General features: G+C 42.8%; 2 protein-coding genes and 1 pseudogene across 3 annotated transcripts; 2 read left to right on the top strand and 1 right to left on the bottom strand.

The window, feature by feature from the left end:
- Window positions 1-3343: 3343 nt before the first annotated feature.
- LRATD2 (LRAT domain containing 2) lies at window positions 3344-116546 on the bottom strand. Its single transcript, XM_084864870.1, has 7 exons — window positions 115860-116546; window positions 112919-113654; window positions 111159-112367; window positions 110576-110613; window positions 90593-90672; window positions 86697-86769; window positions 3344-3405 (listed from the first exon to the last, which is right to left on the bottom strand). Exon 3 carries the CDS (start codon window positions 112257-112259, stop codon window positions 111321-111323), a length of 939 nt encoding a protein of 312 aa, XP_084720996.1. The 5' UTR covers window positions 112260-112367; window positions 112919-113654; window positions 115860-116546; the 3' UTR covers window positions 3344-3405; window positions 86697-86769; window positions 90593-90672; window positions 110576-110613; window positions 111159-111320.
- Window positions 33960-34451, top strand: LOC311612218 (peptidyl-prolyl cis-trans isomerase A-like; annotated as a pseudogene). The gene has a single exon. The product of its transcript is annotated as a peptidyl-prolyl cis-trans isomerase A-like (transcript).
- LOC311612113 (small ribosomal subunit protein eS12) lies at window positions 110610-111160 on the top strand. Its single transcript, XM_084864886.1, has one exon. The coding sequence runs from the start codon at window positions 110700-110702 to the stop codon at window positions 111096-111098; it is 399 nt and encodes a 132-aa protein (XP_084721012.1). The 5' UTR covers window positions 110610-110699; the 3' UTR covers window positions 111099-111160.
- Window positions 116547-244882: the final 128336 nt, after the last annotated feature.

Genomic DNA, 244882 nt, shown 5'->3' with positions numbered 1-244882 from the left:
TGCATAAAACATCCCTGATCACAAATCTAAGGAAGACAAGTAGGGATTTGACCCCAGTTTTGCCTGGCCCCAAGGCTTTTATCTCTGCCTCTCCTCAGCCCTCCAAAAACCTCACAAGCCATCATTGTGAATGTAGCTCAGCCCATTTTTTACATTCTTATTTGGCCTCTATGGTAAATATTAGTTCTATTTTCCAGCTATTTCTGGCTCCTGATCTTCTGAGGGCAATGTAGGCTTGTGCTTCCCGGTCCCCTCTGAAGTTAAGCATAGCTGGGTAACTTGTAATGGAAAATGTGAGCAAAATTTCAGAAGAAGCTTTAAGAGTAGAAGCATTAAAACCCAGTGCCTGGCCCTGGCCTGGTTGGTGTGGCTCAGGTGGTTGGACATTGTTCCATGCACCAAAAGGTTGCCTGTTCAATGGCTCTATTTCCAGTCAGAGCACATGTCCGGGTTGTGGGCTCAGTCTCTGGTAGAAGGAGTGCAAGAGGCAGCTGATTGATCCATCGCTCTCAAACACCACTCTTACATCGATGTTTCTCTCTCCCTCTCCCTTCCTCTCTCTCTCTCTCTCTCTCTCTCTCTCTCTCTCTCTCTCTCTCTCTCTCTCTCTCATCTCTCTCAAAATAAATTTAAAAATATTAAAAGAAGAAGAAGAAGAAGAAGAAGAAGAAGAAGAAGAAGAAGAAGAAGAAGAAAAAGGAGAAGAAGAAGAAGAACCAGGACCTGAGTCACCACAATCACTTTGCCCATTGTGGATGTGACCATGGGAGGGGGCTGGGCATAGAGCTTCCCCCTCAGCTTCAGTCCTTGGGTGACTGTGATACGTAGGTGTCTCTCATAATCTACCTTGGTTATGTACTAGGGGGGTGACATTGTGAAGGTTACAATTTGGGTGTTAAATGGGACTGTGCTGATCCTGGCCCTGTGTACTCCCACCTCTCCCCCCAAGTTGTATTTCCCAATTTTCATACCTGTTGACTTCAGGCCATGACCAACAGAAAGTGCTAGACTGGGTTAGAGGGTGGAAGGAAGAGAGACAACAGGGTGTTCTTCCTCCTCTCCCTGCCTCTGGTGCCTCTCTGGCAGCAACTACATCCCAACTACATGGATCCAGAGTCATGTTGACACACCACCGGCCGTGGTTCTGACCCCCATGGGGACCCTGGCCTTTAGCTTCCCTCACCCAATGGCAGTAGTGGCTTCATGCTCTTTCTGGGTGACTAATTTCTGAGTTCCTTTACCTTGATTTGGTTTATCGGACTCTTTCATTCCTTGTGTAACCTGTTCTAGGCCATAAATCTCCTCTGTTGAAAATCCTTTGAAGTGTTTTCTGTTGCCCGGCCAGGCCTACATAATCAAATCCACGTTCCAAAGTGATTTTTAAGGAACAGAGTATGACTTTGGCATCGCACGAAGCATGCAAGATGCTGCTTAATTCACTCCTGTTGCCTTAACATGCGCTACACCACTCTCTCTCATCCCCCTGCCTCAGGGTTCGGTTCCACAACCCGTCTTTCTGGAACTCAGTAACCCTTATGGGAAGATAGTGAAGATAATCTCATTAAAACAAATAGAAAATACTGTGCTGATAACTGACTCCAATTCAAACGTCTCTGGCAAGGACTTGTGAACAAAAGAGGGTTGGAATCCTCACAAACAGTAAAGTGATCTTTCAAAGGTCCTGCCGATCCTCTGGTCTGTCCCCTCCTGGCCTGCGTGCTTGGGACTATCTGCACAGGTTGCTCTTCTGTTCTGATTGGAGTTCCCTGGTTTCCCATTGGGTGCTCACAGATGACATCTTCTGTGCTTCATCAGCAGGACCTCACTGCCTCTTCCTTGTGGCTTTAGTCAAAGCTGAGCCTGAGCTCAAGATAAACAAGAAGGCATAAGATAAATAAGAAGGCATATCGTTGGGCAGTCACTTTTAAATGGAAACAGCCAGCTAGAGACCTCAGGGCTTACTGCAACCAGCAAGAACATTAGGTTTGGCCTACAGGGGCCTTTATTTTATTTTTTATCTTTGGAATGTGTTATTGAGATATCAAAGTTAGATGTTTCATATTTTAAAATCCCAATTTACCTTTTCTATTGAAAGGCTGGGAAATTTGGACAGATGAGCTTCTTTTCCTGCAAGCTCATGGAAGATTCCTAATTTGGAATAAGGTATTTGTTCTCTGGGTCACTACAGTCCCCACAGGCTTCACAAGCATGTACTTCACCCGTCTGGGCCTGGCAGTCATTTCAGTCTGTGTCTCCTGTGGGCTGTGACGTGAGAGAGAAAAGAATTCTGGAAAGTGTAAATCACTGAGATTTAGGCCTTATTTGTTGCCACAGCAGAGCCAACCTATGTGACTAACACATGGGGTTTTCCTGCTGTCACTGGTATAATCCAGGTGGAAATAGAGAATACTCTGGAGGAATCTACAATATATGCCAGGTTGTATTAGCCTGGATTCTGCAGAGAAACAGAATCAAAATTATATATATATATTCCCCAAACATGTATGCACACACGTTGAATAATTATAAAGGCAGTGTTTATTAAAATACCTTTCATTTTCAAATTGAGCTATCAGTTATTAAATGCACATACATTTTTTAGACTCCCTTATACATTTATTTCCATTTAACCTACAGAGGCCTTTTTTAATACATATATTTATATATAATATATAATTCAAATATGTGTATATATTTAAATGTATTATATTTATAATTACATTACCTAGTATATAATTTTTATATACATAAAGTTTGTACACACACACACATGCATATGCACACATGTGTTACTCCTCCCAGGGGTAATCAGTTCCTCAGGGTCTGTTAGGAATCAGAAAAGGAGCCTGACCAGCATGTTTTCCTGAAAAGATTTAAGAAATTCCTTGAAAGAGAGAACCAGGGCACACGCCACACATGATTAGTTCCAGGTCAGCATGTTTTGAAATATAGGACAATCTCTGCAAGTGAATGAGAACTTGCCAAGGTTCCTGACAGACCTATTTTTTGGGAAATAGTAATTTTAAATTTTTCAAAAACAGAAAATACACTTCCCTTTGATTTTAAACCCAGAAGACAAAACAACACTTTTCTTGAAAACTCAGGTTCAGCCTTTGCTGTTGGTAATCATCTAAGGGCACCGAAGTGCTGTTTCCCTAAGAGGGTCTCGGGGATGGCTCACATCTGACAAATGAAGCGACCAGGCACTGGCATGGTGCCTTGCTTCTCACCAGCTTCCACTCCTAAAGCTGTGTTACATGCACAAAGTGTGGCTTGCAGAGAAGTGGGGATTCAACATTCCTCCTCCACTTCCCCCAAGTACCTGGATCCACATGGGGCTGTGTGCACAGTGAACTTGGCATGCCTCAGAGTCTTTGGATTTGGGCACATCCTTCGTCATTCCCACTAGAAAGAAATGATGCTGACAGAAGATGCGCTGGATGCCAAAGATGCACCAGTGCTTCTTAAGCTATAAAACAACATGGGCTGCAAAATAACACCATTCTTAGATGTGAACAGTTAGCTAGAGGGATGGGAAGGCAAGAGGCTTCAGACATGCGTCGCAGGATGTGAAAAGGGAAGGGAGGGGGTATGATTTGGGGATAGCTGTGGCTACTCTATGCATTGGCTGCTCTGATCAAGAGTGCCTTTGTAGGTGGAATAGTATTTAGAGCAAAATTTCCCACTGACTTACACAATCTAGGCCCTGGGTCATGAGAAAGTGGACCTGAACATCATCAGAGACAAAACAACTGCTCACCTCCCTGACACATTCCAGACCTCCAGAGTCAAAGTGCTTCCTTTCTATTGCCCTGAGCCCTTCCTCTTGGAATGTTAAACCCCTTTCTTTCCCATCTATGGGAAGGAATGCGAAAACCCTTTCTTATCAGGTGTGATTATCAGTCTGCCCCCTCTCTCCTTCCTCTTGGCTGCCCTTGACTAGTGTTTCAGACTTCTCTGAATAGACATGTCACATCTGGCCAGTTAACAAGAGGATGCTTTAAAGAGGATGTTTTAAAACAATTTGTGTTTGAACCTGCAAACCCAACAATGACTAATCCTGAGCACAGGAGATGCTCACCAAATGCTTGCAATGGACTGAGTCAGTGGCAGAGTCCTCAGTACTAGCACCCCTCATCCCCACAAGCTTTCAGGCAACTCACTCAGCCTCTCTCTACCTCAGTTTCCTCATATCAGGAGTCTAAGTGGGATGGGAATGTAAAGTTTTCTGCACATAGTGAGCCTTCAATTAACAGAAGTTGAAAAACAGTCATTCTCTCTTTCATCCAACTTGGTGGGATCTCTAGATGCAAAGGAGACGATAGCAGACCCCACTCCAGAGGAGCTCAAGGCAGGAGGCCAGTGTAGCAACAACACATTATTATACTCTGGTGCAACAGGTTGAATGGAGGGGACCATCATGGTCTGGAAAGCCCTTCTCTATGCGTAGGAAGTGCTCCTGGGCTGAGTGTGCAAGGGGAGCAGGCATTTGCCAGGCAGACACATGGAAACTAAAAATCCAGGCAGAAGGCGAAGCGTGTGCAAATATGTGGAGGCTGAGCAAATAGTGATCTAATTCTGGGGAAGGGAGGCAGGAGGGAGGGAATGGCATCAACAAGGGGGCAGGGAACCTGGCACGAGGTTTTGTGTATGGGGATAAGGACTCTGAATTTTGCCCCATAGGAAAACTTACAGTGAGAACCTTTCAGCAGAGAGATTTTACACAGTCATGCCTCCACATCTGCTGAGATGTGATAGATGGGCTGCTCTGTGTGCGAGGTAGGGGATTGGTGACAGAGACCAGGAGAGGTGACTTCCTTAGTGCTCTCCCAACTCCAGTCCCATAGACACGTTCCACCATTGACAACTAAATCATTGTAACGAGTTTATAAATTCTCACCCGCTCTGGAGGCGAATATCCAAGCAGGCAGTCTGGGCTTACAGAACTACATATATTTTACCTGCATCATGTTGGGTGTATGCTCCATCCTGATACTTCAAGCATACTCTGCCATTCCCTGCACCTGCCTGGGGCAGGCACATAAACGCCACAGACAGCAGCCCCAGCTCTGAGCATCTGTCCATCTGTCTGCCCTCTCTCTTAATAACAGCCACCCCTTAGACATCCACAAATATAAGCAGAATGCCCACTGCATAGCAGGCCCTAAATGTTAAGGTGTGTATATCAAGGTGAATGATAAAATCAGATTGCCTACTTTTAAGGCATTTGCAGAGTAGATGCATTTTCTCCCCTGCGCTGCTCCCAATCATTCTGTAAGACGCAGGGATCATCACCCCCATCTCAGAGATTAGGAAACACACTTAGGGGGGTTAGGTGACTTGCCTAAAGCACTCAAATGAAATTTTGTTTTTTGTTCTTAGCTGTTTATTTTTTTTTATTTTTGGTAATTCTTATCCATTACCTTGTTTGGAGAGGAACCTCCTTCCCATCCCTGATGCCTCCATCTGGGTGGAGGGAATTCCACCAACAAAGCAAGATGCCGCCCCTCTCCCCTTACCCCCCCTCGAACTCCTTCCATTTGAGGAGGAGTGACTTGAGGTGACCAGCAATTTGTACACCTTACCCTCTTTTCTCACTTCCTTTTGGGGCATGACCAAGTCTCAAACCACATTGTCTGCTGTCTTGCTTCATGTCCCCCTCACTGCCAAAAATAATAGCACTGCATGGTTAAGTAACCTGTCTATGGTTACCCATAGAGGTAAGCCAAGGAGGCTCATCCTAGGGTCTCTATCCTTAATCACTGCTAGTTTGCTAAGGCTGCTATAAGAAAGCACCACAGACTAGGTGGCTTAAACAATAGACATTTATTTCCTCAGAGTTCTGGAGGCTGAAGGTCCAAGATCAAAGTGTCAGCAGGTGTGGTTTCATTCAAAGGCCCCTCTCTTGACATCTAGATAGCCATCTTCACATGGTCTTCTCTGGGTGTGTCTGTGTCCTGATCTTCTCTTCTTACAAGGACACACGTCAGATTAGGGTCTGCCACAATGACCTCATTTAAATGTAGTTTTCTCTTTAGAGATACTATATTCAAATACAGTCATATTCTGAGGTACTGGGAGTTAGGACTTGAAAAGAGGAATTTAGGGGAAACAAGTCAGCCCACAACCACCACTAGATTGTCTCTTCCACAACCACGGTTGGTACAAAAAGGATAAGAATGTAAGGGAAGGAGCTACATATGCTCTCAGGAATGGATAAGCAAATTAGTGTGGGAGTTTAAGAGCAGAAGAGGTTCTCCCGAGCTCCTAGAATGGAGCAGGGCTGTGAGGAAGCAAAGGAATGCTGTTAGGGTTTTGGCCTTGGTCAACAGAGACCACCACTGACTTCTCAAAGCAGTTCATTTTCATATATCATGGGAAGAACAGGAGGAGACTCTCAGAATTCAAGGGAAGAATGGAAAATCTGGCTTATATAAAACAAACTAACAAACAAAAATAAAAGTCCAAAAGTCATTCTTGGCAGCAAGAACCATTGGTGAGCCTCCCCTGAATGGCTCCTCTAGAATGAATTCACTCAGTCACATCTGCTCTGCAGCACCTCAGATTCCCAGGACAGGGAGTCCGATGGGGTAGGCTTCCAACATGTGTCCACTCCATGGCTTGTGGAGTCCAGGGTGCATGGAATTACATGTCCAATGCTATGCAAGGCCTCCAGTTGAGAGCTAAAAGAGTAAGCAAACAGCTGATTCCCAGAAACAATTCATCTTTACAGCTATATGTTTTGTAGCTAAAATCTGACCTCTGTAGACTGCATCTAGAGGGGTAGGTAGTGCCCTGAAGAGAGGTCAAAAGGCTATCCTCATAGAACTACAATGGATGTGCCATCCTAATATATCTGGGGAAACTGAGGCTTAGCTTTAGGTATAGCTCATAACCAAAAAGACCTGGGACTTCTGAGAAGTTCTGCCAATTCCAAACGATGTCCTCTTTCTAGCTATCCCATGGAGCATCAGCCTGCCCCCTCCCAGAGTGAATAAATTAATACCCGAGTAAATACATAAATAAACAAGCAAGGCAAACAATACCTGATAAGACTAGTAAGGTGAGATTCGTTAATACACTAATTTACATAGACTCTCCCTTCACTACTAGATTAAAGGGAAGGCTCAGGTGTGTTGAATAAGACAGCTTTCTTTGTTTGCTTATCATTAATATTCAAGGGAGGACTGGAATCCACATAATCCACCCTCTGCAAGAGAAGAGCAAGCTCCAGCCTTTCCTCTGTCAGTTCAACTGGGCCCTAATGAGCTGAGCAGTCTGTATGTGCAGCTCACCCTTCTGCAGGTGACCTCCATTTTCCTGCTTTTTGGATAATATATATATATATATATATATATATATATATATATATATATATATATATATATTATTGATTTTTTAAGAGAGAGGAAGAGAGAGGGACAGAGAGTCAGAAACATCGATGAGAGAGAAACATGGATCAGCCGCCTCCTGCACACCTCCTACTGGGGATGTGCCCACAACCAAGGTACATGCCCTTGATTGGAATTGAACCTGGGATCTTTCAATCCGCAGGCCGATGCTCTATCCACTGGGCCAAACCAGTTAGGGCTGCCTTTTGAATTTTAAGGCTGCCAGTGTTTGCAATAGCATTTGAAATATTGGTGGACCTCCACACCCCACCCCCAAATGTAAATTAACATTTGCAATGTGGTAGGTTTGACTTGTATATAAGGGAGGGAAGACTGCAGATCCCCACTTATGGAAAAGGTGATTGAGATGGGGTGGGAACAAGCAAGACATCCTGCATATTTACTGTCTCCAATTGTATGTCCAGGCTATGCAAACCCCACAAGAGAGCTAGAAGAGTAAGCTCACAGCTGACTCTCAGAAATCTTTATAGTTACAGGTTTTATAACTAAATCCTAAGCTCTAGACTTGGGTTAAAGGCCAACTCACAAAGGTACATCACTTCTATGGTATTCTTCCCCAAAACCTATAAGCACCTACTAATTATGAAAAAAAACATCAGAACAGAACCAAGGAGAATCCAAGATGGCTGCTCGGGTAGGCACCTAGCCGCAGCCGCACGCAACAATTTCAATAAAATACAACTAAAATATAAAATGGACATTACCCAGAACTACAGGAAAGTCAACTGACTGGAAATTCTACAATGAGAAGCAAGGAAAAAACCAGAAGGAAGCGCGGAGGAGCTGTAAAAGCCCAAGGTACGGAGACACGCGGCGCGCGCGCGCTCGGAGAGGACGGAGTCGGAGAGGAGGGAGGCCGAGTGCCTGGCTGGCGTTCCCCCTAGCGGGAAGGAGATAAACACTCCGACTGTGCTGGGCCCCCAACTGCTCTGAACCCCCGTTCTAGGCCAGACCCTGGGGACCCAGGCTCATCCAGAGGGAGCTGGGCTGTAAGGCGGTACCCGGGGAAGCAGGCGAAAGGAGGTCCCAGAGGCGCGCACCCAGTGCGCAGAGAAGGGACGGCCGGCTGTGCCGTAGGACTGCCCTGGCGGGAAGGAGACGGGGCTCCAGACTGCTCTGAACGCCACCTCCAACTCCACTTCCAACTGAACTGAACCCCAGTTTCGGGCCCATTGCGGGAGAGCTTACACTGTTTGGTAGCAGGCGAAAATCGAGGGCACCTTTCTCTCAGAGGTGCTTGCAACAAGTACTGAAGGACCCTGAGTCTCAGGAGTAGCATAGGGCGGGGCGGACGGAAGCCAAGGCTGTAGGCTCCACCATGAAACCCCGCCCCATCAGAAAAGCTGCCTGGGAAAATGCCTAAACCAAATAGATCACAAACGAAAGAAATGGAGGACAAAAAGAGACTGGATATAGAGTTCAAAACCACACTTATAAGGTTTTTCAAGAGACTCCTAGAAAAGGCCGATAAAATAAATGAGACCTATGAGGATATGAAAAGGGATCAACAAGAAATGATAAGGGATCAACAAGAAATAAAGAATACATTGTCTGAAATAATAAATATTATACAGAGTCCTAAAAACAGAATAGAAGATCGCAAGAATCAAGTCAAAGATTTGGAACATAAAGAGCCAGAAGACACTCCTCTGCAGAAGCTAGAAGGCAAGAGAATCCAGAAAATTGAAGATAATGTAAGAAACCTCTGGGACAACTTCAAACGATCCAACATCAGAATCATGGGGGTCCCAGAAGATGAGAGAGAGCAAGATATCGAAAACATACTGGAAGAAATAGTGACAGAAAACTTCCCCCACCTGGGGAAAGAATTGGACTTACAAGTCCAGGAAGCACACAGAACTCCAAATAAGAGGAATCCAAAGAGGACCACACCAAGACAAATCATAATTAAGATTCCAAGAGCAAAGGACAAAGAGAGAATATTAAAAGCAGCAAGTGCTAAGCAGGTGGTTACCTATAAAGGAGCACCTATACGATTGTCAGCTGATTTCTCAACAGAAACCATGCAGGCCAGACGGGAATGGCAAGAAATATTCAAGGTGATGAATAGCAAGAACCTACAGCCAAAAATACTCTACCCAGCAAAGCTATCACTCAGAATCGAAGGTCAGATAAAGAGCTTCACTAATAAAAAAAAGCTAAAGGAGTTCATCACCACCAAACCAGAATTATATGAATTGCTGAAGGGGGTTCTTTCAGAAGAGAAAGTAAATAAAGATAAAAATTATGAACAAATACGTAACTATCAACAAGTGAATCTAAAAACCAAGAAAATTAAAAAAAAAATCTGATGAACAATATTAACTGTTGAATATAATAGAATCAGAGGTATGGAAGGGGAGTGAACTGATGATTCTTGGGGAAAAGGGGAGAGGGGAATGTGGGAAGAGACTGAACATAAACTATGCACCTATGGAAGAGGACAATGGGGAGTGGGGAAAGGGCAGAGGGTGGGGTGGGAAGGGGGGGGAAAGGAACACTTGTAATAATATGAACAATAAAAATTTATTTAAAAAAAAAAAAGAAAAAGAAAAAAAGAAAAAAAAACATCAGATAAACCCAGACATTCTACAGAATAACTGGCTAGCACTCCTCAAGAACACTGCCAAGGTCATGAAAAAAGAAAAAAAAGAAAAAAAAGGAAAGCCTAAGAAACTATAATAGACCAGAGGAGAATAAGGCAACATAACAATTAAATGCAATGTGTTATCCTGATTGAATACTGAGACAGAAAAGAGCTGTACGGTACTGAATAGTGTTCCCTCCCTAAAATGTATATTCATCCAGTACCCTCGAACATGACCTTACTTGGAAATTAGTTCCTTGCAAATGTAATCAAGTTTAAAGGAGTTTATACTTCATTAGTGTTGGCCATGAAACTAGTATGACTGGTGTCCTTTCAAGAAGATGTGTACAGAGAGACACAGACCAAGGGAAGAAGCCATGTGAGGATGGAGGCAGAGACTGGGGCGTTGCATGACAAGCCAAGTGTCTTAGTCCGTTCAGGCTGTTACAACAAACACTAGACCAGGTGTCTTGTAAACAATAGAAATTTATTTCTCAGTTCCAGAAGCTGGAAGTCCAAGATGAGAATGCCAGCATGGCCAGGTGAGGGTGCTCTTCCAGATCTCAGGCTTCTTATAAGGCAGAGTCCTCATAACCTTCCCAAAGCTCCCAACCCCTAATATCAACATATTGCACATTAGGATTTTGACGTGAATCTAGGAGGACCCACATTGCAACCATAGCACCAAGGAACTCCGAGGGTTGCCAGCACACTACCTACTCCTCCCCCCCCACCCCCCACCCGCCGAAGCTAGACGGGGCAAAGTATTCTCACTGAGAGCCTTTGGAGAGAGCATGACCCCATTGACACATTGATTTTAGACTTCCTGTCTCCAGAAATGTGAGAGAATAAATGTCCATGGTGGTAAGCCACCCAGTTTATGGTTTTCTGTTATGGAAGCGCCATATAACTAATATATGAACATTAATGGGGGGAAATTATGATATCAACATAAAGGCTGGAGTTTAGTTAGTAATAATATATTCAAGTTGGCTTTTTACTTTGACAAATGGACCACCATGGTAAGATGTTAAAAATGGGGTAAACTGAGTGAGAGATACTCTGGGATGCTATGTGCTATCTATGCAAGATTTTTATGAATATAAAACAATTCCAAAATAAAACATTTATTTGAGTGGGGGAGGAGGGAGTCAACTCCTGGGCTGTGTCACTTTCGATAGTCCTCCCTCTAAGCTTGGGTGGTTTCATCCATAAATTGGAGATTATAATAATCCTACTAAGTGTTGTGATTAAAATGCCATATAAAATACTTAGTAGGTCACATCTTTTCTCATTTTGATTCTGTCCCTTGGTGGATTTGCCCGCCCTTCCAAAGTCCGGTCTCAGTGAATTTGCCCAGTCCGCGCCCTCACCCATGCCATTGATGAAAATGTTAACAAAGAAAAAGAGAGACTCCTGCAGGCGCTGCTGGACTCAGCAGCAACATCCTCATTGAACATGGATAGTCTTCCAGCTGGCCATGAATGGTCTAACTCATATGCTACAACTCAGGCTAAAATCTAGGCGCCTATGACTCAGCATTCCCTGCATGTTCACTGGTTGCATAGCCTTAATAGCAAGAAATGAGGTTAGTCTGGGGCAGATATGATGTCTTCCTTACCTTTGATAGGTGATTACAGGTATCATTATAGTTAGGTGGAGTCAGGTTTACTGGGCTCCAAACCAAAGGTATTATACCACTTACTAATGGTGTGCCACTGGGCAGCTGGTTACTCTCTCTAAAACTCACTTCCCCAAGTTGTAAACTATAGACAAATACTTTCCACATAAAGCTTTTCTAAAGGTTATATTAAATAATGCATGCAAAGAGCTTAGCCATATTTCTCTGCACATAATAAGCGCTGGGACTGTTAGTGTGCACGTATATCTATGTGAGCATAGGTGTGTGTTTTCATTGTCCAGTGCAGTGACTAACACATCAGGAGCACAAAACAATGACTATTTGAGGGGAGGAGAAATCCTATATAGATGAGGACACTGTGCACTGAGGAGAGATTGTGATCTGACCAAGGTTACATTGGTGTAAGACAATGGCAGAAGTATTGGTGAAACACAGGACTGGTGACTCATAGGGCATTTACTTTTCAGGGATCTCAGGAATAATCAAGTTGCTTTTCCTTTGTAGACATGTAAAATGAATCCCAAATAACCAGTGGGGCTTGACATCATGATTTGTTAGCAATAAATATTAGACCTCCCTCTCGTGTGTGCCAAGTCCCTGTCCAGGCTTTTGTCCACCTCGTCTAGATTCTCAAAAGCAGCTAGTAAAATCTATCCAGAGAGCATCCAGTCTTCATGGCAAGAGTTGGCTGGTGAAATCTAGAGTTTCAGAAACCAGGGCAGCCGAAACCAGCTTGGCTCAGTGGATAGAAGGGTCCCAGGTTTGATTCCAGTCAAGGGCATGTACATTGGTTTCGGGCACATCCCCAGTGGGGGGTGTGCAGGAGGCAGCTGGTCAATGTTTCTCTCTCATTGACATTTATAGCTCTCTATCCCTCTCCCTTCCTCTCTGTAAAAAATCAATAAAATATATATTTTAATAAAATAAAAGAAAAGAAAAAGAAAAAAAGAAACTAGGGCAGCTCTGTGAGTTGTCAGACCTTTGGGCAAGGGCTGTGGGGTGAGGACACTTAAACAGAGGCAGCTTTGATGAAAACACAGAGCTTTGCTTAAAGACCCGTGGGTGTATTATCTCAACGCAAATACTGAAAAAAAGCACAGTAATCCCCAAGGCTTTGACAGCGTGCACCACAGCTAAGGAATACTTTGGGCATCAGGGAAGCTCCAAGAAAATTCCACTCCATCCTCGTCTGCCCCACAGAATGTTGAGCAAATCACTTCTCCTGTGTTGCAGTTAATATGAAAATACATTATGGTTTTCAAAAAGACATTTCTGAAAATGTCTTTTAGACACTGTCTCATTTGATTCTCATAACAACCCTTCTGGGTATTATTGTTGCTATAGATAGTCCTTATCCTATCTAATAAAAGAGAAACATGCAAATTGACCACACCTCCCATACACCCACAAGACACTCCCACCAGCCAATCAGGAGCTAAAACGCAAATTAGCCCAACCAAGATGGCTGCAGCCATGAAGCTGGAGTGAGCAGGAGACTTGGGTTTCCCCCAGCGATGGAGGAAGCCAAGCTTCCCACCCGCCCTGGCAGGCCCTGGCCTCTGCTCAAGGCTACAAAGTTTCAATTATAGAAGATAAATAAATCCCAGATTCATGCTTTTAGCAGGCCCTAGCCTCCACTCAAGGAGGTGCTGAAAAAAAAAAAAAGTGAAAAAGGAGGGGCTGGGAGCTTGTGTAAATGGGGGCTGTGGCCAGCCTACAAACAGCCATCAGCCCCTCACCCAGGCAGGACAGGCATCCCAGCAGGACCTCCACCCTGATCCAGGACACCATTCAGGGCAAACCAGCTGGCCCCCACCTGTGCACCAGGCCTCTATCTATACTAATAAAAGAGTAATACGCTAATTAGACTGGGAGACCTTTCATGAGATCTTCTGGATGTTCCTCTGTACAAAGCCATGGTGGTGGGGCAGAGGTAGAGGCGGTTAGAGGCCAAGAAAGGAGGGCAGTTGTGGGTGATCAGGCTGTTGAGGGGCAGGGCCATTGGAGGTAAGCAGAGCAGCAGGGGGGCCAGTTGGGGGTGAGCAGGCTATCAGTGGGGGTCAGTTGGAGGTGATCAGGATGGGGTGGAGGGGTCAGTTTGGAGTAAGCAGGCCAGTTGCAGGGGGCAGTTGGGGGCAAGCAGGCCAGCAAACAGAGTGGTTAGGGGCAATGAGGCAGGCAGGCAGGTGAGCGGTTAGGAGTCAGCAGTCCCGGATTGCAAGAGAGATGTCCGACTGCCAGTTTACACCCGATCCCTGTAAACTGGCAGTAGGACATTTTTGGAAGGGTCCCAGATTGGAGAGGGTGCACCCCACCACACACCTGTGCACAAATTCTGTGCACTGGGCCACTAGTATTATAGATAAGAGAACAGACTGCTTTAGAGCATTATTATTTTTTAAAAATATTTTTGATTATTAAAGAGAGAGAAAGGAAGAGAGAGAGAGAGAGAGAGAGAGAGAGAGAGAGAGAGAGAGAGAGAGAGAGAAAGTTTGGCTGCTTCCTGCCTGCTCCATGGTATTATTTTTATCAACATATGTACATGATCACAGTGAAAATAAGAAATGTAATAGTTATTAATATTTGATGAGCATGTATTACTGTTCTGAGCACTTTGAATGTATTTGTCATTTGTTTCTCACACAACTCTGCAAGGCTGGTGGTGCTACCCAGCTACCCAGTTTTATTCTAAGCCACAGAGAAGTTAAGCAACTTGCCTGGATCCAGAGCTGGGAAATAGAGTTGTGGGCCCAAGCAGTCTGGCTCCAGAGCCCACAACAAGCATAACCTCTTTTTTTAATTTATCTTTGTTGTTGAAGGTATTACAAATGTCCCTCCTTTATTCCCCATGGACCCCCTTTACCTCACACCCATAACTAACTTTTGAGCTGAATAAGGCACACACACCCTTCTCCTGAAGGAGCTCAGAGGAGTTTGGAGAAATTGATATATAAATCATATCATCAAAATTCAGAAAAATAAAAAAAAATGTAAGATTTGAGATTAGAGCAATAACCCAAGAGTGACTAAAGTCAATATAGTGGAGATTAGGTTAAACCCCAGGCCTCCTGACTGTATAATCAATATTCATTTTTCTTTCATTCAATAAACACTTAATACCAAGTGCTAGAGACTGAAGTGGTAGTAATTATAAAGACATTGTTCTCCTTAAGAACCAGTAATTATAGTGCAAGGAAAATGTTTCCAAATTACTTCAAGACTGCAGTCTCTGTTCCGACATGAACACACTGAGACTTTATCATAAACTGAACTGGGGACCATCCAGCTCTACCCCATCCCCCCACCGCTGCTATGAAGAGTCACCGGGAAACATTCTATTGCACGGGCATTAGCAATGGTGGCCTGATTTAATATAAACTCAAGCTCACTTGCTTTCACTAATGCACACTTAATTACGTCCCCTTTAATCCCCACAGAGATTTCTTTTCAATAAGCGAGGTGCAGACTAGGCCGTGAGACTATGCTCTCCGATGGGGGGTCTGTAGCCTAAATCCCTTGGATTCCCAGGAATGCAGCAAAGGCAGTGCATTCTTCGGATGACAGCTAGAGCTGCTGAACCAACCCTCACAAAAATGTCTTTGAAAGGCATGGTCAGACTTTCCACACCTACTCCCTTTCGGTGAGGAATACCACAGAATGCACCTGGCCCAATGTTTTGAGGGCAAGGCAGATAAGATTGCAATCAGAAAAAAGAGGAAAAGATGAAGTTTTATTCCTAAAATAGCTTTTAAAAAATGTAGCTATAAATTTCCTATGGAGTGCAGAGCAGATGAGGTGAAACTATAAAATATGCCTGCTTCAACAATGTGACGCCCAAATAAGGTTAGAGTTCTTTGATTTTTCCAAATAATCACCAGAATGCCCTCTTAACCTAGTAATAGAAAGACTAAGGTTGGAGACCTCCCCAACAATTGCTCTAGAAGTGTATCACCATATTTACTTCATCTAAAGGGAGGGGAGGGGGTTGATTCTCTGTCTGAATAGCAAGAGGACAGAAAACTTGTATCTACTTTGTCAACAACCATTTCTTCTCACTGTGACATCGTGCCATGATCAGCCTGGCCCTGCATAGGCTGAAACTCGATACACATCTACTGCTACCTAGGTGATCTAGGTCAGCAACTTCTCACGGTGCACTGCAAGAATTGTTAAACATGCAAAACCTGACTATTTAGTCAGGGGTACTGACCTCTTTTTCTATAGATAGTAAAAGAAAAATTTTTTAAATGGCAATAGTCAATACAATAGCAGTCTGGTGTGAATAAATCAGAATTATATCTATGTTTTGTCAGATTGGTAATTAGCCTGTGTGTGCCATGAGATGAAGAAGGTTAAAAATCTAGGTCATCAACAGAGAATTCCCATGCTGGACAATGAGTTTGGCTATTTGGCCCCAAAATGTAACAGTGTCCTGGGTCCAGCTTCAGCCACTACTTGGCCAAAAAGCGGCTCTCCCCTATCACCTGCCTCCTGGAGTGCTGCCATGAGCCTGAGCCACCAAACTAGGCTCCCTCTTTGGAGGATCTTTTTTATCTTCTCCATCATTGGGCTTCAGCTGGACCACCGTGGTGCACCCTGGCCCATATTCCCAGTTTCAGATTTTCCTGGCGTCTTTTTGTCCTTAGACTATTAATGCAAACTGGTCTTCCTTTCCCTCTCAGGGATAGATCAGAACGCCAGGTGCCTCAGTAATGGACATCTTGACCAAGGCTGAATCCTTTTCAATAAACACTACTCCTGAACCCAAAGGGCACATTGGAAGAAATACACAGCAGATTAGGGGAAGCTGAGGATCAAATCAATGAATTAGAAGACAAGGTTGAAAAAAATTACTCACTCAATCATGCTAAGTGAAATAACTCAGTCAGAGAAAGACAAGTATCACATGTGGGATCTAAGTAACAAAATAAACTGATGAATGGAGTGGGAAGAAAATCAACACTACTCCTCATGGATGCTTGTTCATGCTAAATCTACTCTACTGATGAGTCACTTAATGACTCTCCTTTGGAAAGAGACCCTTGGAGTAACTAGGGTGTCATGGAATTGACATTGGACAACATGGTTGGGGCAGGGAGGGACAGTGGCAACAGTAGAGTGATAGATGGCTTTGTCTACCTTTGTTTTTTCTGGTCTGGAAGCCAACCAATTAGGAGCAAGCCTATCTATGCTCACCCGTTGACTAGCGGAGGATGATCTCAGGTTGGAGATGAAATTGAAGGGAGAGAGAGTCTGGGGCTGAATTTCTACCCCAGCATAACTCAGGAGTGACCAGTTTTAACTAGCAGTGCTCCAATGTGAACCTTCAAGATTGCAGGCTGAGTGAGGCAGCTGCTGTGAACACACATTCAGGCAGGAAAACTCCCCTGTAGTGCGAGGGCCCTGAGCCTCAACTGTGTTTGTTCCAGAGGTCCAGCAGCTGCCCTTCCCCACTCGTCTTTTCCCCGGGTCCTTCTTGGTCAAACAAATCAATGAAAGTCACCACTGGTTGGAGGAACACACGCACAGACAGCAGGAGAGGAGCCTGGGCTCTAAGGCCAGTTTTCAGTTACTCTGGATTTTCTAGCACATTCCAAAAATACAACCCCCACCACTGTGGCAAACCTGCCTGTGATAAGACACTGCATGATCTCTAATGTTGACACACAACAGATGGGACTTTGATCTTTTTAAATAGATTCTTGATAGAAGAGAAATAGACATAATGAACTTTTAAAAAAAAAAAAAATTGGCTTTTTTTCATCCTCATCACATGTGTACCTAACACTGAGAATGTTTTTTGTTCTCTCTCCTTGTGTTTCATCGATTCCTTCTGTAACTGGGAGTCTCTCATGAATGGGGTCTTGCTTTAAGTACCAACCAGGTAGGATGAAGGTTACTACCCTCTGTGTCCCTTCCAACTGGTTCAGAACAGCTTTGGGAGCTGCAACCCCAAAAGACTGTCCTCAGATTTTAGACAATGTGATAGTGTGGCTGGTCAACAATGATCCTCAAAATGACAGCTGGACAGAGGACTCATGGGGCACTTTTCCTCACCTACCGCCGCTATTGCTATGATCTAAATGAAAGCAGTGGCATGCTATCCAAAGTTGGCTTCCAGACAAGTTCCAACAGATTGCAACCCAGAAGCCCTTCCTAAATAGGCCTCCCACAGACGACCTGGTCACAGAATGCCCTTCCCTGCCCTCCTGGTCATTGCCTACCCAGATCCTCTGAGCATGGTCTGTGCATGGAATGTTCTTTGGAAGGGGCATGTCCATGCTCATAGAATTCCATTCCCATGACAACCGTTGTTATAGGGGCAGATTGCAGCAGACACTGTGAGATGGGTTTGCCTACTACATTAACCCCAAATTGTTTGATTGAATAATTAAATGATGAGGGATATAGCTGGATAGCTACTCAAGCCAAATTTCAAATTTCATGTACTCTTACATTTTATTTCCTCCTCCCCAAAATTACCTTCAAGGAAAAAAAATTTAAAAAGTGAAATAAAAAAACACAAGAGACTATGGCTTAGGAGAGTGGGGTTCTGCCCTGTGTTGAGAAGGGTTTGGCCTCTGGTCTCCATTAGGTAGGCTCTCCCGGCAGCTGGATTGATTCAGAGACAAAAGGCAGCCTTACTCGGGAGAGTGAGTGTAGGTTTTCTTGGCTTTCCCAAGTCTGTTCCTTGTCCCATCGTATAATTCTCAGCTGGGGGGGAGGAGGAGGGTTGGGGAGGACAGGGTTGTAGACAGTTTACTAGTTTATAAAACTGGTAGGATTATAATCTCCACTCTAATATTGTTTTCACAGATTCTTTTTTTTTAATATATATTTTATTGATTTTTTTACAGAGAGGAGAGAGGGATAGAGAGCTAGAAACATCGATGAGAAACATTGACCAGCTGCCTCTTGCACACCCCATACTGAGGATATGCCCGCAACCAATGTACATGCCCTTGACTGGAATCGAACCTGGGACCTTTCAGTCCGCAGACCGACGCTCTACCACTGAGCCAAACCGGTTTCGGCTGTTTTCACAGATTCTTGTTGCTCAAGTTAAATTGCCAACCCATTTTTCTGAAAGAAAAATCTGGAAATAAGAATACTCTCCCCAAAAATATTTTTTTTTTCCAGAGAAACATACAAGGTCATACAGGGGAAAAAATTGTTTTTATATATGCAAAGGAAACAAAATTACCATCTTGAGAAGATATCTGCACCCCCACGTTCATATGTTCATTGCAGCATTATTCAAAATAGCCGAGACATGCAAACAACCTAACTGATATACAGTAGGTCCTTTGGTTACATCAGAGATCCATTCCTACGGCGATGCAATGCAATTTTCACCATAAGTTGGAATCCATCTCCATAAGCACCTCCATCACTCACATGGAGCACATACACAGCAGCAATGAAGAGAAACAGAAAAAAAAAATTTAAAGAAAGATAACAATTTCTAACCTTGTGGTAAATAAATAATAAAAAACATAAAGCACATATGTACATAGGTCAAAATGATGGAACTTTTTTATATATAAATAAATGGGAGATGGCAATGTAACCACAAAACGACGTACGACAAGTCCGACATAACCCGAGGACTGTCTGTATATCAATATAGATATAGTTATGTAGATAAAGATATAGATATATACAAAGAGGGACAAAAGTAGGTTTACAATTGTTTATATAGAAAACAATGCAATGATTAATAAATACAAGAATAAGGTGTTTCATATACTCAGAACTGTAAACCTACTTTTGCCTCACCCTATATATAGAGAGAGATAGATACAAAAAGGGATATTACTCAGCCACGAAGAAGGAAATCCTGCCTTTTGTGATGACATGGATGGACCTTGAGGGCATTATGCTAGGTAAAATAAGTCTGACAAAGAAAGACAAATACTGTGTGATCTCACTTATAGGTGGAATCTAAACAACCCAAATCATGGAAACAGAGAACATATTGATGGCTGCCAGAGGTGGGAGAAGATGATCAAAAGGCATACATTGTTGGGGAGCACACGAAACTTGGTTGGAAAGTTGTAAGGTAAAAGGGAAGTCTGTTTATCAGAATTCCGACTTGGGGGAGACTTAGGGGAGTGCCGAAGGCGGTGCCCCTAACTGTTCCCTGTCCTTTCCAAACAAGTCTTTCCCAACCCCCTGGGTGTTTATGGAACCCTACGCTTACTCCCCGGATGCCCTTGTCTAGAGGACAATGTAAACACATGTGTCCTCCCAAGATTACTCACCTGCTGATTGTATCTAAAGACAAGCTTTCCAATGAAAGGCAGACAATTGAGGCTGCTTGGACCCTTGAGCCAGGCAGCCCCTTGGCCCTCTCCCCCACAGTGAGACTGTGTCTGAGTAATCTGTTCATCCATCATTCAAGGGCTGCTGGTCAGCCCGGCAACACACTTCTAGTTATAAGATAATAAATTCTGGGGCTGTGATGTACGCCGTGGTGACTGTAGTTAACAATACTGCATTGTATATTTAAAAATTGCTAACAAGGTAGATCTTAAAAGTTCTCATCTCAAGAAAAAAATGTAACTATGTTACAAGTTCTTATCACAAGAAAAATGTAACATGTTAAAATTGTTGTTATATATATTTTCTACACTTATTGTGGTGATCATTTCCAAATATATACATCTATCAAATCATCATTTTGTACACCTTAAGCTAAATCAATGCTTATGTCAATTATATCTCAATAAAACTGGAAAACAATTCACAGAGGGGCAAGAAAAGATTGCTGAATTGTCTTATTTAAAAGCTAGCCACAGAAAGATGTCCACTTTTATTTTTTACATATTTCACACGCATCGGAAGCATGTCCTCTCCGTGACCCTTTTCCAGCCTCAATGCCATGTATACATCCAAGAAGACACTTGTCATTTTGCTTGCCATGTTGGCAGCAAGTGCCATGGTACCTGATAAGTACTGAACAAACGTTTTGACTTAAAAAAAAATTTTTTTTAACTGTCACTACTTAATTTGAATTTGCTGAACATCCAGGAAGAGAATGCCATCTATGCTGATGATATCGATGATGATGATGTTAAGGGTAATAAAGAGAAATCAGGATTAATAATAGCTCAGAAGATGATCTGCCAATTTTCTGATGAGTTTGATGAAGTGCCAGAGCCTGCATTCAAATCCCATTGCTACCACTTAGGAGGTTATTTGGCAAGTCACACCATGTCTCGCCCTCCATTTCATCATCTATAACACGGACATAATGATTTCTTACAAGCTGTGAACATTAAATGAAAAAAAAAATTGTATATGAAAGCACTTTGCAAATGAGTTTGCACCAATGTAGGGAGGTAATTTTATTATCAATCAAAAAGAACTACATAGTCAAGTGTTAAGATATCTGAACTACAAATTATAAAAATGCAGAATAACCAATGAGAAACATTCTTTTTAAAATTGCTGTATAACAAGTGACCACAAACTTGGCTGCTTAAAACAACACTTATTTATAAGACCATAGAAGTCCTGGTAGTTTCTACTGGGTTCTTTGCTTAGGGTCTTACACGATTGGAATCAAATTATCAACTGAACTTATCTGGTGACTCTGGGAATAATTTGCTTCAAAGATGCATGCTGCTGATTGAATTCAATTCCTTGGGTTGTAGGACTGAGGTCTATATTCCCAGGCTGGTGATTGGCCAGCTGCCACTCCCAGTACCTGGAGGCTGCTTTTAGATCCTAATCCCAAGGCCCCTCCACCTCAGCAACCTCCTTTACATCAAGTCCTCTCCCTCTGACTTCCTCCCCTGCCAGCTGGAGACCACAACAACGCTGCTTTTAAAGTCATTAGATTAGTTCCACCAGGACACTTGCTCTCTGGATTAACTCAAAGCCAACTGATTAATCTTCACTGCACCTGCAACATTCCCTTTGTAACATAATCATAAGTGCGGTATCCATTACATTCACATTCCTGGGGATTAGGGCTGGACATTGGGCAACAGGGCATCTTTGAATTCTGCCAACCAGAGAGTATGAACCCTCTGCAATATAGCTTTGGATATGGGCACCATGTCCCACAATTAAGATCTGAGGGTCACATTCATTTTCTCATGGTGGCTGCTAACACAATTCCTGACACACAGCAGGTGTTTAAAGTGGCTGTTAACTAGAGACACCAGGCTTCTTTGGGGACATCTGTTTTGAAATCTCAGCTTTCATAAAGAAAATCAAAACAGAAAGTGTTTTTCATTTTGTGAATAATCGTATATCCACTCCAACCTGCTGCCACCTAGCAAACTACCTGACACATAGTAGGCCCACGATAAATAACGTTGAATGAATAAATGAATGAATTAGAAGAATTTTCCACTTAGCCTAACTAATAATCTCATTTGACATCTGCATACCAGGCTAAATTTTTTTTTAAAGTTTCCAGAGAGATTTGTTCCATTACGATCTACTTGCACTGAGAAATGGTGTTCCTTCTTGGCAGACAGGGACCTGACTTCAGGACTGGAGGGAGATTTACCCAGATCAAAGGAGAATTCTGCCTCCAGCTTTGGAGGACAACGCCAAGAGCCTTCTCTTTGAAGGAACTGAAGAGCTGCCCCAATCTACTAAGAAGTTTGACTGCACAGTGCATCCTAACAGGCTGGATTCTAGCTCAGCAAAAAGTAAATGGCTCCAACCAAACACACACACACACACACACACACACACACACACACACACGCACCCCACACCTTCCGTCACCCATCCAGGAAATGGCAAAGCCTCCACGCAGTTTGGGAGCTTTGTCCTTGAAAGCTGATTGACAGACACTGGCTTGATGAGAGGCAGCCTCATATCAAAGACGACAGCTGGCAGTGTAGCAGGGAAACACACCCTCCTCGCTGGGGATCAATCCATGTTCTGCTCAGGGCCATTGCTGCATTAGTGGCTGGTTATTATTTAAAAATAAAAACCTGCAAATGGGCTGGTTACACCTTCATCAGACTGTCTCTCGGGAGGATTCTTTTATGATTCCTCAGTTTTCCGAGTTGCACAGAACAATTTCCCATGAACCATACCCTTGCATTTTCTGCTTACTAAACCAAAGCCATTTACATAATGGGAAATTTAAGACACACATACACACACACACACACACACACACACACACACACGTTAGGTAAATATATGCATAAACAAATACCTTGCTAAAGGTTAGACATGGTGGAGGTAGAAGAAGGGAGCAAGGAGCTTATGTGTTACAAGGTAAAGAGCCAAGTATATTCATAACATCTAATATTTATAATAGGACTTGCTACCTTGTTCTAAGCACTGTATTTATATTAACTCATTGAATGCTTACAGAATCTCTGTGGTATACTGCTATTTTCACCTCCTGCTTAGGGACGGAGTTAGGAGGCTGAGAGGGTGAAGGGCAGAGCTGGGCAATGGACTCCAGAAGCTTTAATGATTAGACCTGCTGTTCTCAGATCCTCAGTGAGGGCCTTCCAAACTCCACAGCGATCCACTGTCTGGGACCAGGCGATGCCTCCTGCTAGGTGGTGACTTCAGGCACCTCACTCCATTTTTTCTTTCTTTTATTAAAAATTAAGTATATGTTTTTTAAATTACAGCTTACATTCAATATTATTTTGTACTTAGAGGCCCAATGCACAAAAATCATGCAAGGGGCTCGGCCCTTGCAGCCATGTGGCTGCCTCGGCCCTGCGTCCCCAGCTTCGGAAGGACGACCGGAAGGATGTCCTGAAGGTCATTCAGCTATCCAGTCTAATTAGCATATTCCACTTTTATTATAATAGATTAGTTTCAGGCATACAGCATCGTGTTTAGACAATCATACACGTTACAAAGTGTTCTCACCAAAAATTCCAGTACCCATCTATTGCAATATTACTGACTACATTCCCTAAGCTGTACTTTATATCCCATGACTATTTGCAACTATCAATTTGTACTTCCTAATTCCTTCACCTCTTCGGTCATTGCTCCATTTTTCTAAGCCTCGGCCTTCACATCTGTGAAATCGGGATAAGAAAAGAACCAAGCTCCTAAGGATAATTACAATGAGGATTATTCATGTCTTCATTCAAATGATATTCATTGAGCCCCTACTCTGTGCCATGCACCATCTGGAACAGTAAAGAGAAGAGACAGGAAGCGTACTTTCTAGAGCAAGGAAATGACAATAAATAAAGCATAGGCCCTAGCTGGTTTGGCTCAGTGGGTAGAGTGTCTGCCTGTGGACCAAAAGGTCCTGGTTTCGATTCCAGTCAAGGGCACATGCCGAAGTTGTGGGCTCAATCTCTAGTATGGGGTGTACAGGAGGCAGCCAGTCAATGATTCTTTCTCATCATTGATGTTTCTACCTCTCTCTTTCCTATCTCTTCCTCTCTGGAATCAGTAAAAATATATAAAAATATTTTTAAAAATAAAGAAAGTGCGAAAGACAATAAACAAAAACATAGCAACACGATCCAGTTTCTTCAGCCACCAAAGCAGTGAAGAGTGGACTCTTCATGGGGCTGATCTGGTATTAGCCTAAGCCTTGGGGTGTAATGCCACTGGGCCACTTGGACCCATCACAGCAACAATGCTCTCATGTGCATTACCTATTTGCTCACCAGAGACCTGGCAAAGTCAGGTTTTGGCCCCAGGATACAAAGTCTAGTGAGTAATGAAGTGTTTTAATGGGGGTCTGTCTGCAGGATTCCAAAATCAATGGTCCTTCCAGTGTAAGTGCTCAGTGCATGGTTCTTTTCAAGCTGCCTGCACCTGAGGAATTCTCTTCCTTAAGGTGTACACTGTGGCCGGGATTACCACAATCAGTCAACAGAAAAGTTTCCAGAGACAGCAGCTTCACTTTCAGGTGCCAACTGCATAAAAGACTCTATCCCAAGAGAGCTTCTCATTCCCAGAGCTGGTCAAGATCATCCACGGAAATGGAGACTAAGATGTGTCATATCATGCTAGCTGGTTTGTCCCAGTGGATAGAGCATCAGCCTGGGACCAAAGGGTCCCAAGTTCAATTCCTCTATTCCACCAGGGTCTAGGGGCTCATGCAGGAGACAAGCAATCGATGTGTTTTTCTCACATCAATGTTTCTCTCTGTCTTTCCCTCTCTCTCCCACTCTCCCTAAAAACTAATGGAAAAATATCATCTGATGAGGATTAACAAGCAAACAAACAAAACCGAGGTGCCATTCAGGAGAGAGGGGCTGATGTCATCTTTTAGTAAGATGCCAGTTTGTGATATCAGGCCCCAGGCTGTCTTGCTTAATGCCTGGTGATCTCAGACAAGATACACAAACTCTTTATTCTTGATTCTTCATTTGCAAGCTGGGGGTAGTAACAGCCGTTTCACAGAATAGTTAACAGTGTTCCGACATCTCCACTTGACTGTTTGAATGACAGCTCAAATTAAACATATATAATTACATCCACATTAAACACAATAATTCTAATTTTCGACTCCAAGCTACTCCTACCCAAGCTTTCTTCATTTCAGTGAATGGCAATTACAGTCTTTAAGGGGCTCAGTCCCAAAACAAGTAAACAAAAAAGGAAACTTTCTAAATTCCCTCCCGCTACACCCCAAATGCATTCACAAAGTCTGTCACCTCAACCTTGAAAAATATGTCCAGAATCCAAAACCCTTTATCTGCTGGAACCCTATTTAAGTCACTCCAACCTCTCACTGGATTGTTGCCATGACTACTTAATGATCTCAATGGTCAATTCTCAGTGCCCTGACCAACAGGATCTTTTCAAAACATAAATCAGCTCATGACACTCTTGCTCAAAACCTGCAATGACTGCCCTCTCACTCAGAATAAACTCTATCCCTCCCCATCCCTCAGATATCCCCTCCCACATTACACTCTCTGCAGGTCACAATGAACTCTTCCCTGTTCATTGAAAAAGCCCTGCCTGCTCTTGCCTTGGACCCTTCCTCTTGCTGTCTCCTCCACCTGGAAGTAACTCTTCCCCTACCTTATCGCAGGTATCCACTTACTAGCTCCCTCACCAATCTTCCAGACTAACACCACACACACACACACACACACACACACACACACACACACACAACGGGTTAGTCAACCTGGGCACTATTAACATTATTAACATTTTAGGCAAAATGATTCTTTATTGTGGGGCTGTCCTGGGCATTGTAGGATGTTTATCAGGGTCTCTGGTCTCTGCCCGCCAGAAGCCAACAACACCTCCCCAGTATAACAAGCAGATTATCTCCAACTATTGCCAACTGTCCCCTGGGAGGCAAAATCTCCCTCAGGAGAGTCTCACTGATTTAAAGCAATGCCAAATACAACATGAATGATGTTCAGAAAACATTTTTTGGAAGAATAAATGGATGTTAAATGAGATAATGTCGTGAGCACAAAGGACAGTGTTTGACACATAGTAAATACATACTCGGGTAATGTTAATTATGATGAATGTGCTGTTTTTATTGTTGTTGCTGTGTTGTTGTCTATGTTTAGAATAAACCATGGAAACATAAACACTATTATGTGGAGCCATAGAATTTGACATAGATTTCATTTTTCAAATATATTTGAATTATTTTAAAAACTGCAGTTAAAAAAAAAAAAAACCCTCACACTTAGAAGTGTTAATGAATTGGATACCACCAACTCGTTAACTGGTTTCTGTGCAGACCTCAGAATACATCTTCTTCTGCCATCTCTGTGCATACATTTTAACTTCTCCTAAATGTGCCACTGATTTTGAAGGCTGTAGTTTGGCACTAGTGTTTATTTTTATTCCTGTCTGTTCCTTTCGGCTCATGTAAAACTGTTCAAGCAAGGAATCTACGGTAGAGTTGTATTAAACATACATTGATTTAATCTGCCCAAATGCAACAATACAAGCTTGGCCAAAAAAAGAGAGAGAGAGAAAGCATAATATTCACTCAACATGGGCCCCTTAATGCAAGCCAATTACTTTATCTGGTGCTCAACCAAAGCAACAGCAATCTGTTCCGCCCTGGAGAAGCAACTGGCAGCATTAGACTCAGTGGAAAGATGAAACACTACATATAAAACTATATGCCATATTGTATTTCTTTCTTTATTTTTTAAAAATATATTTGTATTGATTTCAGAGAGAGGAAGGGAGAGAGAGAGGGAGATAGAAACATTAATGAGAGAATCATTGATCGGCTGCCTCCTGCACATCCCCTACTGGGAGACATGTGCCCTGACCAGGAATCAAACAGTGATCTCCTGGTTCATGGGTCAAGGCTCAACCACTGAGCCACACCAGCTAGACATATTATATAGGAGATTTAGTATCTTTTTCATGGGTATTTTTTGACCATGTTTATTTATAGTTCTTTCTTATCTACAGTCTCAAAATCCAAAGAGTCTTGGTAAACACAGCATTGTAAACGAACTCATTGTGGCAGCAAAGTCAATGATGTTATTTCTAGTCATTGTCTTCCCATTGTGTTTGATTATCAGAAGCTGCTAGACACCCCAGAAGGTATTAACCAAGGGAGAACATGCATAGCTTATTCTCTTATAAAATATGAAAATTCTGACTTTCAAAGGACATTTGACCTCACAGTTGCAGAATAGGAATTGTGGATAGTAACTGATTTTCAGCTCACTTGCTGCTTTTGCCCTGATGCCCAAGTAAGACGGTACCTACAGGAAACACCTCTGTTACACATCCACTCAATAATGCTCCCTGCCTATAGCCCTCCTGTCAGGACAGTAACTGTGGCTGAGAAGCATATGAAGCTTAGGTGGATTTTGTGCTTCATATAAGTTTGGAGTACTTATTGTCTCATTTCTATACTCATAGTATCAGATTAAAATAGTTGTGATATAATCCACCAACCATAAGGACTGAATATACCAACTGCAGTACTATCAATAAAATTGATAACCCTCTAAGCAGATGGATCAAGTAAAAAAGAGAGAAGAGACCCAGCTGATTGGCTCAGTGGATAGAGCATTGGCCTGCAGATTGAAGGGTCCCGAGTTGGATTCTGGTCAAGGGCACATTCCTCGTTTGCAGGCTCAATCTCTGGCCATGGTCAGGGTACATGCGGGAGGCAACCAATCAATCTGTCTCTCTTACATTGATGTTTCTCTATATATATTTCTCCCACTCCCTTCCACTCTGTCTAAAAATCAATAGGAAAATATTCTTGGGTGAGGATTAATGAGAGAGAGAGAGAGAAAGAGAGAGAGAGAAAGAGAAAGAAGAAGAAGAAAAAGAAGGAGGAGAAGGAGGAGGAGGAGGAGGAGGAGGAGGAGGAGGAGGAGGAGGAGGAGAAGAAGAAGAAGAAGAAGAAGAAGAAGAAGAAGAAGAAGAAGAAGAAGAAGAAGAAGAAAAAGAAAAATAAGAAGAAGGAGAAACAAATGACCTAATAGCATAAATGAATGAGGGAACATCATCACAGCTCCAATAGATACAAAAATGGAATATTTTCAACAACTTTATATCGGGTCTAGTAATAATTAATGTCGTTTTTAAACATTCGTTTAAAATCTTGCTTGGCGTTGACTTGGATTGACATAACCTTCAAACACGTGCTATCTACAGAACGTGTGAAGTGCAATTAACAAGTTTTGCTTGAAAAAGTTTGTGTTTGGTTTGGTTTTTGTTGCAAAACTAGGGCTAAGAAGATGGCGGATGAAGAGCATATTCGGCACTGCATGCTTTACGAGTTCCAATTAGGAAGAAAAGCAAGTGAGGCTGCAAAAAACATCTGTAGTGCTCTTGGTCAAGATGCAGTTAGGGCCAGAAAATGCCAGCGTTGGTTTGAGAAATTTCGCGAGGGAAATTTTTCGTTAGATGACAAGAGTGGTCGAGGCCGTGTGTCCAATTTTGATCAAGAAGCTCTTCAAGCTCTTTTGGTGCAAAATCCTCAAATTACCCAACAAGAGCTTGCGACAACTTTAAATTGTTCACAAAAAACAATTTCCAATCAATTGCGTGCACTTGGCAAAGTCCAAAAGTTTGGAAAATGGGTTCCTCATGAGTTGACCGACAACAAATTTGCAGTTCGCTCCTCTCTCGTCAAAACCGTTTGCCGTTTTTAGAGCAAATTGTTACCGGAGATGAAAAATGGGTGCTGTATGTTAATTTGAAAAGGTGGCCTCAATGGTTGGACAAAAATGAGGCTCCGCAGCCCACGCCAAAACCTGACTTGCATGCGAAAAAAGTGATGTTGTGTGTCTGGTGGAATTTTAAAGGAATTCTTCATTATGAACTTTTACCATCTAACCAAACCATTACAAGTGCAGTGTATAGTGCCCAATTGGAAAGGTTAGCCCAAGCTTTAAGAGAAAAAGAACCCGCGCTGATTAATCGGAAGGGCGTAATTCTTCACCACGATAACGCATGACCGCATACTGCAAGAATCACTGCTGAAAAACTGCGCCAGTTGGAATGGGAAGTTCTCCCTTAACCTGCATATTCTCCTGATATTGCCCCTTCCGATTACCATTTGTTTCGTTCTTTGCAAAACTTTCTTCTTGGAAAAAAATTTAATAATGAAGAATGCCTCAAAAATGCATTGACCGAATTTTTTGCATCAAAATCACAAGAATTTTACAACAGAGGGATTAAAATGCTTCCTGAGCGTTGGGCACAAGTAGTAGAAAACAATGGCAACTATATTGTTGATTAAATTTTGTTGTATTGTTTAAATAAATTCGATTTATTTATAATAAAAAAGTATTAGAAAACGACATTAATTATTACTAGACCTAATAACAATAAATGTGATGACAAATGAACAAATTCCCTGAAAGACACTACCAAAGCTTACTAAAGAAGAATTAGATAACTCAAATATTGGGTCGGCAACTAAGTAATTGCGGATTTTTTAAAGAAAATCAAAGACAATTTTTTCATGGAACTAAATAACTTTATTCTGTAATGTATTGCCCATTTTGATCAATGACCTTTTGCCATCTTTCAGGCAGCATCATAATCCCACGTTCAAAAAACTTCTGGTTTTTATTAGCAAAAAACTGAATCAGGTACGATTTGACATCATCATCATAATTGAAATTTTTACCATTCAAGGAGTTTTGTAAAGATCGAAACAAAAAGTAATCAGATGGTGCAAGGTCAGGACTATATGGTGGATGTGGCAAAACATCCCAACCAAGCTCCATTAATTTTTGCCGAGTGACCAAAGATGTGTGTGGCCTTGCATTGTCATGATGGAATACAACACCTTTTCGATTTGTCAATTCGGGCCGCTTTTCTTCAACTGCATTGTTTAATTTTGTTAGTTGTTCAATGTAGACATCAGAATTGATCGTTCGGTTGGGTGGTAAGAGTTCAAAGTAGACAATTCCTTTGTAATCCCACCAAACTGATAACAAAACCTTCTTTTGATGAATATCAGCTTTTGATGTTGTTTGAGTTGGTTCACCTGGCCTGCTCCACGATCTTTTCCGCTTGATATTGTTGTAAACAACCCATTTTTCATCGCCAGTTATCAGTCTTTTTAAAAATGGATCATTTTCATTACGTTTCTTTAGCAAATTGCAGCTGCTAATGCGTTGCGTTAACTGTGATTCTTTCAGTTCGTGAGGAACCCATGTATCGAGTTTTTGAACATAGCCAAGTTGTTTTAAGTGATTTTCAATGCATGTATGTGATACATGAAGCTTCTCTGCAATCTCACGTGTTGTACTGTGACAGTCTGAATTGATTATTGCTTTGATTAGGGCGTCATCAACTTCAACTGGACGACCAGAGCGTTTTTCATCTTTGAGTGAAAAATCACCAGAACGAAATTTGGCAAACCAATTTTGACACTGCCGTTCTTTTAAGGCTTCGTCACCATAAACAGCACATAACTTTTTATGAGCTTGCGATGCGTTTTCCCTTTGCGGAAATAAAAAAGCAAAATATGACGAAAATGTTCCTTTTGATTTTCCATTTTTCAACGAACGCCAAACGAAAACTACAAAACAGATCAAAAAACTTTTTTTACTGATTAACAGCTGAATAGCCAACTATCAAATAACAAAATGTGTTTTACATTTGTACTACGTCTGCAAACCTAAAAATTCAACTGAAGCCATATATGTGTGAAACCCGCAATTACTTAGCTGCCGACCCAATAGTTTTCTAGCTATTCTAAGTTACATCCTTACCAATTGCTCCAGATAATTTCACTTTTGAATTCTACTAAATGTTTTTAAAAATACAAAGGCATAGTAGATATGTGGATAGAGAAACATAACCTGTATCTCAATTGTGGTATGAGTTACAGAATGTACAGAGTTTTCAAAATTCTTCAAACTACACCTAAAAAAGAGTGAATTTTACTGTATGTATATTATACCTCAATAAACCTGATTAAGAAAAAGAATGTAAAAGGGTTAACTATTTGGGTGCCAATAATCCAGGCAGAGTCTGAAATAGCAAAATCCAAAATACAGAGTGCTCTGAAGAGTTTTCTCAGGCAAGAAAGTCTAGACAGAATGGTGGGTACCACACCAGCTTGGGTGGAGGACTTATCCACAAGCACAAGCTCCTCATGAAGCCTCCACAAGGTCCCACCTTCAACTCTATCCCTCACAGGCTCTGCAAGAACACAAAGCCATCTGACCTCTGGGGGATTTCTCTTAGATGGTGAAATATTTTTCTTCCTCCTCCCTGGTTCCTGGGAGAAATTGCTCATAAATGTGCGAGCAGGGTTCTTGCAGAATGAAGAGAGAGCCCAGATGTCGCCAAACAAGCCCTTCCCCCTGGGAAATACTAATCTGCTATTCCCCAATGTGAAAGAGACTTCTTGAGTTTAACAACAGACACACGAAAAAGTGATTGAAATCTATTTCTTGGCTGAAAGAAAAGAAATACACAAACCTAGAGAATTCTGTTTGTGTTCCTTTCACTCCCAGGACCCAAGATTTTATTAAAGATTGAAAGTGTCACTTCTACATCCAATTCCCATCATTTTTGTTTTATTTTGTTCCACATTGTGACTGGTATGGGCTGAATTGTGTCTCCATCCTCCAACCTAACCCCTAGTACCTTAGAATGTAACTATATTTGGAGACCGGGTCTTTAAAGAGATAAGTAAGGCTAAATGAGGTCACCAGTGTGGACCTTAATTCCATTTGGCTGGCATCCTTATAAGGAGACTAGAGGCCCGATGCATGAAATTTGTGCAAGGGGCTTGGCCTTCACAACTGCGGCAGCAGCTTCCTCCAGAAGGATGCCCGGAAGGTCGTTCGGCTGTCCGATCCAATTAGCATATTATGCTTTTATTATTACAGATTAGAGCAAAGAGCGAGAAGGCTATGGGAAGACAGAGAGAAAATGACCATCTGCAATCCCGGGAAAAGGTATTCAGAAAAGCACTAAAAACGACAACCCTGCAGATACCTTGATCCAAGTCTAGACTCATGAGAAAATAAATTGTTGTTGGTTAAGCCACTCTCTAGTTCTCTGTGTCAGCCCTGAGAGATTCAATAGTGCCTTTCTCTGTCCTGCGTGCATATCAAATGCAGTTAAAACCCTGGATTAGGAAGCTGTGATCTCTACCCTGCTGGACCCAAGCCAGGGCCTTCACAGAAAACGCAAGAAACTGCAAATGAGAGGGTCTCACATTGAGCCAGATGTAACTCAACCGAGCTGGATGCTTATTTCACAATCACTAATACACAATTGCAGCGTGAGCCCTTTCTGTGTGACATTCTGATGGCACGGTGCCCATATTTGAAAATGAACTAAACAGGCATTTGGTTTGTTATATATTTTTCACCTGAACAAATTTTATTCCTGAATCCAGCTCATCCTTGTCCTTTTTATTGCTAATTCAGATGTGACAGTGAGCTATGCTAGGTGACAGTAATTTTGTATCCCACCCCCCAAAAATCATAACAATAATGTAAGTGTCCCCCCAAAAAAAAGAGTAAAAAGAGGATGAGTGAGGATATTTGTTTTTAGCTGATACAGGCTGAGGGTGTACTCTGGACCAGCCATTGTGAGTACAAAGAAAAGGGCAAAATGCCTCATGGTCAAGGCAAATGTGGCCTTGGAGTTCATGTCTTCTCTGAAATGTCAACTTCACAGCATAGTGGCTCACAATGATTTGAAAACCAGAACGGCCTCTATCTGAATTCTGGATTCATCACTAATTGCTCCATTTATTTATCAAGTTTTTCATCTCTCTGGGGCCTCAGTTTCCTCACCCGTAAGATGGTAGTTATATTATTGCTAGAAGACATTCATTAATTGTCCTCATTCGTGCTCAATAGAAACCATTATCACTTATATGAGAATTTGGGACACAGCAATGCACTTTAAGATATGCTATTCTTTTTCTCACTTAAGTGCCTCTGTGAATCAAGGAAAGGTATTGCTATACTTGTCCTATTTGTAAGAAAATTGAATCTAGCCTGGCTGGTGTAGCTCAGTGATTGAGCATCAACCCATTAACCAGGAGGTCAAGGTTCAATTCCTAGTCAGGTGTCAGGGCACATACCTGGATTGTGGGCTAGATCCCCAGTAGGGGGTGTGCAGGAGGCAGCTGGTCAATGATTCTCTCTCATCATTAATGTTTCTTTCTCTTTCTCTCTCTTCCTTCCTCTCTGAAATCAATGTGTGTGTGTGGGGGGGTGTAGCTGAGTCTAAACAGGTGAGGTGAGTTGGTTTGCCCATGGCCACACAGGGAGGCAGTTTTAGACTCTGATCCAGGCCTTGGAACTCATAATGGTATGCTCTTTTCCATTGGTACACTACCTTCTCCTTTATTAAAAGTGATGTGAAGGCCCCTGGTTGCTTTAGGCAATGATTTATTTCAAAAGCTGTCTTCCCTCCTGAAAGTTAAAATCAACAACCTATAAAGCAGGCAGACTCCAACTACACCAGACAAATACTACTCTATTATATGCCTATTACTAGAATGACCACTAGCAACAATGATGATCTTCACAAGAAATTCATCCACCACCCTTGGGGCTCCCTGCCCGGAATCAGGTCATTTTAAGGAGTTATTTCATATAACTGTGCATTGAAAGGCAACTGCTGTTGGTGTGCTCAGAGAACATTATCAGAAGGCATCCCATTCCCTGAGCTTTGGCTGCTGAAGGCAAGGGCCATTAACTGGCCTTCCAGTTCTTCATCACAGAATTCTACCAGGTTGACCCTGAGTGAGCCCAGAGTCAAAGGCCATTTGCGGGGGTGTGCTCTCTGAAGCAGTTATCTCTGGGCTGGGCCTTGGGTTATAAGTATTGCTGAGACTTTCTTGAATGCAATGCTCAGTAAAATAAAATAAAAAGCAGATGCCACTGCCTCCGGAGCTGCCATGATTAACCCCATTGTGTTCTTCAACATCCCATCCCCAGCGAGCCCTTGGGCTGCATCTCCTTTGAGCTGTTTGCAGACAAAGCTCCAAAGACAGCAGAAAACTTCTGAGCTCTGAACACTAGGGAGAAAAGATTTGGTTATAAGGGATCCTGCTTTCACAGAATTATGCCGGGATTTATGTACCAGGTGGTGACTTCACATTCCATATGACACAGGCGGCAAGTCCATCTACGGGGGAAAATTTAAGGATGAGAACTTCGTCCTGAAACATACAGGTCCTGACATCTTGTCCATGGCAAATGCTGGATCTAACATAAGCAGTGCTCAGTTTTTCCTCTGCACCGCCAAGCCTGAGTGGGTGGGTGGCAAGCCTTTGGCCTTCAGGCAGGTGAAAGAAGGCCTGGATATTGTGGCAGCCATGGAGTGCTTTGGGTCCAGAAATGGCAAGACCATCAGGAAGATTGCCATTGCTAACTGTGGACAACTCTAATAAATTTTATTTGTGTTTTATCTTAACCACCAGACCATTCCTTCCTTAGCTCAGGAGAGCACCTCTTCATCCCAATTTGCTTGGAGTGTTCTATAATCTTTGTGCTCTTTCCACGGTTCATTGGGTTCCCTAGTTTCCTTACCCCTTCCCAGTCTAGCTAGATTGCAGAGTTAAGTTTATGATTATGAAATAAAAACTAAACAGTTGTCTGTAGAAAAAAAAAGATATTTACATCACGATCCAGTTACAGGAATATTTGAAAATAATGGGTAGAAAAATCAGTGTAGTAGTTTAGTGAGAACACACATTTTTAATAATTAATTGGAATGGAATAGAACTAAATGGCACAGAATGAAATGAAACAGAACAGAACAAAATAGAACAGAATAGAACAGAACAGAAGAGTAATGAATATAGAGTGCATTGCATATAGTAATGATTATGTATCTATCTATCACCTATCAATCTATCTATTAACTGGGACATCATGTTTAATTTATTTCTTCTTGTGGGTCATAGGCAAAAATTTCTGAAAGACCCAGTCTAATAGAATGCCAACAAAGGAGGTTGGAAATGAGGGTTTCAATGAAAATCCATAATAAGATTTGAGAACATGAGTAAATTCTACTTCTCTGACTGGGTTCTTTTGATGGCTCTTCACCTTCACTCCCTAGCAACACCCTTCCTTGTCTGGTGTCCACAGCCACATGTGATTGCACCTCATGGCTGGCCACTTATATCACCCTCTCATCTTAGGCTTCAGCTATTTGCAGTTTAGGTAACAATCCAAGATCCCCTATTCCTACTGGCTTCTATTCATATTTCTTCTACCTAGAATTCCTGTTCTCACTGTTCTTTGCCATAGTAGCTCCTACTCATGCTTTCAATTGCTTAGCCAAATTGCCACCTACCCCCTCCTGGAAGCTTTCTTGAATAACTCAGCATTCATTCATTCAGCATTTAACAAATATTCACAAAACACAGACCTAGATACTGGAGATATTATGGTCAACAAGACAGAAGCACCTGCCTTCCTGGTGTTTACATCCAGTGAATAGATGATAAACAAACATCTAAATATGTAATACATTGTCATTGATGACAAATGAAGCACAGTAAGGAAGAGAATGTGTAATAGAGAAAGGATTCACTGAAGGGGGAATTTTGAGCAGAAAATTGAGTTAGGCTGCAGAGCAAGCCATGAGTATGTCTGCAGGAACAGTGTCCAGAAAAGGAATAGCGAGTGCAAAGAACAAGAAGCAGAAACAAGTTTGCTGTTCTCTGGTTGACCAAGAGCTGGTTATTCCTCCTTCCAGGATCCTTAGCACCTCCTGTATAATTTTATTACATCAAATTATAGTGTCCCCCCCCCCTACTTCAATATAAACTTCTTGATGACATTTAGGACTAATCAAATATAGTCCCCTCTACATATTTGAGTATGTGAAGAATGGAATCAATAAATGATTCAGAAAATGACTGACAGAATGAATAAATGAGAAAAGCTTTTCCACCTCCCTTCTTAGAATCTTCCAGAATGAGGCTGGTATTTGTATCCAGAGGAGCAATGGTAAGGTTATAATTCACCCTCGACTATATAGATAAGGAAATTGGTACTCAGAGAAGAAAAGTCACTGTCAAAGGCCTCCCTGGAAATTAGTGGGAGAGTCAGGACTTAGTTCCAGGTCTCTTGAAAGATGCAGGTTTATTTTTATTTTTTAAATAACATTTTTATTAATTTTTAGAGAGAGAGGAAAGAAGTTGGAGGGGAGACAGAGAGAGATAAGAGGGAAACATTGATCAGCTGCCTCCTGCATGCCCCCTGCTGAGGACTGAGCTGCAACCTAGGCATGTACCCTGACAGGGAATCAAACCAACAACCTTAAGTGAATGTGACGATGCCAAACCAATTGAGCCACACTGGCCATGGTGAAATCCAGGATTAGACAAGTAGTCTTTCCATTAGTCCTGGACTGCACCCAGAAATGAAGAGAGAAACAGGGGAGGTGTGACTACCTATGGTCAGTCAGCATTCAGGAAGACTCTGAGAAATGAACACTTTGAAAGGAAAACTCTGGAAAGAAAAAAAAAAAATTCCCTAGAACCAACCCAACAGATATAAGCAAATAGTCTGGTTAATTCTGTGAAAAATATTCTGCATTAAGCTGAACCATCCAAACTCATTAGTTTGGAAAGTAAGCTGCCTTTCAAAATATAGTTGTGTTAAATCAATGTTTAGAAATTCCTCTTGGCTCTGCAAATATTCAGTCTTGTGAAAAGAGATGCTATGACCCTGAACATGTTTTCAACCATCTATAAAATGAATCCTAGAATATTTGAGCTAGAGGGAGAAAATAAACAGCTCCAAAGTCCCCATTTCATAATATAGGGAAGCAAACAGCAGTGGGTGGCTCCATTTGCCCAGAACCCAGGTCTATTTCCTTTCTTTTTGGGGTTCTTGGGTCCCACTGTACTGGCTCTAACCTGCCCTTAGAAAACTATTTTCCTTCTTCAAATTGGTGAGAGAAGAGTCCTCCCAATTATAGGATTGGGATTTATTAACATAATTGAAAAGTGCTGAACTCTGTTGGCCTCCTCCCAGATTCCAAAATGTCAGAGAATGATGTTCTCTCATCAAATTAAGTGTCAGATGAAAAGGGCCCCAGGGAATCTTAAATCCAAAGACCCTTTCTTATCTCGCTCTGTTTTTCTTTGAACTCTCACACTTTAAATAAGGCTTAATGCCAGCTGATCTCAGAAATATCCATTTTTCTCAGCACAGCTTATATTGGGAGGAGATTTGGAGATTTCTCCCAGACAATGATAAGGTTGTGAAATGTGCTCAGGGACAATAATATGACTTGGAGGGTTTTCTATTTCTTACCCAAGAGTGAAAGAATTATAATATTGTATATTTTTATATAAACTTTAAATTTTAGAATAATATTAGGTTTATTTGGTAGGGGGTTGGGGGGGGGGGCAAAGATAATACCGGAAGTTCCCTTATTTTTCTCACCTCATTTCCCCTATTACTAGCATCTTACATTACCATAGTATAATGGTCACAACTAAGGAACTAAGATTGGTAACCAGTATTAACTAATCTGTATACTTTATTTGTATTTCACTAGTTTTCCCCTAATTTCCTTTTTTTTCTGTCCTAGTATCCCATGCAGGAAACCATAATACATTTAGTCATCTAGTCTCCTTAGCCTTCTCTGATTTCTATTAGTTTCCTCAGGCTGTGTTTTTGTTGACCTTGACAGTTTTGGAGATTGCTAGTCAAAGACTCCACACACTGTCCTTCAATTTGAGTTTGTCTAATATCTTTTTCAGAGTTACAGTGGGTTTTTAGGTTTGGGGAAGGAAGACCACAGACCTGAGGTGCCATTTTCAACACATCATATCAAGAGTGCATGCAATCAACATAACTTGTCACTGATGGGAACCTTAATTACCTCGTTGAGACATGGACTAGATAAAATAATACTTTTTTTTAAAATCCTCACCCAAGGATATTTTTTTCATTTTGAGAGAGAGTAGAAGAGAAGGAGGAGAGAGAGAGAGAGAGAGAGAGAGAGAGAGAGAGAGAGAGAGAGAGAGAGAGAAGACAGACATATTGTTTGGTTGCCTCTGGCATGAACCCTGACCTGAGCCATGGAGTGAGCCTGCAACCTAGATATAATCCCTTGACCGGGAATTGAACCTGTCACCATTGCAATGTTCACGGGCCAACATTCTAACCACTGAGCAAAACTGGCTAGGGCAAAATGACACAACTTTTTAACCACATGGCAGAAATCAACTTACTTGCCAACTACACTCTCCAGGCAGTTTTCAAAACACACCACCTTTTACCCTCTAGCCCTTTGTTTATGCTGCCATCTTGTCCTAGAACCCACCTTCTCCTTTACCTTGGCTAATCCCCATTCAGTTTTGACTTTACTTACATTACTTCTTCTGGAACCTTCACTCCCTATTAAGAAGGATAGGGATCCTCCTTCTTTGCTCCCACAGCACCCTCTGCATACCACTGTCACGCTGTTTCTTATTTACTTACTGCTTTCCCAATTGAGCCCCTTAAGAAAAATGACCATGCACTTATTATATATTTTTATCCTTAGGCTCTGGTATATAGAAGAAACTTAAGAATTGCTCATTGAGGGAGGATCCAAGATGGCTGCTCGGGTAGACACCTAGCCGCAGCAGCTCACAACAATTTCAATGGAATACAACTAAAATGTAGAGTGGACATTGCCCAGAGCTACAGATAGTCGACTGACTGAAAACTCTACAATAGGAAGGAGGGAGAAAACCAGAAGGAAAATCAGAGGAGCTGAAAAAAAGCCTAAGGTACGGAGACATGCTGCGCACTCGCACGCACGCGCGCGGAGAAGTCGCAGCCGGAGAGGAGGAGAGGGCTGGATGCTGCCTGGCGTTCCCTAGCAGGAAGGAAATAGAACCCCCAGCCTGGGCTGAACCCCCTAACCGGCAGCGCTGAGCCCCAAGTTATGGGCCAGACCCTGGGGACCCAGGCTCCGGCAGGGGGAGACGGGGCTGTGAGGCGAAATCCCGGGGACGGCGAAAGGCGGGGCCCCCGGAGTCGCGCGCACGCAAGAGGACTGAATGTTGACTCTGATGCTGGATTACCCTAGCCGGAAGAAACAAAGCATCCGGCGGCGCTGAGCCTCAGTCCGGACCGCCCCGAACTCCAGGTCTGGGCCAGTCCCTGGGGACCCAGGCTCGGGCAGGGGGAGACAGGGCTGTGAGGTGGAGTCCTGGGAACGCGGCGAAAGGCCGAGCCCCCGGAGTCGCGCACACTGCACGCAGAGGACAGTCTGTTGACTCTGATCCTGGACTCCCCTAGTGGGAGGGAGAAAGAAAGCTCCAGACTGGAGGAACGCGAGGAGGAGCAGGAGCCCCTGCCGGACACCGGCCAGCCGGGCGCCAGCAAGGAGCTGGGCGACGGGGCCCCCGGGGGGGGGGGGGGTGCCCCTGAGTCTTCGACTGCTGAGCGCGGGCGGCCGACCCCGGTAACAGGCTGAAGCAGCACAGGAGCCTGCGGAGAACAAAGGGGTGCCACAGGCCAACCTGCTGAGCTCCTAGGACAAGGAGGAAGAAACCAAAGAAGTTCTCAATGTGAAGAAATCAAGTGAGAGCAAATGATAGTAAAATTACTTAAGAAAGAATACAAAGAAGATCTTGAAAAATCAAAGACTAAGTCAGAACTCAACTCACCAGCCAACATTGCAACATAAATGCGTTTTTGTTTTTTTTTTTAAAGAAAAAAAAAGAAAAAAGGGACAGAATGTTGGAACAGCGGCGACCAGGCCTAGAGTGACCAGGCACAAGGCAGTGGCAGCTGGGCCCGGAGCAGCAGTGGCCAGGCCCCAGAGCAGCAGCAGCCAGAACAAGAGCATCAACGGCCAGCACTGGAGCAGCCAGACCTGGGGCAGTGGCAGCCAGGCCTGAGGCAGAGGCGGCCACGCCCAGGGTGGCCAGTCCAGGAACACCCAGACACGGAGTGGCTGGGCCCGGAGAAGCCGGGCCCAGAGCAGCTGGGTTGGGAGCAGCCAGGCCCAGAACAGCAGTAGCCAAGCACGGAGCATCCAGGCTGGGAGCGGCCAGGCTCGGAGCAGCCGGGTCGGGTGCGGCTAGGCCTGGAGCAGCGGCTGCCAGGCTGGGAGCGGCCAGGCCCGGAGCAGCCGGGTCTGGTGCGGCCAGGCCCAGAGCAGCAGCTGCCAGGCTAGGAGTGGCCAGGCCCGGAGCAGCAGCTGCCAGGCTGGGAGCAGCCAGGCCCGGAGCAGCCGGGTCTGGTGTGGCCAGGCCCGGAGCAGCGGCTGCCAGGCTGGGAGCGGCCAGGCCCGGAGCAGCCGGGTCTGGTGCGGCCAGGCCCAAAGCAGCGGCTGCCAGGCTGGGAGCGGCCAGGCCCGGAGCAGCCGGGTCTGGTGCGGCCAGGCCAGGAGCAGCAGCTGCCAGGCTGGGAGCGGCCAGGCCCGGAGCAGCAGCTGCCAGGCTGGGAGTGACCAGGCCCGGAGCAGCCGGGTCTGGTGCGGCCAGGCCCAGAGCAGCAGCTGCCAGGCTAGGAGTGGCCAGGCCCGGAGCAGCAGCTGCCAGGCTGGGAGCAGCCAGGCCCGGAGCAGCCGGGTATGGTGCGGCCAGGCCAGGAGCAGCAGCTGCCAGGCTGGGAGCGGCCAGGCCCGGAGCAGCCGGGTCTGGTGTGGCCAGGCCTGGAGCAGCGGCTGACAGGCTGGGAGCGGCCAGGCCCGGAGCGGCCGGGACTGGAACAACCAGGCCCAGAGCAGCCGGGTCGGGTGCGGCCAGGCCTGTAGCAGCAACAGCCAAGTCCAGAGCAACTAGGTCGGGAGCGGCAGTGACCAGACCCGGAGCAGCTGGTTGTGGAACGAACCAGAGCAACAGAGGCCAGGCCCGGAGCAGCCAGGCCCGAAACAGCTCGCTCCTCGCCTGTCCCTGCCCATGGCTGCCTCTCAGACATGGCTGGAAACTTTTGTGGGAACTTGAGGGTCTGCTGAATCAAGTGATGAAGGCTTAGATCTGGATGTGTTGAGTTAGTATAGCGCTGGGGTGTTGATCTGTGAGTGCCTTGGGTGGGGCCTGGATGAGGCTGGTTGACCTATTTGGAAATGTCTTTTGTGTGAAGTGTATCATTGGGCATGTGGAGGTATTATTGATATGAGAAAATGCTAAGTAACAGATTTACTATCTGAAAAGGGATTTACTGTAGGGGAAAGGGAGGGAGGAAGAGACTGAACATAAACTGTGCACCTATGGATGAAGACAATGGGGGATGGGGAGGGGGCAGAGGGTGGGGTGGAAACCTGGTGGAGGGGGGAAGAAATGAGGAACCTTTGTAATAATATGAACAATAAAGATTGATTAAAAAAAAAAAAGAATTGCTCATTGAATAGATGAATAAATGAATAAATCTGAGCCTCATAACACTGATTAGTAGATAGTATCTCCACTTTAAAATGGGAAACTGAGGCATGGGGTAACTATTGTAGATAACTTCCTTAAGGTCATACAGCTGGTAAGGACAGAGCCAGGACTCAAGCCCAGGTCCTTTGACTGTGTCCTTCTTGTCAACACGAATGCTGATATTCTATGAATGTGAAACGCCAAGTTCTGTCTGCTACCTGGCAATGTGTGTAAATCCTTTAGTAACTGTAGGTTGGCATTAGGTTGTATTTTTCTTTTTTTTTTAATATATTTTATTGATTTTACACAGAGAGGAATTGAGAGGGACAAAGAGTTAGAAATGTCGATGAGAAAGAAACATCACCCAGCTGCCTCCTGCACACCTTCCACTGGGGATGTGCCCACAACCAAGGTACATGCCCTTGACTGGAATCGAAACCGGGACCTTTCAGTCCGCAGGCCGACACTCTATCCACTGAGCCAATTTTTTTTTTTTTTAGGTTGTATTTTTCTTCCTCCAGGTTCAGCTGTTGCCATTTGGGCCTTGACTACAGGGTTCTAATTTAGTGTAATGTACTTCAGTCTAATACCAATTGTAAGAACCCCATATTCTCTCTTAAAATTTGATACAGAATTCGCTAGGGATTCCAAATGCTTGTCTCTCTCAAATGAAGTTTTATTTTCAGAGTGTGCCTAGTGTTGGAAGACCAAATGTGATTTTCCATAATGTAAAGTTACATTATTTGCACTCTCTGTTCATGATATTTTTTTCTAGAAAAGCAATTGCTAGTTCAAATTTAGATATACTCAAGGGTCCCAATTCATAAATATCAAATGTTGAGCTCTTCCTTGTTTTAGAGGATGACACAGAGATCATGAAGGTTGTTTAGCCAGATGGGGATGAAGCCATGTCTGCTACCTGGCAATGTGTGTAAATCCTTTAGTAACTGTAGGTTGCTCTGAGTGTCCTTTCTCTCCATCACTCCGCCTCCACAATAGTTGGCTGAATTCCAGAACACTAAATATGTACATAAATTCCCCATGGAATATGATGAAATCATGGGCCATACGGACAGCTCTTTTCCCATCTCTTCTTTGTCCTCCTTTTACTTTTTCCTTTTCCTCTTCTTCCCTCTACTTGAACAAGTGTGTTACAATAACAGAGAGAGAAGGGATGAGAGAGAGAGAGAGAGAGAGAGAGAGAGAGAGAGAGAGAGAGAAAGAGAGAAAGAGATAGAAGTGAGCAGAGTTCCAAACTAATTTTAACATCTAAATATAACCTACAACTAAATAGACATATGCTGGATTTTCTAGACCAGTTCCAATTTCAAGTATTCTGTTCACTGTCCCTGAAGAATTTGTCACTGGCTAAGTTAAAACCAGGGACCTCACCACTCAGGGCAAAAGGAAGTTTCAGAAGAATGGTGACACTGAAGGAGTTGGCACTCTACATCCCTTTTGTTTTCTCTCCCAAAGTCCCAGGTCACTGATTGCCCTTTGATTGTTGGTTAAGTGTCCTATCCACTGCCATCCACAACTACCTGCCCAAAGACATCCCAGCTAGGATAGTGGTCATCAAATTGCTTCACTCCCCTACTATGCTTTCTTTTGCATGGCCTCCAAGCTAAGAATGGTTTTTGCGTTCTTAAATGATTGAAAGTCTGTCATGAGGATTATAAGAGTTTTTGATATTTGAACAGGACATGAAAGTAACTTTTAATGTCCACAAATAAAGTTTTGAGTTTCATCAATTACAATTTGCAGAAGCCAGTTTTCTCTCTTTACATTTAAGGACCTACATAATTACCCCAATTTTGCCTCCTGGTCAACAATGCTTGAAATACTATTTGCTATCTGCCTCTTTATATATAAAAAAAATGGCTTCCTCTCATTATAAAGAAAAAACTGTGATGCTCTGGTTAAAAGCTCAGGTTTAGGATCAAACAGACTTGTATGAAATTCCCAGCTGCCTTTGAGCACATGACCCCTCACAAGTTTACTCAATGATTACATGGGAAACATGGCACCTGCTCTATGATAACACTGTCAGGATGAAGTGAAATGATGCGTGTAAGGCACTTCAGGATATACCTGGCATATAAAGCACCCAGAGAGTGCCAATGATTGTCAGTGTCTACAGCATCGTCCCTGTCATCCTTGCCACTGTTAGGAGAGAAGTTCTTTGGAAGCTCAGTACTGGAGCCCAAATCTCTGGAAAGTGGGTCCTCTTCAGAAATGGTGGTTACCAGGAGAAGGCTGATGACAGGAAAGCATGCAACACCCCTTTTCAGGCTCCTTGATCTGAAAAAGTTGTGATAACAGAGAAACTGCAGGTGGGACTCTCGGTGAGATACTGATCTAAATAAGTTTAGGCACAGTGTGGCATCTATGAGGTTAAATCTTCACAGAGGAGGTGTTTTCCTATTAACAGAGTTACTGTGCCAAATAAATCTTCACTTATTGAAATGAGTATATGATGGAGGAGGGAGATTGCTTGACGGTGGTTAAAAAAAGAATACACATCTAATCTGTTTGCACATGGAGCAGCCTTCCCTTAGTCCTTGCCATTTCCAACTCACATACTTCTGATAGTCCCATTCGGGATCATTCAGTCTCTGTGCCTCTGCTTCCTCCGAACGGCACTTACATTACATACACATGCACTTTAATCTGTCTTGGAGAAAGCCAAAGATGCAAAAATAGCATTGCAGTCTTTCTTTTTAAATATTTATTTGCATTGTAAATGCCATAGAACCATGTCACTGAAAATGTGTGTGTGTGGGGAGGGGGGGGGGGATAAAAGAGAGAACCAATATCTCACCCCAGATCTTATTTTTCCTGAGCATATGACTTTTTAGAGTTGTAATGCTTACATAGTTCTATTCATATTATTCAACAATTTCAGATACTACAATTTTCACTAAGTTGGTGAGAGCAGTTTTTATATTAGTTATCATCTTTATGACCATTATTTAATCATAAGCAGGACACAGCTAATCCAAATGGCAACTCTGAGGGAAACAGAGAAATACTCCTTCTTCAAGCCAACACAGCCCCACATCACACACAATGCTGGGCGAGACTAGATTTCAGTCTCCCCTGAGCTCCTCTGGTCCTTGGCTGAGTGGCCTTGTGCAGTGAACAACCTAAAGCACTGTGCCTGGTGGTTCTGGCCACATGCACTTCTCTCCACATCTCCATCCTGGAGCCCCTGACTATGCATCACAAGATGTCAGCTGTGGGCGCTCAGGGCTGACCCTTCACCTGTCTTCTTACACCAAGTGCGTCTGGATCTGCTTTAAAGGTGTGATAGTTGTAGTGATGCCAAGGATAGGCAGGGAAATCAGGTGGATCACAGGCAGGCCTCAGGAGTCAAATGCCTCCGTTAAAATCCCTCTCTTCTGCTAACTGTCCCACAGTGTATTTGGCCTCAATTTCTGTCACAGAGCTCCTGAAACCCTTGGGATTTCCTGAGGGCTAGGAGTGTCTTTTATTATTCACAACAAGCCCTTTTTGACCACATAGCATTTATGCTAATGGGCTACTACAAGGTGGGGTTCCCTAGACAGCTTCAAAAAATGAGCTGGTCATCAGAAAAACCAAACTGTGATTAGAGGGTGAGACCTTCCAGCTCTTGCCCCTCCCGCCCCACCCTGACCTCAATGGAGGGAAGGAGGGCTGAGTATTGGGTTATACAAATTCTTGGACAATGAGACTCAGAGAGCTTGTGGGCCAGAGAACTCATTGGGAAGGTGGTGTGCATTGGTATCGGCTGGGCCAACATGCGGGTGGCCTGGGAATTCCATTTGCATTTGGTGTCTGAAGTGAGGGCAGTCCTGTGGGGTCTGCACTAACTCTAAGTAGCTAGTGTCAGAATTGAATTGACTTATTGGAGAATTGGTATGAAAAACACACACACACATGTTTGGTCTCAGGAGACACTACCTAACGACCGTCACCGAGTGCCATTGATGGTTCACAGAAGAGGGGGAGAGATTTCCCCAGCATGGTCCACACCCTTCAAACCCCACCCTTTCGCAAGTGCCCACAGTGAGGGTACAGACACACTTATCAGGCTAAATACTCCTAGGATATAACTGCCCAGCACTCCTTTGGGGAAATGATAGCCTCAAACACAGTAGACAGAAACTAATTCTGGAAGCTCTTCATAATTTGGAAAGCTTGTCTCTACCTATGGCATCTGTAAGTCACATTATCCTGCAGAGTAGAATTTCTCCCATTTATTCAACCTCCCCTCCCAAGCTAGGCCTCTTAGAGCTTGCAGGGGGATAGAACAGGGCTGCTTTCATTACTGAAGAATGAATCCCTTGCAGGGATTCATTTAAATACGTAGCCAAAGGCCCCTGTTCTCCACACTTCTGTCTAGGGAAGGGAGGAGAGGAAGATCCTTGATCTCTCAGTGACCCCAGGTTCTGCTCTTAGCTTCATCAACATTTTCTTCAAGTCTCTGCAGTGGCGCTCAGCATTTCAGGATTCATCTTTCTGCTCCTTTGCACCCTCCCCTGCACTCTCCCCACCAAACTGTGTGCACCTCAAAGACAGGGTTGGCTCACTTTGCACAGCAGAGCCTACCGGCGTGCCCAGCCTTCACCGGCGTCCAGTGAATCAGTGAGCACATTTGTGTGTGTCTGTGTTTGCAAATTAGGAACTCATGAACTAATGACTACATGGCTCATTGGGGTAACGAGGCCCACCTTGCAGGAGCCGGGTCAGGAATAAATCAGAAAACTTTGGGAAAACTCAAGCATACTCCCTAGCCTTTGCCTGTGCTCAGTAAATGTTACATTTCCTCCCTTCATTTTCCAAATACAAAGTTCCCATTTCAATTCTATGGCTTTATGACATCGTTATCACATATGTGCTGTTTTACTGTTGTAATTGGACACACGTAAGGGCCTCAGCTCAGTTTCTGTCCCCGTGTTCCGCTATTAGGCATGCTATTGTAACACTATCGCAGGGTATTCCAGGAGCAAATCTCTATTTGCATTTTGTAAGCAAAGAGCTTTTCTGCTAAGAATGATTCAACACTATGTGCGGCATCTATTTGCGATGATACCACCTGGGTCTCTTGGGAAAATAAAAGGATATACAGAAGATTGTCTTTCATCTAGATGCAAGGGGGTGGGGGAAATGGATCACCATATTAGAAGGATTTAGGAAGAAAGTGGCTAGGAATATCTTAATTTAAAGTAATATATGCAAACTACCCACCATTAAAGGAAGACCTTCTTTCCCAAAAGGGAGGAAAGGGGACATATGAAAATATTGCAGTCATTTAGAGAAAAAGTTGCTATAAATATCCCAACTCAAAAGCAGATACTAAAACTATAAAGCCATAACCGGTATGTGAACACAATGCCTTTCTAGATATTACACTTGACTAGGAAAAGAAAGCATTTTCAAGAATTGGTTTCTATTTTACTGTTTATGTGTGTATTTGTGCTTTCTTTAATCTTTACTTAATGAGGAAAAGCAAAAGAAAATAAAACAATGCTAAGTCAAGTTAGGTTCATTTTAGTCCACCAGAGTTTGTTTTGTTTTGTTTTCCTCCAAGAATCAGGTAACCTAGACAGTGTTTGAAATAGTTAAGGTGGGGTTTTGTTTTTCTTAGTCATGGCTAACCTCCTCACAAAACAGTAACAAACACAGGCCGGCTCTGCCCTGGGCTGTATAAAACTGAAACTGAACATCCACGAACCAAGCCACTTAACAATCTACAGATTCCTAGCCACTGTTTCCCGGGGATGGAACCAGGGGCCCTTCAGTATGGTCACCATGGAATGTATTTTCTCCTCCGTGATGACAAACCTGTTTGTGTGGCCAGGCTTCAATCAAAGAATAAAGAGTTCTGCTCTCGTGTGTCCCTCTTTGAAAGGAGCAGAATTCAAGAGGGCTCCGGGCTGGGGTCCTCTTAGCAGGAGAGGAGCCAGATTATCTGCGCAGCTCAATTTTATATCCATTACAATTGCAATACGGTGGGTCTGATGCTCTAAGGATCACTTGGCAGCCATCCACGGTTTCCCCTCTGGCTCTGGCTCTGGCCCTGGCTCTGGCTTTGGCTCTGGCTCTGGCTCTGGCCCTGGTTCTGGCAGGGAGTCGCTTTCAGAACCATTGGTGCCCAGGCTTCCTTTCTTTTGTCTGTAAACCAAAAGGCTCGCCATTCAGGCTGCAACAAGCCCAACGCGGTACCCAGAGCCAAAGAAGCAAAGCAGCAGCCCATAAATATATCTGACTCAGTCATCAGGGATTAGAAAACAGAGTCTGGCAATAAATATGGTAATTAGGTAATTGGAGACTTTCCTCTCCGGGGTTCTTTGAAAATGCAACCTCAGAACTGGAGTCCACTGCTGAGTTTTGCACGATTAAGGAGAATTATTATGAGAGTGGAAACTTTTTAATGGCATTTAAATATTTTTGAGTGGCGAGTTAATAACTTTTCTGTCCACACTAGGAACATTTTAATGGTGCAGCTGGGAAAAAGCCCCCCACCCTGGCCCCAAACTGCTGCTGCTGATACTGGCAACTCCAGAGCCAAGGCACTTCTCTGGAAGCCAAACGCAGCTTGGCTTGGGCATATAATGAGCACTTGGTGAGTGCTTACGAGTTCAGTTCAGCTGCTATTTAGGGGAGAAAAAAAATAAGTGGTATTTTTCTGATTTAATAGCATTGAACTTTTAATTATGTTTTGCCATTTCACAGAGGACTGCTTTGGGTTTAATCAACTTACGCCTTGTGGTTTAGCTTAGTGTGTTTGCTGTATGGACGCCCTGATCCTTCCCCTTACGTTTGGGAAAGGAAGGCAGAAGGCAGCTAGCTGTGACTTCCTTCAGGAGTCACCTCTGAATACCCAAGACTGAGTCTGAGCTCCTCCTGGGCCATTGGTCTTGTCTTCCCCTCAGATCTCCCCCCATATCCTAACAGGGACAACTGTCTTGACATCACGGGATTTTGTCCTCCCTGAGCTCTGGAGCAACTTCAAGGAAAAGACTACATGCTATTCCCTGTGGGATTCCTGGTTCTTCCTCAGCCTCTGTCCTAAAATGGACTCAAAATAGACATTTTTTAAATAAATGAGGGGATATAAAAATTCCATGCATTGGGAAGATTCCATGTTCTCTTTTTCTGTTAAGACTATTTGAATAATCTTTAAGCTCTACTAAAATGCAATCATTGAGGAATGGAGATAAGAGGACCTTGGAATGTCATTTTCAATCTGATTAATGATAAAAAAAAAAAAACTACACTTAAACATTAAAATCTAGATTTTCTTGCAAAATTCTAGAATAGAGGGGGATTTGTAATACTTTTGCTTTGTATTATTATTATTATATTACTATTATCACATTTTTATTATTTTATTATTATTACTAACTAGAAGCTTGGTCCCCAAAATGTGTGCACTCTGGGGAAGGGGCGGGGGAAGTCCCTCAGCCTGGCCTGTGCTCTCTCACAGTCTGGGAGCCCTTAGGCCTGGGATCAGTTGGGCATCCTTAGCACTGCCATGAAGGTTGACTTCTGGTTGAGTGGAGCTCCCCTTGTGGAAGCACATTGACCACCAGGGGCAGCTCCTGCCTTGAGCATCTGTTCCCTGGTGGTCTGTGCACATCATAGCGACCAGCCATTCCACTGTTCAGTTGATTTGGTTATTAGCCTTTTATTATAAAGAATTTTTAAGATCCCCAGTAAATTCTGAAACACTGAAAGTCCTGATTTTGAAATCAGATCACCCAATCCCTTCAACTGTTGACTGAGGTCACTAAGTCTGGAAAGGTCACATTGCAAGTTAGTGTCAGGGGTAGACCTTGGACCTAGGTTTCCTGATTTTCAGGGTTTTGTTGTGTTTTTTTGTTTGTTTGTTTTGTTTTTATTTCTTTCTTGCAGGTCAAGTCCTTAAAAGTCTACACAGTATATATAGTATGCCAGCACTCTGCTGAATATTGGAAATAAAAGACAAATAACAATAAAGCTCTTTATTGAATACTTCTGATGGATATGGCACTGAGGGAAATGCTTTATATAATATACCCCCATAACATAAATATTATTATCACCAAATCAGTGAATTTCAACTTAAAAAGGTTAACTTGTCAGACAGGAAAAATCACTTGTTTTTAAACAGCAGGCCCTTCCATCAAAGAATTCTAACAGGAGAGATAAGATAAGCAATGATGAAATAATGCAATGGACCTGATTTGATGGGGTTTCTCCTCCCCCCATCCTTCCTCCTCCCTACCTTTCCTGGAGCTGTGACCTTGATAACATAACTAACTGGAGAGGAGAGGAAACTGACACTCTTTAGCATACCAAGGTACAGATATGTCTATAGAAGCTGCTCTTTGTGGAATAAAGATCTGAATTTTTAGAAAATATAATCCACTTGGACGCTTGACTGAGGTGGCTCGGTGGTTGAGCTTGGACATGTGAACCAGGAGGTCACGGTTTGATTCCTGGTCAGGGTACATGCCAAGTCAGAGTACATGCCCAGTGGGGGACATGTAGGAGGCAGCTGATGAGTGATTCTCTCTCACTGATGTTTCTGTCTCTCTCTCCTTCTCCCTTCCTCTCTGAAATAAAAATAAAATATATTGTTTTATTATATAAAAATAAAAAATATAATCCACTTAGAGACTAGAGCTCTGTGAAGTTCAGTGTTTTTCCTTCCAACCTCTGTCCCTCCAAACCTGAAGCCCCTGCTAGGCCTCTACCAGGTACAGAAGCAAACAGATAAGAAAATAACTAACAATGAAGGGTGGACATTGTTTCAGGGTAGGACAGGGGAGTGATGGGGTTAAAAGGCTAAGGGTGCTGGTTTTGGAGAAAAGAAAAAGTTGGAAAGGCCCATGAGATTACCTGCAGATGGTGAAGATGGCAAAAGAATGTGCTTGGAAATCCTAGGGCAAAACCTGCAATTCATTAATTGGAGCTCAGGGACAAGATGAATGACCTAAAACAGCCACTTGGAAATGCCCATCATTTGTGGATTCTCCATTGGTTGGGTTATGTCAACAGAAATGGGAACTATATTGTCCAGGACTCCTTGTGCTCCTTGGGTTCTCCCTGCTGGTATCAGTGTTTTGTTTTGTTTTATTTTATTTTATTTTATTTTATTTATTTTATTTTTAAATTTCTTTATTGATTAAGGTATTATGTATGTGTCCTTATCCCCCCATTACCCACCCCCCATCTCCCTCACTCATGTCCTCACCACCATATTGTCTATGTCCATAGGTTAGGCTTATATGCATGCATACAAGTCCTTTGATTGATCTCTTCCCCTTACCCCCACCCTCCCCTACCTTCCCTCTGAGGTTTGGCAGTCTGATAGATGCTTCTCTGTCATCTGATATCAGCATTTTATAACACACCGTTCCACTCCTTCTCTCCCAAGATGGGATAGAACAGAGAGCAGATCTTTGAGTATTTTCCAGAAATGCTATGGAGCCCAGATAAAAGAGTAACTAAATCACCAGAGGATAAAGTGGAGGAGATAAAGGATATTATCGGGGGAGGTTTGGGGAGACTTGAGCTACCAGAAGAGTCTACACTAGCCTTTGGAAAGGTATGTCGCCAACAGAAATCACAGTTTGGTGTTGTATTACCATTGGGGCTCATATCTCAACAATAATGTTGACGCTGAAAATTTTTGTTACTTTATGTGTTAATACATATGCAAATATATTACTATATCAGGAAATTTATATACAGTTATAGAAATGGAAAACTGCAAATTCAGTTTTCTTTGTGATTTTATATATTTACCTGCATGCACTTAAAAAAGTGTGAGAAGTTCAAAGGACAAGGGGTCTGTGACACACAAAAAAAGTGTAATTACTGCTTATAGAGTAAATACCAGGAATCTTGCTTTTAGTATGCAAACCTGATGTGTCTGGTATAGTGGCCCTACACTGCAAGAGACAAGAAATTAAAGAGGAGAATGGCTTCCCAATAGCCTTGACTGACAAATTCTATTCAGGGAGAATCAGAGACCCTGAGTCCACCAAGGGACTACACTTTGGAAGATCCTGGTAAGGGTTATATGTTTATGTATGTATATTCATGTGTATGTTAGTGTAAGTGTTTGATTATTTGTGCATGTTTGTGTCTGAGTGCTTGTGTGCAGGGTTCTAATGCAGAGGAATTGGGGATGAGATGAAATGTTGGAGAGCAAACAGTGCTTGAAAATGAGACTGTCAAGTCACGTAGGCCGAGATTTCAAGTCTTCCTCCAAACAGTTTGTTAAGCACAGTGCAAAGAATGTCACACTCTTGAACTAAATGTGAAGTCATAAACGAGGAATGCATACCACTTAGTCACCCAACTGTAATTTATTCTCCACTTCTTACAGTCACTGTTGAACCACAGAAGCGAAGCGATCAGTGTTTCTGACAAGACTGGATTTATGTACATACCATGTCGCTCATTAGCCTGAAACCCAAGCCAAGAATGGGAATTAAAACAAATGAGCTGTGAGACAAAAAGAAACAGGAAATGCCAAGAAACCAGAGCTCTATGGTCAACCCCAACTGGAGAACCAGGGAACCGTGGTCCCACCATCCTTTGCTTCAAGATCATTCTGGAAGGCTAACCTGCCACTCCACTGTATCAAGAGAAAGAAGAGGCTGCCACAGATGATAAGCAAGCCCACCCACCATCTAATTTCAAATGTTTTATTTTACCTCTTCATATTTTAACTCTAAACCACATTCACTTGTGGGTCAAAGGGAGCTAAGAATTAATTTAGCATATACTTACCGCAAGACAGCTAATTTATATGCCTGATCTTACATAACTTTCAGGGAACTATTCTGATCCCATCTAATAACGAAATAAGGCTCAGGTGAGTAAAGGTCATGTTTAGCAGGCAGAAGTGCTACCAGCTCTACAAACCCTTGCTGGTTTTACAATTCCATGCTTCTCTACTGGGTGCTGGGGAATCTCCACAGTTAGTTGAGGAGAAAAATTACATACTGTGTTTCCTTAAACAAAAAATCTAGTGAAATATAGCAACATACATTCATTTATCTCTTCAACTACCCCAACGCAGTCAGAAGAGAGTACAGGGATTATTTTAAGTAGAAATTCTCAAGGACAAAGAGAACAGGATAGGACACAATGGCAGCGAATCTTAGAAGCTGCAAAGCAGAAGGATGATTGATGTGGCAGTAACTGCAGAGTGCTAATCCGAAGCCTGCAGTAGCAGTCAGTTGTCCCAGCAGCTTTGAGCCACACATCAGTGCTACTATGTATTATACCTCCAAACACTGGAAGACAGGGGGCTGACAACAGGAGGGTTTGCTATTTGTTTTGTTACTCTATAATTAAAAAAATACATGTTATGGAGACACATTGATTTCTGCAAAAGCCATGTATTTAGTGTCAGAGGATGTTTGATTTAAGAAGCAGTGAAACCCCACATTTCTTTTGCTCTGAATCACTACCCAGTCAGTCCCTTTCCCACTTTAGCAAAAGCCCGGAAGTTCATTCTTTAGAAGGAATAAGGCAAAGGATTTTTGGCTTGTGGAATACCAGATGTTGATTAAGATGGAGCATCCATGCTGCAAAATATGATATACATGATGAGAAAGCTTACAGACTGATTTGAGACTCCCTCTTGCCACTCACTCCCTATTCAACTCTGGAGCAGCTTCTATCCAGCAGAGACAGGAGATGGAGGAGTCTTTGCAGAGAAGCTGACTGGCCTGGTGGTAAATACAGAGATGCATTGCCCAAATCCCCTTTCAAGAAAGACTAACTCTGCAGCTGGGGGTGGGGGTAGGAGGTCCTGTCAACTCTTTTAGGTGTTTGGCTTAGCTGCAGCGAGTCCCCTGGCCCTAGGTCATGTCCTTCCTGGGACAGCCCGTATCCAATGACTAATGGAGATGGAGTTATAGAGTTGGCCATTTCAACCCAATCTGGGACACTAATGGAGCAATTCTCTCTCCAGAGCACCTGGCCAGGGTTCCCATGTCCAAGTTTGACTTCTTCCTTTTGCCCCATCCTCTTCCCTGTCACAGGGTGGGTCCTGGGTAAACATCTTTCATCCCAATGTTATCGCAATGTCTTCTTCCAGGGAAGTAGCATGCCCCAAGGAATAAAAACCTAAATGTAACACAGTGGTTTCCCAACGAAATAGACAAAGAGTGAGATACACTCTTAGGCTTCTGCCCAGCATTTGAGAGCTACACACTTAAATATGAGACTCCTAAGTATTGCTCAAATGTCTTAGGGAAGCTGTTAGCATGAGAAGTAGGATCCAAAATAAAGAGGTTGCACAAAACATTATTCTTGTTAAGATAAGACATTATACCCATGAATCAAAAGAAGTTTAAAAATATCAGAAACATAAAAAGCTCTTGGAAATGAAAATGATGATACCAGTAACAGTTATTACCAAAACCTTCCACCAAAGCATTTAATGGTTCAAGTTGAGACAATTTCCCAGGATCCAGAGAAAGAAAGGGAAAGGAGATGAAAATGAGAAAGATAAGCCAAACAAACCAAAAATCTTGACTCTGAGTCCAAGAGAGACAACATCCAAAGGGCAGTAGCTCGAGAAAGAAAGTATACAGAAAATAAAAATAATACCAAATAAATAGTTCAAGACATTTTCCCACAAAGGAGGACATGAGTTTTCAGAGTAAAAGGGCCAGTTAATTAATATACTTAGCAACTGGATTTTTTTAAAGACTCAAACCACCCAAATCAGGAAAAAAAAAGGGGGGGGGTGGAATCCTATAGATTTCCTAAGAGGGGTTGAGAGCAGTTTCTCTGCAAAGTATCAAGACTCAAAGTGAGTCTTGAGCCACACAGCTTTACTAAGAGAGGCAAGAATGAGTCTTTTTGAGATTCTGAGAACATCAACTAGTTCCTAGTGTTCTATACTCTACGTAAGACTAAATTCAGAGTGAATGACCCTTGCAGAGGTTTTCAGACACACAACATCTCAACAAATTCATTTAAATCCTATGCACTTTTCTTCAAGAATTTCTTGAGAATGAGTTCCATGCAAATAAGGGGGTAAAACAAGAAAGGGAGTCAAAGAATACAGAGGAGAAGGGATCTACTAGCAGAAACCTGGGGGGTCCAGGATGATGGTAAGAGAGAGACAAAAGGATGGCTGTGTCTCAAAGCACAGAAGTTCTGAATGGGCTTCTTCAAGAAGACAAAATTCCGAAGCCCCTTTCTGTGTCAGAAAACATTTGGGCAGACAGAGACACAGAGGATTGCTTAGTGAGATGCACAGCAAAGGAAATAAATACAAAAGGTAATTACTAACTTCAGTGAAAACAAAAATCTGTGCCCAAAAGGAAACACAATACTGGTACACTGCATGGTTTGCCCACAAATAACATTTATAGATTTTTAATCTTCATCTGAGGATATGTTTTTATTGATTTTAGAGAGAGAGAAAGAGAGATACATTGATGTGGAAAACATTCATCAGTTGCCTCCCATACACATCCTGACTGGGGAATAGAACCTGCAACCTAGGTATGTGGCCTGACTTGGAATTAAACCTGCAATCTTTTGGTGTAAGGACGATACTTCAACCAACTGAGCCACGCAATCAGGCACCATTTACATATTTTAAATAATGTAAACACAGTATTTACCTCACCATAATTAGATAGAATCTATGATAGGACAGGAAAGGGAATAACTGCATGTCTGTGAGGGGGTGGGGAAAGGCGGGGAGGATTTAGAAGGAATGTGAAAGATCACTAAATTCATATTCTATAGTAGATATCAGGTAAATAAAACCTAACATTGAAAAACCAAACAGCAGTATTTAGAGACACAGACAAACATACCCAAGAGATGGGGCTAAAATGTTGTGCAAACTTGGGAAAAGGGGGAGGAATTAAACACAGCTTTCTGGTTTGTCTTATTAAGCCTTGTAGAACTATTGATCATTGAAACTACATCCATGGACCAGTTTAAAAAAAAAAACAAAAAACTAAATTTTAGAAAAGAGCAGAGCCAACCAGCCTTCCCTGTCTGGGACCACCCACATTGAGGTGAATTAGTCTTGTCTTTTCCCATGTCCCCAGATCCGGGGCCAGGCACTGGGCTCCAAAAAGTGCTGAATAGTGAAGATGGTGACAGATGGCCCAAACTCTGCCAGCAAAATGATGTTCTCCAAAAACGGAGAGGATGCACAGGGGGGCACGGGGTAGCCAGGAAGAAGTATAAATTATCCTCCAGAAATGCTGACACTAATGGTAAGATCTTTGCAGTAAGTGTCATCGTGATGCCAGATACCACAGACAGTTGCAAAAACTGTCCACATTTCTCTTGAAACTTTCTGGAAGGACAGTTGAGCTCCATCCTTAAGAGTGCACTGGTTTTGGTAACTGTCATGATTGGACAGAGCCAGATCCTCAGGGGCCTCTGACTGCTTTCCCCTTGTTTGCTGCCAAAGAATGAGAGGGCAAGAAAGACACTGAGAGGCCCAACATTTATTGACTCACTGCAACCAACCACCATGCAGCTTACTGCAAAAAGGAAAAGAAAAAAGAAAAGAAAAGAAAAGAAAAGAAAAGAAAAGAAAAGAAAAGAAAAGAAAAGAAAAGCTAAAAGCCCACAGGTTCTAGGGCTTGCTCTAGACAGAAGAGGATATACTCTTTTTCATCACCTTTCTCCCCCCTCTACTAGCAGATGTGGATAATAGGGAGGGATAAAACAAGAATGAGGAATGTAACCCAGCTAGTGTGGTTCAGTGGTTGAGAGTCAACCTATGAACCAGAAGGTTATGATTCCATTCCTGGTCAGGGCACGTGCCCAGATTGTGGGCTCAACCCCCAGTAAGAGGCATGCAGGAGGCAGTCAATCAATTATCTTCTTTCATGATTGACATTTCTATCTCTCCCTCCCTCTCCCTTCCTCTCTGAGATCAATAAAAAATTATATGTTAAAAAAATGGGGAATGTATTGTAAAATAATTTTTTTCTAGGTTAACCCCTTGCTTAAAGTGAGTATACCTGATGCATGACTCGTTAATTTAGAAAAACACTGCAATGTCCTTATAGGTTAGGAATGATAAGCCTCAGCTCTGAGCCGGAAGGAGGAGGTTGAAGCAAAGGGGAATAAAGTGCTCTGAAAAATAAGTGAGGAGAGTTTTTGTCCCACTCAAGCCCCCACTCCTCAGCATGGGAGGTTTTAGGGTGAGTCCTTGGAAGTGGGAAAAAGAATACATAGGGGAGAACCTCTGTAGGGAGGGACCAGTTCCCAGGACACAGTGCTAGGAAGGGACCTAGGAGAACTGAGTTAGAAATACTCTCTCCTTTGGGATGGCTAAGGAAATTAGGAAAAGGAAAAGTGATATCAGATACAGCACTCACTTTAACAGATGTGTCTGGTTCTTTGTGACAATCACCGGTCATTCTTTTAGAAAACAAAGTCGTTAAAGGCAAGAACAACTTTATAATGGGGTACTTTGGAGAAGGGTAAGAATCTTCAGAAATCTTGGGGAGATTGTTGGAGTTCTCTCAGATATATAGAATGGGGACTTGAGTTAGTTTATTGATATTTAAGAAAAGCATGAGCCCTAGCTGGTTTGGCTCAGTGAATAGAGCATCAGCCTGTGGACTGAAAGGTTCCAGGTCTGATTCCAATCAAGGGCAGATGCCCAGGTTGCAGGCTTGATCCCCAATAGGGGGTCTGCAGGAGGCAACCCATAAATGATTCTCTCTGATCATTGATGTTTCTATCTCCCTCTCTCCCTCTCCCTTCCTCTCTGAAATCAATAAAAAATATATATTCAAAAAAGGAAAGAAAAGAAAAGCATGACATGATAGATGGCAAAAGTCAGGGACATTATAACATGGTCACTTAACCCAGGGGTCCTCAAACTTTTTAAAGTGGGGGCCAGATCACGGTCCCTCAGAGAGCTGGAGGGCCGGACTATATGAACTACTAATTCCTACTGTAACACCTCGGCTGCGCTCACTGCCCAAAAAACCTGGCGGGCCGAATCAGACTCCTCTGCGGGCCGCATGTGGCCTGCGGGCCGTAGTTTGAAGACCCCTGAGTCTTAACCACTGGGAAAATGGAAGAAATGGTTGTCTTTGCTGTATGGTTGTAGTTTCTGTCCCCAGGTCACTTCTCAGAGCATACAGTGGTATAGAAGGGAGCCCAAATATCTAGTCTACCCCTTTCTAAGGCACTAACTCTTCCCCCTTTCACACCTGCAAGAAGCCCCAGGTGCTCAATTTTGAAGGGCAGCTAGGCTTAAAAGTGTTATCTTGAAGGTTGGGATGCTTTCATGTTTAGATAACAAAAAAAAAACTTAATTAGTAAATCTGGAAGAAGTTTTAAGGTCAATAAGACATTCTGAGATAAATACAAAGTAGGGAGAAGAAAACTACACAAGGAAATGTGTTCTTGTCATCATAAGAATGGAGTAAGCCAAGAACACATAATCCGATTAAGTAGAGCTTAAGTCTCCATAAATATTGTGCATGCACCATTCCTGGTTACCTTAGTAACCCCTTCTTCAAGGTGACAATGTTATTATAATAAGAAGAATAAGAAGGAAAAAAAAAACACATGTACATGTAACCCAGCATGATCCAGGGGTGGGAGTAAGGAGGGGAGGGGGAGAGACCTGGGTGGAAATTTGGTAGTGAAAGAATTGGGTTTGGGACAGAGGTACCAAAGAGGAAGATCTGGGATATTGCCGCCCATGGTGCCCTCTGATAACTTGGCTAGTCAGTGTAAAGACTAAGCCAAATATTTGTGGATCCACAGTGCTTGCTGGCCACACCACAGGCCAACCTGCTGTCAGGGGACTTTGCACTGAAAAGCAGAAGCCCAGGGCAGGGGATGGTCAGGACTAAGGCTGGACTGGTTGTACCTCTCTTCATCATCTGAATGGCTGGATAGGTCCATCAGAATTCAGATCCACATCCTTTCATCTCAAATCCCCTGAACTGAAAGGTGAGGATGTTACTAGCACCTATCACAAAGGTGTTTCATGAGGATTAAATGGATTCATACACAAAAAGCCCATTGAACAATGCTGGGCACATAGCAAGTTTTCTTAATGTGTTTTCTATTGTAGTTATCAGAGTATTATTATTGTATTATTATCTAATTAGAGCCTGGTGGACCAAATTCATGCATAGGAATGTGTCTCCTTCAGCCCAGTCTGCACCCTCTCCAATCTGGGACCCCTCAAGGGATGTCCTACTGGGATCAGACCTAAAAGAACAGTTGGACATCCCTCTCACAATCTAGGACAGCTGGCTCCCAACTGCTTGTCTGCCTGCCTTCCTGATTGCCCCTAACCGATTCTGCCTGCCAGCCAGATCACCCCCTAAACACTTCCCTGCCAGCCTGAGTGATGCCTAAATGCTCTCCTGCCAGCCCGATTGCCTCTAACTGTGCTCCCCTGCCAGTCTGATAACACCCCCTGCCCCCCAACAGCCTTCCCTTGCTAATCCAATCACCCTCAACTATCCTCCCTTGCAGGCCTGGTCCCCCCCAACTGCCCTCCCCTGTGGGTTGGGTCCCCCTCAACTGCTCTCTCCTACAGGCCTGAGTCTCCCCCAACTGCCCTTCCCTACAGGCCCAGTCACCCCCAACTTCCCTCCTCTGCCAGCCTGGTCACCCCTAATTGCCCTCCCCTGCAGGCTTGATCACCCCCGACTGCTCTCCCTTTCGGCCTGGTTCCCAACAACTCCTCTCCCCTGCAGGCCTGGTCACCCCCAACTGCCCTCCCCTGCAGGTCTGGATCCCTCACAACTGCCCTTGCCTGTAGGCCTAGTTGCCCCTAACTTCCCTCCTCTGCTGGCCTGGTCACCCCTAACTGCCCTCCCCTACAGGCTTGATCACCCCCAACTGCCCTCCCTTGCAGGCCTGGACCCTCCCAACAGTCCTCCCATGCTGGCCATCTTGTGGCAGCCATATTGTTTCCACATGGGGGCAGCCATCTTGTGTGTTGGAGTGACAGTCAATTTGTATATTACTCTTTTATTAGATAGGATAGAGGCCTAGTGCACAGGTGGGGCCTGGCTGGTTTTCCCTGAAGGGTATCCCGGATCAGGGTGGGGTTTCCCTTGGGGCATGGGTGGCCTGGGCCAGGTGCCTGAGGTGGTTTGCAGGCCACCCACCCCCCCACACCCCCAACAACCCCACGACCTCATGCATAAGACAGGGTCAGCTGGAACCAGGTATCTGGGATTTGTTTATCTTGTATAATTGAAACTTTATAGCCTTGAGCAGAGTCCAGGGCAGGCCAGGGCAGGCTAGAAGCTTGGCTTCCTCCATCGCTGGGGGAAACCCAAGCCTCCTGCTTCTTCCAGCTCTGTGGTGGCTGCCATCTTAGTTGGGTTAATTTGCATACCCACTATGATTGGCTGGTGCACATACCCTACTCTTTTATAGGTGTAGATGGGCAAAATTAGAGTAGAATCCAATTCAGCACTTCAGTGTCCATCTGGGCATGTTGTCTGTGATGGCAAAGAGTGTGTTGGTTACTAAATAGAAGACAGTTTCGGGGCAGCAGGCCAAGTCCAAAATGTGGAGATGAGTCAGAGTCCTTGGCTCTTGGAGAAGCCATAGTTACCCTGTTTCCCCAAAAATAAGACATTGTCTTATATTTATTTTTGCTCCCAAAGATGTGCTAGGTCTTATTTTCAGGGGATGTCTTATTTTTCCATGAAGAAGAATACGGTACACATTTATTGTTAAATGAAAATAAAGGGAATTTATTACCTGTATACGGTATGGTAGTATGGTAGTTGTCAACACAAACCAGACAAACTGTGAATCCTACAGTATCATGTCATCATCTTCTGAAACATCATCATAACAATCCAATTCCTGAATTTCCTGGTGAATTTCTTGTGACTCCATTTCTTTCAGAATCAGTGGACCAAATCTCTCATGTTTAGCAATAGCACTGTCTTTAAATGAGTACTTCTTGTCAAGGTAGCCTGCTCACAGTGCATTTGCAATGCAACTGTCAGTGATTTTCTCCCATGAATTCTTCACCCAAGTCACAACTTCTTGCAGTTTAGGTTTCACAAAGTTTCCACACTGATTTTTCTCCATTCTATTTTCAATGTAGTCATTAATTTCCATGCGTAAATTGTCTTTGAATGGCTTGTTTATTGCAATATCAAGAGTCTGGAGATAGGCCGTCATTCCTGAGGGAATCATTATCTGATCTGTTTTTCTTTCATGAAGAAATGTCTTCATGTCTTTAGTGCGGTGATCGCTGGCTGCATCCCAGACTAGCAGACCTCTTTGGCTCCCTCACATAACAAGCAGCAGCATTAAATCGACCCACTTCCTTATAACTGCTTGTGTGGCCCATGCTTTTTCAGTTTCAAGAATAAAAATGCCCAAAACACGTTCAATCTTTTCCTTCTTGCCCTTAGAAATGATTAAAGGTGGGATTTTAGTGCCATCCAGACGAATTGCCAAAATACAGGAAACACTTGCACTTTTGTAAGCAGTGGAGGGGATGTACACTAAGGAGGCACCTCGCTGTTCAATTGTTGTTTGAGATGATTGGCCCATAAACACTGCAGTTTCATCCATAGCAATCATGTTGGAAAGATTGTATTTAGAGAAGTCAGCATCATCAATAAAGGACTTGAATGCAAGTGCTCCCTTAATAACTTGAGTATCTTCCAACCTAAACAATGTTGTAGATCTTCTTAAAGACAGTTCACTTCGCTGAAGGAAATTATCCAGCCAGTGTTATGATGCTTTGAAGTCTTTGGGGGCTATGTCAAACTGTGGTGCCATTGCAAGGGCAAATTCTTGAATCTGAGCCCTATTCACAACCAAACCCTCTGTTCTCCTGTCAACAACCTATTCACAGATCAGGTCTTCCAGCTCGGAAAATAATGGTTGCTGACCTAATCCACACTTGCACTTTTTAGCATTTCCCTTGTCCACTTGTTCAATGAGGTTACCATACTCTGCTCGCCATTTTCGGACCAATTGGATTCTCAACATCTTCTCTTTGCAGAAAGCAGTAAGATTTTGGCCCCAAGAGTCTTCCACGATTCCTTTCTTGTACTCCATGGAGTAGCTTTTTCTTTTTGCACTCATTTCTAGGGGTAAAAAAAATGAATTGGGGTATGAAGGTGGGGAGAGAGGGATCACTTAAAATGACACAAGGGGGATCAGAGGGGGGAATCAAAATGGCACAGGAGAATCAGAGGGGGGATTACCATTTTAATAACCCCTTTTGATCCTCCTGTGTCATTTTGATTGCCCCCTCTGATCCTCCTGTGTCATTTTAAGTGATCCCCCTCCCACCACCCTTGTGCCACTGAACACCTTCACCAGAAATCCCCCCTACCCCTTTCTCAGACATTTACCCCCTGGGGCCTGCCTGGGGACTGTCACTGGGCTTGCTGGGGCCTGGATCTGGGCTGGAGCAGGGTCTGCCACTGACTGAGAACCTTCAGTCATCATGAGGGCAGCCGCTAGCATCAGGTAGTGTCACCAGAGACAGACCAGCACTCACCACCTTCACCGCATCCCATCCTGTCCCCTCTAATCCTCCTGTTCTTCTACACGCATCTGTGAAAGTCTCCTCCTCTCTCCCGCCCCACGCTCACAGCTCACTCCAACCTCCACTCCGCCTCCACACAGCAGTGACATCAGGACTCCACGTAAAGTCACTGATTGCTAGACGCCAGTCTGGTGGCCCTAGCTACCAGTTTACGGTAATTTAATTTTCATTCTGAGACAGAGCCTAGGGGGGCCTTATTTTTTTGGAGGGATGCCTTATATTTCACTCAGAAGAAACCTGTAAGTAGGTCTTATTTTTGGAGGATGTATTATTTTTGGGGAAACACGGTAGTAGACCAAGAACAATGGTTCTCTGAGGGTGAAGGGGTTCACTCCTGTGACATGGATCTCACATCCAAACAAGCTGGAGCCTTCAGTATGATATCTTCACTACCACTTTCAGCTCAGGCCCCCCAAAAAGATATTCTCAGGTATAAGGCAGACTCAGAAGGAACTGGTTCCAGCATCTACCACCTTACAGGTCTGCAGGCATCACACCCATTCTCATCTGATGCTAGTTAGAAACAGAATTTTTGTGAATATAATGAAGTTAAATGAATTCATCCTGGATTAGGTAGATTAGTTAGACCCTAATCCAGTGGCTGTGTCTTTATAAGAAGAGGGGAATGGGGCTCAGTTGCAAAGAGATACACAGCAGAAACCATGTGATAACAGAGGCAGAAATTGAAGTGATATGTCTACAAACCAAGGAACTCCAAGGATTTCCAACAACCACCAGAAGCTGGGAAGAGGCAGGGAAGGATTTTTCCCTAGAACATTGAGAGAAAGCTGGGCCTCCTGACACCGTGATTTCCAATGTCCAGCTCCTGAGCTGTGGAAAAGTAAGTTTCTGTTACCGTAAGCCACGAAGCTTGTGGACATTTCTAAGAGCATCCCTAAGAAACAAACTCAAAAACTAACTTTATATCACACACCATTTGCCTGCCTTGGAGCAGGTCATGTTTTCCTTACCCACGAAGTAGTTCTTTCTTCCTTGGAAATCTTTGGAGAAGAGACTGGAGGAGGTACCAATCCTTTCTTACTCAAAAGGTCACCGGGGTTTCTTGAGCAAACTGCCCCATCCTTCAGCAGGACAGTGACATTTTACCTCCACCTCTTCTGAAAGTACCGGGTAACATTTTTGGCAGCTTTATTAAAAAGAGGACAAAATCAACCTCTAGTGAGTTCTTCCAACTTATTCCCGATTTAAATATGAAGGTGCTGAGGCTCATAAAAATAACCCAATGCATACAAGTACAAAATAAATTTTAATGCATGTGTATCTGATTTGAAGTGTGTCCCTTTTCCATATCATAATAAACTCTCCATGTAAAATAGAAGAGGCATTGGCTAGAATCAAAAGAAAGGGTCACTTACATGCTCTTTTTTGCATTCAATTTTTGTTTAGGGAATGGTGTGACCCTAATAGAATAATGAAATGGATTAACCAATGTTGGTGCTCAATAAATACTAAAGGAAGGAATGGGGGAGGGGGAGACTGAGAGGTTTGAGGAAGGAACAGAAAGGAAAGAACAGGTTTCAAGGAAAGAATAAACTCATAAAATCAGAGCCTCCAGCTCTGAGTTGAGGCAGCAATTGAGAATAGTAGGAAAAAGCAAGTCCAAACTGGAAAAATCTATGGAAATGTATGAGACCGAACCAGGCCCAAATAGCATGCCTTACCTTTCTGACTGTAAGAGACAATTGCTTTAAGAACAGACTTCCGGAAGCGGGTGGGGGAGTTGGGCGCTAACCCCTCATTAAGTGTGCACACAGGTGTGGTTTCTCAGAGATAATTATAATTATAATTATAGGACTTCATTGTCTGAGTTTGGAACCCATTGAGAGTAAATATCAGTGTCAGCTAGGAAATGAAATGTCACCTTCATCGTGGAAGCTGGATAGGAGGACTATAGCTTGGATCTGTTGTCCAAAAGGAACTGTGGTACATGGTGCCCCAAGTCTAGTCCACCACCCTAACTTGGGGGGACTCCGCAAAGTAACAAAGCCCATAGAGGAAGCTTTGTATGCAATAGGAAAAGGTGTCCTCTGTGGTGAGAGCAGTCCTGTGGGTGCACAGTTTGGCACATACAGGGAGGGCTGCATCCCAGCCCACACTGGTCCACGTGGCTGGCTGGGTGCTTTTGTCAGTGCACTAACCACTCAGTTTCTGGCACCTCAAGTAAAGACTCACTCCAGGATCTGCAGCATGGAGAACCTCAGCCTGACCCCAATCCACTGAGCCTAATAGATGTCCAGGGAAAACAGGGGCCTCTGGGCCAGCCTCAAGAAGATGCCCTGGATCCACTTGTTTCTACCATGTTGAATATGAAACACAAAGAGTAAACATCACACTGATTAAACAGGCAGATGGCCCGAGAAAGTGAAGACAGGCAGACCGTGCAGGAGTGGTGGCCTAAAACAGTCCATCACAGTCAAGGGACACCAACTAACACAGAGGTTTAAAAAATATTGACCAGGACCCACAACAAGAAATATGTTTTATATTGTGGCCCAACATATAATACATACAGGAGCACGTGCACACACATACCCTGAAATAAAAGTTTTCAGAAACCATATTTACAATGTTTTTTTTTTTATATTTATGTAATGTAAATCTCAACCTTTATTGCATTCTTGAACTCTAATTAGTAACAACCCCAATTTGAAAAATTTGAAAGTATTTTGTTAGTCTATTTTGTTCATTAGATTCCACATGTAAGTGAGACCATATGGTACTAATCTTTCTTCGACTAGCTTATTTCATTTAGCCTAAGGCTCTCTAGGTCCATCCATGTTGTTGCAAAGTGTAAGATTTACTTCTTTTTGCAGTCAAGTAGTATTCCATTGTGTAAATGTACTACAACTAACACAAGACAAATTCCTAGCCCATCAATCAGACAAATAATTATTTCCTGCTTAGGGAAGGAAAATCAGACATCTCCTTCCTGAAATTTCAAAGGGGAAAAAAATTACCCTCTAGGACCCCCAAACATGTGGGGAGAAAAAGATAATAAGATCCTGCTCCTGGCAACACAGACACATTAGTTTGAATGGTGGATGACAATTATAGAAATACCAAAATGGTTTTATGTGCTTCTTTTAATTAAAGAAATCTGTTTTTGTTTTCTTGAATTGAAAGTATCTTTTATTTATTTATTTTTTCCTACAAATATGCTGACTGGATGGTTTCAAAGTGTGATTAAATCAGTGCGTGGTCTGAAGTGACTCAACTGGAACAAACCAAAGTCTCTTTGAGCTAAACCAATATTTTGTTTCCTTCAAGCCTCAATGGTTGAGGATGAAAGCTTATGAAGCATTGATCCTAGAAGCAGAAGGGCCCTGGCTCCATGCTGCTCTGTCTCTCTGACTTGCACCCTATGGTTGTCTCTAGTGGCTCACAGTTCCCCCCAAATGTCCCCAAATGCTTCATCCCTCCCAGCCTCTGCTCATGCAGCCTGTTCTGTTTGCACTGCCCTTCCTTCCACCCTTTTGCCTCCCTATCTGTTTGGCAAACACCTACTCATCTTTTCAAACTCAATTTAAAGATCATTTCATTCATTCATCTTCTCACTCACTTTTGCAACCAACTTTAAATGGAAGACTCACCATTTGCCAGGACTCATACTGGTGAACAATACATGGCCCCTGTTCTTACAAAGTTTATAATCAAGTCAAGTACAATAGGCATTTATAAGTGGTGATTGTGACCATTCAAGCAAACATACAGAGCTATGTCAAGCAATTGATGCTTGACAATTTTGAGATGAAGAAACTAAGGCATGGACTGGTTAAATATATTTCCCAAGGTACAAAGTTATCAATTAACAGAGCTGATCATTTGATCTCAAAGTACACTTACTCCAAGGCAGGTCTCTTAATCATTAACTAGAATCGCCACTCATTTGCTGTAGAAATTCAGATAAGGAGGGACCCCAGTGGAGACTTGACAAACAGGAGGAAGGAACTGAATGGACAGGCATGGGCTGTAGATCCCTAATGAAGCCAATTACTAAACCCAGAGAGGATTACAAAGGGGCTGGGGTCAGGGTGGGGATGGGAACAAACCATGATGTACAGAACCTGCAATAAAGCAGGTCTCCACCACTGAGTCCTTATAGAGACTTTATACCAGTGCTATTTGTTGGTTGACTACTAGTCATTGTAAACTCAAAACAAACTGAGTAAAGTTCCTATCTCTGATGGATAGTAGAAGTGTGTCTTTGCACAGCACAGTTATCTTCTGTGAGTCTCTATTTCTGTGTCTGAACACTGGGGAAAGCAATGTCTATCTTATGGGGCTGTGAGGAGGATTCAAATAAGTGAGAGTAAGTGTGAAGCCACCAAACAGAGTTCCTAGGACACCACATGTGCTGAATCCATATTACTTCTGCTTCCCTTTTGTAACCATTTGGCTTTCCCTTCCATACAGAGAAAACATGCCTGGGTCCACCCACTTTCTCTGTCACAGAGCTGGCAGGGGCCTGGAACCCAGCCCCATTCCCTGGCAACTACCCAGCCAGGAAGTGGCTGGAATCAGAGTCCCAAGCAGAGATTGTTAGAGTGAAAATGGGAAGAACAGGATCTACCTTTAAGCTCTGCCAAGGGAGCCAGGAACCACCCATCCTCTGCAGGAAGGAACTGTCATGTGTGTCATTAATAATACTTAGCTTTGTCCCCATGGTCTTCCAAGCTAATTAGCTCCACTCCAAATCCTGGAAAACAAATGACTGGGTGTGTTGGAGACAGGCCTCTGTTCTTTGATGGAAGGTAGAGAATGTGGTCCCTACAATGACTGGAGGGGGGGAGGGGATAGAAAAGCTGCATTACCACTTCTTAGGGTCAAGTTAACCAGAATTGGGAGAGGGTACTGAGCCCTGGTGGGGACTTACCCTCCATCCTCAAGACCCTCTCCAAGTAGGAATAATGGCCAAGGACACCAAGTTACGACAGGACTCACCCCACCCTAGGACACCCTGCCCAGAAATGGCAGGTGGCACCATGGTCTGGAGGTAAAAATCTATCCCTCTGTTCCCCTAGAAGACAAGCTATGTGCCAGAGAACAGGGCATATAGTTAGCTGTTCAACTCTACTTCCCTTTAACTCAAAGACTTACTTTACAGACCAAAATTTGAAGGTAACAAGAGCCCCCAGCTTCCTCACTTCGCAGGGGTGCAGAGTCCAGCATGAGAGACAGAAGAGACTGATAACCACAAAGAAATCTACACTGCATCAAAGAGAATCACTTAGATAAGAGCAACACAGAGGAGCTGTGGTAGTTCTGAGCTGTGCAGAAAGAGTTCCAGAGAGAGGACTGTTTGAGATGATGATTAAGAGATGAGTAAATGAAGATGTGGAGAGACTGGTCACATGAGGACTTAGATGTGCAGATGCTTTGAGTCTAGAGAAAGCCAAGTCCATTCAGGGACTTGAACACAGTTCCATGCATCTTGCAGGTGGGGGAACTGCAACTAGACAGTGACACATCCTAAAGCAAAGAGGACTAGTGGGGAGACACACAAATGTCCAGACATGGACACTACATGAGAAGGACCCAGGTGAAGTAAAAGGATTAAAGAAGAGAAGGGATTAGTTTTGTCTTTTAGGGAAGGATCAAGTCAGTGACAGAATAACAGGCGAAGGTCCTGGCTTGAGGAGGCCAGAGGAAGCATTCCTCAGACATTTCTTGCAAAAAAGCTCCTACCCCACATGATCCTGATTCAGAAGGTCTGGGTTAGTGCCCAAGAACCTACACTTCTAGCAAGCATCCCAGGTGACGCCTACTTTGGAAAGTATGGAGAGAGATCCTGTGGCCAGGCTGGCCTCCCATGTACTCTGACTTTGGCCTGTTCTGTTTTCAAAGACATCCCAGAAGTGGCAGCTGCCACTGAAAGATGGGCCCGGTGCCACTCAGAGCTTTGCTTATCTTCTCAAATCCAGAAAAGCTCCTGAAACGTATATGTCCAACGATTTTATCCCGAATAGCAAATTCTTTAAGGGAAGGGACATATCTTATTTGAAGGTGTATCCCAGCTCTTGGTACAGAGACTGTCCAGGTAGATCACACATGCTTATTTAGTTAATGGAATTCATCTCCCTTTCTTTCCCGAAGAGTGCTGATTTGTAGGGATATTATCTGCCTGGGTGATCCCCTCTCATAATTTCTCCCCTAAAAAATAGGAATCTGGTCACTAGTGATTCTAAGATCACAGCTAGAATAGGGACCAATGAGTGCATGTATTTGTGGTGTTATGTTGCCCGGGTTGGGGTCTGCTTGGTCACCACCAAGTACAATGGACATAAGAAAACTCAGGTGTGCAACTTTGCTACTTATTGGTTATAGATTCCTTGGAAAGTGTCCACTCTCTCTATTTTAATTTCATCTTTAATCAAGTGAGGGATTTAGGCAATGTATTTATTTGCTCAGTCCTTCAGTAAGTAATACTCAAGCACATACACATAGTCTACCACATACTTTTCTAGTGGCAGGAAGTCAACATTCAGTGAGATGCACTCCACCCCTGTCCTGATGACATAATGAATGATGAGACCACCCACTCTCTGTGTAATTCCCATGTTCAAGCTTTACAAGCATCTTGGAACTGCCCTCTTATCCTGCTTCCTGTCAATCACAATGTCTAGATAATTCTATTGCCTAAACAACCGTATAATCAATTCCCTCTTCTTCATTCTTGTCATTGCAATTATTCCAACCCCCTCCTAAGTGGTTCACGCCTCTTGTGTGACCCATTGGTGTTCATCCTCTTCCACAGCCGCCAACTGAGCTTTCTCAAATGGAAATCTGATTCTGTGTCTGCTCTGATTCCCTTGAGCACTACTAGCAATACTTGCTAACAGCAATTGCTTACTATGTACCAAGTGTGGTTCCAAAGGCTTTGCATTAACTTATTAATTCACAGCAGCCATAGAAGATGGGTTCCATTATTGCTGGCTACTTGTCTGTGAGCTGGCAGCTTCATTCCTGCCCTCCTACATTCTCCTTTATACTGCAGACTACACTTTCCAGGCTCCCTGGTTGGCTGCCTTCAGGTTGGGCTCTGCCATTGTGAGAGTTTGCTTTTGCATGTTTTCATTGCTTTGTTTCCCCCCTGCTTACGCTGGTGCCTTCCCCAATGGTAGCAGTGCTAGTGGGGATGCAGTTTCTCTCAGCCCAGCTGCAGGGACTCCCTGAGAGCAGGAGTGGCAATAGTGGCTCCAACAGATCAGCAGCCCATGCAGGCTGGGCTCCTGCATCTTATCTTGAGTTCTAATCATTATGTTCCCCCATTATTTTGGAATGTCCTGTTCAAAGAATTTTTCAGCAACCATTTGGTAACTAGCTCATTCTCACCTTTGAGTCACCCTCTTTCCCCATTACTCCTCTACCTCTTCCCAAACAAATCACCTGTGTTAACTCCTCTCTGCTGGAAATACCCATAGTGCATTCTATATCCTTGACTGGATACTGATGGATACACCATCTGACACTAAGGAAACTGAGGCACAGAGAAGTTAAGTAACTTGCTTCAAGTTAAACAGCTAAGACATATCTCAGAAAGCAAAGATAAAGGGAAAAGATACTAAATTAAATCCAAGCTCCATAAGCACATTATACAAAGCCTCTCATAATTGTTTTCCTTTCTCCATCCACATTTCACCTTCTAGCTGGAGGATGGCATCTGGGGGACACTGTTTTGTTGTTTTGCTGCTAAGTGAATTACACCCTTGTGTAAAACCCCAGCAGGATCTGCGGCTGCAGTGGATGTTTGATGTATCAGTGAGGGAATACATAACAAACAAATGAACCTGAGAAAATTCTCTACCTTTATAATCCTTCCAGCCTCAGTATCAGAGCCTGCTGCATCCAAGATGTTGAACTTTCACCTTCTTATGCAGTCAGCGTTTGACACCATGCACACTTGTTAGATGAACTAATCAAGCAAGCAAGCAAACTGTGATCCATCAAGCCAGGCCTCGACGAAGTCTAAAATTTTAGTTAATCAAAACATAAAATTTTCCAGTAGCACAGCGCAAAAGAACATTACATTACACTTCTCTAAAAATAAAAACCTCTGACATAGCACCCTGCAAATAATTAGACATTAATGTTTTTAACTTAATAAAAAAGAAAAAAAAACAAACAAACAGCTCCATATCATGGTTAATCTCAGGGGACATCCTGTATGAAAAAGGAAAACACAATGAGTCATGGATTCTAACATCCTATTTATAACCTGGGCCCATTGATGATCTGCGGCTAAAGGAGAAGAAAGCCATTAATCTCCCAACTCAGGGAGCAATTTCATATTCCAAATAAAAACAAAATAAACAGCATTAAAGAGAGAAATAAATCAGATATGCAGTAATTAGTCTGAAAGAGCCGGCTTTTCCTGCCTCTTTGGAACTTAAGCCTCATCCATCAAAGCGAAAGTGTATCCAATGACACGGGAGATTTTTCCATTCCCTTTTTAGACACAATTAGCCACTTGATCTGAATAGTAAATTGGCGGGGCCCAGAAGCAAGAGCAGGAGAGATGGGATTAGAGGTGAGAGCGGAGGCTTAATGATGTTTCGGTGAAGCCGGGTCTCCCCGTACTCCTCACCTCCCAGCCTCCCTGTGATGCTTGATTCATCAACTTGTTTGTTTTCTATCTGTGAAATCACAGAGAACCCGGGATTTTTTTTTAAAAAAACTAGAACTAATTCATGTTCTAACTCAGCATGCTTATTTTACAGATTTTAAAAGTTCAGTCCACTGACTGTAACTGACTTGCTTAGGTTTGCCCAACTCTTACCTTTTTCAAGAGCATGGATGGACCTAGAGATTTTCATATTAAGCAAAATAAGCCAGACAGAGAAAGACAAATACTATATGATCTCCCTTTGATGTGGCCTCTAGTGGACAAAATAACCTGACAAATAAAGTAGAACCAGAGGCATGGACACATAGGACAGAGGGTAGGAGGACAAGGAGACTGGGCCAAAAAAGGTGAAAGAAATAGCCAAAGAACGTACACTCAGTGGCCAGATGATTATAATCTCTGAACGCATAATAATCTGGCCACTCAGTGTATATCCTATATAATAAAAGGCTAATATGCAAATTGTCCCCTCGACCAGGAGTTCAACCAACAGGCAGGCCGGCCAACCACCCATGTCCCCTCCCCCTGGCCAGGCTGGCCGGACCCTACCCATGCACTAATTCATGCACTGGGCTTCTAATATTTATATTGAGTGACCAGATTATTATGTATTCAAAGATCATAATAATCTGGCCACTCAGTGTATATGCATAGCCCATGGACACAGACAATACTATGGAGTCTGGAGCTGGAAAATGCATTAGGGGGGTGGGAAGGTGGGGACAACTGCAATAGTGTCAATGATAGAAGAAGCAGAAGCAGAAGCAGAAGCAGAGAAGAAGAAGAAGAAGAAGAAGAAGAAGAAGAAGAAGAAGAAGAAGAAGAAGAAGAAGAAGAAGAAGAAGAAGAAGAAATGAGACAAATATATGTCCCTTCAGAAAAAAAAAAAAAAAAAGTTTGCCCAACAAAATCAGCTGAAACTACAGGACCTGGTTGCTGGCCACGTGCCTCCGCACTTGAGCACAAAGCTTAATAGGACAGAGGCGCCAACAGGCCTGCGTGGCCCCTTCTCTAAGACCACCCTTGGCTTGCAGCACTTTCTGGTAGAAGCCCCGTGTGGAGAAGGCCCTCTTTCCTTTCCAGTTACCACTCTCTGCGGGCTTCCTTAGACCTTTGTCTTTCTATTCAAAAAATGCTCCCAAGAGTCCTCTAGAACGTAGCAGCCTTTATTCTGAGTTCTAATGACTATCTGTTCTCTCCCCATTATTTGGGGATGTCCTGCTCAAAGAGTTTTTTCAGCAAATTTAGTAACTAATTCATTTGAGGCATAAGCAGAGTTAGTTTCTCCAGAAATATTTGTGAATCCTTGTATAGGATTTTTAAAATATATTTTTAAAATATGGGACCAGTTTGGCTCATTGGATAGAGTGTCGGCCTGCAGACTGAAAGGTCCCGGGTTCGATTCCGGTCAAGGGCATGTACCTTGGTTGCGGGCACATCCCCAGTGGGGGGTGTGCAAGAGGCAGCTGGTCGATGTTTCTCTCTCATCAACGTTTCTAACTCTCTGTCCCTCTCAATCCCTCTCTGTGTAAAATCAATAAAAATATATATTTTTTAAATGCTATAAACATCTATAGTCGCAAGCAGTGGACCTTTTTTTAAATAAATTCAAAATATTAAATTCAAAATAAATCAATAAAATATATTTTTTAAAAGAAAAGCATACAATAATATTTCAAACTTTCTAAGATATATTTATGTGTGTATTTGTTTAGTTAACTGGTTAATTGATTTTAGAGAGAGAGGAAGGGAGAAGGAGAAAGAGAGAGACATATTCCCTCACACATCCCAACCAGGAATCAAACTTGGGACCTGGTCATGTGCCCTGACCAGGAATCAAACCGGTGACCTTTTGGTGCACAGGGCAATGTGTAACCAACTGAGCCTTGCATAGGACTTTTTAAAATACCCCGAATAGAGCTCTGTGAAGAGCTTGTTCCTTTCCTCTCTCCCACCCCGTGGCCCCCCAGCTACTTGGTTTGGGTCTATCTATATATCCAGAGATTAATAATTGTCTTCATGGAAAGAGCAGGGAGATAGAGAGAGATTAAGGATCTCATCAAAGCATTGGTTTCTAATAATAACTTAATAATTCAAAAGCTGACTTTAAGGTAAAGGCCCATTACTAATGAATAGTTAAATAAATGATGGCTCATTCATACAGCAAAAAACTATTTAGCCACTTATAATGATATATAGAGAAATATATTTTAACATAGAAAGATGTTCAAGGTGCAAGGTTAAAGTGAAGAATGTGAACACCTATCAAATGACACTTATTATGCAATCACACTTTTTACCACAAAAACAAACAACAGATTGTTATTGAAGAGAAAAGGAAAAAGCCCTGATCGGTTTGGCCCAGTGAATGGAGCATTGGCCTGAGGACTGAAAGGTCCAAGGTTTGATTCCAGTCAGGAGCATGTACCTTGGTTGTGGGCACATCCCCAGTAGGAAGGTGCAGGAGGCAGCTGACTGATGTTTCTGGCTCTCTATCCCTCTCCCTTCCTCTTTATAAAAAAATCAATAAAATATATTTTAAAAAAGAAAAGCATACAATAATATTTCAAACTTTCTAAGATATATTTATGTGCGTATAATATATATGTCACTTTTTTTAAAGTTTCTTTTTCATTTTATTTATTTTTCAATAAATCATTGTCCAGATTATTACAATTGTTTCTCCTCCCCCCTTCCCAATAGCTCCCTTCCACCTGGTCTCCACTCCACCCTCTGCCTTTACCCCCCTCTCCCCCGATGTCCTCATCCATAGTAGGACATACCCCCAACACAGACACCCCTTTCCCCCTGAGAATTATCCTGAGTTGGTAGGGTAGGTTTGTGGGCCTGGGTGTCCTATATGGTTCAATGGATCAGCCTCCCGGTTACCTGATGTGGACACTCTTGGTGAACCCCTTTGTGGACTGTGTGTGCAGCCTTGTTGTAGTTAAGTCTTGATTGTTGTTGGTGTCACTGGGAGGAATTGACCTCCAGGCCAATTGGCTGTGAGGAGCCACTGTGTCTATAATGGAAGAATTGTTGTGCTGGAGACACGTTTATGGGGGAGGACTTGTTCCCGTAGGGCTTTGGTGCTCACTGAGTCTTTTCTCTTGAATGTGTCCCTTATGAGAGTAGTTGAAATCTGGTGTCGTCTCACACCGACCACTAGATACACTAGTTTCTGGATCTCCAATGGGGTGCTGTGCCCTGAATGCTCTTTTCTCTTTCAATCTAGTTGTAGAGCTTCTTTTCAGCCAGTTTTCCTATGGTTCTGGGTGATAGAACTCTTGTTTTTAATTGTAGTTTTGAAATTGTTGTGTGCGACAGCAGTTTAAGTGTGTTTACCTAAGCTGCCATCTGAGATCTCTCTCTATATGTCACTTTTGTATTGCATTATAATATAGTACACATATTCTTTTGATATAAAAATACTTTTATTATTATTTATTAATTATTCTATATGTTATATAAATATATTATATATAAATAATTTATACATTTTATTGTTATTTATGTTGATGTTTTTAATATAAAGTATAACTATGCAAGCAGTTCCCCTGCACAATTAGAAAGACAATACAAGAAATATACCCGAGTGTTCTCAGTGAATATGTGACATTTGGGGGGAAGGCCTGGGTAGTCCCATCCTCACTTTCTCCACTCTATTTTACATATATATTGGTTTTGTTTGTTCTCACATATGAGGTTCTATTTGAATAAAAGCTCCCAAAAGCATATCCATACATATGTTTTGCTCGGTGTCCTTTGGTAATGAATAGAATGTCTTTATCTGAGAATATTTTTCTTGGTGTGGACAAAAGTAAGCACATAAGCAATTATTGAGAGGGTTTGACATATCAGATCTTGTCCTAGGACATTTTACAAATGCTATGCTGTTTGTTTGTCATCATATCTGAGAAGCAGGTGTGATTTCTGCTCATTGTAAAACACAGGCATAGGGGCAGTGACAGGTCCACATTTTCCCAGACAGCCGTGGAGGGACTGAGAAAAGAGCTGAAAGCCGGAAAAACCAAGCCTACCTCCCAGCCAGCTCCCAGCAGTGGTCCACCTGTCTGGCTGGTGTTATATGTTGAATTTTGTCCCCTGACAAATTCATATGTTGAAGTTTTAACCTCTTAGTACCTCAGATTGTCACAGTTAAAAAACTTTCACAGTGGAAAGCTTTTTTTTTTTTTTTTAAAGGGTTTATTGAGCCACATGCTAGCCAGCAAAGGACCAAGTCCTGGCATGACGTTTGAACCACCAGCAACAGGCTGGATGGAGAAGGCAACACGTCCCCCTTCTGGAGCTGATGTGCTCTTTTATACATTACTAGAGGCCCAATGCACAAAGATTTGTGCAAGAATGGGCCTTCCTTACCCTGGCTGCTGGCACCGCCTTCGCACTGGCCAGAGCCACCTTTGTGCCTTCCCACACTGCCCAGAGGCCCTGAGCAGCTGGAGCAGTGTGGAATGCCCACATCTTGCTCCACCCCTGGCTGCTCTATGCCTTCATATGCAAATTAACCCAACATCTTTGTTGGGTTAATTTGCATACTCACTCCTGATTGGCTAGTGGGTGATGCAAAGGTATGCTCAATTTGCACTTACTCTTTTATTAGTGTAGATTTTGGGGGAAGAAAGGTATAAGTTGTTTTGAAAGGGTATGCAATTGGCTACAGATGAAGTGGGCAGGCAAAGGTGAAGAGAGGGCAGTTCTAGGATAGGTCCAGAATCTGTGAGGAAGAACTATTTACTACTTTTGATTGGTTGTGGGAAAGTTCTGAAAGGTCAGGCATAAGCAGGACGTGGTGGCAATCTGGTAGTCACTACAGAGTTTGACTCAAGGCTCCAATGTACATTCAGGAATGTGAGCAATCTATTGTTAGTTGACCCACAGCCATTAACTGGTTAAGTATTCTCATCTCTTTCTTTCCTTGGCCTGTTGTAGTTTAATTTAGGGAATCTCAGAATTATTCTCTTTTTTGTAATCTTATTTGGAGATAAGGTCTTTATAGAGGCATTCAAGATAAGTGAGGTGATCCTAGTGGGCACTCATCTAATACTACTGGTGTCCCCATAAGAAGAGGGATTTGGACACGGATAATTACAGAGGGAAGATTATGTCATATCATAGGACAATATATTATCACATATATTGTCACAGGGAGAATATATGACCATGTCATATCACAGGGAAAATGTGATATGAACATGAACATGGCCAGCTACAAGCCAAAAAGAGGCCTGGAATAGTTCCTTCATTAATCCTGTCAACACCTTGATTTTGAACATCCAGCCTCCAAAACTGTGAGATAATTAATGTCTGTTATTTAAACCACATAGTCTGTAACGTTTTGTTTCAGCAGCCCTAGCAAACTAATACAGCTAGTTACCTGGTGAACACATGAAATGTCACTCTGGATGGCAGAAAGTTTGCCCTGAAGAATGCAGGGTTGCTTGGGGCCACTATATGGAAGCAGAAGTCTTTGAGGAGTGGAAATGGGGAGATGGAAGAAATGCTTAGCAGGAGAGAGGGCCCATGAAGCCCCTCTGGCTTCCTACCTAGACAACCCACACCAGCCCTGCCACCAAGAATAAATCTACAAGTTATTCAGAATCATCTGAATTGGAGCCAGAACTGCATATTTAAATTTTTACAGCAGATGTACCTTTTTTATTTTCTTTAGGGAGTCATCATTGATCTAGCAGATGTACCTTTTAAATTTATTTTTGTTTTAGGCTATAATTATAAAATTAAAATTTAATATTCAAACATTAGCATGAGTTTGCATTTTCTGAACAACCACCCACCTTTCTCCTCCTCCAGCATATGCAGAATGTTCATAGAGACGGGCCATACACGGAGGAGTGGAGGGAAGAGGTCTGGGCTATGGTTACTGGTCCTCAATCCAGCACCAGAATGGCTATATGACCTTTAACACACTCCCCTCCTCTTCTGTCAAATGATGGAGATGACCTTGGTGGTCTTTAAGGTTCCTCCAGCTCCAAGTCTCTGTGAGTGTGTGTATCTCTGGAGACTACAGGAAGTCACCCAGAGATCAGCAACAGATGGCTCTGCAGGGATTGAGTCTTTAGCTGAACCTGAGGATCATCAGCATGGAGCAGGGTATTGAGAACCATGGAAAGCGGGCATCACTGAGTGTTGACAGATGTGTTCCTGAGCAAGCTCTCTATAGACCTTTCGAGATCCTAAACAAAGAAAAGCCCATGTTGCCTTTCCTATTCTTGTTTGTAAATGATAAAACAGAAAACTTACATGTTAAAAATAAAATATTTTTACTCCAAAATCTGGAATTAGTTATTGAAGCTTCTGTAATTGGGTAGGCCTGACTCTGTGTGTGGGCACCTACGTCACATGGCACGTGTCTCAGTTGTCCTAGTATCCCAAGCAGCACTTAGTCTCCCTTTGGGGGCAATTAAGCCTTGAAAATCAGGTGTGTGAAGACTCCTTTTCTTCACTCTAAGGGCTGCCTCTTAATTTCTACTATGCGTGAGAGTACTGGTTGGTATCATTTTATTTAATACTTGGACCTTCTCTATAGCACTCCAGGTTGAAAGTCCCTCTACTGTGACTGACATCCTCACCCACATCCACCCAGGGGAAAAGTCATCCAAGAGGAATTCTTTGCCAAAATATGGAATGAAACTGGTACTTATCTTCTTGATCAGTCCACCAGTCAAATCCAGCAAACTGTAAAAATACTGGAAGTTCTTCATTAAAGAGGTAGAGAGTGCCAGAAAAGCACTGTGAGAGAGTAAGAGCAAACGAAGACTTTTCAGCTAACTGAGAAGTGTCCTAAAGAATGCTTCTATCCTTAGGCCTTGGAGAGAAGAGACACTCTTGGTTATAAATCATGATCTAATCAAGGGAATGACATCCTTTACCTTTGCTATATTCTGTTGGCTAGAACAAGTCACAGGTTCTGCCCACACCACAGAGGAAGAGATTATATATACAAAGGGTAACTAATTGGGTAACTAATTAGTTAACCCTTGTATATATAATGGACCCTCCTCTGTCTTCAAGGACAGCAGCATTGGGACGATTTATTCTGTACTGCCATCCCTAGGTTCTCTCTCTTTTCCTTCTTCCCCCTTTAAGGACCCTATGGATCCACCTGGATAATCTAGGATTATGATCCTATTTTAAATTCAGCCAATTAGCAATCATAATTCCATCTGCATCATTAAATTTTCCTCCAACCCATCCACAGGTTCAGGGGATCAGGATTTGGACATCATTGGGGAATTACTAGCATTATTCTGCCCGCTACAACTGGTAATCTTTTGGTGGGTGGGGAGTAATACTTACAGTTAATATTGTTTTAAACACTTATCTTTCAGAAATACATGTTGCATAATTTACAGATGAAAGGATACAATGCTTGAAAAATCCTTCAAAATAATACAAAAGGAAAAAAGATATATAGATGAAACAAAATTTGCCAGGAGCTGGTAATTGTTGAAAATATGTGTTTGGTATATACTAGTGCACTATGCTGTTCTGCCTACTTCTGAACAAATGTAAAATTTTGCACAATAAAAAATAATAACTAAAAAAAGAGACCAAAAAACAATGAGATCTTAGCATAAATCAAGCAATTCTATATACCAGGCAATATGCTTAATGCCTCACACTTTAAGCTAAATTAACTAATACAGGCTGAGTGCTTACACAAAGCACTGATAAAGTAACAATCTTTAAAAGAGGTGATACTCAGTCTCAGGGAGATAAGACCTAGAATATATTTGTTGAATTTCAATTCTGGTCCTGGCTCAACCACTTACAAATCATCTCAAGTCTCGAGACATCAGGTCCTTTACCTATAAGATGAGATCATACAGTTCATTCCTCAAACTGTAGAGGACAATTGGGAAGATCAAATAAAGTCATTTGTTTAAGTAAAATCATGCTCAACAGTAAAGGACCATACAAGTGAAAAGGACAAAATGCACCAACAATGATGATGACAATAAGGTTAAAGATAAAAAGGCTCTTGGCTTGTCCTCAGAGAAGGAGATTTTTAGTGTACTATACTGAGTTCTTCTAAATCCCATGATTTTTTTCTTCATGGAACTGAGAAAATTCACATATAGTGAGGCTGACTCTAAACATAATCACAATGACATCTCAGAGTGGTCATAGAGGAGTTCCGTCATCACACTGAAGTCACCTCCACCTCAGAGACTATGCTTAGCACACAGAGAGAGCCAAGCAAGGGAAGTAGGGATTATTGATGATATGGTGACTGGGAAATTGAGACATGGCATGTTAATAAGGAGATAAAAACAGATGGTATCAGTTGGATATGAGCCTTCAATATGGTGTCCTTCAGAACCTGGTACCAAGCAAAATCTCCAACTTTATCTCCCACCATACCCATACCCTAGTGATAGACCTTTCACTCTGGCCTGACCCAAAATGCAGTTTCCAGCAAAGCCATGCCATCCCACTGCCTTCTCACTCCCAAATCTCCTGCAAGAACACACTTTCTCCACTCTTTATGTGGTTCTTACTCATTCTTTCAGATTCAAGTCAGTTCCTTCCTTAGGAACTCTTGCTTGATTCATGTCCAAGTTGAATTATATAACCCTCCTTTGAATTCCATGAAATCCTATGACTTCCAAACTAGACTTTTGTTGGCTCTCTCTTTTACCTCTAGACTAAGAGGGATTAAAGATTTCATTGCTATCCCACTAGTTTCTACAAAAGGGCAGAGAACATAGTAGGTGCTTTATGATTATCTGTTGAATTACAGAATGGCATGTCACAGAAAATAAATATTATTTAACATACCTCTTCTTTTAAGGCGGTGGCTCTTTATAATTGAATGGTTGTGTGTTTTTTTGTTGAGCATTACATTGCTTGTGAGTGTGCAGGAATGAAAACAGCAGCCTGAGATCTATGTTGGTCAGCACAATCAAGAGGAAAGAGATTTAGAAGAACACAAAATTAAAAAGTGTGGAAGAGGACTCCTCTGGAATATGGCTATATTAGTTTACGTAGAGCCAGCTGCTATAACAGATAAACCTTGGAATATATTTGATTCAATACAATAAAGTTTATTTCTCACTTATACAAAGTTTAATTCTCACATATATAAATTTTCTCACTCATGTAAGGCCCCAAAAGGTGATCCTAATGGCAGGGTGGGTTAATGTTTGGATTAATTCTTTCCCCACAGAGAGCCAGGTTGATGGAGGCTTCAATACCAGCAATAGTCCCTGGACTTCAACATTGAGCCAGCAGGGAGAGATAGAGAGAAAGGATTATCTACAGTATGTTGGGAGGTTTTTATAAGTTACTATACCATCATAAAATGGAACACATCCCTTCTACCCTTATTCTATTGGATAAACTTGGTTACATGACTACATCTAACACCAAGGAGCCTGAGAAATGTAGTCTATGTGTCCAAAAACAATAGAAAACCACTTTCTTTCTTTTTTTTCTTTTTTCTTCTTCAATATATATATTTTTTATTTTTTTACAGAGAGGAAGGAAGAGGAATAGAGAGTTAGAAACATCGATGAGAGAGAAACATCGATCAGCTGCCTGTTGCACACTCCCTACTGGGGATGAGCCTGCAACCAAGCTACATGCCCTTGACCGGAATCAAACCTGGGACCCTTCAGTCTGCAGGTCAACGCTCTATCCACTGAGCCAAACTGGTTTAGGCCACAAAACCACTTTCAAGGCACACAGCAGTCTACCGCAAGGGCTAAAAGATGAGGAATGTCAAAAATGAGAAAAAGCACTGGCAAGACAGAAGTGGAGAACGGGGAAAGGGATGAAGGGAAAAGAAAGGGAACAACAAAGGAGAACTTGAAGGAGTTTATGGTGAATAGTGTTATAGAGCTTCCACTATCCCTAAAACAAAGAATCTTCAATGTACTACATTGTTTGGCAATGACTGTGCATGTGTGAATATATTTGGAAAGGGACTAGAACTGATCAGTTAAATACCAAGTAAACCAAGAATCAGGTGCTGAATCATGGCTATAGAATGTGGTTATACAATGAATAATTAAAGAGATTATATGCTTCCTCCAAGGATGATTCCTTTTGTTATTATAAAACATGACTGCAACTTCTTTTGAGTAACTGCCTCCAGAGCCGATTCCCAGCCTTTCAAGAAAATCACTTTTAAAAAAAAAAGAAGAAGAAGAAAAAGCCACTAAGTGAAGATACTACCGTGTTTCCCCGAAAATAAGAGCTACTTACAGGTTTCCTTCTGAGTTAAATATAAGGCATCCCCCCGAAAATAAGCCCCCCCCCCCAGGCTAAACATGAGAGATTTGGTCCACTGATTCTGAAAGAAATGGAGTCACAAGAAATTCACCAGGAAATTCAGGAATTGGATTGTTATGATGATGTTCCAGAAGATGATGGCATGATTGTCATTGAATAAATGAGTAAATTCTTGATATAGTAGGATTCACAGTTTGTCTGGTTTGTGTTGACAATTACCGTACTACCATACAGTATACAGGTAATAAATTTCCTTTATTTTCATTTAACAATAAATGTGTACCGTATTCTTCTTCATGGAAAAATAAGACATCCCCTGAAAATAAGACCTAGCACATCTTTGGGAGCAAAAATTAATATAAGAGACTGTCTTATTTTTGGGGAAACAGGGTAGTAATGGCACAGCCAAGATTAAGATCCACTCAATAAATCCTGTTGTCTCTCTACTAGTGGACTTAGATATGAAGCAAGAAAATGTGTGCCCTGAATCACTCAGGACTTGAGAAAGCAGTCTCCATAACCAAATGTCAATGGTGCATTTGCTTTGTCTCAGTTAATCCACCCAACCTCAGTAGAGTAGTGTTGTTAACTCCATTTATAGGTTAGAAGCTACAATTATCAGGGCTATGTAGCTGGTTACAACTTCTTTAATGGCTACACATCTTTCAACACTGTTTGGGGTTTCATCCTAGAGTGGTGACTACAATGTGGCACCGAAGTGGGGTTTAGAGATACCATAGTGTGAAATGAGGGCATGTGAGCAGGGCATCATTGAAGAAAAAGTTGGCAGAAGTGGAATCAGAAGTTTGAGCAAAAATGAACCATTACCAATTTCCTCACATTCCTGCAATTTCATTTTACAGTGCTATTCCTTTAGCTTACCACTCATAACAAAGCATGTGATCTCCTATGTCTTAGTTAATCCAACCTGCTGCAACAACATACCATAGATTGTGGCTTACACAATATGTGTTTATTCCTCACAATTCTGAAAGCAGTGAAGTCCAAGGTCAAAGTGCCGGTGGGGTTCAATTCCTGGTGCAAGCTCTCTTCCTGTCTTGCAGAGTGCCATCTTCTCACCGTGTCATGACATATTTAAGAGCAAGCAATCTCTGTCCTCTCTTCCTCAACTTATAAGGATACTAACCCCATCATGAAGGCCTCATTTCCATGACCTCATCCAAACCTAATTTTATCCAATGCCACCGCTTCCAAATTCCATCACTTTATGGATTAGGGTTTCAACAATGAATTTGGGGGGTGCGGTGGTCAGGAAGGCACAAATAGTCCATCCATGGCACCTGATGTCAGGAACTACAAAGGTTCCTTATTACACTGAGTAGAAAGTCACTTCCTGCAGATTTGCCCCAGACTCTGGGGATAAGACTAATTTATTTTTACTCAACATGGTAAAATAAACCCAATTTTATAATAATAAACTTCCAATTTGTGGATAATTTAAAATTTACAGAACCATGTAAAGATAGCCCAGAAAGTACCCATATGGCCCTCATCCAGTACTTACTATTGTTCACATCTTCTGTCAAAGCTAAGGAACCAACATTGGGGCATGGTTTTTAACTACTCTCCAGACTTTATCTGGATTGTACCAGTTTTTCCATTAGTGCCCCTTTCCTGTTTCAATCTAGGATGCCATGTGGTATTTAGTTGTCATGTCTCTTTAGTGTCCTCTGGTCTGTGATTGTATATCTGAGCCTTTCCTTATGTTTTGATAACCTTGACAACTTTGAGGAATATGGGTCAGATATTTCGTAGAATGAACTTGATTTTGTCTGATGAAAAATAGTTTTCATTTTACAATACATCAGCCAGGATTTTGGTTCTGCTCTGACCACACCCATAATGTTAATTGGGCCCTGCCTTGTTGTTGTGAAGAAACACCTACTTTATATGCAGAATTTCTGTAGCTTAGTCCCTCCGGCGTGAAGAGGGTCTGGTCCAGAGGAAAGAGCATGCACATTAGAGCAACAAAAACTGGATCCAAATCTTGACCTCATATATACTAACTTTGATCATTTAATTTCTATGAGCCTCAGTTTATTTTTTTGTACAAATAAGAATAAAATGCTGAGTTCATGGTATGTTTTAAAGATTAAATGAGCTGTGCATGCAGTACTTAGAATATTACGCAGCACATGTGAGTGGTTAATGAATATCAGTTTTCTTTCCCTACATTTGTTCTTCAGTGCCCCCCATCCCTGCCCAAAGCCTGCCTGTGAGTAGTATCTTGTTCATAACAAGAATATATGGAAAACATGCTGGGGTGTTTATCCAGCTTTCAATCCACCCAGTAGCCTAATCTATGTGATTCATTTCTTTCTTATAGTTAAGGACCCTGCTTTCATGGACACAGGAAGGACATGTGACCCAAGTGGACTAATTATAAGGCCCCTCTTCCTGGCTATAGTGATTGGTCCAAGCCCAGAGAATCAGAGTTCTCCCCAGGATTTTTCCCACTAGAGTTAAGAAGAAAAAGTCCTTTTGCTCTCTGCTTAGGCAGTTGTAAGGATGAGCTGCTCAGGGTCATGCTCCCTGCCATGAGGACATAGCTAGCCTGAGAGCAGGAAGCCAGCATGCCCGAAGAGATAGAGGGGTATTCCATGGAATTCTAGTGTTTGGGTCCAGCGATCCCTGAAGCCAATCCACCTCTGGCCTTTCCATAGTTAGGTGATGTGAGCAAATCAATTACCCTTTTTCTTGAGGTGACTTTGGTTTGTGATTTTATAAAGTACAATTAAATGGTCTCAATCGATTGCCTTTCTGGATGTTGCTGCCTGCTTTGGCCTGCTCTATTTATCTTACTCCAGAACCTGCTATCCTTTCCTCCCTTCTCCTATGACATGGGTGGCACCACAGTGCCCTCTCTCCTTGGCCCTTTTCCCAGCACTGGCTCTAAAGTTAAATGTATAAATCACTGAAACAGATCATCTATTAAAGGAGGAGGAATCAAAGGCTCTAGGAGTGGCCTGTGCGCATGCTCTGAAAAGACGTGAAGTCAGGCATAATGTCACATAGTTGTTTAGAATAGAGGCCTCGGTGTCCATTGGATATGCATTGACATCCTGCCTCTGTCACTTACTAGCTGTATGATTCAGACAACCAGCCCAACTTCTCTGAGCCTCAGTTTTCTCATTCAACACATGCCGATGCTAATACCTTTTTGTGCAGTGTCTGCATGGACTCAATAAGATAATATGACTGTGACGCCAACATTGCTGATGCTTAACTTTATAATACCAGCTATTCATAATGATAATTAAACTTGTTGCGAGTCACCTGAACCCACCAATCAGTCTTAGCCACATGAAAGGTGGGATAGTAGAGCGTGGTATCTAACCTCATGAGCTATAATATGCAATGCATGGCATCACTCTTAAAGTGTTCTTGCCAAAAAAAAAAAAAAAAAAAAAAAAATTATCTGAATCTGAATCAAACCAATCCTCAAGAGCTCACTTATAGGAAATAGAGCAGATGATGGAGGAACAAGTTAAATTAAACTCAGAGAGAGAGAGAAAGATTGAGAACAAACTGTGGTTACCCTATTATCTCACCCTTTTATACCCAATTGAAAGATACTTGAAAGGGCTCTGGCTTTGAGCCACATGACCTGAGCTCATATCCTATTTCAGCCACTGTCACTACACCAGTAAACTTGGGTGACACACCAAGGAGTGATAACTCAAGTGCTGATTTGAGGTTTAAATGAGATAATGTACACAAAATATGCAATATAAATTAAAATTTTGTAGACATCGATGGTATGTTACTGCATTGCATACCATTTCTCTCCCTTTGTTCACACCGGCCCTCTGTGTTTCAAGCTTATCTGTAGCTCATACCTGTACCCATTAATTCATTTGGTCAACATACTTTTACTGAATGTCCATGTGTGCTGGGATGGCAGTATTTATCAAGATAGTAAGAAAAAGCCTCCGCCCTAAGAGTGTTTACAATGCAAAGTGTCCTAGCCACATAATGAAACAAGGGAAGAGGCACAGAGTTTGAGGTTGGCAGACCTGGTTTCAATGCCCAACCTTGGCAAATGCATCAGCAATTAGGTGAGGCAGGTAGGAGGAGGAGTAAGAGGAGTTGGAGAACAGACCAGGCACCCTATGCCTTTACCTAAGCATCAGGACATGCTTGAGCTGAGCAGAGGGGAAGAGTTTTACACTGGATGTGAGATTAAATTTTGAGTTAGATTGGACTAGACATTTTAATACTTGGAAGTGACCAGGAAACTCTAGAGATTCCTGATATGCTGTCAGGAAAGGAGAAAACAAATACAACTGCATTTGACAAGGATAGGGAGAAAAAGTAAAGCTCATTCCCAATTGTATCGACCAGATCCAACATATTTCCAACAAACCTATGATATTGACTTTGCAGAATATTTGTGAAGAATAGCAGAAATAGCATGAAGCAGTGCCTAAGATAGTACATCCTTGTTATCCTTATTAATGGTTTCCACTGTTTTATGATGCACATGCAATGTAACACATGCAATCATCACATTCCGACATGGTTAACAAAGAAGAATGCTTACTCCCAGTAAGATTGGGGCCTGGGGACCTCAGGCCCCCAGAGTGTCCAGATAGGTGTCCAGAAAGCTATGAGCAAAATAGAAAAGGTCCACAGGGTTTTTCCCAATGATTGATGAACTGATTTCCGGTCCAAATCCATACCACTCGTTGGCCCCTTGCATGTCAGACCCACTTAATAAACTTCAAACTCATACAAACCTTCCAGGTTAGTGACTCTTAACATTTCGAAGGATGTATACAACCACAGGAGTTTGCTGAAAGCAGCACACAAAATATTCTGACAGGTTTCCAGACACACCTTCAACAGGTCCTGCCTCACCTGTTACTGTCTTCTTCCTGGAAGCAGCCTACCTGCTGTTTTGGTCATAGTTGCCAGTTCAGAACAATCAGAGTCTTTCCATTAAGACTAGATTGCATACACTGAAACCGGTTTGGCTCAGTGGATAGAGCGTCGGCCTATAGACTGAAAGGTCTCAGGTTCAATTCCAGTCAAGGACATGTACTGTGGTTGCTGGCTCATCCCCAGTGGGAGGTGTGCAGGAAGCAGCTGATCGATGTTTCTCTCTCATCAATGTTTCTAACTCTCTATCCCTCTCTCTTCCTCTCTGTAAAAATTCAATAAAATATATTTTTTTAAAAAAGACTAGACTACTTAGATTTCTACATTCTTTTTTTTAATTTAAATTCTTTATTGCTGAAAGTATTATATATGTCTCCTTTTCCCCATTGACCTCTCCCTGGCCACTCCCACCCCCCAGCACATGCCCTCACTCACCTACTGTCTGTGTCCATTGGTTATGCTTGTATGCATGCATACAAGTCTTTGGTTGATCTCTTACCACAAACCCTTCCCACTTTCTTTTAGGCTTTGTTTTTATTCTTGTGATCTAGCAGCTCTATCATTTAACTATTACATCCTTTAAAGGTGAGTTAGATGAGGCAGCTCACCTGGATATAACAGGCAAGGAAACACAGGCTAGAGCATTAAGGGACTTGTCAAAATTTACATGCAAGACAGAGAGAACCTTACTAATGCATCATTCTCTAGGAAGACTCACTCTCTGGTTTTGTGGGTGTACTTGGGAGAATATGTCTGTGGGAGCACATGAAAGCCATCAAACTTTTTGTAATCAACATGCCCTTTTCTAGCTGTGTCTGTGACAGTGGAGGATTCTTCTTTAACCATCTCATGGCCAGCACTGTGGAGACTACACAGATTCGGGAAGCCAACTGGTGTCAGAACCTTAGCTACAATCAGCCTCACTTACCATTACTCCTTGGTTGTGCCATCCACCTCCATACGCAGCTCTCTCATTGATCTCTGCGTAAAGAGTGAGAGTCCTGTAAGAGGAGAAAAGTAGCCTTTTATTTTCCCTCTGATTTTTGCCTAAGTACACTGTGTATGGTTTACAAAATGCTTCAACAAACCCTCCAGGTTACTGCCTCTTAACATTTCAAAGGATGTATACAATCACAGGAATCTCCTGAAAGGTAGGAAAACTTTTCTCAGAAAGAGCCCACAGGATAGCTACTTACAAACTTGGCAGGAATATTAGAAGATTTGTAGACACTCTCCACAGAACTTTGCATGAACTCCAGGCTGGAATTCCTATACTCGTGGAAGTGAAAGAGTACCTCTTTCGTGGGCACCCTCAGAACATCCGTGAGAACCAGAGGATCAAGGAAACCAAGGGGGTTCCTCTTCCCAGGAGTGCAGGAGGAGAGGGGATGGGGCCAGCTGTGTGAATACTGCTGACGCTCTGTCTGGGAAGCCCCCAAGTTCCTGAGAAATTCCAGGGATGAACATTTCGGGTAAGTTTGTTTAAAGTCCAATTTAGATTCGTGACTGAGCTTCATGTCACTATGGATCATCAGAATGTCTGGTGGGCTGAGCAGAGGTGCGGCTTTCTCATCTAGTCTTTTCTTAAGTGGGAAGCTCAAGACTTTGGTGCTGCTTAGAAGGAGCTGTCAGGTGAAAAACTCACTCAAATAATGGAGGTGGCAATGTCCACTACCTTGTCTGTTTATACATTTCATAAAAACAATTTGTAAATGTTCAGCTCACTCCTTGAAGGGAAGCTGCGATATGCCTTCTATTTCACGGCCCCTGATTCAAACTCCTCTCTCCTTCTCACCATCCAGGTTGCGTGGGAGGAGGATGAACACACATTGGGAACACAGTAAACACACGTTAGGGAAGTCCCTGCCTGCAGCCTCCTTGTCAGATCATAGGTGCCACTTTCTGTTAAGTACCATCTTCCCTGGTTGTCCCCTGAACAGATTTTGATGGAATGACGGGTGGGAGGTATGGAGATGAGGGCAAAAGTATGGACCCCTGATGGTGAGAAGAATAAAGACAAAAAGATTCCAACTTTTACAGACGGAAACATTAACAGAACAAGGAAAAGTCAGTAAAAGAAAAAAACCACAGCTAACCTAGAGATGAACTATTGGCGCACCCAGCTCCAGGCCCAGGGTCACCCTGGCTTAGGAAGGCTCAGCCAGCCCCTGCAGGGACAGCTTCCTCTGAGAGGACAGGGGGTGGCTTTTACACCTTCCTTTGTAACAGCTGTCACGGGCCTGTGAGGCTGCCTGGTTTGCCAAGCAGAGGTCACCTTGCTATCTGTGCGGCTTTCTCATCTAGTCTTTTCTTTTCTTTTATTTTTTTAAAATATATTTTATTGGTTTTTTTACAGAGAAGAAGAGAGAGGGATAGAGAGTTAGAAACATCAATGAGAGAGGATCATCGATCAGCTGCCTCTTGCACACCCCCTACTGGGGATGTGCTCGCAACCAAGGTACATGCCCTTGACCGGAATCGAACCCGGGACCTTTCAGTCCACAGGCCAAAGCTCTATCCACTGAGCCAAACCAGTTTTGGCTCATCTAGTCTTTTCTTAAGTGGGAAGCTCAAGACCTGGGTGCTGCTTAGAAGGAGCTGGCTAGTGATAAACTATAATGGAGGTGGCAAAAAAATCATCAGGGTCCTGTCATCATACTATCCTGGTTACCTTGTTAGATGCAAAAATGTTGAGTGTGTGTATATATACATGAATATGGTGTATTAAGTGCATGTGTGTGAAGTGTGTGTAGATGTGAATGACTTCTCAGCAAAGGTAGGAATTGATGAATACCCCAAGGTCTCTCATTCCATAATCAACAGAACCTCACATAAGGAGGATTACATGTTATGTGAACATATGTATCTTAGATCCATACACATACACTTATGTATATGAATTCATACACACATAGACACAGTGTTTACACATTAATTTGAGTGAGGTAAGGGTAGTATAAATTATATCATGTCTACTTCATTCCACAATGTAGAATCATTCTCATTTAGCCCTTTGCTACCCTTACTCTTATTTTTAAATATTTCAAACTTTCATAAAATTTTCATAAAAGAGTAGGACAGACATGTATGAACAGTACTCCCCAGATTCAACCAGTAATGGCCACCCCTCCTCCATGGGGATGAGGCTGACCGGCTCCTTGTGCTCCACAGATCTCTAGGAACTCAGGAAAATGCTTCTCCCATCTTTTTGTCCAACCCGTCTCCCCATGCCTGGAAAACCATGCCCTCCCCTCTTTTCCCCTTTCCTCCCCATCTCCCCAGTTCAGCAGTCCATCCCCTTTCTCTTCAAATGGGACTCAGTGTAGTGAGAGACAACATCAACACTCATTTTTGCATCATTTGAGGTTCATGAGTTTTGGGTTTTGGGGGTAGGGAAAAGGATCTGTGCTTAGGCTCAGCTTTGAGACAGAAATTGCTCTATAACCAGACTGAAAGAGCATGCTCCCTGTCACAGGAAGACCTTCATAATAACAGCTCCAGTGTTGGAAGCCCTGATGTGTACTAACCCATTGATATATTGTAGCATTTGTCTTCCCAGCTACACTGTGAGGTGCATGCAGTGAGCTCTGTAATCCAGACAGTAAACAGCCCAGACAGTAAACATCTGGGTAAGATGATAAAGAGACATCATCTTACCCAGGTATATTGTATATATTTGTATCTGTCCAGTGATGAAATCTGCATGATTTTTAAAATATATATATATATATATATATATATATATATATATATATATATATATATATATATATGATTTATTGATTTCAGGGAGAGAGAGATAGAAACATCAATGATGAGAGAGAATCATCAATTGGCTGTCTCCTGTTATGCCCTTATTGGGAATTGAGGCTGCAACCCAGGCATGGGCCCTGACTGGGAATTGAACTGTGACCTCCAGGTTCTTAGGTCGATGCTCAACCACTGAACCACACTGGCCAGGCTGTGGGATTTTTTAACAATGAAGGTACAGATTGCCTGTTATTTTACAATATCCAGATCAGTTACTCGCAGGCCCTTCTGTATGTATGACTATTTTCCCACATAACTGAGGCTAAGGTAAATGACTTCTACCTTAGTGAGAACAAGTAGGACTGCCTTATTTGAATGGATGCTTCCTCACAGCAAGGCCTTCAATTCCTGGATGCAATGCTTTTAACATCGGCAGTTTTAACAGAGGCAGAGGAAAGGCACGCAGAGCTTCTTCACTCTCTGTCTTAGGTCAGTGCATGGAAGCAGCTGCTGAGACAGTGATGGGGTGAATGTGATTCACTGATGGGGAGGGCTCTCGGGAGAGAGGAAACACAGGAAGCAGGATGGGCAGGGAGGAGGCAAAGCAAGGTGTGGTCTCCGCAGGATCCAGCCTCAGCCTGATGCACGGGGAGCTGGGGAGCATGAAAGTCACCCACCGAGTTATTTCCCCAGTAAGGCAAGGGCATGGCCTTGGTAGATGGTGAGAATTGCCTTCTCAAGGCGGCTGGGGGAGTTGTGCAGGGACTAGGCAAAAGGAACCTGGAAAGGGAGCCAAGGTCCCAGCTCCACTGTCCTCAGCCATTTGAGGGATTGATCAATAAGGACCATAAGCAGCCATTTGCACCACCATAGAAAGACCCAGACAAATTAAAAGATTGGAATTGGAGCTAAAGAAAAGCCTCTACCTTTCAGATGATTGGACACACTGATCCAAGAGGCTAAGTATAGGGAGGTAAGAAGGCTGATCTGCAATGGCCAATGTTCTTCTACCACCCGCAAAGCCATCACACTGAAGTGAGAGTAAGTTTGGCCGATGGCTGTATGTATGATTACCTTCTGAACCTCTGCTGTTCTTTCGATGGTGTCTTCACCGAGGCCCATTTGCCAGCCTTGAGATTGCTGATTTCAAGGCACTGCAGAGACAAAAATAAAAATTCCATTTACTTTCTACAGGAGATGACTGCCTGCTCCCTTTGAGCTGGGCCAGAGGGAACATTCGGAATATATTGCTGGAAGCAAATGGAATTTTTGAGCTATTTAAATTGTAATTTGCCCCTGCAGACTCCATTTTATCAAAACTCCTGGTTAATACTATTTTCCATGCTCAGGTATTTTCTCCAAATAGGCATGTAGGAGACGCAGGAGCCCAGGAAATCTGTTCCACAGACGAAGTCCCTAAAAGAGGCCTCATTTCCATATAGAAACCAAATTCGCAAAGGCCTGACCCTTAACACAGGTGTGTGGTAGAACTGAGAGCTCCCTACTTAGACTCAGGAATAAATTTGCCTCTCACTAGCGGTGTGCTCATGAGTAAGTCATATAATGTCTTTGAGCCTTTGGTTCAAATCTCTAAAATGGGCTTAGGATTACATTCGATTAATTTATATTAAAGTGATCTATGAAATAGAGCCACACAAGTGAAATACAGATGGCAATGGTTCCCCTTGTAGCCAAATGCTTGAAGACCCACAATTAAGCCTAAGGTAGGCAGAGTTCTATGAAGGGTCCCAAGAACCTTATCCCCCAGTATAGCCACCCTATATAACCCCCACTCCTGAGTGTGAGCAGGTCCTATCACTCCCACAATTACGTTAGGTCCCATAAGACTCCCTTGTCACAGACTACAGAGAGATTTTTCCTGCTGGCTTTGAACAATTCCCTTCCAGGTTGTCAGTCAGGACCTAAAGGAGGCCTCTAGGAGCTGAGATGGCCACCAGCCAGCAAAAAGCACACAGAAAATAAAACCAGAGACTCACTCCTACAACCACAGCGTACAGTCTGCCAACAGCCTGAATGAGAAGACCTCAGGCCCCAGAAGAGAACCCAGTCCCACCAACACACTGATTTCAATCTTGCAAGATCCTGAGTAGAAAACACTATTCCTGCCAGAACCGGTTTGGCTCAGTGGATAGAGCATCGGCCTGCAGACTGAAAGGTCCCAGGTTCGATTTGGGTCAAGGGCATGTACCTCGGTTGCTGGCACATCCCCAATAGGGGGTGTGCAGGAGGCAGCTGATTGATGATTCTCTCTCATCGATATTTCTAACTCTCTACCCCTCTCTCTTCCTCTCTGTGAAAAATCAATAAAATATATTTTTTTAAAAGAAAGAAAAAAAAAAAAAAGAAAACACTATTCCTCTGTGCCAAGACTTTCAACCTACAACAACTATGCCATGATACATGGGTGTTATTTTAGCTGCTAAATTTTTGGTAATTTTGTTGCATAACTATAGAAAGTGAATGCAATTGACTATTCTGGAATGATCAATTGAGGAGCTCTGAAACTCACTTCTTCATAAAAACTCATGAGAACACTTTTGAAAACTATCAAAATCCTATTAACTTTTTCAGAACTATGGAATATCACCAATGGCTTGCCACAATCCAGGCAGCATTTACTCATGAACAATGGCTAAGTCTCAGCAGGGACAGAGAGTCTTGTGGCATTTTAACCTGCCTTATGCCCATTACATTCTCCCTAGCAATTCAGTAGTACTGAGAGCCAACAGTCTCTCAACCATAGTAGCTGTGAGACCATCAACTTAGTAGCTACTGAAAGAAACAAGATGGCTTGGAGCTCCCCAGAAGTCCCATTCCCAGAGAATTTGCACTATTTGACCCATCCAGCAGTTTTCAAGAAGCTCCTCTTTCAAGGGTTTTCTCTATTTGACCTAATTAGAGCTTACACTTTGTAAAGAGCCCTGCCCACAGAGTATTTGTCAAATAAAAACAGTGGCAATTGTTTAAAATCACAGCTGCCTGAGGAGGTGTTAGCAGTTGGAGCTCACATGAAGCTAACCAAAGACTTCTAAAAAGAAAACTAGGTGATGGGAACCTTTGGAAAGCTGCTACCTATCCCTGTGGGGATAGGAGCCCGTCCGCAATTTCAAGACTGTACATATGCCCAGGAAAAACCCACTCTTTCCTCTGAGTATCCCTAGCATCTGCATTGGCAGAAAGGTAAGGATAAGCTGGAGTTGGAGACTGCCTGCAGATCACTGGAAACACAACACACACACACACACACACACACACACACACACACACCACCATCACTACCACCACACTCAAAGCCCTGAAAATGCTGGGAGATTATTAGCTCAAGAATTATTTTTTAATTGTCTGTCTAGTCATTAGTTAACTAAGCTAACTGAATAGAGACTATAGTGGTGACACATGACAAAAATGCAGGTTTTCCTGGATTATTCCACTAAGTCATTAAAAAACAGCAGCAACAACAACAAAGCCTGGAGAAAAAAGAACAGGTTGCCATAGTTGAAACACTGTATTATTGTAAATGGACAGTTCCCAATAGCAGTGGGGGAGGGGGGGACACATTCAAAGACATAGAAAAATATGGTCCATACAAAGAAAACAATAATTTACAGAAACTGTTCCTGAAAAAGGCCAGACATTGGAATAAATAGGCAAAGACTTAATTATCATAACTATATTCAAAGAACTAAAATAAACTGTGTCTAAAGAATTGAAGTATGAGAAAAATGTATTACCAAATCAAAAATATAAATAAAGATAGAAATTATTTTTTTAAATCAGTAAACTCTGGAGTTGCAAAGCACAAGAGAAATGAAAATTTAACTACAGGGACTCAACTGAATTTTTGAGCAAGCAGAAGAATTAATAAACTGAAAGGCAGGTAAATTGAGATTACTAAGTATAAAGAACTAAAAATAATAAAAGAAAATAAACAGAACCTCAGAGACATGTGTGACACCATTCTATGATGTTTACTTTATCCTTATAGCAAAACAAAGATATTATAATAAGAGAAAATTACAGATAAATATTACATCTATATATATAAAAGCCTCGGTTACCCTTTGACCATTCCACCATTTGACTGTTCAGCCTATGGTAGCTATGACATGCACTGACCACCAGGGGCAGATGCTCAATGCACAGGCATGAAAACATGGAAAAGACTGATGAATCTTAGAGAGAAGAGGGGAGGTTGGAGGGCAGGAAGATATTAACCAAAGATCTTATTTGCATACTAGAGGTGCATAAATTCATGTACTGGTGGGGTCCCTCAGCCTGGCCTGTGGGGATCAGGCTGAATCCATGCACTGGGCCTCTGACATCCCCCAATGGGTCCCAGATTGCAAGAAGGTGCAGATCAGGCTGACGGACCCCACTGGTGCATGAATCTGGGCACCAGGCCTCTGGTGTAAATATATAAAACAGAATAATTAGTTAAATAAATATATTGACTTCCTGTGTTCTTTTCCTATCCTTACCTACTGTGTGACTTTAGGCAAGTGATTTAGCCCCAGTTTCCCCATCTGAAAAAATGAAGATAAAAGTAATACCAATTTCACAGCATTGTCATGAGGGTTAAATAACATACAGTCCATACAAGATGCTTAATCTATTCCCATGCATATGGCAAACACATGATCAATATTAGCTATCATTATGTTATGATTCCATCTGCATCAAAGGAAGAAAGGCTCATTGACTATTTCTAGAAGGAGAAACAAAAATCTGCTACTAATTGTTATTATCTGGGGAGCAAGGACAAGAAGTAGGAAGGAAAAGGGTTTCAACTTTCCTTTACCCCTTCTGTACCACTAGAAACAAGCAACCCCTAAATTATTAGCTGTCTCTTGTCATTTTCTCATATATATATATATATATATATATATATATATATATATATATATATACTGTGTCTGACCTTCTGATTGGTCGCTATGATGCACACTAACCACCAGGGGGCAGACACTCAACCCAGGAGCTGCCATGACAAACACTGGCCATTTACAGAGAAATGGCATCGAGCACCTGGAGCCAACAAAGCAACCCTTGGCTTCCCCTGAGTGGGACACAGACCCCGCCACCATCTCAGAGCGACAGCCCACCAAATCATAGCCGATGCTGCCAAGACCCATAGCATAAAATGCAGCCCACAACCTAGCCCCGCCCAGAAACAGTGGCAGTGGACGCCAGGTAATAACATCATGTAGTAATGCCTAGCTCACTCTCCCTATTAACTAGCCTCCTTGAAGTTTCTTCAGCCCAGGAACAGGACTTGCTTTATAGCCAGGTGGAAACATTTCACACTGTAACCAAATGTCTGTGAAGCATTTTCCCATGCCTAATCTTATTTGATCCTCACAGAAGTCCTGGAGTAGATAATTAGAAGACATGTTGGAATCCTGTTTTCTTTTCATTAGCCAGAAAATGGAGATTGAAAAAGCTTAGAAACTTGATCTAACTGAAAAGAAAAAATGGTGGACCTTGAAAATGACTTCAGCCCTAACTGGTTTGGCTCAGTGGATATGATGTAGGCCTACAGACTGAAGGGTCCTAAGTTTGATTCCAGTCAAGGGCACATGCCCAGGTTGTAGGCTTGATCCCCAGTAGGGGGCATGCAGGAGGCAGCCAATCAATGATCCTCTCTCATCATTAATGTTTTTCTCTTTCTCCTTTCCCTTCCTCTCTTAAATCAATAAAAATATGTTAAAAAGCCGAAACCGGTTTGGCTCAGGAGATAGAGCATCAGCCTTGGGACTGAAGGGTTCTGGGTTCGATTCCAGTCAAGGGCATGTACCTTGATTGCAGGCACATCCCCAATAGGGGGTGTGCAGGAGGCAGCTGATCGATGTTTCTAACTCTCCCTCGCTCTTCCTCTCTGTAAAAAATCAATAAAATACTTTTTTAAAATATGTTAAAAAAGAAATTACTTCAGGTTTTCTCACTGTGCAAAATATAGTCAAACATTGCTGCAGTTAGATATTTTACCCTTTCTTCTCCCTGAGTGATCTAGAATAACAATCTGCTTCATGTTGGTATTTACTGCTGTTTTGCTGACCATTACCTGAAAGAGAAGTTGGGGTACTTCACTGGGCTGGAAAAAGTTTAGCTAAATCAGAAAGCAGGTCTAATTAAGCAAACTTATCTATAGATATAAAGTTATCACTAGCACCAATTGCACATGTGTGTTTCAATCTGTCATTGTTGATTGTGAATTTAGTTGACACTTCTATTATAAAGAAAGGGTGAATAGCAATATTAAAATATTTATTCTAATTTATGTCCTTTCAATGTGCACAAATTTGTGCACTGGGCCACTAGTTCTCATATAATGAAGGATCACCTGAGGGTATCTTCTTTCTTCTACTACCGGCCAAGGATGCTGGGCAGTCAAGGCATCAGAACAGAAAAAAAACTAAAGATTTCCATTCTGTTGGGAAATATCCATTTCCCTGTCCTCAGTGATCTAACAAGGAAAGGGTTAACTCCTGGCCTGCAGGGGGCCTCTGGGAACTTGTGGGATGCTGATTCACAGTGACTCTGGTTTCTTTAGCATCCTGGAGTCCAGGTTAGCAAATATTTGGACTCTCACTCCTGATGCCAGGCACTCAGCCCTAGGCTGTGCCCCCATTGTGTCTGGCTCTAAATAACTCTTCAAGGTGCTTATTCTCATTTATAAAGAATGAAATGCAGGGTACTTATTACATGACTTGCCCAATAGGACACAACTCATTAAGTGGAGTCTACCTGGCTCCCAAGGCCATCCTCCTTTCATTGTGCCTTTGCTTTCTCTGGCTCACATTCCCCCTCTGAAAACATTTGTATGCTCTGCTTTGACTAGTTATTTTCAACAAGTTTGTTTTTATCAGCTTCGTAGTTCTGGCTTATCTCAACGGGTTTAAGCAGTTTCAAGAGAAGAGCTGAGTTTCCAACTTTGTGAATAATTAACAAGTTGAGTTTGATCTCTGGCCTAAAATGGACCGCTGAACTTAATGATTTGCCCTGAACACAAAGACAAGGAAAGTTTCCCTGTCTTGGCACTTTTCAAAGCCTGGAGAGGCAGAGAAGCTGGAAGAATCATTCTCACTGTTCCCTCTCTGAGATATGCAGCCCCCTACCCAAGGTCACAGGGTTGAACCAGGCTTGGAGGCAGGGCTTCTGCTCCACAGAGAATGGACATGGTTTGGAAATGAAATAGTCTCAAGATTAAGTCATCATTTTCTGTGTGACTTTGGGCAAAATTCCTCATTCCCTCCCCTGCTTCCTTCATATTTTGTAAGTGGATATGATAGTAATTATAGGCACTAAACTAATAGACTGCAGTGATATTGATATTGATATTGATTATAGTCATCAACCAATCAAAATGCTCCTCGGAGAGCTGCAGCAGAGTGCTGGAGGCTCCAGCTCTGTAGGCTACTACCTATTAGGTAGATGGTGGGGGTCCCAGGACAGTGGCCAGGAAGACAGGGATGCTATGGAGGTGAGGGGTGGGTTTCAGGGAAATGCAGCTATTTATCTACTGATATGAACGTATTTCAATATTTTTGAATATGGGCCTTCAACAATGTGAGTTTGCATTTCTAGGGGAATTTATCTTGTGCTTGGTGCTGGGATGAAACTGCTTTTTACCTGATTCCATGGAATCTTCACAAATGTTCCAGAAGGTACTACTTTGGGCCATTTTCTCAGATGAGGAAACTGCCTCTCTAAATGTTACAGTGGCTACTAAGTGGTGGGACAGCGATCCAAATTCAAGATGATCAGTTGTTGAGCCAGACTCATGCCCACACGGTGAGAGAGAAGGGACTTCTGAGCAATAACACAAAACTCAAGTTGAGAATGTGGGTCAGGAAGGATAAATACAAGAGCTGGGTGCAGGACAATTCAAATGAGGAACAAAGAAGCTGCTAGCCACACAGTCTTTGGGTAAGCATGGTCATAGGAACATTAATCCCACTTGCACTGTTCAAACGGGATAAAATGTTAACAGAAGGTAAATCTGCATAAAGGGGAACTGTGGGAAGCTGCCCATTGTCTTCACTAGCAGAGAGGAGTGGATAAGGAGCCCAGAATGCTGGTGACCCTTGAGCCCTGGCAAAGGTCAGAGCTATGCACAGACTGTTTAGTCCAGACAATGGCAGCTGAAGCAACTTCCCGACCAGACAGTCATGTAAATCCTTACTCATAAGACAGTCTGTCTGATACTGGCAATTGCCTGCCTAAGGGCTATAGGTGGACCCCAAACTGAATAAAAGGATGGCAAAGCCTGAGCACAAGCGGAGTCCTTCCTCTTGCATTGGGCTCCCGCCTAGCCCCCCCAGTTTCCAAATTATTATTTCTTGTCTGATCTCTTTCATTTGTGCGTGGCCCCTCTTCCAAAGCTCAAACCCTGAAACACACGGGGCGCAGGACATTCACAGGGAGACAGAGGTTCTTTTACACGGTGCTTATTCAAGTGACTTGGAAATGATGCCAGAACAAAAAGTTACAGTAAAAACCAAAGCTCCTTGCACATGGGACCCCTGGCTTCCCTTAGCTCTCTCATCTCTCCGTGTTCAGTTTCTTGCCTTCATCAACTCGTTTTTCAGAGTAACAGGGACCACTGAAGAAGAGCTAAGGCTTCAACTTTGAGCAGCACTGCGGCAATCTGGAGGGAAGCCCTCAAAATTGTGAGATTTGGGAAATGCTTGCAGACCAGTGTAACTGCTATGAGTAATGGCAATGCAGCAGGAAGACCACTGGCCCAGGAGTCAGGTAACTGTGGGGCTGAACCTTGCTTGGTCCATTTCACAGTTCAGTGATCTTGGATGAGTCATGACTGTATCTGTAAAATGAGACTTACAGTGACAACCTCCCAGGTTATTTTGGAGAGTAAATGAAATATCATGTCAGGGTTCCAACCACGGTAGCTGGCATATAGTATGTGCTCAACTAACACTGTATTTCCCCTTCTCTGAGGCTCAATTCCCACACCTCTTCAAGGAAAATAGTCAGATACTTACGGAAAGGGTGCAAAGGTCAAATGTGATACTCTGTGAAACGTGCTTTAGAAATTCATTAGGTTAAAAATGAGTTGTCATTGCTGCAGATAACCAAGGTGATCCAAATGTCATCTTACCCCTAACTATGCATCACAGCTGAATGTCTCATTCTGTCTCTACTATTTCCAAGTTCCTTCTGATTCTTTGATTTCCTCAACAAGAACAAACTATTGAATCACTAGTTATACCTCTGAACACAATTCCAATCTCCCCAGAGCACCTAATCCAGGGCTGTGGATGCACCAAGCACATGGCAAACATTGCATTTCCAAAGCAAAGATTGAGAACGTGAAAGGCATTCAAAGGAAAGTTTTGTCCAAAGTGATGTGGGGTACATTGGTGAAAATATGAGGCTCTGAGTATTTGCTCTCCTTCCTAGTGAATTCTTAATTTTTGGATTTGGACTAGTCAGAAAACATATTCACAGTTCTGGGGATAAGGATATAGACACCTTTGGGGGTGGGGACCATTAGTTTGCCTACTACATAATCTTACTACATGTCATCATAGCACACTTAGGAGTTGATAATGTTTTTATGTGTATGCATGTGTGCGCATACACACAAACACAAATACAGCTCTAAAGTAAGGAGTTTAGAAAAATAAATTTAAGCCTGTGAAGGAGGAGTATACCCTGTAAGGGGGAGTGGTAAGTGGGCAATATAAGCAGAGGCCAGATTGTGCAAGCCAACAGGCCACAGGAAGAAACTTCGATTTCATTCTGAGCACTATTAGAAACCACTAAAGGGTGAAAACACTCTGATTTACATTTTTAAAAGAAGGATGATTTTAGATACCTTCCACCACTACTTTCTACTGTTCCTTTAAGTTCATAGATTGGACTCTATAATTTGCCAGGCTGATCCAATAACCAAATGCTGAGAGATTAGAATGTCTTTAATAGAATAGAACCGGTAAACCACTGATTAGAATTCTTGGTGATACCAATGGGAACAGCTCAAGTGGTAAAAAATAAAACTCTCATAGATATGTAATCAACCAATAATATACTCTTTTTTTTTTTTTTACCGATGAGTAAACAAACATTTTCAAACACTTGAGAATGTTATTAGCATTACTGTAAATTGGCACAATCTTTTATAGAGAGCCATATGGTTGTTCCTATTAAAATATAAATTTTGCATAGCCTTAAATCCAGAAATTTTACTCCAACAATTATATCCTTCAGAAATACTCACACGTATGCCAAGGACATGTATAGCAAGATGTTTGTGGTATCATTTGTAGTACAATTAGGAAACATTGAATAGTTTCTTCAAATAGTGTCCATTCTCGAAGAGAGAATCTTATATAATAAAAGCCTGCTATGCAGATGTTCAACTGAGAGTTCGGCTGCTTGCTATGACTTGCGCTGACCACCAGGGGGTGATGCAAAACATGGCAGGTGTAGGTGATGTGGAGCCTGGGCGGAGGCTGGCCCTCTCACCAACTACTTGGGGGTGGGGGTGATAGGAACGGAGGTGCAGTGAGAATATGGGGTATCTGTTGAGCTCGCTGTCACTCCTCCTGGGATGCCAAGGCTCGCGCATGCCAGGTGAGCCCCATGCTCAGGTACTGACACCCAAGGGGAGCCTACCCCATGCTGCCTCTTCTGGGTGAGCCAGGCCTTCGTGCAGGAGCTGGTATGCAAGGCCAGCTGGGATAGAGCACGCTGCCCTCCGGGCTTCTGTGCGGTGCTGCTGGGTGGCCCAGAGGCCCATGCTGTGCCCGGGCCCACGGCATCTGGCCACGCTCATGGCATCTCCGCATGGGGACTTGGGCGCCGTGACTCAGGTGGAGAGGAGCACATAGGGGCCCGGGGCCCAGGTGTTCCCCAGGGCCCAGAGGTCAGCTGGGACCTGCCCTTCCATGCCACACACTCAAGCTTCTATCACTGGCCAGGCCTAGGGACCACACCAGTGCACCAATTTCTTGCACGAGCATAAATAAGAAATAAAAGCTTTTTAACTGTGAAATACTTAAACAGCTGTTTAAAAAAAGATGTTTTAGACACATTATGTACTAATATAAAAGAAAGTCTTAATTTATTGATGAGTAAAAAAAGTGGCAGAATAATATGGGTAGCCTAATCTAATTTTTAAAAACTGGGGAAAATATATGCAGATAGCATATCTGATATTCATAGAAAAAATGTCTAGAAGGAACACACTACACACCCACTACTGATAAGTCTGTTAGAGGCGGAGCAGGGAGACTGGAGGCGCTGGAGGATGCCCTTCACTTTTATGTCATGCACTTTGGTATTTGAACTTATTTTATATTAAGCAGATACTATGTTTAAAATGTAAAAAAGGTAATAAATGACATTATTACAATAAAAGATATTCCTGGGTTTAAAGGCATTACCCAGGGAGGTAATCAATTATAGCTTCATAATGATATTAGTGCCTGAGGTCCACCTTTTACTAGTAGGTTATCAAACCAAAGAGTCAGATGAAATGATGCCCTTGGCTTGCTGGTGCGTTATACACATACTTATGGTTCTTCCCCAAACATCTGGGGCCAGATAGCGTTAACCATTACAAAACCAAATGTTTTGCCATCTGTGATCAAACTCTGGTTAAGTTTGGCTTCACCTGCTCCAATCTGAAGTTCACCTGTGAGATTTTGGTGTTGAGTCATCAACACCAGGTGAAACTGGAAAAGGGGGAAATGGATAATGACACCAAGCAATCCCTGAGCATGCAACTTTGTGCCAGGACTACTTCTGAGCGATGTATGGATAGCTCCACCTACTACAGAACCCCACAAGGTAGGTGATATATTACCCCCACTTTACAATTGAATCACACAGCCTCCTGAGCCAGGGGAGGTCATCTGCCCAGGTGGCCTAGAAAGAGGAGGTGTTGGTGACTGTCCTGGGACTGACTCCGACACTGGCCAGTGCTTTCCACACTGCCTCTCAGCTTCCTGAAAACACAGAGCAGCCCCAATCCTCACCAGACTGCCGCTGTTTGGAACTGCCTCAAGTCGGCTGGGTGACGGTGGTGCTCAAGATAAGGCACATGTGTCAAACACAAGGCCCGCGGGCCAAATCCAGCCCGCCAGGCCTTGCAATGTGGCCTGCACCGCGCTGTCATCACTGCACTCCGCTGTCAGTTTATGACATTGTCAGTTTATGACTGTTCAGTAAACCATTCGGCCTGCGATTTAGGCTGGATTTTAGATTTTGGCCCCTTCTCTGATTGAGTTCGACACCCCTAAATAAGAGAACCCCGTGACTGCGGTAAAATCAATATTCTTCAGAGTTTTCACTAATGCCCCCCAGTTAGCTGAAATCTCTACCAGCACTGTGAAAAGAAAAAAGGATTTACTAAGCATTGTATAATATTTGTTCTCACAAACACCTTTTCCCTGTCACACAAAGACAGGTGTGTGATGTACTCCTAAAGCGTTGATGAGATGGGAGCAGGATTCTTTCAGAATCTTGCTCAGATAAGACCTCCCCTATCTGCTCAATTTGCTGCAGGAAATCTACTCTGGACCCCTCCTCACCCCCATGTGAGAAACGGAAAAGAAATTAGTGAAATTATTGGCCCAAAGAACTGCCACCATTTGATGCTTGATGAGTTTATGAACAACCTTGCTCTTATTAAAATAAAGTAGAATAAGTCATGCATATCCATTGAAATACAGGAGAACTCCATGAATTGGCCAAGAGTAGAACCAGGTAACAAAGAGAAATGTACTCTAGTATGGGGGGGGGGGGGGGGGGAGGGATCAGTGTTCAAAAATTTAAACTAAAAACAAACAAAAAAATTCTAAATACTTTCTCTAAAAGAAAAGAAACAAAAAAATATTTAATTTAGCCTTATCATCACCTTTCTTTCCCATCGATGGCCCAAATTTGGTCCTAACATAAGATCATAACAAAATTTGTTAGTACAAAAACATACTTGTGTCCCTACTTTTCATAATAAAAACACTTGCTAAAATTCAGTCTTTATTATTATTATCCTTATTAACTCGCTTACATTTACGATAGCCAAGGAATCAATACTTATTAGTGTTAATGAATTATAATTTAGTAGAGCAGCTAGCAACTTCTATAGCCATTCCAAGGCGAAAGTTGTGCTTGGAATCTTATTATAGACCCCTCCTGCTGGAGTTGGTAATCCACACACAGAATGGTAGATCCAGGGTCCTAGAGTGGCCAGGGACTTGCTCAAGGTCCTCTATCATATTCATAGCAGAGCTATTTATGGCAGAGCTGATATGGCTGCCACGCTACACCTCAGTGCCCCATGATGCACTGGATTTACATTGTCTCATGGGAAGCAATGAACAGCCCTATGGAGTAGACACTCCCTACTAACCCCACTTTTTTTATGTACTTATTTATTTACTTATTTTTAATATATTTTTATTGATTTCAGAAATGAAGGGAGATAGAAAGAGAGAGACAGAAACATCAATGATGCTGAAACCGGTTTGGCTCAGTGGATAGAGCATCAGCCTGTGGACTGAAAGGTCCCAAGTTCAATTCTGGTCAAGGGCATGTACCTTGGTTGCTGGCACATCCCCAGTAGGGGGTGTGCAAGAGGCAGCTGATCCATGATTCTCTCTCATCAATGTTTCTAACTCTCTATCCCTCTCTCTTCCTCTCTGTAAAAAATCAATAAAATATATATATTTTTTAAAAGAATTGAAGCAAATATCTGTGCTATTCAGATAATGCTGCACTCCACTTGCTGGTGAAGAATAAGGTAGTCTCCACAGGTAAGAAGGGAGAGTTGGTCAAAACAGCGGGAGTATCAGATGATCTCTAGGTGGCCCTCACAGCATGGGGCTTTGGAGACCAGCAATCCTGTTCCAGGCCAGAAGCTGCCATTTATTGGCTATATGACCATGGACAAATCACCTCATTTCTCTAAACCTGTCTCCTCAACTATGAAATGAAAATATTAACATCTGTCCAGAAGGCTGTGTGATGATTAAAATAGGACAGTGCAGGCAAGGTGACCTCATCATTGTTAATATTATTACTGCAATATTCCTCCCCATCCACACCCCCACCCCCAGCTCTCCACCACCTAGTACCTTTAAAGTTCTCAGAAAATATTTGAATTAATGAGTAAACATAATAAAAAATAGTTAAACGGGTCATCTACAAAAGATCAAAGCTCAAGACACATTCGAAACATGATAGCAGTGGCTAAACAACTAAAGTGTTGACTAGACTATCTCTTGTCTTACCAATTTCTTATATCTAGCTAAGAAACTCTCCAAGTCTAAAGGGAAGAACACCTCTCCCAGACAGTAACTTTATTTAATTTGAATAAGGCTTCTGAACACATACAATAGCCCAGATTTTCTCTAATCATAGTAGGTATTGATTGGACTTTATGGCCATTGTTTCCTTTTGTGTTCACAACATCCATTTGAAGTAGACGCCATTATTATAGTCCAATTGTATTATAATATATACATATTAGTTTATTATATTATTTTTCAAATACAACTTAGATGGGGAGAGTTTAATGAATCCAGTGACACAAGCCACACAGTACAGAAGACGAAATACATTTTTTCAAGCAAATGCAAAAGTTCTCCCAAGGTTAATTGTAGGCAGAGCCTAGATTAGAGAAACCTAAGGAGTTTGACTACAAAGCCTTAACCACTATTCGATCTTGTGTGCTTAGGTCAGACACTTTACATTCAGTTTGGCTCAACAATTAGAATCCTCTAATCCTGCCTTACCTATTAGGATATAAGTTACATGAGGATAGAAACTATGGGTCACCAGAAATCAAATCAAGCCACTATGTTCAATTAATATTTCACAAAGGAGGCAAGAGCATACAATGGAGTCAAGACAGATTCTTCAAGAAATGGTGTTGGGAAAATTGGACAGATACATGCAAAAAAAAAATGAAAACCAACAACTTATACCTTACACAAAATAAACTCAAAATGGATAAAAGACTTAAATGTAAGGTGGGAAACCATAAAAATATTAGAAGAATCCATGGGCAGCAAAATATTAGACATCTCTTATAGAAATATGTTTACCAATACATCTCCTTAAACAATGAAGGGAAAATAAACAAATGGGACACCACAAAATAAAAAGCTTCTGCACAACAAAAGAATCCATCAACAAAATAACAAGAGAGCCCACTACATGGGAGGACATATTTGCCAATGATATATCCAATAAGGGGCTAATCTCCAAAATTTATAGGAAACTCATACAACTTAACAAAAGACAAACAATCCAATTAAAAAGTGGGCAAAGGACCTAAATAGACACTTCTCCAGAGTGGACATACAGACAGCTAACAGACATATGAAAGAATGCTCAAAGTCATTGATCATTTGAGAGATGCAAATTAAAACAACAATGAGGTATCACTTCACACCTGTCAGAATGGCTACCAACAACAAATCAACAAGTGACAAGCTTTGGAGTATGTGAAAGGGGACCCTAGTACACTGCTGACTGGTACAGCCACTATGGAAAACAGTATGGAGTTTCCTAAAAAAATTAAATAAGGAACTGCCATTTGACCCAGTGATCCCACTTCTAGGAATATATCCTAAGAAATCCAGAGCACCAATCAGTAAGAATGTATGCATCCCAATGTTCATCTGGAAACAGCCCAAGTGTCCATCAGTAGATGAGTGGATAAGAAAGCTGTGGTACATTTATACCATGAATACTATCCAACAGTAAAAAAGAAGGATCTCTTACCCTTTGAGACAGCATGGAGGGACCTGGAGAGTATCATACTAAGGGAAATAAGTCAGACAGAGAAAGATAAGTATCACATGATCTCACTCAAATAGAATCTAATTAACAAAATAACTGATGAACATATAGGAGCCAAAGACATAGAAACATAGAACAGAGTGTGGAATCTCAGAGGGAAGGTGGGGGAGTATGGTTGGGTGGGAGATAATCAACCAAAAATCATATATATATATATATATATATATATATATATATATATATGCATAACCCACGGACACAAGAGGGCTATATGTAATAATTTCAATAAAGATTAAAATAATTTTTAAAATGAAGAAACTATAGGTCAGGTTATCTTTGTATGTTAGACAATAAGAATTTGGGAGCCTCCCAGTTAAGTGCCTCATTAATATTAGTATTGCCCCATTCTCCACCATTTGCAAATTCAAGGATTTTTTTAATCTAATTTCTCCAACAGGAATACTCCAACTAAATTTATACATATCTACTGTATTTCAATCCTACCAACCATGAGCACTTACAGAGCCACCTTTTATCATCTTCTGTCCTCTCTGTAGGAGTGAAATCGATTTCCCCTTCGAACAAGCTCAGCAGTACTGACTATCTCTGGAGGTTTCCATTTGTCTAACTTCTACATGTTCTAATACCCAGGCTATGGCTCAACATCCTTTAACCCTTCATCAATACTTAGGACCCCGCTGTGATTGCAAATGGACACTAATCACTCTTGCATCTACTCTGCAGATAAAATTGCTGTATTTGTTCAATCAGCAGTTTTGCTAGTAAATTCAGTAAAAGGAAATAAAAGCCCTTCTGCACATATTTTGAGACTGTTCATTTTGAGCTTTTTAAATGCTTTCAAACATGTCATTTTCCTACATTAACCAAGCTCAGTCCACTTAGGAGAAATGGGAACAGCAGCCTCCACCAAAATCACCCAAGAATAAATATGCATTCCAGTTGGCTTCCCTCCCTCTACTTCCTTGTGCATGCGTACCTTTTCAAACCAAGGACTCCCACTCTAGGGGAAAAGGGCCTCACTCCTTACAACCTTCAGCAATCAACTTTCTCCCTATTCAAAAGTCTCATAGGGATCTTTTGATAAAACTCAGACTTTAGGACTTCATAGGACTGTGGTAGCATTTTCAAGTGCAGGTGGGCTCCCCATACCAGTCCCAGATGCCATATCTGCTCCTTTACCAACTCCTGGCAAATGCATCCCTTCCTTATCATGCCAACAGTGCCACATGATCACACCTGCCCATCTTCCGTGATGAAATTACTCACTGAGCCCGTGCTCTTTGGGACTCTAAAACTACCTATGATGCCGCATGGGTTACTGACCTTAATCCCTCAACTCCCCAGTGTGGATTCCAAAATGTGTGTGGTTTCCAGTAACGTTTGCATTAATTCTGAAAATCAATGTGTATTGGAAATTTATGTTCATGAGACATTTTTCATAAACACTTAACAGCCTAGAAACAAAGGGTCATTAATTCTCACACTATAAATGCAGTGAGGGTTTTCAGCCACTAAATTAATTCATCCAATTGTCTATGGAGCAGTTGAAAAGATGATACACACCAATATTGTCAGAAAAACTGCAGTTAAGCTGAGGAACGTGGATATGGACCAAAAATGTGAGGAAAAAATGTATACAAGTGGAATATATATATATATATATATATATATATATATATATTCCATTTGTATACATACATATATATATGTGTGTGTGTGTATATGTGTGTGTGTATATATATATATATATATATATTCAGTTAACTCTAATAGATGGTTTATTGGGAACTCTCGAAGCATTTTTCAAAAGAACCTGACAGGTTTTATTTTATTAAGACATAGTAAAGAGGAAATGGTTTAAAAGATGTTATCAATCTTTTATTTAACTAAGTACTGCCCTTCATTTTGAAGGAAATGATACAATTTCAAATCAGAACTTCCTTCTCAAGAAGTGGTATGAGAACATTAACAGAGTTAACATATAACCTTCAACAAAATTAAAGTTTACACAGTTCACTGAGAAATAAAACACATGTGGAAATTATCGTGTTCATCAATGGAACTCTCCATGGTTACAAGTATATTGAAGAACAAAACAACACAACGAGAAGTTTACAGTTACCCTGATTTTCAAAAATCATAAATAAAATATAACTTTTCAGACTAACCCATTCAATGACCATGATCATACTAGATTTTATTTCAATTTACTGATATAAAAAATGGTTAGACAATCACATAATATCAAGAGTCTTCGACACAGTGGATTCCATTTTGTTAAGAAAAAAATAGAAAACAAGTAATCCTTAAATTTTCTTCACTCTCCATAGCATATGTCGTATAAAATTAAAGTTTTGCTTCCAAAAATATGTTTCCATGTGGTTTGTTGTGTTGTCTAGTGGTGCTATTAGGGTCAGAAGCACCAACAACATGAGAAGTTTAACCACTGACAGGTCATTTTTCATAAAATTTCCTTACAGGTCTGGAGGAAAATCTTCCGCTAGGCATTTTAGCGCTCTAGTTATTTTAAATTAAATGTGAAATAAAAGCTACAAAAAGTTGAGTTCTTGCAGTACAAAAAGTTGTGTGGCTGAAGTGGTGGGCTCCTCGGACATACATAAGCAGTCCCATAAAATAGCTGCTCAGGTAAGAAAATAGAATTTGTTTGATTACACTTAGCATACGCTCCACTCGGGTGTCCTCTATCCCTGCCAGAGCCTCTGAAGAACCTTAGAATCGATATTCCTTTCCTTCAAAGAGCATCTGTAATTCAAAGTACAAAATAGTTCTAAAGTCTTAATCCTAAGGAGAAACAAAAATTATTAAATATATATGTATATTTTAAGTGCCAGATATAGCCACTGCCTAGGATCAAAAACTCATCGACAACACTGCCATGATGAAGAAAGAGCTGAGAGCAGATTCCTTTCTCCTTTCTTGGCACCTTTGCTGGTTGGTTGTTGCTCTACTAAAGCTTAATGAGCCTACAAAAACTTCCGATGGCATCACAGTTCCTAAGTCTTACATATGTCACACCTCTGGTACCCTGTATGAGATGCGTGACATGGGAAAGCAGCACGTGGAGTAGATCTATTTCCTCTTCTGTCACCAAAAACCTGTTTGCTAGAGGCAGAATGTGACCTTGGTGTAGATCTTACCGTTCTTCATCACGTTGACCCTTCTCACAGAAAGCAGTTTGTTAGCAACAACAGATAGTCACCGCTATATCTCAATGTGACCAATGACATTCACTTTCCATCTGAGAGCAAAGGAGGGAGACAGCGATGGGGGAGTGGGAAAGAGAGCTGGCTGGCTAGCCCAGAGCTGCTGGGCAGTATTGCCTGTTCTTCCTTCCTGCCTGCACATTAGTCATTCCTTCCAACTCTCACTCCTCTGCTCAACATGAAAGAAAGCCCAAATCTCTTAGGTAGAGCAGCTCTCCTCAATGCCTGTACCCATGTTTCTCTCGCTCCGCTTTTCCATGAGCAAGACGACATAAACACTAAGTGGTACTAAACATGGAAACTAGACTCACATTCCCAACAGGGGATGCGTGGGTCTCTAAAGATGCAGACTGGGGCCGAGTGTGGTTCATCTTTAACAGAGTGATTGCACCTGTCTGGAGATGCCTGCAAAAGCAGGGAACATAGATAATGCCCTTGCAATGAAATGACGTCATGTGGAGGTGCTATGAAGTCTTAAAAATTATGGCCTCAAGTGCCAAGCCTGAAAAAAATATACAAGGATATCCTTCAAGTCTTGTTGCCTTGATTTAGAGATGTCCAGGCAGGAGGCCCAAGGATGACCACACGGTAGACTCAAACAGGATTCTACTCCAACCGTGTGAGAATTAGGTCGCAAAATGACATGTTCAGTGTATGTTCAGTGTCATCTCTAATGACTCCCAACGGAAAGAAAAACTCAGCTCAACTTCTGAGACAGCATTAGCCATGTCATTGTGCAGCAGAGACGCGTTCTGAAGCCCAGGACACACATCATGAAAGAGCTCACAGGAACACAAGGAACAGGTTGTAAAAAAATGTTTAAAGCCTCATCGTAAAGCAAACCAGCGCTCAGCAGGAGATCCGAGTATTATTAGCCAGCCTGCTGCCAACAGAGCCCACAATCAGGAACCAGTGCTTTAGGAGTGTCGCCAGAGTTGGCACTGACTTACACCACGTGGCATTTGTGACTGCCGTCAGCTCTCTGGGGAAGGCATTCTGAAGGGGTGTCCTCTCCCAGCACCAAGAAGACCGCTTCCACATAAAAAAAGACTTTTGAACTAGGTGTGCATCAGGTGTCGCTGCCAAAATAAATATCTTATCACTGAAGTATGCCTCGGGCCTAAGATTTTAACAGCAGAAGAACAAAAATGAGAAAGCCTTACGTTTTAAAAAAGTCACCTTCCTTGTTCAGGAACGGGGTTCAGTGGGAGTGATTGGCTAATTCCTGCCAGGACAAACCTGTTTGGCTGCTTCTGTAGTGGACACTTTATGGGGTGGCGGGCACCAGCCAATCCCAGGTGCGGCCTGCGGGTGAACACAGCCTGAGCAGGTTTAATTAGATCAGAGACACAAAAGGCTATTCCCTCCGTGGATAACAAGGAACACAGCTGTAAATGCCTACAATCGCAGGCTAGAAACAAAGGCGGCCAAACAGAGCCATAATTGAATCCTTCCCCTGGCCGGCCCGTGACAATGATTTACTTATAACCCGGGCAGTGGCTGGGGGAGCAGGCGGGGGTAGGAGGCTCAGCCAGCTCCAGAGATGAATTACGTGGGGCCGGGGAGGAGGGAGGTAGCAAACTCTTTGTTTTGTAGCCCAAGTTTACTGGACATTTTGTTCCGCTTCACAGGCAGCTGCTGGGTTTTTGGTCTGTTGCTCCCAGAAGCTGGTCCTGGTTTCTCCAGGCTTGCATCCCAGGAGTCCCGTAAAACAAACCGCTCAGCCTCCTGGATCCCACACACAGCTCCACAGGGACAGAGGATATGGGGCTCTCTGCTGGCCACAACCCCACTCTGGCCTTAGGACAGGGCATCCTCCAAGCCCAGGGTAGGGGGCAATGGCAGGCCTTGGTACTCGGAACTTCTCTCCACCCCGGTGTGCATAAAAAGGGTGGATTTTGGAGCCAGGTCCAGCAGGGACTTAGCGTCAGGCATGTCCACAATGTGCCCCACCTCAGAAAGAAGACAGATTGCGAGAGTGGGCAAGCCGTGCCCCCAACCAAAGTTTTCTTCCTACCTGCACCCTCTTCCTCCTCCTCTGTCAAGAATAACAAGCTCGCTCTTTCCCTGCCGCCGCGGAGTTGCGCGGAGGCGGAGTCTTGGGTGCGTTCAAGATTCGGCTCTACCCATAACCCACCGCCATGGCCGAGGAAGGCATTGCTGCTGGAGGTGTAATGGACGTTAACACTGCTTTGCAAGAGGTGCTGAAGACCGCCCTCATCCACGACGGCCTCGCGCGCGGAATCCGCGAAGCCGCCAAAGCCTTAGACAAACGCCAAGCCCACCTTTGTGTACTTGCATCCAACTGTGATGAGCCCATGTACGTCAAGTTGGTGGAGGCTCTTTGTGCTGAACACCAAATCAACCTCATCAAGGTTGACGACAACAAGAAACTAGGGGAATGGGTAGGCCTCTGTAAAATCGACAGAGAGGGAAAACCCCGTAAAGTGGTTGGCTGCAGTTGCGTGGTTGTTAAGGACTATGGCAAAGAGTCTCAGGCAAAGGATGTCATCGAGGAGTACTTCAAATGCAAGAAATGAACAAATAAACTTGGCTTTTGTTTATCAAAAAAAAAAAAAAAAAAAAAAAAAAAGAATAACAAGCTCAAGCCACAGCTGGCTGCGCCTTTCGCCAACTCTCTATTTTCCAAACGGCCCAGAAGCCCAGATGGGGCCCAGAAGGTGAAGGTAGAGGAATGGAGAGAAGGGGCAGCGGGCTGCTGGCAACAGCTTCCTCTCACAGATCTGCATCCAGCCAGCCCATCAGTGCACCACCGCCACTCGGTCCGCCTCCTCCTCCTCCCAGCAGGGCTCAGGGGGGCGCTCGAGAGGCGGCTTAGTCCGCGCAGCGTCGCCGTCGCCCTCTTCTGGCTCGGCCGGGTGCAGGTGCATGGCCAGCTCCTGCAGCACCGCGGCGCGCCCGATCTGGTCGTTGCGCCGCTTCTCCATGATGAGGTCCTCCAGGCTCTGGAACTCGAGCGTGTGGCTGCGCTGGGCCGCGAGCTGGATCTGCAGGCGGTAGGGCTGCTTGCCGATGCGCAGCTCGCCGCCGATCTTGAACTCGCGCTTGCCGTAGCGGCACCAGGCGGCGAAGCTCTCCGAGTTGCGCCAGCTCAGCTCGCGCTCCTTGGCGCCCACGTGCGCCAGCGCGTTGCGCACCACGGCGGCGGGGCTGAGCGGCTTGTAGCGGTACAGCTCGTTCACCACGCGGCCGCGCCGGCCCTGGCTCGCGTCGGTCAGGAAGCTGTGGCTCACCTCCAGCCGGTGCAGGTGCACCACCTGGAAGTTGCCCACGTACACGGCCCAGTGCGGGTACTGCGCCTGGGCCACGAACTCCACCAGGTCGCCGGGCTTGCACTTGTTGAGCAGGTTCTCGGGCGTGTAGGTGCTCAGCGCGGCGGAGCCCGGCGCGAAGCTCTTCTGGTAGATGCACTCGTCGCGGTAGAACACGGAGCACTCCACCTCGTGCAGCCGGGGGTCGTAGGGCTGCGGCGGGGGCCCGTCCACATCGCCTTGGGGCGAGCCCCCGCCCTCCGGAGGACCCTGGGGCGGCGACTGCGACTCGGCGGCTTCCTCATCGTCGTTGGAGAAGATGTAGGAGACCCCGATGCGAGGCCCGTCGTCCCGGTCCACGCCGGTCGGGTCGGCCGTGGGAACTTCCTTGTAACTTAGGTGGGTCAGCTTCTCCACCTGGTTGCCCATCACGCCGCTGAGGACACCACGCGTTCACGCCGCCGGGATGGGGGGAGAAAGCGAAACCACCACCACCGGGCTCATGGGCACGGGTGCCCGCGCAGGGGCTGGCACCACCTGTTGGGAGAGTAAGGCAGGGAAGCCCCAGAGGAGGCCCTCCGGGGAAAGGACCTTTTGTTAAGGGGCGGGAGCGGGAGGAAGGTTCGGATCCAGCACTGGAGGAGCCATTCTACGGTGTCAGCGAGCCTCCTCCCCTCCTTCCTCCTCGTTTCGGGTCCTGGTTTCAGGAAGCCGGGCACCTCCAGCGCCGCCCCGCCCCCAGCCCAGCACCGCGCCCGGGCAAAAGTCCACGGCCTCGGCGGCTCCTCCCGCTTCCGCCTGCGCCCTAACCTGCCAGGCCCGGGCAGCGGGGGTCAGGAAGAAAAACTTTACCCCAGCGCCCCCTTGCACAGCCCCGCTGGCACCCCAGGGCTCTAACTGAACCCCAGAGACCGCCCTCGCTCCTCACGCCTCCTTCCCCGGGGAAGTGAGCGAGGAGAGCGCAGCACACACAGTCCAGGCAGGTGAGCCCCGGGACCGATCGGACTCACCTGGGGAGGTCCCTCCTCCGCCTCCCTCCCTCCCTCCCCCCGCGTGCCCTCTGGCTCGGGTTCCCTGCGCACACTCACCCGCCGAGAGGTGGAGTCCGTGGGATGGTTGCACCCCGAGACTTCTAGGGCGAGTTTGCAGGTACGGGCTCCCCGGTCCCTCCTCTCCCGGCGCGGGCGGCGGCGGAGCTGGACGGCGGGGAGAGCCGCATGTCTTGCCCCCTCGGCTACTTAGCGCCCCGGGACTTGGAGGTTGAGGGGGGGGGGGGGGCAATGCCTGTTCACCCCGAACCTCCTGCTGGGGTGGCCGTGCCGGCTCCCGGGGGAGGTGTGGCGCGAGGAGGAGGAGAAAGAAGGCGCTCGGCCACCCGGCCGGGCGGCGGTGGCAGCTCCCGCGAGCAACAAGCGCCGCCGGAGCGGGAGGGACGGGATTGCAGATCCGGCTCCGGGCTCCCCGGGCGGGCGGGAGCGCAGCCCCTGGCGCTTAAAGAGACAGGCGCCCGCTCCCGGAACCCGGTGCTTCCAGCCTCACGGCGCGGAGCCTCCGGGATCCCCCGCCCCGGCCGGCCCACCAAGGCCGCGAGCCCCGCCCAGGCCACGCCCCCACGCGGGGCCGCTTTAAATCCCGCCAGGGAGCTCCCGGCGCGCCGGTCCGCGCGGCTGGCGCCCTGGGCGCAGGTGCCTGGCCGGCCGCTGGGGAGCCCCGTGCGCCCTCCTGGAGCGGGGCCTGCGGTGGGCACCGCGCTGCGGGCTTGGTTCGCATTTCGCATTCTTCTGAGCTGCAGGCTTTGGAAACCGGGGGGAAGGCTGACGCCCCCTGCCAGTGCAGCGAGGAGAGAGAGAGAGAGAATAAGAGTTGGCTGCTTGTTTGCTTTCACCCTTGGCCTTCTCTTTGCCAGAGTACCTGGACAGGGAGGGACCGGCCTTAGGAAGCAAACAGAGGTATTTTCTTTCCTAGGACATATTTCTGCCAATGATCACAGCGAAGATTTTTTTTTTTTTAGTGGAACAGCTCAAGAAGTGTGCCAGTGTAGAGGTATTTCCAGAGTGAGTGCTGTGAAACTTTCGGGGAGGAAAACATTTCATAGAAAGGAATCAGTGTAGAGCGAAAGGGAGACTTCATTCCTGGCTTGCCTCCAGGACCAGCGCTGTGTTTATTAGATGTCCCTAGAAGTTGGCAAAAAGTTCCTTTCACAGCCTCCTTTGTGTCCAGCCGCTAGTTGGTCTGGTGGTGAGAGAAAGTATTCAGCTCTTTCTTTGGTGAGGGGAGAAAGGATGTAGGGAACTGCCTTAGTTCTTAAATTAAGAACAAATGAGCAGAGGCCCCTGGTGGACATACTTCCTTCCAGCTGGTTTACAGAAGGAAGTGACGGGAGAGATTTGCAGAATGAGAGGAGTGTTGCTGATTACCTCCGGAGCAAGAGGACATTTCGTCTCTCCCCCTTTCCTGCCCGTTGGTGTTTTGTACATAAGATGTAGGCCACTAAAAGATTCTTTCTTTGTTAATTGAAAAAAAAAAAATAATGGATCTGAGTGGGGGTGCAGGGACCACAATAGACAAGCTTAGGTATTCACTGGACCACCCTAACTAATTGGTGGTGTAATTAAGAATGCAACTCACGACCTCCTCTACTCAGTTTTCCATCACTGCTTCTTTTGACTAAGTTTTTCCAGGTAGCACCATTATTTATTCAGTGTGTGTACCAACCAGTGGAAACAGCAATATACTAACACTGCTGCGATCCTTTTCCATTTGGGGGCAGGGATCAATCTACTTATGTACTGTTGGGCCCGAATAATCAATATTAGTGGGGCTAGAATGGAAGTGAGGCCTTCAGCAAGTCTAAGATCACAGCATAAACAGACCCAAGGAAAACGGGCCCTACCTGGTTTGGCTCAGTGGATAGAGCAGAGGACTGAAGGATCCCCAGTTCAATTCTGGTCTAGGGTACCTGCCCAGGTTGCATGCAGTGGGGGGCGTGCAGGAGGCAGCTGATCAATGATTCTCTCTCATCAGTGATGTTTCTATCTCTCCCTCTCTGAAATCAATAAAAATATTTTTTCAAAAAAAAGAAAAAGAAACTTCTGTGTACGTTAAATTTATGTAAGATCCCACAAGCCTTAAAGCATGACTAGATGAGACACACACACACACACACACCCACCACCACCACCTGTTGAGATAACAGTGCTCTGGGGGCTGCCGTTATCTGAATGGTATTTGTCACTGTCCTGTGAGCTCCTGTAGGGAGGAGTGAGGCTTAGGAAGGCAATGGCCAGTCCCCCCAGGTCTGTTAGACTGGGAAGCCTTTGCTACCATCAGCTATGTTTGGCCACTGGGTAGGCTGACTGGCGATGAGAGAATCCCTAGGACACAGGAGTATGACAGTGTGTAGCCAGCACTCTGGGGTAAAGATCTAATAAGGACAAACACTGTGAAAAATAACATAAACAAAACCACTTCAAAATAGTCCGCGGGAGCTGTCATCCCAGAGGAACTGCCTTGCTGTCTTATCCCTCAAATCTGTGGAAGGTTAGAACTGGGTAAAGTAACCTTGGACTTGGCCCAAAGCAGCACTGCGTTCCAAATAACTTGTGTTGTTTTTCTTTATGACTTAGTTAAAATCTTCTGTTTTTATTTTTCCTTTTTAAACTTTATTGAAATACAACTCACATACATTAAATAATATCCAATTAATTTTAGTATATTCACAAAATTGTGCAAATATCACAGTAGAATTTTAGAATATTTTCATTATCACCCAAAGAAACCCCATACCCATTAGCAGTCACTCCTCATTTCTCCCACCTGCCCCAGACACCCACTACTCTAGTTTGTCTCCATATATGTCTTGACTATTCATATAAATGGAATCATACAATAAGACATGTCATATAAATGGAATCGTACAATATGTGGTCTTTTGTGACTGGCTTCTCTGAAGGAACAGTTTTTCAAAGTTCATCCCTGTCACAGCAAATGACTATAGGGCTGAAGGCTAAAGCATTCTTTAGAACTTACCTGCCCCTATAATAATTCCTTCCTTGTATTCGTGGAACTGCCGCTGAGAGGTGGGAAGCTTTGGGATTTTGAGGTGGCACTCAGGCTGCTCTGTGGAGAATGAATGAGAGGAGGAAATTCCCATAGAGAGCCAGGAAAGGTCACACAGATGGAGCCTGGCAAACAAAGGACAAAGCCCCGGAAGGTACTTTTCCCAAGAGCAGCCACTCGGGAAAGAAGTGTTAGTTGAATTTGAATTCTCGGCTGTGCTGTGGCTTTATCCCCCCACCTCCTCCATGACCAGCCCAGAGTCACGTTCCACACACCTCCTGGGAGAATGCACCCAATAAAACAAGTAGTGTTGAATGGCAGTTGGTGACTCACAGTGTTTCTGTCCAGGGCAGTGGGGAATGGTCAAGAATTGAAGTTTCTGCCCTAGAGGCAAGGGCGTGGACCCTGCAGATGTGCTAGAGATCTCATTTTAGATGGGTAGTTTAAGAATGTACAACCCTAGCCAGTTTGGCTCAGTGGATAGAGCCTCGGCCTGGGGACTGAAGGGTCCTGGGTTTGATTCCGGTCAAGGGCACATGCTCAGGTTGTGGGCTCCATCCCCAGTAAGGGGCGTGCAGGAGGCAGGCAATCAATGATTCTCATCATTGATGTTTCTCTCTCTCCCTTTCTCTCTGAAATCAATAAAAATGTTTTTAAAAAAAGAATGTACACAATAGGTGCATCAACAGCAGAAATGTGTAATTATGCAATCTAGAACTCTACCTGTGCCACCACCACCCCTCCGCCCCCGTCCCCAAGCTGTGCCCCAGGTTCATGGCAGCAGTAGGTTGCTGAGTGGGTTTGCTGGGAATCAGGTCTCTCTACACCTCCCTTACACCAGGAAACTCCCAGACTTACCTGCATCTGTTACCCGCTGCTGAGGTTTTGCCCAGACTTCAGGAGCTGAGAGGTAGCAGGATGGAATCTGATGGCCCAGATTGAAGTCCTGTTTGCCAAGTGCATGACCTTGGAGCTGTCTCTTCTCTACTCCGGCCTCCTTTCCTATCTCTAACGTGGGACTGAAGCTACTTCTCTGCTCACTGTGAATTCTCAAATGAGACCGTGTATGTGGAAGCACCTAGGTAAATCCTAAAGGCAGTGTAGAGATGCCTCAAATGATTCACATACCATGTAAGAGCCAGATGATGGTTTTAATACGGGAGCAACACCTTGGGATGGGGCCATCCTCTTACTAAATCCTACCTATCCTGGTGTTTGTGTTCTCAGATAAGAGTACAAAAGGGCAGAGATAGGAATCTTGCTGGTTTCCAATCTGCCTGATTTCAAGGCTCCGTTCTGTGCTGTGTCACACTGCCCCGGGGCACCGGCCTGCGGGTTCAGCCAGACACCAGCCCTTCTTCGGACTAGCGGCCGGAGTGTCTTCCAGATGCACCATGATCAACTTGTCCTGGTTTGCTTGGGACTATCCTGGTTTTATCACTAAAAGACCCATACCCTGGGCCAATTGGGACAGCTGGCTGTCCACCTGGTGCCTCCCTATCGAGGTCATTGCCTCCCCTAAACCAAGAGCTTCTGGGATGTGGAGCTGGGGACATTGGGGGGGAAGGGGAGGGGATTTCCAGGCGAGGTTATACGCAGAGCAGCTGCTGCATAACCTGGGCCAGCCCATAAAAGAGGCCGCAACTGTTGGAAGCTGCCTTGGAATCTTCTCTTTTCTTTATGTTCTCTTTACAGTAGGCGAGGTACCTGGGCTGATTACTCCTAGGACTTCAGGTTAAGGAGTGGAGCTCAGAGGCTGCTGAGTGGCATCCTTTTCCTTGGCATCTGTATCTTACTGGCTTTTTCCCTCAAATCACCAGAGCAGGCTGCCTCAAGAAGGCTGGGCTAGACTGTCCCATGGGTAGGGGAGACCAGGAGAGGAAAGGAAAAGGGACCCTCTCCTTGTCCCTTTCCCCCTCTCCCCCATTCATTAATCCTGTGGCTGAATTGTGAGGCAGCTTTCAGTCTGGTCCCGGAAGAGGGCTCACCAGAGGGTGAACACCAGGCCAGTCCCTCCCTGAGGCTGGCTGCTATAGGAGGCCTCTGCCGTCCTGTGGCTGATGTTGAACCGGAGTGTGATTTGTGCTGGGGAGTCTGAGCATCTCATGAAAGATGCATTTCACCAGGCAGTTCCAGGGGAGAGACCAGTTTGATTTACAGCTCAGCAAATCCAAATATTGGCACATCTGCAAATCCAAATGTAGAGATTTCAAGGGGGGGAAAAATCTAGATTCTACAAATCTTTTTTGGTGTGTTTTGGGCAAAAAGGGGGAGAGAGAGAGAGGAGACAAGGCTGCCAATGACGAGAGAAGCTTCAGCAGAGCAAACCCAGCCTCCCTCTCTTTCCTTGGGCGCTCCTGGTGCTCCCATGTGAGGGAGGAGGACAGCGTTTGTTCAGCACAGCCTGCTTTCTACAGGGCAGATCAGTGGGACCACCCATTCAGAACCTGGGGCATAAGTCCGGTGGGTCAGTGTCTGCCTGCTTTCCCCAAACCACTAAGGCCTGAGGCCAAGGCATCCCCCTTGGAGCACTTCCCCACTGTAGTCTATTCACAGCACAGCACTCCTAGCAATCCCATGAGACTGAGCCACACCAAGGCATTTCTCTGCTCATACCCTCCCTGGCTCCCTGTCTTCCTTGGAGAAGGCCGAGGTCCCTAAAATAACCTTCAAGGCACAGGCCTGCTGCCCCCATTACCTCTCTGACACCTTCTCACTCACACCTCAAGACACACTGGCCCTTGCTGTTCTTCCCCCACGGTGGGCATGCTTCTCTCCCTCAAGGCCTTAACATTTGCTGTTCCCTCAGGTACCTTCATCGGGTGCACTTTATTTTATTTTTAAAATTTTTAAATATATTTTATTGATTTTTTACAGAGAGGAAGAGAAAGAGAGAGAGAGTTAGAAACATTGACAAGAGAGAATCATCAATCAGCTGCCTCCTGCACACCCCCTACTGGGGATGTGCCTGCAACCAAGGTACATGCCCTTGACCAGAATCAAACCCGGGACCCTTCAGTCCACAGGCAGACGCTCTATCCACTGAGCCAAACTGGTTTCGGCCATGGGGTGCTCTTTAAATCTTGACTCAGATGGTAGCTCCTTGGTGAGCTAACAACCCTATTTAAAATTCCAAGTGTCCTCCCACACATCCCCTTTCTGCTCTGTTTTTCTATCACTCACTGGACTCCTGTATCACTTTTAATATCTGATATCATTTATTACTTTACTTTGGTTTATCATATCTCCCAAATATAAGCTCCATGAAATCAGAGTTTAGATGATAAACTCTGATCCTTGTTTTGTTCACTGAGCTCTCCCCACCTCCGGGAATGGTGCTTTGACAATCAGTAGGCTCCATAAACTGTAGTTAAATGAAAAAATGGAATGCTTTCTATGGGTCATCTCTATTCATCCTTACACTAGCTCTCATGGTATGTATAGGGTTGTTCTCAATTTACAGATGGGAAAATTAATCATAAAATGTACTGAATACATGTGGTATGCCAGGCACAGTATAGGCAGTTGAATTAATTTCAGAAGGGTTAAGAAGTTGGGCTTGGGGACATAGCTAAGTTCATCTAGCAATTGTAGTTCTGCCCTGTCCCACATAGGCCCTTGGCTATTGAGCACCGAAATGTAGCTCATCTTAACTGAAATGTGTCATAAATATAAAATGTACACCAACTTCCAAGACTTAACACAAAAAAAGGAAAATATCTTACTCATTTTTTTCATATTGATTGCATGTTGAAATTATAATGTTTTAGATCTATTGGGTTAAACAAAATATGTTATTAAATTTAATAGTTCCCTTTTTCTTTTTACTTTTTAAATGTGACTATTATAAAAACATAAATCACGCATGTGATTTGCACTGAACTCTTCTAGCTATGTTTTCATTATACCTTGCATCTCTATTTCAAGTATATTACCTCTTGGACTCTTGAGGTCAAGAGTGCAGTGACACCCCTAGCCGGTTTGGCTCAGTGGGTAGAGAGTTGGTCTGTGGACCAAAGGGTCCCGGGTTTGAATCCCATCGAGAGCATGTACCTTGGTTGCAGGCTTCTCCCTAATTCAGGCTCTGGTTTGGGCTCAGGGCCTTCGGGACATGTGTTTAGATGAGGTCCTGAGGGTGCAGTCTCCTTGATGGGATTAGTGCCCTTCTAAAGAAGAGGAAGAGACACCAGAGTTTCCTTTCTCTGACTTGTGAGGACACAGTGAGGAAGTGGCCATCTAAAACCAGGAGGAAGGTTCTCACCAGAACCCGACCATGGTGGCACCCTGATCCTGGACTTGTAGCTTCCAGAGCTGTGAGATAATAGATTTATGTTATTTAACACTCCCCCTCTTCCTCCACCCCCTCCCCCCTCCAGCCATCCCATCTGTGGTATTATGTTATGGCAGCCTGAGCTGCCCAAGACAATACCTAAAGACTGAATGTCACTCTCCAGGAAAAACAAATGGAAGGTTGAAGTGACCTTCAGGGTAATGCCTCTTTAGAACCTTCTAGTAAATAAGATAGTCCCTTACACAGCCTGAGAGTGGTGACTGTGAAGAAGGAATTTCCAGTACAATGGAGGCAGATGAGGCTGACTTTCACACAGCCAGGACACCTACCATTAATATTATCAAGCATGTTCTTCCTTCTACTCCCCACCAACTGAGCAACCTCCTGAGAGGCATTTTGTTGCCCATATAGACATGCTAATAAAGAATACAAAGAGGCCCGAGAGTTACACTTCTTCTTGCCAGTCAGTAAACTGGAGAGCTGGTGTTACTCATCTGACTCTGGGGACTGGGTCTGTCCACTCTCAAATTGTTGACAGAATTGGATTTTTGAAACTTAAAGTTTAAGGACCACACCTCAGAGGACAGAGAATTCATAAAGTCAGTAATAAACTCAAATAAATGAGACTTGCAGCTAACATTTGTTGAGTGCTTAGTGTATCCAGCATCATTCTAAGAACTTTATGTATATTCACTCATCTAATCCTCACCAGCAAAGTAGGCATTATCATTTTTCTCACTTTACAGATGAGAAAGCAGAGGAATAGTAAATGTAAGTGTCTCACCCATCGCCACACAGCTGGTGATTTGCAGAGCCAAAACTCAGATGTAAGATAAAGCCTGGTAGTGGGCACCTTCCTTGCCCAGACTGAAATTAGGCCTTCTCGAGCTGGCCTGCCAGGCACATTGAGCATCTTTCTCAATTGCTATACAAAGGGACTAAAGCCCACTCTTAGCCTGTGGAAGCTCACAGCCCATCACACCAACTAGCATCTATGGAACGACAAAGTAATTGGACAGTAAGCATTTTTGAAGTAGTGGATTAATGAGTGTCTAGAATTAGGCCTTTGTCTTAAGAGTCCTAAAATCAGTTGAGGATGCACACAAGGAATATTTGAAGGCTGAGCCAAAAGTGTAAGTATGTAAACTGTGTTTACCAAGCTTTTGCAAACCGGAGGCACTATTATAGGAGAGAGGGGGAAAATGTGTTTGCTTTACCTATCTGAATTGCATTGGCTGAGGGCCTCAGATTAGACTGAGAACAGACAGTTTAACAAGGGGGGAGGGGGGAAGCGGAATGGATGTTGATTACCATGTTCATTGTTCATTGCATATAGACCCAGGAGCATTCGGATGAGTAGATCAAAGGAGTGGTTAAAATTTGGGCTTATATGGCATCTTGGGTTTATATGGCACTTTAGTGAAGTATAATAATTTTGTAGAGAAGTGGCAAGACAAAAGAAAAGGACTATGAGCTTCTAGTGGTAGCAAATTATGAGACCACAGGTATGAGGGGAAAGAAGGGCAGATAAGGGCTAGTTAGTAAGGTTTGCTCAGGACCATCTTGCCTCTGATGATAAGGTTGTTCTCCCCTTCCTAATTTAGGAATTGGGGAAGGGAGAATCATAACAAAGGAAGTTTATGTTCTGTTTTCAGGTAGATAGGAGAGGGAGGAGAGCTTCTTATCTCTGCTTCTTAATTGCCTTCAGCTCTAAACAATCCTGGTGCCAAAGGGCATATTTTGGGTTAGCAGATTATGCTACTCTTCACTGCAAACCAGTAAAAAGTGAGGTCTTATCTCTGAGATAGTAGAAGGATTTATTCTGTGCTAGGTACTGTGCTAGCTAGTTGTAATTATTACCTGGTTGACCTCTTCATAACCTCTCAGGGCAGGTTCTATTGTATTATTATCCCAATACCTGTTTTTATACCTGGAGAAAGTGAAATGTCAAGAGTGACTTGTCCCCAACAGGCAAGTCAACAACCAGCTGATCATGGACTTGAGCAGACCTGAATCTAAACTCCACTGGACATGGCACCTTAGTGCTCCATTATTTGTCACATTGATGTCACAAACAACAGGAAGGAGCTTCTTGGTAGGCAAAACAGCAGTCATAATTGTTTCTTTTTCCTCTTCCTCCTCTAAGGGGACACACTTTACCTAGAGCAGCTAGCCCAAAGCTTTCGGGCATGTTTCTTAGAATTTAGCACACCCATCCTGATTCCAGAAACAGACAGATAGGAACATAAGCCCACTGGGAAAAGGAACCTAAACTCTACAAGGATAACCCAGGGAGAGAGAAAGCAAACAGCCAGGGACCTAATTAATTTGAGGAATGAATGCATATACCATGGGGGGGGGACTGAGTCAGTGGATCTCTGGAGACACGCCAGCTAAGATAAATACATTGGATTTCAGTGAGTCGCACAGAATCGCTACAAGGCCAACCTGTGCACGAAGCCCTCTGCCCTTTTGGCAAGGTCAAGATTTCCATTCCCACCAAGCAAATGTCCCCCACAGAGTACAAATTCCAGCCCAAATTATCAGAGACTAGATAAACTTTTACTCACATTGTCTTCAGCCCTTCCCCTTTCATTGTCCATAGCCCCTGGGCTCCTGCCTCCTGAGTCATTATCTAAATGGCTGCTGGGCAGAAGCTCACAGCCCTGCACCAGGAATGCTTGCCTTGGAGGTCCCTGGTTGTTAACTGGATTCCTGTTTAACTGAAGGTTGGGTAAAACCTGCCTTGTTTTGTCCCTGGAAATCTCTCTCAACTGTTAGTTCACTCACCTGCCTGAGTTTCTGGAGCAGAATGAAAATAATTACATTTTTGCTGGATGATCAGACACCTCTCAGTGCCTCGGGACACTGTTCTGCTTAGCGGCTTAAATTAAAATTTCACTGTGGATGTAGACTTTGGTAGGAAATTGGGCTCCAACGGCTCGACATTGAAGAAGAAAATAATTTAATTTGCTTTTGTTGAGAGATGCACAGCATTTTTGCCTTCCCGGTGCCTAGCAGAGTGTCAGAAACATTTTTCTTGAAAATGTTCTCCCCAGGGCTGACAGACAGAGTCTATGAATGCCTGACAGGAATTTAGTTTTACAGTTATTTTTCCTAATAATAATTGTATCTGCTCTTTATTGATCAATCAATGATTGTTCCAGGCTTTGTGTCTTTTGCATGGTTTACATAAATCATCTCACCCCTCTTTGCCATACAATGGGTGGTGTTCATTCTAAAGAGGAATGGGAGCCCTGGCAGGTGTTGAGTGCATCGGCTCCTTGCACCAAAGGGTGTCAGGTTCGATTCCCTGGCAAGGGCACATACCTGGTTTGCAAGTTAGATCCCTGGACCTGACTGGGGGCACAGCATGTGCAGGAGGCAACCAATCTCAATCTCTCTCTCTCTCTCTCTCTCTCTCTCTCTCTCTCTCTCTCTCTCTCTCTCTCTCCTTAACCCCACCCATTCCTCCCTCCTGTCCATTCTCTCTAAATCAATGGAAAAAAATATCCATGGGTGAAGATTCACAACAACAACAAAAATGAGGAAAGGGAGCCTCAGGGAGGTTGCGTGATGAGGAAGAGGTTTTAAAAATAGGAAGGACAGATGAGAATGAACATTACTTGAGGCGTTTTAAGGATGACAGTCCCCATCGGCATGTGGGGCTAGGTGTGCAGGAACACCCGAAAACCATAAGGAAATGGAACCTACACGAAATGGGATTTGCGGTGGGATGGACGGACACACACACACACACACATAGGGTCCAGACTCTCTATCTATTAGGGAGCCAGTACAGTGTAGAAGTTTGGAGAAGTGGTTTTCAAATGATCTGTGGGGAAGGACCAGGCAGTTTGTTTTGTTTGCTTTGTTTATAATTTCCAATTTTTGGTGGACTGCAACCTTTGTAAGTAGCATAGGTATAAATCACTGGAAGAATGAAATAAAAATTGTTAACATAAAAACATCCAAACCTGTAAAGAATTTTTGTGAGTTCATTTGAGCCAAACTGTTGAGAATTGCCGAGAAGAAGAATCTCAATAGATTGGGATAATGCTCCAAAGAATGGCCGTGATTCACTTATTTCTAAACATTACAATCAAAGGAGGAGATGTGGGTGGGTTACATGAAATCATTTGGTGATAGTTTGGAGAGGCAGGAGAAAGCAAAGTTGGGGAGTGGGGGGAAGGAACCTCTGGGCTTGGATAAAAAGTAAAATGATAGATACCTCTTTTACTTAGGTGAGTATAGGATAGTTAACAGTCAACAATTAACATGATAACAAAAACAATGAAAGAATTTGTGGTATCTGTCCTGGCACCCAGGGCATTTGGTTGTGCCCTGAAGGATCTGGGAAAAAAGGGAAGTTACAAGCTACCCTGACATTTCAAGGGTATGCTATCATAGATGCAAAAACAAAACAAACAAACAAAAAAACAATAGGCTCAGTAAGGTACAAGTTGACCTTGTCAGGGAAGATACCGGCCTAAGACATGACTACCCACCATAACTGCTTTTAGTTGAAATTTTAATTTCAGACCATCCTTGTGGTTACTTTTAGGTTTTAGAGTTTGTAAGACTGCCATGCAGGTCTTCCTTGAATTTGCCAGGTTACCATGTGACCCCTTACATCCACAAATTAATAAAATGGCCGAAACCGGTTTTGCTCAGCTGTAGAATGTCGGTCTGTGGACTGAAAGGTCCCAGGTTCGATTCTGGTCAAGTGCATGTACTTTGGTTGTGGGTACATCCCTGGTAGGGGGTGTGCAAGAGGCAGCTGGTCGATGTTTCTCTCTCATCAACGTTTCTAGCTCTCTATTTCTCTCCCTTCCTCTCTGTAAAAAATCAATAAAATATATTTTAAAAAAAATTAATAAAATGATGGACAAGCCCCAGTTTGTACTATTGTTACTGGATTTGTCAGACACAAACATTGTCAAATAGTTATACACTTTCTAGAGGCTCCCTCCCAGTTTGTTCGCCTTTCCCTGTGGCCGGGGAACAAGCCCTCGGAAGTGCTTGCCTTGCTTTTTGTGGTGCTATGTCAGACTGACCCTTGCTTCTCCAAGCGTGGCCTTGGAGCTGGCAGAGTGGGCCTCCCTGGGAGCTGGGCTCGCCTCAGGACACCTCAGGTCCACCTCCCACCAGTGGAATTGGAATCTGCATTTTCACCAGGTCACTGGGGATTCCTGTGTGTTAGTGCTTAGTAAGCACTGATTTAGAACATAGGTTCCGAAGTCTGACCACCACTTTTACAATATTTACTTACTAGAGCCCGATGCATAAAATTGGGAGGGGAGGGGGTTTCCCTCGGTCCAGCTTGCATCTTCCTGCAGTCCGGAAGCCCTTGGGGGATGACCAACTGATGGTGGAAAAGGCTCCCGCCACAGCTACTTTGCTCACCAGCCATGGGCCCAGCTTCTGGCTGAACGGTGCTGGTGCTCCCCCTGTGGGAGCTCACTGACAACCAGGGGACAGCTGCTGCATTGAGTCTCTGCCCACTGGTGGTCAGTGCATGTCATAGTGACCTGTCATTCCACCATTCAATAGATTTGCATATTAGCCTTTTACTATATAGGATTTTTTTTCTTTTCTTTTCTTTTCTTTTTTTTTAATCTTTATTGTTGAGAATATTACAGATGTCCTGCTTTCCTCCTCCCCCACCCCCCAATTTCTCACCTCCATCCAGTCCTGCCCCATCCCAGGCCTTTACCACCCTATAGTTTGTATCCATGGGTTATACATAAATTCTTTGGTTAATCTCTTCCTGCTCCCTTCCCCCCTAAGATTCATCAGTCTGTTCCATGTTTCCATGACTATTTTATTCATCAGTTTATTTTGTTCATTAGATTCCTTGTTCATTTATTTTGATTTTTAGATTCAATTGTTGATAGATGTATATTTATTGCCATTTTATTGTTTTCTTCTTCTTCTCCTCCTCCTCCTCCTCCTCCGCTTTTTTCTCCTCCTCCTCCTTTTTCTCCTTCTCCTCCTTCTCTTCCTTCTCCTTCTAGAATACCCTTCAATATTTCATGTCATACTGATTTGATGGTGATGGCCACCTCTTTTAATTACACACTGTCTCATATCTGCACCACACTGGGCAAATCACTTAACTTCTCAGTGCTTCAGTTCCCTAGTCTGAATAATACACCCCTTTCTGGGATATTATGAGCACTTCAAGGAGAAAATATAGATGGTGGGTGAGGTCACATGTGAGCAGTCAATGGAGCATAGCTGCAAGGGAGTCTAGCATTACAAGGTGAGGGCTCCGTAGCTATTGTTGTTACTGTTAATGATTTGTCTGCTTATTTGTTTGTTTAATTCCCTAGCTCATCCTTTTCTTTGAGGCCTAGGCATCGAGGACAAGAATGTTTACTTTGATGGTTAAATTGTGTTAGTTGTATGCAGGGTTTGCCCTTCCTCTACCTGATCTCAGTTACTTAAATGGTGACTGAGGCCATTTAAATTCCATTTGGAGTTGTTCCTCACCCCACTCGGGATTATCTGTTTGCACTAATCATCCTGAACTTGGTGAGTCTAAGAGAGGCCCTGAACTCTGAGTTCTGGTTTCCCAGGCTGCCCAGGACAGGGCCTGGTGGCTCTTTCTGGCTGATGGAGTCACTGTGATTCAGCTGGGAGAGAGGATACACAGGACACATACCCTGGACGATGAAGTTTCTGTGGTAGCAATGACTCCAGCTTCTCTTTTTTTCTTCTATTATGTCCACAGATGAAAGCCAGTGAATCCTTTATTGAAACTGATGATTCCGTGAGTTTGATTCCAGGCAAAGGCTGCAAACGAAAGTGAACAGCCAGCCAAGTCAAGTATGTGGAAATTCACCCATAGCCGCTGACTGCTGGATTTATAACAAGGGTGGGATAATTTGTTCTTGTGTGCTAAGATAAGGGTAAACAAATTTCATGCTGTGATGTAAGCCCCTATCTGCACAAGTCAGGAAAGATTCCCTGTCCTGTTGCCGAATTGCATGCTTGACAAATTAGCCTCTGAGGCTTATTTCTCTGAGACTTTATCTAGAGGTCACGTGGCCACTTAGTGTTAAAGATGGAGGGTACAAGGGCACGCCTAGGTGCAGAGGAGGGAACTGGTGTGTCCTTGTGGGTCTGGAAGCTTGAAATTGAAAGTGGCCATGGCACTGGCTCTAGTATTTGGAAAATTCTGGAGAGAATCTGGGATGGTGTTGAGTAACTGTGACCCCTGGGCACAATGGAGGAAATATGCCAGGAAATGTGTGCTTGCATTTCAGCCTGTTATTGGCCTTGGTCCAGATCCAGAAGTCCCACCTACCCTGGACCTGGCTCAGCCATTATTTTGTCAACAGCAGGTGAGTAAGTGTTCTGTGTTCCCAGAGATTGTTACATCATTCCACAGAAGGGAGTCCACCGGGGCACCGGGGACTGTCTGTCTGTCACACCTTCCTCTGCTAGAGAACAAAGGCAGTATTTGATCATCTTTGTGTCCCATGTGCATAAGTTATATGTGTTAATATTGTTTATAGAAATAGGAAAGCAAGCCAGAGCACTGAAGATGAACCTCCTTAAGAAATACAGAAAAGCAACTTAAATTTTTGAAAATTATTATTATTCTGTAATATACACACTATTTTGTGTTCTGCATATCTATATATATATAAAAGGCTAATATGCAAAGTGTCCCCTTCCCCTTGGAGTTAGAGTCTCCACATGTGTCAAACACAAGGCCCGCGGGCCAAATCCAGCCCGCCAGGCCTTGCAATGTGGCCTGCACCGCGCTGTCATCACTGCACTCCGCTGTCAGTTTATGACATTGTCAGTTTATGACTGTTCAGTAAACCATTCGGCCCGCGATTTAGGCTGGATTTTAGATTTTGGCCCCTTCTCTGATTGAGTTCGACACCCCTAAGTTAGACCAAGAGAATGGGAGGGAGTTCGATTGCTCACTATGATGTGTGCTGACCACCAGGGGGCAGTGAGAACAGGGCGGGTGACCAGTGGTTGGGGGGGTGAGGGAGTGCTGAGGGAGTGAGGTGGCAGGGATGTGGGAGGTGGGGAACCTGATGGGCCCTGATCGCTGGCCAGGCCTAGGGACGCTATTCGTGCACAAATTTCATGCACCACGCCTCTAGTATTGTTTATAATTATAGTTATTCTATATGTAGTTATTATCATCCCACTTTCCAGTTGTTGAAACTAAGGCTTTAAAAAACATAACTTTCATGGACAGAAGCCAGGGTTCACACTGATGACTGTATTAGACTAGTGAATGCTAGGGATCAGGGTACAGGCTATATTGTTTCCATGTTTTTCTGGGAACTTCCTGAGTCTGAGCCTGGTCTCCATTTTTCCCATCTGTACAATTAAGATCTCACAGGCTGTCTGTCAGTGGGAGTCAGAAGTGCAGGAGGAGGAGTGCAGCTAGGAAACTAGACTTTTTAGGCTTGACAACGTCAAGTGTGAGTCTCCAAAATATTGGGATGTTGCTACACAGACGAGGGCATGAGAAGAGTGAACAGGAAGCCAGTCTCTAGCACCAGGCCTTCCAGAGGCAGTTCAACACAGGGCATGGAAGTCCAACCTAGGACTGAGGAGCAGGGCCCATATGATAAAAAACTTTGATCTCTAAAGATGAGTATGGTCATGCCAAAACCAGTTTGGCTCAGTGGATAGAGCGTTGGCCTGCTGACTGAGCGGTCCTGTGTTTTGATCCCAATCAAGGGTAAGTACCTTGGTTGCAGGCACATCCCCAGTGGGGGCCATGCAATGACTTTCTCTCATCCATGTTTCTAACTCTATTTCTCTCCCTCTCTGTAAAAAAATCAATAAAATATATATATATAAAAGATGAGCATGGTCGTGTTTATTGCAGAGTAAGGCAGACATATGTGCACACATGAATACAGTCAAGAGAGTGTCTGTGTATAGCCAAAGATTAGATTCTTTTATATTGCAGCTAATACCCTCAGAACCCTTCACTTTGCTCTACCTACGACATTACAGATTACTAAGGTCTTTTATTAGTTCATATTCTTCTGTCCTGTGCTTCATACTCCTGGTGCCAACAATATGTACAATATATTACATTTTGTGGAAAACAAAGATCATATATATATATATATATATATATATATATATATATATACACATATATATATATAAAACATATACCTGTATAATACATATCTATATCTATATCTATCTATCTATCCATCCATCCTTGCTTTCTTCTCAATTTTTCCATGTATAGACTATTTTTGGAAGTTTACCCAAAAGCTGGTAAGCATGGCTGCCTCTGAATAGAGATCTAAGTGCTGGGGGTAGGAAAGAGAAGAGCAGAACTTTGCATAACATCCACTTTTATATTGTTTGCCTCTTTTAATCATGGATATGGGTTCCTTATTTGAAACAGTAAACTAAAAGAGAAAAAAACAACAACTATGGTCAAGTATCTGTCTTGTACCTGGTTTCTGAATTGGTTCCTCTGAGTGAAAGGTCATTTCTCATGGTGATGAGCTCTTGAAGGAGTTATGATATGGTTAGAGGTTGTTTATGATTCAGTAGAAAGAAGTTGACTAAGGAAGATGCTGGAGGTAAAGAAGATGGAAAATTCCTAGGAGGGGGCATCCTTCCCACTCAGACAGGAAAACAGGATCCAACCCTGGGGAGTGATGGCCGTCAGTAATTCCAGTGCATCAGGTAGGACATAAGCCGGACTCTTCATCCTGACAAATGGCTGAAGAGGGAGCATGTAAGGGTTTTGGGAGATTTGAATGGGACCCAGGGAGCCTGCTTTTTTATTTTTGAAAATAAGATGGTGGCATGTGCCAAACATTCGTTGCTGGTCAGACATGTGGCCACGGAGCTGAGATGCAGATTTGACAGGAAAGCTCGCTGACCTGACTTGGTATCTGTATTGGATCTTGTTTCATTGTGAATCTTATTTTGTGGATATTATTTCATTGAACCCTCACGCAATCCTAACAGGTAGTGTCCCGATTCACCTGTGAAGAAATTAGACCCCAGGGAGTTAGGGGTTAGTCAACTGGCCCAAGATGTCATAGCTGATATGGAGATTCACAATATAATACCACGTTCTCTTCAATTCCAACCCCTAGGCCCTACCAACGTTGCCTGGCAGCCAAGGAGCTAGGGCTGAATTGATCACCAGAAACTGGCAAGGAGTTAACCTAAAGCAGAGGCTCTCAAACACTGGCTACTTCGGAACCAGCTGCAGGGCTTTTGGAAACACCTATTGCTAGTCACACACCCAGAGTTTCTGACTCAGTAGGTTTGTGCTGGAGCCTGGGAATTTGCATTTCTAACAAGTTCTCAGGGGGTGCTGTAGCTTCTGGTCAGGGTTCACCACTTGAGAACATACCATAGTGATTAAATTATCTTGTCACTCACTTCCCCCGGAGATCACGCTGGGGAGACAGAAAAATGAAAAAGGAGACCTGAATGCTAATTGGCATATCGGTCACATCACCGAGGGTCTAGTTTTTCCTCCAATCCTGTTAAGAATTTAAGAGCATGCTAATGCCGTTCCACATGGTGACCTGTGAATACCTGGGGTTTATGGCGAATGGAAATTGTTGGGACCCCTCACTGTGCGGGGCCCCAGATGGAGGCTTTCCAGCTGAGTCCTTGAAGGTCCCCAGCACGGGTAGAGTGGAAAGGTCCTCTCTTACCTTTTTCATAGAGTGAGGGAAGTAAAGAGAGGCGACCTGAGAGTGTAGGAATGCAGGCCTTTGAGGAGTGCTCTCCCATTTGCACAAATAGCAGAGATTCCTGAAAGGCTTTGAGGCTGGCTCTGCTGGGTAGCCATGGCGATGCCATGCGTCCTGCCTCCCTGCTGCTGGAGAGAGTGCCTTCGCTTCCACTTCCCAGGAGCCTTAGCAGGTGCAGCTGCAGCATATTTCAGAGAGTCTCCTGCACACAGCGACTACTCAGAAGCACTCCATTAATTGGTGCAACCAGCTCCTGACTGTCTTGCTGCCCTGAGGCAGTTCACGGCACCCCTCCTGCCCGCCCAGAGCCAGCAATTCTGGTGTCAACACTTTTAGCTAACAGCTTCTGGTTTGTCTTCCAGGGATTGTTTAGTGATTTCTTGGATTCTTTGTTGGTAAGTAGGGTGTGTTAATCAGCAGGATTGCTGAGGAGGCTTGACTGTAACTTTGGAATATGAAAACAGTCTAGCTCCCCGTATATCTAGTTCAAATTCATGCTCCTTCCTCCCCACACTCCTCGGTGGATTCCCATACCCAAGGGTCCAGGATGAGAATTTATGGGAGATGGTGGGGCCCAAGCTGAGATTTCTCAGTCAATATAACAGAAAAGCCAAAATGAGAAGAATAGAGCAACTTGTGCTTAGGTCCATGAGAAGCCACAAAGAGACTATATGTATCCCAAAAGCCGTTTCAAGATTGGGCTACAGAGCCAGGAACCAGTTTGAACTATTTAGTCTACACTTGTGGTGCTGGGGATGAAGGTGGGAGCACTTGACCTGAGCTCCTGGGATGACTAAAATTAACTTGGATGTGATCAGCTCAACTAGCAAACTCTTCTGTTCTCTCATCCTCTATAAGGCATATCCAGGATGGAAGCACAGTTTTCTTTTTCTTTCTTTCTTTCTTTCTTTCTTTCTTTCTTTCTTTCTTTCTTTCTTTCTTTTTTGTTAATATATTTTTATTAATTTCAGAGAGGAAGAGAGAGGGAGAGAGACAGACAGAAACATCAATGATGAGAAAGAATAATCGATTGGCTGTCTTCTGCACGCCCCACACTGGGGATGGAGTCCACAACCTGGGCATGTGCCCAGACCAGAATTGAATCATGACCTCCTGGTTCATAGGTTGGTGCTCAACCACTGAGCCACACCGCCCGGTGAAGCACAGCTCTTTTTGGAATGATTGGCCACATGGTGGGTGTGATCCTGTGACTCTATCCTGAGGAGCTGGCCACATACCTCCCAGATACGCAGGAGGGCAATGGGTAACAAATGAGGCTTTATTTCCTGCTTGCTATACCCTCCGGCCCCATTTTCTAAGAAAGCATGTTTATTTTTAGTAGTCATGGTGTTCCAAACATGGGAGGTATAAATTAAATGAAACATGGCGTCTGCCTTCATAAATGAGTCTGATGAGTCAAACCTAATCGCGTAATACATTTCAATGGCAGCCCTTGCAGGGTGTTCTGGGGACATCCGTGTGTCTGTTCATCCTGTAATGTGTACTGAGTGCCTGCTGTGTGCCAGGGACCCAGAGATCAAAGAGGCATGGTCAGCCTGCAAGGACCTCACTTTCTAGTCCAGGACATGACCGGAAAACACAGTTCCGTGTAGTGGAGACAAGAGGTAACAGAACTGCTTGGAAGAAGGCGCAGTGGAGAGGCCTTGCTTCAAATCCTTTTTGCTTTAGGCCGAGAAAGCAGACTTCTTTCTAATTTATAGAAAATCATTTATGGAATATATTTGAGTTAAAGAATTATCTTCAATTAATCTGAGGCCTGAGATAATAAATTCCTCACTCTGCAGAGAGAACCTCAGTGCTGAGGCATTAAATAAAGATCACTCGGCTTCTGGGGGAGGTGCAGACAGACACCAGCACACAGCGATCAGCCTTGCTCAGATACAAGCAGTGTCTCAGTTAGTTCCCACTATTAATTCTCCTGGGCTCTTGCGAATGAATTAGGTGTTTGGGGATAAAAATAGCCCTGATTTTCCTTTTGGAGTAATAAAATCAATTATTGTCTCCCCTGATCTCTTCAGCTGTTTTAAATAAGTCTTTGTCCCATTGGGAGCCTCTCTCTGTTAAGCCAGGAGATTAGAAAAAGGCTGAAGGGGCCTTGGGATGTGATTCCCAAGCAGGGTTTGAATGTGGGTGAGACCTGACAGCCTCTCACAGCCTGCCTGCCCTATCAGATCTTCCTGCCTCAATATCATAGGGTGATTCCAGGATGAGGGGACAGCACGCTCAACGAGGATGTCCATCTTTTACCCCGCTTTCATTTGCATAAGTTCTCTGGCTGATAAGGAGATTGACAGGTGTACATATCCCCTCCCTGTGCATTTCTTGTCTCTGCATGCTGCCACGAGGAGTTGCTCACCGCTGCATTGCCCAGGACTCCCAGCTTGCCTGCACTGTCCGGAATGCTGTTACAACAGAGCAGTTCAGAACATGGGCTCTGGGTTTAGCCACATCTGGTTTTGAAACCCAGTTTTGTGACTACCTAGCTGTGAGGCCTTAAACAAGTGGCCTTTCCTCTCTAAGACTTGTCTGTAAAATGGGTATAATAATAATAGTACCTATGTATCAGGATCCTCATAAGACATAGGTGTTACACTCAGGTTAGGATCATTCAAACAAGGCTGTTTAAAAAGGGAGAAATTACAAATGTGTGGAAGAGGTTTAGGAAACCACTCAAGATCATGAGGTAACCCAGGTTAGTAGCACAGAGCTGTGACTTATTCCTAAAACAGCAGGAAAGAGGGGAGAGGCAGGAGACAGGAACCAAAAAGGGGAAGAGGTGCTGAGAAAAGGCTTTTGAGAAAAGCCATGACCTGTTCTACCAGAAATGACATCACAGGGGGAGAATCTGACCTTACGTTCCTCCTTTTATCCCATATCCTGCTCTCCCAGAGCTGCTGATTGGCCAAACCCAACAAGAAGCTGAAGGAGTAAGAGCAGGTGATAGAACCTGTACAGACCAGCCTCACAGGATGTAGAGAGCAAAGCAGAAGAGGTTGGGGATGGCTGTGAGGGTGAACAAAATGTATCCAGCACAAACCAATTCACAGTGAGGCTGAGCTGATTAACTGATGAAATTCCAGTAAGGGCACAGCACAGTTCCTGGCACCAAGCATTAAATGGACGTTAGCTATGACTGTTAGTATTCACCTTTTCTAGAACCAATATCAAAAGCGTTGCTAGTGTTTTAGGGCTAAGTGCATGAAGTAGGGCCTAACTGGAATAGCTGAGGGTGGTTGATACATGTGGTTCCCACCCTACATCCCAGGTAATAAGGAACTTATGCTTCCTGTGGTATAAAAAGAAAATTCAATTTTGTTTCTCCTCTCCCAAAGATTGCTCAGGTCCTTCTTCCAACCCATCCTGCTTCCTGCAACCCTGCCATCTTCTGTTTGCCATTTCTGGCAGCATGTTCCCATGGTATTATGAAGAAAATGTGATTTAAGTGACTAATCACTAAAGGAATGCTTCTAGAAAGAATGCGGGTTCTTTGGGTTATTGGAGGGACAGGAAATGGGGACTCAACTTGCCAAGATGCAGTACGTATGGGATGTAGAGTGTATGACAATGATATGAGCTCCCACTATCAGAAGCCCTTTCAGAAATAGGTTAGTCCTTAGTCTTGGTGTTAACGGACCTTCCACATGGTCATTCTTTCACCCTTAACTTTCTGTGTGAGAATAAAAACAAGTCAATTACTTACATTTATATAAGTTCTCTGTCTTATCTCTAAGGAGTGGGCTGTTGATGAACAAAAATATAGGAGATGTGTGAGTCTTTTTGCATGAAGAAGGTAGCCTGTCCTGCTCATGGCCTGTATTTTATGGATGGGGTGGCTCTCTGGCTTGAAATGAGAAAGAGCTTGGAAGATCAGGATGGGAGAATGAGAGATCCTTCTGGTAGATAAACCATGATCCTCAAGGTCAAGGACATGGAGGAAGTTGGCTGGAGGGAAGTAGGCAGGTGGCCCACAGAGGTGAAAGACTCCAGGGAAAGCAGGGAGACAAGCACAGCCTTGGAACTCAGTAGTCAAGGTGGGGTTTGTACCTCAGTTCTACCTGTTACTGATGGTGTAAACCTGGATGAACTATGTCACCTGTCTGAGCCTCAGTTTCCTAACTTGTTCAGGTGGGATAAAGATATTTTTTCTTGGGTTATTTGAAATAAATGAAATCATGCAAAAGACTTATGGGTGCTCAATAAGTGATTCTCTTTCTTGAAATATATGCTATTTTAATATATATATATATATATGTATATATATATATATATATATATATATATATATATATATATATTTTATTGATTTCAGAGAGGGCAGGAGAGGGAGAGAGAAATAGAAACATTAATGATGAAAGAGAATCATTGATCAGCTGCCTCCTGCATGCTCCCTACTGGGGGATTGAGCCACAACCTGGGCATGTGCCCTTGACCAGAATCAAATCCAGGGCTCTTAAGTCTGCAATCTGAGCTCTATCCATGAGCAAAATGGGCTAGGGCTACTATCTTTTAAATACCCATAAATGCACCAATAATAGGGAACCAGGGATAGTTCCCAAAGAGTCTCTAATTTACTGAACCAACACCAACAGCAAATAGAAATATTTCCCAACTCTCCTACACGGAGTGAGTGACACAACTTCTCTGAAAATATCCCGCAGGCTCCCATCTCCTCCACTGGCTCCTGCTGACCTTCCACCCGGATGACTGTCCTTCTCCCCACCCCAGTCACTATCACCACCTCCGTCTGCTTTCACTGTGACTGTCCTTCCTGGGACTGTGTTCACACCACCATCCAAGACCTCACACACCAAGGTGTTCTGACTGGCCCATGGGATCCCTGTTAGGCTGTGCTCTCTCCATAGGCAGCCTCTGAGGTTGAATACCAGCAACCATTTTCGTAGAGCTCTTTGGTCCCAGACACTGTGTTACTCTGCTCCCTACATGCTGACCAATGAAATCCTCATACCTGCCCTATGAGGCATAGCTACCCCACTTTATGGATGAAGACAATGAGGCACCAAAAGTTTCAACATTTTTGCCCTAGCCACTTTGGCTCAGTAGATAGAGCATTGACCTGCAGACTGAAGGGTACCAGGTTTGATTCTGGTCAAGGGCACATGCCCAAGTTGTGGCTCAATCCCCAGCAGGGAGCATGCAGGAGGCAGCCAACCAATCATTCTCTTTCATCATTGATGTTTCTATCTCTCTCTCTCCCTCTCCCTTCATATCTTAAATCAATAAAAAAAATATTTAAAATTTTTTCCTCAGCATTTTTACCTAAGGTCTCAAAGGTCCAAGTGGCAGAGCCAGAATTTGAATCCAATATGACTCAGAAGTCTACATTCTTCCCCTCTCTACCAGCTGTGTTGGCATTACTAGCACTAAACAGAATACCTCCCGGATAGTTTGTCTTCAGGAAGTACTTATTGAATGAACTGGCATAAATACTCAAAGCCATACTTAGGAAGTTTTAAGTTCATGGGCAATGTATTTTTATTTGAAGGATATGCTGATGTAATGAACTTGCATCCCTGAGACATAGGAGAAAGCCAAGCTTAATTAACACTTTAAAATCATGCTGCTTGTGCCAGGACCAGTTTGGCTCAATGGATAGAGCGTCGGCTTGGGGACTGAAAGGTCCCGGGTTCGATTCCGGTCAAGGGCATGTACCTTGGCTGCGGGCATATCCCCAGTGGGGGGTGTGCAAGAGGCAGCTGATCGATGACTCTCTCTCATCGATGTTTCTGACTCTCTATCTCTCTCCCTTCCTCTCTGTACAAAATCAATAAAATATAAAATATATTTAAAAAAAAAAATAAAAATAAAATCATGCTGATTGTTACACATAAAACAATGTATGTAGCATCTTTTTTTGCACGCAGACAATGTCCTAACATGGTATGAACACACACAATCAGACCCAAACTACGCACTTCCCTTTCCTAGGTAGGGATGAGCAGGGGCAGCTTGGGGAGTCCAATTCCAACACCTCCCTGTGTCCTCGTAGGGAACTTCCAACCACGCACACTTAAAATGCTGCCTTTGGTGGAGGCAGCCTCGTGGCTGCACAGAGGAGTGAGGTCAATGTTATCGTGGCCTTTGGACGTGACTGTAGTTTAACCCCAAGGTTCCTGGGAGGTCAGAGCAGAAGCAGAGAAGGAATGTTGGCTCCGGAGCCTGCTGAGCCTCTGGGCCAACTCACCGCCCTCTATGGGTCTTCCCACCTCGGGCTGTGACAGCCTGTACCAGCCCGCACGGAGCAACCCGCGTGCTTCTCTTCACAGGGAGGGCGCCCGCTCCCTGGCAGGCAGGAAAGCACGGGCACCTCCCTGCGGGGCCCTCCTTCCTCCCTGCCCCCACACACAAAGGACTCTTTCAGAAACTTGTTACCTAGATTTGAACTTTTCAACAAGCTTTTTTCTTTCTTTAAGCTCTGCGGCTAACATTCCAGATCCTGCTGTTGCTAAGATTAAGGATTTTCTCCCCTCTTTCCTCCCTCGGCTCAGTTTCCATGGACTAGCAAAGGCCAAAGGATGGATGACTGTTCCCCTGCCAAGTGGAGAGAGGGTGCTTGAGCCTCTGGGGCTTCCAGTGGGCTTCCACACTGTGCAGGCTGTGTGAACAGTCCTCAGTTACTCCTCATGCCTCCCCAAAAGTCACACTCGTTTGTGGGGGTAACTAAGGCCTACAAAGCCACTCAGCCCTAAGTGCACACGGGAGAACCGTGGAGCTGGCACTGAAAGGTAAGTTAACATGAATATTTATATACTGTACATGCCGCATGCCATGATTCCCTGGGCTTATTTTCATTTTATGCATTTTCTTCCCATTTGCAGTCTTTATTTATGACAAAGTTAAGGCTGTTAGCAAAATAACACTTCAGGGGTAGGTGTTCTTTTCCCTTTTTGTTTCTTAAAAAAAAAAAAATGTGCTTTCTAATATATCTCTAGGAAAGTGTGCCAATACAGCAGCAAAATTGGTTACCACTGCCAAACCCCAAGAGATTAATGGAGTATTGTACTGAGCCGAGATCTTTACCTTGGCCTTAACCATTGAGAGCCGAGCACAGGGACTGAGTGAGCTCTGCGTTTATTTGAGCCAGGGTGGCTCCCATTAGTCACCATTTAGTGACAGGAATCGCCCGTTCCTCTGGCTTTCAATGTGAGATTTCAGGAACCAAGATTGCTATAATGTTCTCTGGGTGCTCATAGTCTGGAGCTACAAAGACTTGGGTTAATGATCCAGTACTGCCACTTATCAGCTCTGTGACATTTGGAAAATACCTCTAATACTCTGAGCCTCCATTTCCTCTTCTAGGAAATGTGCGTAGTTATAGAACTGTCTTCACAGAGGTGAGTAGGCATTGAAATGCATAAAGTATGTGCACATGCTCAGCTTGACACACAAGTTCTAAATCAATGTTAACTACAATTACACACGTGACCCTAACAGCCAGGAAGGACGACGAGGACATGCGTATCCTGGGAGGTTAACAGCCTTCCTAACACACACACACACACACACACACACACCCCTAATGCATTTGGGACCTAGTTGTCTGCCCCATGCTTGTTTTACTCCAAAGCTTACAATCTACTCCCAATGAAGCACACCTTCATATCTCTTGCTACATTTTTACCAAAAATATTTGAAATCTGGAAAAGTAGAACTTTCTGGGGTCTCGACCTGGATATGAATGACAAAAACAGGTAAAAAAGAAAAAAGACTCAGGCTTTTCTTATGCCAGTGCCTGTGTAGAGATTCGTGCACTTTTGAGAAATGTCACTCCAATGTGTTGATTGGTGGCTGAGTTCCCAGCACTTCTAAACCTCCCCACGGCCATCATGGTTTTGACACTGGCTTACCAAGAGCAGCATCTCTCCATCCCAGAGGAATATCCTGTCTAGCTCTGAAGGCCATTTTTCCAGGGGAAACAGAGAGACGTGGGGCATGTCCTGAGGAGGGCCACTGGGTTCAGGAGGGCTGAGAGAACATGTTCAGAGGACAATTGTTACATAATGGGCTAAGCGGCCTGGGTGGGAAAGAGATTAAATTTTACCTTTGAGGCTTCAGACTTCAGTCTTGAACCACAGGTGGGGGTTACTGGAGGTAGATTGGGGTTCAACTGGAGAACGTTTTAAGCCTGGAAACAATGCAACAATAAAACGAGCTCTAATGAGGGTGTGTTTCTCATTCTACTGCTCTGTGCAATGGACTAAGAAGCAATGTTTAACCATATTATTCCAAGAATTTATGTGTAGTCAAAAAGATAACTAAAGTCCTTTCCAACTCAAAGATACTGTCACCATGGCATATCTAGTGCCTGTAGGCTGTTCCCCACTAATATCCATTTTCCCCTTTTACCTTCATAATATAGTTCTTGATTTTTAACTGGACAGATGGACACACAGCTAGAAACCTCATTTCTCAGCCTCCCTGGCTTTTGAGTGTGGCCATGTAGCTGAGTTCTGGACAAGGGGATGTGACCAGGAGTGACACATACCATTTCCAGACTGTCCCCTACGTGTTTGTGGACAAGTGCTCCTTCTGCCTATTCTCTTTCTGGAGGTTGAGTTGCAGATGTGATGATGGGAGCCAGAAGATACACCCTGGGCCCAGACAACTAGGATGTAGGTGTCCCCTGGGCTGATGAACTGCTGACTTAAGTGACCCAGGAGCTGTTTGGGGGACACTCATTTGAAGGCCCCAGGTCAGGTCCTCACCCAGACAACTTGGAAAAGTCAGTCAGCTTCAGCATCCCACCAAGCCAGGTCTTCACACTCATAGGCTGGCACCTTACCTCTTACTGGTAGATCCAGATTACTGGTGATATTGTGCTTACTGCAAGGATCATAAGGACCTAAAGGAAGCACAGTCACAGGAGTGCAGACAGGGTATCCCCCCAAAATGTGTACACACTTTAATAGCTAATAGTTCAATTTTGAAAATGAAATATATTTTAATAAACACTGCCTTTATAATTATTCAAATTGTGCATAGACTTTTTTGGGGGGGTTGGGGCATACCCTATATTAAGTGTGAATCAACTCGGGCTCTTCATTTTGGGTCATTTCGACTTTGGCCTATTTCCGACTTCAGTCTTTACCCTCAAGTTCGACCTGACCTGTAGAGTTTCCACTAAATTGCTAATTTAGCTCGCTCCTTCCTTCCAGCTGAACTTGATTTTGCTTCTGTTTAATAGTCTCTCCCTCCTCCGATCAACACTCCTCTCACCAGTTTCCATGGCTGCGCCCCAGTGCCTGACACCCAGTCTGTGATTCAGGTTGCGAGTCCTGAGTGTGAATTCCAGCTCAGCTGTGAGGTAACATCACAGCCATGCAATACATTCTTCAACCATCCCACGCACAGGTTGCTCATCTGCAAATAAGAAGTTCTACTGGATGAGGATGAAATAAGATCACGCATGTGAAACCTGATGCCTATAGGCTTTGTATGAGTCATCTATTTGCCATCCCAGGTCACGGCTTAGAGCGAAATGATCAGCTACACCCTCCCTATTTCTGTGGCTCAGGAATGCAGAGGCAGTGTGCCTGGGCTGTTCTGGCGTGGGGTTTCTCAGGAAGTTGCTGTGAGGTGTTGGCTGCACCTCCATCTGTCTGAAGGCTGGCCTGTGGCTGGAGAATCCACTTTACGGGAGGCCCCCTTCCATGACTCTCTCCTGTGGTGCTGGCTGTTGCAGGGAGTTTACAGCTCTGCTCCTGTGGGCCTCTCTGCAAGGGCTGCTTGAATAGCCTCAGGGCATGGCGGCTGTTTTCCCCCTAGTCAGAGCAATGGGGGAGAGAGAGAAAGAAACAGAGAGGGAGGTGGTTGATGGGGGGAGGGACAAGGGTTTATCAATTTTTTTACCTACTCTCTATGTTGGTTGAAAGGAGTCACTAAAGTCCATCTGACAATCAAGATGAAGAGACAGACTTCACTATTTGAATAGAAGGCTGTCAATAAATTTCCCTATTTTAAACCTAGGACAGGCTCCTACTAAATGTCATCTTCTAGTTTAATTCTGGTTATATAATTTTTTAATTAAAAATGTTTTTGTTTATACAAGCTGATGATCTCGTGCCACCTGCCCCTCCTTGTCCTGCCTTCCTGCCCCGGCACGGTGTGGCAGAGGTTCCAGCAAGGTGGCCATGCCACTGCGTGTGGGTACTGGGCACGTCCTGTCCCAGGAGCTGGTTCTCAGGCTCAGCTCTACCCATCTCTGCCTCTGTCACTGTCCGCACTAGACATTCCTGGATCTCCTGGGAGACCCAGGCCTTGCGGGAAGGGACACAGGGGGAGCTGTCCCTCTGGTGCTCATGACCAGCAGAGCCCTCCCAGGGCTGCCCCAGCAGAGCGGAGCCAGAACAGGGTGTGGATCCTGTGCTCTCTCTCATCCTCTCCCCCCCCCCCAGCAGAAGCCAGGGCCCTGCCCACCTCCGCCAAGCATCAGGGCACTGTGGGTATCCGGGTATCAGCCAGTGAGGTTGAGGGCTGCATCTGGGAGAAATTCCATGAGGCCTCAGCCCCGGAAGCCATGGTGCTGTTAGCAGTGTTGGGTGGGTCCGAGATACACATACAGAGCAGGCCGTGGGGGCCAGGAAAGCCATGGGAACAGCCTTTTTTGGGGGCCTTAACCAGCCTTCGTCCCATAAACTGTACTGACCACAGAGGGGAACTGGGCTTGGTGGTCTTTTCAGGGACCTTGATCTTGACAGCCAGCATGAAACAGAGGGGAGGGCAGCCAGGAGCTATAGAAGGTGGCCTCCAACAGTATGTAGTGACACGGTCTGCACCAACACCATGTCGCCATGCCACTAGTCTCAGAAGCCCATGTCCCTGGTGGGTAAGCCCCTTCCCCAGATCCAGGCAGCAAAGCTCCATGCCTCGACATGAGCTCTGTGGTGAGGGTGATGCAGCCCCTTGGAGGAGCCGAGGGTCAGAGCTGCATGCAGATGTGCAGGATCTAGCAGCCAGGCCCGAAGCAGCCAGGCTGGGAGCGGCCAGGCCCGGAGCAGCAGCATCCAGGCCCGGAGCAGCAGCAGCCTGGCAGGAGCAGCTGGGCGTGGAGCGGCCCGGAGCAACAGAGGCCAGGCCAGGAGCAGCGGGCCTGGAACAGCTTGCTGTGCCTGCCCATGCCCCAGGGCTGCTTCTCAGACATGGCTGGAAACTTTTGGGGGAATTTGAGGGTCTGCTGAATCAAGTGATGAAGGCTTAGATCTGGATGTGTTGAGTTGTTGTAGTGCTGGGGTGTTGATCTGTGAGTGTCTTGTGTGGGGTCTGGAAGAGGTTGGTTGATCTATTTGGATGTGTCTTTTGTATGAAGTGTATCCTTGGGAATGTGGAGGTATTATTGATTTGAGAAAATGCTAAGTAATTGATTTGCTACCTGAAAAATTTAAAGTTCTGAAAGTTTAAGGTCTCTTGCCAAAAAGAGGTTTTAAAGCTAACTAACACCTTAATTTTAATGGAGAAAGGGGAGGACAAGCCCTTCCCACCCAGAACAGGTAATCCAATTCCAGCCAGCAGCTATCTTTAAACAATGTGTTCATTTACATTTGAATGGCTATGCCTTTTGATAGCCTAAGGGCAAGTTTACATGTAAACAAGTTTGCTTCTCAGTTCCCAGGGCAGAAAAAACAAGGTTTAAAATTATTAGATTTTAAAATTTATTCTTAAAAATATAAAAGTTTATTAATTAAAAAAAAACACAAGGAAATTAAAAAACCTGATGAACAATATTAACTGTTGATTATAACAGAATCAGAGATATGGGAGGCGAGTGGACTGACAATTCTCGGGGGGGGGGGGGGGGGGAAAGGGAGTGGCGGATGTGGGAAGAGACTGAACATAAACTGTACACCTGTGGACGAGAACAATGGGGGGTGGGGAAAGGACAGAGGGTGGGGTGGGAACCTGGTGGAGGGGGAAAAATGAGGAACTTTTGTAACATGAACAGATGTGCAGGATCTGCAGGAGCTCCTCAGCTGGGCCGTCACTGAGTCCAGCGTTTGGAGGGACAGAGACTTGGTCTGGGCATCTGTGGGTGGCCCAGCCGGGCTCTGGGGGTCCTGGGTGCAGGCTGGCTCAGCGGCCCCTCAGCACCTGCAGGCTCCCCGCAAAGCAGTGCAGATGGGAGGCTGGACGCCTGTTCCCAGGCTGCGATGGGTGTGCGGGCCCGAACCCTGAGAGAGGCGGAAAGAGCAGGCCACCCCAGATCGGAACCAGGCAGCTTAACCAGCAAGGGGCCTTCCCTGCGAGGCGCGCCTGGGCCAGCCGGAAGCTGGCGTTTATATTATCCAGAGACCTTACCTTGGTGACGGGCCTGTCCGGGAACAGAATGAAATAAGACCATGCATGTGCAGCCTGATGCCTGCAGGCTTAGTCCGGACCACGCTGCTCTCTCGAGGCTGCGCCCTTTAAATGGCTCCGGCTCTGAACACGCCAGAAGGGACATTCCCATGGCGGGGAGGGCCGAGGGGACCCTCCGACCACGTGCCCTGGGTGCCACGTCCGCGGCAAGAGCTCCGCGTGGCCAGGTCCGCGCCCTGCGCTCTGGGCTCCGGCTGCAGGCTGCTCCCTGGTCCTCCCTTCGGGAGCCCCCGGTCCGCCCTGCAGGCCCCGCCATGGACACGGGCTTTTGGGGAGCCCCCTGTCCGCCCTGAGGGCCCCGCCATGGACACGGGCTTTTGGGGAGCCCCCTGTCCACCAGGCCGGGACGCTGGACGAAGGCCCCGGGCACCAGGACGGAGAACTTCTGGCCGGAAAGGGCAGCTGCTTCTCCGCAGATGCGGCTGGAGCCCGTGGACACAAAACGCCTAGAAGCAGCCTCGCCCGGAGGGAGGAGCTCCCCGCTCCCCCCCAGGTAGGACCCATGCCCCTCAGAGGTTCTGCTCATGCCAGGCCGGTGCCAGGGCCTCATTCCCGTCTTCACCATCTGGAGCACATATTGTATATGTGATATGGATACATGAAGTATAGGTATATGTGTAATATGTAAAATGTAAGTGTAAACTGTATATGAGCCACCTGGCACATATTTTATATGTACACATGTATATACTATAAATAGATGATATATAAAATATATTTATATGTATTATTATATTTATTTTACATTTCATATATAGAATATGTTATATATTTTACTTATATAATATACATATATATGAGTGTGAGTGTGTGTGTATATATATACACACACACACACACACACACACACTCACACACACACCTATGGTAAAAAAATATATATATATGTTATTTCTAGAATTTCCCCCATTTTGCTCACTACTGATGCTGAGGGGTGGTGCAATGTATTGGATGTTTGTGTCGCCCAAAAATCCTAACCCTCAATGTGATGGTTATTAAAAGGTAGGGCCTTGGGGAGGTGAGTTCCGAGGCGGAGCCCTAGGGAATGGGGTTGGTGCCCTTATATAAAATGGCTCAGAGCGAGCACTCCTTGCCCTCTGCCTCCTGGGGCCGCAGTGAAAGGGGGTCACAAAGCAGGAAGCGGGTGTTAGCAGACACTGAATCCACTGGAGGCTTGACCTAGGACTTCTGGCTCTTGAAGTATGAGAAATAAATTTATGGTGTTTTTTTTTGTTTTTTTTTAAAATATTTTTATTGATTTTAGAGAGGAAGGGAGAGGGAGAGAGAGAGAAATATCAATGATGAGAGACTCCTTGAGCCACTGCCTCCTGCATCCCCACACTATGGCTGGAGCCCACAACCCGGGCAGGTGCCCTGACCAGGAATCGAACCGTGACCTCCCGGTTCATAAGTGGATCCTCAACCACTGAGTCACCGAGTCACGCCGGCTGGGGAATTTCTGTTGTTTCTCAGCCACCCAGTTTGTGCTATTCGTTACAGCAGCCCACAGTCAGACAGGTGGGGAGGGCAGTCACACTACAATGTGGTGACAGATCAATTCCTTTCTTGTTGCAACAGTCTCTCCAGTCTCTTCCAGGTAAACCAGGCTCTGGTTCGAAGCTCACACGCCCTCAGGCCTGATGTTTTCAGACACTGGAGTCTCTCCCTTCCTCTCTCCCTGGACCCACACCCACGCACCTTGGCTGACCTGTTTTTCTGCTCACAGGGCTCTTCACCACACCCTCCTGTTAGTCTTAGTTGGCCCCTCCTTGCTACTTCGACTTCTGATTCAAAGTCATTCTTCATTGTCAAGGAATGAGGGAGACTCAAAATACACCTTTTCCTTGAAAATGTTGTGATAAGTTGTATTTAGATGTCTAGGCTTGTTGCCATAGGCTTATCTCTCCAATAATGTTACTGATATCTGGCAATGACATTTTTTTGGGGGGGGAAAGTAATAATGTTACTGAATAAATAAATAAAACAGAAGATTGTATTTTTAATTTATTAATTTTATTTCCTAAATTATCATAGAGGACAGTTTTGGGGGTATACAGTTCTTTGAATTTTAACTCATCGTTCTGGAGGCTGAATGTTTGAGGTCAACGTGGCTGCAGGTTTGGAATCTTCCTCTGTCCTTGCCTTGCAGATGGCTGCTCTCTCACTGTGTCTCGCGTGGCCTTTTCTCTGTGTGCAGGCATTTCTTGTCTCTCTCTATGTGTCTGTTTCCTTTTCTTACAAGGACACCACTCAGTGCCTAGAACTGACCCTGATGGCCTAATCACCTTTTAAAAGTCCCTGTCTCCAAATGAAGTCATATTTTGAGATACTGGGGGTTGGGGCTTCAACATATGAATTTTGGGGGAACACAATTTAGTGTTGTGTTCTTGACAATGTGGCATCTTTTGGTTCTTGTCTGTCTTTTTTTCCATGTGGATTGAAGGTTTCCTGGTTCTACATATTTAATTTTGGATTGTATCTTGAATAGTTGATATATTACGTTGTGAGACTCTTGGCCTTATTTTGAACATATGGTGACATGTTACAGTTTACTTGTTCCTAGTAAAATAGATTTATACATTATATTAATGATTTAATAAGCTAACCCTCTTAAAACATACAAGTGACTTAAATATTTTCTGTAAAGAAACTGCAGATCAAAAAATGAAACTAAATGAAGCTGAAGATAATTTAAAATATGGAAACATGACCTCTCCTTCTGGTTTGGACTCTTTTCCAGACATATCCTGGGAAAAAAAATAATAGTTATTGTTCATATGTTATCTAACAGAGATTTTTTGACAATACATACCCACTTAATTGATCCTTTGAGGTAAAAGTAATGTTTTTGACAATAAATGAGAAAATAACAGCTTTTGAAGGAAACTTATGCCTTAGAGAAAAAATTTTGAAAAAGTATGTTTATAAATATTTTCATCATTATGCAATTTTTTGTTCCTGAGACTAAAATTAATGTATTTATCTACAGACTCTCATATTTCAATATGAATAAGGCTTTTAGACTGAATTTTCTACTCTTTTTAAAAAAATCTCTCAAATGAAAACTTTTAGTAGATGTTTAGACCATTTGTAAAGATTATAAATATTAAATACTGTTCTTTAATTTGCATAAAAAGAGACTGATATTATGGAAGATGGAAATTTATAAAAAGAAAATAAATATTAATTTAAAAATTATTAGTGAATAGGGCCAAAATAGGGACCAGGGCTTATAATTAAAGCTAATATGATTACTTGTACATGAATATGCTTTTTCCATAAGGACCTGAGTTTCTTTTCTTTTTTTTTTTTTTAATACATTCTTTTCAAAGTATATCTTTATTGATTTCAAAGAAGAAGGGAGGAGAGAAAGAGACAGAAACATCAGTGATGAGAGTGAATCATTGATCAATCCCTCCTGCATGCCCCCTACAGGAGGTTGAGCCTGCAACCTGGGCATGGTCTCTGACCAGAATCAAACCCAGGGCCCTTCAGTCTGCAGGCTGATGCTCTATCCACTGAGCAAAACCATCCAGGGCCTGAGTTTCTCTATGAAGTATATTTTTCAGTGAAGCAGTCATTAAAATCAAGAATCATAATAAATCTTCAACCAAATCACTCGACCACAAAATATTGTACCCAGATTTTCAAAAGTAATGGAGCATATTCAATCTTAATTTTGTTGCTAAAATTAATGATATTGGTAATATTTTTAGGTAGAGCAAAAAAGTTTGTATCATGAATCAGTAAACGAAAATCTATTTAACTCATATTTTTTTATTTTCTTAAAATTTTATTTTTGGGTGTTTTGACACAATAATAATAATAATTATATCTTGCACTATATATCTTTTTTTTTTTTTAAATATATTTTATTGATTTTTTATAGAGAGGAAGGGAGAGAGATAGAGAGCTAGAAACGTCGATGAGAGAGAAACATCGACCAGCTGCCTCTTGCACACCCCCTACCGGGGATGTGCCCGCAACCAACGTACATGCCCCTGACCGGAATCGAACCTGGGACCTTTCAGTCCGCAGACCGACGCTCTACCACTGAGCCAAACCGGCTTCGGCTATATATCTTACTGTGTACCAATAAATGTTTTTAATACTTCACATCTATTTTTTAAAAATATTTTTATTGATTTTTTTACAGAGAGGAAGAGAGAGGGATAGAGAGTTAGAAACATTGATGAGAGAGAAACATTGATTAGGTGCCTCTTGCACACCCCCTACTGGGGATGTGCCCACAACCAAGGTACATGCCCTTGACGGGAATTGAACCTGGGACCTTTCAGTCCGCAGGCCAACGCTCTAACCACTGAGCAAAACCAGTTTCTGCTTTACATCTATTATTTTAACTTTTATAACACTAGTATCATTATCAGGAGGCTGAAATAGATATAGGTTAAGAAACTAACATAAGACCAATTAGCTAATAAGTGACAGAATCAAAATTTATTAGTACAGTAGTACATATACTTAACATATACATATCGTTATATTTTTAAACCAATAAAAGACCAAAAGAAATATGTGATTAAAGTCTAAAGACTATTTGTCTACAGCTAAGAGGCATGGTGGCAACATAAGAATGTGCTCTCAGGGAACTCAACTCAACACTTAGTACCGTATATTAGCATTTATAGGACATGCACGGTCCTATTTAAGTCTCACAGTAACCTTTGAGGTAGTCATGTTAATCTCAAGAACACAAGCATACAAAAAAGTAATAATGTTTAATGGAGTCTGACAGACTTGGTATACAGTTTGGCATTTCCAGTCACCCCCTCTGTGACCTAGGGTACTTCCTAACATCTTTATTTTCAGCTGAAGGAGACTGAGAAATGGCAGACACGTGAAGGTGGTCTGAAACCCTGCATCTATAGCAGAGGTGATTTTCATTCTGAAATAGATTTGCTGTTGTATTTCATGGTACTAATAGATGTTTACATGTGATAATCCATGAATGCTGCCTCCCTTGTCTCGATGGATTAGGACAGTGGTCGGCAAACTCATTAATAGACAGAGCCAAATATCAATAGTACAATGATTGAAATTTATTTTGAGAGCTGAAAACTGACTTCTGTGCATGGGCCACAAAGTTTCAATCACACTGTATGTGCGCACCTGCCAGTGGTATTTTGTGGAAGAGCCATACTCAAGGGGCCAAAAAGCAGCATGTGGCTCTTGAGCTGCAGTTTGCCGACCACGGGACTATGACATATTTGTGTTAAGTAAAGAGGGATGTTTGGAGACTGATTTTAATAAATGGTCAATTTTGTAGTGACAGAATTAAACTTTGTGAGTTTGGGGATTCTGATGAATAATAGACAATGATAACAGTTATTGAGAACCCCAAAATGGATGTGTTCTTTAGAATTCTTAGTTTCAAAACTGGAAAGAAAACTGAAGTGATCATTCTAGAAATGAGTAAGTCGATGGCACAGAACTGCTGGGAGATCTTGCTTCTCAAGGTTGTCTAGACATTGCCCAGCTGGTGTGGCTGAGCGTTAACCTATGTACCAGGTGGTCACAGTTCAATTCCTAGTCCAGGCACATGCCAAGGTGGAGGCAGCCAATCAATGATTCTCTCTCATTATTGATGTTTCTGTTTTTCTCTCCCTCTCCTTTCCTCTCTGAAATCAACAAAAATGTAATAAAAGTAAAAAAAAAGATTGTCTAACAAACTGTGCTTCATTGTTCCCCAGGCTGCCATCTATGAGGGCTCCCCAGCATTTCTATATCCCAGCTGGTTGAGGAGGGGCATAGACAGAACTTCATGATCATACCTTGGAAATTCCATGCATCATTTTCTGCATGCACCTATTGACAGAATTCATCATATGCCCACACCTAGATGCACAGGGGGCTGTGGCATATGCTCTTTATTCCAGTTGCACTTGTATCCAGCTATAAATTCTTTCTTTTCTTTTTTTTTCTTTTCATATATTTTATTGATTTTTTACAGAGAGGAAAGGAGAGGGATAGAAAGTTGGAAACATTGAGGAGAGAGGAACATCAATCAGCTGCCTCTTGCACACCCTCTACTAGGGATGTGCCCGCAACCAAGGTACTTGACTGGAATTGAACCCTGGACCCTTCAGTCTGCAGGCCGACGCTCTATCCACTGAGCCAAACCGGTTTTGGCTGTAAGTTCTTTCTTTAGGGGACGAGACTGCATATTAGGAAATGGTTAACTGTGTGCCCCATGCTGCTTACAGGCAATGCAAAACCGAGTTCTTGTTCATTGTCCTTGTTTTAAGTTTTGAATCTTAACAAACCTTGAGGCCTGAAGAATTATCATGACTTTTAAATTTATTTTGCTCTAATCTCTGTGTGTAGCTATGTTATATGGCATTTGAAGGAAAAAGGTCCCTTTATAGCATTGTTTTCTACCTTTGTAAGTGAAAAAGTATTTCAGCTAAAGTATGGGATAAATAGGATTGGGTGTGCTAGCCTGGGAAACTTATAGCCACTGACAATATGGGGAAATGGCTTTGAATTCTTAAAAGGATCTGACGAAGAAATGCACTTCTGGAGTTAAACACATTTGAAAGTTAGAAACATACTTAGGTTTACACGTATGAAATCACAGATGGAATGCTTTCTTAGCAGGGCCTTATACCCTCCAGCAGCTTCCCTGTGCAGCCAGGACTAGGGGAGTCCAGACCCCATGTCTTCCTTTCCCATATATTGGTCAGGCACACAGCTGTTGGCTTCTCATTTTCACTTCAGACATTTAACTTATCATTTGGAAAGTTGTTTAGTTGGGAAGTGGTAGCTAGAGTACAGATAGAAGACCAGGCAAGGACATCCTAAGATGTTTCCTTTATAGGCTAGGTCAGCACTTGAGAGACCATCAATTTAATTTTACTAAATGTAATGGTGGCTTTTTTTTTTTTTTTTTTTTTTTTACCATAGAAAAAACATGTCTAGAAAGAGAATTTTACTTTTTGGAAATGACACAACGTGGTTATGTATCATTTATACTAAAAAAAGGATAATATGCAAATTGGTCAGGATACCCTTACCAAAGACTGAACAGCAGGCTTTGTGGGGTGACAAGGCTGGTTGTGGGGGGGGGGGGGGGAGGAGGGAGCAGTGAGGCGTGACGAGACTGGCAGTAGGGGTAGTTTGGGGCGACCAGGCTAGCGGGGGGAGGGGGGGGGGTGGTGGTGCGGTGGCAGTGGGACAACTGGCAGTTGGACATCCCCCCTGTGCATGGATTTTATGCACCAGGCCTCTTAGTAACATTATACTAGCTACTTATGGTATGATTTGATTTCAAAGTTCCGGATAAGTTTGTCAAATGAGTTTTTATAATGCTTTTAACTGTCCTTTTATTTAATTTGTATTGACAAATGGTGAATTGTTGACAGTATTTTAGATGCCCCTCATTCCCCCATCCCCTTATCCCCCTTCACCCAGATCCCTGTTCCACCCCAGGCCTTTACTGCACTGTCTGTGTCCATGGGCTATGCATATATGCATATATGTTCTTTCGGTTAATCTCTTACCTGTCCCTTTTATTTTCCTGGTGCCCTAAGCACATGCTTAGCCTGAGAACTGGAAAATCTAGTACTGATTGTAGGATTTAACTCAAGTTCAGTCTCAACCAGACCAGAACATTCTCTTCCATTAAATTGACAAATATTTACTATATGCCCATTAATCAAGCATGTGAACAATGTTCTAGGCACTGGGAAGCAGAGGTTGGGCAAGAGTCACAAGCCACCTTCTCCATGAAGCTTGCTTTCTCCTGGGGAAGGCAGAGGGAAATATGCCATCACCAGGAGGGTAATCTTTGGAGGACTCCAGTGTGCTGTGGGCCCGAGTGCAGGGATGTGTGCCCTGGCCTATGAACCATGGGAAGCTTCCCAAAGGGAGAATGAATTGAATTTAAACACTCCGAAGGCAGGGAGAAGATTACATTATGTCTTATTCAAAGATAGCATCCCTGAGAAATGGGGTGTGAGAAGAAGAGCAGAGGTTTAACATAGCATCTATGACCTTTGGGCAAACATATAGCATAGAATTTTGGCACACGGATGTCAAAAAATTGGTATCAACAAATGGTGAATTTCTGGCAATATTGTCAATGACAAGAAAAAGTGTTCTGCCCATTCTAAGGGATTAATGACCTAACATATTACCTTCTCCCAGATAACACTAATACTTCTTAAGATTGCTTAGGAACAGGGGAGCTGGTCAGAGGCTCAGGGATTTATTTTAAGTTGTACAGAAAATCACTGGTGAATTGATTGGAATGCAGCAACTATATGAGATCATAAAATCAGAGTGTCAGGACCAATATGAGTTGTAAAAGCGGTCATGGCCAGCTCTTCTCTTTTAAACATAGGAAATCAAGTCCCCGAGTGTGTGTGTGTGTCTATGAAATGAGTTGATACAATTTAGAGTTTACAGTTCCAGAAAGGTCTTCTACTAACCAAAAGGGCTTTCCCAACTTAGAAATAAAACAAAAAAGGCGAGTTCGAATTTTAGCCAGAGAGAAATAAATCTGAAGACGAACTGAATGGTAGTGATTCTGGATTAAATAGGAAGATGAATAAAGGAATGGATTACTTCCTCTCTTGGAAGGCTGCCTAGGAATCAGATCACTGGAGTAAACCGTCTTGTAACAATGTAAAAACAGTTGAGATTTCTTCTATTCATTCATACAGTCATTAATTGATTCATTCCTTCGAAGATATTTCTTGAGCAACTAGTAAAGGTTTAGCATTGGAGATACAGACAGGATTTGTACTCTCATGAAACATTCAATCTAGGGGGAGATGGTAGGGGATTGAAATAAAGTGCTAAATTCAAGAGGGAGGGCTCTGTGAGAATGAGAGTCAAAGGTGCTTAACCCCTCTCTGCTGGGTGTAAGGGGTTTCCAGTGAAGGCTTCCTGGAGGAAGTCACATTCAATCAGATGTCTCAAAGATGCATAGGGCACCATCAGGTGAAAGCAGGCAGAATACAATGAGAGCTCAAGGGACAAGGAATAGTTTATATAAAAAACAGCAGTCAAGGCATAATAAATTGGAGGCCAGTGAGCCAATAGTCAGGTAGTGCTGGGTTTAGGCTCTTCAGACAACCCTGAAATGATTCCTGTTCCTTTGCAATAGGCCACCTCCCACAATCCCTACCTGGATTTTAAAGTAAAGCTATTCAACAGCTATTAAGATCATTAGTGTTAGTTTTCACATAGTTGGCACTCTGCTTTCTAGGACCAGGAGTAAAATTCCTGGTTCACTTGTGGTAGATGGGCCATCTGATATTTCCTGCCAGTGAGCTATGAATGGAAGTCATGTGTGTCTCTTTTGGGTCACTTACCTGCCAGTGTAAGGTCCTAAGGCAGCCCAGCAGTATTCCATTCAGTGCCTGCGCCTTCATCCTGGGGCTCAGAGTGAGGCTGATTGTTTTTTTGTTGTTCGATAAGTTTTGTCCTTCATTGAGATGTGTGTGTGTGTGTGTGTGTGGGGGGTGGTGGTGATGGTGGTGGGGGGGGGCTGTTCATTGAAGCAACAAAACCTACCCCATTGTGACAAATATAAAATAGGAAACACAATTTTTATATTAAGTCTAATAATCATTTAAAATGTGTCTACTCTGTTAGGTGGTATGGATTGAAAGGTTAGAGAGACTTGTGCTCTGCCTGCCAAGAGCTTAGAGATCATGGCTGGAGGGGGGGATGGGGGGTGACAGATTCATAATCAGATTAATTGGACACCATGAGTGTGTGAATGGGAGAAGCACAAAGCCTGTGGGAGCTCATTGGAGGATCATGTATTTCAGCCCAGAGGAGTATAGAAGGAAAGGAAGTTGGAAATTATTCTGGAAATTATTCTAAGAGAAAATGAAGTTGAAAAGATGGAAAAGGATGCTGTAGGGTAGGCTATCTAAAGAGCAGGAGGAACTGAGGGAGGTTAAAGGTATAGACTGCATATTTGTGTCCCTCTCAGATTTATATGGTGAAACCTAATGCACAATGTGATGCTATTTAAAGATAGGGCAGAGCCACTCATGTTTGGGGTTAGTGGCCTTGTAAGAGGAACCCAGAGAGACCCTTAACCCTTCTGCCACGTGAGGTTACAGTGATAAGATAGCCATGTATGAGCCGAGAATCTGCTGGCACCATGGTCTTAGACTTCTCAGCCTGCAGACCTGTGAGGAAATAATTTCTCGTGTTTCTAAGCCACCAGTCTGTGGACTTCTGTCTTAACAGCCTGGAATGGACTAAGATAATTGTTTGTCCTGGTGGATTTCTTGTAAAAGCCAAAATCCGGCCAAAAAACAAAACAAAACAAAAACACCGAAAAGAAATAAAACGGAGACAACCAATAACCAATCAAGTATACATGGCAAAGGAACAATCTATCACTTCTTGGGAATTCTGCCTGGTGAGGGTCAAGCGGAGCTACAGGCTTCTGCTTGAGCTCCATGTTCAGACCATGACCACCTAACGGCATCTCTTGGTCTCTGGAGAGGAACCAGGGTCAGTGCCACACCTACCTGAGGTCCCTGCCCACACTTCCAGAGACCAGGAACCTCTTCAAGCCAAGGCATTTGACCGGATGTGCTTCCAATGGCTCTTGAGCAAGAATAAAACCTGATAGAGCCAGAGTTTCAGCTTACACCACAGCTGCTCCGCTGGAGGGTCTGTCGTGGTTATTTGGGCCCGAGGGAGAAGGTGTGTTTAGAAATCACTCCCTGATTCCTGAAACCTGCTTCTCTTCACCTCATTACCAACTGGTAGTCATGCACCTAAATTCTAATTTTTCTTAATTAAATATATGACAGTTTTTAAAAATGACTTCTCCTTCCGTTCTAATTAGATGTTAGTGACTTTGCTTTCTCTATTAATTACCACCTATCTTCCTTCCAAAAGACTATATTTATATACATAAAACTCTGTAAGTATTTATATGCACACATGCATATATGTGTGAACATATGTATGTGTGTATATATATACTCATATATATAAAATTGAAATTTTAATGACCTGCCTTTTGGGAGAATGCATCATTGATAAAAATACCCCATGCCTTGGGTTGGTAGTTTTCTGAGATTTTAATTTCAATAGCTCCTTCCATATTAGGCTGCTTTCATCTCAGAGGAAATAAATTATATCCAGGTTTGGCTCTGCTCAATGGGGCATGACTACACCAGAATGAGTCTCTTCCTGAACAGAATAAGAAAATTGAAAATAAAAAAAAATAAAAAAGCCTGACACACTAAACCCCAAATTATCGAAATCCATTTTCAATGAAAAGCTTGGTGGCTTTTGATAAAGACGATCACTTTTAAAAGAAAAAAATCCATTGAAAAATTCTATTTCCCATGCTGTACAGTTAGGAGAATAAATTGCACTCAGGGAGGGCAGGGAGGGGGTCGCTCCTCTCGCTGTGTAATAAAGCAGGTGGCCTCATTTGAATTTTCCCATTAGGCCTCCTGGAGCGCTCTCAGAAATATGTTGGCCTTGCACACTAACTCAGCCTTTCTCCCGACTCCAGGATTCACAGTGTTTCATGCAACAGAGTTAGGGTCTGGATTACTTGAGATGTCCAGTGGAAGGTTATTTGTTGCAGTGTTGTGGTTCTTGTTTGCCATAAAATATTAAATAGATTTCTCATTTCCCCAAAATATTAATAGTCTACTTGCTAGTGGGAAAGTGCCTTCCCTCCGGACCAGTCTTTTCCCCCTTATTTGGTTTTCCCACCACAAGAATCACTGGGGATGCTTCCATCACCCATATGGGGGGAGGCTTTCTAGAAAAAGCATCTGATACTGATAGACTTATTGTTGAAGTCAGTAATATTGAGCCCAAATGTAGGTATTTCCAGGAGAGGAGCAATGAAACAAGCCAGGGAGAGTTAGTGCACCATTTTGAGCATTCAACAAGCGAGTATTGAAGGAACCTGGAATGATACAACAGACATGGCCCTGTCCTCATGTGGTATTCAATCAGAAGAGAGATAAGATATATTGAAGACATAATTAGCAAATCATTAATTAATTGCAATTTTGAATAGTACTGTGAGAGTAAGTATAAGAAGCGAAGGGACTAAAAAATAGAGGTTTCCTACACAGGCTAATAATTTGGTATGTTTTCAAACAGATTAAAAAAAAAATACTTGTTCACCTGTTATTTAACAGAGGCAGGAAGAAACTGATTTTAAAAGAATTCACTCCGCCCGGCCCACGTGGGTCAGTGGTTGAGCGTCGACCTATGAATGAGGAGGTCACGTTTCATTCAAGGTCAGGGCACATGCCCAGGTTTCGGGCTCGAGATTCTCAGTGTGGGGTGTGCAGGAGGCAGCCGGTCAATGATTCTCTCTCTTCATTGATGTTTCTCTCTCTCTGAAATCAATAAAAATATTAAAAATAAAAATAATTCACTCCATTTCACTAATGAAAGAGCAAACAAGCTCTTTAAAGGATGGGCATAAGCATGGGACTACACATCGATGTGGCATGCGTGGACTTATGGATGTGCTTTTTGGGGGAGAAAGGGTTTAGCATCCTGGCTAGAGTGACAAATCAGCTGGGTCAGAGGACAAGAGACCTCCTAACTACCTGCCTTTCATCTTTGTGTAGGGTGGTGATGAGTCTGAGTTCTGGGGGAATAGCTGTCTTCTTATGCCATAGCCAGGAAGCGTATAGAATCCTCCCAACCATCCCACATAACCATTTGTTGCTGTACTCATTGGATCTGCCTCCACATGACATTTCAATAACTGAATAAGATTTTGGGGAGTGACTAGAGATCATCCTAAAGTGAGGGCAGGAGAGAAGAGGCAAGAATTAAAGAAATGCATTGTGTTCCTGGCAATGCCACCCCATCCATAACTCTCAACTAACCAGCTGCAGTGAAGGACATTTGTGGAAGCATCTTGGGAACCCTAAACTCATGCAAATCAACACGCTTCCTGTTTTGCTCTGGTCGCCCATGCTCCACAGCAGGACCACGACTCTGCACCTTTCATGTCTTCTGCTGCCCCAGCCCAACCTCAGCTCATATTCTGACAGCCTGATGCTCTGGCAGCAAGCTCACTGCAAGGACCTATGGCTGAGGGCCATGCTGTGCAGGTGGCCGCGGTGCTCAGATGTGGGTGCTGTGGGTTATTTTGATTCCTTTGAATAATATTCCATGTATAAGCATTTCCTACTAACTCACCTGATCAGGGTGCTCCTTGAAGGTAGGCTTTGTGTTTCACCCATAAGTTTTCCCTGACCCACAGTACATGTCTCGTAAATGGCTGATGTTTAATAAACAAATACATTTCTTCTAGCTGGATCTTGCTGGCCTCCACCAGACACTGGGAGCTGGTGGGAAGTCTTTTTATCCAAAATACACACACCAATAGCAGTAGAGCTTATAACTTGGCTGGGCGGGGGAAGGTGGGCGGCACAAACCGAGGACACAGCCACAGAGCCTGGGGCCTGCGTGTAACAGGCTGATGAGAAGCTTATTTTGAATTCATCAAAATGAAATCCCCAAATAGTTCCACCCATTAATTCACTTCCACTGACTGCAGCAGAATCAATATTCTGAACATTGCTGGCAACATGCTTTCTACATTCCTTGTTCTCACTTACGCTTTCTCTTACAGTTTCCCAAGCCAGCAGCATCTTGGGAAGCATGTTAAAAGATCCAAAATACAGATATTCATATAAACCATTCGCTCCCATTTCACCCCATGGATTATCAGGATTCGGAGTCCCAGCTGACTGCCGATAACAGGCATTGCTTTAAAAACTGCATCACAAGTAGGCTCTGCCTAGCAAGAAATATTTGCTTCAATTTACACTCAGGAGTGTGATCTACTTTTCTGAAATCCAAACCAATTTACATGTTGTCAGTTTTCTTATTTTCCTGTGGAAACCTGAGCTAGCTGCTTCCACAGTTCCATATTTCAGTGATGGCCTAGAGTGAAGGTCAGCAAGCTGTGGCCACAGGCCACATCAGCCTGCCACGTGGTTTTGTAAGTCACGTGGTACTGCAGCACAGCCACACCCTTGGGCTTATGTATCTTCTCTGACCGTTTGCACACTGCAACAGCAGGGTTGAGTAGATGTGCTAGGAAAATGGATGGACCATAGAGCTGAAAATATTTACTATCCAGACCTTCAATTTTTAATTAATAAATGAATTAATTTTTATTTTTTTAGAGAGAGAGAGGAAGGGAAAAGGATAGAGAGATAGAAACATTGATGAGAGAGAAACATCATTGATTGGCTGCTCCACAACCCGAGCATGAGCATGTGCCCTGACCTAGAATCAAACCAGCAACCTCTTGGTTCATGGGTAGACCCTGTACCAAAGAGCCACACGGGCTGGGCCTGTCCGGCCCTCTAAAGGAAACTACGTAGCTCACTACCCCAGTGCCCCGTATAATGGGTACCTGGTCAGGGAACTCACCTAACCTAACATGGCAGGGACAACGAAGCCGGAGAGGTATGTGGGGATGAGCTAGGTCAATGGCAGAGGGAGCAGCCATGAGGCCGGAAAGGCCTCCCTCGGGGAGTCAGAGGCACCCAGAGGAGGCTGCAGTGCAGAGCTGAGAAAGTCAGAAGGAGATATTCCTGCTCAGGCTGGAAAAGCCCGCCAAAGCTGTGTCACAGAGCCTTGCAAACCATGATAATGTATTTTGGTCATGTTAGACATTCATATCCAGAGACTGCATTAAAAATTAAAAAAGAGCCACAACTGTTTTGGCTCAGTGGATAAAGTGTCAGCCTGCGGATTGAAAGGTCCCAGGTTTGATTCAGGTCAAGGGCATGTACCTTGGTTTTGAGCACATCCCCAGTGGGTGGTGTGCAAGAGGCAGCTGTTCAATGTTTCCCTCTCATAGATGTTTCTAACTCTCTATCCCTCTCTCTTTTTCTCTGTAAAAAAAAAATCAATAAAATATATTTAAAAACAAATTAAAAAAGAAACCCATGAAGCCAGCAAGTGTGGTGTCATTGCCACCCACACCGTATTATCTCCATGAACTTGAAGCACTGTCCCTCTCCCCCACTCCAGTGTGACCGCTCGCTGACACTGGACTCCCCCAGCCCACCTGGCACATGTCCCCTTGTTATTCCGGACTTGCAGCTGCTCTCCGGCCATTGTGGGTGCAAACAGTGCAGGGCTCTGAGGCCTGGCAAGCACAGGTCTGGCCGCAGGCCTCTGGCTTCACAGCCCTCCCACCCAGAGCTTCCGGAGCCTCGGAGACGGTGCCAAGCCTGGCGGGAGTGGGCGTGAGTGAGGAGAACACAGACCCACAAAGGCCGGGTCTGCCGTGCCAGGTCTCAGGCTCTGACGCCGGGACCCATGGAGCACAAAGGAAGGCTTTCTTCCTGTCTCCGCTTTCTGGGAATCCGGCCTGAATAGAGGCTCCCGGCCAGGCAATAGTTGATGTCAAAGTTTTTTGTTTTTTTTAATATATTTTATTGATTTTGTACAGAGAGGAAGAGAAAGAGATAGAGAGCTAGAAACATCGATGAGAGAGAGAGTCATCGATCAGCTGCCTCTTGCACACCCCCTACTGGGGATATGCCCGCAACCAAGGTACATGCCCTTGACGGGAATTGAACCCCGGTCCCTTCAGTCCCCAAGCCGACGCTTTATCCATTGAGCCAAACCGGTCTTGGCATGATGTCAAAGTTTTAATGTGGGCTTTGGAGCTGGTGAGAAAGAGATTTGAATTTCCATTTTTCAAACTTACAAGCTGTGTGACATTAGGCAAGTGGTTGACTCTCTCTGAGCCTTGGTGTCTATACCTATAAAATCGGGATACCGATATTAACTTGGTTTAATTGTGGTAATAAAATGCGATGAGGCATGCAAAATTAGTGCAGAGCCTGTCACCAAACCAGTGGTTAATTAGGAATGATTTCACTGGGCTTTGCTAGATTATTTGCATATGTCTCCTCCTCCTCCCTCTTTCCCTCCCCCTCCTTCTCCTCAAAAGGACATATCACAAAGGACATGGCTGGCCTGGGCTGCAGGGAGTGGCACCACAAGCTTGTACCGTGGCCTGGATGACATCAGAGACATCACAGTGCCCGTGCTTCCAGCATGCCTCCCCACGCCTTCAAACACCGCCTCAGACTGGCACAAAGAGCAAGAAAAGGTTCCGGTCCCTTGAGGTGGTAGAAGAAAGCAACTGCGAAGAAGCAAGCTATTAATATTAATGTGCCAGGGAAGGGGGAAGAGAGAAAGGACACGGACGCCCAGAAAGAATGACTCCATATGGCTTTGATGTGTTTGTTCTCAGGACGGGAGCAGTGTGGAGAATACAGAACAGAGAGGAGGGGGAGCCGAGCAGGTGGAGGTGGCCCGGCGGCATGTGAGAAATTACATGAGCTGTGGGGAGGAGGTTCTGTCTAGACAAAAAGTCAGCCAGTCACACTGCCATCTGCAACCCTCAGAGAACAAGCCAGCAGGGGAGAGGGAACCCCCTGGTGCACTGATTGTCGCAGATAGTGGGTATAGGATACTCTCTCTGAAGGGCTATTGTGCTAAAACTTGGGCACCTGGCCTTACTGAGACCCCTTCCAAGAGTCTCATTTGTGCAGACTTCTTCAGGCAACTTGTTTTTGTTTTGTTTTGTTTTGTTTTGTTTTGTTTTGTTTTGTTAAGTCTCACCATTGTAGTCCTATCATACCTTTGAATATCTCACATGGCTATATTGTCTGACACTTTAGAGCAGAGTCTTTGCAGTTTGACCCAGATTTTAATCCTGTCTGAATCTCTGTCTGGCTGGTGCCGTGGTGGGCAAATTACTCCACCTCTGGATCCTGTCTATCTTCTTCTCTAAGTAATTGAAGTAATAACAGGCGAGGAAGCATTTTGTGCGCAGGACCCAACAGCAGTGACTGGTATTATGAACGCTTGAGGTTAGGTTATATCTGACTAAGTATATTTATCACCCCCTTCATGATGAGGAATTGCGGGTGAGGAGCAAGAGCCCATAAAATAGTATCTACAGTCTGTTGTACAATATAAACTTTAGTGAACTGTCCAGTAAAATCTGTCTATTTGCCACACCACACAATGGCTTTCATCTTGTCCAAGCATTTCTTTGGATTGTGTTTGTAGAGTTTCACATTAAGAAATCCTTTAGGTATTAAACTCAACATACATGGACTCTACTTGGATATTACTGTCAACACTCTGTTTTCCAGAGACAGCAAAATCTTATTAGGTAAATCCCCTCAAGAATGCTGCATTAGAGGAAATACATTTTCAAGTAAGTAGGAACGGAGAAGGCCCTTCTAAATAAGACATACTAGTAAAACCAAAAAGGTATGAGAGAAAAGACAGACAAATTTGGCCAATGAAAATGGAGCATTTCTTTTTAGGGAAAAAAGCGTAAAGAATGACAAATGAAGGACGGACTTTCTCAACAGATAAAGAGCCATTAGAAATCAATAAAAGACTATTTGGTTAATAGGAACATGAATAGGCAAAAACATGAATAGGTAGGTTGATGAAAAAAATAAAAAGGGCTTATTAGTATATGAAAAAATGCATGATATCATTTATAATGAAAGAAAGAAACATTAGCACACCAATGCGAAGTTTGTCCAGTTTGGATTGACAGATGTCAGTTTGATGATCGTCCTATTGGCCAGATGTGAAGAAATGTGATGCCATCAAGGATTGGTGAAAATTTTTAGAGGGAAAATTGGCAATAACTATCAAAGCTTTAATAAAAAATGCTTTTAAATATTTTAAAATTTTTAATATTTTATCTTGCACATGAACATATGAGCAAAGATATATGTACATAGATTATTTTTGCAACATGTAATGCCATACTCAAGGAAGAAATTCTGTTAGGGAGAGAACATTAAATAAACACCTGTACATCTATAAAATGGAATGGAATAGTACACAGCCATGACAAAGAATGACAAATACTTATATGTGATATATATTCCTAGGCTTTGGAATTAAATTGTGTCCTCTATAGTCATGCTTACCTTTTTAACTGGCAGTGTAATGTTGTGGAACAGAATATGCAGTCCAATGAATTATGATAAAATAAACATCCTATAATTACTAGTCTGACTATAAATAGAACATTGTCCTTTTTTTTTTTTTTTTTTACTCACAAGATGATGGATGCTTCCAGTCATTCAGATCCTCTGTTTTCTCACATGTACCTTGGGGACATTGAAAATAAGAACTCTCTCCTCTCTCACAATGTGCTTGTGAGGATTACATGAGTTAATGTGACTCTGATGCTTGCAACAGAGAGCTCTCTGTGAACCCGGGGGAGATGGTGACCACTCAGCTTGACTGATGTTCGAGACCTCAAGGTCATCTTGCTTGAGGTCATCTCTGTGGCCTTCACAGCCTTGGGAAGACAGGATGTAGGGAAAACAGTGGCACTCTGAATAGAATCAACTATTGGTCAACATTCTTCCAGGAATTTTGACATAGTGCCACCCAGTCCAACCTGCCCTGATAATAAATGAGCTTCCTCGTTTCTCTGAACTGGGGAGTTCCGGCTAGTCACTGTAGGGGTGGAGCCAGGCTTGCTTCTAGGAGACTTTCTCAGAGCTGTCCCCTTGTTGGAATGGTCTGCAATGATGAGGGTTGAGAGGCAATGTACTTGCCCTGCCATGTTCTTTCTTTATTTTTAAAAATTATTTATTGTTTAAAGTATTACATATGAATCCCTTTTCCCACATTGGCCTCTTCTCACTCATGCCCCCCTCTTCCCCAGCACATGCCCTCACCCCCTGCCACTGTCTGTGTCCATAGGTTTTGCTTATATACATGCATACAAGTCCTTTGGTTGATCTCTCACCCTCCCTCCCACCCCCCGCCTTTCCCCTGAGGTTGGATGGTCTGTTTGATGATGCTGTGTTTCTGGATCTATTTTAATTCATCAGTTTATGTTGCTCATTATATTCCACAAATAAGTGAGATCATATGATATTTATCTTTCTTCAACTGGCTTATTTCACTTAGTATAATGCTTTCCAGGTCCCTCCATGTTGTTGCAAATGGTAAGAGATCCTTCTTTTTTACAGTAGCATAGTATTCCATTGTGTAGTTGTACCATAGTTTTTTAATCGACATGTCTACTAATGGGCACTTAGGCTGTTTCCAAATTTTAATTATTGTAAATTGTGCTGCTATGAACATAGGGGTGCATATGTCCTTTCTGATTGGTGTTTTCTGATTTCTTGGGATATGTTCTTAGAAGTGGGATTACTGGGTCAAATAGGAGATCCATTATTAATTTTTTGAGGAAACTTCATATTGTTTTCCACAGTGGCTGTACCAGTCTGCATTCCCACCAGCAGTGAAGGATGGTTCCTTTTTCTCTGAATCCTCGCAGGCACTTGTCGTTTGTTGATTTGTTGATGACAGCCATTCTGACAGGGGTGAGATGGTACCTCGTTGTCATTTTGATTTGCATTTCTCGGATAATTAGTGACTTTGAGCATGTTTTCATGTCTCTTGGCCTTCTGTATGTCTTCTTTTGTAAGGGCCTATTTAGGTCCTTTGCCCATTTTTTTTTTTTTTAATCTTTGTTTTGTTAAGTTGTATGAGTTCCCTATAAATTTTGGAGATTAAACCCTTATCGGATATAACATTGGCAAATATGTTCTCTCATGCAGTGGACTTTTTTATTGTTTTGTTGATGATTTCTTTTGCTGTGCAGAAACTTTTTATTTTGATGTAGTCCCATTAGTTTATTTTCTCCTTAGTTTCCATTGTCCTAGGAGCTGTATCAGTAAAAATATTGCTACGACATGTCTGATATTTTGCTGCCTATGGATTTTTCTAAGACTTTTATGGTTTCCCATCTTACGTTTAGGTCCTTTATCTATTTTGAGTTTATTTTTGTGTATGGTGTAAGTTAGTTGTCTAATTTCAGTTTTTTTGTGTGGTGGGGTGTCCCTCAGCCCAGCCTCCAATTTTCCCAACACCATTTATTGAAGAGACTATCTGGACTCTATTGTATGCTCTTGCCTCTTTTGTCAAATATTAATTGAGTATAATGGCTTGGGTCGATTTCTGAGTTCTCTGTTCTGTTCCATTGGTCTATATGTCTGTTCTTTTGCCAGTACCAGGCAGTTTTGAGAACAGTGCCTTCGAAATATAGCTTGATATCTGGTGTAATGATCTCTCCAACTTTGTTCTTCTTTCTCAGGATTGCTGCAGCTATTCGGGTTTTTTATTTTTATTTATTTATTTTTTATCCCAGGTGAATTTTCAGAGAGTTTGTTCTAGATCTGTGAAGTGTGTCATTGGTATTTTAATGGGGAGTGCATTGAATCTATAGATTGGTTTGGGTAGTATGGACATTTTAATGATGTTGATTCTACCAATTCATGAACGTGGTATATTCTTCCATTTGTTTATGTCTTTCTCTATCTCTTTCTTCAATGTCTGTAATTTTCTGAGTACAGGTCTTTTACCCCCTTATTTAAGTTTATTTCTAGGTATCTTAATTTTTTTGGTGCTATGGTAAATGGGATTTGTTTTTAGTTTCTCTTTCTGTGAGTTCATTGTTGGTGTATAAAAAAAGCCATAGATTTCTGGGTGTTAATTGTGCCAGATTCTTTCTGATGACACATTAGCTATGCAACATCAGACAAGCCATTCAAACTTACTGAGCCTGAGTTATGTCTGTTTTTGAGAATACACCCAAAAACCTCACAAGGTGCTGTTAGATAATCCATATAAAAAGCCCAGCAAGGTGTCTCACTTGGCCAGTGCTCAGAAATGTTTGCCAAGTTCACCTCTTGGATGGCCCAACTGGAGCATCCTGGTGGGTTACATTGCAGCATTGGGCCTGTATGTTTCTTAGGCTGAAGGCAGGTTGCCTACTCTGGATTTGGAGAGAGAGAGAGAGAGAGAGAGAGAGAGAGAGAGAGAGAGAGAGAGAGAGAGAGAGAGGGAGGGAGGGAGGGAGGGAGGGAGGGAGGGAGAGAGAGAGAGAGAGAGAGAGAGAGAAATGTGTAAGGCATGATTTTAGGACCAGGAAGTCTGGGCTGAAATATCATTTAAGGGAAATATTAGAAGCTAAGGCAGAACATAGGACCATTTAGAACCAATCTCATGGGAGTGGAGAACCATTAAAGGTTCTTAAACAGGGTCATGCCAGGTCTCAGCATAGGAGGTAACACTGAATTAACAAATTAGGAAATAAGATAGTTATTATTTATAACTAAAGCATTTTTATGTTCACTTGAGTGCAATACTTTGGCACAGAGCATCAAGTTTTCAACATATGCCTGCTAAATTTTTATTTTAAATATAAAATGACTGTAGCCAAGATGTCCTCTGGCCTCCCCAGATTTTTAATACCAAAATGACTTTGCATTTTATTTAAACCCAAAGTAAAGCGGCTCTAAGCCTTTGTTTGCACAAATCGGGTTCAAGGGGCGAGATGAGATTAGACAACATGACAACCTTCCATCTCCTTTGTTCCTTCTGCCTTCTTACCTTCTGCCCTTAAACCTGGCATCAGGTCCTGGTGAAGCCACACTGCTGATTCCTCAGGTTCCTCTGCGACATTATCTGTCACCAAGCACCACCCCTTCAGGTTTCCCAGAGTTCTAAAGCAAGTATGATGCAAAGCTCCAGGAAGAATGAATGGAGCTCTGTAAATCTCCAGGAAGCCATAATGGAATTGCATAAATGGAGGGAGCCACCGCTCATCACAGGCTTCTCACTTTATGAGATCTCCACAAGGGCCCCTCCACAGCCTTGTCCTAGGAACTGATGAGTAAGAGGAAAGGATAGATGAAATAGTTCCTTCTAGCTCAAATCACTGACCTTTCATTTATGTATTTATGGTCTCCAAATTACCACCGGATGCTTTCTTTGTCCTTTAAGCTTTTTCTCCTACCATAAGAAAATGAATTCTGTTGGTTGCCCCATGCCATTTGTAGAGGACTGTGGATACTAATTAAAAACAAAACCAAAAGCCACAGATGTAATTATTACATAATGAGGTAAGATAACATTATCTATGCTATTACATATATCAAGAGTGAATTTTAATTAGAACCCCAGGTGGTTACTGAGAAATCAGGTATAATGAAATTTTACACTTACTGCCTATTTGCAAAATAATTATGCATCACAATTAGTGCTCGGGTATAAACCAGATTCTTTGGGAATACTCAACAGGAGACTGCTCTTCAGTCTTAGCCTGTGCAAAAACAAATAAATAAACACACATGCCTTAGCAAGACCAGTTTCCTGGGTCTGATACTGTAGGTGTATAAGATTTAGAACCGTCTGAAATGTAAAACATCTAGTACCAAAGGATTAGATTCATTCTTTCTAGTTTCTGTACAGTATTAATATGAGATATACCTGTGATGGCAACAAAATAAATATTTCAAAGCCTCTACTCCTGTTCTCACACATCATTTGTAATACTATTTTATGACTCTGTGCAAATGTGTGTGTGTGCGCCTGTGTATAAAAGTTCATTCCAGGGCAGTGTATCAAAATAACAGTAATATACTTGCCATATTGTGAAATGGTGCTGAGCAACTAGTAAAGCTTTCTAGTAAGTAAGCCCTAAAGGAACCTTTCTAGATCCTAAGCCATGTATTGTCTCCATCTTGTGAACCAGGGATTGGGAAAGCCAAAAGAAAAGAAAGAAAGAAAAAAACTCATGGTCACAGACAACAGGATGGTGATTACCAGAGAGAAAGGGGAGTGGGGTGAGGTTGAAGGTATTGGGGGTGGGGGTGGGTGGGATGATGATGGAAGGAGACTTGACTTGGGGTGATGAACACATAATACAATATATAGTGATATATTATAGAATTGTATACTTGAAGCCTACATAATTTTATTAACAATTTCACCTCAGTAAAGTCAATAAAAAAGAAAAAAAGAGTCAATAGGAACAGTAGCAAGTAGGCATGCTTATCTCCAACATCATTGCTTGATGGAGGCTGGCCTGCTGTGTGAAGAAGAGCGATGTCCTGGTCCAGAGGAAGGTACAGCTTTGAGCCTAGTGGATGATTAATGTCTTTCGTGGTCATGGTGGCGCGGTGGCAGGTGGTCTCGTCATTTTCCTGTGTTGTGCCTAACGAAGAACTCAGTAGATTGGAATCCAGATTTCTGTATTTTAACAAGCCACCTGTTTCTCCACTGGCTAACTTGCTGAGTGACTTTGGGCAAGCCCTTTGACTTCCCTAAACTAAAGCTTCCCTGTCTTTCAAAAGGGAACAGCAACACCAACACAGTCTTCCTAGTGTAGGGTGAGACCATGGCAAGAAAATCAGTTTAAAATTATTGTGTGAAACCTCAGATAAAAATAATAGACACTGTTAATATGTGTTCTGGCTTCTTTTCTTCATTCAATATAATAGACAACCCAACCCCAGGGACCCAAGAGAAGGGACAGACAGTACCACTCAAGCTTGTTTATAACTCTTATTTAAAAGCAAATCAACAAATAAAACAAGCCTATAAATGGGTATAAGGAGAAATTTTTATGGAGAAAAATATTTATTCTCTGCTCTACTGCAGATGTTTGAGGTGCATCAATGAACAGAAAGTTCCTGTTCTTGTGCAGTTTACATTCTAGTGTGGGGAGACAGATAATGCACAGGAACATAAGATATAAATACACGAATAAATAAAAAATAAGTAACTGAACAGATAGATACAATTATAGTCATGTGCTGTTTAACAATGTTTTGGTCAATGATGGACGGCATATATGATGGTAGTCCCATAAGAATCTACTGGAGCTGAAAATTTCCTGTCACGTGGTGATATTGTAGTTGTCTTAATGTCTAGTGCAATGCACTATGCCCCCGTTTGTGGTGATGCTGCTGTCAACAAGCCTACTGAGCTGCCAGTCAGATAAGAGTATAGCACATATGCTGAAACCGATTTGGCTCAGTGGATAGAGCGTCAGACTGCGGACTGAAAGGTCCCGGGTTCGATTCTGGTCAAGGGCATGTACCTTGGTTGTGGGCACATCCCCAATAGGGGGTGTGCAAGAGGCAGCTGATCAATGATTCTCTCATCAATGTTTCTAACTCTCTATCCCTCTCTTCCTCTCTGTAAAAAAATCAATGAAATATATATTTTTTAAAAAGAGTATAGCACATACAATTCTGTATAGTACATGATACTTGATAATGATAATAAACTATGTTACTGGCTTATGTATTTATTATACTATTATACTATACTTTTATCATTATTTTAGGGTGTATTTGTTCTACTTATAAAAAATTCTTGCAGTGTTAGTTCTTTTTTTTCTCATTCTCCTAAAAACAATAAAATATAACTAGGAAAAAAGAAAAAAATTCTTGCTATAAAGCAATATGCCAGGTTACACTGGCAGCAGCCTCAATACATTTTGTATTTAACCACGTCTCCTGAATGCATCATTTTCTCTTGTGCTTTATTTAATCTCATGTTGTTTTGTACAGTAACTTGTTATATAGGCTTGTGGCATAGGAGTGATGGGCTATGCCATATAGCTTAGGAGTGTAGGAGGTTATGCCTTTTGGGTTGAGTAAGTGCACTCTGTGATGTTTGCACAGTGACGAATCAGGTAATGACACATTGCTGAGACTGTGTCCCTGCCCTTAGTGTTGCATGACTGGGTAGCAATGAAGTCATGAAGTGTCAGCTGTCAATAAGTGCTGTGAGGAACAAACAGGATTGGGGAGAGAGAGTGAGTGCGGGTGGGGAGGTTGCCAATTCAGCTAAGGAGGAGGAAGGGTCTCGGGCCCGCTGTGATCACAGGACCGAGTGAAGTAAGGGAGCGGGCCACGTGGCTCTGTGCAGACAATCTGGGTCACGAATGCCAACCCTGAGTTCTGTGGGTTCCAGGACCAGGAACGCAGCCAGTAGGACTTTTCCTTCTCTGCTAGCATTTCCATCCGAGTTCAGGTCTGAGCGGTAGTCATGACGAGCCATGGATTCTAGGGTCCTGGGAAGGTTGTGGGCTGCTGCTTACTGACATGGCCCCAGGCGACAAGTCTGATGCCTCTTGTTCCCACCGCCACTGGTTTTCTGTCTTTGCCATTATACGTGTGCCTCTTTAGCCCACGTGGTGTTACCTTGCCCTGTGAGTAAATAAATATTTTACTGTTGCACAGCCTGATTTATTGCAGCAGTAGAAACAAACAGAAACATAGCTTAAGAGGTGCAATCTGTCAGGCAGTTGACTGTGGCCCTGCCTACTGTGGGCAGTTCTCCAGCAGGGTGTGGGAACCCTGTCACATTCCCGCCTTCTGCTGCCTCCTGCTCCTCCTGGGCAGTGCTTCCCCTCAGGCTCCTCCATTATTTCCATCCTCTCTTGCCGCCTTCCCACACTGTGCTGGCAGCACTCTGCAGTTTCACATAATTGCTCAGTATTCTCAGTCCTCGTGGCACTGGAATTTGTAATATCACAAAAGATTGAGACAATGAGATGAAGTCAAGCATAGTCAGTGTTTAGCACAGTGCCTGGCAGTGGTAGATCCCCTAAAACGGCATCTATTGTTATGACATTACTTCATTAATTCCTCCTAAAAACTCTATGAAATGGGCACATTGCTTTATCTGGTCCCCTAAATACACTGTTAGTCCTAAAAACCCACCTTAAGGGCTCAGATAAGGAGCTTCTCCAGTTCACTCCACTAGTCTCAAAGTGAGGGCTTAAATCCCAATCTGCCTCATGCTGAAGTCTCTGTCTCCCACCCCTTCCCTCTCCCCTCCTACACACATGCTATCTCTTGGCACTTCATTTTTTTATATCCATAAAGTGGGGATAATATATATACAGGTGCATACATAAGCATACATACACATAATTCACAAAGGTGTTTTGATAATTAAATTATGGGCATATGTATATATTTTAAATATATACAATTAATATTTTGCACATGCATTTATTTTGAGAGAGTACATCTACATGTAATTGAGATGGCATTATTCAGATAAAATTAAGATATTATTCATCTGAATCATCGTCAAGCTGTGGGAGCCACTTTGTCCAGCCCATGATTAGGAACTGATATCTGAGGATGGGTTTTCTAACGACCAATGACTGCTGGGGATTTGGTAGAAGTAGCCCAGCATCCTCCTTTCTCGGCCAGGATGTTTCTGAGGCAGGTGTACACAATTCCTACATATTCCTGGAGCAGTGACACTCTGGTTGTCCACTGTGGTTGTTGAACCAATGACACACCCTTTACTGTCTGCTCTCTCCTCCAGTATCACCTTCCCACCCCCCTGCCAGGCTCTCTGCACCTCCAAGGTAAGTTCCATGCCCTTGTTCTCTATGTAGAGCTTGTTCCTGCAAGTATCTAACTTAGAAAGTAGGTGAGGGCGTAGGATGTTAGAGGCAATCTCTTTAAACCTGCTTCTGTCATTCACAAAATAATCTCCTGTTATGTCCACATTCAGCCAAGGTAGGAAACCAAATAGACATGTGAAATCAAAGGCCTGTGCTAGTAGTTTTAATAAACCATTGTAACGATAAAGTAATAAGGAAACACCATCACCTTTTCATATACCTCCTTAGGCCTGGCAGTGAATGGGAGGAGGCAATAGGTTCACTATTTAGGCTTTAGAAAAGAGAGTCAGCAAATGTTTTCTATAAAGGGCTAGCTAACTGCTAATATTTTAGGCTATTCCATTTCTGTTGCAACTGCTCAGCTCTGCCACAGGAGGGTGAAAGCAGTCATAAAGCAATATGTAAAATAATAGCTGTGGCAGTGTGCCAATAAAACTTTATTGATAAAAACAGACAGGGCTAGATTTGGCCTGCAAATGCAGTTGGTCTGCCTTAGGCTTTAGATCTAATCACTTTTATCTCTTTAGAGTTCTCCTTGCATTTATTGATTTTTTACTTGGCCTTCCCTTCTCCATTCTACCCACCCTTCTTTGAATGTGTGTATTTTCTATTTTAATTTAAAGGTACAGTGCATGGTGTCTTCCTTTGGAAATTCTTTCTGGACCCACCCATGCTCCTTTGTGCCTAGGGCTTTCCTTTTTTTTTTTAGTACTTACATCCTGAATTATTATGTTTACATTTATATATTATTTCATGAGGAGCTTTCAGTTATTACAGAGATCTCTCCAAATTACTTCAATACTAAAAAAGTTAAAGTGGATTTTAACTGGCTTTGTAATTTAATTTCAAATGTAAACCTGAAGCACTTTTGTTTTTTAAAAATCTGTGAACTCGTGCTCTTTGGAAGCCCCTTTCCTACGGGCACAGTGACATATGTCCTAGTTTGCCTGGGACACCTTTGTCCTCCAGCAATTATAAATAGTGCCCCCTTTGACTCTCATTAGTGCCCTGGAGTTTGAAATAAATTATAGTCACCTACTTGATGACATTCTAGCCAGATTTTATAACTTCTTGGTCACTCTCAAGGACTGAAATGTAGTCCTCTGCATTCTAAAATTCTTGTCTCCAAGCATAGGGGAGCTGTGGCCCATTGTCATGAACAGGAGGGATGTTGGGGTTCACATATTGCTTTTCCATATGCTTATTCTTCTGCCCTGCCCTTTGTATCCTCTCGTCTTAGGAATGGGAAAGATTTTCTTTAAAAGGAATATCCTTAAATGGTTGTTCTTTCAGGCCCGTTTCTCCTGATTATTCCTATTATTCTCACCCACAGTCTCTTCTATGTCTCCGGGGTCCAGACATTGGCTCTTTGTGAGAGTGCATGTGGGTTATACTTCTGGGAGAATCCCTGGGGCCTCCACCTTGCACAGCAGTGGAGATGGCAGAAGCCAGGTGTTCAGAGGCAGCACTGATGACTCCCCCGGGGAACCGTCTGCAAAATGCAGGCTCGGAGACACCAAGGAGTCATCCTTTCTCCCTCTTCTTTGTTTGCTCTCACTCTGTCCTCTTGCTGCATGCTAACTCTCTGATTACCTAAAAACTCATGTCTCCCTTTTCTTGCCTGATCCCTTCCCACCAGGCCTCTCCCCTCTGGGCTGCAGGGGAAGGATAAGCTTGCTGAACAGGAGCAGGTACAACTGAGCCACATACACCGTAATGATTTCACCCAGCACGGCACAGGAGGAGGGACAACACAACGGGTGCTTGCAGAGCTTAGGATAAACTCTGAGACTGATCCTGACTGTGAAGCAGTGACCGGGGGCCTGTTCAATAAATATTGAGAGCTGACAGGCACTGGAGTCAGGGCTCTTTAGAACACGCAGAGGGCTTTGGATTGTTGGGAACTTTGGTTTCAATGAAGCACAGCTGTCACTTCCTCATGAGAGGCCTGGGATGGCGCTATGGAATGGTGAGAAGGCAAGGAGGAGCTGGAGTCCGAAGACCTGGGTGAGAATCCAAGCTCTGGTTCTTACTGTCTGGGGAAAGCTGGGGAAGTCACAGCCCATTTCTCATTATATGATGTGGCCACAACCCACGGCAAATAGAATGACATGAGGGAATGAAGGTAAAAGTGCTCTGAAGACTTTTAAAAAGTTCTCTTTGGTGAATCCCTTCTTCTTTCTAGAACTCAAGTTTCCTCAATTATAAGATATGGGGATTGGTCCAAATTAGTGCTTTTCAAATTGTACCCCAAGGTGGGGCCACGTAAGGCTGTGGCACTATTCTCCTCACCATTTACAACTGAGGCAGATGAGTCCCACTTGCATCTATTTTTACATAATGGGGTTCTCAATGCAATTCCTTTTGCAGATAATAATTTTAAAAATCAATGGAAGTCATGACACTGGTTGGTAGCTGAGTTCCCATGGAGCCTTAGCATACTGTTTCAGAGTCTCCAGGATCCTCATGACTGACCCAGGGAGACACATGATTGTAGAGAAGACCAAGACCACCACATTGCAGCATCAAGTTGTGCAAGTTGGAACCAGAAGACATAGGGTCTGCCTTGCTGTTGACTATCCACATTGTCATTATAGGCTCCTTAACCTCTTGGTCTCAGTTTCCCCAGGGTTTAAGGTGGGACTATATTATCGACTTATCGTGGGTGTTTTGAAGGTTATGGAGTGGATGCTCATGAAAATGCTATGCACGGTGCCTTGCGTCTGGTCAACACTGAAACAGGTGGAATTTTCTGGGACACTATACCTCTGGCGAGCTGTGTTATTAAATGCCAACTCCTGCTGGTGTGCATGGTACAGGCTGATATTAAAAGCACTCAGAGAGATGCTTGGATCCTTTAAATATGTATATATCCCTGCTGTCGCTGTGCTGACTACAAAACACATCACACGCTACTCCACTGTGGTGTCCGTTGAAAAAGAGGAACAGGTTAACTCCCCTGAGCATCAGAAAGAGGGGCCTAATGGCTCATGTTTTTGCTGCTATCCAGCTGGTTTACGCATTGGCATTTAGCTTCAGCTCTTTATGTGCCATTTATCACTGAGATTAAGGAAGGGTCAGAAATATTTGGAAGAGTTTTGGTCAAGAAGTTGTCTGAGTCCTGTTGTTTTCATGTGGCAGGAACTGAGCACAAGCATTGTGTCTTCCTGCTGATCTTGTCCTCCCTCCTGTCCTCTAACTGTCTTGATTTGACAGTTAGAGGACAGGAGGGAGGCATGTCTGTGATGTTAATAAGAATATCCCCAGGGTTAGAGCTGAAGGCCTTGCAATATCTTTTTCCTACTCACTGTCAGCTGAACTCTTCATGAAGATGTCCATTAGTTAATAACCACTCACAGAAAGCTTCCTATGTGTTGAGCATTTACATATCTTCTTCTTTAAAAAAATATATTTTTATTGATTTCAGAAAGGAAAGAAGAGGGATAGAGAGTCAGAAACATAGATGATAGAAAAAAAACATGGATCAGCCATCTCCTGCACACCCCTCACCGGGTATTGAGCATGCAATCTGGGCACATGCCCTTGACCGGAATCGAACCCAAGACTCTTTAGTCCTCAGGCTGACTCTCTATCCACTGAGCCAAACCGATTAGGGCCAAAAAATCTTATTAATCAATCCTCTTAACATTCCTACCTAATAGAAATAGCATTATTTCTATTTTATTTAAATGAGCTGAAGGCATCCAAAATAGTCTAAGGTTGCCTATGCTTGAAGGGGTTTGGTAAAGTCTTAAGGAGTGCTGACAAAGGGCTGGATTTTGGAGGGTCATTAGAAGTTGACATGCTGATGGGGATGGAGAAGCTTCATGGAAAGAGTGACTATACTCTATTAACTTCAAGGGCAATGCAAATGAAAGGCACCTCAGGGAGAGAGCAAACAGCCCCCACGATTCAGGAGTCCTGGTGTCTTGTCCCAGAGTCAGAGTTAGCAAGTCTGCCACTTCCTTTTTTAGTCCCAGTACCTTCATCTGTCCAATGGCGAGAACACACCTGCTCTCCCTTATTCAGTGACGATGAGCTGTGCTCACCTGCTCCCATGATGTAGGGTGAAAGTGTTATGAAAAGCAAGAAGCATGCATCCGATGCAGCGAATTTCATCAGCTCGGGCTCTTTATTGGCATTGGAAACCCACACCCATTATTTCATCATCCTTTTCTGTAAAACAAGGACCTCCACTCTTCAAAGCTGAGACAGTTGGGTGGAAACTATTATCAGGACGGTTCTGTCACTTTAGTTCACATTGGCTGGCCAGATGTCCCAGGTTTGCCTAAATGTGTATGGGTGGGGAGATGTGTGAGGATTCAGGAAAAATAGGGTAGCATTTAAAGGAAAAGGCAGCCACTTTCATGACACCACCTGCACCTGGCTTTCCTCCTACTTTCCTCACTGTTCTTTCTCAGTCTCTCATGCTTCTTTTTCTCTGCCTACACCTAACTAAGATGGTGTAGCTAAGGGACTCCATTCTCGGACCTTTTCTGTTCTTACTCTAAACTCATAGAGCCATTAACTGGAAGGAGTCAACCTCCATGGAGATCAAGAGAGGAGAACTTTATCATTCTGTCTCATTTCAACTGAGATCCTGGGAGATTCCCCCACTGCCCTGCTCTGTGGGACTTCTTCTTTGCTGTCCTTGAGTAAAATCCAGTCCCATGAATGAGTCTTCTGACCCCCCTCAGATAATTGGTAGTCCTCTGGTCACTTTTTGTCATGAAACAGTCTCATCTGAATCAGTAAGATGATAGTCTGATTTTATAATCAGAACTCTATGAATGGTTTCTTCAAGGCTTTTACTATTGGAGTGGGAGAGGGCTTACCTTCCTTCCTTTGTTCCTCTTTAGTGGGTGGCAAAGAAATGGCACCCATTCCTACAATTCTCTCCGAAGGAAATTCTCTCAGAGGCTTTTCCATTTTATTTAAAAAATATATATTTATTGTTGCAAGTATTACAGATATCCCCTTCCCCCGCCCCCAATTAACCTCTTCTTACCCACCTCTACCCCTGTCCCAGGCCTTCACACCTTATTGTCTGTATCCATGAGTTATGCAAATACGCTATACTAAGTTCTTTGGTTAATCTTTTCCCACCCACCCTACCTACCTTATGAGATTCGACAGTCTGTGGAGGTTTTCTAATTCCAATCCCGTTATACCTAAAGAAAGATACGAGATCAGAGGTTAAAAACCATCTCTTGGAACCTTCTTTGCCTAGCACTTGTTTTAGAATATGAGAGTAGCTGGCGTCTCTTCTTTCAGGATCTCAGCTGAAATGAGACAGAATGATACCATTTCAAAATCCTAGCATACTCTTCTGTGAATTCATCCACTCCTGAATTCTATTGATTTTTGCTGTCAATAGTATCCTGATGACTCAAATAAACGTAGGTAACTCTTTCTCACTGAGGGGAGTTTAACCGTGTGTAAGGCACACCAGGATCCGGGATGAGTAGTTCCCCAGAAGGAAGCAGCTATGTAGCATGCTGCCCCTCCCCGGTTGGTTTAATGCTGGAGCACAGAACTCTCAGGCACTGAATCCTCCCCTTAGAGGCGAGGCCCGCCTCCTTGCCTTGCAATCCTAAGCCATGGCCTCTTGCTTGGAGGGAAGCTCTTTTGGAGAGCAGCTAGGCCTCTGGGGACTGACTGCAGTTAAGGATATTCAATGGACACTAGAATATTGAGAATTGACTCTAATTTTGTCTGAATTAAGACCTTAAGTTGTATGTGATATTCTCTTTCACCTGCACCCCATTGTTACTCTAATTAATACAAAATTAACTCTATCTCCTTTGTGAGCTCCAGACACAAATATCCTACTTCACAGTGGTTGTTGATTTCACCACTATATTCCAAAGTGCCTCAGACTCAATATCAATAAAATAGAAATTGTAATCTTCCTCCAAACATATATTTCTCGTAACCTTATTCCTTTTCTTTTTAATGGTCTCTACACCCACCCATTCTCTAAGCTTCCAAATCCTGAATCCCAAGCTTATCATTTTCATTTCACATGTTCTCCCTCCCCCTCAACTGACCTGCTGCCCCACTCCAGTCACCCCGGCCTTCAAATATGTTGGGAATATGTCTCCTTCTCTTTGTCCTTATAACAATTCTCCATTTAAATTCTCATCCTTTTTTTCACTTGGAAAAATGCATTAGCCTCTTTCTTAACTGGCTTCACTGCCTTTAGTCATATCTACCCATAATTCATTTTCCACGGAATCTCCCATGTAACCATCTTAAATTGTGTCTTCCTTACTTAAGCTTTTTAAAGGCTCCCGTGGCCTATAGTGATGATCTCCAAAGCTGAGTGTGGATATCCCAGGCATGCAAAAAATGATTCTTATCATTGCCGGTTTGGCTCAGTGGATAGAGTGTTGGCCTGTAGACTAAAGGGTCCCCAGCTTGATTCTGGCCCAGGGCCCATATCCAGGTTATGGGCTCAATTCCTAGTGGGGGGCATGCAGGAGCAGCTAATCAATGATTCTCTCTCATCATTGATGTTTCTATCTCTCCCTCTACCTTCATCTCTATATATATAAAGATTCTTTGGAGGTATGGGAACAAAATGTTGACATTTTTATTTGCATTTTGCTTTTAATCTTTAAGAAAAAGAAATTGAACTTCCTTTGATCTATGAGTGGACATTGGTATTCAGAGACCTCATCTAGAAAACAGGTCAGACAATCACCCAGGCAGGGATAGAATAATGGGAATTGTACCACATAGGGGCCTTGACAGTGGTGACTGACCCGTTTTCTGGTTTTCAGTGTACTTTAGCATATTGTGGTTTCTGTGTTATGTTATACTAGTATAGTTTATATTCCCTTGTTAAGGGGACTTATGCATATAAATGACTAAATAGTGTGATCTCTAGGATATTACAATATATAGAGAGATGAGCATCCTTTGTAGCAGATGTTTTGTTGGTTTTCTCAGCAAATTCTTTTTAAAGAATTAAAAAAGTCTTCTCAAACTTAAAGATCGGTTTCATATTGAATTAGTTTGCTGGGACTTCCATAACAAAACACCATAGACAGGGTGGCTTAAACAACAGCATTTCCTCACATTTTTAGAGGCTGACAAGTCCAAGGTCAAGATGTCAGCAGGGTTGGCTTCTCCTGAGTCCCCACTCCTTGGCTTTCAGATGGTGGCCTTCTCCCTCTGTTTTGCATTTATGTTTCTGGTATCTCTTCATTTTCTCATAAGGATATCTATCATATTGGATTAGGACCCCACTCTCATGGCCTTATTTTACGGTAATTACCCCTTTATAGGCCCTATCTCTAAATGTAGTCACAGTCTGAGGCACTGGATTTAGGTCTTCAACGTACAAATTTGGGAAGACACAATTTAACCCCCCTCCCTCCCCCCCCCCGCCCACACACACACATTAACACACATGAAAAATTTCTGGTCTTTTTTTATGAAAAGCAGTGATCAAAATTATACTACTGAGCATATATTTTTTAAAAGAAACTAATAACTATCCTGTCCCTTCAAGTAAAGATGATGGTTTAACATTAAATAAGAAAATCACTATTTTTCAAATAAAACTTGTGCTATGGAGAAAGCATTTAAGACTAGAGGTCTGAAAATACTTTCAACACTATATATATATTTCTCAAGAATAAATTAAGTGTGAGAACTATTGTGCTTCTCAGATCTGCAGTTATAAAACTAGAAACAGAATTTTTAACTCTTAAAACTCTTTTCAATAAAAAATTTCAGTGGGATATGGACCTATTTGATTATACACATTTTTGTTATACAAAAATAAGACACATTTTTAGTAATTTACAATAATTATTGATTCACATTAGGGAAGATAGTTTTATTTGTATGTGCCAAAGCTATTTACATAATTGAGGTAAGAATGAAAAATGACCATTATAATTTCATATTTGGACCAATTTATCTCTGTGAAAATTTTTTTGCAGCCTTAGCATCCATTAAAACTAAGTATCAAAAGTCACTAAACTTAGAACCAGACACTTAGATTGCTGTATCATAAAGCAAATTTAGATTTTTAAAAAGACACGTTTTTATTTGTTAAAAGATAATTTTCAAGAGAGAAAATCACTTTTGATACTGTCATACATATAAAAACTGAACATGTATCAGAGATGTTTTCTAATTTATTAATTAATGGGGAAATCCATAAGATGATTTCAATTCAATTCAAAAGAAAATCTGAAGAGCAGACACATTAGCAATCAGAAATGCTAAAATGAACTTGATAATAGGAACAAAACTGGTTCAGATCCCGAATGGCAGCAAACTGTGTTTTTTTGTAGGGCAGAAATCTATGGTGTCTCTCCTGGATAAAACTCATTTACATTTCTTTGGATGAAAGTAATTTGCATTATCATCAATTCCTTCCAATTTATGGAGTTGTAAAATAGCCTACACCAAGACCATCAAAGGTCAAAGCTCTATAAAATGAGATAACCCTGAATATAATGCTCAGCATTCTCCTGTTCCAGAGGATGAAGATTAAAGTTATCAGAATCTCTAGAGACTCAGTCCCTTGGTGGAAACCCCAAACCTCTTGTTTGCCTTTGTTCACTACCGAGGCTGTATCCCTCTTATTGGCCTTTTAGTTTAAAATGCTGAGTGTGCCCAAGCACCACTTGACAGTCAGTCACCAGCATTGAAAGATGACTCTCTGAAAGTATTGCAATAAGAGCAATCATATCTTAAAGTCTTAGTTAGATTTATTGAATGGATGACTTTTATTTTGTTTTCTTATCTGACTGCTGTGCCTATAACTTCCAGTACAAAGTTGAATACAAGTGGTGAAAGCAAACATCATTGTCTTGTTTCTGATCTTAAGGGAAAGATTTTAGTTTTTGCTCATTGAGTATGATGTAGGCTGTAGGTCTATCATATATGGCCTTTACTGTTGAGGTATGTTCCCTCTGTTCCCAGTTTGCTGAGAGTTTTCATCATAAATGGGTTCTGGATTTTATCAAATGCTTATTCTATATCTGTTGATTTGATCATGTGATTTTTATCCTTCATTTTGTTTATGTAGTGTTGATTTGTGAATATCATACCAACCTGCATCCCTAAAATAAATCCACTTGATCATGGTGTATGATCTTTTCAAAGTATTGCTAGATCCAGTTTGCTAAGGTTTTGTTGAAGATTTTTTTTTTAATCTCTATGTTCATCAGGGATGTTTGCCTGTAATGTTTTTTTCTTTGTAGAGTCTTTATCTGCTTTTGAATTAGGATAATGTTGGCCTCATAAAATGAGCTTGGGCGTCATCCCTCTTAAACTTTTTGGAGTAGATGAAAAGGATGGGTGTTAGTACTTTTTTGAATGTTTGATGAAATTTGCTTGTGAAGCCATTTGGTCCAGGACTTGTTTTCTGGGCATTCTTTGATTACTGCTTTAATTTCGCTAGTTGTAATCAGTCTATTCAGATTTTTCTGATTCTTTCTGATTCAGTTTTGGAAGATTATATATTTCTAGAAATTTATCCATTTCATCCAGGTTGTTTAGCAATGTAACATAATGGTTCATAATATTTTCTTGCAATCCTTTGTATTTCTGTGGTGTCAGTTGTTACTTCTCCTTTTTTATTCTGATATTATTTATTTGGATCCTCTTTCTTTTTTTTTTTTTCTTGATGAATCTCAGTAAAGGTTTGTCAATCTTGTTTATCTTTTCAAAGAACTAGGTTTTGATTTTATTGATCTTTTGCATTAAAAAAAAAAAGTCTCCATGTAATTTGTTTCTGCTCTAATCTTTATTATTTCCTTCCTTCTATATACTTTGGGCTTTGTTTGTTTTCTTTTTCTAGTTCTCTTAGGAATAGGGTTAGATAGTTTATTAGAGATTTTCTTGCTTCTTGAGGTATGTCTATAATGTCTGGATTTTCCTCTTAGAACTGCTTTTGCTGTGTCCCATAGATTTTGAGTTGTTGCTGGCTCATTTTCATTCATCTCAAGGTAACTTTTGATTTCTTCCTTGATTTCATTGTTGACCCATTCATTGTTTAGTAACATGCTACTTAGCTTCCATGTGTTTGTGTGTCTTTCAATGTTTTTCTTGTAATTGATTTCTAGTTTCTTACTATAGTGATCAGAGAAGATGCTTGATATGATTTCAGTCTTCTTGAGTTTATTAAGACTTGTGTCCTATTATTACTTCCCAAGTAACTACCCACCCCCAAGCCTCTACCTCCGAGTCTGCATTTGAGGGAACCCTGAAAGGAACACACAGCATTGGATTTTATAAGGTCCATCCCTTTGTTTCTCCCTGGCTTCTCATACTTTTCTTTAGAGACATAAGCAGTCGTGGCTCTGACACCTCTTTTTTTTTTTTTTTTAAATAAGTTTTTATTGTTCATATTATTACAAATGTTCCTCCCCCCCCCCCCCCCCCCATTGCTCTCCTCCACCAGGTTCCCACCCCACCCTCTGGCCTTTCCCCACTCCCCATTGTCCTTATCCATAGGTGCACAATTTATGTTCAGTCTCTTCCCACATCCCCCTCTCCCCTTTTCCCCAAGAATCGACAGTTCACTCCCCTTCCATACCTTTGATTCTATTATATTCAACAGTTGATTCCTTATTAATTCTAGTTGATCTCTTTTCATATCCTCATAGGTCTTATCGATCTTTTCTAGGAAATTCTTGAAAAACCTTATAAGCGTAGATTTGAACTCTATATCCAGTCACTTTTTGTCCTCCATTTCTTTCGTTTGTGATCTATTTCGTTGTCGCATTTCGCAGCTACAGATGGGACGGGATTTCAGGGTAGATCCTACAGCCTTGGCTTCCGTCAGCCCTGCCCTATGCGGTCTCAGTAATCCCCAGGGTCCTTCAGTGCTCGCTGCCGGCGCCTCTGAGAGATAGGTGCCCTCAATTTTCACCTGCTACCAAACAGTCTATGCTCTTCCCTAATGGGCCCGGTATTGGGTTCAGTTCAGTTGGAAGTGGAGTTGGAGGTGGCGTTCAAAGCAGTCTGGAGCCCCTGTCTCCTTCCCCCCAGGGCAATTCCTCGGCACAGCAATGTGCGCGCCTCCCGGACCTCCTTTTGCTGCTCCCCCAGGTTCCGCCTTACAGCCTAGCTCCCGCTGTGTGAGCCTGGGTCCCCGGGGTCTGGCCTAGAACTGGGGTTCAGAGCAGTCACAACTGGGGCCCAACGCAGTCGGAGCGTTTATCTCCTTCCCGCTAGGGAACGCCCGCCAGGCACTCAGCCGCCTTCCTCTCCAGCTCCGTCCTCTCCGCACGCGCTGCGTATCTCAGGCTTTTCCAGCTTCTCCGCACTTCCTTCTGGTTTTCTCCTTGCTTCTCGTTGTAGAATTTCCAGTCAGTAGACTTTCCTGTAGTTCTGGGTAATGTCCATTTTATATTTTAGTTGTATTTTATTAAAATTGTTGTGTGCGCTGCGGCTAGGTGTTTACCTGGGCGCAGCCATCTTGGATTCTTCTCTTCCTGACACCTCTTGATGCACCCACTGACTTATCCCCTCAGATGCCCAGGCCCTGCCACATAATTTTACAGATATTTTTGCATAATTTGAGCTAACAGATTAAGAGAGAAGTGGCACCTTATCCAGTTTGATTCAGTGGATAGAGTGTTGGCCCATGGACTTTAGGGTCCTAGGTTTGATTCTGGTCATGGACATGTACCTCGGTTGCAGGCTTATGTAGGAGGCAATCAATCAATGTGTCTCTATCACATTGATGTTTTCTCTGTCTCTCCCCCTCCCTTACACTCTCTCTAAAATTCGATGGAAAAATATCCTCAGATGAGGATAAACACACACTTATACACAATAGACAACACACACACACACACACACACACACACACACAAAAGAGAGAGGTGGTTTCAGAGTAATCACACTTGGATCACGAAGCCCATGTACCATTTTCCCTTTTTCCTCTGTAGGAACCAGTTAGGCAGGAAATTAGAGACTCTCTGATTGGATGTATTTCTGGCCTATTGGACATGCTACACTTCATAAAATCATGTTCCTAGTGACTCTTGAAAAGTCCTATTTTTCAACTGGCTTCCATCCTTTTTTCCAAACTGTACACAGCAAAGAGACCTGGTTGAAGAGTGTGAATATGATCGTCATTGTGCTCCTTCACCCTTGCTCCCTGTTCTATGCCCCTAGAACCTGACCATGTGACTCTATTCCCAGAATAGTGTTGATTTTCCCTTTCTGGCTCTCATAAAAGGAGCCTTGGCCAAAAGAGGATGATCAGGCATTGAAAATAAGCATGTAACCTGTCCCTTAGCTTAGATTAGAGCATGGGTTTTTTTTTTTATGTGTTTGTTTGGTTTTGTTTTTAGCAACAATTATCTACAGTTGACTGTGACACCTTCTCTTGTATTACTTAAAGTCAACATTTTCAAGCTATTCATTAACCTTGACCCGTTTTCTGTTTGAATGGGAGCCTGGCCTTATTCAACCTGGTGCAAATGCTTGAGAAAGCATGCCACCCCCACCAGTGGGCGAGGAGTCCCATGGAAATGGGTGTCTGCTGCTCCTTTTATTGAGAAGTTCAAGTGTGTGTCTGTCTGTTTGTAAGACCAGCCTGCTAGACGTAACTTACACCCCAAACCCTACATCTCCATAAATAACCACTGGCAGTTTCATTACAGCCTGGGGTACCCTGGCTAACACGGGCAGCTAACTTAACACCAATCAATCTTTCTAATGCCTTTCATGGTTTGATTTCATTAGGAGCCACGGCCATCACTCACCCCGGGCCTGCTCAGCCACCATGTTGATTTGTGTCTGCTCGTTGTGTGAACAAATATGCATCCCGCAAGACCTGAGATTTCCTCGGGAAGACAGTGCTGCTGAGTGTCCCTTTTATTGCTGAGCATAAAATATATATTACTTTTTATTACATGGCCATTAGAGAGTAAAATCTGGGGAGAGATTCCCATTGGAGGGAGCGTAACTGTAAATTTGGGGATGATGTGAAATATACCTTTGCTAGAAGATTTGCTGAGGAATCAAACAGGGTTTTCTGCTGATGACACCAACTAACTCATGGCCCATGTAAGAATATTAGGTTCCCCCCTCCTAATTTTTTCTTTCCAAGCTTTGTTTAACTCTTATTTTTGCCCCTATGTCTAGCCCAAAATTGGCCAATTTGAATGAAAAATAAATTACTACTTCCAGCTCTCTAGTAAAACCCCAGCAAAATAAGTGTCTCTGTGTCATTTTGTGTAGGATCTGAAGAGTGAATATCCAGGGATGTCTGTGGGGGAGAGAACAAAGAGGGATGGGGGGGAAAAAGGCTCTTCAAGAGAGAGAGAGAGAGAGACCAGGAGCCAGTTTATCTGGCTCAGTGCAATTACCTGCAATGTGGTCCCCTCCGCCTGCCCCCACACCATTCCTTTAGTAAAACTGATGGTGAGAATTAGTACTTAATTAGTACTTAAAATTAGTACTTAAGTTAAAGCTTCAACCAAGCAATTTTGGATTATGTACTAGCATTCACTCAGCAGATCCTCCTGGTTCATCCAAACCTTGGCAGCGTCTCTGTGGCCATATTTTCACAGTTGACTTATTCTTGAATAATTTCTGCAACAAATTAGGCATAGAAAGCTTTCATACTAACCTCAGCCTTGCATATCCTTTGCCTCCCTACATTACCCCTAAGCCTCTTGGGATTTTTATCATAAAGCCCACAGAAGAGGCCACTCAGCTTTTTGCCTACATCTGCATGTCCACAGTGGACTTTGATGGGTGGACTGAAATGGGCTCACCAGGATTCACAACTGAGTATTAGATGGAACCTAATATTCCCAGTTATGCCCATTCCACCCCCATCTCCCATGTGTCAGCAATTAACTTGCCCTTACCTGTCATTCCCCCCTTCCACATCCATAGTGCCCTCACACAGTCAGCTTGGTTCATCACACACACAAAGTTTGATTTCATCAGTCTTGGCACTCTCTTGACAAAAACAAAATACAAACAAACACCTTTTCCAATCCCAATGATTTGAGACTCTGTGTGTGTGTGTGTGTGTGTGTGTGTGTGTGTGTGTGTGTTTACGTACCTGCTCAGGGGAGGGTACCTTAGGATGATGGTAAAGATGTATAATCAGAATCTATAGCAACGGAGTATAGCTTAAAAGATTATATTCAACATTATGAATTTACATTTAGAAGACAGAAAAAAAAACAACTTGTTTTATTATCTATCCTATATGATAAAAGCATACTATGCAAATGCAAATTGTCCCCTCATCAGGAGTTGTCTAGGAGTTTGACCAGTGGGGAAGGGCTAGGTAGGGGAAGGGAGGGAGATCTAGGCTGGCAGCCAGCAGCCACTAGGGATGCTACCAGTGCATGAATTTTATGCACTGGGCCTCTAGTATTACATAATGTAAAAGAGACTTGAAAAAAACTTAGAGATAATTCCAACAAAATATCTTCTGTTTTATGAAACAAATTATACCTAAGTACATGACTTGAAAAAATCCAGGAAAGAAGGAAAAATGGTTAGCTGCCATTGCATGTGGGGAGGAGTCACGCTTCCTTGAAAAAGGGATCAACATTAGGTGGCAGGGTTATAAGGATTTTGCTTATTTCACTAATTGGGTCTGTTTGGTTAATGGATTACTTTTCTAACATATCCTGTTTGTAATGGAATCCAGGTAACTTTCATTAATAAAGCAGTTTATTAATAAAATGCTAAAAACTGGAATACCAGAATGGTGAGAAGTGGGCTACTGGAGTCAGTTTTGTGATTTGTGGCTTCAAGTTGCGAGACGGTTTCCACCACATGCTTAGAGATGACCAAAATGTCAAACATTGTCTCTTCCCTTGGCTTAAGGTTTTTTTTTGTTTTTGTTTTTGCCCATGAAAGTATCTTTGGGAACTGAAGTTCTTTCTGACAAGTCTTAATCACTCCCATCTCAGAGGTGACTGAGTTCCTTCCTAAGAAGAAGGTATTGGGACAGTGAGCAGCTGAAAGAGGGAATGGTGATATCCACATGGACTTTTAGCACCACCATGCCTCTGTTCCTTATATTCATTCCCTTTGCCGTGGAATTTAGTAGTGTGAGTGTGAGTGTGTGTGTGTGTGTGTGTGTGTGTGTGTGTGTGTGTATGTGTGTGTGTTTAATGGACAAGGTCAGAGGAGAAGCTTCGTGACATTGGCTTTGATAATAACTTCTTGGATATGACACCAAAAGCACAGGCAACAAAAGAAAAAAGGAATTATCTTTGTTGAAGCTACTGACTTCTGGAGCAGTTGTTATGTAGCAGTATTTGGGGCAAGAATTAATGTGGGAAAGCAATTGTCCTTGGAAGGGCAATGATTTGGACCTTCTGATTAAGTCAGCGGCATGATCACATTGTGAGTCTCCTAAATTCCCCTCCCTGCCTTGACCACCTAGACTGTCATCTCCACCCCTTCCACATCCATGGTGCCCTCACACAGTCAGCTTGGCTCATTACTGTCCTCTCTAATATATGGCCTCTGTTCATCACACACCAAAGACCCTTAAGTCTGTCTATTCTATTGTGTTCTTTCTATTCTGTATCAATCACTAGCTTTGTTAACACATGACTTACGTTATTGCACATGACTTCCCATTGCACTTAGGATAAGCTCCAAGTTCCTTGAATGTGGCGTTTAAGGTCTCACTTGCTCCAGCCTCTTGCTCAAGTCCCTCACACTTTTACTCCTTTTATGATCTCAATTTCTCTGTCTCTATCTCTCTGACTCTCTCTTTTCCTGCTTTCCCCTCTTTTTCCTATGATCTTCAAATATGCTACCCCTCTAGCATATTTGAGGAACATCCCTCCATTCTGAGATTTTACGAAACTAATTCCTAATCATCCTCCCAATAGGTCATAACTTAAATGTCATTTCCTTAAAACAGTCTTCCACAAACCCTCTGACCAGATAAGAGACATTCCCATTGTTTCTCATGATATCCCGCCTTGACTTTAAAACTCAGTACACTTGGACTCAACATGTCTGTCTCATTCACTCCATTCTCTCAAGTTAGCTGGTACCCAAAACATGGTGGGAGTACAATATAATTTTGTTTAAAATATAATTAAATGGATCAGTGAATTGAAGTTGTAGCTCCAAAACCTCCGTATCTTCTTGTCAAGATTTGCTAATGGGATCTGTAGGTAAAAATTCCTCCTCAGCCCGTGTTAAATTGAATGAAAACTTAAAGATCCAATATTCCAGTTCCAAATGAGCAAGCTGAGGCTCCTTCAAAGGCAGTTTTATCAGGGATATTTTTGTTGGTGGACTCTACACTTGATGGTTCTAAGAGAATTATAAAACAATAAGTGTTTCTGCCCTTAACCCTTGGCTTACTAAACAGGACATTTATTTATGAGCTCTACCTTTTAACTAAGTCATTCAAATTTGGTGCCCACAGAAGAGGAGATTTATGGTCCTATGAATCTTCATTTGCAGCTCTTGAGGGAATAGTGGTGATTTCTGATGGGGACGTTCCCCAGAGCTGGAGCTGAGCTGGTGCTGAAAGCCCTTAGCTGTTTACCGGGATATCACTCCTTAGCAGAACACTAATTCCTGGAAATGTCCGAGTCCCTCAATTGGTAATTTCCATCACTCATTCCATGACTAGCAATTAATATTCATTAAAAGCCCATAGGGCACCCAAACCCTCTCTATATCTGGCAAGAATTTATTGTGAGTAAGGGAATTGAGCCCCCAAATTAACAATTGAGCCCCAAATCTTAATTTAAATTCTAGTTCATCCTATTAAAAATATTTTTTCAGTATAAACCAATTATTTTTATACCATGACCTTACACACACACACACACACACACACACACACACAATATGAGACACACACATAGTGAAACGCACACACACACACATCTGAAATAATAGTACTTTTAACTATGGTATTACTTTGTTATTTTCTTCTTTTAGTGAATCTATTCCATTCCATGCTATTACAATCTAATTTATCCTGTTTTTATTATTTTTAAATGCTAGTCAAAATCAGTTTTTTTTTAACCTACATATTAAAAAACACTGTCCAGTTCAAAAGAAGGAAAAATCAAATAGACAAAGCTGACTTGTATGTATTGTTTTAAAAGCATAGTATGTATTAAGACTCATATATGACTTCTGTGTATAAGTGTATGGGATTAAGTTTGATTTAGTATGGCTTCTTTGGATGTGGGTAGGGTCTGTGTCTGTTTTAGTCACCGTTTCACAGGCATGAAAGTTCAACTTTGGAGAAGTCTAAAGTTACATAGCTGCATGTGGCAGACTCTGATTTAGAGCCCAAGTCAAACAACACCATGTTTTATAACTTCTCTGTTTCTCCACGCTGTGGGCTTGCCCAGATCTGGGCATTCAGGTGTCTAGAAACAAACATCAGGATGCGTCTGGACAGCAGGATGGTGGTATTTGAAGTAAAGACTGTATTTAAAAAGCCCTCGCTGTAAGTTCTCCTGCCTGGGACTCTCATATTCTTTTATACTTTCGAGTTTGTGGCTATGACACTGAAGATGGAGACCTTTAAACTCAGTCCAAGATCAGAAGGTGAGCTGTGGCCCTTGTGTGGATTGATCCTTTTTTCTGGCGTTGACACCCTGGAACAGCTGTGAGACAGCGTCTCACATGTTAGTCTCTACAAAACTGAAATATCTTTAACACCTGCATCGCAATCCTCTCATTTTGTTTTCATCGTTAAAAATACCTCCCCGCACTCATTTATTTCTCTCTGAAGACATCTCCTAGTCAACAGTTACAGGGCACTGTGTCCTCACCTGGCTTTGTCTATAACCATCCCTCCTTCAGTTCACAGGCCTGCCATGCTGAGCGCCTGGATGTTCGCGGTACATGACTTCTTATTATGGTTCCCTTTCTTTGCGTTGCTGTTTCCTCTGCCTGGAATAGCTCCTTCTCTCTTTAGCTGAAGCATTGCTGCCTCAGGCTCCTTCTCTGACTGACTTGAGGGGTCTTTCTTTTAGGCTCGAATTGTAATATATGCAAATATATTATAAAGAATTTATCTTGTTGTTTTACTGCCTTGCAAGAGAAAACTCTTATTACTAAGAATCAGTATTCTTATTCAGTATTCATCCTGCCAAATGCTTGCAGCACCACTGTCATGGTTTGCTTTTTGCCTGCCCAGTGCCTGTTCTCACTTTACCTGAGGGATACATTGGGGCTCCTCTGTGGGAACCTACTCTTCTTCCATCGCACAGTCTTGGGTGGGACTATCCATCCAGATGGCCCATCAGCTTCTGGCCTGGAATCAGTGTATGATCCAAGTGAGACTAATCAGATCACCTGTGTTCCCCTGGAATTTGAATCTTGATTGGAGTAACACAAAGGCTGAAAATAGTAATATTTTCATGTATTCTTTTGGTACAAACAATGGAAAATTAGATTAAATATTAAGAAAAAGGTAACCAGAGCCGAAGCCGGTTTGGCTCAGTGGTAGAGCGTTGGTCTGCGGACTGAGGGGTCCCGGGTTCGATTCCGGTCAAGGGCATGTGCATTGGTTGCGGGCGCGTCCCCGGTGGGGGGTGTGCAGGAGGCAGCTGTTCGGTGTTTCTCTCTCATCGACGTTTCTAGCTCTCTATCTCTCTCCCTTCCTCTCTGTAAAAAATCAATGGAATATATTTAAAAAAAAAAAAAAAAAAAGAAAAAAAAAGAAAAAAAGGTAACCAGAATTATACCCACTCACAAATGTACACAATCCTTTGAATAAGAGTGGCTGAAACCATAGCCACTGGGGGCTGAGAGTTTGACTTTTCCTGAGATTTGTCCAGTACCACCGTGGGGCAGAAACTCAGAAAAACCTTAAAAATTTAAAAACTTCTGCATAATTGAAAAGCACCATAAAAAGTTAAAAGACAAGCCACGGACTGGGAGACTATATTTACAGTCCACATAAGCAACAAAGGATTTGAGTCCAGAATACATACATAAATTTTGCAAATCAATAAGAAAAAGAAGAGGCACTAAGTAGAATGATCCACAAAGAATGTGAGCACGGAGTTCATAGAAGAGGAGACATGAATGATGATTATTGAGCTCATGAAAAATTTTCCATCTCACTAATTGCTAGAGGAAATAAAGGTAAAACAACAAAGAGCTGCCACTTCATGCCAATTGGCAAAAATAAAAATGTACGACAATGCTGAGAGTTGGTAGAGATTTAGAGAAATCAAATTCTCATCCAAGGGGGAGCATGAGGTGAGAAAATAGCTATTTGGCATTACCTAGTAATGCTGATGACATATGTACCTTTATACCCAGAGAAACCCTTGCATATAGTAAATAAGGAACATATATAAGGATATTTATTGCAACATTGCTTTTAGTAGAAAAAATTTGGAAAAAAATCTAAATATCTGATACAAATCCTATATAATAAAGAAGTAATATGCCAAATAACCCTCATGCTCTCACAAGATGGCTGCCTATAACCAGGCCAGCAGGGGGGTTAATGAGGGACAACCAAATGACTGAATAGCAGGCTGCATGGGGTGACCAGGCTGGTGGGGGGACTGTGAGGGGCGACCAAGCTGGCAGAGGGGGCATTTGGGAGTGACCAGGCTGGGGGGGGGTGGAGGGGGAGTAAGGGGGCAGTTGGGGGTGACCTGGCTGGCACCAGAAGGCATTTAGAGGCAACCAGGCCAGCAGGGGGGAGTTATTGGCAATCAGGCTGCCACATAGAGGCAGTGAGGGGCAATCAGATCAGCATGGGAGGGCAGTTAGGGGAGACCAGGCAGGCAGGCAGGTGAGTGGTTAAGAGTCAGCAGTCCAGGATTGTGAGAGGGATGTCTGACTGCCAGTTTAGGCCAAATCCCAGATTGGTGAGGCTAGGCTGAGGGGATCCACTCCTGTGCACAAATTTTGTGCACCAGGCCTCTAGTTATTAAATAAAATAAGAAATAACAGACATCCATCAGTCAGGTTGCAGGTGCAGGAGCTTCACATCTCCCTGTGTGATTCCAACGTTTAAAGGTAGTAAGTGGCTTAGAGAATTATTGGGGGAAAACAATGAAGAAATAGATGAGAGGTAACAGGATTGGCCTGCAGAGTCACCCAGAACCAAATGCCTCCTCTCTGATCAGGAAACATTGATTCTAAGCCACCCTGTCAGGGCCACAGTCAGGCAGCTGGTGACCCTAGAGCCATACCATTCCTGCTGTGACCTGTCCCAGCAGCCCCATATGCTGCTTCTCAACACCTGCAAAGCCAGGACTCAGACACTAGAAAGTCTGCTATCACTTTGGATGAAGAAACACGAAAACCCCCCAAGCCACTCTTCCCACAAAAATGCAGCCGAAACTGAGGCCCAGCTTCCACCTGCCTCTTCCTTCCAAACCTCACAAGTGCATCTGATGGGAGGAACCTAAGCCCAGCATGACTGCCAAGGGGGGCCGAGGAATTTGACGTTGTGTTTTTGGGCTCTTAATTTTGACAAGTCACACTGGAAGATAGAATAAACTTGGTGTTAAGCTGCATTTCAATCTGCATGGATGTTCCTCCCAGATCCTCTCCTTAAGCTGGCACACCCATGTCCCAGGGTGTGCCATGGGACTCTAGATTTCCATGTGCTGCTGTTCACATCTGTATCCCTTGCTGGGATTTATCAAGAGTGAGGCTGGCCAGTGATTGACCAGGGTTGGTCATTCTCATGTTGCAATGGCTCCAAGGATTTGAGGACTTGAGGGAGTATCAGAGACCAAAGAGGAAACTACCCCTTCGGGCTATAAACTCCCCTGCAAAGCAGAAGGACCATCCTTCTCCAATGACATCTTGTGTCATCTGCCCTCAGGGTCCTCTCGTGGCCTTCCTAGTCTGGCTGGCCGTGCTCCTGCAGGTGCTGGACTTTCCCCACCCAGGACACAGTCACTCCTGCGATGACAGTACTCAGGGCCTCTCATTACAAGTGAGGAAGGAAGGAAACCCTCAAGTGTAGAACACCCGCTGTATGTGTTTATGCATATTAGCTCATTAATGATAACCTATGCAGATGAGGTCATCAAGGTTTGGGGGTGAAGGGCCTTGATCAGGATTGCATCCCCAGGGCATGGCGGGAACTCTGTTCTAATAACCTCATCCTTTTTCTACCCCCTTATCTAGGGAGAGTCTTGATTAAATCTCCCTGGAAACTTACCCTAGACTTTTATGATCCAAGGCAAAGTGACAGATGACTACAGGGAAATAGAAATCATCTTTTAATCATCTGCAAGGCCGTAAGATGCACATAAATGACTTTGGCGGGGGTGGAGGGAGGGGAAGTAACAGTGCTTTCAGGGGGCAGCCTAAATTTTGGCTGAATGATATCAATAACAATAACAATAAAACAGAGAAAGTAGGGGCCGAGTGGAAAAGGCTGGTGAGGGCTTTGACACAGACAAAAGTTCACATTCAATGAGGGACATTAGCATTTCCCATTTAATTCCTTTATCAGTCTAGACACAGAAGGTCGTCTGGAGAGATTTTTCAGATTGCCAGCTTGGCCATCTTTATTTGGAGAAGAGCCACTGGGGATTCCCAAGGAGAGATGGAAGGTATTTCCCAGGTAGCCAGATATAATGACTAGCTAATAATTAGTAAGCTCATTACCACCTGACATTTCAGAACTGCATGTCAACCTAGATTAATTTGATGTTCAGTTGCTTCTTGTGAACTGAAATGGAGGGGTGTTGAGAGATTTTTTTGATGGTCCATCTAACATTGCAACATCAGTGTGTGTGTGTGTGTGTGTGTGTGTGTGTGTGTGTGTGTGTGCATTCCTATCCAGTTGAGAACTGATTAGTCAGGGGCTGTTTCTTACTTTTAATTATACTAAGAGAGGGTATTCATGAACCAAGCAAGTTTTTACTGGGGCCCTTCTGAAATTTAGAGCATTGAAGAAGATAATGGAGGCAGAAAGTTCAGCATGTGACTGTTTAATGTTTTAATGAGAATATAAAATACTAGAGGTCCGGTGCATGAATTCATGCATGGGTGGGGTTCCTAGGCCTGGTCCGTGATCAGGGCCTGGCCAATTGGGGTCTGCCAGCCAGGGGGAGGGACAGGGTCTAGGAGATTGGCCACCACCAGCACCAGGGAGGGAGTCAGCCCTTGGTCCCCCCGAGAAAGGAGCCATGTCCGCCACCACCCAGCTCCAGTTCCCTATCCCATCCTGCCGTCTGAAGGCCCCCCGACAGGGTTGGGAAAGGAGGCAATGGTTGCTGGGCCTGACGCAGAAGGAATGGACTGTGTTGAGCGTCTGCCCCCTGGTGGTCAGTGTGCTGTCATAGTGACTGGTCAACCAGTTGTTTGGTCGTTTGGTCGTAATGGTCATTTAGGCTTTTATTTATATAGATTCTTTAATAGCAATACTTTAAACATATTGAATTGGAAATCTATACATATACATGTTGGTATGTTTTGTTCATGATAGGATTTTCAACTGTGCTTAAAATACCTCCATTCATGGACTATTTGTCAACAGCTTATAAGGAATGAAAGAAAACCTAGCTGAAGAAGGGTCATATCAACAAGAGAACAAGGTGGGAAAGAAGAAGGAGATATTTGAAGAGAGGTTAGGGCAATATTTTCTAGAAAATGTTCTCTGATACAGAATGATTCATTTGGTGTTTTAGCATAGACTCTGGAACTTAGCACACCTGAATTCAAATTCTGTCCTGTTTATTTCCTTTAAAATTTTTTTTTTTTTTTTTTTTTTTTTTTTTTTTTTGCAGTGGAGTCACTTCCTTAACCTCTCAGTGCCTTGTTTTTCTCATCTATAAAAGGAAGTAGTTAGAATATCCATGTCTTTAGGTTCTCGTAAGGAGCTAATGGATAAGTCACACATAAAAAGCAGTTGCCTTGGCAGATGCCTCACACATAAAAAGCAGTTGGTTATATTTTTATGTTATTATAGTTATTATGAATATGATTGATATGAGAATAAAAATTATCCTAACGTCAAATATGTTTGAAAAGCAAATTTTTAACAAATATTTTATAAATTTCTTTATTGTTGGAATTTTTATAGCTTCCAATATACACTATACATATTCCAAGAGCAGGAGAGTAGGAACAGTATGGAGCCTTTCCAATGTATTAAAGCACAGACCGTACCCTCCCTCCCTCGACTCCACCACACACACACACACACACTCACACACACACACACATTATGTTTGGGGGTATTTTTCCTGATGATCTGGAAGGTCACACTTCCATAATCCTGATCTTGGGCAAAGTGAAGGTTTATGATTGCAGAGGAGGGCAATTGGGGGAGAAGGCCTGCAAGGGAGGGCAGTTAGGGGTGACTAGGCTAGCAGGGGAGGGAAGTTAGGGGTGATCGGACCAGCAGGGTAGGGCAGTTAGGGGCAAACAGACTGGCAGGGGAGGGCAGTTAGGGGTAATCAGGCTGGCCGGGAGCAGTTAGGCATTGACCAGGCTGGCAGGGGAGTGGTTGAGGGGTGATCAGGATAACAGGCAGAAGTGATTAGGGGCAATCAGGCAGAGGCAGGTGAGTGTTTGGGAGCCAGCAGTCCTGGATTGTGAGAGAGATGTCCAACTGCCTGTTTAGGCCAGATCCCACCAGGCAGTCAGACATTCCTCAAGGGGTCCCAGATTGAAGAGGGTATAGGCTGGGCTGAGGGACAATACCGCCCCCCCCCCCCCATGCATGAATTTCGTGCACCGGGCCTCTAACAATTATTATAATATTATTGACTATATTCCCTATACTGCACTTTATATTCCCAGGACTATTTTTTAATTAACAATTTGTACTTAATTTCTTTACCTTTTTTACCTAGTTCCCCAATGCCCTCCCCTCTGACAACCATCAGTCTGTTTTCTGTGTCTATGAGTCTATTTCAATTTTATTTGTTTATTTTGTTCTTTAGATTCCATAGAGAAGTGAAATCATATGGTATTTTTCTTTCTCTGACTGACGTATTTTTACTTAGCATAATACCCTCTTGGTCTATCCATACTGTTGCAAATGCTAAGACTTTATTCTTTTTTATAACTAAGTAATATTCCACTGTACATATAATAAATAAGTAGGGAAAATGGAGTATATGATACACAGTGTTGGGTAAATAAGTTAACTATTAAAAATAAAATTCTCTCCCTATATCACACCTTACTCTAAAGAATTAAACATGGGATAAGAACCTAAATATGAAATATCAAATCAACACATACCTTAAATTGACACAACATTATATGTCACTTATATCTCAATAAAGATGAGGGAGGGAAAACACCTAAATGTAAAAACAGCAGGTTGATTGTGTTTGAAGAGCTGCTTTGGGACATATTCCTCAGATAGATTACAATTCATACACTGTCCTCAGAGCAATTTTGTTTTTCCTCAGGGTCAGGAAATTTTTTTTTTAATTTTTCTGTCCTCAGGAGCTAACATTATTCCTGGCAGAAAGTAAGTTGTCCATAATAGTTTGTTGAATAAAATATGTTTTCAAAATACAATGAATAAGTGAGTTAATGAATGACTGAGTGAATGAATGAATCCTCTGTTATGGAAATACTGGCCTAGACTATTTCTCTGGGTAGAAGAAAACTTGATGGAAACATGCAGAGTGCAGTACATTAAAATTTCTTGGGCTATATGGAGGCAACCCAAGTGTGCATCAATAGATGAACTTTCTTACTCCAAAGGTTTGAAATATTTTAAGATTTTTCTACTTATCTTATTGTCTACTAAAAGTAGTGGTTCTATTTCTTCATTTATGATCTATCTACTTTTTATTTTTTCTTATTTTATTACTCTGGCTAGAATCTTCATTACAATAAAAGTGATGGAAGGTGTCTTTGATTTATTACTCAGATATTCTTTTTTATTTTATTTTTATTTATTTATTTATTTTAAAAATATATTTTATTGAGTTTTTACAGAGAGGAAGAGAGAGGGTTAGAAGGTTAGAAACATCGATGAGAGAGAAATATCAATCCGCATCTTGCACATCCCCCACTGGGGATGTGCCCCCAACCAAGGTACATGCCCGGACCAGAATCGAGCCTGGGACCTTTCAGTCCGCAGGCTGACGCTCTATCCTCTGAGCCAAACTGGTTTCAGCCACATTCTTTTTAAAAAATTACTTTATTTTTTCTTTATTGATTAAGGTATTACATATGTGTTCTTAACCCCCTCCCCCAACTCATGCCCTTACCCCCTTGTTGTCTGTATCCATTGGTTAGGTCTATATGCATGCATACAAGTCCTTTGGTTAATCTCTCCCTCTTATCCCACTCTGCCCACCTTTCCTCTGAGGTTTCATGGTCTGATCGATGCTTCTCTGTCTGTGGATCTGTTTTTGTTCATCAGTTTATGTTGTTCATTATATTCCACAGACAAGTAAGATCATGTGATATTTATCTTTCTCTGGCTGGCTTGTTTCGCTTAACATAATGCTCTCCACATCCATCATGCTGTTGCAAATGGTAAGAATTCAGGGTAGTATCCCCTTGTGTAGATGTACCACAGTTTTTTTAATCCACTCATCTGCTGATGGGCACTTAGGCTGTTTCCAAATCTTAGCTATGGAAAATTGTGCCACTATGAACATAGGGGTGCATATATCCTTTCTGATTGGTGTTTCTGGTTTCTTGCGATATATTCCTAAAAGTGGGATTACTGGGTCAAATGGGAGTTCCATTTTTAACTTTTTGAGGAAACTCCATACTGTTCTCCACAGTGGCTGCACCAGTCTTCATAACCACCAGCAGTGCAAGAGGGTTTATTTTTCTACACATCCTTGCCAGCACTTGTCATTTGTTGATAATAGCCATTCTGACAGGTGTGAGATGGTACCACATTGTCATTTTGATTTGCATCTCTCAGATGATTTGTGACTTTGAGCATGTTTTCATATGCTTCTTGGCCTTCCTTATGTCCACTTTCGAAAAGTATCTGTTAGGTCTGTTGCCAATTTTTTGATTGGGTTGTTTATCTTTCTGTTGTTAAGTTGCATCGTCCTCACACATTCTTAATATTTTATCATACAGTGTAGTGCTTTTGTTAGGTTTATAATAGACTAGAGGCCCGGTGGGGCGCGCAGAGGTGTCCCTCAGCCCAGCCTGCACCCTCTCTTATCTGGGATTTCCCAAGGGCAGTCGGACATCCCTCTCACAATCTAGGACTGCTGGCTCCCAATTGCTTGCCTGCCTGCCTTCCTGATTGCCCCTAACCACTTCTGCCTGCCAGCCTGATCACCCCCTAACCACTCCCCTGCTAACCTGACTGATGCCTAACTGCTCCCCTGTCAGCCTGTTTGCCTCAACTTCCCTCTTCTGCCATCCTGGTCACCCATAACTGCCCTTCCCTGCAGGCCACCTTGTGGTGGCCACCTTGTGTCCACATGGAGGCAAAATCTTTGACTACATGGGGGCAGCCATCTTGTTTGTTGGAATGATGATCAATCTGCATATTACTCTTTTACTAGATAGGATAGAGGCCTGTGCACAGGTAGAGGCCAGTTGGTTTGCCCTGAAGAGTGTCCCGGATCAGGGTGGGGGTTCCCTTGGGATGTGGGGAGGCCTGGGCGAGGGGCCTGTGGTGGTTTGCAGGCCAGCCATGCCCCTGGTGACCCAGGCAGAGGCCCTGTTATCCGGAATTTATCTCCTACAATTGAAACTTTGTAGACTGGAGCAGAGCCAAGCCTTCTGCTTGCTTCATGGTGGCAGGGATTTATTTTCCTTCTATAATTGAAACTTTGTAGCCTTAAGTGGAGGCCTGGACTGACCAGTGTGTGTGGAAAGCTTGGCTTCCTCTATCACCTGGGAAACCTAAGCCTCCCTCCTGTTTTCTCTGTGGTCTCAGCCATCTTGGCAGGGTTAATTGGCATACTCATTCCGATTGGCTAGACCGAGAATGTGGCTTGTGAGTGCAACAGAGTAATGGTTAATTTACATATTGTTCTTTTATTATATAGGATATCCTTGATCAAAACCTTATTTTTTTCTTTATAAAATTTGACTAAATAATTGTTTATGCAATTATTTATTTAAGGACCACCTCTTTAGCATCTAACATAGATCCCAAATTTTGTAGCTGGCACATAGTAAGTATTACGTAAAAAATTACTGATTTAACAAATCAGTATACACTAACTTGGTTATTCAACACCTCCACTGAAATTCAGATGAAGTTATTGGCCAATATTTTCTCCTGTCTTTAGCTGTGGCATTTAATTTTATAGTTAGTAGGGACATTCGATGTTGTCTATTCTAACATAACCCCTTATGTTTCAGATTAGGAATCTATAAATCAGAGAAATTAAGGGGCTTCCCCGAGGTTACTCAAACTGAAATCTCTAACAAAATGTATTACTTTTTTTGGGATGGCCCTTAACCTACCAGAACAGCCTCATTTTTTAGATATTTTATGTTATTTTTGCTATGGGCTACTTTAGTATGCCATACCTCTCTTTTCTCTGGGTCTTTATACTTGCTTTTTTTTTTTTTTTTTTTTTTTTTTTTTTTTCTTCCTTTCTCTGAAACAGTTTATCTCCTTCTTCCCACTCATCTCGTTCACCAGTTTCCTCCTGAATCCTAGGGTCTTATTGCAAATATCACTTCTTCCAGGAAGTCTCCCAGCGCATGCCCACATTCAGAGTACTCATAAATCCTGTCCTTCTCCTGTCACCGCACTTACTGCTTTTTGTGCTATCACTTTTAAAATTATCTAGCAACACACTGCACTTGAAGATGCTGTGTGGAAAGTTGCCACACCAGTCTTGCTCACACTTATTATTCCAAGACCTAGCCCAGCATTCAGTGCTCAATAAGTAGGCTGGCAATAAATATGCTTTCAATCAGTAAATTTGTATCTTTTCCCTAATAGGCATAAACTGCTTTCATTAAACTGCTAACTATTCATAACTCTGGTTGGAGATAAAGGTGGGCCTTGCTTGGTACGGTAAAATGTGTTTCTAAAGAAGAAAATTAAATTACTTTTAAATGTTCTCAAAGAGATTGCTATTTAAAGGCTTCATTTAGTGGATCTTTTCATGAAGCAAAGAATGTGATTACAGAAGTACACATTGCAATGTGTCTGCAGCCTAAGGCTTGGGACCCTGCAGAGCTGCAGGGATTGAGAGCACCAGCTGGAAGCAGAGGGATGTGGGAGTATCAGTTCTTGCTGGACATGGGAGAAGAGCAAGCGCAGGGTTGACCGTTAGCCTGGCTAGCACATTTTAATAAAACTGACAAGTCAGAGCTTTGACCTAGCATTTCAGTGTTTTCACTGACGGCTGAGGAAATTGAGACCACTTACTCTTTTGCTTGGAGAGAACCAGGCAGTCCCTAAAGTTACCACCTCACAGAATATCTCGTCAGGTAGAGGACTCTGAGATAAATATGTCCAACCCCCTCATGGTACAAGTAGGGAAAATGAGGCTCAGGTGGTAAGTACCCTTGTCAAGGTCAGACAACTATTTATCGATGAGCTCGGATGCAACACACTTAGCTTTTCTAGTCCAGTTGCTCTCTCTATGAGTTGTTCTTCTATTCTGAAGTTGGATAGTTTCAGGATTCAGACCCTTAGATTATGGGACACATCCTAGTCAAGAATACAACATTTGGAATCAGAAAGATCTGGATGTTTAGTCTACTTAACATCTCAGTGTCTTTGCGTAAATTACTCTCTGTTTCTGAGTCTCAATCTACTCATCTGCATAATGGGAACTGTTGTAGTATTAGCTTAGAGAGTAGGCTCTTACAAAACGATGTACCTGAGAAGCTTACACGGGGCAGGGGTGATGGTGGTGACTGCGATGGCGATGATCACAATTGTAATGATGATGGGTCTCTCCCTCGGGACTTCTTCCCACCCTTAGATCAAAGGGTGTGGGCCCATCTTCTGTAATCTGAACATTTTTTTTGTCATGACAAAATATGGCCAAAATAACTGAAAATTGAGTCCCTCTAGCTAGAGAGAGGTGATTCTAACCCTTGCATAGATACAAACTGATTGCATTTAATCTTGTTAAATGTTAATGTTTTGCTAACAGCCTCCAGTCAAACAGACCTGTATTTGGAAAACAACTGAAGAGAGACTTATTTTTCTTTTCTTTCTCCATTCTCTTCTCACCTTTACCTTAATAAATAAATAAATAAATAAATAATAAACAAACAAACCTCAGCCTCCAAATTAATAAATACAATATATAAAAAGCAAAGCCTTACTTTAAGTCCAGCTCCCAGCAAAGGCGAGTGGAATATTCTGTAGGTCCCAGTGCCCAGGGCGATATTTTCTGGCTTTCTTCTCTTCTCTGTCTGCCAGCTTTGAACCATGTTAGGAGACAGAGAGAAGCTTGAGCTCAGCAGCTTCTTAGGTGAGCCGGTTTTTAGGGGCTTTCTGGTTCCTAAAAGAATATATTCTTCAGACCACTTTGTTTTTCTTAAAATTTCTGTTTCTGCCACTACACGTTTTTTTTTTTTGGGAAAAATTGTTCTCTTGCCTATTTCCCCATAAAATGTCAGCTCACATAATGAAAAGGGTAGATGCCATCTGATGTTATGAGATTGGAGTTGAGCATGGCCATGGGTATTTGGAAGAGGACCATAAAATGTTGGGAGGATCAGTGATGGCACTTAGGCTAGGATGGTGAATTTCCACCTGAGTCTGAATTATATTGTGCAACAATAAACAGCTCATGAGCTACCAGCCCATTTAATGCAGTCCTAGATGAGAAAGATATCATCCAACATAATTACCCTGTTTTATATAATAAAAGCTTAATATGTTAAGTGTCTGGTTGTCCAGTTGTTTCAACCAATCAAAGCATAATATGCTATTGATATGCTGAGGCCACCCAACTGCTCTCTATGACGTGCACTGACCACTAGGGGGAAGGCACTCTGACCGGTGGGTTAGCTTGCTGCTGGGGTCTGGCCCATCGAGACTCAGTGAAATGGGCCAACATGCCCTGGAGCACTCCTACAGTCCTTGCCTGGCTGGCCAACCTCCCCAGCCCTCATTATACACTGGTGGGGTCCCTTGGCCTGGCCTGCACCCTCCCACAAACTCTTAGGGGGTGTTGGAGAGTCAGTTTCAGCCCAATCCCATAGGCCAGACAGAGGGACCCCACTGGTGCACAAATTAGTGCACCAGGCCACTAGTAGACACATGGTCTTTGGTAATCTAGCTGAATTCTGTGGTTTTATCCCTCCAGCTTTGACATCACCCCTGATGGATCCTGGCATATTCTTTATCCTCTCATGTTATCCTTGACTGCCCATAACAACACTGGAGAACTGTCCCACTGCCCTCTGATAGATGCTGGTCCTGATGCTACTTGGTTGTGGTTTGATTCCTCTCAGTTCCATGACAAGTGAAGCAGTGCTCTGTGCCTCTCACTCTGCTCACTGATTAATTCACTCACCAGGCTGAATCTCTTCTACCTTAAAGGGACCCAGGGCAGGCCATTTTTAGGGGACCCACATAACAGGCAAAAATGTGTCTCAGTCGAAGGGAAATAAACCACAAGGTGACCAACAAACAGTTTGATTACTGTTTTTGAGGATTTGCAAATTAAAACAGAGTTTTTGTTTGTTTTCCCCAGAGAGTTTTGAGACTTGAAGAAAAAGGTTGAATGAAGTAGGGGGTCTAGGCCTCTTTTTAAGCCATGTGCAACTGATGAGTAAATGGAGCAATGTTTTAGAGCAACAGAAAGGCAGAGAAGACAGAAGAGAAGCAAGGTGAGTTTCCACTTGTCCACAAGAGACAGAGAGAGTGCTCATAGTCCCCATGCACTGATAGCCTCATTGAGGCCCAGCACTCCAACGCTCTGCCTTCTTCCTCCAGTCTCTTCCCTACTCCCCTCCCATCCCCTACCTCTCCCTCATTCCTTTCTCTTTTGGTTAGATTAACTATATATATATATATATATATATATATATATATATATATATATATATATATATATAAACACTGTATTTCCGAGCACAGGCATCATATCCTTTCATGTGCCATAACTTGGCATATGGCAGTTCCCTTTGACATATATACCTGTCCTCTTTATTAACTGGAAAACCTATACTCACCCTTGAAAAATTCTACCTCATGACAATACTACAAAGCTCTCCTAGGCATTCCCATATGGAGTAAATGATCCCTTTCTTTGTTTCTATTGCAGCATTACTCTGCCTTGCAATTTTCTGTAATTCCTAGTTCCAGGTCCCTTCACGTGCTGGTCATGTCTCGCTGCAAATTGAAAAATTGTCCCTGGTTCTTTGCTTGCATTTTCTCCAGAGAGGGAATCTGACCGATGCCTACAGTCCAGGTATTTTCTCTTTATTACCCGGGAAACCCATACTCACCCTTGAAGAATTCTGCCTCATTACAACACCTCCTATTCCATGTGCCCTCTCCTCTCCTGAATAAGCTCTTCTTGTCTCATCCCTTTCAGTCTGAGCATGCCCAGCACTGGAAAGCAATGCACGAGGGCCAGGCCCTGTGGGCAAATAAGAAAAATGTCCTTTAAGTAACCATTTTCTTTCAGTTTTAAATTTCATTTGGAGAAGAGTCTTTGTGTATATGAAATAGAAATCAATACAGGCAGTAAAGAGAGTGTCTGATAGATGATATTCACACAAAGAAAACCTTGCCACTCTTGTAATAATAAAACTTAAAAAATATATTTGCAAGGGAATCAAGTTCTTACTTGTCCTGGTATTTGCTGCATCAGTGAAACCAGTCGCAAAAGTAGGCATCCACCTCCTAGACCAGCTTTTTATGGGATCTCCCCAATTACAAACGTGTGGTCGTAGTGGTGGCCTCACAACAGCATCTCAGTTGGTTGATGGGGTTCGGGAATGTATCATAAACCAAGGCAATCGAATTTCTCTTCTGAGAATATTTTGACTTTCCAAGGGAGGAAGAACACATTTGTTCTTTTTGGGCAAACTTATAAGTGATGAGGTCTGAGAATCTCCAGCCACCACATTTCATCTATATTTTACCTCTGCCGAAAAGATGCAGGTAGCCTGAGAGAGTAAAGACGACTCTACTCCAGGAGAGAGAAGCAGAATGTGTGAGAGCTTCCACTTGTACCTGAGACAGGAAGGTGGAAGCTCAGCCCTTTACATGTTTAAATGGAGTTTGCAAACATTTGCCTTTTGTGTTTAAGCTCAACTTACCTAGAGCTAGTTTCTGTTGCTAGCCACCAAGTATCCTGATAATGTGCTAGCTGTATAGCCTGGTGAGGACTGGTGTGCCTGGTCAACTTTTCCAGATACCTCTACCCATTTCTCATCAACATATTGCAGAACAAAAGAGAACCACTGGTACTGGTAACATTTGTTATTTAAACAGTCCACAGTTGATCATGATATGCCACCATGCTGAGACTATAATGGGTTAGTACCTGCCACTAACTGCCTATGATAACCTGAGCCAAGTCACTTCACTTATCTGGCCTCTTATTTCCTCTTTAAAATAATGTGTGTGTGCCCTGGCCAGGTAGCTCAGTTGGTTAGAGCATTGTCCTGATACACCAATGTTACAGGTTCAATCTCTGCTCTGGACACATACAAGAATCAACCAGTAGATGAACGGACAAGTGGAACAACAAATGAATGTCTCTCTCTCTTCTCTCTCTCTCTAAAATCAATCAATAAATTTAAAAAATTAGGACAATAAAATACCCTCTACCTAGAGTTTCAAAAACTGATGTGTGTGGATTAGATGCCATCTATCTCCAAGTACAAGTTTTGATGGCATTATATGAAGAATATTTAATTTAAAAATTTTTTCAGAATCTAAGTCAGGGTTATCAAAGGCCAGGATGATCCTCTCCAGGACTGGGAGGATGGAGAAGGCCCAAAAAGGAACCTGGACCATTTGCTTTTTCAATAGGCCTTTGCCAGGCAGGTAGGAGAGGAGGGTGGGAGCCAGCACTCACCCACTTGGATATACCTGCGGCATTCCAGTAGAGAGGTTTGAAACAAACAGCAATGTCAGGCTAAAGCAAGCGCCTGGACAGGGACTGGGGTGGAGAAAACGGGCTCTCGGAGAAAATTAGATGAACAGCCTTTCTCAGCCCACACCCCTGTTGCCGTGTCCTCCCGGCAGACCTCGCTGCTTTGGCTCTCTCCACTCCGGTTCATCCACGGTACAGTTACCAGGGTGATGTTTCTGAAACACAAATCCGATCACAACAGCATTTCTGCTTAAAATTCTTTAGAGATTGCTTTGCCTCCAGGAAAAGCCTAGACTTCTTAACTCAGCTCTCAAAGCGACAAGGTCCCCATCACCACTCTCATTGCTCGCCACGCCTGCCCCCTCACGCCTGGTGCCTGCAGAACACTAAATTGAAGAGCTTTCTGCTTAGCATGAAAGCGCTAGGCTGTTCCTCACCTCTGTGCCTTTGAACCAGCTGTTTTGTCTTCCTCAGCTGCTCCCCCGCCTCCCACCCTCCTCTCCTACCTTCCTGGCAAAGGCCTATCCATCTCTCTCTGCTGCTAAAATAGCACCTTCCCTATGGCGCAATCCCTCACCTCTCTGCTCAGGCATTTAGTCTCTGCCTCTGTGTTCACACTTGCCCGGTTTATTGGTTTTATTTATTTGCATCCCTGCCTCCCTGCTAGCCTGTCAACAAGTGAAGAGCCTTGTAGTAAAAAAAACCCACAAAAAACAAAACAAAACAAAAAAAACACCAAACAACAACTTAATGATAAATAAATGTTTCATGGCTACAGGATGACCATAATTATCTTCTTATTTATCTGAAAAGGAGGAGGTTAGACATTAACAACATATTGATTCCCGAAGGAAATCCCATAAAGAAGCATCAGAAAAGGAAAGAAAAGGCTTTGGGTCATGGACAAAGCCCAATATGTACGTGTCTTTGTCTTGTTTTGTTTTGCAAACTGCTGGGGCTGATGACTTATTGAAGCGGAGCTTTCTGATTGAATTAGTAATGACTGCGCCTCACCTGGAGAAAACCAGAAGGCTACAAATAACGCCTGTGCTGTGAGTGGCGCCGCGCTCTTGCTTCCCAGGAGGATTTATGAAAATCTTAAGGGCTGTGGGAGTCACACTGCCGTGCGAGTGATATTCAGGTAACATTTCCAGAAGATTATGCACTCCGATCAATCACTCTGGCACCGAGTTTAATGGCCTCCGCCCTCTTCTTGCTACCTTCATTCTGATATGCAGATGAAATATGGGAAGGAAAAGAATAATAAGATGTTTTAATGGCTCTGGGAAGAGGGACATGTCTCTTACCTAAAAATGTCAAGGCGTTGGATTGCACCTTCCTTCTGACACCCAGGCTGCTGGCCTCCCCTTTTCCACTCTCAAGGCATCATGTAGCTGTCCTTCCTCACTGGGTGTCAGTGTGAAGTTGCTACTTGTCCAAACAACCATTTGCTTATTGCTTTTCTCTCTTCTTGTGGACAGTGAGCTCCATGAGGGCTGGGACACCTTCCCAGTACCTAGCACCATGTGTGTCACATGGACACCATGCGTTGCTGAGTGAAGCAGTGGTAAACCCTGTTCAGATAGCATGTACATGTATGTGCATGCAGAAATGTTGGAGGCTGCCCGCCACTGTGGCCAGTGATTGAGTGGCAGCCCATGAACCAGGAGGTCACAGTTCAATTCCTGGTCAGGGCACATGCCGGGGTAGTGAGCTCGATCCCCAGTAGGGGGCGTGCAGGAGGCAGCCAATTGATTATTTTCTCTTATCACTGATATTTCTATCTCTCCCTTCCTCTCTGAAATTAGTATTAAAAACAACAACTACAACATAAACAAAATAAAACAAAGAAAGAAATACGTGCAGGCACAGGAGTGGGAGGTGGGGACTCAGGGTTGGAGGATGAGTAAGTGATGTGTGCATGTGAATTTATACGTATCAGCTCCATTCTGGTCCTTTAATGAAAGTCAACAAAATTTTTCACCCCAACTCTGCTAGTTTATAAAAGAAAACTATTAGCACTTGCTAATATTCTTGGCAAACACTGTCCTTTCTGCATGAAGAACTCCCCAAGCTTTACTTTCTGTAGTTTGTGTGATGAAAACAATAGATTTTTACAATTGTTTCCCTGTAGAAATATTAGAAACACTTGGAATATTTGTTTTGAAAACAACACAACTACACATCTCTGGCTTGTTTCCTTGGAGACATAAAGCAAACTCATGACAAGGTACGCCCTCTCCCTTACTCTGCAGATAATCACTGTCCCAGGTAATTGCTAAAGGCAGGTCCCAAATTCCTGGAGGGCACAGATCTGTTGCGGTTGCTCATCATCTCATCCTCAATGCTTAGAAGAGGGCTTGACACTTGGCAGATGCACAGTAAGTATTTGTTGGGTGAGTCATCCAGTCTATTTGTAGCTGCTTTGATTGGTCTGGTTTGAGTTCCTGGCTCTGTACTTTAACAACCCTCCCTGTCTTCCTTGGCTTTGACTCTCCTCTTGGTTCTCTCTTATCAGTTTCTGTCTCAGCGTTCCTGTCTGTTATTTACTCCATCCATCTATAGGGGCTTGGTATCTTTTGTCATCTTGGTTGAACCTTTCCTGCCTCAGCTTTCTGATTTCCTGTAACTGGTATCTGCTCCTGTCTTTTGATTCTAATCTAAGTCTGCTTGTCACTCTTATTTCCCTGGATGGGAGAGAACAGAAAAATGCTTATGCTGATGGGCCTGAACAACACACAAGTGATACCTCCCCAAAGTGACCATTTGCCTACTCAGCAACTGTCTTTTATGGCCTTGTAATCAGGCCGTTTGATGTTGAAAGGATACTGGCTAGGAAGGCCAAGGACTTAAATCCTAGTCTGAAATCTTCTCCTTGGGAAGTGTATTAGTCAGGGTTCTCCAGAGAAATAGAGCCAATAAGACATATGTAATCTATGCAAACAGATTTATTTTGAGGAATTATCTCATGTGATTGTGGAAAATTGTGAATTCCAAAATCTATAAAGTAGGACAGCATGATGGAAACCAGGGTAAGCTGATACCATTTAAATCCAAATATCCAAATGCCACCTGCTAAAGAATTCTCTTTTGCTTGGGATGGTCAGCCTGTTTAATCAGACCTTCAACTGATTGAATGCGGCCCACGCACGTGAAGGAAGGCAGTCTGCTTCCTCAAAGTTCACAGATTTGAATGTTATTCTCATCCGAAAATATCCTCACACAAACATCCAGAATAACAACAACCGCATTATCTGGGCAATGTGGCCCAGCGAAGTTAACACATAAAATAAAATAAAACCATCACAGGTAGTCTCCATGTAACTCAGGGTTTAAGAGAGAGAGAGAGAGAGAGAGAGAGAGAGAGAGAGAGAGAGAGAGAGAGAGAGAGAGAGAGATTTGATCTTACACAATGAAAATAATAAATTCTGCCTTTAGGAATAAGACTGACAGTGCAGAGTTTAGAATTCAGGGCCTGAAGATATTCAATGCTTCTACTCTCTGGTTACCTGACGCCTAACATACACCCTGATGCCTGGCTTGGAATTACTAACCATTGCGCATGTAACTAGAAGGCCTGGCTTTGAAAGGAGCCCACTCACCCTATTTGCTAAATGTCAGTGGCTGCCATCTTCCCGTTTCAAATGAGAAATACATCTTAATTTAAATTTAGACACATTACAATTTTTGCATTGCCATTACAATTCCTCAACCTTTTTTTATGCTCATTAATTTTTGCATAATTTAATTGGCCTTTTGGGCTTTAAAATCAATTTAGCATTCTATAATATGGCCTCTTTAAGAAATCGTTTTCCTGGAGCAATTATCCACAGCTCCCTCTCCACTCGCCATCCTGAGGTCAGCCAGCCAGCCTTCCTCCGGCCTTGCTGCATTCCATAGGGAGGATCGTTATTTGTTCCTTCCGCACTTGCATTTTCATTGGAAGCCCAGCATGTGACAAATGGCAGGGGCTATGGTGGCTTCTCTTAGTGGCTTCTCTTAGCATATGGACCCTTTGACTCTTGAAAAGAAAAATGATTCCCAATAAACAAGGGAGTGTTTGTCTAGCATTCAGGAGAGGCTGGGGAAGAAATTTAAAGTGTAAACATCAATAGCCTGCTGAGTATTTGTGCAGCCCTTTATAGTGAACTGATACCTTAGGGCAGGTTTGCAGATTCAAATACCTGGAGGGCTGGGCGGGGAGCAGAGGTTGCTGTAAAAGCAGCTGCTAAACTGAAACAAGCTCCCTGGTTGCCCGGGTGGGAGCAGAGCTCAGTGCTGCTGGAGTTTTCAATCAAAGCCTGAGATCTGGGTTATGTGTGAAATACAGTTTTTAAGGGCTAGCAATTCATTCAAATAGAGTGTGAGAATCAACATATCATGCTGCAGGCCAGGTCCCAGCCTGCCAGTGGCCAGTGCGTGGCCTCCCTCTGCCTGTTTCACCTGTAACAAGACGCTACTTGGTATGCAGCAGGCTGCCTGTCAGCTGAGGTGGGAAGACATGACTTATCCTGAAGCTGATGAAGCCAGAACTTGAGGACCTTCAGTTCCAGGGCCCCTTCCAAGACCCTGGGAGAGTTTGGCAATGTGCTCATAGAATTATACATGTTTGCAGAATTTGCAAAAGTAAGCTATTCCAGCTGCAATGCTTTAGGACCCCAGTCTGTCTATATCCACTTTGAGCTCCGGCTTTCTCACACTATCTCCATGACCCATGGTATTAAAATGATGGGGCAGATGTTGGAGATCCAGCCAGCAGGAACCAGGAGCTAGCAGGAAATAGGAGCTAGCTAGTAAGGCTTCTCAGATTCTGTACTCTTGACATTTTGGCCTGGATAATTCTTTAAAAAATATTTTTATTGATTTCATGGAAATATTTATGATGAGAGAGAATCATAGATTATTTGCCTCCTGCACACCCCCGACTGGAGCTTAGTCCACAACCCAGGCATGTGCCCTGACTGGGGAATCGAACCACGACCTCCTAGTTCATAGGTCAATGCTCAACCACTGAGCCACATCAGCCAGGCTTGAGCTGGATGATCCCTTGTGGCAGGGATTGTCCTGTATCAAAGGATGTTTGCAGCATCCCTGGCCTCTACCCACTAGCTGCCAGTAGCAACTACAGAGCCCTCCCACCCCACCCCCACAGCTGTGCCAAGTCCCCTGGGGAAGAATAATTGAGCCTCCATCCATTGAGAACCACTGAGCTAATGGCAAGTTGATTTGTGGGTACATTTAGTAGAGCTTGGAATAGAATCATGCAGCTCAAGGTCACACTGAGTCAGAGTTTACATTATTGCTCACAGTTCCCACGTGGGCACCCTTCTGCAAATACTCTGACTGCTCTTTGTGCCAACTCACGCAGCCTACTGGCACAGAGGCGCAGAGGTGCAGGACCAGGGCGACAGATCCCAGTGTGGAAGCATGTGGAAATGATGGAATGAGATGCCAGTCGGTGGAAATTCCTTGCAAATCTTACATCTCTTGGGTGAAAGAAGCTTCCTTATTCTGACCACAATCCTCAAAATGTATATGATTTGATTGGTGATGAATTGTAACTTTGAAAGAAAATTACCTTACCTATCCATAATAAAAATAAGTTCCAATCTGCATACTAGAAAAGTCTGGATTATCTTTCTAGTTTTTTGTTTTGTTTTGTTTTGTTTTGTTTTTAAAAACAAACAAACAATATTTTTATTGATTTCAGACAGGATGGGAGAGGGAGAAAGAGATAGAAATGTCAATGATGAGAGAGAATCATTGATTGGCTGACTCCTGCACACACCTCCTGCCCCCCCTACTGGGGAACTGAACTCACAACCCAGGCACTTGCCCAGATTGGGAATCAAACCATGATCTCCTAGTTCAACCACTGAGCATCACTGGCCAGGCTATCTTTCTTTTCACAGTATTAGAAATATTAAGAAGTTGTTTTCTTATACAGAAGGAATCAGAGTCCACAGTGAAAAATACAGTGAAAATGTAGGGAAAAGTACCATAGAGGAGTGTGAAAAGTACCATAAAGGAATATGAAAGAGTTAAAAGATATTATTTTTCTGAATTTTATGTGTGTAGTATCTGCCAGCTTTCTAAAATTTCATATTGTTGTGACTTATTGCCTCATTCAAAATAAAAATACATTTAGTACCTAGTTTTGTCTTCATAGATTTATAGTTTTTTGTTTTTTTTTTTAAAGAAGGCACATCTCCACCCACCCCAAATTACATAAACTTCAGACCCTTTAGAACCTGAATTTGCACCTGAAAATTGTGAGATAGTAATCCGTGGAGTAGTTATGAAAGTAATTTCTGGAGAGGGCTGCTATTACCACATGAGTTCCTCCCCTCCTCGGCTCACCTCCCTCCCCCAGTAACCCAGCGAGGGAAGCGGATGCTCTGGTTTTCACATCAGATGAAAAGAGATGCTTTGGCAGGACCACTCAGAAGGTCTTACAGCTGGAGCAACAGCAGAGCAGGTATCTAACTATCAGCTGGGAACCTCAGAGAGAGAGCCTGGTAGCTGTCCAGGCAACTGCAGCCAAAGAGAGGTGACTGCATCGGCCCCTCTACACTCACAGGGCTTTTCAGGAATGAGAATGCACGAGTGCTTCCCTAGCCAGGGAGAGACCCCAGGCAGCCACTCGCAGGCAGGCCAGGGCCCGCATAGAATCCACAAGGAGTGTCTGCTGAAGGATCAGGGGCTGAGAGGCCTACTCCAGCCAAGAACCATGTATCAACACCCCACAGGAAGTCCCGCTGGAAGTTCTCCAGGGAGAACACTATAGACATGCCGAGAAGACACAGGGCCAACCTTGAAGGCAGACCCAGATGGGTGAGGCAATGCTGAAATGGCAGCGGTTAAGTAAGAAAGAGCCTCTTCCCCTTACCACTCCTCCCTGCCTACTCAAGGTTAGCTAGATAGCTGGGGAAGGAGGGAGGAGTAAGAAGGAAAAAATCGGAGGACACCCTAGACACACTACTTGTTTACAGGAAGGTGACTAGCCTCCCTCGTTAACAGAGCAGGTCTGACTGCTCCTCCTTAGAAAAGCTACTTCGGAGGTTTGCCCTTGACTGGAGTCGGAGAACTTGGATTTGGGGAGGGCTCCATCCCTCCAGTTTATCAGAGCAGCTCACTAGGCTTACACTGTTTATGCAAACAATGTGTTGTGTGCTGAACTCCTGCTTTCCTTCTGGGAGTATGGAATTTTAGTACGTGCTAGGCAAGAGTGCCAGTGTAATAAACTCCCGGTAAAATTCTGTTGCTGTGTCTCTAATGAGCTTCCTTGGTTGGCAACCTTTTGCACGTGTGATCCCAACTCATTGCTGAGGGAATGAATTAAGCACATCCTGTGTGACTACTGGGAGAGAACAGAGAAGCTTGTGTCTGATTTCCCCAGACTTGACTCCATGTGCCTTGGTCCTTTGCTGATTTTGCTTTGAATCCTTTTGGCATAATAAATCAGAGACAGAGTATAACTGTGTGTGAGAGTCCTCCTGAGAGATCATCAAACCAGAGCGGGTCTCAGAAACGCCCGGACACAAGGCCTTGGATACAGGGATAAAGAGAATTTTTATTTTTGGATAAGCTGGAGCTCTGATTATTACATAGAATAGATACCTTGAGTGATTTACTGACACTGTATTTTTGTCCTCATGTGGGCAGGAATGCCATGAGGTCAGTCAAGTTTTCATACAGTAATAGAACGAGCAACCCTATCTGATAAGTCTAATGGCATAGTCACTATCCGATAGTGGAAAACAAAAATAAAATTGCATTCTGATTGTATTCTATGAAGCAGGCTTGTTCAAATGTCGATGTCATACTCCTTATTTCATTGAATTCTCATGGTAACCAGTGAAAACATGAAGGGTTTTATAAACAAGGAAGCCAGAGGAGATAAGAGTTTAAAAGACTTCCCCAAGCTCACGTGGCCATGAGTGGCTAAGCTGGCTATAATGCTGAGGCTCTCTGCCTCCAAGATTTGAGCCTTTGCCACTTTGACTTTGCTGCTTACCATAGTGATGGGGTCAACCAAAAATCTATAGTTCTATGCTCCAAAAACAAAAATGGCTTTCCCACTCTGTGGGCTCCCTGTCCATATTCATTCAGTATGTGTCCTTGGAGACATAAATTCTTTCTGTGGGTTTACTTTAGGCCAGATCATCTCCCCTAGTTGAACAAATGACCATGGAGAAAACTGGCTTATAATAGAATAGAGCCTGCACCCTTGATCTTCTGGACCAGAAAAGCCCGTGTGTGTCTGTGACCACACACACAGAGAGCAGGGAAGAATTCTGCTCCATTTGAATGACCTATATTGCACGGGTCATGTCTGCTCTAATGCTGGTCAATGGACATGAAGCCCACTCTCTCCTTTAATGCCGTCAATTATGGCCTCAGATAGGTTTTACTCAACAGGAGCAAAATCCAAACCAAATTTTGCAAACTTTCCATCTGTTCAATAATTAAGCTCTCATTTTTTCCCAAAATAAGCAAGATTTGAGAGATGTAGTAAGGAACATAGCATAGCTGCTGTATCTGTGACATCATTCATGATTAAATATAGTCAAATTTCAGTTATGGTTCTGAGACAGCCAGTAAGCCAAACTAAACAACAAAACCCTGTTGTCACACAAGTGACATATGGACTCGTGTTAGTGCTTATTTCCAAAAAACAGTAAGATGGAAAGGAAAAGAGAATAGCGGTGACTGAAGAACGGAGTGCCTACAATGGGACTGATACTGTACCAGGAATGCATTGATGCCAATTCCCTCATTTACAATTCTGTGAAGAAGGTATTATTTTTTTTCCATCTTACAAATGATGAAAACAAAGCCAAATGCATCCTGTGAAACATGGGAAGCGACACACGGGAGTGGATGGTGGATATTGGATCCAACAACACTCGGGCTCTGTGCCATTACATCATGCTGCTCCCAATGCATTAGGTTCTTAATCACCTAACAGGGATTACGCCCAAAGGAGGAAACTATTTATCAAACAGAATTCGGAAGACATGAAAATCAGTCACTTTTCAGAGTTGGCAAGTTGAATTGCAAGCTGGGTGTCAATTGTCGATGGCTCTGTCATTGTTGCCAATACCACGGCAAGACAAAAGTTCCAAACCAAATGACCCAAGTGTCCAGTAGACAGAGAGATGACCCTGTCACAAATGGGCAAGGAGAAGGTTTCATGCCTTTGTTTGCTGATGGCAAAGGTTCTGTGAATCTCATGGAATGTTCCACCAACCTGAGTTCTAATGGAACTTATGAATGTGCTGACAATCCTCAGTTTTCTTAAAAAAACATGCTAACATCCAAAACAAATAACCCAGTACATTTTGTATTTGTATCTGACTTGTTTTTATCTGAGCACAAACAAAATCTTTCCACACATACTGATGGAAACCAGTTTTGATTTTCTGTTGATCTCTGAAGGTTGCTTTCTGAAAAAAGTAAAAAAATAAATCAGGTTCATTCTCTGTCATCAAGGATAGTGATTACAGGAAATCAAATCCAAAAGTTAATAATAGCAATTCATTGCTACAAGCATGTGTTGAGTGGTGCTCATTCTCTCAACAAAAATGCATTAAACACCGATCCTATGCAAATCCCTCTGAGGATACAAATATGAAGAAGATATGGACTGTGCCTTTGAGAATGTTAGCCTTTAGAAAAGGAGATTAACTTTACACTAATCTCCCTAATAGTGGGTAGAAATTAAATTAGCATTATAAAAGAGATACAGCCCAGCAGGAGTGGCTCAGTTAGTTGAGCATCTTTTCTTGCACAGAAGAGTTACAGGTTTGATCCCTGGTCAGGGAGTATGCAAAAAGGCAACAGATTGATGTTTTTTACATCAATATTTGTCTCTCTTTCTCTCTCTCCTTTCTTCTCTCTAAGCATGCCCTCGGATAAGGATTCAAATAAGTAAATAAATAAAATAAGTATAGATGCTAGTGTGTAGTATACTTACAGCTTAAAAGCAATGCAGAACTCTGGGGTCCCCAATATCTGCATTTCAATCCTTCCTTGTTATGATTTTGAGTTCACAATAATGCTGAGTCACAATTTGCTATTTGTCAAGTGATTCCAATTATACCTATCTCAGTGACTAAAGGCTAAAGGGCATAATGTATGCACATTTCTTACACAGAACTAGGCAAAAATTACTATTATAAAGGGTAAAAAGGTTATTTCAAGCTAAGATCATTAGGGAAGAGAAACCAAGATGGCAGAATAGGTAAACATAAACTGCTGCCTCGCACAACAATTTCAAAACTACAACTAAAAGATAAAATGTACATCATCCAGAACCACAGAAAGGATGGCTGAATGGAAATTCTACAACTAGAAGGAAAGAAATAAGCACACTGAGACTCAAAAGTGTTATAGGAGGCAGAGGTTCTAAGACACATGCACGGAGAGGACTGGCAACTGAGTGCACGGCTGGCTTTCTCAAACGGGAGGAAGAGAAAAGCTCCTAACTGCACTGAACTCCAGTTCCGAGTGAGACTCTGGGGACCCAGACTCATTCAAGGAGAAACTGGACTGTCTGGCAGTGGGCAGAACTCAAGAGAGGCTTTTTCTCAGAGGTGCTTGCAGTTATTACCACAGGACACTTATACACAAGGGCCTATTAGGGCAGGGCTGATGGGAATGCTGTCTGCTTCACCATGAGACTCCACTCCATTCAAGCTGAGCACAGAGGCTTTTGCAAGTCTTTTTCCATAAGGGTGTCGCTAGCACAAAAGTTCTCCCAGCTTAGACACAGGTGATCCTCACAGCCAATGGGCCTGGTAGCCAATTCCTCCCAACAACAATCAAGGCTTAACTACAACAAGCCCACAAAGGAGTGCACCAAGTGTGTCCACCTCAGGTAACTAGGGAGGCTGAGCCACTGGGCCCTATAGGACACCTAGCACACAAAGCCTTTCTATCAACTCAGGGAAGCAGTCAAAATGTGGAGACGAAGAAACAGATCACAAATGAAAGAAATGGAGGAAAGCAAATGGCTGAATAGGTTTTTTTCAAGAATTTTCTAAAAAAGGCCAATAAATTTAGTGAGACCCTCGAGGGTATGAAAAAGGACCAACTAGAAATCAAGCATACACTGACTGAAATAAAAAAAAAAAATTATACAGAGATATGATAGCAGACTAGAGGATTGCAAGAATCAAGTAAAAAAAATTGAAATATAAAGAAGCAAAAAAAACACACAACCAAAAAAGCAAAAAGCAAAAAGATTCCAAAAATATGAAGATAGTGTAAGGAGCCTCTGGAATAACTTCAAGCATACCAACATCAGAATAATGGGGGTGCCAGGAGAAGAGCGAGAGCAAGATACTGAAAACCTATTTGAAGAAATAATTACAGAAAACTTCCCCCACCTGGTGAAAGAAATAGACTTACAAGTCCAAGAAGTGCACAGAACCCCAAACAAAAGGAATCCAAAGAGGACCACACCAAGGCACATTATAATTAAAATTCCAAGAGCAAAAGACAAAGAGAGAATATTAAAAGCAGCAAGAAAAAAACAGTTACCTACAGGGGAGCACCCATATCATTGTCATCTGATTTTTCAACAGAAACTATACAGGCCAGATGGTAGTGGAAAAAAATATTCAAAGTGATGAAGAACCTATAACCAAGATTACTCTACCCAGCAAAGCTATCATTCAGAATTGAAGGTCAGATAAAGAGCTTCAAAGATAAGAAGAAACTAAAGGAGTTCATCACCATCAAACCAGTATTATATGAAATACTGAAAGGTATTCTTTAAGAACAGGAAGAAGAAGAAAAAGGGAAAGATAAAAATTATGAACAATAAATACAAATCTATCAACAAGTGAATCTAAAAGTCAAGTGAATAAAAAAATCTGATGAACAGAATAAATTGGTGAATATAATAGAATCAGGGGCATAGAAAGGGAGTGGACTGACAATTTTGCGGGGGGGGGGGAGAAAGGGGTAAGGGGGTACAGGAAGAGACTGGACAAAAATTGTACACCTATGGATCAAGACAGTCAGGGGGGGGAGGGGTAAAGGCATGGGTTGGTGTGGGAACTGGGTGGAAGGGAGCTAAGGGGGAAAAAGAGGAACAATTGTAATAATCTGAACAATAAAGATTTATTAAATTTTAAAAAAAGCTAAGATCATTAGGAAAAGTTTCATGAAAGAAGTGATACTTTAAATGAGTCTTGGAGGCTGGATAAAAGGAATGACATAATCAAGAGCTAAGATGGAAGGGCATATGGCACATTCAGAAAAGAAAATGTTGCTTAATTTAGCAGGAGTGGTGATGTTGGTGATGAATTGGGGAGAGAGGAAGTTAATGCTGAAGAGATGGCTGGATTGTGAGTGGGAGTTGATTTGAATGTTGAACTGCATGACTTTAGACCAAGAAATCAGAAAATTATAATTCACAGGTCAAGTCCAGTCTGTTGCCTGTTTTAGTATGGCCCCTGCCTAAAAATGGTTTTTACATTTTTAAATGTTTGGGGGAAAATCAAAAGAAGAATAATATGAGCATTGTATAAAATATCAATCTCAGCATTCATACGTAAAGTTTTATATGAATAGAGTTGACTAGTGGCAACAAACATCAATTGGCCCCCAATGCCAGGAATATTTATTGTCTGACCCTTTATGGAGAAAGTTTGCAGACTTCTGGTTGAGAATTTCTTCTCTATGCAATGGGTATGCAATTGTTGTTGTTGTTTTGTTCTGTTTTTATTGGTTTCAGAGAGGAAGGGAGAGGGAGAGAGATATAGAAGGATCATATTAAGAGATATAGAGGATATCAAGGATGAGAGCGAATCATTGATCAGCTGCCTCCTGCACACTCCCATCTGGGGATTGAGTCCACAACCCGGTCATGTGCCCTGATTGGGAATTAAACTGTGACCTCTTGGTTCTTAAGTCAATGTTCAACCACTGTGCCATGCAGGCCAGGCCCAATGATAGTTTTTTAATAGGGTGTTAATGAACAAAGGACGTTTACAAATCAATCTTGCAGTTGAATTTGCAATGGGAAGTTGCATGAGTCTGTGACACTTCAGGTGAAGGTCATAAGAGCTGGACAATAATGGGCAAGAGGAATAAAAGGGAGGGGGATTGGAGAAATACTAAAGACAGCTATAATCCTAATCACTCCCTATTTTAGTGTCTCGTTTTGGCATTTCAATTCCACTTTAAAAGCTTCTATTAAGATTTTTCACTGACCAAAAACTTACTGAACATTGACTCAGAAGAAGAAAATGGGAAGGAATTCTGTATAGTCAGAAATAGAGGGGATATCCTAATATATTTTTGGCCCACCTTGCAATGCCAGTTTTATAGTAATGACCCCCAAAAAAGGGAGAGATTGGGAAATGGTCCAAAAGTTCAATTCCCTGGCTTATTTCCCCTCCAAGCTGACTTGCTACCCTGGGCTGCTACTGCCCATCTTTTCCCCCATGGGACAAAAACCTTTTGTGAAAGAACTGTATTTTTGTTGACACTCACATAACCCAAATGAGGAGGGAATGTTTTGGATCTAAGTCTCAACTAAAAGGAGGCCAGCACCCACCAGCTTATCTCTGACCCAGTGCTAAATATTTTAGAGACACCAGACTCTGAGGCAGCACTGTTTACAGTCGTTATCAGCAGCAGCCAGAAGAAATGAGAGCGGGCTTATCAGGCCATGTGTTTTGTTTATGTTTAGTCATAAAAAATATTAGAATTGCTTAAAGGTTTTTTCCTACCTTTTGCAATTTTTAAATACAACAATGTTGCTTTATGAACAAATATCAATAATAATAAGATGGTATAAATGGCTCATGAATATTTATTATTATGCTGAATTGGGTCTCATTCAAAGCAAATGGCTTCTACTGGCCTGGCATTCACATGCCTGGGATATTCTATGACTTTCTGAATTTCAGATCTTGTATTCAATTTCTTGATTAAGTTCACTGTTCCTTAGACCAAGTAATCTGACTTTTTGGTTGGATAAATATGGCTATCATGTTTCCTTGGGGGGTATAGTTGTCAAAAATGATTTGTTGGATTATAAGAGGAATTGCCTGGTGGTGTGGTTTTCTAAATTGCAGGAATTGGTCCATCCTATCTAATAAAAGAGTAATATGCAAATTGACCATCACTCCAACACACAAGATGGCTGCCCCCATGTGGTCAAAGATGGCTTCCCCCATGTGGACATAAGATGGCCACCACAAGATGGCCAGCAGGGGAGGGCAATTGGGAGGGACCAGGCCTGCAAGGGAGGGCAGTTGTGGGCGATCAGGCCAGCAAGGGAGGGCAGTTGGGGGCATTTAAGCCTGCAGGGGAGGGCAGTTAGGGGTGACCAGGTCAGCAGAGGAGGGAGTTGGAGGTGACTGGGCCTTCAGGGAAAAGCAGTTGGGGGGACTAGGCCTGCAGGAGAGGGCAGTTAGGGGCAAACAGGCTGGCAGTGAAGCAGTTAGGCATCAGTCAGGTTAGCAGGGGAGTGGTTAGGGGGTGATCAGGCTGGCAGGCAGAAGCAGTTAGGGGCAATCAGGAAGGCAGGCAGGTGAGCAATTGGGAGCCAGCAGTCCTGGATTGTGAGAGTGATATCCAACTGCCCGTTTAGGCCCAATTCTACTGGGATCTTGCCTAAACGGACAATCAGACATCCTTTGAGGGGTCCCAGATTGGAGAGGGTGCAGGCTGGACTGAGGGACACACACCCCTGTGCATGAATTTCATGCACTGGGCCTCTAGTGGTTCTATAAGTTATTTAATTAGTTCAACACTGACTCTGCCATTTGGCAAGCATTTGACTTTGGGAAAAGACAGTGGACACACAGCTTGCCTGTCCAGTCTGTTCTCTCTTTTTTCTTCTTATAAGCACCCTAATTTTGTTCACATATGCACCTCTCACCTTCATGATTCTGAAGAGAGTGGCCCCATTCCCAGCTCTAGGAGTGGTCCTTAGCTGGGTTAGCATCCTAGCATGACCTCTCTTAGCAACAGTTATTGATTTAGGAGTCATCATATGATCTAAGGTGTCCCCAAAAGCTTTTGATGAAAGAAACAGTTTATACCACAGAGGAGGGAGTTCCCTCTCATGCCGGACAGAAACAAAGAAACATGTAGCTCAGACTGTGACTGTGACCCATCTTGTATGACCCTCAGGCGGTACAGATACAGGATGAAGCTGACACTGATGACAGAACTGAGGCCCTTGTATGTCATCGGGACACTGTCTTCCACTAGGCTTTCAGTTGCAGGCAAGGATGCATTTTCTCACTGATCAAGTTTAAATGGGGGTTTCTGTAATGCAGCCAAAGCATTCCGGTGGATGGCCAAAGGTGCTTAAAGCTGAGCTTGGGCATCTGCTCCTCTGTAAGTGTTAGTGGAATGTTAGACCGTGGTTCTTAAATTTGGCTAAGAAAGAATTAAGAGTTGAGAACTCTAATGCAAGAGAAAGTTTATTTAGAGAAAGTCAGAGGCAGAGGAAGTGAACCGGCTGGGCTGCAGGGACTCAGGAAAAAGTTACAAAAGCAAAATAAGGGCCCTTGGGGCTTAGGAGAGAGAAAGTAAAGGTACATGCCTGAGAGAGAAGGTGTCAGAATGCTTGAGAAAAAAGAGGGGGGGGGGGAGAGAGGGGGGGAGGGAGAGAGGACTTACAAGTACCTTGGGTTCTTGGTCTTAAGAGTTTTGTGTTTTCTAAAGGGAGGAGGGGAGGATTGCATTAGAGGAATCATCAGCTTTTCAGGTGTGTACTTTCAGAGTGTTGCCTCTGCTGATTGGTCGGCACTCGGGTATGGGGATCATTGGTCATTGCATCTGGTTCTGATGTCAGCCATGACCTTGCTTCATCTGGTTTTGCTGCTTTACTGGGACTGGAGCTGAAATAAAACTGAGGCCTAAATGTCATCTGTAGTTTGACCAAATCTCTGACTCCGGTCAGCAGACTCAAGGCCTTGTTCCTAAGATTATTTGATGTGAGTCAGATCCTCATTGTCCTGAGGGCTTAATGCTTAAGGGAGTGGCCATGCAAAGGTTTATATCGGGGTCATATAAGGCTATTCTCTGGACTGGTTCCTCCTTGAAGGGGGTCTAAACCTCATGGAAGACACTGGCTAGGGGAGGAAAGGTAGCGCTGGGGGTAAAGTCCTAGCCTATAACAGTGGCTTTCTCTAGTTTTTCCCATTGCCAGGCACCCAGGACTTTCTACCCATCCTTCCTGCTCTACTCAGGCCTGTCTAACTGCCTGCTCTATCGTAAGGATCCACCTCATAGGATTTCCAGCACTCTTTTTATAGTCTGCTTGGTAGCTAGTATAGTGCTGGGTCCAAATAATAGACACTTCTTTATATTTGTTGATTCACAGTTTATGTGAAACCTGCTCCATTTATCATCTGCTCACTGGCTTTGTTTTGATTTTCTCTTTGTTTCTATATTGTTTAAATCAATTTGTTAAGTTGTTTGTTTTTTTTTAACCAAATTAGAGAACTAATGTGGTATCAGCATCAACTTTTAGTGTTCATTTAGAAATGAACACTTCCTTCCCAAGCCTCTTTGCCCTTCCCCCCAATTTTTAAAATAAGACAGAAACCTAAGAAAGAGAGGTTGGTTTTTCCAGGGTTTAGTGGAAGAGCTAGTTGTGTGAAAATAGTTTTCATATTTTGCTTCTGGGCAGTGATAATATCTTCATTCAGTCTCAGGAGTTGGCAGCACAGTTAAAGCTGGAGTCCAGCTTGTACCCTCCCCTTCCCCACCCTCCCATTTATGCTCTACTTTTGTTGTTGGTTTTCCCACCTTGTGGATTCTTAAAAGAATGCACTGCTGTGTGGACAGCTCTAACAATAGGCTATTGTTAATTTAATTTATATTTGTGGCATGTATCCTTTGTTGGCCAGGATATGTTAATCTGGCATTATAATTCTCTCACTATACATATTAAGCTGTTGTCATTTTTGCATTAGCATTTCTTTATTAACCCCCATCTGGGGGCTGACTGTGAGTGTGTAATTGAAATGATGATATTAGGTTTGCTGGTGTAGATCACAGGAACCCAGGTGGCACGGCCTTGAATAATACGTTTAATTGTTTTGTTAAATGATATATCTATTCCTTTGGCTTTTCATTAAGTTCCCTTTGTATCACACAACCATTGCCTGGTTTAACACAAACTGTTGGTAGAACACAACGTTTGGTGTAACACAAACCATTGGTAAATTTTAAGCTGCCCTTACTCTAGGGAACTTTTAGGGTAATTTGGGGAGTCATATACTAAAATCAGGGGACATCAATGTGGTGGGACGCAGGCTGGTGGGTGTGTCCTTAGAACATATTAACACAGCCCTTCTGATAGTGGGTACAGGGGCGTTGCCAGTGAAGGGAAGTCTCTTTATCATTCTGGATGTAAAAAAATATTTTAAAAAGCTATCTGGGAATCTGGTTGAAGGTAAGAGGGAGTGGTCTAGATGGATACCAAGGGTCAGAAAGGTCTGACTGAGGAGTTCTGACCACAGAGGCAGCATCTAATCCATACTCGGGATTAATCGTGACAGGCACTGCACTAAAACTTTTAAAAACATTACTTTGTTAGTCCTTTTAACTATCCTACAGATAGGCATTATCATTTCTATGTAAGATAATGTGTACCTGTCTGAATGTGTTCAAGGCTATTTAACTTGTAAACAAAGCAACAAAAGATTGATCTGCCAGCTTCAGGGCTCACATTGTTATTTTTACAAGACGTCAATGTATTCTAAATATAAGGGCTGCGGTTTGTTGGTCTCTAGTCTCTGGAGTGAGAAATAAATGCAAGTGGGACCTATGAAATTACAAAATGGAATATAGATATGTGGCACTATAAGGAATCCAATTGAAGTTGAGAACTACTTGCTTACCTAGCAGGATCTAGAGAATCAGTATCTCCCAGTTTTCTCTTGTCTGCTGGCAACTGGCCCAGCCACTCTGATTGCTTGGTATGAAGGACCACTTTCACGATAAATGTTATCATGGGCATTAACTACAATTAAAAGATGGCCCCATCCTCTTTACTTGGGCCCTGATCTTCCAACCTTCTTCTTCAGACATCTGACAAAATAGCACTGCCATTTTCCTACCCATGTGTCCATGTACTTCTTTATTTCAGGACCCTGGCGCGCGCGCACTCACGCACGCGCGCACACACACACACACACACACACACACACACACACAGAGATACACACAGACACACACACACAGACACACACACAGAGACACACAGATACACACACACACACACACACACACACACACGCACACACAATTAACCTCCCCTCTGTGTTCAGGGGCAGCAGAGTGTGGAACATGGTGGGCATTGGCGGGATGGTGGAGCAGGTGAGAGAGGAACTGGACCAAATTGGAGCACTGGTCGCTGTCATTGGGGCAAACCTCTGGTGGTTATTGAAAATTCTTTGCTCCTGCTGGTGCCCCCCATGTTTGCACTCACTGCTGGCACTGGAGGCGCTGCTAGCACCTGCCACTGGCACTTGGTGCCAGTCCTGATCGCTTGGCGCTGTCAGCAGGTGTGAGCGACTGTTGCAGGCCCCAATCATCCCTGAGGGCTTCTCCATCTCTCCCTGCTCCTGAGGGGCGATCAGGTAAATTGGGCAGCCACTGCTGCTCACACCCACTGACACACTGGCCCTTCTTGTACCTGCTGCTGGCGCCAGCCCCAATAGCTTTGTGTTGCCAGCATCAGCAGGTGCAAGTGGGGCCAGCTCCATCAGTGTGTTGGAGAGGTGGCAGTAGGATCAGGGCTGCTGGCAGACAGGGGACTGGGGGCTGTGCAGGAGGGGTCAGGCAGGGGCACGGAGGATGGACTGAGACCTGTCCCTCTGCCCACGCAGCCTTGTGGCCCACAGTTCCTTTCAAGGTGCACAAATTTGTGCATTGGGCCCCTAGTTATTCATAAAATTATAGCAATTTCTGATAAATATGTTCATATTCCCAGGGGGTTCATCTTTGGTTTTCTGCTTTCTTCACATGTCTTTATGAGCAATCATATCTCCTCCCACATTTTCCACTATCACTTATATATATTTAACAATTCCCAAATGTTTAACTCTAGCTTGGACCTCCCTTTTTGGATCCAGGTTTTTATATCAACTATTTACTTGTTATTCTCAACTGATTGTTGCTCATAGTCTTTATTCACCAAATGGCATGAAGGAAGTAATTAATTATCAATATTTCAGTTTTCATAGTTTAGAAGTGGAAAAACAATTTCTTTTTATTAAATTTATTGGGGTACACCATTGGTTAATAAGATTATACACAGGTGTCAAATGTAATTTCTATGATACACGATTTTCATATTGTCTTGTGTGCCCACCACCCAATGTCAGATCACCTTGTGTCACCATGTATTTGACCCCCTTTATGCTTTACTACCCTCTCCCCACCCCTTTCCTCTTATAACCACCATACGTTGTCTGTATCTATGAGTTTTTTTTGTTCGTTTTCTTTTCCTTGTTTGTACTTGGATCTAGGTTTGTCTAATTGCAGCCATTAAGCTCTATGGATTATTTCCACTCATATTTGAGCAAACGTAACAGCAAAGAGGTTTGGTGGACAGAGTAGCTGAAATTCATCTCAAACAAAGAAAGCAGAGAGAAGACCACAAGCAGGGTAATAAATTTATAACAATGTTTAGGGAATGATGAGTAAAGAAAGATAAGAAATCATCAGGCAATGTTCTCTCAAATTAGTTTTTGAACTTGACATTTCAAGTTTGTGCCTAACAGGTTTGCCTGCATTCTATTTTAGTGCATCCCTGGGAACACTGAGATTCTGGCTTTGAAGGGCATTACAAATTGATTCATTTCTCACTGTTGGAGTAGGATGTGGACATGTTTCTCTGAGGTGAGGCTATGGGATTATAATGTCACATCTGATTACAGTACAATAAGTTCCCAGTCCAGCACATGGTGTACAATAGCCTTCAGTTTCTGTTTATTCAATGAATATTGCTTTTAATTTGCATAGGCTTCCTTTAAGGGGCAAGTGGTAGTGTGGTAGGGCAGTAACAGGGGAAGGTCTATCAAATATGAAATTTGACTTCAAGTTTATTTTTCTATTTGAGTTTAGGTGTTTAGTAGGTCTAAATTTTAGGCAATGGGTAATGGATAATTTCTTACTCGAACTCAAAGGCTCTAGCAAACAGATAAGAGACAAGAAAACAAAGGTCACTGAGAACCACCTCAGACTAAATGTAGGTCCAGTTTTCAAAATTCAAGTTGTTTTTAAATCCTCTGATGATAACTTTCAGTTTTAGGCTAGAAAACCCTTATGAAAAGTGAAACCAAGTAAAGATCAGCAGAGCTATAAGTTTTAAAAGATATAGGAAAGGATCCTGATTTATTGACTTCTCTGAAAAACATATCAATGTTTTAGAATGCATTCTGAGATTGTCGCTGTATGTGAAGGCATTTGAAGACATTATGTACAAATGCATCTGAATAAAGATGTGTCTCTACTTCTGGGAAGTGTTATAGAATTTTTTTTGCATATTTCAACACTTTAAAATTGAGGTACTATTAATAAGATGCACTGTTTCCTGAGTTTGTACTAGGTGCCAGACCCTGTACTAGATTCTGTGTCAACATTAACTCTATTTAGTTTCTTAAAGTAATTCACTGTTATTGATATGATTTCACTCAGTCTGGTCTCTAAAATATATCCATTCTACCTTCTGTTTTGCTGTTCCATTTCATTCTTCCTTGCACTTACTATATCTGGCTGCACATCTCACCTTTCACATTTCATCTCAGTAGCCCTCCACAGCCCCTTTGTTATTTATAGCTAGAACCCTAATATAACACCTAGTATCCCAGACATGCAACTTATTTGTCTAATGGGTAAACATTTGAGTACCCTTGATCTTCAACAATTGTCTTTAGATATAATGCTTAGCTCCCCTACTTGTTGCTTTAGGGAAGATAAATTGAAAACTTGTTTTTTTCCTCTCAGGGACTAACTGGCCTATAAGCTTTGGGCACTTCTGCTCTAGCCACTAGACAGCCCTTGAAAGTAATTTGTAGAGGTGTTATTGGCTTTGTTTTGTAAACATAGTCTGGAATAAAATGATACGATAGTAGGAGGCCGAGAGAAAGCTGATATTCACTGCAGGCATTCAGAAAAGAGGTAATGAACAGCTGAGCCAGGAAGGAGGCAGAGGGCCACTGAAACACAAATGCAAAGGGAACTTATCTATTTTATGTTTCAGGATCTGTTAGGTAGAAAGTATTTCCTATCAGCCCAGGAAATACTTTCTACCTAACAGATCCTGAAACATAAAATAGATAAGTTCCCTTTGCATTTGTGTTTCTAATGTAAAAATGTATTGAGTACTTACTGTGTGCCAGATACATCACTAGGCATCAAAACTTCCCCAGGGAATAAATCTTGTCCCTGGGTTTCATGGAAGGAGCCAACATTTTAGTGCACAACATTCATATAAAATAAAAGGGAAAAAAAGAAAACTAGGTAATGTGTTGGAAACTGTTGCCTTGGGCTAAAACCTCAGCTTCCCAGCCCAGAGTGGACATAATATTCAGCAAAGCAGTTGGATCACAAGTATAGCTGCTTATTAAATAGGCTCCCAGTGATAATGAGTAATTTTGGGAGGTGCATAAATAAAAATAAAGAATTAGGATCCCACAGGCATCACCTCTCAGTCTTATTAGAGTTTTTTTAAATTATTATTTTAATCAGAGGAAGACCAAAGCCTAATCACGGTGTATTACCAAGATTCTGACAGTCAGCTACCTAGCAGATTAGTGCTGTATAACTTAGTTGTTCCTGACACCTTCTGATACTTCAGCTCTGGGGTAATGTGGTGCATCAACAAAATGTGGGTGGATAACAAGAATTCTTTACTGAATTCACATTTTGCATCCCAGTCTCCTATTTTAGCTTCTCTCCCAACCCAAATACAAACATTGTCCATCTCACATAAAATTTTGATTCAAATCACATCATAAGACTATAATTCTTAAGGGCAACTGCTAATAAGAGCAAAGCCTCACAGCTACCCCCCTCACACACACACACACACACACACACACACACACACACACACACAATGAAGTATTAAAAGTAGCAGAGGTGTCTATCAGGGGGATATTCACCATCAGGTAACTGCAGGGTCAAGATTTTTATAAGCAGATCTAAGTTAAAAGACAATAGGAAAAATGGTGACAGAAAGAGACTTAATTTGGGGTGATGAAACATCATATAATATACAGATAATGTATTATAGAATTGTAAACCTGGAACCTTTCCTATTTTTATTAGCCAAAGTCATCCCAATGCATTTAATAATAATTCAAAAAATAAAATAAAATGCAAAAATTGCATCAGGTCTAAAAATCATCTTATTCAGTTGTGTTCTGAACAAAGTTTGTAAAGATAATGAGATTCAGATTCAAATTGTGATAACAATTAGTATTTGGCACTAAGTTTGCTGATACTAGGGTTTGAATGTAGACCTTGGACCCATTAACCATTCTCTGCCTCAGTTTTCTCACTTGGAAATAGGGATGCAGAGGAATGCAGCATAAAGTATACACAGAACATATAATAGTCCAACACTTCAGTAAGATAGCAAATATAGCCACACTTGTATGAATGTGTGTGTGTGTGTGTGTGTGTGTGTGTGTGTGTATGAGTGTTGGGGCTGGAAGGATTAGAGAGCCAAGATTGCAGAGTATAGGCAGAGATGTGATCTTGAAGATGTTGTATCCCATGCTTAGGACTTGGAAATTATTTACTAGGCTGTAGCACACTAGAGTGCAACAAACAAATTTTAATTGTGCCAAGAAAACTATCTTCTCTGTCTTCAGGGTGATTGGTGGGACCTAGGGTAGCCATGCCCACAGTGGATCGCCTCCAGCTGCAAGCATCTTTGTCTTCTGACCATAGTGAGCCAAAGGAATATTCGTGTTTTCTGCTGGTGTTTGATGTAAAGTTTGGGAAGCACTGCTGCGGGCAGTAAAGACCCATGGAAGACATTGCAAAGGTGACATGGTCAGGGAGGATTGTGTGACATGATGCATCTAAGGGGTTCAATGAGCAGAATCTTGCTTATATTAAGTGTGCAGTTAAGGTGTATATCTAGCTTATTGGGAGAACATACATTGAAATATATCATGGTTTCAGAATATAAAGGAAATTGCATTTTGTTAGTAACAGCAGATTAATAATCACAATAGATTATACACATGTTTACAGATTTGTATGTGAGCTATAGTAATGACTTGATTCTTTATGCAATGCTTAGTGTACATATAGATTAAAGGAACTCTCAACAAACTCCATGTGCTCAGCTCTAGGCCTTCAGTTTGGGGTTCATTGCCACAAAAGTTGGTCATCCCAACAAATTCTTCCAGCACTGCATCATTTCTTGGTCCTCTAAAAAAGTTTGTGGAAGAAGGAGAATTTCGAGAAAGAAAAAAAAAAGTCATTTTTCTTAAGAAGGTAAAATTCCAGTAGGGGAGATTAGATATATACAAAAATGACTGTGATAGATGATAGAAAGTGGTAAGTTACTCAAGACAGGTACAGAAACAAATGCTATAAGAACACACAGAAAGAAATTCTATAGGAGGAGAAGGAACCCAGCTGTGACTAAGAGGATTAGATAGGCTTCATGGAGTGTGTGTCCCATAGGGCTGTCTTAGTCATTAGCAACAGAGAACCCAAATACGGAAGAGCTTAAACAAAACTGGGAAGATGTGGATTTCCATAACTGATATCCCAGGAAGATCTTGATCCAGGTGTCATACAACTGGGACCAGAATTTCTTTACTTTTTTTTTTTTTCTTTCATATTTGCTTCCTCCGTGATGGCTGCATTCACAGACAAGTGCGCTTCTCACTCCTGTTTCCTCCCAGGTTCAAGTCCAGCAGAGCAAAACATTTATTTCTGATGGCTCTCACCCCAGTCCTAGGATTTGCTCAGAGTTGACCAATTTTGTTAAATGTCCAATATCTACCCTTTAGGCAGTCACTCTGATTGGGGAGATTGAATGTTCTTCTGGCCTTCAACCTAGTCACATACTCTGCTTCTGAGTACATGAGCTAAGGAAGGGGGCATCTTCCAAAAAGTAGACTAGGGTTCTTTATCCAGAAGAAAAAGAGTATTATTTATAACATAGCCACAAAGTTGAAACTAGCCACAAAGTTGAAACTACCCACCAAAAAGTTTGTCTTTGATGTGGGCCTTAGAGAATAATGAGATTAAAAATGAGTAGAGTGGAAGAAAGTGAACAAATAAATTACTCTCACTTATTCTTATTACAGAATTTCTTTGTAGTGCTCACGATATTCCAAGCACAGTTGTAGTCATCTTACCTATGTTAACTCATCAAATCCTCCTAGTAACTTTATGAAATAGACATTATGGCCATTTTACAGATGAGTAAAGTAAAGCCAGAGAGGTTAAATAACTTGCCAAAGGCTTCCCATCTTGTCCAGCAGAATGAATTTGGTTCTAGTCACTTTGGCTATGATGTCTGCAGTTTGAATCACGATGCCATTGTACCGTTGTCAGATGAGTGAATTAGTAAGTGAACCAGTGAGTCCCACTTAAGCCTGTGCTCCTGACCTTTCTGACTGTTCTCCCTATTCCCTGATGTCTACAGAACGTTCCCGACTGTTTCCCATTTTCTCGTTTTCTTCCAAGTTCAAAACAGAGGTATCTTCATTATCATTACTTCGAATCTTCCTCTTATCTTCCTTTTAATGTAATTTTTTTCAAAGAGCAGTTGCTTTTGAGGTTTTGTTTGGTTAATTGCTAATAAAGATGTTTCTCAAAGCAAAGAGTCCTGGGTGAGAGGATAAAAAGATGAATCAGTGTGGCCCATATTACGTGAAGATCAGGCTGGATTAACGAGGAGAAAAAACTCTCTAGAAAACACTGGGCATTATCACATTTTGAGTCAATAGAATGGATTTCTCCCTTATTTTCTTGGAGACTTCTGTTCATAGACTGTACCTGACAAGATAGGAATATAAAGAGCAAGGGGAAGAGAGAGAGAGAGAGAGAGAGAGAGAGAGAGAGAGAGAGAGAGAGAGAGAGAGAGAGAGAGAGAGAGAGAGAGAACACAGAAATAAGAAAAAATACAAGAGTATGTACATTACTACTGCAAAGGCTTGTGTTTAAATTTAGTTGTAGAAACACAGGCACTAGCATACAAAGAAGTATCAACTGACTGGGAATAATATGATCCATGCGCTAAACTAAGAACTTTGCCACAGGGAAGTCATACACATAAGCGGTTGCTGAACAGCCATGATTTGAATTGTGGTTCCCCTCTGGGAGTCCAAATGTTTTTAAAGAAAGAGAGTGCCATTGCTTTCCATCAGCTTACAGCACAGAGGCAAATTGCTTCTTTAAAAAATATACCTAAATAACATGTCAAGATGATACATGCTTGTAAAGGGATGTTTGTAGAATGTTCAACACAGCTACGACTCTTTCTGGCGCAATTCAATAGCGGTTTTCAATTTTCTTTGAAGGGCAATATGCAGTATGCAAAGCAAAACCCACACTGTAGAAATGACAAGTACATTGCCAGATTGAAGCAATGTTTTCAGTTATGGTTTTAGTATATCAATTTAGATTTTGAGCAGTGGATTACTTTTTTACTCAGTTCACTGAACTCATACTAATGTTATGATATAGACTTATCTGTATTTTCCTTTGGGCATCTACATGAATTATCAGAATGGAGATGGTGAGGGCAAGGCAAAAAGCAAGCAAAAGAGGGTTAATGTTTTTAAAAGGACATGATATGGAAGTAGGAGCTCTGAGCTGTCATTTTGGCACTAATCAATGAACTGATCTTAGATGGGTGACAGTTTTTCTAGCCTTCACTTTCATAATTTATAAATAATAAAACCCCTTATTGTAAGGGTTTGATGAAATAGCATGTATATTAATTTACTAGCTATGTAGTCTTGAGGAAGTTGACATTTTCATTTATTTTTTATAGCAAATATTTAACAAATCTTTATTGATTGCTCACCATGTGCCAGGATTGTACTTGGCATCAGGAATACAGTAGTGGACAAATAAATACAGAATAGTTTCTGCTATTGTATTTACCATCTGCTTGGGGTTGAAAACCCTCAAACAACTAAATGCTAATAAAGGTGTAATTACATTGTGAGTTCAGAACACTCCAGGAAGGAGGTATGTATGACCAAGGATACTGACAGGTACTGGTATAGCAAGGAAAGATTACCTGAGAAGCTATCCTTGAGCTGAGATCTAAAGGAGATAACAAAATAAAAGAGGGAGCAGAAGTCCAAACTGAGTAAACAGCACGTGCAGATATCCTGGGTCTGGGAGAATGGTGGCTTTGGGAAACTGAAGACCAGGGTAGCTGGACCAAGAGTGTGAGTTGGAGCAAGTTTCTGGAGAAAAGCAAAGCCAAAAATACAGGCTTTACAGTTTTGATTTTGTTCCAGTGATAATAGGAACCTCAATTTTCTCACTTAAAATGGGGGAAATGGGAGAGGAGGAGACTCACTGAGCTTCATTACACGTATAAATTACACAGCATGGAGTCAGTATACAGTAGACTTGCAAAAAAATTCAACACTGTTCTGAACTATAAGTCTTTCATTGTTAGTCCCTCTTTTCACCATAAAGTCCTTATTTAATGCATATTAACCAAATTTGGTTCATTTTCACACAAAATATTTTTGTCCTTCCCTATACTGTAATAAATAGCAAATACCAACTGAGACTAGTATCATGGTACTGATTACTATTCTATGGATGACTTGCCAAAAGAAAACATATCTCTATTTCTTAATTACTTTTTATTAAAATAAACATATAAAAAGTACATAAATCATTGATGTACAGCTTGATGCATTTTCACAAAGTGTACACATATATGCAACCATCACTCAGATGAAGTAGGAGTATATTATCACAACCTAAGTCGTTCTCATGCTCCCATCCCATCAAAGCCTTCTACCTTCTCAATGAGGGCCTGATTTCTGCTATCACTGCTTCTTTTTGAGTTTTTTTTTTTTTTAATTTTGAAAGTGAACTCATATAACATGTATTCTTTTTTAATCTAACTTTTATTTTAATGAAAATGCAAATTAAATAGTAAAAAATTAAAACTTCAAATTACTTTTTAAAAATTATTGTTTTATTGATTTCAGAGCAGAAGGGAGAGGGAGAGAGATATAAACATCAATGATGAGAGAGAATCATTGATTTGCTGCCCCCTTCATGCCCCCTTCTAAGGATTAAGACTACAACCCTGGCTTGTGACCTGACCAGGAATTGAACCATGACCTCCTGGTTCATGGGTTAATGCTCAAACACTGAACAACACCATCTGAGCCAAATTATTTTTCTTTTATTTTAAAATATATTTTTATTGATTTCAGAAAGGAAGGAATAGGGAGAGAGACAGAAACATCAATGATGAGAGAGAATCATTGATCAGCTGCCTCCTGCATGCCCCACACTGGAGATCAAACCTGTGATGAGAGAAAATTACTGATTGGTTGCCTCTGCACGCTCACTACTGGGGATCAAGCCTGAAACAGAAATCTCTCTGCAGGCTGATGCTCTATCCATTGAGCCAAACCAGCTAGGGCAAGCCAAATTATTTTTCATATAAGCATTTACCCAGTTATCTATCTTTAAAATATTCAAAAATATATAATGGTACAACTAATACATTTTATCTATTACACACAAAAATAAAATATTTTAATCAAACTGAAATTTTTAGTTAATTTACTTTGTATTAAATTTGTTGGGGTGACATTTGTTAATAAAATCATCTAGACTTTAAGTGTACATTTCTATGATACATGATGTACATATTGCATTGTGTGCCACCACCCACAGTAATCATCTTTCATCATTATATGTTTGGCCCCCTTTACCCTTTACTATTCTCCACCCCTCCCCTCTGGTAATCACCACAATGTTGTCTGTGACTTTAAGTATCTGTTTTATATCCTACATATGAGTGAAATTATATGGTTCTTAGCTTTTTCTGACTGATTTATTCTACTTAGCATAATATTCTCAACATTCATCCATGTGATCACAATGGCAGTATTTCATATTTTCTTGTGACTGAGTAGTATTCCATGGTATATGTATGTATATATATATATATATATATATATATATATATATATATACATATTTTTAAGTTTTGAAAATTTAATGAAATCTCAGTAAACATTTTATTTGTAAGATTTTCTTATTTTGTTGCATGCAGAAGCAATTTATTAATTTTCATTATTTCATGGTATTCTGCCATGAATATATATACAAACTATTTATCTGTCCTAGTGTTAAAAACATAATGGGGTACATTCAAGAAATATATATATAGGTATTGATTTCAAAGAGGAAGGGAGAAGGAGAGAGAGATAGTAACATCAATGATAAGAGAGAATCATTGATTAGCTGCTTCCTGCACACTCCCTACTAAGGATTGAGTCCACAACCCAGACATGTGTCCTTGACTGGAATTGAATCCAGGACCCTTCAGTCCACAGGCCAAGGCTCTATCCACTGAGCCAAACCTGCTAGGGCCAAGAAATATTCTGAATGAACGAATGAGGGAAATTCTCTAGGACTCAGTTTCTTCATCTGTAAAACAGGTTTAATGATAAAAATAAACATTTATCTCATAAGATTGTTGTGAGGATTAAATGGGACAAAGCATGCAGAATTCAGAGACATACAATCAGTGTTCATTAAATGGAATTGAAATATAGTGGCAACCATACTTTGGTAAAAACTGCTGTTTGGCCAGGACTGGTTTGGCTCAGTGGATAGAGCGTCGGCCTGCGGACTGAAAGGTCCCGGGTTCAATTCTGGTCAAGGGCATGTACCTTGGTTGCGGGCACATCCCCAGTGGGGGGTGTGCAAGAGGCAGCTGGTCAGTGTTTCTCTCTCATCGACGTTTCTAACTCTCTAGTCCCTCTCAATTCCTCTCTGTGTAAAATCAATAAAATATATTAAAAAAACAAACAAACAAAAAACCAACAAAAAACTGCTGTTTGAATTTTAACCCTTCTAGTTTGGCTCTTGCACCTGATTAAACACGGGGGGGTGGGGTGGAGAAAGCTATTTACCTTAGCTTTTACCCAGGAGACCAGGAGGCTAAGGCAATTTTCCCTTGCCTGGGACCAGGACCACAGGAGATTGATTCCCACTGACTCAGTAACCTTCAGAGATAGAAACTGTAGATAACCTCTGAGCTTGCTTCTATGTTGTCGGCTATCGCAAGATAGGGCCACATTCCAATGTCCAGCAGGATGTGACTAGCAACGACCCTGCAGGTTGACCCCAGTCTTTAGAATGTAGTCTTTAGGATTTGGAATTTAGAAAAAAGGAAAATTCCTGTGGTTTGAACCTTTAAAAGGGATTGCCTACCCCTGAAACAGGGCAGTTGTGTGGAGACCACCTGCGTGTGGTGCTCTTGTGACTGTCCTGGCCAGATATTTCAATAAATTCTTGCCTGCTTTTTTAAATTAATCATCAGCCCCCAGTGGTCTTATTCTGAACCCAGGTTTTGACCCCACAACAGAATATCATTATAATTATTTCAGGAGTCCCTATCTAAAGGATTTAGACAGTGGGGAAAGTATCATAAGTAAAAATACTGCCTAAACAAAAATGTGTAGGATAAAGTGTTAGAATCATGAGGGAATCAAATCAAACCAATATAAATGCTTGCTGTCTGTTGCAAACCTGTACTTGTAAGCTGATTTAGCCCTTCCCAGTATCATGTTCTTGCTAAACAATGAAGTGATTGTATGGAGGCTGAAGCACCTTAATTGCCTTGGGTCTTCCATGCTGTTCTCCTGGCTTTGCACCAGTTCTGTCCTGTTCTACTGGCTTTCTACCCTTAGTACTGACTCCTGGTTTCTGCAACACTCTAGCTCTTACTAACCCATTTTGATTTGAACAGATTGACACTTTCTGTTTTCTACGCCTAAACCTGCAATTTACTTACTTTGCAAGTTCCTCCTATTTCCGGTCACCTTGTCTAAAGTATTTCTAATTCTAGCACAACATATGTAAAACTCTGAAGAGCATTCAGATAGTCATTGTGCTGAACATATATGGGGCATTCAATAAATAGTTCTTACCTGGCATATTGGCTGCCGATGGGAATCAGGGTAAAGAGGAATCCATGGAAGCCTAATAATAGAGCAATGCAACAAGGTCATTGGAAAGGCCCTTGGGAAACTGGGCCATTGATTGTAGAGAGGAATTATGACAGCCCCAGGATAGCTGTGAAAGGATAATTCACTCAATATGGTCACATTTCTCTGACTCCTCTAGTCATGGACCATATTCAATCAAAATTCTTTCTGTAGTATATGCTAATGCCAAAAGGATCTCTAAGTCTAGCATAGCGCTCTTCTGTGAGTATAGTGAATTCAACTGCCTGGTGCCCATCTCCACTGAAATGACCTACAGACAGATGAAAGTTAACTTATCCAAGGCACAATTTATTATCATGTCCTGACCATTTCTCCTGTATTTTCTAACTCCAGTCAGAAACCAGAGTACTGTCTTCAACATGCACCACATCCAATCAGTAACAAAGACCTGACCATCTATAAATAGTCTCTTTAAAATCTGCCTACTACTCTTCATTTGCACCCAGTTTTCCTAAAATGCATAATTTATAGACTATAATAACACAGAAGTCTGCTGATTCACTTGCCTGGCTTTGCACTTGGCATCTCCCCCACTCCTGCCCCCCACCCCACCCCAATGCATTCTTCATCCTGCTATCAAAGAGGTCTTTCTAGATTTTTCATAACTGATCATGTCATTTCCCTGCTGAAAATCCTCTCATTGTTCCTTCTTTTCACTTGGATGAATTGACTCTGACTGTTTAGCATGAACTATTAGTTCTTGTTTTGTTGTTGTTAATTCTCACCCAAGGATATTTCCCCCAGATTTTTAGAGAGAGTGGAAGGGAAGGGGGAGAGACAGAGAGAGAAAAACATTGATATGAGAGACACAGCAATTGGTTGCCTCTCACACATGCCCTGACCAGGGCCAGGAATCCAGCCTGCAACCGAGGTATGTGCCCTTGACCAGAATCAATCCTTCAGTTCATGGCTGACACTCTAGCCATTGAGCAAAACCAGCTATGGCTGGACTATCAGTTCTTTCATGACCTTGTCCCTGGGATTCATCACTTATAAACTTCCTTTCTCCAACCATTTTAAAATATTTACTACTTTAGGAACATACTTTCATACTCATCTATGGAACTTTCCTTGGAACATTCTTTCACCATTCCACCTTTTCTAGGTTAGTCCTGATTATCATCAGGTTTCCATGTCAAAGATAGCTTCCCAGTACCATATTCCTGCAGTATATCCCAGTACCAATTGTTGACTTTGTTTAAATTACTGATTTACCTGCCTTATCTCTTTCTGTAACTATAATTGGTTAAGAGCAGATATATTTCATCTTGTTTTAATTTTATCACCAGCACCAAGCACAACACATGGCAGAATACTAGCTCAAAATATATTTGTTGAATAAATCAGCAAATGCATTAGCAAGTTTACCAAAGATGTGCTTATAGGAAAGCATCCATCAGCTACCAATTTATTCTGAGATGGCAGTGCACTACATATCAAACCAAAAGCATCTCAGCATGTTTTAAAATATATCCTTATTCAAATTTGTCCTGAAGAGACAGATAATCTGGCAAAGGCTAGATGCTAATGTGGTACACGGAAGTAAACATGATATTCCAGGCAAGTCATGTTTTCCCTTATAATGTGATAACATTAGTGACCCAATATCATTCATTTTATTCTTTCCACAGATATTTACTATTTCCAGTGAAACATTCAAAGACCATAGTATTTGAGTTCTTTTTTCCACTTATTGGTATTCAATGCTGATTTATGCATATAATTATTCTTGCTCTCTCTGTCTCTAGTGACTTATAGATGTCTAGGTTAGAGGAGAAAGTAGATGTAATATAGGGGGAAAAGGTCCTATATTTGCAATCAATAACAATAATAATAATAATAATAATAATAATAATGGGTAAGACTGTGTATGTCTGGGGGCAGGAGGTATATGGTACATCTATACCTTCTACTCCATTTTGTTGAGAACTTAAACTGCTCTAAAAATAAAGTCTATTAAAATATATTAGCATAATTGATATAAAAATTTCTTACTTATATTAATTCTGTCACTAAAAACATCTTAAACCTTCTACTTTTCCTTTCTCTTTCTAGTCAATGAGGAGGCTATCTTCAATCAGCCTCCTCATTGGCCCCACTGTTCCCAGTTTATCATAATCCAGTCCATTCTTCATTCTTCAAAGGGTCAGGGTGATCTTTTCAGAGGACAGATTAAATCATGATATCACTCTGCAGTGGTTTCACATTGGTTTCAGGATAAGATTCAAACTTCTTATCATCACTTAGTAGTGTTTGCATGATTTGGCCTCTGTCTACCTTTTTCCTCCCATCTAATCCCACATTTCCTCCTGATCTCTCTTTTTATTTGGTGGCGGCGGTAGAGGGTCTTCATGTGAGGAATGCTCAGAGCCATTAATTCTCCTGTTGTTCTAGAATAGTCCAAACTCCTAGTTATGTAGTCCACTGTCTTCCATCAGGCAGGGCGTGGACTCCCATGGCTCGCTGAACAAGTTTCTTGCTCCAGGACACAGAGAATTGTAGTATTTACAGCTCTGAAGCCAGACATACCTGGTTTAAATATCTAAATAAGTTAGTATTTAAAAACAATAATAAAAACAAGGAGAATAAAGATATTCACTACTTACTATACGTGTTGGTACTATATACTAAATTGGTTTTCATGTGTCACCTCTTTTAGGTTTCAAAACAACCATGCCATATAACTATTCTCATTTTATACATAGAAATTAACAAGTAAATAAGATAAGGGTCTATTCAAGTCAACTGGTGAATTAAGAGAAGTAAGGATTTAAACTAGAGTCTGATTAATTTAGAGCCAGGACTTAACTTCAGTCATCTACATACTCCTCATATACATGATATGATGTAAAATGTACTTTGTATGGTATCTAACACATATTAAAATTTTAATCTAAATAATTGTCCTTGATATTGCTTTTTTATCAGAGAAAATAACCCCATTTCCTCTCTAGCTAACCATGATTTTTCTAGCTCCAATATTAAGGTCAGGCATAGTTTTACTCACCCTGGATCAACGTCCTCTCTTTTCCCCACTCACTGTGCAGGACTGCAAAGGCCTGGAGGGCACTGGTTGCTTTCCGTGGCTTTCTGGCATCTCTCTTGGCACATGCCACTCAATAGATGATTGCTGGATGAGTGCATTACAGCCTCGAAGGTCAACTTTCTGACCTTAAACTCATTAGTGCTATAAAGAGCTTAGCTAACTCAAGTTAGACTAAGAACAAATAAAATAATGTTCCTCTTTAAAGAAAAGAGAGCTTTGCGATCTCAATCATTTTTAGCCCAATGGTTCTTACATGAGAGAATTCCCCTTCCCCGTCCTCTCCTCTGTCCCCGAGAGGTATTTAGCAATGTCTGGAGACATTTTGGGGGGAGGGGGGTGCAACTGTATCTGGTGGGTAGAGGTCAAGGATGCTGTTAGATAAACACCCAGGAATGCACAGGACAGACCCCACCAGAAAGAACTCTCCAGCCCCAAATGTTAACAGTGCTGAGATTGAGAAACCCTGAGTTACACAAAGCAATCAAAAGACATGATAAAATATACATGGAATTTATTAAAGTTTATATATGCGATTTTAGATTGTGTATAAATATGGGCAGAATATGACAAAATATCTATTGTTAAATACTTTTTGAATCAAAATTTTACAGATACTGGAAAAACTCATGTATAGTTAAACTTCACTAGATCAAAATAACATGAAGGAAACCCATTCCTTACTGTGCAGTTTATGTAGAAGCTGCCGTCCTCATTATTTTATGTAAGAAACAATGGTTCAGTGGCAGCTAACAAAGTGATGCTCATAGATCCTTAACATGACTTTTGTGAATTGATAAGTCATCCGAAATTGATGTATTTACATTCAAAGGAATGATGATAAAGAAATTTTGAAAATATTTTGAAAATTGTTTATAATAACCTAACTCTTCTCTCTCATACCTTTACAATCTCAACTAAGCACTGAAATTTGTGTATGGAATAGCACAAATTTCAATCAACATATGTTTGATGAGGAGATCACAGTAACATTATTTTCTCCCTGAAATATGTTTTGAGTGAGCATGCACGTGTGTGCGCGCGCACACACACACACACACACACACACACACACAAACAAGCATAGCAGTCAGATCTTTGTACAGAAGCAAGGAGCAGGGTTATGAATGAAGAATGGCTCTAAGAAGCATGGAATTATAATAGCAGAGATTATATCTTGGGTATCTATCTATGTACCTGTAGGAATTAATTTTTTTATTCGTTATGTTGTTTTATTTAATAGATTTTATTTTCCAGAGCAGTTTTAAGTTCAAAGCAAAATGGGGTAGAGATTTATCTTCTACTCCCACACATGCACAAACTCCCTGTTATCAACATTCCTCACCAGAGTGATACATCCTACCTAATAAAAGAATAATATGCAAATTAACCACCATTCTGCTACAAGCCATGCCCACTAGCCATGCCCACCAGCCAATCAGAGTGAGTATGCAAATTAACCCCAACCAAGATGGCTGCAGCCACAGAGAGCAGTTGAGAGGCTGGAGGAAGCCAAGCTTTCCACATACCCTGGACAGCCTAGGCCTCCACTCAAGGATACAAAGTTTCAATTATAGAAGTTAAATCCCAAGAAATATGGCAGCAGCCACAGAGCTGGAGAGAATAGGCTAGGGTTGCCCCCAGCAACAGAGGAAGCCAAGTTTCCACCTGCCCTGGCCGGCGTAGGCCTCCACTCAAGGTTACAAAGTTTCAATTATAGAAGGTAAATAAATTCAAACAGAAATGGCAGCAGCCATGGAGTGAGGAGGAGGCTTGGCTCCACTCCAGGCTACAAAGTTTCAATTATAGAAGATAAATAAATTCCAGATACCAAGGTTGACCTGCAAACCACCACAGACCCCTCCCCCAGGCCACCCTATGCCCCAGTGGAACCCCCACCCTGATCTGGGATATCCTTCAGAGCAAACTAGCCGGCCCCCACCTAAGCACCAGGCCTCTATCCTATCTAATAAAAGAATAATATACAGATTGACCATCACTCCAACACACAATAGGTGCCCCCATGTGGTTAAAGATCCTGCCCCTATGTGGACACAAGATGGCCACCACAAGATGGCCAGCAGGGGAGGGCAGTTGGGAGGGACCAGGCCTGCAAGGGAGGACAGTTGGAGGTGATCAATCCTGCAGGGGAGGGCAGTTAGAGGTGACCAGGCCAGCAGAGGAGGGAAACTGGGGGCAAACATACTGGCAGGGGAGCAGTTAGACATCAATCAGGCTGGCATGGGAGTTGTTAGGAGGGTGATCAGGCTGGCAGGCAGAAGCAGTTAGGGGCAATCAGGAAGACAGGCAGGTGAGCAGTTGGGAGCCAGCAGTCTAAGATTGTGAGAGGGATATCCAACTGCCCATTTAGACCTGATCCCACCAGTGGAGTTGGGTCTAAACAGACAGTTGAACATCCCTGGAAGGGTCCCAGATTGGAGAGGGTGCAGGCTGGGCTGGGGGACACATCCTACTCCCCCCCCCCTCGTGCACAAATTTCGTGTACTGGGCCTCTAGTGTATTATAATTGATAAATCTACATTGATATTGGCATCATTCAAAGTCCATAGTTTACAATAGGGTTAAATCTTGATATTGTACATTCTGTGAGTTTTGACACATGTATAAAGAAATATATCCACTAATATTCCCTATTTTATAGTATCATAGAGAGTAGTTTCACTGTCCTAACAACAATTATTCTAAATTTTAAAATAAAAGTCAGAATAGATTGAGGCTTATAAAGTTTATATCAGGAAGATAGTTTTACTGTTAAAGAAAAGCATGTCTTTCCTAATCATTTACCCAAAGATATTCCATTTTCATTGGGAAACGGGAAACTCTAAATTAGACATCAGATAGAAAAACGTACACTCAGCCTTTAGTTTTCTCTTTAACCACATGATCTATTATAAAATGTAGGAAATCACTTGATAAAAATGTTCATCCTGAAGGGTGAAATTGTGAAACCTCTGATAAGGATGAGAAGATTGGTTTAAAAAAAGGCATCCTGTAAAACAGTGAGTTATAACCAAGAATTGCTCTAATTCACATGTGTCAAACACAAGGCCCGCGGGCCAAATCCAGCCCACCAGGCCTTGCAATGTGGCCCGCACCGCGCTGTCATCACTGCACTCCGCTGTCAGTTTATGACATTGTCAGTTTATGACTGTTCAGTAAACCATTCAGCCCGCGATTTAGGCTGGATTTTAGATTTTGGCCCCTTCTCTGATTGAGTTCGACACCCCTAATTAGAGTCTAATTCCAAACCCTTTAAAGCCAGGGAATACTTTAAATTAAAATGTTAAAACTTTCAGGCAAGCCTGATAAACTTGTAAGCAGATAGTTGCATCCCTCTTACAGAACCTGCTACAGAAAGATGAGGCAGTCTGGGAAAAAACAAACAAAATAAATGGCCTTAAAGCCCTAGCTGGTTTGGCTCAGTGGATAGAGCGTCAGCCTGTGGAATGAAGGGTCCTGGATTTGATTCTGGTCAAGGGCACATGCCTGGGGTTTTGGGCTCAATCCCCAGCGGGGGTCATGCAGGAGGCAGCCGATTAATGATTCTCATCATTGATGTTTCTGAATCTCTCTCCCTTAATCTCTGAAATCAATAAAAATACATTTTTAAAAAGTGGCATTAAACACCTGCATGACTATTATCAGCAAAGCTAACAAAAATGAAAATGTCCACGTGCTTAAATAAGCCATCCCTGCCATCAGGAAGAGAAGATAGATTCAAAATAACAACTAGTATGTCAGCTTGATCCCTGATACATCTAACACTCAAAGAATACAACCACTTTTATTACAAATCAAAATTTTTTGATGACTTTGCCCGAAATGCTGCAGACTTTTGAAAGTGAGACTAATTCTCATAGTATTAATAGCACATTTGCAATGTTATAATAATTTTTTATTTTTAAATGCATTTTTAATGGATTTCAGAGAGGTAGGGAGAGGGGGAGAGAGAGAGAAACATCAGTGCTGCCTCCTGCATGCCCCACACTAGAGATCGAACCTGTGACCCAGACATGTGCCCTGATCTGGAATTGATCCATGACCTCCTGGTTCATAGGTTGATGCTCAACTACTGAGCCACACCAACTGAGCTGCAAAGTAATAGTAATTTTTTAACTGATAATTAGGAGAGACATCCTGGCTCAGGGTAATGAGTCCTAGGTTAAGGACAGGAGGTCAGACCACCTGTGTTCTATTCAGTCCTGTCACTAACTAACCATAACTTCTGGGAGCTTCAGTTTCACATGTTAAGATGGGAATGCAAAAGCTCACTCAGCTCTGAATTTTGACTGAGAGAATTGCGTAAGCCCTAGAAACAGGAAAATGGAGAAGAGTTGGTGATGAGGAATTGACAGGAAGACAAGCTAGATAGCAGAGATGACATGTATTTGGTTTGAAGGAAGATTAATCCAAGCTGAGTTTTATTTCCTCATTCAACACAATTTTGAACCTTAATTGGATACACGCATCTTATTATGAGAGTTTTCACTGGTAAGAAACTACACGTTAGATGTCAATAGAGTGTCTGATGGGGGAATTCACCTCTGAACAACTCATGTGGAGTGCTTGCCTTGACCTCCATCTACAGGGCATATCTTTAAGTAGCAGTGGCTACTAGCCACATGTGTATGTGTATGTGTTTACCTGCAGAAGAGAGATGAGAGGGTCCTTTAATATAGAAGATCTTATTTCTTAATGATTTGATAACTGTATTTCATTCTAAAACTCCTCAGACCCCTCTCAGTAGAAACAGATTATTAATAATTGCTCTAATATGTCGGTCAGTATCCACATATAGATCCCCTTTAAAACTTGGAACAATCTCATAAGGCATATATTACTATTTGCAAATGAGCAAATCTACAATTGAAAAGATGATGTGATTTGACCAAATCTCTACAACTGCTAAAAAAAAAAAAAAAAAAAAAAGTTTCTTTCAGTCTAAACTACTTCACCATAAAAGAAGTAGTTTAGACTGAATGGAAATCTGAAGTTGCCTGACATTCCTTTCAGGGAAACACGTGGCTTTCTTGTATAAAACTGGAGAAGCACTCTTTCCAGGGATGGACACCAGGCCTACCATTGTTTCTAATGATGAATTACGGGGCCGTGGTTGCCTTGTAACCCCAGCTTCTTAGTGCACTAGCAAGGCGACCACCTGGCTGGAGTGATTTATTGAAATGTAGCTCTTCTTGTTTCGATGCACGGAAGTGCATCACCAGTGCACCTTGGGGTAATTATATCGTGGATGAAGAACTGCCATGGCAACCACCCATGGAGTTGTTTATGGCCTGGAGCTGCAATGCATGGCCCCCCAGAGGGCTCTTCCTCCTGCTAAGGTTGGCTATAGATGGTGGAGATTGGGGTGGGGGTGGGGATGAGCACTAACCTATTACCATGGAGACAGGGATGCTGATAAAAAGCAGGCATCCTAAGGAAGAAGCATCTAGAGGAGCAGAATTGCATTCCTCAGAGGGTCCTTGTAGAATTGAAGAAAAATGCTGACCTTTTTCAAAAAGCCCATAAATAATTGACAACCCATCTCCTAAATTTGTTCTATCTTTTTTTTTCTCACTTCAAACATTCAACTGTTGAGATAATAATCAAGTTCCAGTTCAAAACATATTTTAACATTTCCACCTTATTAGACTCTTGGGTTGAACTTAGGTAATGATGTGGCTCCTCTACTTTCAATAACAGGAGTGGTCATTGGTAGATTCACTTTTGCATTTGAACTCCCTTTGAATAGCACTTTATGGCTTTTTGAATAAAAGCCTCACCAAAGAGTCTCTATTTTTAAATGTAATTAAGTGTTTAAGAATAGGTCTTCCCTTCTAAATTGGAAGGGAAGATAAAAAGTGAAGGGAGAAAGTTAATTAGTATGTATTTTTAAAAATATATATTTTATTGATTTTTTACAGAGAGGAAGGGAGAGGGATAGAGAGTTAGAAACATCGATGAGAGAGAAACATTGACCAGCTGCCTCCTGAGCACCCCCTATTGGGGATGTGCCCGCAACCAATGCACATGACCTAGACCAGAATCGAACCTGAGACCCTTCAGTCTGCAGGCCAACACTCTATCCACTGAGCCAAACCGGTTTTGGCTAATTAGTATGTTATTGAACAGCCTTTTAAAAAATTGATGTTACTCATATGTTTATCTGAAAAGGCAGTAATTCATAGAGCTTTTTTAAGAATTAAGATGTGATGCAGGTTTGGCCAATTCCAGAGTCTGCCGGGGTCAAGAAGGTCATGGAAATGGGCAAAGCAAGCTGAATGCCAGGCAGCAGGACACCTTGTGGCCTGAAACACATGGGAGCACCACACCTCAGCTAGAGGAGGCATTTGCTATTGAGCTTTGCCATGTTTTAAAAAGAAACCAGCCAGAGTGGGGAAAATTGTGACATTTTCTCAGTTTTAAATAGTAACAGCTAATTTAAAATATCGAAACATCTAGTAGTTAAGAACTGTGCAAATACACTTAGGAAATACGTCATGGACTAACAGTTTGAAGCTTCAGTTGATGTATGTTAAAAGCTTAGCATTGTGCCCGGCAGCCAGGAAGCTCTCAATAAGAGTCAGCTATGCTTATTTGTTTTACTCAAAGAGACGTGAGAATTTTGTCCCCATTAAACCACTTGTGAGTGGGAAACCTAAGGCTGTAAGAGCTGAGCTGAGAGGTGGCAGAGCCTGACTGAGCTCTTTCTGATCCCATGCCTCAGCTACCCACTCAGCAGTGGGGAGTTAAGGATGTTCATGAACTGCTTATGCCTTTTTATGCCCACCTGATTCCCATGGTTTTGTGTTTTAGCAAAACATTATTCTGGCTCCTCGCACCACTCTTGAGTTGCACATTTGTCTTAAAATCAGAGAATTAGTACACTGACGCTTTCTTTATTTACAGCAGACTCATGCATGGAAGTCTCCATTAGAAAAAGGAAAGAAAAGGCCCCGAGGGCTATTCTGGTTTCACTGCTTGCAGGTTACATTATTTGCACTGTGACAGCCACAGGGTTTGAATTCATGGCTGTAATAGCCGTCTCTTATCTTCGGAGACAATGGGTCTCTAAAGACCTTCTGTGGCCATCAGCCTCAATGCTAGGTTCTCTGGTGCTTTGTCACTTTTAGGATAAAGAGGTTTCAGACAGACAGAGGCCCCCTTCCTTCTTGGTACTGCTTACAAAGGAAGCACTATGAAGGCGAGAGTTTACCTTTTCACTCCTTTGTTTGCTAAGTCCAAGCATGACCACATTCCAGTTAGAACCAAGAAACAAGTCAAGGTCAGTTAAGCAAGGTGAGTTAATGATGCAGGACGCGGAACAGGTCAGCGAGTGGAAAGGTGGGCTTGAGATCCAGATGGTAGAATAAGGCAGGCAAATGGCGGAACAGTGAATGAAGTACAGAGTGGCTCTTGGAAGCTGGGGATGCTGTTGTTTTTCTTTCCCTGTCTTCCAGTCAGCTGCGCTGGGGTGGGGGGTGCGGAGGTGGGGGTGGAGAATAGCATTCTTTTCAAATTAGACTTTGTAGGTTTTCCTGCCTCTGCAGCTGGGATGCTTTGGGAATTGATTTAAACACTCTCTGCCTCAGTTTCTTCATCTGTAGAATTGAGACAATAATACTGTTTTACTTCACAGGTGTTTGTGAGAATTAAATTACATATGCAAATATTTAGTATGATGCCTGATATAACTATCCAATAAATATCTATTATTAGTATTATCGTTTTATCCACCTTTTAAGTTTTTCAAATTGTTTATCTCCTTAATGATCATATACTCTTGCCTACCGGCGTGTCTCTCACTTACTGGTTTCTTTATTACACAGATGCATCCGCTGGTTATAAATTAATAGTCAACAAGGGGATCCTTGGTGAGACAGGCTCCCTCATGCTATTAGATGCTATAGAGATCACATCTGCTAATCCAGTAGCACGGAGTCCCACAGTCCCAGGGCACTCTCAGGATAAATCTATAATAAGTAAATTGATAACAAACGAGTTGTTTATTTCCTAGTAAAAGGATTGTGGAAGGAAGAGAAGAGATTGATTTTGTTTTGTGAAATGGATTTCCATGCAAAAGATTGCATTAAATCAGAAGGTCTGCGTTTGGTACTCACAGGACCTTGGGAGGGAAAGAGAAGTCCCTGCTTCCTTTTCTTGGCATCGCTTGTCAGTTGAGGGGGAATTTCCCTTCTATTGTAGGGACATAAGTGTGATGGAAAGCATGTCTACTTGGCTTGAGGTTCTTATAAAGATGAGTTTGGGTAAGTGCTACATAAGTATTAATAAAAAGCACAATGAATCTCTCCCATCTATCCCCACAATGTGTGCTTTTCCATCCAATATCTATGTTTGTTATTACCTTCTTGCTTCTCATTGCTCATTGATGTGCTTTATTAAAATGCTGCAAAATACGTATTGCTTGTCACAAGGTGTGATTATAGGTCCCTGGCAAAGTAAAAGTCCACACCGATATCTTGTATGTGTCCAATGTTAACAGCCCCATTTCCACTGGTTTGCTGGTTACTTAAACCACCAAGCTGTTATCAAAGCAGAACCACCACACACCGTGTACCCCTAACCAGCCCGAGTTTCCACACCTCACGTGGCTTGGAGAATGTCATTTCTGGGGAAATGATAGCTACTCTTCCTGGGTGCGTGGTGCACTACAATTCCAGAAGCTCCTTTCTGTGCCCTTTATCACTCCATTTTCATAACAAACCTGTGAGTCCAGCAGGGCATTATTAGTTCTACTTTATATATGTGAAAAATAAGCCTGAAAGAATATAATCAATTCAGAAAAGGGCAGAGTGGGGATTTGAACTAAAAAATATATGACTCCGGGGCCCTTGCTTTATCCTCCGTTCACAGGCAAAGAGAGGCGATTTCCCCCAAACCTCCCTATTAGTGAGAGTGCCTCTTTTTCGAAAAGGTCTGTGTTCTGAAAGAATGTTCAGAGGTATAGTCAGAGCAAGGAAAGGCAGTCATTTTTACCCAGGTGCCTCTGATCCTGTTCTGGTTTACTACCCCTTCAA

Source organism: Pipistrellus hanaki (genome assembly GCF_964339955.1).
Source record: "Pipistrellus hanaki genome assembly, chromosome: 17".
NCBI lineage: Eukaryota > Metazoa > Chordata > Mammalia > Chiroptera > Vespertilionidae > Pipistrellus > Pipistrellus hanaki.
Note: the sequence above shows the minus strand (reverse complement) of the source record. Positions and strands in the feature narration are given on the sequence as shown.

Bases quoted from the DNA above. Each gene is read 5' to 3' on its own strand.
- LOC311612113 (XM_084864886.1), top strand. From the start codon at position 110,700: ATGGCCGAGGAAGGCATTGCTGCTGGAGGTGTAATGGACGTTAACACT.
- LRATD2 (XM_084864870.1), bottom strand. From the start codon at position 112,259: ATGGGCAACCAGGTGGAGAAGCTGACCCACCTAAGTTACAAGGAAGTT.